The 288,358-nt window shown below is 37.8% G+C and overlaps 2 protein-coding genes and 1 pseudogene across 6 annotated transcripts in view; 1 reads left to right on the top strand and 2 right to left on the bottom strand.

Moving 5' to 3' along the window:
* Positions 1-3,901: 3,901 nt before the first annotated feature.
* SEC24B (SEC24 homolog B, COPII coat complex component) lies at positions 3,902-99,920 on the bottom strand. 4 transcript variants are annotated; one of them, XM_082728176.1, is made up of 24 exons: positions 99,745-99,920; positions 71,337-72,086; positions 61,637-61,810; positions 52,408-52,512; positions 41,162-41,242; positions 38,333-38,562; positions 32,914-33,098; positions 30,210-30,312; positions 27,914-28,040; positions 27,214-27,323; positions 24,985-25,097; positions 22,856-22,974; positions 22,272-22,327; positions 21,827-22,033; positions 19,275-19,398; positions 18,666-18,824; positions 17,246-17,419; positions 16,281-16,391; positions 14,667-14,842; positions 13,901-14,038; positions 10,224-10,328; positions 9,455-9,547; positions 5,045-5,148; positions 3,902-4,793 (listed from the first exon to the last, which is right to left on the bottom strand). In XM_082728176.1, exons 1-24 carry the CDS (start codon positions 99,869-99,871, stop codon positions 4,679-4,681), a joined length of 3,786 nt encoding a protein of 1,261 aa, XP_082584302.1. In that variant the 5' UTR covers positions 99,872-99,920; the 3' UTR covers positions 3,902-4,678. The 4 variants fall into 4 exon arrangements, with proteins under 4 accessions (XP_082584302.1, XP_082584301.1, XP_082584304.1 ...); XM_082728175.1 differs by having other exon boundaries at positions 32,914-33,095; positions 99,745-99,907; XM_082728178.1 differs by lacking the exon at positions 52,408-52,512 and having other exon boundaries at positions 32,914-33,095; positions 99,745-99,909.
* On the bottom strand, positions 90,958-92,078 carry LOC309863390 (syntenin-1 pseudogene; annotated as a pseudogene). The gene has a single exon. The product of its transcript is annotated as a syntenin-1 pseudogene (transcript).
* Positions 99,921-196,013: 96,093 nt separating the features above from the next.
* The window catches only part of COL25A1 (collagen type XXV alpha 1 chain), a 464,458-nt gene continuing 372,113 nt past the window's right edge, over positions 196,014-288,358 (top strand). Inside the window, exons 1-2 of the mRNA XM_082728561.1 lie at positions 196,014-196,315; positions 197,404-197,473. Of these exons, the coding sequence (XP_082584687.1) occupies positions 196,019-196,315; positions 197,404-197,473 (367 nt within the window). The 5' untranslated portion in view covers positions 196,014-196,018. The remainder of the gene's footprint in view (positions 196,316-197,403; positions 197,474-288,358) is intronic.

Here is a 288,358-nt window from a genome sequence, read left to right on the forward strand (position 1 = left end):
GAGAGCGAGAGCGAGCACAGGCAGACAGAGTGGAAGGCAGAGTCAGAGGGAGAGGGAGAAGCAGGCTGCCTGCGGAGCAAGGAGCCTGATGTGGGACTCGATCCCAGGACGCTGGGATCATGACCTGAGCCGAAAGCAGCTGCTTAACCAACTGAGCCACCCAGGCATCCCGAGTCTCAAGTAATTTTAATACTGGTTTATGCTTATGATTGTTTATTCACAAATGAGTGAAAAAAATTTTAGCAACCTTTATCAATTCACTTAGTGGTTCCTAGTAAGGAATGCTTTTTGTCCTCCAGATGGACATGAATATCTACATAACTATGCATTGTTTACTGCTGAAAACCAAAGAACCTGGCTTTCACCTTTGGGTTAGCTCCAGACCTATCAGAAGGGAATGCATTGCCTGTGTCCCCAGGTCACACAACCTTCCTTGCATAAGCTGTGTGTGCGTACCCTTCCTGCCCACAGGTTACGCCAAGGGCCATGTCTTATAGATATTCTAAGGCAGAAGTGAAGAGGAGACCCAATTTTCTGGTTGATACAGATTTTATCTCTGGATTCAGAGCTAAAAAATGAATGACTCATAAAATATCTACCTACCACTCTTATTTTTCAGGACAACTCAGTCTCTTATAGCAAAGCTTAAGTGTTTTTTTCTTCTCCCTTCAACTCTTCTTTCACTTCTCAGTGATTGCACTCAGAGAGTGTCTGCAGTGTTGTTTTCAGTTTTTTTTTTTTTAATTTTGAAAGTATTTTTAATGTCTTAAAAAGTTACTTTGAATAGAGAACTCATGGCTTAGTATTACATGTCGTTAATTAATACATGCATGTCATAGCCTCACGAGTTGACCACAATAGATTCCTATCCACAAACAGCTTTCAAAGAGTTTTTTGCACACACATATACATTAATGTATAAATAAACATAGAATCCTTCTTCCACTGATTTGTGGACTACACTTAATTTGTTTTATAGAAGTACCCCACAAAACTAGCATGAAAACATGCTAGTAACATCCTTATATGTAAATATGAATGTAAACATCTCTATAAATTGAACTGTATGTTCCTATTTAACAATGGTTTTAATAGGAGATTAGGAAATTTTTCATACCACCTGGGATACTCTTTTAAAATATAACTCTTGGGCGCCTGGGTGGCTCATTTGTTAAGCATCTGCCTTTGGCTCTGGTCATGATCCTAGGGTCCTGAGATCAAGCCCCATACCAGGTTCCCTGCTCAGCGGGGAGCCTGCTTCTCCCTCTCCAACTCCCATTTTGTGTTCTTTTTCTTGTTCTGTTATAAATAAAGTACATCTCTTTGGTCAACCTCCTATCCAGGTGGTGAATATGATTTGAGGAAGAATTGCTGTGTATCAAAAAAGCTCTCCCAGGAACTTCAATTTCCATTCCCACTACAAACACTAAGAACCTCTGACTTTTTTTTTTTTTTTTTTTTAGATTTTATTTATTTATTTATTTGTCAGAGAGAGAGTGAGCGAGTCCCGATGTGGGACTCGATCCCAGGATGCTGGGATCATGACCTGAGCCGAAGGCAGCTGCTTAACCAACTGAGCCACCCAGGCGTCCCTAAGAACCTCTGACTTTAAAGACAGCTTCAATCAACTGAAAAGGGGCTCAGAACTCCTGGAAAGCACAACTGTTTTCTTCACAAATAAGTGGCCAGAGACCAGAACTAATTTCCCATCTCCTATGACAATTAAACCCATCATGTCTATATTCCTGTTGATGTCAGTCTCTACACATTCTAATAAACCTGGCTGTGTTTTGAGGACACAATTTCCTTATAAACCTTTCAAGAGGTGTCTGTTTTTGTTTTTTTAAAGATTTTATTTCTTTGACAGAGAGAGATCACAAGTAGGCAGAGAGGCAGACAGAGAGAGAGGGATTTAGCTCTCTGAGATCATGACCTGAGCCGAAGGCAGAGGTCTGAGCCACCCAGGAGCTCCAAGGTGTCTTTTTAAATCTCAAACCCTGGTAGGCACCCCTCAGCTCCTCAATTGCTGACATCCAGATTATCCTTTCTCTTTGCCCACCCCAGGTCCTCTGAGCTCATGCCATCACGCCAGAAAATCTCCTACTCCTTTATTTATAGTCCCCACATCTCTATAACTATTTCTTGTCACTTATTTTAATAGTCAAATGAATGGTCCATGGAAAACTCTGGATTCTAAGTTCTGACCTCCCTTCCCCCTTGATCTTTTACACCACCTCAATAACCCACCCCCACAGACAGATCCTACATTTCTGTCATTACCAAATTCTAAACTTTGCTCAAATCTCAATTTCAAGCATCCCATATACTGACACCACTTCTTGTCTTTCCATCTCATCCTCTCTGGTGTACATATTTTAACAGCCCTTGACCTCAACAGGACCTAAAACTACTAAGCCCACTTTCCTTTCTCTATCCGTCTCCCATTTTGCATGCGCCTCCAAAATGAGTCCCTCTTTTGTCCTTTTCATGGGTCTTCAATTCCCTTGTATTAACCATGTTGAAATCCAACCGTCGACCATGTAGCTGAATGTGGCTAGAGGAAAGAGACACAGCTAAGCTAGATGGTTTCAAGCTCATGACTTATATGCCAAGATGGTTCCTCAGTGCTGCCTGACAATCCTACTACAGGCCACTAATCAATTCAATTTTTCACTCTCCTGGGTAACTATCTCTTGAAACTTCTCCTACTTTTCCCCTTCCCCAGAGAAAACAAGGGCAATCTGAAGATAATTTCTATATTCGCCTGTCACTTGGATGGCTCTCCTTCCAGATATCCAGGTGGGTTTACATCTGTGCTCAGCTGTCACCTTTTCAGAAGGGCCTTCCCTAGTTACTATAAAAAATGGCTTCTTGATTTATCCAGTTTTATTTTTCTTTGTAGCATTCATGACGCCTGACATATACTGTCTTTTCTGTAGTCCTCCACACCATTACTCTAAACTGTAAGCTCTATGAAAGTGGGGATTTTGTGTTTTGTGCCTAGAACAAAGTCTGACAAGTATTAAGTGCCTATAAATATTTATTGAATGAAAAACAAAATATCCAGACAAAAGATTTTTGTTTTTCTTAAAATAGAAACATGACACTTTTTGTTATAAAATTACAGTATTTAGCTGTCCTTAAGAGTGTGGTAGTTTTCCCTAATGTTCAGTAAGATTCACTCTTCCTGGAGGCAGCATGGTACAGAGACAAATACAGTCCTGGGGTGAGGGCAGGAGGGGAGTAGGCGGTGGGTGGGGAGAACATTTGGCTTTTACTATTAGCTCTGTCACTAATTAGTAATGTCATTTAGGGTGAGTCATTTAACCTCTCATTTCCATCAGGGAATGTGAGAGAGTACTTTTATTTTTATCTAAAGAAAATACCACCAAACACAAAACCAGTAAAAATCACTCACCACACACACCAAAAATCTTGTTCCTTTCAAAGTGAATTGATGGGACTTTCATAGTTATAAAACAGAATTTCATTCCACAATCTAATAGATCATTAATAGTTTTTATACTAAATATGCGGTTAGCAAATGAGAGACTTTTCTCATTAGAATAAAATCACTCTCAAAATTCAAGATGATAATCATAACAGTCAATTAAATAGAAGAGTCACATATGTCATGAAAATTTTCTTGCTATGAATGTACAGAAAAAAATGCCCAATTTAACTGAGAAAGGCAAATTAAGATTATACCTAGTCAATACTCGTATGTATTTTAAAAGTGACATTGGTTTTTTAAGAATACAAACAGAATGAGTACTTGGTAATGTCCAGAAACTAATAAAAACGAATGGATTCAAATACTACTAAATTCAAGTAGTAAACGCAATATATCCTATATGCAGAAGTAACACCAACCCTCCCCACAACAAAAAAACACCAAATATTGTCAAGCAAAATATTTTTAATTAGTAGGCTGATCATAAATAAATCCACATAAAAGATTTAACAGAATTACAAAGAGTTTTGTATTTCTTTCGTGGATTCAATTCATAACACACATTAGTCAACCTCATTCTTGAACTGTGACAAAAGGAGTTGTCATCCAACAATGCAGTTCAGTTTAAGCAATTTGTATTTTGTAGTTACATTTTTACATTTTCTTTACAAATGTAACATTTATGTACATTATATATATATTTTTCTATAGTTCATGTACTGAAATGCTACTTTTTTTTTTACAGGGAAAATATTGAATTCATGAATACAAATCATTCCTTGTTAAAAAGTAATTCATATAAACAAGTAACACGGTACCACTGCCTTTTGGCATCTCTTGTCAGACAGAGTTCAAGTCCGGAAGAGTTTCTATCAATTATCAGAAAAAGGAATTGATCTAATTTGACATTATGACGTTATCATTCCACAGAGCTACATAAATGTGCCGGCTTGCACTGCCGCACTACTGGAAATGTGCAGAAACCAATTCAAAGTGGACTCGGTGAAACAGCATCATAAATACCATTAATTCAGGCTGAAGAAAACCTGTCAAGTTCTTTCTTCCCCTTCACCTTTTGCCAAAGCCTCAGGGTGCTACACTCTACGCACTCTGTCTTGTAACAGCAAATTCCTTCGTTTCAAATATCCTAGATGTGCTTTCCTGACAGATTATGCTTTACCTAGGCTATGGGTCTTTTTCTTCATATTCAAATTTTATTCCACTTCACTTACAAATCTGCTGCTGAATGTGAAGCAAAAATTCATAGTAAGAGAATGCGGCTTCTGTTCGGTCTTCAATCAAATGTTGAAAAAATTCTGTTTTGGCAGGACTCTCATCTCTGAAATGAAAAAAAAAAAAAAAGGGGATATTTGTCTAAAAATGCACATCATTACAGAGTATATATTTAAACAATTACTAACATGTGGGGGCTTTAGGAAAATGGAACATGGCTATTAACCAATTAACAGCATTCTCCTATTAGTATATATGTTTTCATAATATTATTTAAGGTTTGCTTTGAAGACATGCAGTTTCACACAGACTGCACAGGATAAGACAATTTCATAATTAAGTTACAGAAGTACTTACTTTACCACGTGAAGAATTGGGCTTAATGGTCTGTTGTCTCTAAGCCAAGTTATAAAGGATCTTGCTCTTTCTGATGAAAGTGTATCTAGCTCTGGAAGATGAGTCTGGTAAAAGTAATACAATTAGGAAATTACTTCCTTTCTTATGGACTGTAGCAATATTAGAACTAAATCATGATTCATTCCTGTTACCACCAACCAACTGCAAGCACTCTATTCCTAGACCTAAAGCAGCAACCAAAAGGGGGAAATTCAAATTGTTCACAAATCTGTTTATATTTTTCTGGATAAGTTAATAAAATATGTTTCATTCATTCATTTTTAGAGAGAGAGTGTATGTGTGCACATGCGCAAGCAGGAGGAAGGGGAGCAAGGAGAGATAAAGGGAGAAGAACAGAGAAAATCTTTTTTTTTTTTTAAGATTTTATTTTATTTATTTGTCAGAGAGAAAGCGAGCGAGAGCGAGCACAGGCAGACAGAGTGGAAGGCAGAGTCAGAGAGAGAAGCAGGCTCCCTGCGGAGCAAGGAGCCCGATGCGGAACTCGATCCCAGGACGCTAGGATCATGACCTGAGCCGAAGGCAGCTGCTTAACCAACTGAGCCACCCAGGCGTCCCCGAACAGAGAAAATTTTAAGTAGGTTCCACACCCAGTGTGGAGCCCAAGGCAGGGTTCAATCTCACAACTCTGAGATCATGACCTGAGGTGAAAGCAAGAGTCAGATGATTAACTGACTGAGCCACCTAGGTGCCCCAACACATGTTTAATGATAAGTATGTCGCTGATATTTTGCCTGCATATTATATTTTTTCTAACTAAGTCAATAAAACATACACAATGATTAGTAGGTCAATGATATTGTACTGTACTTTTAGTTTCATCTAAAGGAAACATGCAAATGAAGGGGGTTATCACTAACTTCTAAATTTACCCAACAGTTATAGACTCCATCCTCTTCTAAAAACAGTTATTCTCAGAGAATTGTGTGTTTCTGTTAGTCCCTAAAATTTAAGGGCAAGGGACACACAGATGGCCAACAAGATGCATGAAAATATGTTAGTCATCACTAATCATCAGGGAAATGCAAATCAAACTACAATGAGATATACCCCCCCCACCGCCATGAGATGTCACCTCACATCTGTCAGAATGGCTGAAATCAACAACACAAGAAATAACAGATGTTGGTGAGGGTGGGAGATGGGAATTCTCTCATACTTGTTGGTGGGAATGCAAACTAGACAGCCACTGTGGAAAACAGTATGGAGGCTCTTCAAAAACTTAAAAATAGAACCACATTACAACACAGCAACTGCACTACTAGGTTCTGACCCAAAGGATACAAAAACACTAATTCAAAGGGCTACAAGAATCCCTATTTATAGCAGTAGCATCAACCATAGCCAAGATAGGGAAGTAGCCCAAGTGTCCACTGACTGATGAATGGTTAAAGAAGAAATGATATATATGTTTCTCTCACTTATAAATATATATAATATATATATATATACACCCCCACTGGAATATTACTCAGCCATAAAAAAGAATGAAATCTTGTCATTTCCAACAACATGGATGAAAGTACATGCTAGAAAGTACAATGCTAAGCAAAATAATCAGAGAAAGACAAATACCAAATGATTTCACTCTGCAATGGAATTTGAGAAACAAAACAAACAAGAAAAGCGGGAAAAGAGAGAAGGAGAGAGAGAGAGAGAGAGAGAGAGAGAAACTAAGAAATAGATTTTTGACCACAGAGACTCTAGACTATGGAGAACAAACTGATGGTTACCAGCGGGTAGGGTAGGGGGGTGAAATAAGGGATGGGGGTTAAGGAGCGCACTTGTGATGTGCACCTGGTGGTGTATGGATGTGCTGAACTGCACTGCACACCTGCAACTAATATAACACTGTGTATTAACTAAATGGAATCAAAATAAAAACTTAAGAAAAAATGTAAGGGTAAGGAATTTTAAAGAACGGTGTGGATGTGTAAGTACATTTAAAAACTACATGCAAGATTCTTTTTAAAGACTTAAGAGTTTATTCTTTTTTTTTTTTTAAAGATTTTATTTATTTATTTGACAGGGAGAGATTACAAGTAGGCAGAGAGAGAGAGGAGGAAGCAGGCTCCCTGCTGAGCAGAGAGCCCGATGCGGAACTCGATCCCAGGACCCTGAGATCATGACCTGAGCTGAAGGCAAAGGCTTAACCCACTGAGCCACCCAGGCGCCCTTAAAAGTTTATTCTTATGTATTTTATAAATTGAATAAATACATATTACAAAATAGAAATAAATATTTTTGTATATGAATTTATATGATGGGAGGAAACATTTATATGTTTCCAAAGCCAAATTAATAAACTAAATCACTCAAAATACAGCATGCAAAACAAAAAAATTTAAATAGAAAAGCTTTACTTACTGTTATTTTGTCTTCTTAATTATGAGTGAGCCTGAACATTGTTTCATATGGCTACTACTATATTTCCCCCCTGTAAATTGTCTATTCAAATCCTTTGCCCATTTTTCTTTTCCTTTTTTTCTGAAGGGACCAGGGTGTCTTTTTCTGAAAGATTTGTAAGACAACTTTTTATACTAGAAAAATTAGCTCATTGTCAGTCCTGAGCTACAGGTAACTTTCTGATTTTGTTGTCTGTCTTTTGGCTTTATTTATTTTGCCACACAGAAATACTTTAGTTTTTATTTATTTATTTTTTTTTAAAGATTTTATTTATTTATTTGACAGAGAGAAATCACAAGTAGATGGAGAGGCAGGCAGAGAGAGAGAGGGAAGCAGGCTCTCCGCTGAGCAGAGAGCCCGATGCGGGACTCGATCCCAGGACTCTGAGATCATGACCTGAGCCAAAGGCAGCGGCTTAACCCACTGAGCCACCCAGGCGCCCAGAAATACTTTAGTTTTTAATGCTATCAGATTTATTAATCTTTTTCATCACTGACTTACAAAGGCCTTATCCATTTTAATACAATAAAGATTATTTTTCTAGTATTTTTTCTTTAAATATATTCATTAGCACATTCTACTTTTCATGAATTAGATCCATTTCTGACCTCTGTTTTGTTCTGCTGATATGTTTATAAAGCTAGTATCACAGTGCTTAAATAACTACAGCACTAAAATAAAGTTTACTATTTTATTTAGAACTTCTTTTTCATATGCTTTTCCATTTGCTGAGTTTTTTCCCTCTTGTCAAACTTCTCCTTATTAACTTCATTTGCTGAGACTTAGAAGTGAACTCTGGAATTACTGTGTCAAATATAAAAAAAAAACCCAGAAATAGACAACAGCAATTGTTTGCTATTTGCAAACAACTGTGATTTTGAAATAGCAATATCACAATCAGAATGTTTTAAAAATTACATTGATTTTAAATTAACTTCCGGAGGAAGGACATATCTACAATATCCAATGGTAAAGTAGGCCTTTCCTATTAATTACAGAGAACTATTTTAGGATCATATTTCTTTGGTATTGGTTAATAAACATACAATAAATGTCCACTGAAAAAATTACATTTATTATCAATAAAATAACTTAAATCAGAAGTTAAAGTTGTTGGAAAACATTTTGGCAGTTTCTCAAAAAGTTAAACACAGTTTACCATGTGGCCCAGCAATTCTACTCCTAGATATATACCCAAGAGAACCGAAAACGTGTGTTCACACAAACACTTGCACATAAACTGTTCATACTAATACTACTCACAAAGCCCCCAAATGAAAAACACCCAATATTCATGAATGAATGACTAGATTTAAAAATGTAGCCTAGGGGCGCCTGGGTGGCTCAGTGGGTTAAGCCGCTGCCTTCGGCTCAGGTCATGATCTCAGGGTCCTGGGATCGAGTCCCGCATCGGGCTCTCTGCTCAGCAGGGAGCCTGCTTCCTTCTCTCTCTCTCTCTCTCTGCCTGCCTCTCAGTGTACTTGTGATTTCTCTCTGTCAAATAAATAAATAAAATCTTTAAAAAAAAAAAAAAAAAAAAAAAAAAAAAAAAGTAGCCTAACTGTTCAATTACTACTTAGTCATAAAAAAGAATGAAGTACTCATACATGCTACAATATGAACTTTAAAAACATCATGAGAAGTGAAACAAACGCACACAAAAGGCCATATATTATGGAATTCCATAATTCCATAACATGAAATGGCAATGCCAGAGAGACAGAAGGTAATTAGTGGTTGCCAGGGGAAAGGAGGAGGGGAATTTGGAATACAGGTTTTTTTGGGTGTGTGTGTGACAGAAATGGTCTGAAATTAAAATACTGGTGATTATTGTACCACAGTTGTATACTTTATGACAACTGAAATGGTGAAGTGTGTGAATTTTAGCTCACTAAAAATTTTAAACAAACAAGCATACAAAAACTTAAAACTGTAAAAGGCACTGACCATTTTCTGTGGTATTGATGCAAAATTAGGATACCCGAGTACATCCTCTATGAAGTGATTGTCACAGCTTTTTCCAATCCAAATGTAAAAAACCTAAAATGAAAAAAAAACACAAAATATTAAAACTCCCTAATCTGAAATTTTAGAGTGCTTCACATCTTCTTAGCTTAAATTTCAAGAATTCCCATAAACTATATTTTACCATCTTCTATCTTTTTTCCCTTTAGAAGGTAGTATTTTGGCCAAGATAACCAAGTATTTTAGCCAAGACTCACTATTTTCCCTATCCACTTTTTCAGTTATTGTCTATTTTAACTAATGGGCTCTCCCACATCCACCCTTTTCCTGCTCAAAAGGTATCAGTTATGAAGTCATCTTGACCATTCTAATACCCTTCACCACCATCCTGCCCAGTGACTTCTCCTAAACTCCTAATTATTACTGGCATTTCAGGCAAAGGACAGAAGTTGAAACTGATAGACTACTGAGGTCCCTTTGAATTTTGGGATTCTAAATGGTAAATCCTTAAAGACAGAACTTATTTCTTTACTATTCTATCAAGTATACATTATCCATACAATAAATAATCCATGATAATAAAACGATATCCAACTAGAAAAGTCTAAAATAAATTGACCTCTTGTGCCAGGGACTAATTTATTGCCTCTCTATTCCTTATTTCACCTTTCACTGCCTGATCTATGATCATACGTGTTTCTCCTTTTGCCCGCTGGAACAGTGTTAAACTTTATCAGTAGAGGGTGCTTACAGAGCCACAGTCCATAAGGAAAGCACCTTCTCTTGTCAGTTTCTCTGCAGACAATTTTTGAAGAGGTGGCTGAGGTACAACCTTGTCATTAACATGTATTGCACCCTGGGGGGGAAAAAAAAGATGGAGTGAGCTTATACAACTATCAGCACAGTGTGGAACATAAGGGCTACTAGTTCTTTATAAAACACTGAAAAACGACACTAGAGAATTTTGTAAGATGCAAAAAGTTACTGATAATACATTACCACCTTGACTATAGAATCAAGACACTCAAATGTACTCAAGTTACAAAGATAAAAATACGATGGGGCGCCTGTGTGGCTCAGTTGGTCTAAGTGTCTGACTCTCGGTTTTGGCTCAAGTGGTGATCTCAGGTCAAGAGATCAGGCCCTGTGTTGGGAGCTGCATGAGGCTTGTGCTACGCAAGGAGTCTGTTTGAGATCTCTCCCTCTCCCTCTGCCTCGCCCTGCTTGTACATGTTCTCTCTCTTTCTAAAATAAATAAATAAAATCTTTCAAAAACAAAGATAAAAACATGAATATGTAAAATGATCTGTCCACTTTCTTCCTTTCTGAGATCGGATACGTTAAAAGTACGGTTATTAAATCTTCTGGAAAGCTAGCTACTCTTTTACATTTCTCAAGGAGCAAAATACAGAAGATTCCAAAGAGTAGTTTTACTCTAGGAAGAAAAGACACTACACATTTGCATATTAAAAATAACTGTTGGACATCAGATCTGGTTTATAATATAATCAAAACTGCACTTGTATCAGAGAGAACATACCTCAACATAATGAAGGCCATATATGAAAAACCCGCAGCTAACATCATATTTAATGCGAAAAACTGAGAACCTTCCCCTTAAGATCAGGAACAAGACAAGGATGCCCACTCTCACCACTTGTACTAGAAGTCCTATGCACAGCAATCAGATAGCAACCACAAAAATAAAAGGCACCCAAATCAGTAAGGAAGAAGTAAAACTTTCACTACTTGTAGATGACAAGACAGAAAACCCTGAAGGGACGCCTGGATGGCTCAGTGGGTTAAGCTTCTGCCTTCAGCTCAGGTCCTGATCCCAGGGTCCTGGGATAAAGCCCGCATTGGGCTCTCTGCTCACTCCCACCCCCCGCCCACCCCACCTGCCTCTCTGCCTACTTGTGATCTCTCTCTCTCTCTGTCAAATGAATAAATAAAATCTTAAAGAAAGAAAGAAAGAAAGAAAACCCTGAAGACACCACCAAAAAATTCTAGAACTGATAAATGAATCTGGTAAGGTTCCAGGACAGAAAATCAATATACAGAAAACTGTTGTGTTTCTATACACTAATAATTAAGTAGCAGAAAGAGAAATTAAGAAAACAACCTCATTTACAATTACACCCAAAACAATAAAATACTTAAGGATAAACTTAACCAAGGATGTAGAAGACCTGTTTCTGAAAACTCTATAACACACTAATGGAAGAAACTGAAGATGACACAAACAAATAGAAAACTATTCCACATTCATGGGTTGGGAGAATAAATATTGTTAAAATGTACATACTATCCAAAGCAATCTGCAGATTTAATGTAATCAGTATCAAAACAGCCACAGTATTTTCCAAAGAAATAAAACAAATAATCCTAAAATGTGTATGGAGCCACAAAAAGCCCCAAATAGCTAAAGCAATCTTGGAAAAAAGAACAACAAAACTGGAGGTATCACAACCCCAGATTTCAAGATATCTTACAAAGCAATAATAATCAAAACAATATGATACTGGCACAAAAACAGACACATAGATCAGGGGAATGGAAGAGAGACCCCAGAAATAAACTCATGATTATTTGGTCAATTAATCTTTGACAAAGGAGGCAAGAATATGTAATGGGAAAGGACAGGCTCCTCAACAAATGGTGTTGAGGAAACTGGAAAGCAACACACAAAAGAATGAAACAGGAACCCAAATATGTGATCTGAAACTGTAAAAATCCTAGAGGAGAGCACTGGCAGTAATTTCTCTGACACTGGCCATTGCAACGTTTTTCTAGAAGGTCTCCTAAGGTGAGGGTATTGAAAGCAAAAATAAATCACTGGGACTACATTAAAATAAAAAGCTTCTGCTCAGCAAAGGAAACAATCAGCCAAATGAAAAGACAGCACACCGAATGGGAGAAGATATATCCAATAAACCGAAAAGGTTTAATATCCAAAATATATAAAGAATTTATACAATTATTTATACGACAAGAAAAACCCAAATAATCCAATTAAAAATGGGCAAAAGACATGAACAGACATTTCTCCAAAGACATCCAGATGGCCACCTGACTCATGAAAAGATGCTCAACATCACTTATCAGGGAAATGCAAGTCAAAACCACATGAGTTACCACCTCACACCTGTAAGAATGGCTAAAATAAACACAAGAAACAACAAATGTTGGCAAGAATGTGGAGAAAAAAGGAACCCTCATGTGCTCTTGGTGGGAATGCAAACTGGTGTAGCCATTGTGGAAAACCATATGGAAGTTCCTCAAATTAAAAACAGAATTACAATATGCACTATTAATTTGTATTTACCCAAAGAATACAAAAACACTAATTCCAAAAGACATATGTACCCCTATGTTTACTGGAGCATTATTTACAATAGCCAAAGTATGGAAGTAATCCAAGTATCCATCAACAGATGAATGGATAAAGAAAAAATGGTGTATACACACACACACACACACACACAAAATGGAAAATTATTCAGCTATAAGAATGAATGAAATCTTGCCACGCCATGGATAGATGTAGATGGTATAATGCTAAGTGAAATAAGTCAGTCAGAGAAAGACAAATACCATTTAGATCTCACTCACATGTGGAATTTAAGAAACAAAACAAATGAACACACACACACAAACCAAAAAACCAGACTCTTAACTATAGAGAACTGGCAGTCACCAGAGGGGATGTGGGTGGGGGGGGTGGATAAAGGGGACCAAGAGTACGTTTATCATGATGAGCACTGAGTAATATACAGAATTACTAAAGCACTATATTATATACCTGAAACTAATACATAACACTATATGTTAATTATACTGGAATTAAAAACAAAACAGGACACCTGTATGGCTCAGTCTTGTTAAGGCTTTGCCTTTGGCTCAGGTCATGATCTCAGAGTCCCAAGACTGAGCTCTGAGTCAGACAGGATCCCTGCTCAGCAGGGAAGTCTGCTTCTCCCTCCTCCCCTTTCCCCACTTGTGCATGCTTACTCTCTCGCTCTCAAATGAATAAATGAATAAATAAAGTCTTAAAAAAAAAAAAAAAAAAAAAAAGAAACCCAACAAAAATAAAAATTATACTCTGATCACATTAAGAACAGCCAGTATCTACAAAATATAAATGGAAATGTCCACTCTACAACTTACTTTGTAATAAATATTATAACCAAATCACAAGGTGAATTACTTCCCATATTTCTGAAAACTCCATAACCACAGACAGTATCTGACAGTCCTATTATTCAACCAAATTCATAGCTAGTGTCCTTATTTAATGTATTATTACTATCATAGGGAATAAGCAGATGTAAAAAATTGTTACTAATACATTAGTAGCTTAGCTGTAGAATCAAGACACTCAAATATATTTAAATTACAAAAATTTCAAGTACACTAAAAAAATTATACCTCATCTGTCAATCTGTCTATCCTGTATAAGTTGGGGTGAATCATTTTCATCAGATGAACAAGCGGTTGACACTTTATCTGACACATGGCATATACACGATCATCGAGGCGTGTGCTTGTACCGGTTCTAAATGCTTTCTATAAAACAACAACAAAAACAACACCGTATTTTTCAAATAAAACATAAATATAGACAAATATCAAAACAAATATATATACCATCACAGTATGGAAAAAGCACGGCCTTCGAATAGACCTGGATTGAATTCTCAACTCTGACATTCAATAGGCAGATATGTGAGCTAGTTATTTAGCTTCTCAAAGCTATATTATCTTAAGAAAAACAGAGAAAAAATACCTCTCTAGGCTGCTGTAAGGATTAAATAGGATGATGCATATATAACAACTATTACAGTGCCTGAGACTTGGAAAGATGTTCGATGGACAGTAAATCCTCTCCTTAGAGTCTCCTTCCAGAAGCACATACATTTTTAAGACTGTGCTATAAGCACACTATTATTCAAGCTGCTCCCACATACTGAAGAGTGAGAGCATATGGCTTCATGACAGTCATCATTTGTTTTTATATACTTTTTTCTACTGGTCTATTGTTTTTCAAAAACTTTTCCAATGCTAAGTAGTAAAACTATCTAGTTAATTATTAAAAAACCCCAGAAAACCTGGATTTCATTTCATCTATGTACTGAGAAGGTATGTAATGCACCTGTTACATGTATGAAATGTACCAGTGTAGACAGAGAGCTACCTGTTTGAGAAGGGCCAAAACGTAGAGGGGAAAGAGCTTGAGGGAGCTGGGTGCTATCAGTGCGGAGTGCTGTAAATTTGAGACAGTTGAGCCATATGCAGACAGGGAGTCCACCACAGCATTCACTAAGGCATCTCTTGCATCTGACAGGCTGGACGAGACAGACCGATCAACAGCTGTAACGCAATCACAGTGAACATGGATTTAACCACCAGACTCCAATGAATGCTACAAGGGATAAAATTTACACGCATTATTTAAGAAACCAACAAAAATTCTACTTTTAGGAGAGAAAACTAACATTTTACTTGCCCCTTCATTTTCCAAGTGTCTGCTCATTACACAATTTTTAGGAAATGAATCTGGCTAATTCTCACAATCAGAGCAGATCTAGATTATTTTGGATCTTTTTTTCTTCATCTCTTTACATCTGAAACCACTTAACTGCCATTGATATTAGAGAATGTATATCAACCATTTACATCTGAGAAAGCTCTAGGGATGGTGCAGTTACTCCAGTAGAAGTCACATGTATAAAATATCATTGTTTCTTCTGCATAAACAATGTAAGTCCTACAATCTGAGTTATCCCTTGTGATCCTCTGAAATCTTCTTTGTCAAAGCATTCCCGGGTCAAGGAAACAAAGAGGGCAATTGAACATAGGTTCTCACACAGACAGTGAAAAGCCAGATATCAGTGTGAAACTTATTTTCTTCTAAGTACATATTTTATTAAGCTAAAGATAGCCTACAGATATGCTCAAGTATTAAAAATAAAACTACACTGAAAAACAATCAGTTATAATATACTGAATTTGAAATATAGATAAAAAATAATTAAAAATTGGCATACTTTTGTAAATGCTATTATAATTTTCCCAAAATGAATAACAATGACTATTTTTCTCTAGGGCTGTATGAAAAATAAAGTTCATTTCATGCCCCAAGAGAAAATTCACTGAAAACCAAACATTCAATGTTATACGATTCCCCAAAATAATTTTTTTAAATTTACACACAATAAAATTTATGTTTTGGGGTATAATTGTACAGTGATTATATGTCAAACACACAGCCATATAGTCACTACCATAATCAAAATATACAACAGTTCCATTACCCCCAAAATATCCAGTGGTATTGCCCCACTGTGGTAAAATCCCACTACCTTTAACCCTGATAATCAACAATCTGTTTGTTCTCCATCCCTATAATCTTCCCTTTTCCAGAAGGTCATATGAATGTAAAACTCCTTTCATTTAGCATAATGCTTGTGAGAGTCATTCTTGTCTATTGACATAGCATCAGTTCATTTCTTTTTATTACTGAGTTGTATTTCCACTGTATGGATATACCATGGTTTGTTCCTACTTTTACCAGTTGAAGGACATTTGGGTTGTTACCAGCTTTCAGTGATTATGAAGCCCTCAAAGATTTTTAAACTAACGCATTAACAAGAATTATAAGAACAGTCCAATTCACAGTGCTGTAAATGAAAATGGAGAACGTATGTATCTTCTAAGTAAGGGATTTGTAGGGTATAAAAAAATGCCCAGGTTTCAGATTTTAGGACAGAAAACCACCTTTCACCTGTTCCTTCACATTTTCACTCACCCATGTTTGCCAGGAGGCAGACGGCAGCCTGTACATCCACTCCCGCATATACATCTGCGAGTGAGCTTACTACAGGCAAACACAGCGTGTGCACTCTAATTCTCCGCTCACCTATACAGAAGGAGGAAGCAACATCATTGCAGAAACATATCAGGCCAAGACAGAAATAAAGCAAACAGTTTAAAACATTACTCAAATTACTATTCTGATTGGATTAAGTCACCCATAGAATTCTGAAATGTGAATACAAAGTGTTGCAAGTAAAACTTTTTTTTTTTTTTTTAAAGATTTAATTTATTTGACAGAGACAGAGAAATCTCAAGTAGGCAGAGAGGAGGCAGGCAAAGACAGGGGGGAAGCAGGCTCCCCGCTGAGCAGGGAACCCAATGCAAGGCTCAATCCCAGACCTTGAGATCGTGACCCAAACTGAAGGCAGAGGCTTAGCTCACTAAGTCACCCAGGTACCCCTCAAGTAACATGTTTTAAAGAGAAATAAAACTCTCTCCAAATCTGTGGACTATGAACCTATATTGTATTTTGTATATAGCTGAACATTAGGTTCTGGTTTTTATTTTAATATCGATCATTCCAAATTACATCCAACATAGCAAAAGGTCAGAAAACTTAACTGTCAAATAACTAATATGTGCCTTATGTGCTAGGTAGAATTTTTTATTTATGGGGCAAAAAATGCTGCTAAGGATGACATAACTGGATTTAGCATGAGTTTACCAGACACGTATGACCCTGAGAATACATGACTTCCACGAGTCAAAAAAGATACTAAAGATTCAAAAATGAGTTAAAAACAATAACAACAACAAAAACAGAACGCATATTTGATTAACTATGCAAATTCCATTTATCTCCCACTGTATGTTCGTTCATTCTCTCTCCTCATTTCCCTAGCATGTAAAAGGAGGGGAAAACTACTACTGATTTTATTTCCTGTCTGTTAACATTACCTTTGCTTGATGTATATAACAGGGCTGTCTGAAAGCACACTAAGGAAGTATCTGTCAAATTTTCTTCTATTGACAATTGTACTGCAAATCCAGCATCAGGATTGATGTTGGCAAGGGATAACAAATCAGTGGAACGGACAAAGAAGTTTCCATGAAAAGTGTGCATTGAAAGACCTAGGAAAGAGAAAACTTTTTATAAAAGATGAAGTAACAAAAGTATCTTTATCTCAGGCTAAAGTTACTTTTTAAAGTAAAACCCAGACAAACCATAAGTGACTCTTAATCTCACAAAACAAACTGAGGGCTGCTGCGGGGAGGGGGTTTGGGAGAAGGGGGTGGGATTATGGACATTGGGGAGGGTATGTGCTTTGGTGAGTGCTGTGAAGTGTGTAAACCTGGTGATTCACAGACCTGTACCCCTGGGGATAAAAATATATGTTTATAAAAAAAAAAAAAAAAAAAGAAAGGACAAATACCCAACTTTTGTAGCAGCATGGATAGGACTGGAAGAGATTATTATGCTGAGTGAAATAAGTCAAGCAGAGAGAGTCAATTATCATATGGTTTCACTTATTTGTGGAGCATAACAAATAGCATGGAGGACATGGGGAGTTAGAGAGGAGAAGGGAGTTGGGGGAAATTGGAAGGGGAGGTGAACCATGAGAGACTATGGACTCTGAAAAACAATCTGAGGATTTTGAAGGGGTGGGGGGTGGGAGTTGGGGGTACTAGGTGGTGGGTATTATAAAGGGCACGAATTGCATGGAGCACTGGGTGTGGTGAACAATAATGAATACTGTTATGCTGAAAATAAAAAATAAATTTAAAGTAAAACCCATCTCTGATTTTTGAATCAAAAGGATAACTGGAGAGTAGGACTGGTGTGTTAGCAGAGGTTCTAAATATCAGTTCAGAAAAAACAATACAGGTTATATAAAAGGGAAAGTAGATATTTACCTTGTATTGATAACTGATCTTACACATTCTCATATGAAACAAATGGTAGTTACTGTGTAACTCTTTTAAGAATTATATTATAAATTAGAAAGGAGATTCCCTTCAGCAAACATTCACATGAAACTGAGGTAAACTAAAGACTAACTGAATGATTATGAAGGCAAAGATCATTCATCAGACAATTTTCATTTACAGTCTTCCTCACTCCTCTAATTCTCCTTCTAAAATCACCTCTAATGTGGCTTTCTCTTAAGTTCTTCCTAATAAAGCAAACATTACTTTTGCTTATTTATTCAAATTACTTAAAAAACTGGGCAGTGATTATTCAATAACTACATATATTTAAAAGAGCTTACAGCTACCTGGATGAGGCAGAAAGTTCTTCACAATGAAGGATTATTACAGGTAGTCATTGGCAATTAATTTTGACAAAAGTATATAATATAAAGCCTAACTTTCATACCTTTCGTACACCTTATTCTCATAACCGCTTCAAATCCAATTTTTCTTGTGAGATACCGTTTTAGGTCTTTTTGTAACTTTTCTGCTTGTGAAGGATTGTGAGTATAGTGGAAAGACGGGTAATAATAGATGCACCCTGCAGAGTACTTGGACATGCAAGCTTCAGAGAGAAACAGGAAAAAGTATTAGCTACAGAAATAAGACTATCCTGTAATAATACCCAGTAATATCTTACTTGTCCAACAACAGAAGAGATTCTATGTCATGAACAAAATCTGTCATAATGAGAAAACCTAAGCAGTCAAAAGGATAATACATAAATCTGAGCAAACACAACTATTTGTAAAGTATGTGATAAGGTTTATTATTAAGCAAAATGGTAAAGGAATTAGATTTTTTTTTTTAAGGAATTAGATTTTAAAAACAAAGAGTAATAGCGTTTTAGATATGTATAGTGCTTTACAGTTTACTGGTAATTTTCACAGATTATATCTATCTTATTCACATGCTTTTTACCCCCAAATGTTGAGAACTCTTAATAAAGAGTTTAAATTTGACTACATGCTAAAAGCGTTTATGTAAACAGATGAACATGACGATATCTCCTTACCTAGAGAAGCAAGATCAGAATACTGTGAACTTAAAAGGAACAGATCCACTGCAGTCTGCTGCCCTGAGCAATCTAAAGCCAGTTTCTTATAAAAATCAGTTGCAGGGCCAAGATGTTGTACAACCTAAGTCAACAGGTCATAAAGTAAGAGCTAGAAACCTTGCACTGGACACATATTTCTACGTCTCTCTTACAATAATGAAGAGGCTATCCTTCGTCTTCCTATCAAACTAAGGAAGTTTTTTAAATGTCGATAGTTGGCACAGATCCTTTAAAAATACTAATAATTGCTAATATTTATAAAGCACTTAAAAAGCACTGTTCGAGATGTTTTATGCAAATTAAAGTTACCTACATTTTACAGGTGAGGAAACTGAGGCAAAAACTAGATTAAGGAATGACTGGTTACATAGTTACTGAGTGGTAGATGCTGGAAGATATACCTGCCAAGTCTGACCCCTGATTGAGTGCTGTTAACCACCACTGTACACTGTTCATAAAGATGTTTAAGAGTCGGAGGTTAAAGAAGGCTTTTCCTACTGGTGTAAGGACACTTGAGCTGCGAAGGTGGCAACGGAGTGGAGTTAAAAATCTAAGAGCCAGGCTCCAAGTTCTTCATTACTATCCTACGTTACAAAACAAAATGTTTTAATCCTCTTAATTATAGTGTAAAATTACTATATTAGAGTTTACTCCAGTATGAAGAAATATGTAAACCGGCACAGGCATTGAAGCTTTTGAGTCCCAAGCAGATAAAGAATATTTCAAGGAGTTAAATGAGAAAAACAAAACAAAACTGCACTGAAGACTTCAGTAACACATAACTACTCTCCTGTGTTCCAAACCCCTCAGTATTCTATAATGGACTGCAATGGATTGATGAACTGAGTGACAGCTATATTTGACGAGTTTAAAAAATATACTTGCCCCAATTTATTTTAAAATTAGATTTTTTTTCCTGAAAAATAACTTAGAAATGTAGTTTCTGTAATAGTGAAATATGGCACTATTTTTCCCTGGCAAATTGGTGAAGAATAAAAAAAGCAACAATACTTAATGATGGCTAGAAGATTTGAGAGTCTTTAAGGGTATAGTTGATAAAACAAAACAAAACAAAAAAACCCCACACAAATAAAACACACTAATAACTTAAATAAAGCTTATACTCTTTGACCCAATAATTTTACTTTAAGGAATTTTTCCTAAGGAAAAACTGAATATGTGGCTAAATATTTAAGGTACTATTAAAACTGTTAAATTCATACTCATAATTATTTGCAGTAATATTTCTTTTAGGTCAGACAAAACTTACACACAGCACAAAATGATTCCAGTTCACTTACTATTTGAAATAAGGGATTAAAATACTCTAACAAAATCTTCATATAAAACTCAAGTAGTAATTCAGCCTCATAGTCTTTCTTTAATAGTGAAAATACTGGAGACAACAATTTAGTAGCTAGGAGGCAACTAATTAAATAGAGTACATTTATATTTACTAAGAAATATTTCTTACTTTATTTTTGAAAGTTTATTTAGTTTTTTAGTAATCTCTACCCTCAAAGGGGGGCTTGAGCTCACAACTCTGAGACCAAGTTGCATGCTCTTCCAACTGAGCCAGCCAGATAACTCCAAAAAATATTTTTTAAAGATAATTTCCAGGGACCTCAGAAAATGCTCACAATATACTCTTTCAATGAAAAAAAGCCAGTTAAAAAATGTCCTGTATATGTATGATGCCCAACTATGCTTGTTGGTACGTGTTTATATAACTGAACACTTTTTTAAAAAGATCTTATTTTTGGGGCACCTGGGTGGCTCAGAGGTTTAAGCCTCATGGCTCAGGCCATGATCCCAGGGTCCTGGGATCGAGCCCCGCATCGAGCTCTCTGCTCAGCAGGGAGCCTGCTTCCTCCTCTCTCTCTGCCTGCCTCTCTGCCTACTTGTGATCTCTGTCTGTCAAATAAATAAATAAATAAATCTTAAAAAAAAAAAATAAAAAGATCTTATTTTTAAGTAATCTCTACCTGCAACGTGGGGCTCAAATTCAAGACCTTGAGATCAAGAGTCTCATGCTCTACCAAGGGGGCCAGCCAGGTGCCCATAAACGCTATTATCTTGACAGTAAAGATTACTGATGGTTTAATTTGTTAGGCAATGATTTGTATTACCTTTGTACTTAAATGTTTATTAGTACGAGCATGTTAAATTATAATATCTCAGACTCAGTAAGTATTATCCTTTGTATAAAATGAAAGAGCACTGCGACCAGAAAATCAAGTCACATCTTTACTATTAGTTATTCAACCTTTGGCAAGTTTAATCTGTTTTCCTCATCTGTAAAATGAAAGGATTAGTAGAAATGATCTCTAAATTTCTATGACTTGCAAACCAAGAACTAAAACAATACAAAACAATAATCTGATTAAACCTTCTCAGCAGAGTTTCTACTATTAATGAAATAGAAAAGTAGAAGAATGAACAAATAGTCACACGTCTATAGAGGTACAAACACCATCTTAAATATGACTAAGAAACCAAATATACAATACCTTTGTGCTTGATCTCTGATTAGGGTCTTCTCTGGACTGCAGAAGTCCTGCACCCAAGGAAGGTAACTGTGTCTGAAATACAGACACACGGCCACCTGTTGGAGACATTAATTTAAAGGCAGCCTGAAGCGCAGGACCAAGGGCACTGTGTGTTTCTCTTGTATTGGTGAACATATTTGGTAATGCATTCAATAAGTCTTTTATAAGCTGGGAAAACAAAGATTAAAAATTGAATTACTGAGAGGGCAAGGAAATTTTCTTCTTTAAAACATTCTGGAGTACAATATATACCACTCTATCTTGGGGGACTGCAAACTGAGGGGTCAATAGATATGCTATCTACATCGTCTATGTAACAAATAAAGTAAGTAAACAAGTAAGACTTCAGTCAACAGTTGAAATAAAAGAAATATTTTCATACTTTAAGAAAAAAAATCTATCTCACCTCTTTACTCTCATATAGATTCACAAGTAAGCTATCCGGTGTAGGTAGGAAAACATCTAAAGGGAAGAACATTTATTTCAATCAACAGATAAATCAAGTCAAAGGAGTATCATCAATTTAAAAATCTTAGTTTTTATCTGGCCATATATAATGGGCACCATAATACGGCTTATATATTCACTCTGCATACACTTTATATGTGTGTGCACACATGTATAAGTACATACACGGGCATAAAAAACTTAGAATGAAGTATTTTCCAGGAAACTATTTTTTTTTTTCAGGAAACTCCCCCCACCCCCTCCAGAAAACTTTTTAAGACAAATATCAAAGTACAACTGCATGCACTTTATATGTGTGTGCACACATGTATAAGTACATACACGGGCATAAAAAACTTAAAATGAAGTATTTTCCAGGAAACTATTTTTTTCCCCCAGGAAACTCCTCCCACCCCCTCCAGGAAACTTTTTAAGACAAATATCAAAGTACAACAAATTATCCTTACAGAATTATGACAGGATATACTGTCAAACAGCCTCAATTCCAAAATCTATAGTTAGAAAGACTTACTCACTGCTTACCATCTATATCAGACACAATCAACATTTGAGGTTGTGATAATCCTTCTTGTAAATTGTAGAAATGAATAGTGCTATCGAAGGTCATAAATCCTATTCTTGTTCGTGAATCTCCAGGAAGCCTAAGGATAAAAAGGACAAGTTTAAATTCAAAGTTTTCAGTTGCATATTTTATTTTAAAAAATAATAAAATAGTAAACTAAGTCTAAGAATAATTACATGTGCTTTTCCACAGATGACAGGAAGTTATTCCTCCCTAAACCAACATACATCAGAGAAGACCAAGGATGAAACATCCCATTTTCAGATGAAAGTACATGCTTAGAGTTAGTATTTCAGAAAACTGAACCATAAATAATAAACCAAAACTAAAAATGAAATGATTAGATAATTGAAGATTTCTGGGGTGCCTGGGTAGCTCAGTCAGTTAGGTGTCTGACTTGATTTTGGCTCAGGTCAATGATCTTAGGGTTGTGAGATCAAGCCCTAAGTTGGGTTCCACGTTGGGTATGTGGAGCCTGCTTGGGATTCTCTTTCCTCTTCCTTTGCCCCCTTCAAGCACACTCTCTCTCAAAACAAAACAAAAAAGCCCCAAAGATTTCTTGCTAACTTTCCTCTAAAACACACTCCTTTAATTAAAAATCTACTCATATTTTTAGTTCTAATATTACAAAAATAATGTATCTAGTTTAAACAGTTTAAGGGAAGAATGACATATGAGTACCTTCCAAGAAAAAACAATATAATGTAAATTAGATTTTAATGTAGAGATTTTAAATAAAAACCACATTTAAGAACATCAAGACATTTTATCTATTATCAACCTTTTAGAAATTCTCTGTTAGAACTCAGTATTCAAAAGTCAATGCCTTGGCAAAAAAGAATAAATTACCATTTCATTTGGATGCCTCATCTTAAAAAGGTATGTTTCTATGTACCACCAATTATATTAGCAGCTGTTATATAATTTTATATATAATAATTATATTTTAGCAATATTTAAAAAAATTTTTGAATATTGGAGGATGCCAAAATAGTGTGCATCAAAACAAGAAGCATTATTCCTATTATGCATGACTGATCAGGCTAGTTAGTTAGATGGTCTGCAAACAAGGTCAAAAAGCACTTCAGAGAACAGAATGCACCAAGTAATGCAAGTATTTAGCTTGCCAATATAGGTCAGAATTTATGATGTTTTTACAGACAATTCTTTGTTCCTCTGAAATTTCCAAGGTCAATGAGTATTAGGGTAGTTTGTTACCAATTAGAATGGAGACTATGTATCCACTCTATTCCAAGCTCAAAATTCAGAACTGAGCTGGAATTGCTCCACATCAAATTCCTTTCTCAATGTTGTTATCACTAGCTCTTTCCAAAAACAGGTTACCTTTTTTTTTTTTAACTTTCCTAATGCTTCTATTTTCTGCTTAATTAAACATATATACATGTTTTAAGTGATTTTCCATTCCCAATTTTGTCCTTTTGGTTTTGCATAGCTTATTTAACTCACAAATAGTTACTCATTGGTCTGGCTCCTATTTCTAGGGTTATATATTTTCACACTCTTCCAGCAAGCTGACTCTACAGTTTCAAAACTATCTCTTTGCACAGTCTTCCATTGCCACTCACAGCTAGAGTTCTATCTGAATTAAGCACCTGTGACTAAAACCAGGGCAAATGCTTCAATAAGGATAAAAATATGAGAGCTCTAAGTTACCAGCAGAAACTAAAAGGAAGGGGCGCCTGAGTGGCTCAGTGAGTTAAAGCCTCTGCCTTCAGCTCAGGTCATGATCTCAGGGTCCTGGGATGGAACCCCACATCAGGCTCTCTGCTCAGCAGGGAGCCTGCTTCCTCCTCTCTTTCTGACTGTCTCCCTGCCTACTTGTGATCTCTGTCAAGTAAATAAAAAAATTAAAAACAAAACAAAACAATTTTATGATTCAGATACCATGTCATAAAGTGCAGTAACCGAAGAAGCAGGACCCTTAGTTTGAGGTGGACAAGAAGTACTCTTGCAGTGAAAGATAAACGAAATCAAACTGTAATTAAAAACTAACTCCATAAATTGCTAATAAACTCTTCACATTTATATATATTTGTAAACACACATCATGAGTAAAAAAATTTCTTACTTGTCTAGATTTTCTAACAATGACTGGCACAAAATTGTCAAATATCCAGCTTCTACTGCGTTATGAGATACATCTAGAACAAATAAGTAAACTGCAGGTTGAGGAGGACGAAGCTGAAAGGAATGAAAATAATGTACTTTATTTAGCAGGCACAATTTATTCTTTTTATAACACTATTATTACTGGATATTTACTGAGTAAATGACACACAAAAAATACACAAATAGGAGGACTGACATTTTATTAGATCTTATGTACTAATGAAAATGACACTCCTTTAACTTTTTTTCTTATAAAGTTGGTTATGGATTAAGCATAATAAGGCAGTTGTTAGGTGTGGCCGGGTGGCTCAGTGGGTTAAGTGTCCAACTCTTGATTTTGACTCAGGTCATGATCTCTGGGTTGTGAGATCCAGCCCCGCATTAGGCTCTGCATTGGGAGCCTGCTTAAGATTCTCTCCCTCTCCTCTGCCCTTCACACCAACCCAGCTTGTGTGCTCTCTCTCAATTTATTTAAAAAAAAAAAAAAAAAAAAAAAAAAAAGGAGTTGTCACATAGTAATGGTTAAATAAATGGGCTAATGTTTACTGGTAGAGTGTTGATTGAGATTCATCTTTCAAAGAAAAACATGAGCTTATTTTTTAATATGAACACCTCTATCCCTTCCCTAATCCAGAAAAACACTGTTTTTTAAAAAATATTTACTTTTTAAAATTGGACAATAGTACTAGCCATTAGTACTAGCTCTAGGGTTAGCTGGTCATGGCTAAATCCCAACGGTTAAATGCCAAGTATAAAGGAAGTCCTGTGATGGTATTCTAAGGATGTTAGGTCATTATCTGCTAGAGATACATACTGAAGTACTTATAGGTTAAATGAGATGTACAAATTCCAGGGTGGTGTGAGGGGAGGGGATATTGAGGTGGGACTGGGGATAGATGAAATATATCTAGAAAAATGCTGACAACTGTTGAAGCTTGGTGAGGGGCAAATAACAGTTCACTATACTATTATCTCTTTTTTGAAGTATGCTTGAAAATTAGTTATAGAAAGTTGAAAGGATATAGAAAATCCTTTTTTTTCTTAATATGCTGACCAAGGATCACATGGGTCATATGACAAAAGTTAAAGATTAACTTCTTGCTTTACCATTTCAATTAGATTAAGATCCTACAGAGTTAGACCAGAGTTGGGAATGTAAGTTGTAAAGAGGGTAAGAAGCTGAGAGTAAAAACGTCCAAGAGAAAAAGTTTACTACAGTTAATATGGAAACAGACAAGGAAATAGTAGTTTAAGTGAGCAGATGCTAAAGTGAACGCAAAGGACCATAAAAATTACAAAAACCAAGAAAGAAATGGGCCAAACAAATTTAATACACATTAGCTGTCTCTGTTCACTTTTCTGCACTAGCAACACCTTCCATTTTTGTAGACAACAAATATTAGTGACGAGGGTACTGAAGAAATAAATGTAAGCTATTATAAATACATTTAAAATGAGCAGATACAATAAAGAAGATGAGCAGAACTTAAGCCAAGAATTTGTTTTTATAAAGGGAAAAGAAGGTAGGGGGTGCCTGGGTGGCTCAGTGTGTTAAGCATGCTTCTGTGGCTCAGGTCTTGATCTCAGGGTCCTGTGATGAATCCCACAATGGTCTACCTGCTCAATGCGGAGTCTGCTTCTCCCTCTCCCCTCCCCCCTGCTTGTGCTCTCTCTCTCAAATAAATAAAATCTTAAAAAAAAAAAAAAAAAAGAAAAACAAAAGAAAAGTAGAATTTGATGATAAACTGGAAAGAGAAAAAGTAACTGTCCATTTATCTTGATATCTGTACTGGATGAATCAGTAAGATGGTGATATCTTTAAGAGCCTGAAAACTGCACTTTTTGGCAAAAACGTGAAAATTTTTTCTGTTTGAAGGTCTTAAATATTACACGGTAAAAGAATATTTATTTTCATTTCAATTAAATCAAAATGGCAACAATATTGTAAATAGTCCCTATCATTAAAAAAACTACTAATGTTTCTTATTGATATAACTGCATTCTTCTAGGACATCAAGTAACCTTTACAAATGTAGAGTTTTCTATTTGTGAAGTATAAACTTGCAGCATTATTTAAAAAAAAATTCATACTGGAGACAACTCAAACTTTCCAAGAATTCACTCAACAGCAAATTATAAATGACAATACAGTTATAGCCCATGACTAATTTTTACACTGAGCAGTTACCATGTAATCTGAAGAAGCAATGAACTCCACAGTTGAATTCTGTACTTCTGGTCGTTTATGAGGCTCTCCGTAAGATCGAGTAAGGGGATTATACATAAATTCTTCAGGAACTAGGTAAACATTAGAAATCCAGTACAAATTTAGTAACATAATTTGTAACTAAACAAGACATATGCATACCAAGAAATAAACATCTTTACCATCAATATTTGTATAAGGTTTACAATGGTTCTGTGAACATCCAATGATAAAAACGCTCTTTAAAAATATATCAAGATAAAAAAAACTTATTGTGAAATCAGGTGAGGAAACCAGGACACAGGTAACCTTGCTTCTTAGGCTTATGTCCTGTTTACTGTATCACATGACACGGAAAAAAAACCAGAAACACAAATTTGAAAGCAATTATACTAAGAGGACCTAAGAAATGACTAAAGGGGATAACAGAGAGACATGGCACAATTAGTCTACATGACCTTCATTGCTTGTTTTGTGACTATTTTTTTACTTTGCCGTTACTGTCACTCTCCTAATTATCAATCATCCCCAGCCAAGATCAAGTGTCCTTAGCCTATATTCTCGCATAAATAGTGGCATGAAAGTGTTTAAAGCAATGGAGACCAGCTAATGACCAAAAATGTCAAAATGTTTAAAATAATATTAATATTAGACACACTTATTTTAAGAATCTGAAACTCACCATCATTAACTCTATAGCACAAATTGCATTTCCATCTCCGTTGATCAATGAATGATACAAAAGGGTTGATATATGTTCGACAAGATCGGCACCTCACAATGGTATTTGATGTTATCACTGGTAATTGCTAGGAAGTAAAATAAAGATGTTGTAGCAGAAAAAAAGCACTTCAGGGTAAAAATGGAACACATACTCCTCTGCTCCACAGACAGAACAGAAAACCGTAATAGTGTTCTGAAATGGAAGCATTTTCATAAAATCCGGTGATATGCTGAGCAACACAAGCAGCCATCAAGTCTTCTCCTCTGTCACAAACAGTAAGATAACACCAAACCAAATGCAGTAAAAGTTACTGACTGATATGAAAAGCCTGGTTGGCCAAGAAAATAATTTAATTCGGAGCTCATCAGCTAGCCTCCAGAAACACCATTGAGAAAGAAACACATACCACATAGAAATGTTTTTGGGTCTGCTGCCTGACAGCACCTAGTCCCAGAGCATAAGGCACTGTGCACTAGATGGCCGCCACAGTCCTAACGGGGACCAAGGCCACAAGAACCAAGCACAGTGTGGCTTTTAAAAGAAACACGTGGAAAAAAATTTTTGTGTGCGTGAGACAGTTTCAGATGACGAAAGGCAGAAGTCCCACCTAATTTGAATGAGTTGTTTTTTTAAGAGGGTAAAAATGTTATGGTGCTAAACTTAACAAAAAAAGAGACCATTGAAAAGCTGATAATTTTAGTGATCTTTTCAAGTGCCGAGGGGCAAAGATTACAAATTATGCTATGTTAAAATAAACCTATAAATCTGTTTCAGAGAGCTTCTGGAAAAGGAAAAGGAAAGAAAAGAAAAGATTTGGGAAAGGAAGTTTATATTCATTTTTAAGAAATTTAGAAAATACAAAAAAACACTCAGAAATCACATATTATCCTATCTCCCTGAATTAATCCCTGATAACATTTTAGTATATTTCCTTCTGGCACTTTTTTCCTATCTCTACATTATAATTATGTGTTTGTATTCAATTTCTTTCACATACATAGTTTTTATTACACAAGTAATGACATCATACTTATGAAAAAACGAAAATACAATTAACTGAAAATGAGAAAATAAAGAATTGGCCAGAATTCTACAGCACAGAGAAAGTTACTATTGCCAATTTAGTGTATACTTCCAGAAGGTATCATGATGGTATCTGTGTTTAGACAAAAATTCTCACCTATGTATATGGGAAATTAACGATCTTGATTTAGAGATAATAGCTAAAACAGTATTACAGGTGATCAAACAGTATTTACTAAGTGAATAAATTCAAGGTATTTACTGCACATTTATAATTATTTTATTTTCTATCCACTCTGCTCCTTTCTCTGTATCCTAGTTAGTACGCAAGTTAGCTCCATGAGGACGCTTACTAGCCTTTGTATCTCAGTACCTAGCATAATGGGTAGTTTATACACATTTTTTCGGATGAATGAGAGCAAAAGAAACTCAGTAGCATTAAAAGGGGTAGAAAACCACGGTAATTAAAAAAATGTGAGAGAGTAATGCACCTTTTAGAGTACAAATAAAACGTATCTCCAGAAACTTAATTTCTGAAGTTTAGAAATTTTAAAGATAATATTTGCATAAAATATCAGAACTATATGTAAAAATCCAGCAGGCTTAGTATGAAACCAAAAGACTATGGAAATTTAAGAAATGTTTTCATTCAGAAGACCTGAAGCATTTGGACTTATTATTACAAAAGTTATTTGTTTCATAGAATTAGGAACCAGCATACAGTTCCTCCACACTCAAGTGGACAACCGTTGGTGTGACCTTTATGTTTAATAAAGACGCCTAAGGTTTAACTGTAATGGCCTTTCCAACTTCCAAAACCATTAATCTTTCAAAGTCCAGCTCAGACCTCATCACTCTTAACAAACCTCTGCTACTGCACCCAGTACTATACTATACTCCCTGCCTATAAGCAACTCATAGAATTTGGTTAGGTACATGTATTAGTTACCCTGTACTGTAGTTATTTCTTTTTATATCTTTGTCCCCTGTTAGATACAAATTTCTCAGGGGCAAGGTCAATGACTTCGTTATCTTTGTATTTACCAGTGCTTGGTTAGGGCCTGTTACAAAGCAGGTAGTTAGAAAATGTTTGCTGAGGTGAACTGACAAAAATGATTATTTCTAACTTAAAAGATAAAAGATGAAAAAATCTCCAAGAAAATATATAGTCAAAACACACTAGACATAAACACATCAGTACCCACAAGTATTTTAAAATATGTTACTTTACCGTCAAGTCTCTGAAGGGATGTAATAACAGTCCTAAAGGAAGCTTAGCTTTATTCAATAAAGCCTGTGTCTGCGGAATATTTGTCAAAGTACACCGAAATGAACTGCAAAAAAAATGATCAGAAAATACATATATAGATCAGAAAATACATGTATACTACAGATGCAGATAATCAAGAGAATTTAAGGGCATAAATGAAAATCGTCTGGGTGCTATATAACTACAACTAGGAAGATCCATATTACACTAAGCAGGCATATATACAATATAGGTCAAAAACCCTAATTAAGGACTCAACATTTTCATGGTGGGAAAGTACAACAGATTTGGGAAAAAACATCACTAGCATGTAGAATATAAATTAGGAAGGACTGAAAAGGAAAACAAAAGTGAACAGGAAACGTCTGTATCTTTTAATAATGTTGTTCCTGCTTTACTATCCATTTTTCACCTGCTGAAAGTCCTTTGATGAGTCTCTTACTTTGAGACCCGTCAAAATTACCGTTTCTTCTGAAATCACCATTCCCTCCGATCACAAGTCAGAAGAAACGATGTCTTCCTCTGTGCTCTGAGATCAGTTTATGCTTCTATGGTATCATTAGTCTGCTTTGATTTAGTTGACTGTGTACCCTGTCTGTCTTCTCCACTTGAGATATTCATCATTTTGTTCTGTGCCATCATAGTACTATCCCTCTCTTAGAGAAAGTGTTCATAACTTACGAAGTACTCACTTATTTAGTGTTTATAACTTACTAAGTTATAAGTTAAGGTCAGTAGACACAGAATCAATAAAGGGGCAAAGAGGTAAGCAGGAGAAGTACTGGAAACCAGGAAAGGAAATTTTAAGAAGAGCAGCTCACAGTATGTCGAGATACCCAGACACATTTGGACTCCAGGCTGGTGGCATTCCTTGAACACTAAGATGATCCCTGCTTCATGACTTCTGCATTTGCTGCTTATGTAGCTTGCACATGCTTGGCACTTGCTTCCCAGAGTCATGTGGTTTGCTCTCACCCTTCATTCAGATCTCCACTCAGTGTTAATTCTTTGGGAAAACCTGTTCTGACTGCTCAACTGAATACAGTCAACCTCTATTGGCCTCACTACTCCCTACTTCACAGTAATATTCTGACATTACATTACACAGATGGTGTATAATGTATGATGGTTAACTTAGACATTTTGACTGTACATAGTATGTCTTCCCTAATAGGATAAAGGTTGCAAGAGATAGGGAACTCTGTTTACTGGTTCATTCCTGGCATCTAGAAACAGTGCCTGACCCTTAATTTAGAAGGCATTCAGTAAATATTGATTGAATAAATGATTTACCTTTATATGTAGGCACAATTATTATTCCTGTTTCACAATTGACAATATTGAAAATTTGTTAAGAAATTTGCAGAGTCTTACAGCTACTCATCAGTGGAACCATGGTAAGAACCTGAGTCCATCCAACTGTAAAGTCTACGCTCCCAAATACTATGCATTGCTATTTTGGTAAGAGAGGGACTTTCACAGAAAACACATAACTGAGTAGAAGCATACACCATCCACTATCTATGACATATATAAACACTATATTCACCTACTTAGGCAATGCCTAATCTTTCAAAATAGAAGGCCAAAATCCACATACTCATAGACCTGACAGCAACTTATATTCATAGGAATGGGCAGCTGTTTTCCTCTTAGGATCAATGATTATACATTTTCACAGCAATGATCTTGACACTGCCTCAGGCACTGATGGGGGTTGGTCATAGTGTGTGGCAGAAGGAACTCCATTTTCTTGTTTCTGTATTGGAAATCTACATAAGATTTTGACTGAAAAAAGAGAAGTTTACAGTTTTCTTAACAAGCCAGAAAACTACTGCCCTAATAAAAAAAAACACTGGCTGTAAAGAGGAACACTAATTCTCCTAATGCGAGGAAGAAGACACATGTTCTGTGAATCAGAGTTTACTTTACAAGGAGCAGAAAGATGTTTTCTAGGAAGCATCTGGGTGCGTAGGAATATCCTACTCTCAGGAGAAAGAAGTATTGAAAGCACACAACAAAGGAGAAGGCTTGGTTTTGAAGGTACTATGAGGTGCGTGGCAGAACTAACTCATCCACCAGGAGGAAACACCGGTGTTTGGTGGCCACCAGATGCCAACAGTCAGCTAACCTTCTCCATGAGGTGAGGAAATATTTAAGAAAGGACATCCAAATTTAAATCCAGGCTGGATAAGGTAATGATCTTACATTCTATGCTGCATGGAAAAAGGAAACTCAGAGATAAACCATTTAAACCTGTTCTTGGGATTATGTTAAGTGAAGTCAGTGTCCTTTTTAAAGCAGAGATCGAAGGGCATACATTTTTAAAGATTCCACCTTATTTAAAAGACATCAGAAGTTATTACTGGTGATAAGTAAGGAAAAAGAAATTTAAGAAAAACAGAGTTGGATCTGGGTTCCTGATTCCTTCACTCAAAAAAAAATTTCCCTTGCATTAGGTGATAGGGAATAGGATTGATGGAGAGATAGAGGCAGGAACAGGACCTAAAATAAATTTTATAGCTAGAACTTCTGTACAAAGTAAAATGGAAAATTCCCCATTAACAAAACTTCCAATCAAGGAATTAATATATCACTTTTACTAGTTTTGAAAGTCAAACATTTCTGACAAAGTGTTACTAAAGATCATAAAATAAATACTTACTCTGGGCTACAGTTTAATTTTTTGAGGTCTAAGTTTAAGTTCGGTACAGGAGCCCAAACAGGAGTCACGGGTAAAATATTCCTCTCCTGGGTGAGGTTTATAGGTCTCAGACTTTCTGGTTGTGGAGAACTCTGAAGACTCAGACCTCCCAGACTGGAGGACAGCTGGTTCATACCAGGATACTGCTGAAAAAGCAATTTAAAACAAAACAAACAAAAGAACAATATAACGAGCATGAATACAGTGTACTATGCTACATATAGGATTTTAACATACTGAATAAGTAAGAATATGAAAAAATTTGAACCTGGCTTGGAAACAGAATGGTTTTAATTGGGCAGCTCAATTTAAAGAAATCTTGAAAAAAAAACTCAAAGCAAAATAATGAATACATTTAAATCTTAGCACGGTTAAACCTCTTAACAAAATTTCAGCAATGTTTTTCAGCATCAAGAATTTGGATTCTGTGAGGCAGGATAAATGTTTTTGTTTCCAAGTTTTTACAACAATCAATTTTCAGGATAATGAGTTGATGGCATAAAAATGTATAATCATGTTCAATGAGTTTTGCTTTATTTTTTCTGTGTTACATTTGTTATATTTTTAGTATTATTATGAATTCATAGCTTTCTATGAACTCTACGTGACTTAATGAATTACACTTATTCATTTTGATGCTCAAACTACCCAATTTTTGGCCAGTGGGGGAAAAAAAACAGACTATTTAGTAAATGATAGTGAACTCAGAGCTATTTTTTGGGAGGAAAATGAGTTTATTATTTACATTATAAACCAAAATAAAACTTAAATAGATTAAAGATATAAAACTAAAATCACCTAAGAACTAAAAAAATTTATAGGGGGAATATTTCCTAATCTAAGGTTGAAAAGATCTTTTAAAGGATTCAAACACAGGTAAAAACAAAAGAAATCATAATATGGGGACACCTGGGTGGCTCAGTTGGTTAAGCATTTGTCTTTAGCTTAGGTCATGATCCCAGGGTCCTGAGACCTAGCCTTTTGTTGGGCTCTCTCCTCAGTGGGGAGCCTGCTTCTCCCTTTCCCTCTGCCTTCCACTCTCTCTGCTTGTGTTCTCTCTGTCAAATAAATAAGTAAAATCTTTGAAAATAAAATTAAAAAGAAATCATAATATGACTATAAAACTAAGATACTCCTTCAATGCCAAAATATACCATTAAAATTAAAAACAAATGTCAAGGTGGAGGAAATATTGCAATGTGTATCAGACAAACCAGAAGACCTGAGTAATTATGAAAGAATGTGAACTGGGACTTGAATAATTTATGACTAAAAATGTCTGCTTATAAAAAATAATTTTTTAATAAAAAATAATTCTTGATGAACTTGGTAATATAGAGCAATGGGCATTCATATACACTTCCACTGCCTGCTACATAGCTCCATGTAAATGTCTACTAGGCATTTTAATTTAACATGGCCAACTCGATTGCCACTCTTAGATGTATTTGTCTCTCTTCACCTTCAAAGTAAAATGAACTATCCTCTACCCAATTGCTCTGCCAAGAACCCAAGTTACCTTTTATATGTTCCTTTCTCTCAACTACCATAACAAATCCATCAATAAGTCAAAAGACAGACATTATCCATCCACTTTTCATTACCTTCACCAATAACTACCTTAGAACAAAGCACAATCATACATTTCTGTGATTATGGCAAAACTTCCATTTGTCTCCCTGTTTCCATTTTTGTTTTTTAAGATTTTATTTATTTATTTGACAGAGATCAGAAGTAGGCAAAGAGGCAGGCAGAGAGAGGAAGGGAAGCAGGCTCCCTGATGAGCAGAGAGCCCAGGACCCTGGGATCAAGACCTGAGCCAAAGGCAGAGGCTTTAACCCACTGAGCCACCCAGGCGCCCCCATTTCCATTTATGTCTTTTCAGAAAATTCCATCCGTGATCTGTTCTTCACACAGCAGCCCAAATGATTCTCTAAATAATGTAAATCAGATGTAGCATTCCATTACATAAAATCTCCAATGTCTCCCCTTTGGACTTGAAATAAAATCTAAGCTTTTGACTACAGTCCTTCATTACTTCCGATCTCATTCCTATTACTCTTTTGTTTTCTTAATTTCCCCCTCCCCGACAATGTCAGAGTTCTCGGTCAGACTTGAAAACACTTTAAAACAAGTCCTTGGCAACCTCCAAATTATTCTTGGTGACCCTGATATCCCTCTGGCCATAACCGTGAACCAGAAGGGCATATAAAAAGTCACCTTTAAGTGGCTTCTTCTAAAATTAGCTTGCTAATATTAATCTTAGATTAACATCTACAATCTTTTTTTAATAGATAGGTGAGAATTTAAATGTACATCCTAGCTGTGTGTTTAAATTATTATTGCTTACTGACCCTGAAACTAATGTCCAAAAAACTACTTTATTTTTTTTATTTATTTATTTTTAAAGATTTTATTTATTTATTCGACAGAGAGAGATCACAAGTAGGCAGAGAGGAAGGCAGAGAGAGAGGAGGAAGCAGGCTCCCTGCTGAGCAGAGAGCCCGATGCGGGACTCGATCCCAGGACCCTGAGATCATGACCTGAGCCGAAGGCAGCGGCTTAACCCACTGAGCCACCCAGGCACCCCAAAAAACTACTTTAAATTCAGATTAAATAAAACCAAATTGCTGCTCTGTCATCTTCCTTAGATACATATATCAAGTGTGACTTTGGTCTTCTTTTGCACAAGTCCCTACCATTTAAAGAGAAGGAAATTTGTTTAAATTTGAACTGTAAAGACTTGTATTCTCAGAACTAAGCCTGGTCTTGGACAGACAGTTTCACTTATCTGAGTCTCAATTTCTTCACTTCAATATGAAAAGAAGATAACTACTATAAAAAGGTCAAAATTCCAAGTGTTGCCTAGGACATACAGTAACAGTAACTGGAACTCTTGCACACTGTGAATGGAGGTTTAAACTAGAACCCCTGCTTTGGAGAACTGTTTTGCATTAACTTCGGAGAGTCTGGATACTCCACAACCCAGCAATTCCACTCCTTGATACATACATTCATTTAAAAGACATGAACAGAAATATTCACAAGAGCACTATTTATAATATCCCCACACTGAAAACTTACCCTAATGCCCAGCAACAATGGAACAAATAAATAAACTACTTTATTCACATAATGGGGTACATGAAACCATGAAAATGAATGAACACAGTAAGCACACAAGCATAAGGTTGAGCCAAAGAGTCTAGGCAAGAATATACATAGCTATTATTAAAAACAGGTAAAATTAATGTGCAGTATTAGAAGTCAAGATAGTTACTAACTTTTGTTTGGGGGTTAGTGGCTAGAAAAGGCTAGAAAACAGCTCTGGCTGTTGGTTACATGTGTCCAATTTGTAGAAAGGTATCAAATAGTATGATATTGATTTATTTAATTATACATAAATAGAATACAGATGTTTCAATAAAAAGTTATAAAAAAGGAAAGGTATAAGTCACTGATCTCTAACAGTATAAAGTCTAAAGCTTTTGCTTCATGATGCTCATTTCTCCCGTGATTAACATCAGTTACTTTTTAGTATGCCTCTGTCTCCTTCATTCAAACTCCTGTGATCCTTCCACTGGAGCTAGAGTATAAAAAGGATGGAAATTACAGAAGGACAGAATGAAGTTATTTTTATTTTTTTGAAGATTTTTATTTATTTGACAGAGACACAGTGAGAGGGAGAACACAAACAGGGGGAGTGGGAGAGGGAGAAGCAGGCTTCCTGATGAGCAGAGACCCCCAATGTGGGGCTCAATTTCAAGACCCCGGGATCACGACCTGACCCGAAGGCAGATGCCTAATGACTGAGCCACTCAGAAACCCCAGAATGAAGTTATTTTTAAAATCTAGTATAATAAATATTAATTTTTACTTTTAGTCCAAGGACAATCTCTTAACGTCTGCAAAATAAAATGGAAAAAGAATACTTCTGGAGTTCCTCAGTGGCTCAGCTGGTTAAGGAGCTGCCTTTGGCTCAGGTGATGATCTCAGGGTCCTGGGATTGAGGCCCACATAGGGCTCTCTGCCCAGTGGGCAGTCTGCTTCTCACTCTCCCTCTGTACTCTCTGTTTCAAATAAATAAATAAAATCTTAAAAACAAAAACAAAAAACCAATACTTTCCATTCTACTATTTCAAGGGTCAGCAAACTTTCTCTGTAGAGGGTCAGGTAGTAAATATTTTAAAGATTTATTTATTTATTTATTTATTTGACAGAGAGAACACATGCATGGGGAGCAGTAGGCACAGTGAGAGGGAGAAGCAGGCTTCCCACTAAGCAGGGAGCCTGATGTGGGGTTCGATCCCAGAATCCTGAGATCATGACCTGAGCTGAAGGCAGACACTTAACCGACTGAGCCACCCAGGTGCCCATTTAATCTTCACTCTTAGTGTACCATAAGATGAATTTTCTGTAAGTTTAGTCTACTAAGAACAGTTTTTAAGTAGAATGCTTTACCATTTCAATTGTTTTCTTACATTTTACATTCTTAATAAATATAAATGTAAGATACTTATTATTCCCTATTATTAAATTGATATGGCATTTAAAAGGTGACTCCAAAATAGGTCGTATCAGAATGGGTCACTTTGTTATAAATGGGTCATTATATATATATATCATATATAATAATAATATAATAATATATGATATTATATATCAATATATTATATTATTAAATAATACAATTTATATTCTTATATATAAATTTAATATATTCTTATATATTAAATGGGTTGTCTAATATACATAATAATGGGTCATTTATTGTAATAAATACAACTGATTAGCATTTACATTTGTGGAGACTGTTACCAATTTCAGTTCTATGTCGCACCATGAAGAATTCTTTGATCTAAGAGTTGGAACCAGAATTCCAAACCACATTTATAACATCATTTTTTTTTTTTTTTGAGGAAAAAGCCAGCTTAATATTACAGACTTTAAAAAAATTTAACATTTACTTTCCTGATTATAAAAGAATAATTGAAATAGTAGAATGGAAAGTATTTTTTTTGTTTTTGTTTTTAAGATTTTATTTATTTGAGACAAGAGAGTATAGAGGGAGAGTGAGAAATAAAGAAATAAAGAGCAAGGCTCTAAAAAATAAAAGTACAACAAAGGACACGAAAATCAGACCTAATAACTTGATCCAGATTTAAAGACTTTAAAGATTTGATATTTATATTTCTTTTTATCTCTATCTATATACACACAAATACACACACACACACACACACACACATTGGAACCAAAATCTATGTACGTTTGACCTAGGCTATCTGTATTCACACCTATGATCCATTTGAATCACCAGGGATTTGTGAGAATTGTTAATAGTTTGACCATTCTAGAACTGCGGTGTCTTTATACATACCTGAGCATACGGCTGGAATCCAGAATACCCTGGGCTACTGGGCGGTACTCCAGAGTTAGGTGGTGCTGTAGCATTCTGATAACCGGGCTGAAGAGTTGGGTAACCATACCCAAATGGCTTGGCCATTTTTGAAGGCTGAGGAGCAGAAGATGCTGGAGCAGGAGCAGAAGCAGGGTCGGGTTCAGGAGCGGGATCAGGAGCAGGACTGCTTGCTGATGAGGAAAGCATATCTAGCAAAGGGAAAAACATGGTGTTAACATTGAAAATCAGGACTCTGTAAACAGCTGGCTCCAGGGCAAGGCATTATCTTTGGCATTTTCCTTTTATAAACCTTTGACTAGGAGAAATTGCAAACATCCAGAAATTATAAACATCCACAGAAGTAGAGAGAATAGAATCATGAACCCTTTGTTCCCTTTAGTCAGCTAGAAGTCTGTATTATTTGCAGAGGCAAAACTGAGATTATGAAAGACTAGTGTATAGTGTTCAGCTTCTAAAACAATGTCTGGTATGTAACAGATGCCAAATAAAATTTAATGAACAAATGTTCTTCCATTATTTAAATTTAAAACAAAAAACTACAGGCTCCTGGTGGCTCAGTTAAGCATCTGCCTTCAGCTTGGGTCATAATCCTGGGGTTCTGGGACGGAGCCCCACATTGGCCTCCCCGCTCACTAGGGAGCCTGCCTCTCCCTTTTCCTTTGTGGGCTGCTCCACCTGCTTGTGCACACACACTTTCTCTCAAATAAATAAATAAAATGTTAAAATAAAGAACTAAAATTTGATTAAAACAGAAAAAACTGTAGAAAATTTAATCATTAAGCACAAAAATCACAAGAAACCCTAAAAATTACTACACATACCATTATTAATGTTGCTATACTATTAGTCTTATTTTAAAGTCAAATAAATCTATACCATATATTTGAATTTCAATCTGTTTTTCATATAAAAATTTTATTCTTCACCAGGAACTAGACTCTGCAAAAATATGCTCTTAAAAAGCGTGTGACTTAGTAAAACATACTTTTTAAAGATTCTTCAAGAATCATATCTTTCTACTGACCATATCTATTGGCTCTCATTTTGGAAGATATGTTCCCAGACATTCTTTTATCATCTTGTGCTTATTAGGCAAGGGCTGGCTTACTGGTTTTCTGGAAACCTCCCAGGTTTCTTAGGACAAGAAGTTTAATGTAGTGTCATATCCTGCTTCTCCCTCATCACAGTGATGGGAATGTAAGTAGAAAGTTCTCTTAACATGCTAACAGTAATTAGCATAAGATATAAAAAACTTAAGTCATAAATGTGGAGATCTAAAACGTCTCCCCTTTCTTAGGAAAGGGACAATGTATCGTACATTTCTATAGTCCTAAATTCTATCCTAGCACCTGACACAGTATTTTCAATTCATTTAATCTTACTGCTCTAGATATTCACATCTTTAATTCTGGCACACTATAAATAGCTAGAAAACTTGCCTAAGGTCACTCACTTAGTGTTAGCACAGTTCATAGGAAGATTATGATTTGCTGATGAAATGAATATGGACAAGCAAATCAAGGTCGAACTTCAAAACTTCAAAGCCACGATCTTTTAACTATCCCATTCAGTATTTCACTTCAGGTTAATTTTTGTTTTTGTTTTGTTAGGTTAATTTGAAACTCATGAAATACTATATAGTTATAGTAAATGTATCTTAAAAAAATTTTTTTTAATTAAACAAATGGATAGTTAACATAGAGTGTTACATTAGTTTCAGGTGTACAATACAGTGATTCCACAAGTAGTATTCCCCTTTTACTGAACAAATGAACTCTTCTGGAATATTTTGATAACAGTGATTGCTTTTGGAACGGTCCCCAATTTCTTACACAAACATGTATCCGTAGAGGAAAAAAAATCCTTATGCACAAAAGAGTAGCTTATTGAAGTATTCTTGAAGTATTAAAAGAGAACTCTATACTAAGCTGAGAAGATGAAACTTTCGTTTTCTACTGCTTCATAGCACAGTGATAGCAAGATAGTATGTTAAGTCCAGCATATGTCAACTTCAATTAAGCTCCATCCTGGATTATTACGAAAGTGGTAAGAAATAAAGAGAAGGGCAAATTACTTTTCTGTTCATCCTAAAGTTTCAAATCATTAGAAAGTGAGAAAAAGAGAAGTCAGATGTGGTTGTCAGTTTATCTGTGATAAGAGACATACAAAAAAGGAAGATCAAATTTAAGATATAATGAAATGACTACTAATTCTAAAACTTAAGTTTGTATTTTTAAAATACTATGCACCACTACTATTCCTATGTAATGACCAAAGTTATTTCCAGATAAAGTTAAAAGTAATGCCTCCAAGATCTACCCCCAAGTTGGTTAATCTATTTACCTGGTGAGGCAGCCATTGGGGGAGTAAAGAGTCAAAGACTATTTATACTCAGAGGCTAGTTGGAAGGAATTCAAGGACCTAAGCATGAGAACAGAAATATAAAATTTACTTAAGAAGTTATTAGCATAAGAAAGAAGGGAAAGAGGAGAATTATTTAGCATTAAAAATCTTTTAGAAAGAGGAAAAAGTTAAAGAGCATGATAACAAAAGTAAAATAATAAATTTTCTTAAGTCTCCCAGAAACAACATTTGTAGTTGTTACATGGCAATTACAACTATTAAATTAAGGCTGAAAAATAACAGAAAATGTCCTTTTTTTTCTGTTAAAAATACTGCTATATAAAAAAAAGCCCACTAATTATGTCTAATATATGTTCATGTTTGGAAAAAACTGATGGTCAGTAATTTTTCAAGTAAGCATCAAATAAGCACAAAATGAATTACCTGGGTAGCTGCCTCCTTCCAAGGCATCATAACTGTTGGGCATTGGAGAAGCACTGCTTGTCGTAGAAGAGCTGTCGACACCTAAAAGGAAAAACCAAAATATCCACTAAGTTTAAAAGGACAATGGATCGTAGAGCACCCCCTGGCAATTTTGAAAAAGATGTTTTACTGAACTAGGAAAATTTTTGACTTTAAACTGAAAGTGACTGATGTTTAATGACTTTTAAAAACCATATGTAAATTTCTGTTAATATGAGTGGGGAGAATATGGAGCTGACAAGTGGAACAAAATTTAATCAGATGATGTGAAGCTGTCTTAGAGAACAGGTATCAAACTTTTAAAAGCAGTCAAAAACACAAATATAAATGTTAGATTGATGGAAACGTTACTAGAGTAACACCTCCATGATTGCATCTACCAAATCTCAAGCTATTAAATACATTTTATCAGTATTAGGGTATCATAAGATAATGCAATTTTAATGACTTTTACAAGGCAGCACAGCTGTATGAAACCTTAAAAAAGGAGTCTCCAGCTTGGGCTACGTTGCTATTTAGCCTGCTACTCAGCATTTCTATGCCTCAGTCAGAATCGCTAGTTAGTATCAAAAAGCCAAGAAAGAGCAAGCTTTGGTCAGGATATAAAGGAAAGGTAACCCTCCTACACTGTTGCTGGGAATGTAAATTGGTGCAGCCACTATGGAAAACAGTATGGAGGTTCCTCAAAAAAATGAAACAAACAAACAAACAAACAAACCCAAACAATCCAGTCATTCCACTAGTGGCTATTTACCCCCCAAAACCAAAACACTAATTTGAAAAGATACATGCACCCCTATGTTCACTGCAGCATTATTTAAAACAGCCAAGGTATAGAAGCACCCAAATGTCCACTGACAGATGAATGGGTAAAGATCTCTCTCTCTCTATCTCTCTCTCTCTCACACACACACACACACACACACACACACACAGGAATATTACTCAGCCATTAAGAAGAACGGCGTATTGCCATGTGCTACAACACAGATGGACCTAGATGGTATTATGCTAGGTGAAATAAGTCAGAGAAAGATAAATACCATATGATTTCACTTATACGTAGATCTAAAAAACAAAAACAAATAAACAACAAAACAGACTCTTAACTACAGAGCACAAACTGTGGTTACCAGAGGGGAGGTGGGTAGGTAGATGGGTAAAACAGGTGAAAGGGAGTAAGAGGTATAAACTTCTAGTTATAAAATTAATCAGTCATGGAGATGAAAGTACAGCACAGGGAATACAGTTGATAATATTCTAGTAACACCATATGGCAACCCGTGGTGACTACACTTACTGTGGTGAGCCGAGTAATGTATAGGATTGTCAAATCACTATGCTGCACACCTGAAATGAATCTAATACTGTATATTAACTATACTTCAATAATTAAAATAAAATCCTTGTTTAGTAAGTCTCCCCCCAAATATACCACAGCTTAAATATTTATCAACAGATGAATGGATAAACAAAATGTGGCGTATCTATATAATGGGATATTATTCAGCTATACACATGAGTGGAATACTGATACATGCTACAATGTGAACGATCCCTGGAAACATGCTAAATAAAAGAAGCCAGACACAAAAGGCCATGGTTATGATTCTATCTATATGAAATATCCAGAATGGGTAAGTCTACAGAGATAGAGAGTAGACTGGGTTGCTAGAGGCTGAGAGGAGGAGAAAATGGCAAGTTACTGCTTAATGAAAATAGTTTCTTTCTGGGATGATGAAAATGTTCAGTTCTACCTAGCTTAGTACTTTCTCAAAGTCAGAACAAGAGAAAAGTGGTGACTGCACAACCACCAAAATGACAGAGCCAGACAGAGGCGGTGGTTGCACTATTTAGACAACACTGAATTATACGCTTTAAAATGGTTCATTTCATGCTATGGGAATTTCATCTCAAAACCTTATGTTAAGACAACATGAATGGGGAATTAATATTCTTTTCAATAAGACAGCCACGTGAAGTAGAATAACATTAGACCCCTTCCTTACCCTCCAATAAAATTAACTCAAAATGGATCACAGACCTAAATGTACGCAGCAAAAATATGAGAATATAGGAGTAAATTTTTGTGACCGTGGACTAGCAAAGGATTCTTAAATAGGACATCAAAGGCACAAGCAACAAGAAGAAAAGAGTAAACTGGATTTTATGGAAATAAAAAACTTTCATGCTCCAAACAATACCCTCAAGAAAGAAGGGACAATCCACAGAATGGTAGAATATATTTGCAAACATATATCTGGTAAGGGTCCAGTATGCAGAATATAAAAAGAATTCTTGCAACCCAACCATAAAAAGACAAATAACCAAATTAAAAACGAGTAAAGGACTTAAACAGACACTTCTCTGAAGAAGACAAATAGCCAATAAATACATGAAATGACGTTCAACATCATCAGCCACTAAGGCAATGAGAATCAGAACCACAATGAGATGCCACTTCACATGCACCAGGGTGGTTATAATTGAAAAGACAGATAATACCAAGTTTTAGAAAGAATACAGAGAAACTGGAAACTACATGAGACTTTAAAAGGGTACAGTTGGAAAATGTCCTGGTGGTTTCTCAAAAGGTTAAACACAACACAGAGATACCTAAAGACCTGGCAATTTCACTCAAACTAAATGAGAACACAAACCTCCACAAAGACCTGCACATACATGAATGTTAATAGTAGCATTATTCAGATGGCCAAAATATAGAGACAATCCAAATGTCCATCAACTTATGAATGAATAAATAAGATGTGATGTATCTCCACAACTGAGTATTAGCAATAAAAAGGAACAAAATATTGACATATACCACAATGTGGATGAACCTTGAAAACACCATGTGAAGAGAAAGAAGCCAGTCACAAAAATCCACATATTATATGATCTGTTTATATGAAATGCTCAGACAAATCCAGAGGCAGAAAGTAGATTAGTGGATGCCTAGAGATTCATGTACGTATGCATGGAGGAGGGTAAGAATGGTAAGTGACTGCTAAAAGATACGAAGTTTCCCTTGGGGGCAATAAAAATGATTGGTATTACATGGCGATTGCCTCATACCTTTGTTAATATGCTACAAACTCAAGGAGTAAATTTTACAGTACTTCAATAAAGCTATTATTTAAAAAAATACATAGCATTCCTCTCTGATCAAGAAAAACTTTTAGGGGTGCCTGGGTGTCTCAGTAGGTTAAAGCCTCTGCTTTCGGCTCAGGTCATGATCCCGGGGTCCTGGGATCAAGCCCCACATTGGGCTCCCTGCTTAGCGGGGAGCCTGCTTCCTCCTCTCTCTCTGCCTGCCTCTCTGCCTACTTGTGATCTCTATCAAATAAATAAATAAAAATATTTACATTAAAAAAAAAAAAGAAAAACTTTTGATTTTTTTTTAAAGATTTTATTTATTTATTTGATTGACACAGAGAGCAAGTACACAATCAGGGAGAACAGCAGAGGGACAGGGAAAAGCAGGTTCTCCTGAGCAGGGAGCTTGATGCAGAACTTGATCCTAGGACCCTGGGATCACGACCTGAGCTGAAGGCAGATGCTTAACCAACTGAGCTACCCAGGTGCCCAAGAAAAATTCAAATGTAAATATCAGAAAATAATTATTCTTGGGAAAAAAATAATGTTAAGACTGTTTACACATATCAAATTATTTTAAAGATTTAAAGTATTAATTTTGTAGAAATAATCTGTTTTCAGGTGCCTAGGTGGTTTAGTAGGGTGAGCATCTGATTTCTGATGTCAGCTCAGGTCATGATCCCAGAGTCCTGGGATCAAACTCTATGTGAGGCTCCAGGCTTAGCAGGGAGTCTGCTGGAGATTCTCTCTGTCTCCCTCTTCCTCTGTTGCTCCCCCACCCCAACTCTCTCTCTCAAATGAATAAATTTAAAAAAAAAATATTCTGTTTTATTTATTAAATAATTTGAAACCTGCTAGCTTACTCTAAAATTCACTTTAGGAAAAGAATCCATGCAAATCTCTATTTTCAACTTTTTTTTAAATTAAATATTTTTATTTATTTATTTGACACAGTGAGAGAGATTGAGAGAGAGAGAGAGACTGCGCGCAGCAATACAGGTAGAGGGAGTGGGAGAGGGAGAAGCAGGCTTCACTCTGAACAGAGAGCCTGATGTGGGCCTCAATCCCAGGACCCTGGGATCATGACCTGAGCCAAAGGCAGACACTTAACGAATGAGCCACTCAGGTGCCCCTCTATTTTCAACTTGTTAAATAGCAAAGCCATGATAAAAGTTTTAATTCTAGATCACTAAACATCTCAAGTTTTGCTAAAACTTATTGTTTAATTCTAACTCAGTCATGACTTCACTGCCAACACAAGTTGAAGATGTATTTTTTTTAAGAGGTACATTATACAAGTTAGTATTTTGAACAAATTTAAAAACACCTTCACTATTCCCTTACTATCTTACAGAATAAAGTCTAAACACCTCTGTGGTATCAAAGAGTTTTAAAATGTGGCTTCTGATTGCCCTCTTTACCTCTTTTCCTGTTCCCACACCACTTTCTCTCTCTTACCTCATGATACAATCACACTGATGTTTTCATTCTGCACCCAGCATACCATCTTCTCTTGTATTTCTGCACCATAGATATTGGTTCACTAGCCTAAATTCTGTTCTTCCACATGGCAAATTCCTACTCATCCTTCAAATTTCAAATCCTCCATAAAACCTTTCTAATATACCCATGGAAAATCATTTCCTTTCCTATGTCAGGAAATTTCCTCACTCCTTATTTAATGCACTTCTCAAGACATTCTGTGATCACATATGCTTCCCTATCATCTGATGAGTATACAAAAAAGGCTATGCTACTGTATTAATCTCTGAAGCATGACACCAAGCAATATATACTGCTTTCTGTGCACGAGCTGGCTTTAGTCAAATGAATAGCTTAGGGACTTGCCCTCATTCTTAAACCTTAGATAGGACCAGTTTGCAGGTACTTATAAAACACATAATCTACATTACATTTGCCATGGCTGGAGAAAAAAAAGAAAGCATTTTTAAATGTTTAGTATTTCAGTTAATTAGATTTGGGGCTAGCCTAGACATCTAATTACTACGAATGCCATTTCTTTTTGAAAGTAGCTTTTGAATTCTAACTCTAGATGCTGGTACCGTATCTCCTTCCTGTAGCCCTAATACTCTCCCCCTCTCGCTCTGCAGAAAGTTGGGAGTTTCCAGCTAAAGCAATCATATATACGTATGTATGGCATGTTTATAAGTTAAATGTCAGGTAACATGTAATGTACAAAATGTAACAGGTACATTTTCTTTTTAATATAGATGAACACTGGGGTGCCTGGGTGGCTCAGTGGGTTAAGCCGCTGCCTTCAGCTCGGGTCATGATCTCAGGGTCCTGGGATCGAGCCCCGCATCGGGCTCTCTGCTCAGTGGGGAGCCTGCTTCCCCCTCTCTCTTTGTCTGCCTCTCTGCCTACTTGTAATCTCTCTGTCAAATAAATAAATAAAATTTAAATATAGATGAACACTGAAAACCTTCAGATACTTTTCTTGTGGCATGAATATCCTTCAGAAACCCAGGACATATATTCAATTTATAAAATTTTAAAAATATATATGTACTGAATTCAGCTGAAAGATATCCACTTGTTAAAATAATAAAACACTACATCAATTAAGGGGAAATACAGATTTGAACGCTTTTAAGGATTCACTTCTGAGGGGGCAGGGAAAAGGGAAAAGGGGGAGATACTGGTCAAAGAGTACAATCTTCTAGTTGTAAGATGAAGAAGTTTGAGAAATCTAATGATACTTAAATTAAAAAAAAAAAGAAGAATTCTCTTTGGAATTTAGACCTAAGCAGGCCAATATTCTCTTGTTATCCACAGGAGTTGACTTAACTTATTCTGTGTCATAAGAAAACATTATCTTTTAAAATATCCACGGCAGGGACGCCTGGGTGGCTCAGCTGGTTAAGCAGCTGCCTTCGGCTCGGGTCATGATCCCAGCGTCCTGGGATCGAGTCCCACATCGGGCTCCTTGCCCTGCGGGGAGCCTGCTTCTCCCTCTCCCTCCGTCTCTGCCTTCCACTCTGTCTGCCTGTGCTCGCTCTCGCGCTCTCTCTGACAAATAAATAAATAAAATCTTAAAAATAAATAAATAAATAAATAAATAAAAAATAAAATATCCACGGCAAACCATAAATATATCATTATTTCTAACACAGTACCTGGAGCTAATTAATTACTATTAGCCTGTGTGAAAGTCAAACAAAAACTGACTACGACCTTAAAACTCGTTATGAGAAATCAAAAGTTTTATTCCACTAGCACTTATAAAATACAGCACCCAAGCTGTCACATTCCCAGAGCCATGTGAGAAAGCTACCTGTTGCCCTCTCGCCCTTCCCAACCTGAAAATTCCCTAGAGGAAAGGTGCTTGAGAGTTTGTATAGCAGGTAACAGAACATTACCTGACGATATTCTGCAGGAACAGGGCTGATAAAGTCTGAAGTCTGAGTTAGTCTTTGTGCTCGTTCCCCAACTTCACATCATTTCACTTCTCAATTTTTATTTCGCTGCCTACTTCCTTTCACTCTAGTCCTTACTGTAACAACTATGCCAGCATTTGTCCGCAGTGTGGGACCTAAAACTAACTGACCACCCACTCTAGCACCAACAACTGAAGGAGTGAATACCTGTCACCAAATAAACTTAAAGACAAGGATTTAAGATAAATCATATGGGAACCTGATAGCTTGCTACTTGTTGAGCTTCCTTTAAGTTTATTCTCCAACAATTCTGAACTTTTAGTAGCTTCTAACAAAATGTAAGACAGTCCTTACTACAAAGTCTATAAAACTAAAAAGAGGAATAGGAATGATTTCTGAACCTGCTCAAATATTTCCTTGTTGTTTAGTAAATTTTTTCAAAAGTGGAGAACAATTCCATATAAACTCAACACACAAAAGTTCCATGAATATAGAGAATGAATACCACTGAAATGTTTAAAAAGTAGAGCACTCTGAAGCTCTACTTTTTATAAGTCCTTATATGTAGTCCCCACAACAATCCGAGCCATTTTCTTTAACCTCATCACACATGAAAAAATTATTGGAACTGAGCAGGGTTTAAAAAATAAAATTAAATTCTTCTAAAAGTTACATCTTCTTTTCCATTCAGAACATGTCTCTAATTTGCAGTCAACAAATATATGATTTTTTTTTTTAACAAACCATGAATTGAGAACACAGGATTCTAATAAAAATGTCCATGGTAGAGTCCTACTATTTTGCTGCGTAATAAAAAAAAGCAGGAAGAAGACAGTATGTAAATGACACAGTAGTGATTACTGCCCCAGGCCTTCTAGTTTCCCTGAACTGCAGTGCTTTGTGGGCTCACTAGCTGACAGAGACTTTTTCATTTTCACACCTTCATGCAGACAAGACAGACATCAGTTTCAATCTTCGCCCTGCTATTTAGTAGTTGTGGGACCAGAGACAGGTGGTACTTAGCTCCTCAGATCACGGTCAACTATGCAAAATGGAGCCAATTCTCTCTGGTTTACAGGACTGCTGAACAAAATAAACTGCAGTAAGAACATAACCTCAATATTAATTACTGTTATCTTTTTGATTTTCCAGACACTGTTCTAAGCTCTTCACAAAGAATATTGTCAATCTTCAAAATAACCCTACATGAATGTTATTATTATTATTATTATTCCCATTTTACAGATGAGTAAATTGAGACTCAATGAGTTTAAGAAACTTGTCACAAAGCTAGTTAAGTGTCAAAGTCAAGATTTGAATCTAGAAAAACTGACACAAAAATCCATCAGCTCTTTAGTGCTGCAACTGGCATACAGTAAGCGCTCAAAAATGTCCAGTATTATCAAAATCTAAATGCTACTGAGCTAAGAACTTAGAAATTATTCTGGTGCAGCCACTCTGGAAAACAGTATGGAGGTTTCTCAAAAAGTTAAAAATAAAATACGCTATGATCGGGGCGCCTGGGTGGCTCAGTAGGTTGGGCCGCTGCCCTCAGCTTGGGTCATGATCAGGGTCCTGGGATTGAGCCCAGCATCGGGCTCCTTGCTCAGCGGGGAGCCTGCTTCTCTCTCTGCCTCTGCCTGCCTCTCTGTCTGCTTGTGATCTCTGTCTCTCTCTCTCTGTCAAATAAATAAATAAAACCTTAAAAAAAAAAAAATACCCTATGATCCAGCAATTACACTATTAGGTATTTACTCAATGCACCCCGAGGTTTACAGCAGCATTCTCTGTAACAGCTAAATTATGGAACCAGCCGAAGTGTCTATTGACTGATGAATGGATAATGTACACACACACACACACACACACACACACACAGGAATATTACTCAGCCATAAAAAAGAATGAAATCTTGCCATTTGCAATGACATGGAATGAACTAGAAGGTATTATGCTAAGTGAAACAAGTCAGAGAAAAACAAATACTGTATGATTTCACTCATGGAATTTAAGAAACAAAACAAATGAACAAAGGGAAAAAGAGAGGGGCAAACCAAGAAACAGACTCTTAACCTATTGAGAACAGACTGATGGTCACCAAAGGGTAGGGGGTGGGAGGAAGGGTGAAAGAAGTGATGGGGATTAGGGGGGCAGTTGTTGTAATAGTCCTGAGCATTGTATGTAAGTGCTGAATCACTATATTATGCACTTGAAACTAATATTACACTGGAGTTTAAATAAAATCTTTAATAAAAAAACTCAGAAAATTTTAATCTGTAATATATTCAAGAAAAAAGTAATTAAACAAGACAAAGATGATAGAAGGAAAACCATAAATGCTTAATTTTTTTGATTTCCCGATATTTTTAGCCTAAGGAAACAGATTTTTCAACAATTGCACCTAATTACAAACAGAATAAAAATGAGAGTAATTTAGTTAATTATACAGGAATTCAAAAAAAATTACAAAAAGAGGGCAAAAGTTAGGCTGACAAATAACATTATATGAAATAATACACTTTTGAAATGTGCAAAATAAGGATCATGAGAGGATCTGAATAATATATACACTAAATAATAATAATACTATAGGGCCTGAGAACAAACGACCCCTTAGTGGCAATAACCACACACTACAATTAGATCTTAGTTTCTAAAATACCCCTCTTCACTAAAGGAAACAGGACACCTTGAAAAAATGGCTCAGTCCACTGTTGCAGCAGTATAAGATGAGCTAGGAATATCTTACTGAGGCCTCGATGTGCTTAAAGATTCATGAGAACATGTTCAAAAGACGGTCTGAAGGATCTGTCATGGCCACATCTCAGATAAGCCACTATGAAAATAACTAATGATTGAAATGGATTATTACTGAGTGAATAAAATAAGAATCCATGAGTCAATATGAACCCAAAGAAGTCAACAAGGGAGAAGAAAAAGCTCTCCTTTACACTGAAACCTTGACTCCTAAATATAGAAGGAATGTAGGAATTAGAAAATCATTAATAAATGCTAAAACTGAGTGACAGTTTAATTAAGAACAGGACATTTACACGCTATCAAAAAATCTCCCCACAAATTACTTATTAATTTCAAGGGGAAAAAGTGGTAACTTACAGTGGAGAAACTTGGCAGACACCGTTTTAATCAAGTGATCAAAGTTAACATCATCAATATGGGAACAAATTAACATCATGTGCCTGGGACAGGACGCACCAAGAACATAACATTATTTCAGTGGTAATCCTGCCAAAACCACAATTTGAATCTAATCACAAGGATACATTAGATAAACCCAAACTGAGGTACATTCTAAAAACAACTTGCCTGTATTCTTCAAAAATGTCGAAGTCAAGAAAAAGAAAGGAAGGTTAAAGGACTGTCTTCGATGGAAGGAGTCTAAACAGAAATGGCAACAAAATTCAATGGATGACCTTGAACTGGATCCTGGGCCGTGAAAACAGCTATGAGAGATTTTACTGAGACAACTGCTGAGATCTGACTATTGATTGTGTAGCAGATATTATTACAACAGTGTTTAATATCCTGAATACTGTATTGCATTTATGTTATGTAAGACATTGTTCTTATAATGAGGAAATACATACTAAGGTATAGAGGAGTAAAGCTCCAACCTACTTTCAAATGATGTAGGAAAAAAATGTATAATAATAAAGCAAGAGGGGCAAAATCGTTTATATAGATGCACATGGGAGTTTCTTTTACTCTTCTTCTACGTTTTCTGTAAGACTTAAATTATACAGAATTTAAAAATGACAAAAAATCCAAAAAGACAGATGGGTATTTAGATATTTAAAGAAAAAAAATTACCCCATCTATAACCCTCTATTTTTAGCCCTCCTCAAATTGTGCACAAGGATCTGAATATTTCAAAAATGCATTAAGAAATAAACTTGTGTTTAAACATATAAAAATACTGTTTATAAAGCATATCCTTCTACTCACTAATAAAGATGACCAAAGGAGAATCATGGTCAGACACACCTTGAAAGGTCAGCACTTATTGGTTGTCTTACACTGTTAGAATTAATGAAGGAAGTGAACTTCTTAATGTTCAGCATGTTTTACCCAGCAAAGCTAGAAAAGGATATTAAACAAGTTGCAACACATAATTACATACACAACTTCTTCACTAGCAAGATGTGAACTACCTCAAGAAGCAGGATAGTAACTACAAATTCTTGCTCTTTTAAATATATGATGAGAAGGGCCAAAAAGAACCTTAAAAAAACACTGTCAATTTCTTTTTACTATTTTAAAACCCATATGGTTCATTTCAATTAGATAAAAGTGACATGCAAAGCAGAATATAAAACACTATTCCTAAAAGGGTGCTAAAGCAATCATAAGCCAAAAGCTTCAGTTAGGGCTCATTCTTTGGCATGTGACATGAGAGGAAATGCATTTCTGAAAGAAAGCACTCTATCATCATGAAAGATGCGTTGTTACTTACAAAATGGTAAAAGATGTCCAAAGGAAGAAAAATAAAATAAAAAAGCAAAACACAACCTTTCTGTAACCCAAGTGACCCAACCTCTCAGGTGACCCAACCTTTCTGTAACCCAAACCAAGCAAATTCATGGAGCTAAATCTGCAACACTTTTTTTTTTTTAAGGCTAATAGACTATGGACATAAAAAGAAAATTTGAGTAGGAAAAGATCGAGAACTGGTGTAAAGCTAAAGCAGACCTGCTTCCTCATCCTCCTCCTCCTCTTCCTCATCATCGGAAGTTGATGACAAGGGAGTTGGTGCGGAGCTAGCTTGATTATTAACATAGTCACCATACTGCATGCCTGTAAAGTGGAAAGCACAAACACAAGAGTCAAACCAACAGGAAAGATGAGAAATAAAATTTTGACATTGCATTAAAAGTGAGAAGGAACTCAGACATTCTAAAGAACATCCCAGCATGCATTTTAATGTTAGCAAATTTATTATCAAAACTGGAACCGTTAGAAAATTTCTGCAAAGCAGTTTAGTAAAAGCAGCTTTTACATGAATTGGTTTAAGTGTGAAATAAGTACCACGTATTACACTGATAGAATTCAGGAAACTGCAATGATACTTTGAAAATTTTACTGAGCTCTATACATGTTTACCTTCTTTGACCTTGGGGCCCTTGTGGTATACTTCCTTTGGGACTGTACCCTCTTGCTGAGCAGTGATCATTTCTACTGAAATGAATTTATACCGCATTCAACATACATGCAAATACTTGATACCTTCCTTCTGCTAATGCCACTTTGATGGTAACTCAGTTCTCATAACGGAAAAAGAATGACAGTTAAAGAAAAGAACTGTACTCAGAATAGTTCTCTGCTCACAGATGCTCAAAAAAAGAGTTTATTAACTGTGGCCCTACAAGTGTGACAATTACAAAACACTGAATTTTCTGAGATGACTAATCATCTCAGCCTATTGCCTATACGTTAGCCTGAAGCAGATGAATGAGACTGGTCCTCTTGTAAGACACACTGAGGGAAGACTGTGTGGAAAAGGCACACTTGTAAGACACACTGAGGGAAGACTGTGTGGAAAAGGCACAGTGGTTAACTATGTAACACTTCTTCTCCCTCTACAAAAAAAAAAAAAAAAAAAGAGTGATTGAGCATTTTTATTGTTCGATACATCTGGTAAAAATTAGCCTAAAAATTGACATTCACAAAATTTTATGAGGGAAAATAAAATAACCCCAATGAAAAATAATAGTAAAAAAGGAATAAATATCCTTATAAAGAAAACCTTATAATTCAACTTGAAAAAAAAAGATACAAGAAAAAAAACACAGAAACACAGTGTGGATTTTTAAGGACATTTCACAATATCGGAAGCACAATAAAGTCCTGCCTCACCAAAGTAACATGGTAGTCCTCTGAAGCTTTCTTTTTTTCTTTCAGATGACCTTTTAAAATTAGCATGTTAATAAACATAATTCACGTCTATCATAGGAAAAAAGCAATTAAGGAGAAAAACCTGAGCTCAGAAGAGCGCAAAGGTTAAACTGTTGATGAGTGAAGCTTTGATCTTCCCACTAGGACCAAATAAGTCACAGAAAAATCTGCTGGCTTTGCTGAGACATCTTTTAAAAGTCAGATAAAATAGGGGTGCCTGGGTGGCTCAGCTGGTTAAGCATCTGACTTCAGCTCAAATCATTATCTAGGGGTCCTAGGATCAAGCCCCCTGGTGGCGCTGTGTTCAGCAGGGAGCCTGCTTCTCCCTCTGACCTTCCCAGCACCCCCATGCTCGTGCTCGCGCGCTCTCTCTCTCATAAATAAGTAAAATCTTTCAAAAATATATATAAATAAAATAGTAGTTATTATAAACTCATCTGAGAAAGTAAAAATCAATGCAAACTAAAATTCATGCAATATAAGAAATCAATTTGATACTTTGAAAGACCCCATTCAGAGTGGCATATTCCTCTAATAAAAGCCTATTTAAAATGAAAATTTGGCTAATATTAGACCTTGCATTAAATATACTAAAAAGTTTGCAATTAAACACAAGTTAACATTAAAAAGATTTTATTTTATTTATTTTTAAAGATTTTATTTATTCATTTATTTCTTTGACAGAGACACAGCAAGAGAGGGAACACAAGCAGGGGAAGGGGGACAGGGAGAAGCAGGCTCCCTGCTAAGTACGGAGCCCAATGCAGGACTCGATCCCAGGACCTGGCATCATGACCTGAGCCGAAGGCAGACGCTTAACAACTGAGCCACCCAAGAGACCCCTGTAAAAAGATTTTAGAGAAAACAAATTCTTCAATTTAAGAACCTCTTTAAAAATGAAATACTTTCTCAAAATGCAATTAGCATTGCACTTTAAAAAGTACAAGTGTGTATATACAATAAGAAGAAATGAGAAAGAAGAAACTCCACTTACTGTGCTAAGAGAGGCCACTAAGCAGGAAAAAAAATCAGAATAGAATCCACTCTTTTCATGACTGAATCGATATTCAGGCTGTTGACTCTGACACTAACCAAAGGAGTCAAAGTACAGCACAAACCTATATATATGATAAAACATCTTCCTCTCTTTCTCCACATTTACTGAAGTAAAAAGATTCACTTATTAGAAAAATATCCAACGCTTAATTGGAAACAAATGAGATTGCTATACAGTGATTTAAAAAACCTAAAGAGCAATTACTTAATGCACTGGAAGAAAGCTATGAATAAGACAGAATAGAGTAATGTTATTATATCATTTTATATTATACAATGGATGTCAACATACTGTATTAACAGACCGTCACACAACATACTCAAATTTTTACTTTTCTGAAAAAAGATGCAATCCATTTTAAGAAGTGCTAATGATAAAAGCGTCAAGACTTAAGCCTTCCCCAACTGTGACTCTTACTATGCTCAGAATTTAGCCTTCCTTTGCTTGTCCAAGTAAACTTTGTCTAAAGCTGGAGGATATTAAATGGCACAAGAGTATGACATTTTTATTTGTGACTCCAGAATAACAACCAATCCTTATTTAAATGTCCCGCTTTAGGCTAGGTACAATACATACAAATGGCAACAAATGGGGAGTTACAACCAAAAAGGAGTTGACAGCCAAGTCATGTACTATAGGGTGTGTGAATGGTTATGCAAACTTCCTGACTGCCTTTCCTGAGACCTTCTTTGAGAGCCAGAACCTATAGATGAGATACTCAGATTGCATATATGAGGTGGCAGAATACAGCACCCTCTAGAGCTTAGTCTAAAAGCCACTGCAGAAAAGCACATGGAGTACCTCCCACTCCACCCACCACCACCACCAAAGGGCATAGGAATGCTGTATCCTAACTTTGCTTTACCCAGAGTTTTCACAGTTTGAATCTAGTAAATCAGGAAGTAATCTATCTTCATAGATAGAACCTAACTTGATGAAGAGCTTTATTATCAACTGAGCCCCAGTATTTTAAAAAGGACATTCAGTTTAAACTACCTCTCATATTAAAGTACCTTCGGGCAAAACTCTCCAAGGGATCATACTCTTGGAGCTGCTTAATACAGAGCATCTTCACTTGTTCCCTGGATACAGCTACCCTGGGAATAAATAAAACTAGTCTGAAGAGAACAAATCCCTTGTGGAAGTTAGCTTTTTTAAATTCAAGAGTTCAGAATTTTGAGTGCTATCTTGCCTAAGCTGGTCTTCAAACTAGGTACACACACTACTATATGACTTTCTTAGTCTTTGCAAAATAATGGTTTTAAGGGAATCAATTTCCATAGTACTCTCTTTCTGAAACTTACCAGCTAAGAAAGTGCCTATGTTAACAACAGCCATTCCCTCACTTTACAAAGGAAACACATACTCTTAATTTATCCTGAATCTTCCCGTAATACATGGCCCTGAGATATAAAAATACCTCCGGCCCTGAAAGGAAAGCTTCCTTCTTCCTTAAATGATTAATCAAGACACCCTATATCTATAGACTTTCTGTTACCCTGCCATTCATGTTTCAGTTAAGACAAAATATGTTAGAATTAGGGTTGGTGCTCACTGGAATATTCTTAACTTAGAAATATTGAAAAGTAGACTGGTGGGAGTAATGATGACTTTATTTAATAATTCTGTATACATGTAGCTCAAAACTACTACTATCAGAGAACACACTGCTTTTGAAAAGAGTCCCATGAGAACAAAGCAGAAACAGTTAGGAAGACTGAAAAGACAAGCTGAAGGACGCTGTGAATAAAGATGGGGACTCTGGATTTGATTCTAGGTTCTTTCACTTACCAGCTATGTTCCCGTGGGCAAGTTACTGACCTCTCTAGTTTTCATTTACATTATCTGTAAAAAGGGGTAATAACTACCTCAAATGGTGGTTGTAAGGATTAAATGAATTAGTATATTTCAAAGTTTAACATTTCAAATGTTGCCTGAAATATACTAATTACTATATAACTATTAGCTATTATTATTGAATTTTAAAAATGTATCTTTGTGTATATTTAATTAAAAACATTTATTTATACTTAATCCTACAGGGGATAGGGCAAGTCATTAAAAAAAAACCTCCACCAATCTTAGTAGTATTCTTAGCAATGTAAATTCTTTTAAAAACAAGTAGAGGGCGCCTGGGTGGCTCAGTGGGTTAAAGCCTCTGCCTTCAGCTCAGGTCATGATCCCGGGGTCCAGGGATAGAGCCCCGCATCGGGCTCTCTGCTCAGCAGGGAGCCTGCTTCCTTTCCTCTCTCTCTGCCTCCCTGTGATTTCTGTCTGTCAAAATAAATAAAATCTTTAAAAAAAAAACACAAAAAACAAAAAACAAGTAGAATGTTTTCTAGGATTGACCAATTTTTTCAAGATACACTGGATAAAACTCATAGATAAAAACTGTACATAATTTCTTTCAGAGTCAATCTGAGATATTCAATAAAGTATTTTACAACCTATTTTATCATAAAATACTTACAATGATTATAATCATTTTTCACCTCCTTTTATTTTATACACTATTTAATTCTCTCTGCCTCCTTTTTTTAAAAAATTTAATCTTATTTTTTTATGTGACAGAGAGAGAGATCACAAGTAGGCAGAGAGGCAGGCAGAGAGAGGGGGAAGCAGGCTCCCAGCTGAGGAGAGAGCCTGATGTGGGGCTTGATCCCAGGACCCTGAGATCATGACCTGAGCCGAAGGCAGTGGCTTAACCCACTGAGCCACCCAGGCGCCCCTCTCTGCCTCCTTTTAACAACAAAAAAATATTTACTAATGAGACCCTACTATCACTTAATGGTATATATTTTTCTTTTTCAATTAATTACATGGAAATATTTTAATCATGATGTCTGAAGAAATCAACAGTTGTTTCTGATTTTTATACTTGATTCCTATTTAAACATTTTAAAAAGTCAAATATCAGAGTCTGATACACACAATGCATATATTTACCATAGGAATACAATGCTTTTCAAGCTAATCCTCACTTCATAAATAGCGTATTATTGGGTATATGTTGCACTGCTTTATTTCAAATTTGGTAATGAAAAACAGCATACTGACTCATTGTCTAGTTTTTATAACTTACTCTAAAAAAGGATAAATTACTCACATTAGATCTTTGTTGTTTAAATTTGACTGCTTTTAGTATTTTGGCTTAAAAGATATATGCTATGATTTATTTCTCAATGGAGCTTATGATACGCCTTTGAAACTCCAGGAATACGTTTCTTTAGATTAAAAAAATGAAATTAGATTTTCTGACAAAGAATAAAATTTGTCCCACTGGTTTGAAAATGAAGACTGCCTTTGCCAATCAGGTTATATGTGATACCACAAATAAAACGAATGACCTCTATCACAACTTCAAGTCTTTGATAAAAATACATTTAAAGGATATGATATTGTACTGGCAACGGTACAATGAAATTCACAATATTCTGAATATTGCTGATTCAGTTAAACAAGTTTTAGGTTTGGATGCAGAAGATCTATACTGATCTTGGCACCCCACTCAGGGAGTTTGTTTTTGGGTAAGACACCTAACCTCTCTAAACTTCAATTTCTTCTTCTATAAAAGGAAGATGAAATATGCTATGCTTGCTTCACGTGATGATCAAGTGAGAAAATAAAAGTTAAAGACACTTTATAAAGTAAACTGCTACATGACAGTAATGATGCTACCATCTATCTACAATCTGGAAAATAAAATGGAACAAACAACAATAAAAATTTCTGATATGTAACTCAGAAGTTAAACATATTAAAAAACTCCAAAGAATAATACTGCTTTAAAAAAAGCCTTTCAGGGGCGCCTGGGTGGCTCAGTGGGTTAAGCCGCTGCCTTTGGCTCGGGTTGTGATCTCAGGGTGCTGGGATCGAGTCCTGCATCGGGCTCTCTGCTCAGCAGGGAGCCTGCTTCCTCCTCTCTCTCTCTGCCTGCCTCTCTGCCTACTTGTGATCTCTCTCTGTCAAATAAATAAATAAAATCTTTAAAAAAAAAAAAAAAAAGCCTTTCATTACCATTCCCAGCTACTTCACTTGAACAAAGTTTATAACAATTATATGTGTGAAAATAAAAACTATGAATGAAATTTATCTGAAGTTTATCTTATTCTGGCATTCTGGCACTCAATCATATACAACTCAGGTACACAAACCTATGGTGGGAATGGGGGAGAGCCATTCATCTCATCCAAAGATATACTTCCAGTAAAAATGTACTTCCCACTAAAAAATAGGCAAACTCATAATGTTTATATGTTGTTTTGACCAACTATATGCTAACAATAATTGTACTGACAGTTTAATCCAGAAGAAAAAATGTTAATGCTTAGATCTTATGGTCATAGACAATAAAGCAAAATGTAAAATTTCAATTTATATAATATTACTATGGCAGAGAAGTATGATAGAATGATAAAAGAGTTTCTAGCTTAAGAGTATATTATATTATTATATTCAGGGAAAACAGTACGACATTAAGGAGAAAAATTTTAAAGAAAAGTTCATTTGGGCCTTTTTTAAAAGCATGATGGTAGGTTCATTCTAGTGGATACAAAGAATAATACAACATCTTTATTTTAAAAGTCAATATACGCATTATGTTGAAAAATTACATGCCTTCAACTATTTAGACTTCTGGTGAAAAATTTTAGATGTCAATCTAAAAAATGTTTAAGTGGTTACAGAGTTTACCCAAAAAGTTTTTAGGTGATATGCAAGCAAAACTTTGCAGCCCCCTGCCTTAAAACCAGTATAAGAATGCTGGGTCCTTCTGAGAATAACTAGGCAAGGATGTCTTTGAAGCCAGGAGAAAAACAATGATCTCTTTGAAGCATTAATATTTTAGTAGGGATATCAGAACCACAGCATAGCTTATGCAGCCCACACACCACCTAAATACAATAGGCATCATTCACACAAACCACAACTTACACAACACATATAGTAGCCCTACCGCACACTGTATGTTGTACATCCAGATCTATCCAAAGGTAAAAAGGCCACTAAGCTAAACCAATCCCTTACTTAAGAAAAAGGAACAATAAAAGCTACAGTTCAAATGTTTCTAATATTCTCTTTACTGTTACTTATTCAAGGAGCTTCTCTTAGGTACATCAAAAGATTGTTAGCAATAAGAAAACAATTCACCCTCACTTTATAGAAAAATAAACAAGTTTGAATTAAAAATCTTTCACTCTGCTACTTAGGCAGAGTAATTTAAAACCTTGGGGAAATCACCTAATCTTTGTGAATCTCACTTTTCTCATCCGTAAAACAGGGATAATATTATACGATTGCAATGGGGGTTAAATGAGACAATAAATATAAAGTTTCTGGCACATTGTAAATGCTCCATAAATGGTAGCTCCTCTTTTCAAATCTATCCTATTAAATCTGTATTAGAGTAAGAAAAGAAAGGAAGCATAATTATGATTATTTTGTGGGAAGGTGGTTTGTAAAACCATGTAAAATGACAAAGTACAATGGTAAGATGCTACTTAAAGTAAAATGGTAAAAAAAGAAAATATAATAGGAAAAAAGATATTAGGAGGAGGAATGTAAAGGGTCAAAATGAGCATAATATTTAAGAAATGGAAGGCAGTCATAAATGTAGAGGAAAGATACCATTCATTTGTTAGGGGTTCAACCTACGCTTGTGTTTTTTCTACTCATGATAAGCAAAACTTTCTTACCAGTCCCTCATTTTAAAGGCAAATGCTTATTAAAAAAACTAGATTTTATTCCTAATATACCCACTGGCTTGTTGGGAATCAATGGACACTCCAGGATGCTGCAGTTGGTTTTCCTATAAAGCCAAATAAGAAAATTTATAATGTATTATCTGATCAAATGATAGAAAGTACTCTTGACCACATACTCAACAGACAGCAAGTAGTGAGATCAACCTGAAATGCTTTTTCTGAGTTTCAGAAACATGAGAGAGAGAAAGAGAATTCTGCAAATTCAAGGTGAGAAGCTGCCATAACACAGTAAGTATAGTCCCTAAAATATCACTAATGGTTGCTATGGAAATACAAACTTCCTAGTAACAGTTCAGTTCTCTCTCACGAAATAAAAAATACAGTATTTCAACTGGAAACATCAACAGATTTGGAATTTTAGACAGAAAAAAAAAAAAACAAAATAAAAGGCAAAGTAGGGAAAGAGAGTAAAAAATAACACATTTGAGTTACCTGTCACTTATTTAACACACGGAGAATATTAAACAAGCAAATGAATACACTGTATTGTTTGTCCATGCTGCAAAGGTATGGCTTACAGTTTCGTTTTCATCCTTCTTATTCCCAAAACTGGGTCAAAAGTTACTTTCATTAATAATAACAAGCAGAGAAATCATCAAATAGGATATGGAGATTCATTAAATAAAAAAATCTTGGATGCTTTATCCTAAAAGAAAACTATAATAACCTTTAAAGAATAAAAAACAAATGTTCACAATAGAGGGATGGACTGGTAAATTGCAATACACTGAAACGATGAAGTATTAGCCATGAAAATGACTACAATGACTATATGTGGATATATGAAGAACTGTGTATAATTTAATAAATGTAAACACAATACACAAAATGGTATGTAAGATATGACTGTGATTATGTAAATAATCATAAACAGACTGGAAGTTAATATATAAAAAGGGAATAGTGTTTGAATTGAGATTAGAAATTACATTTTGTCTTATTTTCTATATATGATGGTTACACAGTTTGACTTTTAAAAAATTACCTCGTTGAGGGGTACCTGGGTGGGTCAGTCAGAAAAGCATATGACTCTTGATCTGGGGGTCATGACTTCAGGCCCCACATCGGGTATAGAGATTATAAATAAATAACTTAAAAAATTTTTTTAAATAATAAAATCAGGTTTTTGAATCAGTATGTGTGTATAAATATGTGTGCGTGTGCGTGTGCACGCTCTCCACATATATGTAATACATTTTTAAAATACCTTTCTGTTGTAGCAGCTCCGATGGCTGTGTAACTGAGGCTACAGGCTCAACTGGGCGATTTGCAGCTGGAGGTGTTCGTGTTGATGAGGCTCCTGATAAAACAGTGGATACGACTGGGCTGGACTTGAGAGGTTGAACATTTTGCATAACAGGACAAGATAAAGAATCTGTAACTGGAGACAAAAAACTATTTCACCCACAGCAATCAACTTGAAAATATTAAGATACCAACAAAATATGGTTTATTTGAAGTTCTTGTAGAAACCTTGGTAGGATCACATTTATCTAGTATTATATAGAGAAAATAAGAATGTCCAAAGAAATGATTTCCAGAAAAACTGAAAACTTAAATACCAAATGTTTTAATAATCTTTAAGAGCAACTTTCCTAAAACATGTCATAAGCCTCCTTACCTTTTTAAACAAAATGCACCCCAAACAATTTTTCTTTACTAATAGTCGCTACTATTAATTCATTATCGTACTACATAATGTTACCTAAGAAAAGGTGAATAGAGGCTATTTGCTTCTGCAGTAACGTAGTCCATGAATTCCACAAATGTTTCTAGTATCTCTAGTATCAGCTCAGATCCCCTTTTGTTTCAATTAGCAATAATCGCGCCTCGGATAAACCTCATTGGCTACTTTGGCTACGATACTGCCACTGCGCAAAGCTCAGATCCCCTTTTGTATTATAAACTGTCACATCTTATTTACTGCTACTAATCAGAGGCTGTATTTGAAACCTAATCCAGTAAGGACTCAATGGTAACTCTAGGTTGGACGTCTGGAATAAACAAAGTACAGGTGATTCACACTGGGCCTCTGTGATAGCTCAAACCGCCCAATCTAGACGATAATCTTCAATTGACCAAGAGCTCACTGAAAAACCCATGGCAACAGCCTAATTGTCCACTGATGGGTGAGTGGATAAAAAACACACACATGAATATTATTTAACCACAAAAAAGGAAATCCTAACACTTGTGACAAAATGGATGGACCCTGAGGATATTGTGCTAAGTAAAATAAGTTTGAGAAAGACAAATAGTACACGATCTCACTTATATGTAGAAAAAGTTGGAATTCATAAGAAGAGTGGAATGTGGAATGGTAGCTTCCAGGGCCTGGCATGGGGGTGGGGTGGAGGGGGAAGGAAAATAGTGAGATGTTGGTCCAAGGGTATAAACTGTAATTATTTTATTGACGTATACCCAATAGCATACAATACTGTATTAGTTTCGATTGTACAACATAGTAACTTGACAATTACATAATGCTCACCACAATAAGCATACTTACCATCTGTTACCATAAATTTTTAGTTTTTTTTTTTTTAAGATTTTATTTATTTATTTGAGAGAGAGAAAGAGTGAGAGAGAGAGTGTGGGCCAGAGGCAGTGGGGTGTGGGACAGAGGGAGAAGCAGACTTTCTGAGCAGGGAGTGTAAGATGTGGGGCTTGATCCTGAAACTCCAGGATCATGATATAAGTCGAAGGCAGTCGCTTAACCCACTGAGCCACTGAGGCAGCCTCATAAATATTTAGTTGAGTAAGTTCTAGGGATCTAATGTACAGCATGGTGACTACTGTTAACAATACTGTTTTATAAACTTGGAAGTTGCTAAGACAGTAAATCTTAAATGTTCTCTACAAGCACAGAAAAGGTAATTCTGTGAATTGATGGATATATTAACTAACCTTACTGTGGTAATCATTTTCTAATGCATATGTGCGTCATATATCAATCATCACTTTGTATCTCTTAAACTTACACAATGTAGTATGTCAATTATACCTCAAAGTTAGGGGGAAAAAAAATCTATGGCAAAAAACTAGTAGTGAACAGTGAAAATATAATGAACACATGCATATATGTATGTACATATGTGCATGTATATTTAAATATATATGTGTGTGTGCATATAGAGAGAGACAAACTTAGAAGGGCTAAGACTAAAACAAATATAAGAAGGTGGTGATAGAACAAAACATGTTATATGTTGGGCACCTGGCTGGCTCAACTGGAAGAGCATGTAACTCTTGATCTCGGGATCACGAGTTCAAGCCCCATATTGGGGATAGAGACTACTTAAAATAAATAAATAAATAATGAGAAAAACTCCCCCAACACATTATATGCCCCACAGTGTACAAATGACAGAAATATAATAGGGAATGGGAAAGAAGGTGGAAGGAGTCTAAATGTGCTATTCATCGTTTTTAGGGAGGACAAACATCATTTTGGGAAACTGAAAACATGGTCACAGTATTCTGCAATTCTTCTCATGAAGAAGTGGAGTCTATTTTCCCTCCCTCTGAATTAGGACTGCCCTTGCGACTGGTTTTAATCAACAGAATGTGGCAGAAGCAACGGTATACAAGTCCCAAACTCAAATCTCAGGAAACCTTGTAGCTATCGGCTCTGCTCTGGAAATGCTGCCCTGAAGTAATCATGTAAGGAAGTTAGTTAAGTGTTGAAAAACCTAGGTACCCCTGTAAACTATCTGCACCAACTGCTGGATACATGAGTGAAGTTCTAGGATCTTCCAACCCAGCCAAGTCTCCAGCTAAATGAAGACCCAATGGTGAGTCCAAGAAAGACCAGTAGAGGAATTGTCCAACCAACCCACAGAACTATGGGAAAAAAAAGTCATTTCGTTTTAAATCAGAATTAGATAACTAATATAATCATTAAAACATAACAGAGTGATGAGTATATTTAAGAGTACAAAGTGAAAATTAAGAAAGATAAAATCATCTAACATTGGGTGATAGAGAAAAGGGAAGGGGGGTAGAAGACACAGTAAGGATGGGTGAGGTAAAGACTGAACCTCCCATTAAAGGTAACTTTAAAAACTATGTTTTTTCAAAGATTTCATTTATTTATTTGAGAGAGAGAGTGAGCACGAGTAGGGGGAGGGGCAGAGAGAGAGAGGCAGATTCCCTGCTAAGCAGGGGGCCTGATGCAGGTCATCCTCACACCCTGGGATCATGACCTGAGCTGAAGGCAGCCACTTAACCAACTGAGCCACCCAGGTGCCCTAAAAACCATTTTTATAATACTTTCCTAAAATCATCAAACACCTAACATGCTATTAATAAATTTCTGGGCCAAAATCTGTACAAAATTGAAAACTCAGAGAAATAGCCAACACTCACAGCTGCTTTCACTGTCTGCCACAAAGCTGATCTGCTGTTTTCTGTGTTGAAACAGAAGACACATGCCAGGGCATACCGGGTGGGGTACCTGATAAGGCATCCCGTACTTCCACTTTGAAGTGAGTGCTCTGCAGGGTTATACCCTCAGGAGAAGGATAAACCAAGAAACTAATCCTAACAAACACCAGCAGCTTTGGTTCAGAACATTCAGAGCCCAGTGAGGCTAGAGTTCTGGACTTGAATTAGTGTAATAAGCTGGTAATACCTAGAGGCACTTGGCAGAAAAAAGCAAAAAAAAAAAAAACAAAAAAAAAACATGTATCAGGAACAACTCCATCATCCTAGGCCTCAAACTAGTCCCACAATTAATTTCTCAAAAGAAATTCCCAGCACAAAGTAAAAATAAGCAGTTTAAACAGGGCCCCTCTCTGTTCCAGAACCACTACAGCCAGTCTCTGACATGCTTATAATCCTTCAAAATTCTGCCAGTGCTTTAGGGTGGAGACAAAACACCTTACCCTTGAAACTTCTTAACATGGTTACCGAGGCCTGGAATGATCCTAAGTCCCTAGCCTCATCCTGGCCTGAGTTCTCCTCTGGCTTCACTGGTCGTCTTCCAGTCCCTTGAACTTGCCATGCTCTCTCCCCAGTAAAGAATACACTGACTCCCAGCTTTGTTATCACAAACATTTTTCTTTAATAATTGGTATAGATGAGCTTATGATACATGTATGCATATGTACATAAATACACATATAAAACCATAATAAAATACCTATGAACTCAGCAACCAGTTGTGAAAATAAAACCTTTCCAAAACTGCTGACGCTGTCCACGTACTTCTCACAGAAGTCCTCCCTTCCGAATTGTGCTTATTTTTCCCTTGCTTTTGTTTTTAAATAGTTTACCACACAGACAAGTATTCCTAAACATGATTTCTGCTTGCTTTTTTCACTTGGTAATGGTATCACACTACATGCATTCTTCATGACTTCTGCTGTTACATTGCTGGGATTCACTCATGTTAATGAGCGCAGCCCTCGATCATATATTTTCACTTCTGTTCAGCACTCCACTGGAAGGACATTATTTATTCACCCATTCCACTATCATGACTTTTGGGTTTCCACTTTTTGGTTTTACAAAGACAGTGCTGCTATAAATATTCATGAACCTGTCCCTGGAGCAGATATGCATGTTTCTCTAGGGCAGAGCTTCTCAAGGTGTGTACCCCAGCTCAGGTAGCTATAGGTGTGAGGCAAGTGGCTCAGAATCCCCCTGGGGAAAATAAGGTCTTTTGGCCTCTTAGAGCAGACCAGTCCTTTTTGCCCAGTATTCCAAGCAAATGTCACCATGTTCTGTAAGTGCTACACATCTCAAAAGATATGGTGCTCTAAAGCCTTCCTATGAAGTGTGGTACCTAGGCTAGCAACAGCTCTTGCAGACACGTGATAAAAATGTTGTCTCTTTGGCCATGCCATACAAGACTTGGTAAGAACAAGCATTTTAATACGAATCTGGGTGACTCATGCACCACATTATAGAAGTGGAATAGCTGCATTTTAGGGCATGGCCATCTTCAATTCCAGTCATGCCAAATTCTCCTAAAATATTGAAGCCATAAATCTTCCTAACAACAAGAGTGTCTAAGAGTTCTGTTACTCCACATCCTTGCCAATGGTGTGGTCAGGCTCTCAAATTTTTACTATTCTGCTGCTAAATATAAAATGATATCCCACTCTAGTTTAATTTTCTTTTCCTGATTATTATAAGGTTGAGTATGTTTTCATTTGATCTTCTGTTTTTTCTTGGGTTTTTGCTCTCTTCCTTATTAATTTTATGTATTATGTGTGTATTCTGGATAAATACTGTATTTTTTCCTCCCAGTTTATGCCTTGTCTTTTTGTTTTCTTCATGTCCTTCAATGAAGAAAAGTTCTTAATTCAAAAATTAGTCAAATTGAGCATGCTTACTCTTTAAAACTATAATTTATTTTACTGTGTTGTCTTTAAGAAACCCTTCTCTACAAGTTTCTAGAGGCAGTCTTTCATACTTTTGCTAAAAAGTTTCTTAAATTTTGCCTCGTACATTTAAATATTTATTTTGCCTGCAATTTACTTCATACTTGAAGAATTTATTCTTCAGACTGTGGCTGAAATATCAGGGAACACTGAGAATTTATTTTGCTTTTCCTCAGGCATATCAGTTACAAGACAACAGTACTCAAGACAACAGTTACAACATTAACTTACCAGTAACTAGATACTGTATGCCACGTATATTGTGGATTTTTTTTTCTTTTTTAAAAGATTTTATTTATTTGACAGACAGCACAAGCAGGCAGAGGGAGAGAAAGAAGCAGGCTCTCCACCGAGCAGGGAGCTGGATGCAGGCCTCAATCCCAGGACCCTGGGATCATGACCTGAGCTAAAGGCAGCCGCTTAACTGACTGAGCCACTCACATGCCCCTATATTGTGGATTTTTATACAGAATTATATAGAAGTTTATTATTATTACTTCTATAAGTACTATTAAAAATGCTTCTTGTTTTATAAAATTGCACACAGTAAAACACCATTAGACAATACTATTTCAAAATATTAATATGTGATTCTCCAGGGAAAAAAAGTAAAAATAATTTTAATGAATATAGTATCTTCTGGCAAAACTCTACTTCTTAGCCAAGATTTATCTTGCTAATCTTTAAAATTATATAATTTTCAAAACAAAGGGATAGTAAAAATTTAAGAAAATGATTTTAAATGATGTTCCAATACTCACCTTGCTATCAAAGAGAGGTATCTTTATAACCCAAAGTTACATAGTCAACTAACTTTATCTCAAACTAGGAAAAACTTTTTAAACCTTCAGAGATTTATCTACAGTAACAGTCCTAATGAAATGACACTTTTTACATAGCAGCCAAAACTTCACCCTATGTTAACAAACATAGCACCCCAGACATATACATAATTGGGATAGAACTTTTATTAAAAAATCTGAAGTTCTAGTGCTGAAATATTCTGGCTGAAATATACTGCTGAAATATACTCTTATAAAATAGAGAGGGAAATGAGATAACATTTAAAGTTCTCTTTTATTCCAATGTTTCTGAAAATGAACTCAATGACTGCCTAAAAATAGTAGCATGTATGCAGCAGCATGTTTTTGGTAATCATTTAACTCATGTTCATGCTTTTGGATCTCCAACACTTTATGAATTGTTTAAGAACTTGTGTTACACCTGAAAATGTAACTAGTATAATCAAGTAATAAAAAAGTACAATCATTTTTGTTAATTACTCAATGGTTGAATTTCACCTAAAACTATGTTTAATAGCTAAGATAATTATTCTAATGTGCCAATATTATGTAAAGGCATCCAAGGCAAATAAAAGTCTTTCTTTCTAGAAAATTTAAATCAATATTTCCATGGTTGCCAAACCTTGTACCTAGGCACCCAAGTCACCGTGGCAAAAATTCATATGGTTCCAAAGGTTTTTTTTTCGATGAATTAAGTTTATTACATCCCAATATAGCACATTTATGTACTAAGATTAAGTGGGTTTTTAGTAAAAGTATCATAAATTAAACAAAAAATTAAAAATTTCAACAGTTTCATGTATTTAGCATATCATACGAAACAGTTCCTTGCTATTTAACGATTCACTTAAGTATGTATGTGTATGCTTATGATACTTCTAACAGAGAACACTTGTACACAAGTAGAGAATTTTGGGAAGGATACACAAAAAATTGTTAATTGTGGCTATCTCTGAAAATTAGTGGCCAAAATCTCTAGTGGTAGGAAACATTTACTTTCCATTTTATCTATTTCTTTGAACTCTTTCTAAGTATATTCATTATTTTTTCATTATAAAAAACTACCATGGGATGTTTTAAATTTCTAAGAGAAACACAGTGATATCTACCAAATACCTTATGAACTATTATTACTAAGTTGCATAGAACATCATGAAAAATAATATTGATAAACATTGGCTCAATGAGAAAATTTGGGAACTTCGATAATATTTCAAAGTAGGTTTTAAAAGTAACTTCTTCATTTCTTTTGAAATATGAAAAACAAGTGTCAAATTAACCTGATATATTTGTCAATCTCCAAACTATAATTAAAAAGTAATTTACCAATCTAAAGGCAAAAAAACCCCTATTTATCATGAATTAATTTCTACAATCATATTTATTATGGCTTTCACAGTATAGTACTAGGATTAAAAGAATGAAAATAAACCCCATCTCTTTATATGAAGAACTAATTACTAATTATTCAAATAGAAGGTAATTTTGTAATTATTTGTATTCTTTGATCAATATTTTTTTCAGGGATAGTGTTTCCCAGTTAGGTATTCTGTTCATTAGCCAAGTGGCCCCATATTTCCCTGATCCTTTATCTCAGGATAATTGGTTCCAACCAGGATTCCATTCCTATCTCAGAAATAAGACAGGAATTACGTGTATTTCTTCTTCTTCTTCTTTTTTTTTTTTTTTTGTCCCGAAAGTCACAAAATCCTGAAGTCAAGAGAGACTTAATCTGATCTAATCTGATCTTGATCTGATCTGTAAACAGACTGCTGAAAGAAGAGAGGAAAAAACCCAGAATTTCTAGAGGACAGAAAGCCCTGACTGAGAAGGGAAGGATGAGAGTCAAAGAAACTGAGCTCCAGGACAAAACTTGGGTTTCTAATATTAATGACCACAAGCAGGCAACCCAACTTGGATAGCTTTCCTCATTTGTTTAAAAAACAAACAAACAAACAAAAAAACTGACCTTTTTTACTAGGCATCATGACAACATCAAGTCAGAAATATGGATTCCCAAGACGAGCCTGGAGAATGAGATTCTATTCTAGCTCAGTAAGTAAGGCTGAAGATCACAATCTGTGCAAGAGATTCTGATACACAGCCAAATTTTGGAACTGTGACAGATGCTTTAGGTTGATTCACCCAAGACCCAGTCAATGCCAACCCTCTTCTTTCTTACCAGCGTCTACCACGAAGGCTACAAAGATAAGTATTCATTTTCTAACCTTCCCTAAAATAAGGGGTTCTCTTTTTTTTTTTTTTTAAAGATTTTATTTATTTATTTGACAGAGATCACAAGTAGACACAGAGGCAGGCAGGGAGAATGAGGGGAGGAAGCAGGCTCCCCGCCAAGCAGAGAACCTGATGCAGGGCTCAATCCCAAGACCCTGAGACCCTGACCTAAGCCGAAGACAGAGGCTTAACCCACTGAGCCACCCAGGTGTCCCAAGGGATTCTCTTTTAAAACAGCTATGGCAAATGATAGGGAAAGTCTGCCAGTGCCATCACCCCATCTTCTTTCCTTTCCCTTCTTCCTGCTTTTAACTCTGACTTGATGTCTACAGGCACAGAAGTTTCTGGAAACCAACATGCAAAGAATGGTAGACCAGGGAGAGAAAAGACACCAAGGACGTCTGGATCCACTACATTTACCTAGACTTCTTGTTATGTGAGAAAAATACCACCTTTTTGTTTAAACCACTATTAGTTGACTGCAGCCAAAAGGGTTTCTAAATAACAGCAATGAAAGAATAGATGATCTCAAATATATTCAGATATAATATTCCGAAGTTCTAATTTTAAATAATTTAACTGTCCAGGGAAGGATACTTTTCAATGGCATCCTTGTCTTAGGGCTATTTGGACTCTGATACAGAATTTAAAGGCAACATTCAGAAAACTACCACAGCTTCACCAGTTCCCATTCTTTATATACATTTTCATTCAGCTCGAGAGGGTATTTTGTTAAGTTCAAGCTTACAAGCTGAATTAAAATGAGTACATAATATGGAAAGCCCACACTAAAAAGACCACATAATTTACATAATTTTTAAACTAATAAATTTAACAACATCTTGGTTTAAGAAGGTCAGAAAGATTAACTACAAGACTATTCTTCAAGTATCTTTCTTCATCTTCCCCAGCCTCCATCTTAATTTACCAATTTGGGAAGAGGAAACATAAGCTTTAGTATGTATTCCTACATATTATATACATATATATTATCTTCTGTGAGCATCATTAAATGGGGCTTACTTAGAGAAACCAGGGTAGTATTCTATATATAGTGAGTAGGGTTCTGGCTGGAATAGTAACTGTCCTAAGGTTGAACAATATAAAAAAGCAAGTAGTGGCTAACAAAGCATATGCCCAAATGGACCCTTCTACTTTGCCCTTGACCTAACTCATACTAAAGACAACTACTGCAGGGGCATAAAATTTATCAATAAATATCGACTAAGATCCCAGTCATGATAAGGAACATAACTATGCACGGTAGGTGGTTGGGTGGCTAACTGAATAGGGCAAGGGGAAGGGTTCAGGGAGATGTTGCTAAAATAACATAATAAATAAAGCAAATAAACTGCAAAAGTGAGCTAATTTCCACTTTTTCTATTAGGCAATATCATCTTAAATCTTCATGCAAATAAAAACCCGACTGGAAATGCAATGATTTTCAGCCATGCTTTGGTGAACTTTCCACTCAACCTACCAGTATTTGTTGGGTTGCTGTTGGCTGTTGCCAGGGAGCCAGTGTGGTTTCGGACGATATTATGCTGGGTTGAAGGAAGGCCTGAAGCTGACCATGAGAGAGTACTGCATCCTGAAAGACTCTGCGGCTGGTGGTACTGGTGTGATGGAGGAGGTGGAAGCGGTGAGGGATGACTGATGGCTGTACTATGATCAGAAAATGAATTCTCTCTGAGTGGCCTGACCGTTGGAGCATTCTGTGAGGTAAACATTTGTTGCCCATATGGATCACCGGCAGGCAGAGAGGGATATGAAACACTAGGATATGCAGCAGTAGAAACAGTTGACATAGCGTAGTGAGCACAGGTAGAGGGAAATCCCTGAGAAGCAACAGAAGAGTTGGCAGAGTACATGGCTGGGCTACTGTAGTGATTCACAAAATGGGAGTACCGCTGGGCGGCACTCGTATGCAAATGCAATGTTGGTGATGTGGCACCCTGGAAAGATCCCGGAGTGGATCCCACTATATGAGGTGCAGGAGGACCCCTGCCATACATGTGCTGTGCTCCTGGTTGTTGATTTGCTGTATTAGGAGTCACCACATTTTGTGTCGGTACCGTATAGAGACCGGAGTAGTAATCACCACACTGGCTATCCAATGGCAATGAGGTCATCTTCCCAGGTCCTTGAGGATAATGTCCCGATGGAGCAATGTAGTTTTGAGGATGCACTCCATACCCTGATGGAACCTGCATTTGACTCTGTGCTGGACCTGAGAAAAAGAAGAGCAAACACAGGAATTGGCAAGGAGATAACTAATTTTTAAGCAACGTTCCCATCAAATGTCGCCCTAATTAATTTACTTCTCCAATAGTCACAAAAAATAATACTGTTACAGACCCACTGTGGTAGCCAGCCTCCAAGATGGCCCCCAGTGATGCCTACCTCCTGGATTTCATACACTTGTATATGAATTCACACCATCCCACAATATACCAAGACTGATTTGTAGGACCAAAACCATGTCGGAGAGGTAATGATGTATCACTTTCAAGATTAGCCTGATCTTGGGTGCTGGTTTCCCTCTCTTAAATCACTCAGTTTGAACAATGCTGCCAAGTTGTGAAGAGCCCTATGGAAAAATCCATGAGGTAAGGAACTGAACGCTGTGGCCAATAGATAAAGAGAAACTGGGGCCTGCACCAACCCCATCAGTGAACTTGGGAGCAGATTCTTCATACCCAGTAGAGTCTTGAGAAAACTATAGCCCCAGCTGACAGCTTGACTAAAATCTCATCACATCCAAAGTCAGAACCACCCAGCAAGGTTGCTCCCAAGTTCATGTCCCTCAAAAACTCTGAGATCAAATATTAGCTATTTAAACCACTAAATTTGGGGGTATTTTGTTACGCAACAATAGATAACTATTATACCCAGTATAGACAAAGTGCAAACCTTTTTTATTAGCTTCTTTTAAACTATAAAAGTAACAATATACCCACTGTAAAAAAAAAATATTCAAATAATGAAGAATACAAAATAAAAAGTACAATTCCCCCTCTTTTCCTGGTAGCTAATATCCTTCTTTCCACATGTATCTATTACTTAATGGCTTTTTTATATCCTTCATAACACAGTTCCAAAACCTCCTTTTCTTTTACTTAATGTGTCCTGAATATCCTTCTATAAGCATACATAAATCTTCACTATTCTTCTAAAAATCTACACAGTATTTCATTAGAGATGTAACATTATTTACTAAATCTCCCTTGATGAATATTTATTTCAGGGACTGATCTAATTTATATTTATGAGGTCAACCTTTGTAATGAATCCGTAGGATAAGTTCCTAGATGTGTAACTGGGAGTTCAAAGGGATTGTGCTTTTAAGATTGACAATTACTGTCAAATATCTCTTCAGAAGTCTATCAATTCATACCTCCTATGAATAATGCTTAGGAGTGCCTCATCTTCCCAACATTGAGTAACATTTCAATCTTTGCCAATCTGATAGGGGAGAAACATTTCAGGTTGCAGTACTTAACTGAGTAATGCTGAGACTCTTTCCAGATACTTCTTAGCTACTTAGGTGTCTTCTCTGTTATTTGCCCTTTTCTCACAGTCTTGTGCTTTCCATAATGATTTATAAATGTTCTTGTATATTAAAAAATTTAACCTTAAATTATTATTATGTACTACACGTATTTTCCATCAGGTTACTATTTTTTGACCTCGTTCATTTTAAAACCATACTTAAAGAGCCTTCCCTTTTCTTTCTTTTTTTTTTCTTTAAAGGCAGAGAGAGAGGAAAGCAGAGAGAGAGGAAGGCAGAGAAAGAGGAAGGGAAGCAGGTTCCCCCAGGACCTTGGGATCCCGACCTGAGCCTAAGGCAGAGGCTTTACCCATTGAGCCAGACACCCAGGCGCTCCGAGCCTTCCCTTTTCTAATGTTATATAAATATATACTCATTTTCCTCTAATGCTTTTAATACTTCCATTGACATACATATTTATTTCCTTGATCACTAGAGACGTATTTTTATCAATATTATTCAAATTAACATTAATCTTAGTATTACTTTTATTACTATTATAAATATCATTAAACATATTACATTATGTGCCACTCACTGTCCTTCGAAGCAAATTTATCATTATACCCACTTTACAAGTTAGGTAAATGAGGCACAGAAGTTAAGTACTATATTTATTTATTTTTTTATTTTTTTATTTTTTTAAAGATTTTACTTATTTATTTGACAGAGACACAGCAGGGAGCCCGACTCGGGGCTTGATCCTAGGACTCTGGGATCATAACTGGAGCCGAAGTCAGATGTTTAATGACTGAGCTGCCCAGGTGCTACCTAAGTTAAGTCCTTTAATACAGTCACATGCTTAGGAAGTAACAGGACCAATATAAATCAAGTAACCAGGCCCAAATCCATGCTTTTAAAACAACGACCTCCCACCCACACCATACTAAAGTCTGGCTAGCTTTCCTTAGCCCAGCAAATGGTCAATTGTCCCTAACAATGGAATTCTAGTCTTGGTTCCAAAGAAGGGCAAACTTTATCCTCGAATCTAATTTTTCTATGTTGTGGAAGGAAATCATTATCTGTACCATACCTTAAATGAAAGGACAACAAAAAAAATATTCACAAGCTGTTTCAAGTTCACTGACACAAAGGAAGTGCCACTTCCTTTGCTATAATAATGTATCAAAATAGAAATAATGTATTATAATATAATGATGCATTAAATTATATAACAATGTATTAATAACAATTAAATAAAATATAATAATAAAGTATTACATGTATATAATAATGTATTAAATAATGTATTAAAAATAGAAATATAATATATATTGCCATAATATATAATATTACTATAATAATGTATTAAATATGCTATAATAATGTATTAAAAATAGAAAACATAAAAATATAAAAATGCTTGTTATAAAATATATATGAATAAAGCTTATCTTTTCTTATTCTGTTTTCAATTTCTACTCAATAATGGAGTGGCAGCTTAAGTTTGGTCACATAAATACATATTCTATGGTAGAAAAAAAGATGACTTATGTAATCAAACTATAAGGAAAAAATAACATCCATACTTATTATAATTCCAAGAAGTATACAAAGAACCCAAACTCGATAATGCTGTTTTACTAGGTGTATAATTTACTTTTCTTACAGGATATTTTACATGGTCATAGTTCACCTGAAAGAATTTATTTACTTAAAAGGAAAAGAGTCAATAGGAATCTTTCATTAACATGCCAAAAAAAAAAAAAAAAAGAAATGTTCTCCCTCCTTCTTTCCTTAAATATACAAAGATGGTTTGCTACTCTTGTCTTTAGTCTCAGAAAACTCTACACTGGTAAGACTTAATTAGTGAAGAGAAAAGCCAAGTCAGAATTAGACAAATCTATTTAAGTATCTATCCACTTAATAAATACTGTGGCTCATCATGCTACATGATCTGAAAACAGGGAAATAACCATCAGTATGTCCAACCTACTCAAATATCATTCTTCTAAAACTAACAGAAATGTTGTAACTAGATGCTAGAATTTATCAGAAGTGAACTACCCACCAGAGGAACTTTTTTACTTCCCAGTCCATCAAAGAAAGTGCTTACTTCAGGGGAATGTGAAGGTATACAGAGCTAACAATATGTCAATGCTCACCATTCCTTATTCTATATCAAGATCTAAATGTTCTAAATGTATGAAAAGTATACAAAAATAATTTGGTCAAAATGATGAGTGAATCAAGACTTCTTTGGAAGAAAAATATTTCCTTTCAAATATTTTAAATCAATTTTCAAAAGCTTCTACTTAAAAAAAAATAAACATAAGGATCAGCTTAAATAAAAAGAAAATGGTATCTAGGACATGTAAAAATATTTTTTAAAAAATTTTGTCTTACCATGACCTAACAAGAAACACATTTTCTTCAACTTTAAAATGTATTCGATAACTCTCCTAATTTTATTATGGTTTAATACCAAAACTAATATTAAAGTTTTATTTCCGGGGCGTCTGGGTGGCTCAGTGGGTTAAGCCGCTGCCTTCGGCTCAGGTCATGATCTCAGGGTCCTGGGATCAAGTCCTGCATCGGGCTCTCTGCTCAGCAGGGAGCCTGCTTCCTTCTCTCTCTCTCTCTCTCTCTCTGCCTGCCTCTCAGTGTACTTGTGATTTCTCTCTGTCAAATAAATAAATAAAATCTTAAAAAAAAAAAAAGTTTTATTTCCTCTGTATATACTAAAACCAAGCCTGGCAAATATAAATACATAAGTCATATAAACTTATTCTCTTTTATTTTTTACACAATCTATAAATCATGGGCATTTCATTAATATTAGCAGTTTCATTTGCCTGTATTTCCTATAATTCCCTCAGTAACTGTGACAGTTTTAAAACATGGTCCCCAAATTCTCTGATACTGTGGGGACTAAAGGGTGAAATCTGTCTACTTCCCCTGAATTTGAGCAGGCTTATCACAGCTTCCACCAAGAAAGATTGGCAGAAGCAAAGCTATGTGATTTCCCTGCTTGGTCAGAGACAATTCAGTTGCTGTGTTGTTTGATGGAACATTTGCATGTGGATTCCTGAGCAGCTAGATATGTAGGAAGTCCAATTATTCCACAGCTACCATGGTCTGGGGAAGTCAAACCACATGGAGAGTTCACCTTTAGGAACTCAGGTTTGAAGTTTGGGAGATGTTGACTCATTAGCCATCAAAACACCTCTGAGTCTGCTAAGCTGAGGCCCTAGACATCACAGAACAGAGAAAAGCCATCTTGGTACTGCCCTGTGCAAAGTCCTGATCAACAGAATCTGTGAGCATAATAAAATACTTGTTTTCAACTATAAAATTTTGGAATAATTTATTATGTAGCAATAGTAACTGAAGGCAGTAACTAACTACTTTTTTTAAAAGTTAGAATCCAGGGACACCTAGGTGGCTCAGTCACTTAAGTGCCTGTCTTTGGCCCAGGTCATGATCCCAGGGTCCTGGAATCAAGTCCTGCATTGGGCTCCTTGCTCAGGAGGGAGTTTGCTTCTCCCTCTGCCTGCCACTCCCCCTAACTGTGTACTCTCTCTCTCTCTGACAAATAAAAAAAATATTTTTTTTAAAAAAAGGTTCAGATTCCAGATTCTAAAACTGAAAAACATCCACCTTTCCCTAAAACAAAAATGCATTATATTCTTAAAAGTCCAGACATCATAGTTTCAGTAAGTCTTACATAAGAAAGTATTATTTTCAAATAAGTTAAACATAGTATGTGTACATATGTAGAGAATGCACTAAGTTATCCTATTCTTTTAGAAAAATAGTTCCTTCCTAGAATACATTACTTGGGAGCTATAAAGCATAAAGAAAATATTAAAAAATTTAATCAGGTACACTAGGAAAGAATGAAAGGAAAAAACAACAACAACTAAGTGCTGAAAACTGGATCTATCACAAGAGGTAAAAACACCTGGAATCATACACATGTGCTATAGACCTGCACTATCCAATATGGCAGCCACCAGTGACACGCGGCTATTATGTACTAGAATATAGCTAATCTGAATTAAGTGAAAAAACTAAGATATCTCAGTAATTTTTTAATATTGAATACATGTTAAAATGATGTTTTATATATTATGATAATTGGATAAATCAAAATTGATTTTACTTCTTTTTGCTATCTAAAATTACATGTGTAAGCTATTAAGTTCCTACTGAATATAACTATTAAGACAGAAAAATATAAACAGAAAAAAGAATATCAGTGTGTAGGAAATGCTTTCAACCTAGGCCTAAACATTAAGGTTGGACATTAGTAGAAACATTAATTATAAAAAGTATTTGGAGGTACTACTAAATTTCATTAATGCTACTGATTTTTTTTATTATGTTCAATTAGTCACCATACATCATTAGTTTTTAATGTAGTGTTCAATAATTCACTAGTTAATGATACTGAGTTCTTTAAAAAAAAAAAAGAAAGAAAAGAAAAGAAAAGAAAAAGAACTGGCTTTCTGGGATAATTTAGATGCACATATTATTTTGGATTAAAAATGGTTCTGGGGCGCCTGGGTGCCTCAGTTTGTTAAGCAACTGCCTTCAGCTCAGGTCATGGTTCCAGAGTCCTGGGACAGAGTCCCACATCCGGCTCCCAACTCCATGGGGAGTCGGCTTCTCCTTCTGACCTTCTCTGCTCTCAGGCGCTCTCAGGTTCTCTCTCGCTCTCTCTCTCAAATAAATAAAATCTTAAACAAAAAAAAAAAAAAAAAAGTGGTTCTGCAGGGGTACCTGGGTGGTTCAGTTGGATAAGCATCATCTGCCTTTGGCTCAGGTCATGATCCCAGCATTCTGGGATCAAGTCCCACGTTAGGCTCCCTACTCTGCAGGGAGCTTGCTGCTTCTGCCTCTCCCCTCACTCATTCTCTCAATCTCTCTCTTTTTCTCTGTCTCAAATAAATAAAATCTTAAAAAAAAAAAAAAAAAAGCAAAATGGCTCTGCAGTGTATTAGACTGCTGATATTTTAATACTTCTAAAATAGAGATAAAGGCTGTGGAGGAAAGGATAAACTAGTTACATATGTGGATAGTCAAATTTTTGAAAAATAACTCTAGAAAACTGTTTTTCGAACTACAAATGTTATATATAGTCATTGCAAAAAGAGGCACAGGAAATTATCAAATAAAAACCATCCATAAACTTACCACCTGAGATAACTACTATCAATAACCCAGTAATTTCTTCTTGGATTTATCTAATTTAAACAAAAGTAGAATTATAATTTACATTTTAAATGATTTGTTTATGTAGCCTGACTTGAATATCTTTTCATCATGATTTTTAAATGTCTGAATAACCATTATATAAATTTACCATATTTTAATCACTTTTCTATTTATCACCATTTAGGTTATTTTCCATTTTTAAAAAAACATAAAGCTACACAATGATAAAAGCATTTGTAGGTAAGTCTGTGTGTTCATTCATTTTACTTCCCTGAAAATTATTTCTTGTCAGTTACAATTGTTGGGTCAAGTCCCTAGCTGGCAGCTTAACTAACTGTATAGACAAAGTAGAGACACTGAGATATTCAGTAAAAAAAGAAAAAAAATCAGGCAGAGACCAGACTCAAAGTGGTCCCCAAAGATGAATTTAGCAGACAAAGGCTTCAAAGCAGCTATTATAAATATGTTCAAAAAAGAAAATATATTTAAGGAATTGAAAAAAATAACATCAGTAAATGAACAGAGAGTACCAAAACAGAAATGAAAACTATTTTGAAAATGAAAATCAAAATAAAGCTGAAATAATTATGTTAGATGGCTTCATCAGTATGACAGAAGAAAAAATCAATGAACCTGAAGAATAATCAATAAAATGATCTAATTTTGGGGTGCCTGGGTGGCTCAGTTGTTCAATGTCTACCTTCAGCTCAAGACATGATCCTGGGTCCTGGGACCGAGCCCTGCATCCGGTTCCCTGCTTAGCAAGAAGCCTGTTTCTCCCTCTCCCACTCTCCCTGCTTGTGTTCCCTCTCTCGCTGTGTCTCTCTCTGTCAAATAAATAAACAAAACCTTTAATTTAAAAAAAGATCTAATTTTGGGGCACCTCCTGGCTCAGTCAGTAGACCACATGACTCTTGACCTTGGGGTTATGAGTTCAAGCACTAAGTTGGATGTAGAGCTGACTTAAAAATGAATAATTAATAAATAAAATGATCTAATTAAAAGAGAAGACTGAAGAAAAATAAAATTTTAGAAACCAGGGGAAGCAGTCTAACATTTATGTAATGAATAAGGGTAGTAGGTTGAACAGCAGCCTCCCAAAAGATACATCCACATCCTAATCCCCAGAATGTGTAGAAATGCTTTTATATGGGAAAGGACCAATATTATCTTTTATGACAGAAGACACACGACTAAGTTAAGGATCATGAGATTATCTGACTGGGTCCTAAATGCCATCACATATATCTTTGAAAGAGGCACATAAAGAGAAGACATAAACATCAAAGCAAAGGCAATGAGAGGATAAAGCAGACTGATGTGGCCAAAATACAGGGAATGCCAACAGCCAACCAAAAGCTGGAAGAGGCAAAAAAAAGATTCTCCCTTAAAGAGAGAATGTGGCCCTGCCAAATACCTTAACTGCAGACTTTGAGTCTCCAGAATCAGAAGAGAATAAATTTCTGTTGTTTTAGGCTACCCAGTTTGTAGTATTTTGTTACAGCCGACCAAGGAAATGCATACAGCAAGGATATAGCACAGCAATTCTCAAAATGTAGTACCTAGAACCCTGGTAATACTGGAGACTCCTGGGGGATCCACAGGTAAAAACTTTCTTAACAATATTAAAATCTCTGCCTTCTTCACTGTGGTGACATTTGTACTAATGGCACAAAAGCAATGACGGGTAACATGCTGGTCCTGTGGCATAAACTGAAGCAATGGCACTAAGCAACACTAGTAATTACCATATTCTTCACTACCACACGCTCACAGTAAAAAAATAAAAGCCACTCCCCTACTCAACAAAGTTCAGGATTTACCATGTACTTTAGTAAGGCAAGAAAAAGAAATAAATGGCACACAGACTAGAAAAGAATAAAGCGATATTTACAGAATGACAGGATTTAAAAAAGAGAGAGAAAAAAAGACAAAAGAAAAGCCTGGAACTAATAGTAAGTGAGTTTATCAAAGTCACAAGACATAAGATCGGTATGTAAGAGTCAAATGCACTTCTCACACTAAATAACGAACAAATAGGATTCACAATTTTTAAAAAACAGTACTATTTATAATATCACAAGAAAGTACTTAAAATATAAATCTAATGAAATATGTGAAGGACCTATATGCCGAAAACTACAAAACACTGAGGAAAGGAAGGATTTCTTTAAAAAAATGGAATGATATACTGTATTTGTGAACTGAAAACCTTGGTTTTAAGATATAAATTATTTCAGTTTTGATCTTTAAGTTTGATGTTGCCGTGATAAAAATACCAATAGGCTCTTTTATAGATATCAACAAGCTGATTCTAAAATTTCTATGGAAAGGCAAAGGTACTAAAATCTCAACAATTGTGAAAAAGCACAGTTGGAGGACTCATATTACCCAATTTCAAGGTTTGCTTTATATGCTACAATAATCCAAAACAGTGTGGTACCAATAAAGGACAGACACGTAGAACATAATAAAAAAGGGGCTCTAGAAATAGAGTCACAAAAATACAGCCAACTGATTTTTGACAAAGCTGTCAAGCCAATTCAATAAAGAAAAGATAGTATTTCCAACAAATGTGGCTGCTGTGGTCCATATTCAAAAAATGAAACTCAACATATCTCAGGTCTTAAGCAAAATTTAAGTCAAAATGACTCATAGATCTGAAAGTCAAATTTTTCTTTGATTTTTTTTTTTTTTTGAAAGTCAAACTTAAAAACTCCCAGAAGAAAGTAGAGAAGATTATGTAGGCATGATTAAGAACAGAAAATACTGGGGCACCTGGGTGGCTCAGTGGGTTAAAGCCTCTGCCTTTGGCTCAGGTCATCGTCCCAGGGTCCTGGGATTGAGCCCCACATCAGGCTCTCTGCTCAGCTGGGAGCCTGCTTCCTCCTCTCTCTCTGCGTGCCTCTCTGCCTACTTGTGATCTCTGTCTGTCAACTAAATAAATAAAATCTTAAAAAAAAATTGAGAAAAGCGACTTTATCAAATTAAAAACCTTCAATTTTCAAAAACCACTAAGAGGATTATAAGACAAGCTACAGACAAGGGGATAATATTTGCAAATCACATGCCCAATGATTTGTATCCAGAATTTATTAAGAAATAATAATCCAACCAAAAACCTGGCAAAAGGTCTGAAAATAGAGTCACCAAAGAAGATATAGGGATGACAATAAACATACACAAAGATGCTCATCATTAATCATTAGGGAATGCAAATTAAACCATGAAACATTGCTATACATCCATTAGACTAACTAAACCCCGCCCCCCCAAAATCACAGAATATCAAATGTTGGCAAAGATGTGGTGCAACAGGAACTCTCTCATTCATTACTGGAGGGAATGCAAAATAGTACTATTTTGCCACCTTGGAAAATAGTTTGGCAAGTTCTATTAAAGTTAAATATAGGGGCGCTTTGGTGGCTCAGTTGTTAAGTATCTGCCTTCAGCTCGGGTTATGACCTCAGGGTCCTGAGATTGAGCCCCGTATCGGGCTCCCTGCTGCGCGGAAGCCTGCTTCTCCCTCTCCCACTCCCCTTGCTTGTGTTCATTCTCTTGCTGTGTCTCTCTCTGTCAAATAAAAAACAACACAGACCCCTGAACAACACAGAGATTAGGAGCAAGAACACCCTGCACAGTTGATCTGAGTATAACTTTTGACTCCCCCAAAACTTAACTACCAATAGTCTACTGTTGACCAAAAGCCTTACCTGTAACAAACTTAACATATATTTTGTACATAACTATACTAAAGTAAGCTATAAAAAAGAAAATGTTACTAAGAAAATCATAAGGAAGAGAACACATTTATAGTACTGTACTGTATTTATCGAAAAAAATCTGCATAAGTGGACGCATGCAGTTTCAACCCATGTTGTTCATAATCAACTGTATTTACCATTTGACCCAGCAGTGCTACTCCGACATGTTTAACCTAAGTGAGCCAAAAACTTGTGCTCCCACAAAAACCAATACATGAATGTTTACAACTGCTTTATTCACAATCAGCAAAAACAAGAAACAATCAAGATATTCAACAACAGAGGATGGTTACACAATCCCAGTACACACATACAATTGAATAGTACACAGTAATAAAAGGGAACAGACAACCGATTCATGCAACAGCACAGATGAATGTAACTCAGTGAGAGAAACGAGACCTAAAAGACTACATATTTTATAAAGATGCCATTTATATGACATTCTGGAAAAGCAGAATGACAGAATTGGAAAACAGAGCAATAGTTGTCAGGGGTGATGCAGGAAGAGATGAAGATTACAACAGGACTATGTTAAGGCCATTTTATAGTAACAGAACTGATCTATATGATACTGTGGTGGTAGATACTTGACTGCATGCATTTGTCAAAACCCACGGAGCTGCACACTACAAAGAATACAAGCAAGTTGTACTAAATGCAAATTTTTGTTAAAAAAAAAAAAAATCAACCAGGATGTCAAGATAATCTAGGATAGGGGGCGCCTGGGTGGCTCAGTGGGTTAAAAGCCTCTGCCTTCGTCTCAGGTCATGGTCCTGGGATCAAGCCCCACATCGGGCTCCCTACTCAACAGGGAGCCTGCTTCCTCCTCTCTCTCTGCCTGCTTCTCTGTGATCTCTGTCTGTCAAATGAATGAATAAAATCTAAACAAACAAAAAAACCCCAACCAAACCAGAAGCTACTAGCACAAACTTCTTAAAAAAAGAAAAAAAAAAAAAAAACTAGGATAGATAGAATAAAAACTGACAGATCAGTCTAATTGCATTACATGTAGGATAACCCAACTGAAGGATGTTAATATATATACACAGAGGGACAGACGTAGATATAATTATGGAGATGTTTACATACATAATTTAGTAGATAAATATATATCTCCTGACTCTGTCTACTGAGAAAGCCTTGAGGCAGTGATATGCCAGGAGCTACAATATTTTCATGGCCCAATTCTCAGTTTCTAAATACCATGCCCTAAAAAAAGGAACTAGGGCTCCTGGGACAAAGGACTAACTCTGGTGCTGGGATAGGGCAAGGAAAAATGGAGTATCTTGAAGTGTCAGAAAGTAGGGAAGCATAGATTGGAAGAATAAATATTGTGAAAATGTCTATGCTACCTAAAGCAATCTACACAATCCCTATCAAAATCCCATCCTTTTTTTTCAAAGAGATGGAATAAATAATCCTAAAATTTATATGGATTCAGAAAAGACCTCGACTAGCCAAAGGAATATTGAAAAAGAAAGCCAAAGTTGGTGGTATCACAATTCCAGAATTCAAGCTCTATTACAAAGCTGTCATCATCAAGACAGCATGGTACTGGCACAAAAACAGACACACAGATCAATGGAACAGAATAGAGAGCCCAGAAATAGACCCTCAACTCTATGGTCAACTAATCTTTGACAAAGCAGGAAAGAATGTCCAATGGAAAAAAGACAGCCTCTTCAACAAATGGTGTTGGGAAAATTGGACAGCCACATGCAGAAAAATGAAACTGGACCATTTCCTTACACCACACACAAAAACAGACTCAAAATGGATGAAGGACCTCAATGTGAGAAAGGAATCCATCAAAATCCTTGAGGAGAACACAGGCAGCAACCTCTTCGACCTCAGCCACAGCAACTTCTTCCTAGAAACATTGCCAGAGGCAAGGGAAGCAAGGGCAAAAATGAACTTTCAGGATTTCATTAAGATCAAAAGCTTTTGCACAGCAAAGGAAACAGTTAACAAAACCAAAGACAACTGACAGAATGGGAGAAGATATTTGCAAATGATGTATCAGATAAAGGGCTAGTATCCAAAATCTATAAAGAGCTTAGCAAACTCAACACCCCAAGAACAAATAATCCAATCAAGAAATGGGCAGGGGACATGAACAGACATTTCTGCAAAGAAGACATCCAGATGGCCAACAGACACATGAAAAAGTGCTCCATATCACTCGGCCTCAGGGAAATACAAATCAAAACCACAATGAGATACCACCTAACGACAATCAGAATGGCTAAAGTTAACAAGTCAGGAAATGACAGATGCTGGTGAGGATGCGGAGAAAGGGGAACCCTCCTACACTGCTGGTGGGAATGCAAGCTGGTGCAACCACTCTGGAAAACAGCATGGAGGTTCCTCAAAAAGTTGAAAATAGAGCTACCCTATGACCCAGCAATTGAACTACTGGGTATTAACCCTAAAGATACAAACGTAGTGATCTGAAGGGGCACATGCACCTGAATGTTTATAGCAGCAATGTCCACAATAACCAAACTATGGAAAGAACCTAGATGTTCATCAACAGATGAATGGAGAAAGAAGATGTGGCATATATATACAATGGAATACTATACAGCCATCAAAAGAAATGAAATCTTTCCATTTGTGACAATGTGGGTGGAACTGGAGGGTATTATGCTTAGCGAAGTAAGTCAATTGGAGAATGACAACTATCATATGATCTCCCTGATATGAGGGAGTGGAGATGCAAAGTGGGGGGGGGGTAGGAAAAGAATAAATGAAACAAGATGTGATCGGGAGGGAGGCAAACCATAAGAGACTCTTAATCTCACAAAATAAACTGAGGGTTGCTGGTGGGAGAGTGGTCGGGAGAGTGTGGTGGGGTTATGGACATTGGGGAGGGTATGTGCTATGGTGAGTTCTGTGAAGTGTGTAAACCTGGCGATTCACAGACCTGTACCCCTGGAGCTAATAATACATCATATGTTTATAAAAAAATTTAAAAATTAAAAAAAAAAAAGAAAGTAGGGAAGCAGTCGAAAAACACAACAGTGGCAGCAGAGAAACACAGGAGACAACCTCAAAGAGATGTCAATGGCTAAAACTGTACCAATCTGAGCAACAAATATAAATAATGATAGTGCTATAATTCAAAGAATAAAGTAAATATTCATGAGTCCAAAATAATAGAAATGACTGAAAATATTTTAAAATGAAAAAAAGAGGGCAAGTCTTCCTTACGGAAAAATACGGAAAAAATCCAAATAATAAATGTAGAATAAACGAGGAAAAGAGAAAATTACCATTAGAATTCCATAGTAAAAATCACTGCAGGTGTGAGCCACTGAGGAATGCTAAATTAGTGGATAAAATTTTTTTTTAAAGATTATTTATTTATTTATTTATTAGACAGAGAGAGATCACAAGTAGACAGAAAGGCAGGCAGAGAGAGAGAGAGGAAGAAACAGGCTCCCTGCTGAGCAGAGAGCCCTATGTGGGACTTGATCCCAGGACCCTGAGATCATGACCTGAGCCGAAGGCAGCGGCTTAACCCACTGAGCCACCCAGGCGCCCAGTGGATAAAATTTTAAGCAGCAGCAGGATAGTAAAGTATCTCCCCAAGAATATTTAGGAATTACTGTAATTTTAATTTCAGCATATAACTACAAATTATTTGATACACCTTACTGCAGAAGGAAAAGTGTAATTCTTAATTCCCCTTCTGTTGAATGTGGGCTGAAGTTAAGTTACTCCTAACAAACAGTAGAAAAAAAATATATTAATTTTGCAGTGGAGGAACTTGGCAGCCTCTATTAGAGACTGAATATGTCCTCTCAAATTCATAAATTGAAACCCTATCCCCCAGTTTGATAGTTTTAAGATGGGGCCTCTGGGAAGTAATTAGACTTAGAACAGGTCACAAGGGTAGGACCCTCATGATGGAATTAGTATCCGTATAAGAAGGAGATGCTTAATGACTGAGCCATCCAGGCGCCCCATCTATGGCATTTTGTCATAGAGGTCTGAGCTAAGACACTTCAATCTAGTGTTCAAGAGATTAACAAAACTAGTAATAAAAGAAGTGGATATATATAATCCCTGATATGATATGATGTGGTAAGGAGACTTCACTTCTGTGCTATTCTTCCTAAAAATTCATAAATTCTTAAGAATCCACCCAGCCTATCATGGGAAAGCATCAGCAAAGTGAGGAACTGTCTACAAAATAACTAACTGGTCCTGTCAAAGCCCTAAAAGACAAACAAAAAACTAAGGCTCTGTCACAGATCAAAGGAAGCTAAGGAGACATGACAACTAAATACAACAAGATATCTTGGACTGTATTCAGGGACAGAAAAAAAAATGGTGGAAATGGTATAGTTTAGCTAATGGTATTTCAGCAACGTTAATTTCCTAGTTTTGATAAATGTACCATGATTTTGTAAGATGTTAAGACATGAGAAGATGTAATACTTAGAGGAAGCTGAGTGAAGAACAAGGCATTTTGTGTACTATCTTTGCATCACTTCTGCAAATCTAAAATTATTGCAAAATAAGCTTTTAAAGCATAAACGGGAAAAAGTGCTGGCAATGACTTACTAAACTGACACAACTTTTAAAAAATTATATTTATTCATTTGAGAAAGAGAGAGAGGGAGTGTGTGCACACATAAGCCGGGGCAGGGAGTGGAGCATGATGAAGGAAGCAGACTCCCCTCTGAGCGGGGAGCCTGATGTGGGGCTCGATCCCAGGACCTTGAGATCATGACCTAAGCTAAAGGCAGACACTTAACTGACTGGGCCACCCAGGCGCCCCTCTATGACACTGTTTTTTAGACAAATGATTGCACCACATATAACCTGAGTGATCTTCCTAGAAAGCAAATCTGGTCATGTTATTTCTCTGTTTAAAGTTTTCTAATGGTTTTTCTTGCCATCAAGAAAAAATTCAAAATTTTAAACATAGTCTGTAAGACATTGGGAGCCACAATCATTCACCAATGCCCCGCTGCCAAAATGTCCATGTCCTACTCAACAGAACATGTGAATATGATACATTACATGGCAAAGGGAGCTGAGGCTGCAGACTGTATCAGGATTGTTAACCAGCTGACCTTAAAAACAGGAGAAAAGCCTGGATTATCCAGGTGAGCTCAACGTAATTGTAAGAGTCCTTAAAAGCAGAACAGAGTCAGGGAGATGTGACTACAGAAGATCCTAAGAGATGGTGCCAGATGTTGCTGGCTTTGAAGACAGAAAGAAGGGACCATGAATCAAGGAATGCGGGCAGCCTCTAAAAGTGGGAAAAGGTAAGGAAACGGATACTCTCCCTCAGCTTCAAGGAAGGAATTCAGCCCTGCTGACGCCTTGATTGCAGCCTTTCTATGTTTTTTAAGAATTTTTTCTTAAAGATTTTATTTATTTATTTAAGAGAGACAGAGAGAGAGATCAGTAAATAAAACATAATTTTGTTAAACCAAAGGTGCCTATCATTACGTCAAAGTGACACAGAATGATGACCTAGTAGGAAGGGAGCAAGGAAGCCACAACATATCAGGAAAGAGTATATGTGAGAGTTTTACCTCAAAAGGCCATCAAAGGGGTTGGTAAGCGCAGAATACAGTTAAGTTGCCTTGTAAAGCCTTCTGAAGGGGATCAAATAAACATGTGATACTTTTCTAAAATCTGCTTTTTTAAAATGCAAGTGTCTAAAGTTTAATTCCTTCAAGAATGCCACCACCTAAAATTTTAGCACTAAGGTAGCCATGAGTATAAAAAGGCTGAGAAACACTGTTCCACACGTACTCTGACCATACTAAATTTTTCTCAAACTGTGTTTGTTCACCTCTGACCACCCCCCAACCTGGAATCTTTAAAAATTCCCTCTTCCCCTCTTCATCTGATCAACTTTTACTCATTCTTCAGATCTCAGTTCAGCTCTGCTTCTAGAAAACATCTGCTAACCCGGCAAGTGAATGGCTACTTAATGATGCATCTGTAGTATCCTGGACCACAATGCTAGCACTTTTCACATGCTACTTTAACTGTCTGACTGCAAACTCAGTGAAGGAGTCTAGTTTGCTCTCAGCTCTATCACATCCCTAAAGCTCAGCATAGTGCCTGGCTCATGGAAACCATTCCTATATTCTGAGTCTAGTAAAGTCTAGTAAATAATCATCAAGTATTTCTGAATCAGGCATTTCCCTCATCATGATGGATCAACAAGGACTACATGGTAAGTAAAAAGAAAACACAAAACTTTAAGAGCTTTCACTACTTAAAGCAACTTACACTCTAGTACAAGAACAAATATGTTCTTGTAGATTTGAACTTGTTTACTGTGCCATTTTACACTTTTTACTCTACTAATTCAAATACAAGAACATCACTTGAAACAAAAGAAAAATAGTAATATACTGTATTTCATTATATCTAAGGTGTTTTGATGATGCTGCTTTTTAAACCTACAAGGTATATTCTGCTACTATAACAAATTACCATAAATTTAGTGGCTTGAAACAACACAAATTTATTATTTTATAGTTCTGGGGGTCAGAAGCCCAAAATCAGTTCATGGGGCTAAGGTCCAAGTGTCATGGGCAGAGATGGTTCCTTCTGAGGCTCCAAGAAGAGAATCCCTCTCCCTGCCTTTTTCAGTTTCTAGTGGCCACCTGTATTCCTTGGCTTGTGTCCCCTTCCTCCATCTTCAAAGCTCATCACTCCCACCTCTGCTTCTGTGGTCTCATTACTTTCTCTGCTGGCTGACTCCTTCTGATTCCCTCTAATCAGGTCTGTTGTGATTATATCAGGCCCACCCAGATCCAGGATAATATCCCCACTTCCTAATCTTAGCTGCAAAGATTTCAAAGATTAGGATGCGAACATAGTACCGGGCCATTACTCAGCTCACCACATCAGATGTCAACGGCAGCTTTTCAAAAAACTATACTGTAACTTCTACAGTTTCAGTGAAACCAATTTCAAAATTTCACCAATTCTGGGACACCTGTTTGGCACAGTCAATTAGTGTCTGCCTTTAGCTCAGGTCATGATCCCAGAGTCCTGGGATGAGTCCCATATCGGACGCCTTGTTCAGCAGGGGCCTGCTTCCCTCTCTGTCTGCCTCTTTCTCTGATGAATAAATAAATAAGATCTTAAAAAAAAAAATTACCAATTCTAAGATGCTCCCCAAATTCAGAGATAAAAATGTAAAAAAAAAGTGTCTTAGAATCGATGAAGTAATATAATTACCGCATCCACCAAAAGAGCATCACAAAAAGAGCATCAACAAATCACTGAAAAGCAGAAAAATTCAGATTATATACAATCTCTGAAAAGCTTCTACATTCTTAGCCTCAAGTGAGGTACGTCTGTATAAAAAAGGAAACAGATTATTCTAACACATTATCTACTCACTGTTATCAAACTGACTTGAGAAGTAAATATAAGATTTTCAACAAATAGGCTATATACCTTTCTTTTTTTATTTATACATATTTAATTAAGATGAAATAGGCATAAACCATAAAGAAAAAAAAATATCAGGATAAAGTGTCACTTCCATTTTGTAGGGAGGGGTCAGGAAATGGAACAGATTACCTGGGAAACATCCTAAGACCACCCCAAAGTAGTGAGGTTACAGAATATTAAAGACAAAATTAAGTATTATTCCACTTAATCTACAAATGAATAAAGGGAGTCAAAACTTTATCCTATTTGGTATAAGAATTTTTACATTTAATATATAGTGAATCATTTCTCAGAAAGTAATACCGGTAAGTTTTAGAAGAAAGAAATTTCCATTACACAACTGACTAGAAAATCTCAAATGCAACTAACCAGCTATGCTATAGCTCAGTATGTACCATTACATTGTTCTGGGCTAGTGTACATTTCAGTTTAACACAGAACTGCATTTTGGGTTTTAGAAAGGCAGCAATAGTTATATTTTGGCTTTTATTCTAGATGCTTAACACAGTTAAGGCGACAGTTGAAGCATATTAAGTAAAGGTAGTTCTAATTAAATGATGATCAACACAATCTCTAGCAACCTACATACACTGTATAATGCTTACATGGAATGAAACCAGTGTACTTAATTGGTATTTTACACGCACACACACTCACACAGAACTAAAAAAACATCAAAAGCAGTCATTCTACATGTACTATGGTTACATATTAAAAATGCAATTATACCATAGAACTAAAGTAATATGAACAGCACTACTTGATATGTAAGATAAAGGTGACTCGTTCTAACACAGAGCTAAGCCTGTATCAGTCATTCTAATCATAATGGCTTGTAAAAGCATCGGGTTTCCAGTAGAGAAACTACTCTATGAAAATCAGTTAAAATCTGTCCAAAGTTTCAAATCAGTAAAACCAGGATAAGGCTACAATGATCTTGAAGTGTGAACAAGATATCCAATCAGAACAGTAAGATTCCCAGGGGCACCTGGGTGGCTCAGTGGGTTAAGCCACTGCCTTCGGCTCAGGTCATGATCTCGGGGTCCTAGGATCGAGTCCCGCGTCGGGCTCTCTGCTCAGCAGGGAGCCTGCTTCCTCCTCTCTCTCTCTGCCTGCCTCTCTGCCTACTTGTAATCTCTCTCTGTCAAATAAATAAATAAATAAATAAAATCTTTAAAAAAAAAAAAAAAAAAAACAGTAAGATTCCCAGCCATAATGTAAGATAGAAAGGTCTTCATGCAGCATATGCTCTCTGGCTCCTAGAAAGCTTCATGTGCATAATATAAAGTTAAGTTGCCCAAGAAGTAAACTGGAGTTCAGTGAAGTTTCCATTGTGCCATGACTTTTAAACCTCAGGAATGGTATGATCCATCAGGCTTTTCATAATGCTTGGTGCCATCCGTTTAATAATATGTTCAAAGATAAAAGCAGGCATGATTGTAATAGTAACTACAGTCTCAGATGTTGACAGTATGTCTGCAATTTGAGAATCCTTCAGCCCAATGACATTCTGCCCATTGACTTCACAGATGTTATGTTCTGTGAGAAGACCATTTCTGGCTGCAGAACTATCTTTCACTATGGATGTTATCTTTCCATTTTTAAAGATAAAGCCAACATGTCCAGTACTATCCTTATGCTTGGTAACTGTCCGTTCAAAGGGCCTGTCACGAACAGTCATAGTAATCTTCTCTCCAAAAGCCTGTTTGAGTACCTTGTGTGCTTTATCAGAGCTCCAGCCTGCACAGTTTTCCCCATTGATCTGGAGTACTTGGTCCCCAAATCTCAGACCAACCAATGAGGCTGGAGAATTTGCCTGGACCAGCTGAACAAATATGCCATTATCTATTGATTTAAGCCTGAGCCCAATTTTTCCATCTTGATCCTTACACAAAATGACTTCACGAATCCCTTGCTTAATTTCTGCTCTACGAATTCCAACATCATTACCAGTTACAGGAGCCACCATATAGTTCATACTAGAAGGTCTTGCCACCAACTGCCCCTGAACTGGTGCTCCAGGGACCACGGCCATATTTGCACGGATTTGTTCTTCATTTAAATCAGGCCCATGTACTGGGAGAGCTCCGGATACAATTTAGGATAGAGATTTCCATCTTGAGAGATGGGAGCAGAAGCTTCAGACAAAATTGCTAGGTTGCCAGGGTTTGCAGAAAAGGCAGTTTGAGCCTGAATAACTTTGTCTACCTTCAGGTCTTCAAGAGATGGGTACAGAGACATTTTTGCAGGACTTTTCTAGGTCACAAGGACCCGCTCGCCGCCGTTGCCGCCCCGCCGCCTCCGGTAACTGGCACGGCTACATACCTTTCAATAGAGGTACTTAGCTGGTCAGCCTGGCTTATACCATCAGTTAGATACCAGTTAGATACAGCCTCTGGTTTTCTCTAGGCATCTATGCCCTTCTTGGCAAGACTAAATTATCACAAGATCTACCCAAAGGATGTATCTGCCTCAGGATCATAATCTCTTTCTAGAGATTAGATTCCCACCAAAAAAAAGTTTATTCTATTCTTGCTGTAAGCAAACCAGAAATGAAAATCCAAATTTACAAGGTAAATATTTTATGAAATATCTAGTCACTATACATTTATAAAAAAAATTAATCATAAGCTCTCCTTAAATGAGGTTCCTCATCTTCTCCCTTGTCAGAGAAGTAACATTTCTTTAAAAGATTTTACTTATTTATTTGACAGAGAGAGAGAAATCACAAGTAGGCAGAGAGACAGGCAGAGAGAGAGAGGGAAGCAGGCTCCCCACTGAGCAGAGAGCCCGATGCAGGGCTTGATCCCAGGACCCTGGGATCATGACCCAAGCCAAAGGCAAAGGCTTAACCCACTGAGCCACCCAGGCGTCCCAGAAGTAACATTTTTAATATCAAGAATATTTGCTTCATTAGTCTTTTCTTGAATCACATTTCAATATTTTTAAAGTCAGATTGTTTTTTTTTTTCAGCACCTTAAAAAGAACATCAAGCTCAGCAAAGTATAAGCTCCTCTATCCTACAGAGACACATTCATACTAACCTGGAGAGGCAGAATCAGAAATAAGAACATAATTTATTCATCACTGAACTACCAAGAAATAGGTCAATATCCAGCTACTATGCATTTTAATAATCATTTTTGTTAAAGAATGCCACCAGTAAATAGTCACACAGCCCCGATCCTGCTTTCCCGTTATACCCCACAAAGCTGGGCCCTTGCCCCAGACCCGCAAGACCTCCTCGTGATCCAGCTAATTAAAAGACTAAGGCCTGGAACATTACAGGCTTACAGGATTCTGTTCTGGTGTCAAGGCTGGTATCCATTTAGTCATCAGTACACGTAGTACTGATTACTCAATATTTTGGATATAGGACCCCTGGCAATAAAGTATCAATAATGTTGCTAAAATACACATTTTTTACAAGCATAAAAAATATATGACCACCACACCCCTAGTGATTTCATTTTTATTTTTTTAAGACGATTTTATTTATTTGAGAGAGAGAGATCACAAGTAGGCAGAGAGGCAGGCAGTGAGAGAGGAGGGGGAAAGCAGGCTCCCTGCTGAGCAGACAGCCTGATGCGATGCGGGACTCCCGACCCCGGGACCCTGAGATCATGACCTGAGCCGAAGACAGAGGCTTAACCCACTGAGCCTTAACCCACTGAGCCACCCAGGTGCCCCTTAGTGATTTTAAAAAATGAGGAATTCCTGGGGTGCCTGGGTGGCTCAGTCAGTCGAGTATCTGACTCTTCATTTCAGCTCAGGTCATGATCTCAGGGTCCTGGGATGGAGCCCCACATCAGGCTCAGTGCTCAGTGGGGAGCCTGCTTGAAGATTCTCTCTCTTTCTCCCTCTGCCCTGCCCTACTTCTACGTGTTCTCTCTCTAAAATAAATCTTTTTTAAAATGAGGAATTCCAATCACATCTGGATACCCTGGATTATTCTTTTCTAATGGAAGACTAATAGCTACAAAACTAACTGTCCCAGTCACTGCTGGCAGACAGAGCCCACAGCCAGACACAGTCTATATGACCATTTGGATGAAATCTCACTGCATTAAGTCCATCAGTTTTCCTCTTTGGCTGCTTTAATAAAGAGTGTTAAGAGTAATGGGGCTGGGGCGCCTGAGTGGCTCAGTGGGTTAAGCCTCTGCCTTCCACTCAGGTCATGGCCTCACGGTCCTGGGATCAAGCCCCATATCAGGCTCTCTGCTCAGTGGGGAGCCTGCTTCCCCCTCTCTCTCTGCCTGCCTCTCTGCCTACTTGTGATCTCTCTCTCTCTCTCAAATAAATAAATAAAATCTTAAAAAAAAAAAAAAAAGAGTAACGGGACCAAAACAAAACAGATACTGGTTGAGAACCTACTACATGCCAAATACTTTGCTTTTCTCTATACAATCTTACATGATTCTTACAACAACCCTGTGAAGTAGCACTATCCTATCATCATTTTACAAATAAGGGCATGCAAGGTTATTAATATATACAGATTCAAATAGTTGGTAAGTAATGAAAAGGCCAGGCATTGCAGGTTCCAAAGCTTATTTCACAATACCTGTTTCTCAGAAATACTAGGAAAAACAAGCAAGCTACAACTTGGCCATTGGCTTAGGCGAGGCATTTTACTACTCCCTCTCGCCTCCCTACCTCATCCTGCTTTTCTTTGGCTCCTATTACAAGCAGTTCCAGCACAGAATTTTAGAAAACTTGAAACCAATTAAATCCACCTTCCCACAAGCCAGCTAGCTGAGGTAGATGGCCATTAGAGGGAACCTTCCAAGAGCAGATCTGTTGCAGGGAGGAAGGGCTGGGCAGTGGAAGAAGATAATAAAAAGACGGAAACAGTGATTAAGCCTTAAGTATAGGAAAGGATAGGGAGAGCTGGCCCTACACAGATCCTTTAAGGGGCGTCTTCAAAAACAATAGTGAATATGAAGCCAAGTTCACTTACTCAGTTGAGTGCCTACTACCTGCGGCCATTGGGAATATGATGAGGAAAACTCATATAGCCTCCACAATCTGAAGAAATTATATCCTGGTATTCTGAAGGAGATGGAATGTAGGAGACTCTCATTTGCTAAGTATCTCATTTTGCTAAGCACCAGGTACTTTAAAAATGGTTACTTATTTAATATAATTCTCTCAACAACTCTAGAAGGAAGGTATTATTATCCCCTTTAGCTCAAAGATGTTAAGTAATTACCTCTACAAAACCAGGAGCTGTATCAAAGCCATCAACCTTCTCACTAGCCCACACCTTCTGACAATTCTGAATAAAACACGATCTGCTCTCGCATGCAGGGCTGACTATGAGGATTCTCTCATTTCTAGGAAAGTCCACTGAAGACTGGCTCAAAAATGTCAGTGTCTTTAGGCTTCTAATACTTCAGGGTTTACAGATAATTAGGAAAATGAAGTTAGCTGAAATACTATAACCAGTGGCAAGGAATGGGGTTTACAAAAATTATTACAGATCTAGTCTCAGAAACTGGTGGGGGAGGGAGGGTGTGGAGTAGGAATAAGATACCACAATAACTAATGCAACACAAACAGCAATGAAGAAAAGTTAAACCCAGATAAAAGGCACTTGTTTACATAAGGAATGATTTTTAAGATTCTCGAGATATTAATCAGCTTAGAAGGAAATGCTGTATCCAGATGGTTACATTACACCATGGCAATATCTTCACCAGAGGACCTGATGCTTCTGCTAAGCTATAAAGGAAGACTAGAAACCTGAGACACAGATCCTGCTCTGAGCAAAAGGAACTTACTTCAGACACACTAGGGAGATTTTCATCCTTTTAAATTTTGCATGTGCTCTCAAAGCTGAAGGGTTTCCTATAACTGACCAGATAGTACTGCTGAGCAAAAGGTATGTTTATATCTTCCATAATGGATCCCAGTAATTCCCATTACTAACTCATCTTTCTCACATGATCGGCTATAGAAATGGTAAAACTGCCAGTAGTATCATTCCTGGAAAAGGCATATGGAAATAAGAAAACACGTTTTCATTTGAAAACGAGCACCATTTGCTTCTTAAATAGAATGAAGCCATAGTGGTTTACTGTTAAATCTGAGTGCCCCCCCCCCAAAAGCTTTTAAACTATCTCTTTCAGGGGCACCTGGGCGGCTCAGTCGGTTAAGTCTCTGCTTTTGGCTCAGGTTGTGATCCCAGGGCCCTGGGATTGAGTCCCGCATCGGGCGCTCTGCTTGGTGGGAGGACTGCTTCTCCCTCTCTCAATCCCCCTGCCGGTGTTCCCTCTCTTGCTGCCTAATAAATAAACAAACCCTTTAAAATAAATACATAAATAAATAAACTAATTATAACATCTCTTTTAAGTCAACTGGGAGAAATTTTGGAATTACACCATCATATTACCAGGATATTATTTCACCCAATCTTCCCTTCTTTGAGGACTGGGCTTTGGAGAGACTCTCAAAAGGTGGAGTAAAATCTGAAGAATATTCAATTAACACTTCATATGGAAGTACAAATAATTCTAAAAGCCCATAACCTGCTCAGTGAAAAACTGAAGTATAGAAATACAAGTATACAAAAGGAAGTTTAAGACAAGTACATCACAGGCTCAAGTCAAACTGTATCTTCAAATGAGTGGGGGGGAAAGCATGTGAGCAGTTAAAACTAGAAAACAAAAGTGATAATGAAGTCTCAGTTTTCTGCCTATTCCCTACCCTTGCAAAGGTCAAAGTCTCTAAAGAGACTTTCTATAGTCTCTTAATAGAAAGAGAACTGGAGGAATTAGGAAGACTGAATTGGACTTGATGTAACAAATGTTTAATGAATACCTGAATATACAGCAGTGACAAGAGCAACAAAAACTGCAACCCTCACAAAGTTTACACAGGAAATGGTGAAAAACATACCCACCTAACCTTTCTGGATCTTGGTTTCATCTACAAAACTGGACATCTACAAAAGTGGACCAGGTGTTTTTCAGATTGCACTCCAAGAACACCTGAACCCCTACCTCTATTTTAACTGTAGCAGGTTCACTTTTTTCGGATTTCTCCATCAGTGCTCTAGCCACTACTTTCTTTGAAAAAGCAAATCTGATTTTTAAAATGTTGGATAACCATTAAAATAAGTGATCACTAGACACCATTTCAGTTTAACAATTCTGTCTTCTGTAATGTTTCATATGCACACTTCTGACCTGTTTCTTTTCACCATGTCTAGAATTCCATGAAGACACATTAAAAGGCAAACTGTTTCATGTAGGCCTAAAGAATAAACCAAAACCCCGAAGGATTGCTTAATCTTTATCTATAAATGCCAATACAATGCAGCAAAAATTTTTTTTCTAAGATTAGCAAAAAACAAAAAACAAAAAACAACCACAAACCCAAACACTAGATTTGACCTTGTTACTTCTCAACTTAAGCTACTACCTTCCACAAAACAACAAAAAAATTGACCCTAGTTCTTTATCTTTTTTAAATTGAGATATAACTGACATAGGCTCTATTAGTTTCCAGTATGCAACACGATTCAATATTTGTATAAATTACAAAAATGATCATAGAATAAGTGTGGTTAACGTCTGTCACCATACATAATTACAGATTTTTTTTTTCTTGTGATGAGAACTGGTAAAATTTACTCTCTTGGCCTATGAAGGAAATGGAATGTAGGAGGAATTTAATTTCCAAATTCCATGACAATGACATTTAAGGCTTTTCTGCAACCTGACCCCTTTTTAAGTATTCCTTTTAGCTTCAATGCCTTGGGTTCTCCCTATTACCCAGGACACTTCTTGCCGCTTGACAGCTTAGTTTCTAAACATGCCATGCACTTTCACAATTAGAGACTAGTTCACGCTGTAACCTCTGCCTCAAGACAGTCTTGCCCTCTTATTCCTACCCTTCAAATCCATCAAGGTCAGAATCAACTTGAATGTCAACAAAATAAAGGTGAATTTAGGATACAGGCAGGGATTCTGATTTCTACTAGGCTAATATTAAATACCCAACTGGTAAATACCAACAAATGCTGAAATGAATTATGTTAAAGTAATGATTACAAACAGTAGAAACTAAGCATCATCTATATTTGGCTTCTAATGTTCTTAACAGATTTAATATCCTCATTACAATAGATATCCTGGGCCTTCACAAAATTTGTAAGGCTAAGAGTCATATTTGCCACTTTTAAAAAATCATTCACAGGGCACCTGGGTGGCTCAGTGAGATAAAGCCTCTGCCTTGGGCTCAGGTCATGATCCCAGGATCCTGGGATCCAGCCCCACATCAGGCTCTCTCTGCTCTGCGGAGAGCCTGCTTCCTCCTCTATTTCTCTGCCTGCCTCTCTGCCTACTTGTGATCTCTGTTAAATAAATAAAATCTTAAAAAAGAATCATTCACTAACAAAATAATGCATACCCAGAAAATCAAGAAAAGACAATCCTTGGATCACTGTTAAACATGGGTTTACAATACTCCAAAAGACTTGCAATCTCTCCTTAAAAAAACATGTGCTAGTTCCTTTACACAGAAGACCGTTTAAAAGGAAAAACAACAATTTATATCAAGTTGACAAGGACAAACACTGCTCAGAAATATCTTTATGAATGTTCAGGACAGGAACACAAAATCTACTACACTGTTCACTCTACACCCTCGTAAACAATGACCACTAGAAGTAAAGCATGTAATATTGACAAGTATGGCTGATCCAAAGGATAGCCGGCCCAAGACATCACTTTTATGGGGGGAAAAAAAAATACAACCTCTGATACTCAGGATAAACGGTATTCATGTTTGAAAAGCGTCAGCTGAAAAACCACATAGTGGCTGAACTGATTTATATAGTCCAGTGAATTTCCATTAACAATTTGGACAAAACAGGTCAGTCTAACAACTGTTTGAAAAGTACTAGTGTCGTTTTGTTCTCTTACAAAAACAGGGCCTTTTTCATGACTTTCGAGGGTTCTCACCTAAAATACTATCAAGTTTATAACGTGAGGTCCCCCTTCGCCGGCACCACCCACTAACATTCAGATCCCAATGATCAGGGAATAAATATCCTAGAAACGATCGTTTTTCACTTGAATCTCCCGCATACTAAAAATGCTACGACTTTAGCATGAACGCGGCTTTCAAGTCGCACTGGCTGCTGCCTGTGTGAAGGCCTTGGAAGCTTCCCTCCAAGCGGGGCCAACTCTAGCATGCTGTCGTCTTTCTGAAAGTGGAGCTGGCGGACCCCCCCCCCCAATCTAAAGGTGTTCGTTTAAATCCGTCTGACACCTGCTCCCTTTCCGACACCACAAGCCGACTCCGAACGCCAGAGCGGCAGCCGCAGCAGCAATGACAGAGCCTGCGGCCGAACTGGGTCAGGATTACGGTTACACTTGTGTGGCATATTTACACCCTTTTGTCTACAAACTTGAGCGCTAACTTAAGTTCCCTTCAAGGCAACGTGCTCGCTGGGCCGCAGAAATCAAAGCAATTTTCCTGAGACGGGGAAGGGCACAATCCGTGCAGCTCGCGGGCTACACCAGGCTTCCCCGGACCGCGCACTCCGCGGCCTCGGCTTTTCGCCGGCGAAAGGGTCGTTCGGGGCAACTCGCCGGCGCTCAGGCCGGGTTACGAGGGTTTTTTAAAGCGGACCTGGGCCCCTCCTTGTCCACCTCCCCTACTAACCCCGGACGCCTTCGGGCCTAGGGTCACATTACGTAAACAGCCCCGGCCCCAGCTCTCCCGGGTCGGCCCCCGCCCCCGCGCCAGGGCGCCCGTCCCCTCCCCCCGCGCCCCGCACCCCGCGCCCCCCGCCACGGTCCGCCCCCAGCTTGGCCTGGTCCGCAGCTGCCCACACCTTCGCCCCCATCCCCGGCATCCCCCGCCCCATCACCCCTCTGGGCCCGGCCCGGTGTGTCCTGAGCGGCCGCGCAGGCTGCCCCGCCGGCGCTAGGCCCCGCTGGGGCGGGCCGCCTCACCGTTCTGCTGGTGCGGCGCCGGGCCCGGGCCTGCGGGCGTGGCGGCTCCTGAGGCTGTGGCTCCGCCAAGCTTGGGCGAGATCCGGGCGCTGGCGGCCGGATGAGGGGACTCGGCGGGGGCCGACATGACGGCGCGGCTGGCGGCGGCGGCTCCGCTTCGGGGAGGTGGGCGGAGGGAAGGGAAGGCGGGGCCGGAGAGGCGAAAGGAAGAGGAAGGAACGCGCCCCGCGTCACCGAGGGAGTCGCCCGGGACCGCGGCCGGGCGTGCCGGCGCTGCACCGCGGAGCCAAGCTGGGCCGCCGCGAGTGCCGCGATCCTGGCCTCTGGCCCCTGACGCCTGGCCAGTCCCGCCCGGCGGTGCTGCGCGCTCCCAACGCTGAGTGCGAGGTTCCAGCCTCGGGTCGGTCCCCGCACCGCGGGCCTCGGGCCGCCGCTGCAACGCCCCCTGCCGGCGGAAGCCCGGCGCTCTCAGGCCCAAGGTGGAGCGGCGAGGCCGCGGCCTCACTGCCAACTTGGCGACAAGGGCTCCGGCCTCGGCGTAGCCAGGGTCGCTGTGAGGCGGGAGGGATGGACCCCGGTAGGAGAAGGAAACCTGGGCCGGCTCCCACCGGTGCGGAGGCTGGGCGCGCGGCGAGCCTGGCGCGACGTTGCTGGGAGGGGGATCCGAGAGCCGCGGGGTGACATCCGGAGCCCGGGGGCCACGCTGCACCGGACTGACCCCACCCACCCGTCCTCCCTTCCCCCGAAAGAGAACCCTGGATTCGGTTTTGGTTTTTAATCCTGAATTCACCCCCCTTACTTTTAACTAAAGGAAATAGGAGTCCCTGAATTCCCAGGGAATTCTAACCCTCGGCAGAGGAGAAGGAAACATTTCTCTTTGATAAGCACAAGAATCGAAATAATATTCTAAACTTTTCCCGCCGAGTTAAACCTGGGGAAAAGGGAAGGAGAAAACAGTAAGAGAAACTGGAGGACAAGCTTTATCTTTATGATTTTGGCCAAGGGTAGCTTCATTCTTTTGATGTTTAGGAAAGAAGCTCCAGCATCCGAAGCAAAAATTCCGTTTGCTTCCTCTACATTGAAATTTTTGAATCCCTGACCTGTCCCAGCGTGCTAACAGGCAAGCAAGTCTTGGACTACATTAGCCAAGTCGTCTCGCCATCTTGGAATTCTGAGTATGCTACCATCACTCTGTATTCGAAATGAAATTGCTCAGAAACATCATTGAACTCGAAATGGGATCTAGCAAGATATTTCTGGAGTGATAAGTCTAATTTACTGAGTTAATTATGGAGATCGTGTAGTGTGTTCCGAAATAATGCAAAGCTTGCCTCTCCTCATTGCCATAAATTAGTGGTACTTGGTGCTTTAATGACCCAAATGGACTACAAATAGGATTTCAGTGGTTGGGTTTGTACTTTTGGGTTTTAAGATTTTCAAAGATATATCACACTCCACTGAGACAAAAGGGGGAAGCTGTTTTCCAACACTTTTCCAGGAGTTTTTTGAAAAAAGGTTCAGAAGAAAAACTCCTGGATAAGGGCTACCATTATGAGGGTAAGGGAATAACGAGGCAATTGGTATTGGGCTCCTGAATGTATTTCCTGGGTATAGGAATCCCATTTTCATCACAGGTATATGGAATGAAGGTGAGCCCTGTTACTTTAGGGGTGACTCCTAACGAGGTGGGCTGGGACCATATGTTTCCGCAGATCTTCCCCACAGTCTTTACAACCTAAATTGCTTCCACTTTGTCCACTAATTCACTGTAGTTTTTTCTAGTATGGCTATAAGAATCTTTTGCATGTCAGATCCTACAACCTTTTAAAAAATGTTATTTCACTCCATTACTTTAAGTTCCATGACTGCCATCAATGGAGAAAAAGTAGGGAAAAGAGGAAGGATTGAATGAATACTTAACCATGTACCAGGCACTGTACTAGTCACTTGAACATTTCGTCCTCACAATAACTCTACAGGATATTTTTCTTATCCCCACTTTACCAGAAGAAACTAAGGCTTAATAGAGTTCAAGTCATTTTTTTTTTTTTAAGATTTTATTTATTTATTTGTCAGAGAGAGAGAGAGAGAGAGCAAGAGCAAGCACAGGCAGAGTGGAAGGCAGAGTCAGAGGGAGAAGCAGGCTCCCTTCGGAGCAAGGAGCCCGATATGGGACTCCATCCCAGGACTCTGGGATCATGACCTGAGCCGAAGGCAGCTGCTTAACCAACTGAGCCACCCAGGCGTCCCTAGAGTTCAAGTCATCTTAGTAAAAATCATGAACCAGTAGCAGAACCAGAGACCAAACCAAGGTCTATTTAGCTCCACAATCTTTGTTCTTTCACTACAAATTCTGCTGGGTTCCTTTACATTTTTCTTCATAAAGCTATGCTAATTATGATGTACTATTTTGCTTGTCAAAGGATTTTCAGTTTTACATATTTAAAATTTGTTCCAGTATTCTTTAGAATGGTGGATCTCAAAATGTTTGAAATGCAAATTATTAGGTCCCACCCAGGACCTACTGAACTCTGGACAGGGCACCCAACAGCAGTCTCTCCTGGTGATTCTGACACACAGGAGAACAGGAGAAACACTGCTTTTGAACAGCAAAGTTAAGCTGAATTGGTTCGTTGTTTTATTTAACATTAGGAGGTGATGCTCTTTTTCTTCAAGACATCTCTTCAAATTTTTTTTAAAGCAGTCATTAAAAGTCATAGTTTTTAGATGTGCGAATACACATCTAAATACAGAAATGCCAAATGTGGTAGGGCCTGTGTCAGTTCTGAAATGATGGGCAGTTTGGAGGCAAATGCTGACTCCAAGTCTGTGTTCAGTGGGAAAGTGCTATAATTGAAATTAAGCCCTTCTGCAGGTACAGGAGGGACGTTTTTGCCGAGTGTGAAGTTCTGACACACGCACCACTATTTGTCACCCCTAATTTGGGAGTCCTATTCTCTATAACAGAAGGTGCAAGAGATTTCACAACTAAAGACCAGTGTGTATCTCAGAAGATGATAGTCCAGTTCTTTCTGTATCTTCGTCAGACAGTTTTTGTTTGTTTGTTTTTTTAATTCTCTAGTTTTTAAATCCTGTTTGACCTGTTTGACTTTGTGGAATACCTTTTCTCTCTTATTTATTTATTATTATTATTTTTTAAAGATTTTATTTATTTGACAGAGAGCAAGATCACAAGTAGGCAGAGAGGCAGGCAGAAAGAGAAGACGAAGCAGGCTCCCCACTGAGGAGAGAGCCCGACTCGATCCCAGAACCCCGAGATCATGACCTGAGCCGAAGGCAGACGCTTAACCCACTGAGCCACCCAGGCGCCCCCACCTTCTCTCTTTTAGAAGCTTTCCTTATTAGGTGTCCCTTCCCCCAATATGAAAAATTATTTTCTTCTTTCTCTTCCTCTATCTGGTATATTTACACATTTAGTGCATTTTTAGTAGGCCCACACTTTGAGTAGCAAGGTTATATCTGAACATCAAAGACATAGCTAAGATCCTAAAAAGAAAAAAGAAATGGGATTATTAGGCAAATAGTTATCACATAACCTGTGCACAAAAGTACATGCAGGAAATTCTCTCAGGTTCTTACTTAGAATATTTGGCTATTATTTTAGATCTACAGTACTGTAATTTCTATACTTCTCCAGCCCATAGCAAGTTAGAAACAATGAATCACAAGGCTAGGGAAAGAGCTGTTATTGATACAGACACATTGAGAGCAACAATTGCTATTGGCAAAATAAATATAGGAAAGACAAAAAAATTGGTAAAATGGAAGAACTGAAAATGCACAGCAGTCTGAAGCAATTAGTTAAATTGAACAACCGTATATATTCCACTGGGAATATGATAAACTTGGCCCACAAGTCTGCCATCTGAGAATTTCTAACCTGCTATTCTGAAGGAAATTGAATGAATGGAATTCTCATTTACTGAGCACCTACTATATAACTTGGAATCTCTTTAGAATAACTGTCTCTCTACACATACACACACACAGAGATATACAGCAGCAAGGATATACAACCTATTTTAGAACACTTAGAAATTCTTACATATGATTAGGCTAGGTTCCTAAAGCACCGTTCTTTTTTTTTTTTTTTTTTAAGATTTTATTTATTTATTTGATAGAGAAACAGTGAGAGAGAGCATGAGCAAGGAGAAGGTCAGAGAGTGAAGCAGACTCCCCATGGAGCTGGGAGCCCGATGTGGGACTCGATCCCGGGACTCCGGGATCATGACCTGAGCCGAAGGCAGTCGTCCAACCAACTGAGCCACCCAGGCGTCCCAAGCACCGTTCTTTTTAAGCCCCAATATTTGCAAGTCCTGAGTAAGTAGAAAGGTTTACCTCCTGGGCCATATATGCATGTCCACCTGAAGGAGCAGGAGGCTGGCTGAGGACAAAGCAAAAGCTGGCGCCTTGCACCCCCCCCACCCCCGTTCACCCACTCCCCTTCATATGTGTAGCATTCCTCAGGCACCCCTGACTGCCATAAAATGATAAATAGTTAACTTGCAGAGATCACAGTCCTGCAAGGTAGGAGTCTCCCTTGGTTCGCAAATGTCCTTGAGATTTACAACAAAGAAGTTACCTTATCAATAGCCCTAATGTCACCCTCCCCTCCATGAAAACAGAAGGAGGCGGAGGTAGAAGAAAAAGTAAATAAAGTTCAATTTCTTCTAAACCTAAATCTCATTAACAAGGATGCTTGATAGCAGGAATGTAACATTCCACCAGGAGACTCCCAATTGTCTTTACTTGATAGTAACTAGGCCTTCAATATCCTGATAGTGCTTTCCCCCCCCCACCCCACCCCACCCCCCCCCCCCCCCCCCCCGCATGCGTGGGCTAACCGGCCAGTTCTGCTTCTGTCAGATTGCTTTGTCTGCTTTCGAGCGGGGTCCCCTGACCCAATCCACTGACGCCAAGTATGCCTGTTCAAACAATCAATCAATCAGCTCAGGCCCACCCAAAACTTGTTTGTATCTGTCTATAAAAACCCTGCACCAACCCAGCTCTGGACCTCTCGGCGTCCAGGTTCGAACCTGCAATAAATGACCCTTGCTGATTGGCTTTGACTCACGTCTCTGGTGGTCTTTTAAGGTGGGGGTAATATTCAATTGGCATTTCACACCAAACAGAAAGTTGAGTCACCTCTTTGAAGTTTTAGGAGCAAGCTTACTCTTCTCTTTTTTTTTGCCTGTAGCAAACGATAAGTGGTGCCTCTCAAACTTCAGTGTGTATATGAATCACTTTGAGAATCTTGTTAAAAGGCAGTTTCTGATTTGGTGGATTTGGGTATATCATGAGATTCTGCATTTCTTTCTTCTTTCTTTTTTAAAGATTGTGTTTATTTTACTTTATTTTAAAATATTTAATTAATTTATTTATTTGACACATAGAGAGAGATCACAAGTAGGCAGAGAGGCAGGCAGAGAGATAGGGGGAAGCAGGCTCCCCGCTGAGCAGAGAGCCCAATGTGGGGCTTGATGCCAGACCCTGGGATCATTACCTGAGCTGATGGCAGAGGCTTTAACCCACTGAGCCACCCAGGTGCCCCTAAAGATTGTATTTATTTATTTGACACAGAGGGATAGCGAGTGAGAAAGAGAGAACGCACGTGCGCAAGCACAAGCAGAGGGAGCGGAAGGCAGGTAAGAGAGAGAAGGAGGCTCCCCGCTGAGCCTGATGTAGGACTGATCCCAGGTCTCTGAGATCACAACCAGAGCAGAAGGTAGATGCTCAGCCTAACTGACTGAGCCCCGATATTCTACATTTCTAATGAGCTCCCAGGTGATGCTGATGCTGCTGGTTCTGGCATTTCCATAGCATTCTACAGCAGCAGTACTTTCTTAGACCTTTAAGATACCAAACCAGCTCCTAATGGGTTAATGGCCATAGGATGTTGATACTGATCACCTTGCCACATATTCAGCAGTGTTTCCATTTTGGCATTTACCTTTCCTCTTGCTGATCATTGTCTGTAATAGAAAAAATGGTGTATTACCTCAGGCTGCCACAACAAGATACTACAGACTGGGTGACTTAACAGAAATTTATTTTCTCACAGCTCTAGAGGCTGAAAATCCAAGTTCAGGATGTCAGCTTGGTAAAGCTCTGGTGAGTGCTCTCTTCTGGACTTGCAGAACTTGGCCTTCTCATTATGTCCTCATATGACGGAGAGACATACTTCTCTGGTATCTCTTTGTGTAAGGACACAGGTTCTATCAAATCAGATCTCCATCCTTATGATCTCATTTAACCTTAAATCACTTCCTTAAAGATCTAGCTCCACTACAGTCACGTGGGGTTTAATGCTTCAACATATGAATTTGAAGTGGGGGCACAATTCAGTCCATAACAATGGCATGATTCACTCTTTGTCCTGCAAATTCACTGTGTACTTAATTATTATGAATTTCCATTCCTAAATCCCTTTATCTTCAAAGCCTTACTCTGAATACCTTCAAAATTCTCACTGCTCTCGGGACACCTGGGTGGCTCAGTTTGTTAAGCAACTGCCTTCGGCTCAGGGCATGATCCTGGAGTCCCAGGATCAAGTCCCACATCGGGCCCTCTGCTCATCAGGGAGCTGGCTTCTCCCTCTGCCCCTCACCCCTTTCATGCTCTCTCTCTCTCTCTCTCTCTCAAATAAATAAAATCTTAAAAAAAAAAAATTCTCACTGAGACATGGGATTCATATTTATAAAATACACTTTAAAAATGTAAACTCAGGGGCACCCAGATGGCTCAGCCGGTGAAGCGTCTGCCTTCGGCTCAGGTCATGAACTCAGGTTCCTGGCATCAAGCCCTGCGTCAGGCTCTAAGATCAGCAGGGAGTCTGCTCTCTCTCCCTCTCCCTCTCTTCTCTCTCTTTCAAATAAATAACTGAAATCTTAAAAAAAAAAAAAAGTAAACTCATTATAGGTTCCAAACTGATAAGAAGATGACCCAGATCAGAACTTCCCAACTGAAGCAGCTAGGGCACACTGTGGCCCACAGTGCATTGAGAGATGCGGGAAATACCCATCCTTCTCAAACAGTGGGACAACTCAGGGAGCCTATGGGTGATCCCCAGCCTAGTTTCCTTCCCTGCAACATCCTTGTGTGTTTACCCCTCAGAAACTCCCTTATTTTCTGGGTGGCAGAGACCATGAAGGGGCTGGGAAGGGCTACCCGCCACTAAAATTACTGAGCGCAATCTTTAGTGCCATCTGCTGGAAGCATGCAAAATTGACAAACTTGCTCCAGAAGATAAATTTTTATTTATGAAGCTACATAAGTTAAAACATCCTAAGAAGGGGTGTTTCTACATTACAGATCTAGTTCATTTTTTTTTTTTACTAGGTGGAAAGGATAAGATTCAATTACATAAAAAGGCCAATTATGTGAAACAATTGTCTTCAAAACATCCCAGATTAAATATGTCAAACGTACTAATTCAGTTAGGACACACTTTTAAAAAATCATTACAATGACAAGGTTTTTAAGAAATGATATATAGAGGTGGCTGAGTGGCTCAGTTGGTTAAGCGTCTGGCTCGTGAGTTCAGCGCAGGTCATGATCTCATGGGTCATGGGATCAGGCCCAAGTCAGGCTCTGAGCTCAAGGTGGGAGGGTGGGGAGGTCAGCCTGAGATTCTCTTTCTTTCTCTCCTTTTGCCCCTCTCCCCACTCATGCATGCTCTCTCAAGTTAATGAATAAATCTTAAAAAAAAAAAAAAAAAAAAAAAGTTTGGGGAACCTGGGTGGCTCAGTTGGCTAAGCAACTGCCTTTGGCTCAGGTCATGATCCTGTAGTCCCAGGATCAAGTTTCGCATCAGGCTCCCTGCTCAGCAGAGAGTCTGCTTCTCCCTCTGACACTCCACTTCTTCTTCTTCTCTCTCTCTCTCAAATAAAAAATCTTGAAAAAAAAAAAAAAGATTGACATATAAAAATGTGCAAGAATTTGTGGGTGGAGGGGTGGACTAGAGAAGATGAGTCTAACTTCCTAAAATATTAGAAAGATTTCTTCTAAAGAGTGGTTAAGTCTATTGGTTCAGGTGTCAGAACAGGACAAATGAGCTGAATTTTGATCATGAGCTACATTTAATCTGGGATTCTGGGAATTCTGGAAAAGGAAGCCCCATAGTGGGAGAGAAGTTCAACTATACATTCTCCACACTTGCTCTCCATTCCAGCTTCCATAACTTGTCATTCTGTTTGACACATGGATTTCATTTAGTTTGATATTTTCAATAATTACAAAAATGCTTATTAATATCCTTACAGTCTTTAAAAGCATATCCAACTAAAATGCCAACAAAATTTGAATCTCTGTTGTGGACTGAATTCTGTTCCCCTGTAACTTGTATGTCAGAAAGCAAGAATTCCTGTCCCCTCCAAAAGTCCTAGAGGGACTAAAAATCAGATTGACATGAAGCAAATTGAAAGAAGAAAATCAAATGTAAGAGCATATGTACAAGGAGTCCACATAGACATGGAAATTCCAGAGACCAGCAAAATGAGGTATATATGTCATTCTGGACTAAGAAGGGGGAAGGGATTTGGGACCTCAGAGGAAAGGAATGTAATTCCAGGAAGATAAGAAGATTAGATGTTTGGTGATTAGATGTTTGGTAATTAGATGTTTGCCCTGCCGGGTAGATGGGTCACACAGATAAATTTTATCTTTGCTAATACCCTTATTCTGGAAAGATTCTCTAACTTAGATTCTTCTACGTAGTTCAGGGAAGGGCAAAAGTTTCTCCTGGGTGCACAGGTTCTCAAAATAATCTGCATGCCAAAGAGATACGTTCTCAAGGGGCCTGACGGACCCCTCCTCAAGTCCTAACCACTAATAACTCAGAATGTGACTGTATTTGAAGATAGACCCTTGAAAGAGGTAATTAAGGTAAAATGAGGTCATATGGGTTGGCCCTAATCGATGTGACTGGTGTCTTTGTAAGAAGAGATGAGGACGCAGATATTTGTGCACAGAGGAAAGACCATGTGAGGACAGAGCAAGCAGGCCACCATTTATCTGCCACCATTTATCTACTTGGTGAAAAGTAGAAATCACGTAGAACCCTATTCACATGGCTGTGTAATACACTAAAACAAGTCCTTATCACATTCTAGCTTATTTGGTTGGTATTATGGGGCTTGAGCTACAAGAAAGTTGGTATGGGAGAGGGTTATTTTAAACAGAAATTTCTCCCATGAGATTTTCTTCTTTGAAATATAACAACATGGGTAATGTTATTCCCCAGAAATTCTCTGAGAACATTTCTTTTGAGAAAAAACATTCAGGAAGAGAGAACGATACATTCTAAGGGATCCTACATACTTCTCACTCCTCAGTAGAAAGCAAACCTGTTGAATCCTTGATCTTGGACTTCAAACCTTCAGAGTATGAGAAAAGGAAAATTTTTTAAAAAATTTATTTATTTATTTGAGAGAGCGAGAGCGAGAGAGTGCACGTGCACAAGGAGGAGGAGCAAAGGGAGAGGGAGAAAGAATCTCAAGCAGACTCTGACCTGAGAGTAGAGCCTGACACAGGTCTCCATCTCACCACCTTGAGATCACCACCCGAACCCAAACCAAGAGTTGGATGCCCCACCGACCCTACCCAGGTGCCCCAAGAAATGTCTATTGTTTAAGCCCCCCAGGCTGTGGTATTTTGTTAAGGTATTCCTGGCAAGCTAATATGGTATTCTTCCCATGGGGTCTTTCTGCTGTGTTTTGTTCAAGGATTGAAGTAGATTTTCTTTATTTTCTTGGCTCACACTTTGTTTCGAAAAGGTTTTTTTTCTTATTACAACTTTCCACTTCACTGGTGAAAAGTAGAAATCACGTAGAACCCTATTCACAGTGGCTGTGTAATACACTAAAACAAGTCCTTATCACATTCTAGCTTATTTGGTTGGTATTATGGGGCTTGAGCTACAAGAAAGTTGGTATGGGAGAGGGTTATTTTAAACAGAAATTTCTCCCATGAGATTTTCTTCTTTGAAATATAACAACATGGGTAATGTTATTCCCCAGAAATTCTCTGAGAACATTTCTTTTGAGAAAAAACATTCAGGAAGAGAGAACGATACATTCTAAGGGATCCTACATACTTCTCACAAGGAGAGAACGGAGAGGCCTCTAGCTGTCCTTGTTTGTGGCTGGTGCCCGCTGCATGCGACTGATGGCTGCTCACTTTTATACCACGTGTGAAGAAGGGAGTGAGCAAAGTACAAGCAATACTGAGAGAACAACACGGAGGGACTGAGGGATTGAAAAAGGAGGAGATTTTTTTTTTTTTTTTAATTTTTATTTGTCAGAGAGAGAGCGAGCGAGAGCAAGCACAGGCAGACAGAGTGGAAGGCAGAGTCAGAGGGAGAAGCAGGCTCCCCAAGGAGCAAGGAGCCTGATGCGGGACTCGATCCCAGGACGCTGGGATCATGACCTCAGCCGAAGGCAGCTGCTTAACCAACTGAGCCACCCAGGCGTCCCGAAAAAGGAGGAGATTTTAACTGTCACGAATAGTGAGGAATGGTACATAGAAGTGTTGTAGGTAGCTTTACTTTCTATTTTTTTTTCTGTGAAAGATTTCTGTGTTACAACTTTAAGAGAACCTACTGAAGATCTTTTTTATTTATCAAAATTAGTCTTATTATCCTTGAATAAGACTCCCCATCGAAACTGGATGGACGGTGCCCCATCGTAGACTGCACAGTCTTCATCTAAAAGCCGTCTCTAAGGCCTAGCTGTTCTTATTTCCTGGATCTGGGAGATTTCTGATACATGAGTGAAGTGGGGCATTTCCTGCCTACTTTCTAAGACAAAGAGTTCTTATTTTGTTCTCCATGGAACTCTAGTAGAGGTGTAGAAGTTGTAGAGCTGAAATCAGGTCATATAATCCACTGGCTTTCTCTAGAACCAAGGCAGAATAAGTCATTGGGTCTGATATCTGTTAGTTTTCCCCCTAGCTGAAGTTTGGAAAATATGTGCTTTGAGACACACTCTGGGCTTAGGTAACGTATCTTCTCTATGTGTGTGTGTGTGGGGGGGGGGGTATGTATTATGTTGATATTGTAATCAGCCAACCAAGATAAAGTAGCAAAAAATTGTAATGGCTGCAAATACATGCGTTCTTCATAGATACAAAATGTAGTCATTTTGATAGTTAATCTGCACATATGTAAACAAAAGGCATATTCATAATTTTGTCTCATGATCATTAGGCATAAATGATAAGAACTGTATACAAATCACTACGGTTAGTAAACAACATGTACACTTTCAAATTAAGGGAAAAGTTGGTGATAAAAATAAAATTCTTGGGTGCCTGCGTGGCTCAGTGGTTTAAGCCTCTGCCTTTGGCTCAGGTCATGATCTCAGGGCCCTGGCATCAAGTCCCGCATTGGGCTGTCTGCTCAGTGGGAAGCCTGCTTCCCACTCTCTCTCTGCCTACTTGTGATCTCTGTGTGTCAAATAAATAAATAAAATCTTTATTGCCATTTGGGGGCACCTACTATTGTTTTAGGTATGCTAGTATATTAATTCCACAAAATAGTAGACATTCAAAAAATAATTCTATTTGGACACCATGTGTGGCTCAGTCAGTTAAGTGTCTGCTTTCCGCTCAGGTCATGATCCCAAGGTCCAGGGATTCAGTCCAGCATTGGGCTCCTCGCTTCATGGGGAGCCTGGTCCTCCCCCTGCCTGCTGCTCCTCCTGCTTGTGCGCGCGTCTGCACGCGCACTCGCGTGCTCTCTCTCTCTCTCTCTCTCTGACAAATAAATAAATAAATACATCTTTTAAAAATAATAATTCTATAAACAAGAAATCTGAAACTCGAGGAGATTAAGAAACTTACCCCAAGATCACATTTATCTCAATAATTCAGTGAATGGGATAGGAAATGGGGGAAGCCACAAAGAAAGGAGAGAGCGCTGCCTGCAAGACTCCAGAATCCAGGTACAGAGGTAGTTGATCCTGTCTCCAGGAGCTAATGATATGGTCCATTATGAAGATTTTCTCTTCTATGCTATAGCTGAGTATAAAAAAGTATAAGAGATTTCAAGCATATTGAGGAACACCACTTTTGATTCCTCCCCACCCAAGAAGTTACAATAAGGAGATTACTGAGAACTTAAAAAAAAAAATGTTAGCAAACTTTACCTAGTTAGCTCACTAAAACATTGTCGTTAACAAATCTTTCTAAATTTTTAAAAATTGGGCTTTTTAAGAAGCTCAATATTTGAGGCTGTAAGATGCAATAAGCCCTCTTCTATTTAACAATTAAATTTAAAAACAAATTAGAAAGTTCTACCTCTCCCTTTGGGTTTACCTCATTTTTCTCCTGCTTTGTGGTATAACGTGTCCGTGGGTTTCCAACGCCATCTGGTGGACAATGAATAGAAGTGCTTTGACTGAGAAGACAGGACATGAAGAGTGGGATTGAGAGGAGTTCTATAATGCAGTGAATCTGAAAAGAATGCATGGGAATATAAACACAAAATGGACAAAAAATAGTTTGTTTCTTGGTAATTGGAAAGCTGAATCACTTTTAGGTATTGGATCACAAAGTAGGATGGTATGGAACCAAAGTAATGAAATGCTCTTTAACTAACTTTCTTAGAATTAGAGTCCTTCAATTCCACATTCCATAGTATATATCACTCCATAAACAACCCCAGCACCATGGACCACTTTTTTTTTTTTTTAAGATTTTATTTGTTTATTTGACAGACAGAGATCACAGTAGACAGAGAGGCAGGCAGAGAGAGAGGAGGAAGCAGGCTCCCCGCTGAGCAGAAAGCCTGATGCCGGACTCCCTCCCAGGACCCTGAGATCATGACCTGAGCCGAAGGCAGCAGCTTAACCCACTGAGCCACCCAGGCGCCCACCATGGACCACTTTAAATAAAGATGCTTACCTGGTGCTCTTGTTTGAGAGGACAGGAATTTCTGTTTCTACATACATTTTTATTTCTATAATCGCACTTCTCTTTACACCTAAAATCTCAACATTAAGGATCTACTCTTTTTTGGTAAGGTTGTCCTATGTCTTCCTAATTTTAAAGATTTTGTCCTTTTAGTTTTAAAATACAGATAAGCCTTAAAGTGCTAGGGCAGAGATGTGGGTGACAGGGGACAGCAGTATGAAGTACTGGGTACCGAGTTGTTCCAAAACCCTGCCTTTCAGCACAATGACCTTGGTGGTTAGGTTGGCCGTGGGACACTTTCTGGTCAATAAGTTATGAATTAAGATTTTGAAAGTGCTATGATTCTAGGATAGTACTTAGCAGTTGACAACAGACAACAGAGTAGACCAGAAAACTTGAGTTTTTAAAAAAATTAATTTCTTTTGTTATTTTTCCATTAATTAAACAAACGAGACAGATCTGCATCTGGCTCAGTGGTACCTTCTTCCATAATAAATATAGGAAAATGCTATGAGATGTGATAAAAATATAATAAAATTATTTTTTTCTCGGACTCACTTAAATATATTTAGCTATATAAATACATGCTGCCTTTCAAAAACGGTCATTGTGGGCAATGATATGTTGCTAGTATGCATATATGGTGGAAATCATAAACCTCTACCAGTGTCCAGCCCAGTGCCTTTGCCTGTTGGCCAGACTTCAACCATTGGTAAGCCACTACTGAGCAAGATAGGAGCTGCCCAAAAAGCCTCAGCCCCGTAAGAGGTCATATCTGATGTGACCCGGGCATGTTTTGGGCCCTTCAAGTTACATCAGTCACGTGCAATCTGACCCTACCCTCTCTACATTGTATTGTTCACTATTCAATTTAGGGCCAGCCCTATGGTTGGTGGTGTGGAATCCCTCTTCCCAACTAGACATGATTTCCTCCTTTTAAACTCTGACTGGGTCGCTTGGGTTGGTGAATAAGGTGTTAGGTTCCTTCTGTCTAGTTCCATTTAGATTCCTTTCCTTTCTAACCTCTCTCCTCTCCTCCTCTAGGCCCCATTGTCCCGGGGTGGCGGGGAGGGCGGTGGGGTCCTAGCCAGGCTGTCACTGCATGACCCTACAGTTGACTGAACTAGAAGCAGGCACTGGACACAAACAGGCGAAGTCAGAGTCCCTCCACTTACAACCTGGGACTGACTAAAATAATCCAATCTCAGTTCTCTTAGATTGGAGCCCGTCTCCGTGGAGAAACTAGATTCTGGAGCTGTGAGAGGCCATATTCAACCATAGCGAATGCTTATCAACAGCATTTCCCTCCTGTGCCTTGTGATCACCGGGTAGAGCCAGGAAAGGAAAGGAGGAAAGGCAGGGAGTAAAGGATGAAAAGATCTGCTCTAAGTGGGGACAAGGCCATGAGGACGCACAGAGGAGGCAGTGCTGGTGATGAGGGCTCCCTCCAGCCCATTCTAGAGTTTCTTTCTTTCTTTCCTGCTTTTTTCTTTCAAGATTTCATTTATTTATTTATTTATTTGACAGAGAATGAGAGTTAGAGAAGGAACATAAGCAGGAAGGAGCTGGAGAGGGAGAAGCAGGCTCCTTGCTGAGCAGGGAGCGGGATGCAGGGCTGGATCCCAGGATCCTAGGATCACGACCTTGGTGGAAGGCAGACTCTTCACCAACTGAACCACCCAGGCGCCCCCCCCCCATTCCAGAGTTTCAACCACAGTCCTACTCCTCATAGAAAAAACTCTCTTCAAAAAAACAAAATACTCCCTTCCTTCCTATTTAAGCTCTTTTGTTTCTGTCAGGCAAATGAGTTTAAACCAATACCTCCAAGGTTATATGATATAGTTATAAAGGAAATGGCTTCACAAGCCAATCACAAATCAGTTTTACTACACTATAAAGGCCTTGTATGAGTTTGCTGAAATTCATATAGCAAATATTCCGAAAATACTTACTTGGTGCAAAACACAGTGCTTGTCGATCACAGGAATGCAAAGATTAGTAGGAACAATACTTTCTTTGGGAGACCAAGCAACATAGAAACATAACCATAGGCAATGCATTCCATGACAGAAGTATAAATAAAGTGGTTTGGGACAGAGAAAAGAGCGATTTATTCAGATTTCAAAAAACAAAACAAAAGAAAACTTCATTTACTGAATGCCAAAATACTAACAACATGCTAAGAAGTGTGTTATGATCTGGAGATCGAATGCAGAATACACACGTCTCCTTACTTCAAGGAGCTTAACTTTTATCACAGGGTAAATGCAGACACGTTCTACACCCAAAGGAGCAGCTCACCATGTGTTGGATTTGAAAAGGCGTCCAGAAAAGGAGATGTGTTAAATTGATATTGAAAGGTAGGAAGGTTATGTAGGATTAAATGGAGCTGGGCTAGGAAAGAAATCCCCGAAGAGAAACTGCAAATACAAAAACCTGGTGTTGGGACCTTCTCTTAGCAGCATTGGGTTGTGCTTGTCTTCTGGCTCCTTCTCAGGTTTCCTGGTTCAGAGTTCCCTCTTCTTTTCTTTGCTCGCTTTCTTGCTTAGAGTGTTTTAACTAACAAATATCTATCTTGAGACCTAATCTGCTGTGTCATTGACACAGGTGAGGTCTGTGTCCTCTGTCACTTTTCTCTGTCCCCTAGTGCCCTCCAGTAGTCCCTTGCCACCAGCAGGCTGAGGGCTCCTGTGGCAGCCATCCCTTCCCTGGAAGGTCTCAATCTCAGCCCTAGTGGGAGAGCAGGCTCTCCATTTTGAAATTTCCTTCCCCATTCAATCTCCATTGGCTTTGAAGGAAGTAGCCACCATCTATCCTCAGAAAACTCTTAGAATCTCCGTTAGTGGTTCACCACAATTTATTGCTTAACCATCATTTATACCGAACATTTCTGTTTAAAGATTTGATTGTTTAAAAAAAAAAAAAAGGTACATAACCGAGGTGTTTTTGTCTCCTGATTGGACCTTGGTTGACTGGATGAGGCAACGGAGATGTTGGGAATGACTGAAGCACAAACCATAATATAGAAGAATTAAATAATGTGGCTTCATGAAAGTTAGAGACTTCTGCTCCTTGAAAGACACCATGAAGAAAATGAAAAGGCAGTCACTGGAGTAGGAAATATTTGCAATACATATGTGTGACAGCAACAACAACAACAAACTCCACAGAAAGCACAAACTTTCATACAGAATATAAAAAAGTATCTCAAAAATAAGAAGATTGCATCAGTCTTGCTTGGGACACTATAACAACATACCACGGACTGGGTGGTTTAAACAACAGAAATTTTTTTTCTCAGGAATCAGCAGGTCTGGTTTCTTCTGAGGCTTCTCTCGGTGGTTTGCAGGTGTCCTGGCGCAGTCTTTCCTCTGCAGGTACACATGTCCGTGTGCATATCTCCTCTTCTTAGAAGGACCATTGATACACTTGCAGATGGTCTGGTTGACCAGAGCTTTCTCTCTATTCCAGTAGTTCCTATCCTCTAATTGCAATAATCCTTTCAAATATACTCTCTCTTGACCCATGTCCAGATTTGTTTCTATTGGACATTTCTTTCCTGTCTGCTGTATGTTCAGCAGGGAAGCAATCTAGTAAGAATTATGCAAATAAACAGTCAATTACAAGATACGAAGGAATATAGTATGCAAGGCCTGCTATGAAATTTTTGGGTCTACCACAAATGAAAATTCTGGATGTCTTATTCAAAGGAGCAGGGGGAAAGTACCATTAAAGACACTAATATATGTTTAGTTTTTTCTTCAATGGTCTGTCTCAACTCATTATAATGTCTTTTGAGTATTATTTCATGTCATTTTAAGTAAAGAAAGATAAAATTTTTAATTATTGACAAGAACTTTACCATTCATCTATATTGTACAATACCAGTTTATTTTTTTATATATTTTATTTATTTTGACAGAAAGAGATAGAGAGAAAGAGCACACAAAGGGGCGGGCAGCAGAGCAGAGGGAGAAGCAGGCCCCTCATTGAGCAAGGAGCCCCATTTGGGACTCAATTGTAAGACCCTAGGATCATGACCGGAGCTGAAGGGAGATGCTTAATTGATCAAGTGACACAGGTGTCCCAAGTATAATACTGGTTAAAAGGTAAATATAGGGGTGCCTGGGTGGCTCAGTGGGTTAAAGCCTCTGCCTTCAGCTCAGGTCATGATCCCATGGTCCTGGGAACGAGCCCCACATCTGGTTCTCTGCTCAGGGAGGAACCTGCTTCCTCCTCTCTCTCTGCCTCCCTCTGTGCCTACTTGTGATCTCTGTCAAAAAAAACAAATAAAATCTTTAAAAAAAAAAGGCAAATATAGCAGGATTTAACTTGTGAAATCACAAAATTTTTTTTTTTTTAATTTTATTTATTTATTTGAAAGACGGAGATCACAAGTAGGCAGAGAGGCAGGCAGAGAGAGAGAGAGAGGGAAGCAGGCTTCCTGCGGAGCAGGGAGCCCGATGCGGGGCTCGATCCCAGGACCCTGAGATCATGACCCGAGCCAAAGGCAGCAGCCCAAACCACTGAGCCACCCAGGCGCCCCGTGAAATCACAAAATTACACAGTCTTTTTACTTCTTAGCTTGTACATGCATATGCATTTTGTTCTTACTGGAAGAGTGGAAATGTGGCATAAAACTAACTCAACTCTTTTTATTAATTTAAATATAATTAATTAGCATAAAGGGTATTATTAGTTTCAGAAGTAGAGTTTAGTGATTCATCAATTGCATAAAACACGCAGAGCTCATTACATCATGTGCCCTCCTTAATGCCCGTCACCAGTTACCCCATCCCCCCATCCCTTCCCCTCCAGCGAACTTCATTTTGCTTCCTATAGTTAAGAGTCTCTTATAGTTTGTCTCCCTCTCTGATTTCATCTTACTTTATCCTTCCGTTCTTTCCTCTATGATCTTCTATTTTATTTCTTAAAGTCCACATAAGAGTGAAATAATAGGGTGCCTGGGTGGCTCAGTGGGTTAAAGCCTCTGCCTTTGGCTCAGGTTGTGGTCCCAGAGTTCTGGAATCGAGCCCCACATCGGGCTCTCTGCTCCACAGGGAGCCTGCTTCCTCCTCTCTCTCTCTGCTTGCCCCTCTGCCTACTTGTGATATCTGTCAAATAAATAAATAAAATCTTTAAAAAAAAAAGAATGAAATAATATAATTGCCTTTCTCTGATTGACTTGTTTCACTTAACATAATACCCTCAAGTTCCATCCACAACATTGCAAATGGGAAGATTTCATTTTCTTTGATAGTTGTGTAATATTCCATTATATATATATATATATATAGATATCTATATATATATATCTTTAACATTCATCTGTTGATGGACATCTGGGCCCTTTCCCTATTTTGGTTATTGTGGACATTGCTGCTATAAACATTGGGGTGGAGGTACCCCTTCAAATCATTATGTATCCTTTGGGTAAATACCTAATAGGGGATTTGTTGGGTCCTAGGATAGCTCTATTTTTAGCTTTTTGAGGAACCTCCATACTGTTTTCCACGTGCCTGCACCAGCTTGCATTCCCACCAACTGTATAGGAGGATTCCCCTTTCTCTGCATCTTTGCCGACACCTGGTGTTTCCCGACTTGTTAACTTTAGCCATTCTCATTGTTGTGAGGTGGTATCTCATTGTGGTTTTGATTTGTATTTCCCTGATGCTGAGTGATATGGAGCATTTTTTCATGTGTCAGTTCTTTTTTGCACTTATTTATATGTGTACAACATACCAATACTCTCTAGAACATTCCATCTTCCTGATGAATAAGGAAGGACGAAAGGAAAAAGGAACTTTGGTTCTCCTATATTTCCTTCTCCTTCCATGTCATCATTTTTGGGCACAATATCAGGAATTAAGAAAAGGAATGTCAGGAAATAAGAAAAGACATGGTAGCGTTCCTTGGGTATTTGTGTCACCTAGAAGTCATTGCTGTCTTTCTGCATTCTGCATTCAAAGCAAGTTCTTGTTTGAGAAGTGTGGGTTCTTGGGATTGTTAGCACCACCCACCCTCCTTCTCCACCCTGACCCGCCTGATCATAGACCCAACAAGCTCACCTTGTCTTGGCCCTGAGTCTGGATGAAATTCCATCTCCTCCACCACCCACCCGAGTGCAAGTATAGTCTTCTATCACTTGGACTGAGAGAATCCATTGACTGGTCTACCTGTACCCATTCCTGTTCCTGTAATCCATTTGATACACTGTAGCCCGAGTGATTTTTAACACCAAATCTGATCATGTTATCTCCCATAAAAAATCCTTTAGGGTGCCTGGGTGGCTCAGTGGGTTGGGCCTCTGCCTTCGGCTCAGGTCATGATCTCAGGGTCCTGGGATCAAGCCCTGCATTGGGCTCTCTGCTCAGCAGGGAGCCTGCTTGCTCCTCTCTCTCTGCCTGCCTCTCTGCCTGCTTTTGGTCTCTGTCTGTCAAAATTAAAAAAAAAATCTTAAAAAAAAAATCCTTTAATGCCTTGAGAGCAAAGACAAATATGGCTTATAGACTCTGCACATTTTCCTCTTCCCTTTTCTACCAGTTTCAGTCTGCAGCATGCTCCGTACGAAGCCTCCATTCCTGACCACTGGCTTTGCCCATTCCTTCTGTTCTTTCCCCAGAGAACTCTTTCCCACCTGTATCCCAGTCCCTCCTTCACCTAATTAAACTGCACTCATCCTTCCAATTAAAGTTCAAATATCCCTTCTTCAAAGAAGCCATCTCTTACCTCTGACAAATTCTGATCTTGTAATTAATTGTTCTTTCTTATAACCCCTGCCTCTCCTTGGCAGCACTCATATGGTTGCAATTTTATATTTATTTCTGTGGTTATTTGATTACTGTCTACCTTTCCTAGTGTATAAACGAGGAGATGAGACTCCTTTTCTGCATATGTTTTGGTTTGTTTTCATGACTGTGATTGTAGGTGGTGATTATTTACTCACGAGATGACCAGAATAATATGTCTTCCCTACAGACCCTACTCTTATTCTGCTCACCCCAGCTGCACCCAGAAGCTTTCCTGATACATAGTAAGGAGCTTAACAATTGAATGAGCAATAGCAAAATTGATTAGACTTTTCCTTTGAAATTCCAGGGAATTGCTGATTTCAGTGAGTGCTTAAATAGGATTACAAATAATCGTTCTGCCCTGATGTCTGAGTGTCTGAGTACTCCCACCTTTATCCTTTGCTTGCAATTAAAAAAAAAAAAAGATTTAAAAAAAATTTATTTGACAGAGATCACAAGTAGGCAGAGAGAAAAATAATTTTAAAAAATTATCTGCTCTCCACTGAGCAGAGAACCTGATTCAGGGCTCAATCCCAAAACCCTGGGATCATGACCCGAACCAAAGGCAGAGGCTTTCACCTACTGAGCCACCCAGGCACCCCCTTTGCTTGCAATTTTACCTCCTCCTCTGTCAAAACCTCAATGCAGAATGGATACAATCCTCTGGTTCTTTGAAGTGAGGAGTTTGAAGGATTCACTGTATCTTGTTTTGTCATGCTCATCTGCTTATCTGTCTTCTTGCCCACTCACCTGGGGGCCCCTTCTTTTCGTGTCTGTCGCTGATAGGGTCCCTGCTGATATCCACCCCCCCCCCCACTCCCGGCCTTTTTTTTTGGCCAGTCTCATAGAATTCCCAACATCTGTTATGGTTTAGAGGGACGCTTGCCTGGAAATAGAGGTTCTTTCCAGGCCCTGATATAAATTGCTAGTAAAAGCAAATGAATGAATATATAGCAAGAAACAACATTTCACAAGGAAGTTGCTCTGGAAGTGGACTGTTGGAGTAAAAAGAGGCATTTGCCTGTTACTGGGTCCCAGTAGCCTGATCACTCCTGCGTCGGGATTTCACCTCCATCTCGCAGTTTGCTGCTCCCTCCTCAGCCGACTGTGAGGATTATGGTATGTACACTGGCACTTGTTACAGAGCAAGTGCAAACAGCAGTGCCAAGATAGGATTCCTCATAAGACCTTTTAACGGCTTTTGCAGTGAGTAACATCAGTGACTGGGAAATCGAACATTTTATCTGGTGGTTGGTTCACTTGCTGCTATTTTCCAGATGTTTTCTAGAGCTGTTCTTCAGATGTTGATTTGTGGTGGCGTTGATGTTTGCTTTCTGTAGCGTTTTATTATTTTCGAGCAGCGATATTTAATTTAGCTAGGGGAAATGTCTTTTCCAAACTCTTTGTTTCTGATGACACACAGTTATTTGGTGCCTCCTGTTAATCCCACAAACCAGAGGACTTGGCCCAATCACAGACATGACCAGACAATGACCAGAAGCTTTAGAGGAACCGCTGCCCCAGACTTTTCCTTCTGCAGAGGCTACCAGATACACTGACAGATTATAGGCCTGGGGGATTTTAGGGCCAGGGGGCTGATTTACTCAGATCCCCTCTTGATTCACAAAATGTCACTGGAACTCATAGATGCTAAGGGATTGTAGCCTGGGCCACCCACCTAGGAGTAAAATCAGAAAGAGAATGCAGGTCTCCTAAATACAGGGAAGAGGAAGACTTTTTCTTATGCTTCTCACCTGGAGGCATAGATCTGGATTTGTGTGCCCCATTCAGTGGCCCAAGGATGTCTCTGGATGACATTTTGAAGGGGCAGAGCAAACTCCCGCTGCGGGTCCACAGGGACCATCCCTTTTGCCCATTGGCACATGGCCGGCTCTCTCTTCTCACAGGTTTGCACTCAGTATCATGGGATGGAGTCACTCCCCTGCAAAGCCATTTTCCCAGGAACTGTTTCTGTGCCTCGACTCTAGTCCCTCCTTTCTCTCCCCAAACTCTCTCCCACCATACAAACCTGCCAAGGGCCTCTTAAAACTTTGTGATCATCTGTTTCTCCATCCACAGTGAGAGAGGGAGGGAGAAGGATCAGTTCAGTATGCGGTGAGGCAGAGACGTTTTGAGAGTCTGACAACAGTTTATAAATAACTCAGGGTCGAGGCTGCCGATAATGGGAAGTAGATATGGGAAACACCATCATAAAAAAAAAATGTATTTGTTGAAAACAAAGGATGACAGCATACAGTCCCAACCCCCCATAACTTCACAGAGATTCTCATAAAACTGTAGGTAGGCTGACATTGTATTACACAAGTTTTAAACTCTGGATCTGGGCCGAAAACCTCACCTGGTTTAGGTCTTCAACTAGACACTTGAGCTACAGAATAATACGATTGACCAGCAAACCACTTTCAGATTTGGTTGTAATCTATGGACTGTCAACTTGGGGGTAACTGCTAAAGTAATTTTTGGTCTCTTTTTGTCTGTTTTAATTCGTGATATTTCTCCGCAGCTAGCTTTACAGGAGAAATCGAAACACAGCTGCTGCCCTGTAAATCCACAAAGTGAAATCAGCAGCGTCCAGTGAAGAATGAGGCTCCCAGAATAGCTCCTCTAACAGTCCGGCTCGCTTCCTTTACTGGAATCCTTCCTTGTGGGCTCAACGATGATTCATGCGTGGAGGGTGGTGGGACTTGATTCAAACGCACCATAGGGCAGAAAGGAAGCCAGAACTTGCTGTTGGGAAGTGGACCAGACGGGTCAGCAGGGACAAAGAAGTTCTGGAACACCAGCTCCAAAATCTGAGTCTAGACTTAGCCCTGTGAGAATATACCTGGTGACTCTGATTTGATTACGTCAGCAGTTACTCTCCGAGTTCTTCCAGCATGTATGCATACAGATGTGTCAGGGCCTTTGTCTTGTGACATCGACCAGTCCAAAACACATATCTGGTCAGTAGACTGGGGCTGTCCAGCCTCGCGACCCCTGCAAGGGACCCCTCTGCTCCCCCACAGGCCAGACTTCACTGCTATTAAGGACCTCCTGTCCCAAATGCCTGACCCACTGGCTCCAGCCCCTCCACATTCTTTCATCCTCTCGGCTTTCAACATTGATGCCTCCCTGGGGTTGGGGTCCTCACCCCACTCTTTCAGCTCATTGCTAAAATAGCCTCTGCTGGCTTTTGAGTTTGTTTTCCCCCTCAGCGACATTTTCATCGCTCCTCTCTGTCTTGAAGCATTCACAGACAGTGTCAGGGTAACGATGCTCTTTCATGCTTGTTTTCACTCTCAAAATTTAACAAACCGTATCCTGTCTTTTGGGACATTCTCCTTCCAGTGAGATTCTGGTAGGTTGAAGATATGGTGGTGTATTTTTTTTTTTTTAAGATTTTATTTATTTATTTGACAGAGAGAAATCACAAGTAGTCGGAGAGGCAGGCAGAGAGAGAGGGAAGCAGGCTCCCTGCTGAGCAGAGAGCCTGATGTGGGACTCAATCCCAGGACCCTGAGATCATGACCTGAGCCGAAGGGCCACCCAGGCGCCCCATGGTGGTGTATTCTTAAAGAGATAGTTTATTTTATTAAAAGATTTTATTTATTTGTGTGTGTGTGTGAGAGAGAGAGAGAGAAAGAGAGAGAGAGAGAGAGAGCCTAAGCAGGGGGAGCAGCAGGCAGAGGGACAAGCAGGGAGCCTGATGCAGGACTAGATTCCAGGACCCTGAGATCACGACCTGAGCCAAAGGCAGGTACTTAACCAACTGAGCCACCCTGGCACCCCATAAACTGATAGTATGTTTTATTTTATTTTATTTTTAAAGATTTTATTATTTATTTGACAGACAGATCTCAAGTAGGCAGAAAAACAGGCAGAGAGAGGAAGGGGAAACAGGCTCCCTGCTGAGCAGAGAGCCCGATGAAGTGTTCGATCCCAGGACCCTGGGATTATGACCTGAGCTGAAGACAGAGGCTTTAACCCACTGAGCCACTCAGGTGCCCCGAGATAGTATGTTTTAAAATAACTTTTCTATTCAAGGAGTTTGAAATAAAGAACTTTGTTAAAGTAGATATGAAAAAAACATGTAAAAGGAGAATGAAAGGGTAAGTGAACTTACCTGTTCATATTATTTAGCTATTAAAAAAGAGTCATTTCTCAAGTGTTCCAAAGGAATATGATTTGATGGTACTAACTTATAGTTACATTAAAATGTTCTGTATCCATTTGATATGTATATTTGATTTGGTATGTATATTTGATTTATTTGGTGTACATTTGATTTATTTGATTCATTTGGTATGTATATTAAACTCTCAGCTACTTAAGGGCAGAGACTGCATTTTCATTTCTCTTATTTCCCTTGCTGAATAGACACTCAATTTTTTTAAGTGACAAACTGACAGATTCATTAAACCAAGGCCTGCATGTCAGGAAGTATGAGCCGTTCATCTGTGTATGGATGTCATCACTCTTTTAGAAGACAATTCCCAGGGATTATAAACCTGGTAAACCACACTATGAGTATTTTTCCCTCGGCCTCCGCCACACAACCCCCAAATGTTGGCATTTTTATTCAGATAAAATTCCATTAAAATAAAATTCCATTAAAATCAAAGAGTGACTTTGTCAAAAGAACAAAAACGGGGAACTTTAGTCAGTAAAACTGGTGGGGTGTGTGTGGGGGGGGCACAAACCTGGGGAAAAATTGGAGTAGCAATGTCATGAAAAGGGGCAATATTTAGCCTGAGGCGGTGGGGGGGCACTGTGGGAACAAGAAGGTGTTGCCATTGCCAGACCACTCCCCCTCCTGCATTGCTCTGTGACTTTGGAAGGGCTGCAGGTAGAGACCTTACGGATGCTCTGGACATCTCTCTCTCTGTACCACTCTGCTCTCCCTGTCTGCCCTCCGGATCAGATTGTTACCATCTTGGATCTGGAGTATGTTAACGCTCTCCTAATTTATGTTTCTGCTTCTAATTCTCCTTCTTCTAATCCATCCAGTGTATCCTGATCAGGTTAATGTCCCCAGAGCATTGGGTTGGTTGTACCAATTGTTCAGTCATAAATGTTCAGGCCCATTGATGTCAGTGACCCTTCTTCCCTAGGTTTAGCATTCCCTGGCATCCACAGTCCCCCTCTAACCTAGTGTCCTTCTGATCTCCCAGGGTCTTCATGCCGGTTTTTTCTTTCTTTTTTTTTTTTTTTTAAAGATTTTATTTATTTATTTGACAGAGAGAGATCACAAGTAAGCAGAGAGGCAGGCAGAGGGAGAGGAGGGAAGCAGGTTCCCTGCTGAGCAGAGAGTCCGATGCGGGGCTCAGTCCCAGGACCCTGAGATCATGACCTGAGCCAAACTGCCGGTTCTTTCTATGAAATGAGGCTCACCATTCCCTCAACACTCCCAAGGCTTCTGTCTCTAAACTGCCCCCACCTCGTTGTCCTTTATCTCGATCTTTCCAATATTTCTTGGCCTTGTTAAAAGCTGCCTAGTCCATGAAATGTTCCCAGAGTATCCCTCTAGAAGGCTTATCTGTCACCCTTGCTTTTCCACCACATGCTGGGTTTTTAATGTTCCTTGAGATTCCTACCACTTCCTACCTTTTGGCATCCTTACAATTGCACCTGAACTGAGTGGTTAAGTGCTCTGTGTCAGACAGACTAGATTTTAATTCTGGGTCTCGTCACTTATGTGACCTTGGTTATTAACCTTTTAAAGTCTTGTGTTCTTCATTGGGAGATTGATAATCATAATTATTTCTAGGGTTTTTTGGGGTTTTTTTTGTGAGGCTTAAATGAGGTAATGAATGTCATACACTTAACTCAGTGCTTGCTGCATAGTAAGGAGTCAAAAAATTATGTTATATTGTTTATTATTATTATTGTTATTTTAATTTCCTTTCTAGACACTAACTTTATGGAGGGTTAAATCTCTCTCTATAGCAGAGATCAGCGAACTTTTCCTGTAAAAGGCCAGACAGTCAATATTTTAGGCTTTGCAGGAAGCATTTGTCTCTGTCACATATTGTGAAATAATAGAAAAAAAAAATGTTGATCTCTGCCCCGGTTTCTGGCACAGAACAACAGACACCCTCATAGATTCCTAAGTTATAAAAGCACTAAGAGCATCTTTTGTTCTAATAGTTGGTCTTTGATCTCCGTTCTGACACAGGACTCCTGAAACCCTTGTAATTTTCTGGGTGATGTGAGTGTGTTTTGTTCTAATGAGGCAACTCTGGGTGGTCTCCTGGATGGGGACTGGTCACCAAAAGGACCAAGCCATGATTAGAAACTTGGAGTTTTCGGGGAACCTGGGTGGCTCAGTGGGTTAAAGCCTCTGCCTTCGGCTCAGGTCATGATCCCAGGGTCCTGGGATCGAGCCCCGCATCGGGCTCTCTGCTCAGCAGGGACCCTGCTTCCTCCTCTTGTCTGCCTGCCTCTGCTTACTTGTGATCTCTGTCAAATAAATAAAAATCTTAAAAAAAAAAAAAAGAAAAGAAAGAAACTTGGAGTTTTCAACTCAACTCCTCTTTCTCCAGAGAGGGGAGAGGAGCTGAAGATGAAGTTAATACTTGATCATGCCAATGACAGCAAATCTCCATGAAATTCTAATATGGGTTTTGGATTGCTTTCAGATTGGTGAACGTATCCACACACCCTAGCCACACAGAAACAGAAACTCTTGTGCTGGGGATCATCCCAGACCTTGCCCTGTGTATCTCTTCATCTGGCTCTTCATCTGTATCCTTTATCATACCTTTTAATAAACCAGTAACGTGTTTCCTTGAGTTCTAGGAACTCCTCTAGCAAAGTCATTGAACCCAAATAAGGGGGTTGCGGTTTGCCTCAAATTTGTGGTCAAGTTGGACACAGGTTGTGGGTAACCTGGGGACCTACCGTGTACAATTGGCATCCGACGTCGGAGGCAGTCTCAAGGGCGATTAACCTGCGGGACGTGAGGCTATCTCCAAGTAAACAGGGTCAGACTTGAATGAAGTCATAGGACACCCAGCTGGGTGTCAGAGGCTTGTTTGATGGGGAACTCCCCCTACTTTCATATCTGGTTGTGAATGTGATTGTAGTGTAAGAGTAAAGGAGACTTATGGGGGAATAAACTGAGTTTTTCCTGGTACACATATTCTTTGTTTTAAGTAGGGTCCCTCCCAGCATGGAGCCCAAGGGTTTGAACTCACAACCCTGAGATCAAGACCTGAGCTGAGAACAAGCATCATATGCTTAACTGATTGAGCCACCCAGATTCCCCTCTTTTTTCTTTATAAAAAATCTTTAAAAAAAAAAAAATCTTTGAGGGGCACCAGGGTACTCTAGTCTGTTGAGCCTCTGACCCTTGGTTTTGGCTCAGGTCATGATCTCAGGGGCCTGGGATTGAGCCCCCTTACCCTCATTGGGCTCTGTGTTCAGCAGGGGAAACTGTTGCTCTCTCTCCCACTCCGTCTGTCCCTCCCCTTGTTAGACCTCTCTCTCTTTCTCTCTAAAATCAATCAATTGATCAATCCTAAAAAAAAAAAAAAAAAGTCTTTGAAAATGCAGAATTCATCCCTAGCTCACAGGCTACACAAAAACATAATTTGCTGGCCCCTGCTAAACTGTCCAAATGCCCAGATAAGTGCTTTATGCCTATGAAAGTTAACAGAAGAACGTTGTCTCGTTGACTTAGTGATGACGTGGCCGAACTCGACAGGAGTGCCTCTGTTCTTTTTCACTGCTTGCAAATGACTCCATTTTGCTCCCTTCTCCCCTGCACCGTTTGAAGTCCTGACACTTCTCCTGTGTTGGATCCTAGCAACAAGTTGGATGAATCCCCCAAAGCGTGGAAGCAGGGGTGAGTTGCCTCTCCTACACATCTGTGTCTCTCTGGGTCTCTAATCCAACCCAGCAGGGGAGCTGTGTGCTTGGTTAAATTATTCCGGGGAGAAAAGTGGTAAGAGTATTAGAATAAAGTTAAATACTGTATTATTGCAATTTGATGGTACCTATTTATGTTTCTCCATGAATGTGTAAAATCCTCTCTCCCATGCTGGTTTTAACTGAATGTCTGACGAATCCAACCTTACTTCAACAAAAGGAAATGAGACTGTTGGTATTAGCATAGCTTTTTCCCCTTGTTAACTGCATTTACATATCAACACCCGGGATAACATACAGTGTTTTCTACCTTGTGTCTTGGTTTTATAGCAACAGCATTGTCTCTATTAAGCATCTTTCCATAGATAGCCAGGAGCGTGAGTGAGAATGAATGGCTTAACTGAGAATTTTTATTGCTAGCAATTTGGGCATCGGCTGTTTTCCTTATAAGGACTATTTTAGAAAATATGACACGTTAAATTTGAAGCAGACTATGTGTGTATGTTCACACATTTGAAATACTTCTCTCTTTAAATACTCAATAGTTGTGAGGCTGGTTATCATTCTTTGTATTAGGTGAACTCTATGAGCTCACCTATTTGCTCACCAGAGCAATATTAAGAAATATAACCATCAGTAATATCTGTATAGATTGCCTTCCTTAGCCAGTTTCATACATTGTAAGGTCATAATGAGGTGATTCTTCTCTGAGTACAAAAATGTCCACTAGGGGCTGCTCTGGTATATTGAATTAGCTAAAAGAGCCTAAAGAAATAGAAAATAATAATTCTACCCACGAATTCTTTATCACAATTGTTTATGCAATCATTATTGGAAAGGCAAATGAGAAAATAAGTGTACATAACTTATTTATGTATAACTTTTTTTTTTTTAAATTTCTGTATAACTTTGAAGACACTGTTATTTGCAACTTGTGTTTCATAGATGGAAAGAAAAATGTCTTGGGAGGAAAGCTAAAAAAGGTCAATACTGATTTTCATTTTCTAATAAAACAACGAAAGGAATACATAAAAATAGAAATTTTAGAGAACACACAAAAAACAGAGGTAAAGTATATACACAGACTTTAGACAATGTTGTGGTTTTAATACTATTGGAACATTTGGTTACTATAACAATTATTAATCTGGAAATCGGATACAATTCTGTAGCAATCAAGCTAAGTCTTGAAAGAGAAAACCTTAATTTTGATTCTGGTTTAAAGTCAATAGTTTTTCATTTCATTTCCAGGCTCATAGAGAAGGGATGGTTGCCAAAATCTCAAACATACACTGCAAATTATAGGCACCATGCTTTCATTCAACTTCTAGGATTGAGATGTTGAAAGTTTTACAGTGGTGTCGGTTATGGGAATACCCAAGACTAGTTCAAGAAGGCTAGGTGGCAATAAAAGCTTGCCTTCTAAGATAATCAGTAGCATAATCACTGCAGTTGTATGGACAAGTTGAAACAAAGAGGAATGTTTCTCTTTTAACATTAGTTTCCATTTTGTGGGGCCTATGGGGAAGGAGAGTTTTCCAACAAGCAGACTGTGTGCCTTTTCCCTCCTGCAGTGACAGTCTTCCTGCTTCTCTGGTACTTCCTTCTTATGGAACAAATTTTTAAGGTCTGTGGCAGTGATTCATAGTGCAGGAAAGACACACCTTCCAGAAGTAAAGATGAAGAAAGAAGGATATTATATGTTTAGTTTTTGCTATTTTTACCCTTCTGGTTTTCAGTTAAATTGTGACTTATAATTGACCAAACAGAAGTTCCATTTCAGTCAATGACTTCTTTTTGCAGACTTAAAAGAGAATGAATCTATATGTTCTTATGTTTTCCTTGTAGAAATGTTCTGTAATTTTACTAACTCAGAGTCTACGCAGTTGGCCTAGACTCATCTTGAACGAAAACTCAGAAATTCACAGGAAAAGATAAATAGTGGTTAGTGTTTCAGTTAAAAATAAACAAACATGAAGACCAAATTAGTTTTTGTCCTGGTCCTTGCTTATAACATGCATTAAAAATTACTGTTGTGGGCAGTGTGGGGATTCCTCAAGAAATTAAAAATAGAGCTTCCCTATGACCCTGCCATTGCACAACTGGGTATTTACCCCAAAGATAAAGATGTAGTGAAAAGAAGGGCCATCTGTACCCCAATGTTTATAGCAGCAATGGCCATGGTCGCCAAACTGTGGAAAGAACCAAGATGCCCTTCAACGGACAAATGGATAAGGAAGGTATGGTCCATATACACTATGGAGTATTATGCCTCCATCAGAAAGCATGAATACCCAACTTTTGTAGCAACATGGATGGGACTGGAAGAGATTATGCTGAGTGAAATAAGTCAAGCAGAGAGAGTCAATTATCATATGGTTTCACTTATTTGTGGAGCATAACAAATAGCATGGAGGACAAGGGGAGATGGAGAGGAGAAGGGAGTTGAGGGAAATTGGAAAGGGAGGTGAACCATGAGAGACTATGGACTCTGAAAAACAATCTGAGGGTTTTGAAGGGGTGGGGGGTGGGAGGTTGGGGGAACCAGATGGTGGGTATTATAGAGGGAACGGACTGCATGGAGCACTGGGTGTGGTGCAAAAGCAATGAATACTGTTAAGCTGTAAATAAAAAAAATAAAATAAAATAAATTACTGTTGTGGGGCACGTGGGTGGCTCAGTGGGCTAAGCCTCTGCCGTCAGCTCAGGTCATGATCTCAGGGTCCTGGCATCAAGCCCCGCATCGGGCTCTCTGCTCAGCGGGGAGCCTGCTTCCCTCTCTCTTTCTGTCTGCCTCTCTGCCCACTTGTGATCTTAAATAAATAAATAAAATCTCAAAAAAAAATTACTATTGTACTTAGGAAGTATTTTTAAGGTTGAGGCTTACCGTGCTCGCTTCAGCAGCACATATACTAAAATTGGAACGATACAGAGAAGATTAGCATGGCCCCTGCGCAAGGATGACATGCAAATTCGGGAAGCGTTCCATATTTTTAACAAACTGAGGGTTGCTGGGGGGAGGGGGTTTGGGAGAAGGGGGTGGGATTATGGACATTGGGGAGGGTATGTGCTTTGGTGAGTGCTGTGAAGTGTGTAAACCTGGTGATTCACAGACCTGTACCCCTGGGGATAAAAATATATGTTTATAAAAAATAAAAAAAAAATACATAAAAAAAAAAAGATTGAGGCTTACCTTATTGATAATAAAATACTTGAACCTCATAGTTGTGTCATATGGCAGGGAATTTGTGCCTTATTAAAAATATCATTTTATATTTAATCACACATAATTTCTTATTTCTTTAACATCTGCCTCTTCCATTGGACTATAAAAACCCCCAGGACTATTTTGTATAAACAGTGTCTATACAAATAGGTGTTTAAAATTTTTTAGAGGATGAATTTTCTTTTGTAGAATGAACAAATAAATGAATAAATAAACATTGTTGAATTAAACAAATGAAATATTAGCCAAGGAGGGTTCGGTTCCAGACCACCACAATAAAGCAAATATCACAATAAAGCCAGTCAAATGATTTTTTTGGTTTCCCACTGTATAAAGTTATTTTTATACTACACTGTAGCCTGTTAAATATGCAATAGTGTTATGTCAGAAAAACAATGTACATACCTTAATTTAAAAGTATTTTACTGGGGTGCAAGGGTGGCTCAGTGGGTTAAGCCTCTGCCTTCAGCTCAGGTCATGATCTCAGGGTCCTGGGATCGAGCCCAGCATTGGGCTCTCTATTCTGCAGGTAGACTGCTTCCCCTCCTCTCTCTGCCTGTCTCTCTGCCTACTTGTGATCTCTCTCTCTGTGTCAAATAAATAAATAAAAATCTTAAAAAAAAATTTTACTGCTAAAAAATGGTAACCATCACCTTAGTTTTCAGCAAGTCATAATCTTTTTGCTGGTCGAGGGTCTTGCCTTGATGTTGATGGCTACTGACTAATTGGGGGCTGCTGAGGATTGGGGTGGCTGTGGCCATTTCTTATAATAAGACAACAGTGAAGTTTGCTGCATTGATGGACTTTTCCTTTCACAAATGATTTCTCTGTACACACAGTGCTGTTTGACAACCTCATGCCCATAGTAGAACTTCTTTCAAAATTGGAATCAGTCCTCTCAAACCCTGCCACTGTTTTATCAATGAAGTTTATATAACATTCTAAATCCCTTGTTGTCATTTCAACAATCTTCCCAGCATCTTCACCAAGAATAGATTCCATTTCAAGAAAACACGTGCTTTATTCACCCCTAAGTAGCAACTCCTCGTCTGTTCAAGTTTTGTCCTGGGTTTGCAGCAGTTTGGTGCCATCTTCAGGCTCCACTTCTAATTTTAGTTCTCTTGTTGTTTCCAACCACATCTATAGTTAGTTTCTCCACTGAAGTCTCACAAACTCCTCAAAGTCATCCATGAGGCTGGAGTCAACTTCTTCCAAAGTCCTATGAGTATTGTTATTTTGATCTCTTCCCATGAATTATGGATTTTCTTAATGGCATCTAGATTTTATTTTATTTTATTTTTAATTTTTTTAATTGAAAAAAAATTTTTAAATGGGCTCCATGCCCAATGTGGGGTTTGAACTCATAAACCTGAGATCGAGAGTCATATTATTTACCAACTGAGCCAGCCAGGGAACCCCTTAGTGACATCTAGAATGGTGAGCCCTTTCCAGAAAGTTTTCAATTTACTTGGCCCAGGTCAGTCAGACTTAATGGCTGTCTATGGCAGCTAGAGTCTTGTGAAATGTATTTCTTAAACTTGAAAGTCAAAACTACTCCTCGATCCATAGGCTGCAATGGGTGTTGCATTAGTAGGCATGAAAACAGCACTAATCGTATTGCCCATCTCCATCAGAAATCTTGAATGACCAAGTGCATCGCCAATGAACAGTTATATTTTGCAAGGCATTTTTTTTCTAGGCAGTTGGCCTCAATAGCGAACTTAAAATATTCAATAAACCACGTTGTAAACAGATGTGCTGTCCTCCAGGATATGTCGTTCCATTTTCAGAGCATAGGCAGAGTAGATTGAGCATGGTTCCGAAGAGCACTCGAATTTTTAGGATGGCAGATGAGTATTGGTGTCAGCTTAAAGTCACCAGCTGCCTTGGTCCCCAACAAGAGAGTCAGCCTGTCCTACCAGCTGCCTTGGTCCCCAACAAAAGAGTCAGCCTGTCCTTTAAAATTTTAAAGCCAGGCATAGACTTCTCTCTAGCTCTGAAGTCCTAGAAGGCATCTTCTTCCCACATAAGGGAGTTTCATCTGCATTGAAGGTCTGTTTCATATGGCCACCCTCCTTAGCTACCTTAGCTTGATCTTCTGGAGAACTTGCTACAGCTTCTACACCAGCACTTGTCGCTCCATATTGCCCTTTTATGTTATGAAGACAGCTTATTTTATTCAAACCCACGAACCAACCCTTGCTGGCTTCCATCTTGTCTTCTGCAGCTGTCTTACCTCTCTCAGCCTTCATAGAATTGAAGAGGGTCAAGGCCCTGCTCCGGATCAGGCTTTGGCTTGAGGAAATGTAGCTGGCTTGATCTTTTATTTAGAGCACTGCAATAGACTGCTCCACTTTATCATTCATTGTTCACTGGAGTAACACTTTTAATTTTCTTCAAGAACTTCTCTTTTACATTCACAGGTTAGCAAGCTGTTTGGCACCAGAGGCTTTCAGCTTGTGTCAGCCTTCAACATGTCTTCCTTACTAAGCTTGATCATTTCTAGTTTTTGAATTAAAGTGAGAGAAATGTTGTGATCTCATGGTGGTAGGGTCAAGCTCTGTGTTGGGCTCTGAGCTCAGCGTGGAGCCTGCTTGAGATTCTTTCACCAGCTGCCTCTGCCCTCCCCCTGCTCGCGTGCTCTTTCTCAAAATAAATAAAACATTTAAAATGAAAAAAAGTTAGAGATCTGTGACTCTTCTTTCATTTGAACACTTACAGGCATTGTAGGGTTATTACTTGGGCTGATTTCAAGATTGTTGTGTCTCTGAGAATAAGGATGCCTGAGGGGAAGAGAGAGACAGGGAACTGCTATTCTGTGGAGTAGTTGGAACAAACACAACATTTATCAAATTCACTGTCTTATATGGGTGTGATTTATGATGATTCAAAGCAATTACCATAATAACATCAAAGATCACTCAGGGTGCCTGGGTGGTTCAGTAGGTTAAGCGTCTGCCTTCAGCTCAGGTCATGATCCCAGATTCAGGGATGGAGTCCCACATCGGGCTCCCTGCTCAGCGGGGAGCCTGCTTCTCTTTCTCCCTCTGCCCCTCTCCCCCCTCCCCCCTGCTTTCACCTCCTCCCCCTCACCCTCACCGTGCACATGCTCTATCTCAAATAAATAAATAAACAAAATCTTAAAAAAAAAATTACTGAACACAGACCATCATAAAAAACGGGAGAATAATGAACAAGTTTGAACTATTTTAAGAATTAACAAACTGTGACACAGAGACACAAGTGAGCAAAAGCTGTTGGAAATATGGCACCAATAGACTTGCTCAATGTAAGGTTGCCACAAACCTTCAATCTGTAAAAAACTCAATTATCTTCCAAATGCAGTCAAGCAAAGCACAGTAAAATGAGGCACCCTATACAGTTTTCAGCACCGTGTTTCCTGGCTCTGCTCTTTCATGATGATTAGCCTAACCCTTGAATAGACATCTGCATAATTCTTTCTGGTTTCATCCCCGGCCTCCAGTAATGCCATATATGCCAAGTCCATGAAAACACCAAGTAGTTTAACTAATGCCAATTAGTATTTATTGCACTCTCTTGTGTTCGGCTCTGTGCTATATTCTATTCACACCATGTTTATTCCTTTGTACCACTGTTAATGTGATCTTTCTACCTTGAATGCTTTTCCCTTTCTTCTTCATTTATTCCTCAAGAATCATCTCAGGCATCTCTGACCCCATAATATGGCTGAGGTCCAGAAGATCCTATACAGAGCTCTCTTATAGAAGCTAATACACTTTATTTTAGTACATTAAGTCTTACCTTTATATCCACAACCCCCTACTAGACTATGGAGCTCCTCAGAGCAAAGCAATCAGAAGCAATCTGAAGAGAACTAACACTTATTTCTATTACACAAATATACAACTTAACTCTATCAGCACCTAACACTCTGTCTTACTTCCTAATAAAATGAATGGGCCGCCATTGATTCATCTAAGGCCATTTGACATTTCCACTGCACTTGACTTCTAGTTTGTCTAGGTATAGAATTCTAGTTTGGATATATATTTCTTTTAGAATTTTGAGAGCATTGCTTCATTGTCTTTTTGTTTCCAGTGTTGCTGAGAAATACAAACCATTCCTACTATTCCTTTAAATATCTACAAAGAAGAGTAATATAATGATTCCTCCCCCCACCCTCCAAACTTATACCCTACTTCCACAGTTATCAATTCCTGGCCAATAATGTTGCATCTGTAGCTCACTCCCCACTTCCTACTCAACTTTTCAATTATTTTAAATCAAAATCCAGAATCATACTGTTTCACTTTTCAATATCCAATAAGTATCTCTAAAAGAGGTAAAGGATCGCATTTCTGATCCTTGATATGTAATTTGTTTTATTCTCACTGAGAGTTTTTAGGAAACTACTTTTCTTCCCAGAGTTCTGAAAGTTTACAATGATGTGCCTGTTTCTGTGGGTCCTTTCTATCAGTAATTTCACGGTCTTCAGTTCCATGAAATGTTCTTAGACTGTTTCATTGATGATTTCTTTCCCTCATTACTCAGACACTAGACTCCTTGGAATGGCGCTGTAACTTTCTTTTTTTTTTTTTTTCCCCTGTTTTTCATTTGTTTGACTTTTTATTCTATTTTCTGAGAGATTTTCTCTACTTTATCTTTCTGCCCGTCTATCAACATTTTCATTTCTGCTGTTGAATTTCTAATGTCTTAAGGCTCTTTTCTTTTACTTCTTTTCTTTCCTTTCCATTTCTTCCTTCCTTTCTTCCTTCCGTTCTTTCTTTCTTTCCTGGCATCGTATTTTTGTTTCATGGATACAATACGTTCTATCCCTCTTTTTCTTTTAAATAAATTTATGATGTATTTTTCTAAGCTTTTTTTCCCCTCCATGTTTGCTTATCTTGATTTCCATTTTCTGTGGTAGAGGCGTTCTTCACTGGGTTTGTAATCCCCTGGCTCTCTGCTCATGATCAAGAAAGTGTGAGCCTGAAAAACTGATTCATGCACTGAGCCTGTGGGAAGAACTTTTCAACTTTGAATTTTACTGACTCAGAATTTGGGTGGGCCATTTACAGAGGAACCTCCAGGATCAGCATCTGAAGGTCTTGCTCTTAAAAAGTCAGATTCTATGGAAGAGAGTTTTTCAGTTTCTTTTCTGGTTGTCAGCATGTTGGGAGTTGTGGGAAGAAGGCTAGGGATGTCCTCATCCAGCAATTCACTAGACATATGGTCTCATGGCGTCCCTTCTCTGTGTTTTTCTAGATTGGAGTAAGAGACCTGGCATTTTACTGTTTCTCAAACAGCTTTTACTCACACCTCCTGTACTGTTCCAATTTTAGTATATGCGCTGCCAAAGCGAGCACTACCCACTTAGGAACTATCTCACCCTGTTTCAGATTTTTCTGGTATTGCCAATTTCTCATCCTTCTGAGACTGTGGTGCAAACTATGTTGATTTTGAACTTTTGTTGCTGCCAACTTGGGATTTGGGTTCCTTGGGGGATACTAAAGCAGTTTTCACACATCACCTATTTTCCAATGTCTAAAATGTTGCTGTTTTCCCTACCGTTTTCCTCACACTTGTAGGTTTAGATACTAAACAAAACTCATTTGCTGTAATTTTGTAGAGTTTGGGGAGGGAGAAAAGTAGGTGTATGTATTCACATCATCTTAACCTGCAAGAGACCCCACCTTTTTTTTTTTTAAGCCTTAAAATCCTACAACCATTGTGTTGTATAAAAGTGAAAACTGGTCCTGTGGTGGGCTTATCAGTAGAATTTCTGGTATCCAGAGCGTGCCTCAGAGCCTCTGAGCTGCTTGGATTTACACTGACTGGGCTCAGCTACCATCAAGGTCTGGTTATACTAGATAAGGATGTCTTTGATCTCTTTCTTGAAGCCTCATCCACGTATTTCTGGGAATGGGCCACCTGGGCTTTGGAGATGCGTTGCAGGATTGCATAAACCTAGGCCAGGTGACCACACATTAAATGGATATGTTGTATGATATGTAAGTTTGACCTCCATAAATCTACTTTTTAAGAAATAGTGCAATGAACTCCCAATTACTCTTTACTCAATTTCACCAGTTGTTTATATTTTGCCCCATTCACTTTGTCATATTCTCTTTTTCTAAATATACATATATATGTATGTGTATATATACATTTTTTCTGACCCCTTTTGAAAATCATTTGAGATAATTTTGGAATACTACTCAGCAATAAAAGAATGAACTATTGGTGTACATTACATGAATAATTGCATAATAATTATGCAGAACAAAGGAAACCAGACCAAAATAAAAGAGTATATATTGTATATTTCCATTTACTTAAAATGGTGAAAAATGCAAACCAATCAATAGTGGCACAACACAGAACTGCTACTGTCTGGGAGATAGAGTGGGAGGCTGGGAGGAGCAAGACAAAAGGGTTATAATGGGGCACAAGAAAGCTTTTTGGGAATGAGAAATAGAATATGTTCTCCCCCCTTCTTCTTCTTCTAGTAGGTTCCACACCTGGCATGGAGCCCAATACAGAACTTGAACTCACAACCCTGAGATCAAGATCTGAACTGAGATCAAGAGTTGGATGCTCAACCGACTGAGTCACCCAGGCATCCCAGGAATATGTTCTTTCTCTTGATTGTGGTAACAATTTCATGAAAGTATACGTAAGTGGAAATTTATATAACTGCATACTTTAATTATGCTGTTTATGGCAGGTCAATTGTTCCTTAATTATAGGTATTAAAAGCTTTCAAGTTGTACACTTTGACTATGAGCAGTCTGTTGTGTATCACTTGTATCTTAATAAAGCTGTTAAAAGAGTCAGACACAAATGAAAACTGAAAAAATACTTTCAAATCATAAGAAAAGGGCTAATTTTCTTAATATAAAATATCCATCAAGTCAATAAGAAAAAACCCCAAAACAACCCCAAATGAGTAAAAGATACAACAGTTCATGAAAAAGCAAAATAATTGACCCTTAAACCTGAGAAAATATAGTTGACCTCATTTGTGATAGGAAAAATTAAATTTAAAGCTCCACTGATGTTGTTTTTCTGCTCTTAAATGGGCAAATATCCAAAAATTTCATAAAACACAATAATGGCATGAGTCTAGGGAAGCAGGTGCCCTCTCACACAGGTGGTAAGTGTGTGGACTGGTGCAGCAGCTAAGGATGACTTAATAATACATACATATCTATCTAATGGCTGTATCTTTCTACATCCTTCCACTTCTTGGAATCTTTTTCTACAGACATACTTGTCTAAGTATGAAGTGACCTTTGTTCAATGCTATTCATTGAAGTTTTTTTTTTTTTTTAAGATTTTATTTATTTTATTTGACAGACAGAGATTACAAGTAGGCAGAGAGGTAGGCGGAGAGAGAGAGGAGGAAGCAGGCTCCCTGCTGAGCAGAGAGCCTGATGTGGGCCTCGATCCCAGGACCCTGAGATCATGACCTGAGCCGAAGGCAGCGGCTTAACCCACTGAGCCACCCAGGCGCCCTATTCATTGAAGTTTTATTGTAATAGTTAAAGACTGGCAACAATCTAAATGCCTGTCTACAGGAGATTGGTTAAATAATTATAAGGTCAGCCATTAAATGGAGTATTGTGCATTGGTTAAACAGAACAAGAGTGCTCTTTGTAACTCGGAATGTAATAATCTCATCTTAAGTGAAAAAAGTAAGGTACAGAACAGTGTGTATATCCTACTTCCATATAGATTAAAAGTAAGTCTGCAGGGGAACCTGGGTAACTCAGTTGGTTAAGTGTCTGCTTTTGTCTTAGGTCATGATTCCAGGGTCCTGGTATTGAACCCAGTGCGGCGCCTGCTTCTGCCTCTTCTCCTCTCCCGCCCCCTGACTTTTCATGCGCGCTCTCTCAATCTCTCTCAAATAAATAAATAAATAAAATCTTAAAAAAGTAAGTCTGCAGATGCATATGTACCACAAATGTGGGAAGGCACACAAGCAACTGGTTAACAATGGATGCCTCTAAGGAGTGGTTTGAGGAAAGTGTTCTTCCCACCTCTTTTTTTTTTTTTTTTTTTTAAATAAGACTCAAATCTTGAATAACTTGAATGTATTTTCTACTTATTAAAAGAAATATTTTATTTATTTATTTGACAGACAGAGATCACAAGTAGACAGAGTGGCGGGCAGAGAGCGAGGAGGAAGCAGGCTCCTGCCCAGCATAGAGTCCAATGCGGGCCTCCATCCTAGGACCCTGGGATCACGACCTGAGCCGAAGGCAGAGGTTTTAACCCACTGAGCCACTCAGGCGCCCTATTGTCTACTTTTTTTAAAAAAAGATTTTATTTATTTGACAGACAGAGATCACAAGTAGGCAGAGAGGCTGGCAGAGGAAGAGGGAAGCAGATTCCCTGCTGAGCAGAGAGCCCAATGTGGGGCTCAATCCCAGGACCCTGAGATCATGACCTGAGCCAAAGGCAGAGGCTTAACCCACTGAGCCACCCAGGCACCCTGTATTTCCTATTTTTAATAAAAGCCCCTTGGGGCATTTGGGTGGCTCAGTGGGTTAAAGCCTCTGCCTTCAGCTCAGGTCATGGTCCTGCGGGGGATTGAGCAGGGAGCCTGCTTCCCCCTCTCTCCCTCTGCCTGCCTCTCTGCCTACTTGTGATCTCTCTCTCTCTGTCAAATAAATAAACAAAATCCTTAAAAAATAATAAAAATAAAAAGAGCTCCTTGATTACTGATACTAACGAACCCCTCTGGGGCTGCGGAAGTTTTAGCTCATAAATGAATTTGTTTTGTTTTACAGTTCTCCCTTATCTTTCCCTCTCCCTCCCTTCATTCTTTCCACCAGTATTTAAAAAAATAAGTTTATTTTTAATCCAACGTTCCTGGGTGTTTTGCAGCAGAAAAATAATTTGTATCTCCAATTACATAGTTCATGATATTTCTAGATTAAAGTCCTCATTATGTCTTCACATATATTTGGAGGCGGAAGCTGGGTGAAAAAGTCTAAATTTTTTTTAAACGGAAGTTCTCACATATTTATTGCTGAATCAACCTACAGGTGCAGAAGCAAAGTAACAGAAAAATCATTTCCCTGATAAAACATATCTATCGTTCAGGTAGTAGTGATGTTTACTGAGTGATAGTGTATGAACATGTGACTTCATGCAGCATAAATTTGTGTGCTATCTCATGTGTGATCCCTTATAGACTTGGCTGGCTTGGTTCTTCTCCAATATTTCCTCTTGGAGTTGTAACTGATTTTATTACCAGTTTTCATCCAAATCTGCTGGGGAATGGGATAATTCTGCTTTTGTTTCTTGGCTAGGAATTACTTGACCCTGAAAGTCTGGTAAGAAGACATGGCAGGGAACAGTCACCTGCACAGACCAAGATGGAAGAGAAAAGGAGGCAAGTCTAAACATTTTTTTTTTAAAGATTTTTGTATATTTATTTGACAGACAGAGATCACAATTAGGCAGAGAGGCAGGCAGAGAGAGAGGAAGGGAAGCAGGCTCCCTGATGAGCAGAGAGCCAGATGTGGGGCTTGATCCCAGGACCCTGGGATCATGACCTGAGCCGAAGACAGGGGCTTTAACCCACTGAGCCACCCAGGCGCCCCAAGTCTAAACATTTTTTAACACGTTGGAAGCATATTGCCAAATTGCTCCTTGAAAGATAATACTAATTTAAATTCTCACTTGCAGTTAAGGGAAACACCCTTTTTCTTGGACTCAATAGTATTTACACTATTAAATTCCAATGTGATGGGCTAAATTTTTATTTCATTATTTTAACTTGCACGTTCTAAATTGTAATGAGTTTAAACACTATTTTTTTTTAAAGATTTTATTTATTTATTTGACAGACAGAAAGACAGTGAGAGAGGGAACACCAACCGGAGCGTGGGAGAGGGAGAAGCAGGCTCCCTGTGGAACAGGGAGCCTGATACGGGGCTGGATCCCAAGACTCTGGGATCGTGACCTGAGCTGAAGGCAGACACTTAACAACTGAGGCACCCAGGCACCCTTAAACACATTTTCAAAGTTATACATTGATCATTTGAGTTCTTTTTTAATCTTTTTTGTTTTTTAAATTACGTAAGTAATATACTGATTGTGTTTTTCTGATATAAGATACATACTATATTGAAATATATAAACATATGTATGTTTATATATAAATATATATAGTATATATATAAACTATATTGAAACATATAAATTTGTTGATACTTGGCATTACATTAGGAATCTAACTGTATTTTTCCAGAGTTAAAGTAAAAAAATTAACAAATTTTTAAAGCAACCATTATTAAAAATCTACTCTTTATTGATTATAAAAGTGTTTCACTATTCTGAGTCCTTATGTATTCTTGGGTGCATCACAGAATGTAGAATCTCTTTCATTGACCTTTGTGTCTAGTATCATGGCAGAACTACACAGTCTAGTTATTTTTGCTTTAAAGTTTTAATTCTATCCTTTATTCTTTTTTTTTTTTTTTAAAGATTTTATTTATTCATCAGAGAGAGAGAGAGGGAGAGAGCAAGCACAGGCAGACAGAATGGCAGGCAGAGGCAGAGGGAGAAGCAGGCTCCCTGCCAAGCAAGGAGCCCGATGTGGGACTCGATCCCAGGATGCTGGGATCATGACCTGAGCCAAAGGCAGCTGCTTAACCAACTGAGCCACCCAGGCGTCCCTATCCTTTATTCTTTTGTTATATAATTTTAGAATTGGAATTTTAAGTGGAATTTCATTAAATTTATAGTGATATTGAGGAGATTTGAAATTTTACAAGATGAATTCTTCTTATCAATGTTTTTTTTTTAAGATTTTATTTATTTATTTGACAGACAGATGTCCTTATCACGGTTTTTAAGACCACTTTTATATTCCCCAGTGAAATTTTGTATGGTTTTGTTTTGTTTTGTTTTGGGTTTTTCTTTTTAGCTGTCGGCACTGCATATTTTTTATTGAGTTTACTCTGAGGTGTTGGAATTTATAACCCCTTCCCCAGTGACTGGGTTACTTTATAGTATCCTTTTGACTTTGTGTCATATTCTCTCACTCAGCATCTCTATAGCTCCCAGTAGTACCCCCCCCCCCCCCCCGCCACCGTCAGAACAGTTGACAGAAGCTTTGAATGCCATGGGTCTGAGGGATATTATTTATTCTTCTTGTGCTTGAATTGGCCACCTCTTAGTCCTTTTTATGGCCTGGAGAGAGTTTATATTGACCCACTGCTGGATCAGGAACCAAAATCTGTATGTAGTAGCTCTCCTTCATTTACATAAATAGCTAACTGGTTGGCTGCCAGCTTTTTTCGTGTTACCCCACGCAGAGTGCACCACTTGTGCTTCTGATCCCTGCTTAGATATCTGATTCCAGGCACTTCCTTCCTCACAGGGCTTATCCCCACCCAGGGCCCCCTGAACAACTCTACAAAATATCAATCACTTGCTTCCATTTGAACCCAGAGGATCTTCTGATGTTTATTAAATATCTACACACGATTACAGAATGTGTAAAAGAACCTCATCTTGAATTAGAAAATTTGAGAAAGAAAGGGAAAATTTAATTGAAGCTCTCTGTCCCATGTACTTTCTAAATATTATTTTTTAAAGGTAAAATAAAATCTTCTTAAAAAAAATTCCTTTTCTGTTTTTTTTTCCATTTTTTTTTATTGTGGTAAAATACATGTAACAAAACTTACCATCTCAGTTTTTTTTTTAAATAAATTAACATATAATGTATTATTAACTCCAGGGGTACAGGTCTGTGAATTGTCAGGCTTACACACCTCACAGCACTCACCATATAGCATACACCCTCCCCAATATCTATAACCCAACCACCCTCCCCCACTCTCTGCAATACTCAGTTTGTTTTTTGAGTACCATCTCAGGTATTTTTAAGTGTACAACTCAATAATGTTTAGTAGGTGCACATTGTTGTGCAATCGGTCTCCAGAATTTTTCATCTTGCAAAACTGAAACTATACCCAATAAACAACAACTCCCCATTCCTCCCTTCCCCTGTCCTTGGCAACCATCATTCTACTTTGTTTCTATGAGTGTGACTACCCTTGATACCTCATGTAAGTGAAATGAGGCAGTATTTATCTTTTTGTGACTGGCTTATTTCACTCAGCAGAATGTTCTCAAGGTTCATGCATGTGATAGCATGCATAGAAGAATTTCCTTCTTTTTTGGGATGCCTGGGTGGCTCTGGGTTATGCGTAAGACTTTTGATTTCAGCTCAGGTTATGATGTCAGTGTTGTGAGATGGAGTCCTGTGCAGGACCTTGCTGGGCGTTGAGCCTGCTTAAGATTCTCTCTTCCTTCTCCCTTTGCCCCTCCCCGCCTTTACCACATGCTCTCTCTCTTAAAAAAATAAAAAGAATTTTCTTCTTTTTTAAGACTGCACAGTATTTTATGGTATCTATATCTACATCTATGTACACTTTATTCATTCCTCCATTGATGGACACTTAAATTGCTTCTACCTTTTGGCTATTGACAATAAGGCTACTCTGATAATAGTATACGAATAACTCTGCTTTCAATTACTTTCTAAGTGCTTTACTGTATTTACCTCACTTGATCCTTAATACAGGTTTATGAATCAGATACCATTAATACCCCAGTTTTATAGATATGGAAACTGAGGCATATAGAGTTTAAGCAACTCATTATGATTCCAGATCTCCCATGTTTAACTCTGTGCTATCTATTTTCCAAAAGAGACATCTCGGTGTCCTGCATCAGGGGATAGAAAATAAAGAAGAGAAATGAGGGCGCCTGGGTGGCTCAGTGGGTTAAGCCGCTGCCTTCGGCTCAGGTCATGATCTCAGGGTCCTAGGATAGAGTCCCGCATCGGGCTCTCTGCTCAGCAGGGAGCCTGCTTCCTCCTCTCTCTCTGCCTGCCTCTCTGCCTACTTGTGTTCTCTGTCAAATAAATAAATAAAATCTTAAAAAAAAAAAAAAGAAAAGAAATGAAAATCATGCTGACAGAATGAATTATAAAGTTGAGAGCTATCCAGATAATTCAGGTAAACATCGTGCTTTTGAGTTACCTTTTTAAAAAATTGCTCTGATATTGGCATATATAATTGCTTTGATATTGGCAATCTAGACAATTTCATATTTTTAAAATTAAACCAATTCTCAATAAACACAGCCATAATAAGACAGATAAGATAGATAATAAGATAGATAAGATACAAATTAAGAAAGAGGATGACTAGTTTGTGAAAATCTCATGAAAAAGAGCTCCTTGTTTGAGCTCTTAATATCTGTAAGCATGACTTTTAGGGTATATCTTATATACATCCATGTAGTGATATGAAATATTACTCTGGGAAGGCTGAGAACAGCCTGAACAATAGACTCTGGTAAGTGGCCAGGATGGGTTTGGGAAAAATGGTGATGGTGATCATTTCATGATCTGCTTTGTTGTGCCATTGACTTGTCTGTGTCTTAACTTGTACATACTCCATATATGCTTTTACAGCATAAATTCCAGAATCTCATGAGAAATGTGTTCTGAGGAATGTTTTTTATTGGGTTGTCTTTACAGTGTGTGTGTGTATGTGTGTGTGTGTGGGGGGGCATATATCTTGCTATTTTTTTTCTTTCTCATTTTTTTTTCAACTTCACTGCACATTAAAATCATCCATCTTTGTTTGGTTTCCAAACACTGCTGTGTTCTCAGGATCAGGAAATAAATGTGTTTTTGTTTACTACCTCACAAAATAAAATGTTTGAGTTGTTTTTGTAAGCTAAATTATATTTTTGAAGAGTATAAGCTAGGTATTGTAAAATATCCTTTAATTACAAAACCAATATATTTTATATGTATTGGTAACCAGAAACCAATATATTTTAATTAGTGCATATGTGGAAAATGGAAAGAGGCAACAGCAAGTAACGGCTCCAAAGACAACCTTCACATTCAGCTCATTAACTTTGAAGGGGCTTCCATTCTACTTTGTATTATATGTAGTGTTAATAAACTACAACCTGGGATGGAATGGTCATTGATATGTTAGACAGCGCAGTGTTACTAGAATATGATTGCAATCAAGCTGTCAGTGAATCCTTCAAATCATTCTCCTTCCTTAAAAATACTATTCAAGGGTGGTCTCTAATCAAAACTTTCATATAGTGAGAGGGTGTGCTGAATATAGCATAGAAATTTATATCTTAGTGGAGGTAGGTGTTATTTAGTGCATTTTGTAGAAAGAACTTTACATTTACTGAGCTTAAGATAGTTGACTATGGTAGTCAGTGGAAAGCCAAGGTTAGACCCTACATAAACCTGATTCTTTGCCTGAGTGCTCTTTTCTGTTTTGTCCAAGTAATCAAAACGGTGCTACTCACTGTAACTGTCCAGTCAAATCCCATTCGTGATTTGGTGATCATCCAGTTTTTAATGTATTTGACTCTTCTCATTACTAAGCAAAACAAATGATGCTTTACCAGGAAAATTCTTACTTTAAGGGCTACTATCTAAATGTGTTACTAAAATTAAGTACTAATTTGTGCCTTAAAACATTCATTCCGCCAGTGAAAATGCCCCCATAGCTAAATGAACAACTGTTTTAATACATTAATACCTGATGGTTTAGATTTTTTTAAGTAGAAAAAGGAGTCTCCACTATTTGTTTTAGGAACAATGCACTCCAATGGACTAGAAACTCATAGCAACGAGACAATTTTTTTACAGAGTGCTCCCCTCAGCAGGGAGAAGGGACTGAAAAGCAGTCTGGTATATTGGGAAGAGCATGGGCTTTAACCAGTCAAATGGAATTTCAAATTCTGTAGCATCAGTATTAGCAGCGTAGCTTGGGCAAGTAAGTAATCTTTCTGAGCTTCAAATTCCTAACTTGTATAATGGTAGATATGATATCCATGATTTAACTCTCTGGTACTTTTAGTACTTACTCTTCAGGATGACAGAAAATGTATTTCAAAGTGTCCTTATATATACACACACATATATATGTGTATATGTTTAGACATGTGGTGGAAATGCTCAGTGGTGATTATTTTCAATGGGGTAATTGTCCAAGTGCTGTGAGTAGATACTAAGGAGCATCATTATAAGGAGAGGAAGCTGAGTCTACTTGCTGGAGCTAAAAATGATTCAAGATGGTACAAACAGTCCATACAATTTTCCTTTAAACTTGCTTTGCGGATTTGGGGCTGGCTCTTAGCAACAGTTTTACTCTCTTCCATTCCACTTTTCTAGAGGTTATGTTGCATTAAACAAACAACTGCTCTCACTGTTCAAAGTTGCCCTAGATTTTTATTTTCACTAGGATTCACCAACATTAGAAGGTTTTGGGATGGGGATCCGCATAGTACGACTTGCTCTACTCTCCCCTTGGGAGGCCATGGGTATATTTATGTATTCTTAAATGAAAATAAAACCCGTGTCCATAGATGGTAATGCAACTAGACATGGTAAAGAGATTTCTTGAAATTTAAATCATCTTTTGCTTGCTTTTTCTCACCTCAAAAGCAAATTAATAAAATAAATTTCATAGTCTTTCATAGGAATATTTCTTCCCTGGTTGAAGTCAGTAATGTCAAGGTAGGTGTGATTAACAAAGTCTGAAAATGGGAACCATAATGGAAACTACAACCCAACCATGTAAGGGCAGCATCACAACTGGGAAGCTGACGCAGACTCAGTCACTGTCTGAAAGGATTTCTCTACTTTCAATGGAATGGAATCCCATGGAATTGTTCCTCTCCGCTCTTCTTTTCCTGCTTGAACAGAAAATATACCAAAAGTATTGGCAATTATCTGTATGAATCAGCTACTTTTGAGTTTGACAATATTCTTGGAAAAATGTTTTAAAAACAATTTGCCTGGCACATGAAGTTCATGGAACTGCTTAATTTGGGAGGAGCAGGAGAGATCAGGGGTCTAATGTCCCAGCTGCAGCAGGCATACCCTCTTCAGTCTCTCTAACAGATGGCCAACCATGCTGTTCATCATTCAGAATGATAAAATAAGTTGTTCTAAGGAAAAAGGTGAATTTCTGTATTTGGGGCTCCATAATCCTCTACTTCATTCAAATCATTGTCTTCCAGAAACAGGAAATCTAAAAGAAAATGAAAACGAACTATATTAAAAATATATACATATAGAATTGAAAGAAGACATGGTGTTCCCTTTTATTCTTATTGTATTAATTTTTTCTTTATTTTAGTGGCATACATTTGTGTACAAATATATACACACATATGCTAATACGGAATACGCACGCACAAACACACGTGTTTAAATACCTTATTTCAGGCCATCCCAAATTATTTTTGTAAAGAGCTTTTAAACTGTTACATAAACATGTGGTGGTGAGACTTCTGAGCCTGATAATGAGGACGGGACATTTACAAATGGCGGTCCCTGCTAGACACAATAGCGTCTCCGTCTCCAGATGTGATTTGAGTGTCCACACAGGGAGCTCTCAATCATGATCTGCACTGAGCTTCCCTCTCCTCTTGTCTCTACTTCAAAAAGAGACCAGCAGGTGAGGGGAAGGCTTTCACAGCCGAGAATAGAACCAAATATGATAAAAAGTACAAGAAGATTTTTGGTGGCATATTGGAGGCTTTGTGTCTTGGTAGTCTTGTGAATCAGAGCATTTTCTTTTCTGCCTGCTTTTTTATCTGTCCCTTTGATTGATCAGTCCTTGTCTGATATTGAGCCTTCCAGCCAAAGACTACTGCTCGCATGGGGCTGCAGTTTCGGCAAGTGACTTATTTTACACAGGGATGGAGTGTGAGGTGGAGGAATGATGGCGGAGAGCCGGGAGGGAACAGCTGTCTGTCACATAGTAAATAGGAACGGCTGCAGATCAAGGCCAAGCTGGAACACATGGCAGGCTTCAGGGACAGAGCAGAGCGGCTGAAAATTGAATCCTTCCTCCTAGCTCCTGACCCTGTCAAATCACAGTGCAGGAGTTACTCTTCTGGAGGTAGAGTTCCTAATTTTTATTTTACCCTACATGTTTTCTTTCGATTTTGTTCATACAAAGCCTGAAAAGCAAAGATGAATATTTCAGGAGTTTGAGTGGAAAAGTCTCCACTGAAAACCTCATTTATGCTAACTAATAGGCATTCACAGAATTCAGTTATGTTTTCCACACCTTGAGTCTTTGAGTGCCTCCCTTTAGAATGACTGTTCTTATGCCATCTACTACTAAACATTGAGTCTACGTTATGATTACTATTTATTATATACCAGTGGGTCATAAAAATGAAAGATTTAGGTCACTATATGCTTACTTACTTTTGGAGATGGCTTGAAAAAAAACAAACACACTGGTTGCAGAAATGAAATATTTAGTCATTCCTGAGTACTGATGTGGCCAGAGCGTCCTGTTTTCCAGGTTTTAGACACTGACTACTTTCAAGACTGAAGAAATTCTAGCTGTTAATGCTTGCTTAGGGTTGTTCCACCTATGTACAGGGAGATTTTTAGCCATCAGCCACGGTTTATTGACAATCCTTCACACACCAAGCCCTCTACCAGGCACTTTGGAGGATTATGAAAGAAGCAGAAGATACACGTTAAACGGTAAGCTCTTGAGGGGTATACAGTTTAATGAGAGAACCAGAGAAAACCCAAGCAGATACCTGTAAATATAACAGATGAGAAAAAAACCCAGCTCTATTCCCTGCATTGTACTTGGTGCCCTTAGTAACAGATGTGTTACTCCTCTGTCAAGGGCGCTAGTAACACATACCATTGGGTGTTCAGGAAATGAAAGTGCTGGTATTTAGTAGCACTTGGTATTTTTTCTTTCTTATGCTAAGAGTGGTAAATGCTATAGTGTAGTTCCACAGTTCCTAATAAAATATGCAACACAGTTTTGTCTGAGAGGGAGTAATGTTCTCAAGTATCAAAATTGATGCTTGAATCTGGCAAAACAGCCGAGATACTCTATTTTGGAACTAAATGGCGGGAAGAGCATGTGTGGGATTCCGAGGCTAGACTTTGTTGTGATTCCATGGACCCGAACTAGGCTTGTCAGTTCAGTGAATGCATTCAAGAAGCATTTGAGAGCCAACTACCTGCCCCATGCTAATCTGGATATTGGGGAATTAAGGAGTAACAAAGAGACCTTTTTCTCAGTGACCTCACCGTGTGGGTGTATGTGGAGGTGGGGAGTGGTTTGGGTGGAGAGCTGCCTTAGCGGATGGCGGATGGCTGTCATGATTTTTATTTTCAGTGTTTGGATTTTGTTGGGCATGGGTGTGGAGAATCAGAAAATTAAGAAAGGAAATAGTTATGCTTACTGATGGAATTCTGATATTCTTAGGGCAGTGAAATGCTCAGGCATGAAGAGAGTCTGTACCAGCCACTGTTAGTGCCTGGGCCATTACCTCCCCACCTTAACCATTGTAGTAACGCTATGGCTGAATTCTGACAGCCGGAAAATTTCCTGTGGCAGTGTGAGCGGGCAGGATATACCAGAGAATTAATGCCCTCATCCCTACCCTCCAGTCCCATCGATAACTAGTGGGAGTAGGTCCTTCTTCCTTCCCAGGTCTCTCCCCACTCCGTGGGATAACCCCGTGGCTTGATTCACAGAGTTCTGCAGAGTGACTAATTGATGGAAGCTTTTAGGTGCTCCTAGACAGTTGGTAAGGATAATTGTATGAATGCTTCTACATTCCCCAACATTCCTTAACCGATCTAATGTTTCTTTCTTCTGCTGCTAGGCCCAAACAGGGTAAGGGTAAATACCCATGGTGAATATTCATGTTCTGAGAACTCTGGCTGAGCGAATTTTTAGTAAATTTTTTTAGTAAATTTTTTAGTAATTGATTGAGTTTTAGCCGAGTAGCCTTGCCTTCTTGGTTACAAATATAGATATATCTGGAGTGGGGCACTCTATAAGTTGGCCCAAATGAGGTGTTCGTTCATTCAAAAAATACTTATTGAGAATCCACAATGTGCCAACCTCTATGCTAGGCATTTTGGGTATGGCCGTGAACAAGGTAGATCTAAATTCATCCTTTATTAGGCTTTGAAGGCGTGGCTTACAGAAATGGCAAGAAGGAAATTGTGGCAAAAGCTGGCAGGTACGCAATGGATATCTCACGCATAAATGCAGAAGCCGCAGGAGGGAGACAGTTATGTCCATTTGGCAGTAGGAAGAGAAATGAAGAGAGAGACAGAGACAGAGAGGAGGAATGACAGTCATGGTAACATTAGGACTCTGGAACTGGCACTCCACATACCTGCTGATGACGTGACATCAGGGTGGCTGGATTGTCAAAGCTACACTGGCTTCTGAAGGACCACCAAACTCCATTTGTCTCCAAAAGCTGGCTTTGTTGGAGGTCCTGTTTGTGGATATCTTAGGGGTCTAAGGTCCTGGTTTCCTATTTCTCAGTATATTATTATCTTCTTACAACACACCTTCATTAATTACAGAAACGTGCGATGAATTCTTCTCATTTTAAAGCTAACAGAGAAATGTGAACATAGAATTAAATTGTCATTTTTGACAAATAAGTGAAGCAAAGTGATTTTTTCTGATGAGGGAACAAAAAACACAAAAGACCAAAAAAACCCTGTCTCCAAATTTACAACATTTTAGATGTGTTAAGGGCAAACACTAGTAACCTCAATTACTGTGAGGAGACCTAGAAACAAAGAAATCTGGGATTGCCAGCATCTTAAAGGGGCCTTCTATATAGTTTTCAAGTGTATTATATTCATCAGAATTCTGTTTGTGTCACTACATTTTCACTAGTCCAATCCACATTCATCAGTGCCTGCTTATGCCTTATTTTGTTTTGTGTTATTCCACTTGTCCTTAAATAGCAGCAACGTCATGTAGGAACTTGTTAAACATGTAAATTAAAAGGTCCATTCCAAACCTATTCAATCAGAAGCCTGGGGGTTGGATCTCCCCAATTTGTTTTAATAAGCCCTCTGGGTGATTCTAATGGCAAGCTCGTGTTTGAGACTTACTGCTTTTGGCTAAGAAAATGTCTGGATCTTGGGGTGCCTGGGTGGCTCTTTGGGTTAAGTGTCTGCCTTCGGCTCTGGTCATGATCCCAGGGTCCTCGGATGGAGTCCCACATCAGGTTCCCTGCTCAGCAGAGGAACCTCTCTCCTGTGCCTGCCACTCTCCCTACTTGTGCTCTCTCTCTGTCAAGTAAATAAATAAATAAAATCTTTAAAAAAAGAAAAGAAAAGAAGAGAAAAGAAAAGAAAAGAAAAGTAAAGAAAAGAAAAGAAAAGAAAAGAAAAGAAAAGAAAAAAAAGTGTCTGGATGTGCTGGGAGCAAATATTTAAAGTGGATTCCTAAAGATTCTCCTGAAAAGATTTGTAGAAAAAGAGACAATATATTCTTTAAAAAATTTATCTCTCTGATGTTTTAGGCCTATTTTTGCTGTTGTCCTTAATGATGATGTATGTTTGTATCTGTGTATTTCTATAGTTGGTACATCCATTCCAGTGATGGGCTGGTAAATGTTGAATGACCAGCATTTTGGAAAAAGAAAAAAGAAGGCCTCATTTATAGGCTTTGCTAATTTCTGTGTTGTAAGAACTCCCACCATGGCCAATTTCAGGGTACAAACACATCATCACTGGAAATGGAACAGGAAGTAGATGAGCAGAGCTCCCCCCATTGATTCTGATTCTACCCATTGAAGCATAAAGCCCAAGACAGAGCCGTGATGTCACATTTGCTGAACAAATTTTGAAAGAGCAAACTAAGGATATAGGTTAGAATTTTATCTATTGGGGAAAGAAAAATTTAGTGTGATGGAAGACTTTAATTAGCATCTCATACACCATTCTTCCTTGATTTTAATGACTTTCACAAAAGTAACAATGGAAAGAAAACAAATTAAACATGTATTTATTTAAAATATATTCTTTAAATAGCTCTTTTTATTACCTGCTGCAACAAATCAGGCTATTTAAATACAGGCCATTTTCAACATAGCGCTTTATGGCAATAAAACACTCGGCAAATCAATTTTATTGTTCCTCTCTGCGACCTCAAAATGTAATAGATATGAGTTGCCTATTTTTACAGATGAAGAAAGTGAGGCACAATGAGATCTTCAAACTTTCATATAGCGTGTTAATAGAAAAACTGGGATTAGGCCTCGAACCCTGGAATTTCCCAGCCATAGTTTATTAGGTTACATTTTCTAAAATGTGAATAATTTAAAAGGAGACTTTAATTGGCTTTGTTCTGCAGGGGTGACTGAGATTTCTGTTGCTGCAGACCTGAGGTTCATCCTGATGGTTGCCTTGCCCCTCCTGCTCACGGTCCCCACCAAGAAGGGCCTTGGGAGGCCAACTTTCCTGCCATATTGCTAAACCCATCCATCACCTAAAGCGCAGTTGCGGGCGCCTGGGTGGCTCAGTGGGTTAAGCCACTGCCTTCGGCTCGGGTCATGATCTCAGGGTCCTGGGATCGAGTCCTGCATTGGGCTCTATGCTCAGTGGGGAGCCTGCTTCCTCCTCTCTCTCCGCCTGCCTCTCTGCCTGCTTGTGATCTCTGTCTGTCAAATAAATAAATAAATCTTAAAAAAAAAAAAATAAAGCGCAGTTGCCTGGGTTGGAGTTAGACACCAGCCCCAGAGGAGGCTAATCAATAGGTTGGCTTGGAGCTTAAATGAAAGGGAACAAAGACACTCCTCCTCTCCATAAATCAGAATAATCAAGAATAGGATAATTAGCATGGGAGTGGAGAGCTGAGAGTTATGATGAAAGATATTCTGGAAAAGCCATGATGGGTTGTGAGTAAACTAAAGTTATAAGAGAGCAAAAATTACTGGTAAATAAAAGGTTTGGCTTAGAGAACAGACAGGGTGATCAGATAAAAAAGCAAGTAGTTAGAGAAAGAAAAATAAAGAAATGTTCAGGGGGGAAAAAAATACACCATGAGAAACAGACCATGCAGCAATCGGAAGAGGGGGAGAGATGGAGGGAGCAGCCAGTTTCCAGGACTGCCCTGGTGACTGGCAGCTTTCCAGCTTCTCTCCACGTATATATGGATAAGTTCTGCAGTGCGGAACAGAAACTCTGTGTTAGTGACTTAGCCCAAAGGGGGTCTGTAGTCTTCACATAACAAGAAGTCTGGAGGCCCGTGGTAGGGGGCTGGAATAGCAGCTCCCCATCATGGCATGGGCGCATCTAGCTTTGCTCTTCATGTTCCTTGACAGGGAGAGTTTGTTCTCAGGTTTGCCATCTCAGGGCCTCCAACATCACATCCGTTTCCATGGTAGAAGAGGGAACTGATGAAGAGAAATGTGTTTCCCTATGTAAGTATCAGGAGTTTAAAACCTCTTTCATTTCACTGTTCTGAATAGTAACAAGGATGCTTGGCAGCAAAAAGGGTAGGAAATATAGCCTTTTTTCTTACTTTATCTTCCTTTCTCCCATCCTTCCTCCCTCCCTCTCTTCCTCCCTCCTTACCTCTCCCCTTCCTTTTTTTTCTGTCTTAGTACATTGCCCCCAGGACAAAATTGGGAGTCCACTAAATAAGGTGTCAAGAACTGGGGAAACAGGTAGCAGGGTGTGCCTCAGCATCCTTATACCAAGACTTCTACCATTTGGGTAACTCAAGTTAGTCTTGATCAAAATTAAAACCAGCATGGAGATAAGAGTTGCTTGGTTGGCTCAAGTAAAGGTATTTTGGCCATCAGCCATCACAATTCCTCTGTCTTCCACTTTAAGTGAATAGAGCTGGACATCCAGAAGAATGCTATCTTGATTTAAGGCACTTAGTAAAAAAAAAAAAAAAAAACAACAACCCAAAACAGCGGTGCCTGGTTGCCTTAGTTGGTAGAACATGTAACCCTTTAACTCAGGGTTGTTTGAGCCCCACTTTGTATGTAAAGATTGCTTAAAAATAAATATTTAAAAAAAGAAAAAATCCCAAAACATTAATTGCTAATAATAATATGGATTTGTTAATAAGTCATGCCAACTTAACATCATGACTTAATTTTTTTTTAGGGTATTAATGGCCTTTATTGTTTGCAGTGGGTGAGGAGGGAACATGATGGCTCTGGCTCCATGGGTGACTCCAAAGACCTCTTCTGTTGCCTTCCTGGGAATATACTGTACGTATAGTGTCTTGCTTTTAGCAAGAGTTTTAATAAACTCTCCTGATATCACTTCAGGAAAGATGGAGAAATTAAACTTGGTGATAGAATATCTGAATATAAAGCTGGTTAAATATATTTACCTACTATGTTGACAAATCTATTAGTGTTAACCTGATAAGAAGTCTTTAGAGAGGAAGCAATAGACTCTGCCTTTGACTTTGTCCTGTTCAATTTTTCTGGTGGTGGCTGGAGAGAGAGAGACAGTTACTGATCCGAAGTTGGAAGGATAGCTGTTGAGATGTGTGATGGAATAACAGAATGAACAGAATGTCCTTAGATTCAAAAGAACCAGTCACACAAATATAATGGAGAGAGGATCTGGCTTAGTAGCAGTTGGTGGAAGAAAAACCAGAAAGGACTACATGTTCAATCCAAGTTGACTGAGCTGACACATGGCTTGCTTGACCCTCTCTCCCTTTATCTAACTCACTTAGCAAATCCACAATTCAGGGAAATCTAACCCCTACTATCTTAAACTTGCACTTGTGCAGCTGAAGGTGGCTGAAAAAAAAAAATAGGAGTGCACTGGAGGTCCTCACTTCATTACCAAATAGGTCTTGGTGCTGCCAGTCAAACTATATAAATGCTGCTGGGTGCACCAGGGTTTTTCCACGTGTCACCTTGCTGAAGGACTATTTCACACATTCTCCTCTCTCCTCTAACCCTCAGCATCTCCTCCCTTGTCCTCTTTCTTGGCTGATGCTCGTGCCTCCTACTTTACTGGAAAAGGAGAAACAGAAGAGAGCCTCCATAGACTTCCCACCACCACCACGTCTACCCACCTCTCAGCGTCTTCACCAATCTATTTCTGTCAGCAAAAGAATTATCCCCAGCAAGGGTCTTTATTTGTGCCCTGGATCCCAACCATTCTTGCCTTTAAGGTGGGAGGGTGGGTCCAGTCCCTAGTACGTCATGATGACTAGAAGCAGAGGGAGTGTTCCCAGCCCATCCTCTGAACTTCTGCTGCCCGTGTCATCGCTGATCTCCAGGTGGTTACATCCGATTCCCAGTCCTCAGTCTACTTGCCTGCTGGCAGTATTTGGTACACTTGAGACATTCTGTTCCTCTGGCTTTCAGAACAGCACATTGCCTTACCTTGCTTCCTCTCAGGTTCCTTTTGTGATCCCTCTTTCCTCCCTCAACCTCTGAATATTTGAGAACCCCAGGATCCAGTCATTGGATTCGCTTTTCACCCAGTTCCCACTCACTCCTGCCTCATCTCATCCTGCTCCTGACATGGGCCCACACATATGTCTGCTGCCAAGACTTTCTCCCCAGTTCGAGATATCCACACTCAATGTCCTGCTCTACACTTCCATTCTTAGGTTAGGTAATAGCTAAAACTCCTCAAACTCCAAGGCGGATTCTCACTTTTTGTCTCTAAGGTTGCCTCACCTGCAGCCTTCCTCAGCTCATTGGTAGCAGCCTCATCCTTCCCAGTGTTCAGGTGGAGAACTTGGCAGTATTGACTCCTCTCTCTCACACTTCACAACTCATCCATCAGGAAAATCCTCTTGACTCTACCCTTAAGGTAGACCCAGAGTCTTCTCACTTTTCATCTCCTCTCCTGCTGTCACCCTGGTCTGAGTCGTCATCTCCTTCTCTCCCAATATGGCAATAACCTAATGTGGTCTCTCCTCAGCCTGAGGGGAGGGAATCTACATCTTTTCTAGACTCAGAATCCAGAACGATTCTATTCAAAATGCAACATATCATTGAGTCTGTTCCCAATCTTGCAGGGGCTCTAGATTTTCCTCAAAATAAAGCTCTTCCCTGCCACCCAAGGAGTCTAACTGATCTGCTGTTACCTCTAGGTTGTCCTCTTTTACTGCCTCTCCTCACTTATTGTGCTCCAACCACAATGACCTCCTTTTGTTCTAGAACATGCCATGTGCATCCCACTTTAGAATCTCTGCACCACAGATTCTGCTGGAACACTCTTTTTTCTAATATATCTACCCAAAGTTAACTTCCTTGCTTTAAGTCTTCACTCAAATATCACTCAATGATGTCTATCCTGATGAAACTAATATAGTCCCCTTCCCTCTAAATCATCCTTCCCTGTGAGTGTTCACAGTAGGAACATGACAAAGTAGTTGTGGAATGAAAGGTAAATAACTGGTTGGTAAGAAATACAAATTTTTGGTTATTTTAGTAGAATCATAATTTCTAAAGAAGGAAGGTATAATTTCACTGTGCTCTGGAGTAAAGATAAGAGTTAAAACTCTTGAACACTTAACTGTGTGCTTTATATACACTATTATACAACATATTCACAATAACATTATAAGGTATTTGTCGAAGCTTTGTCTGCTTTGTCAATGAAGAAAATGGGACACAAAAAGGTTGAATCAATTTCCCTATTTATACAACTAAGAAATGGCATAACCAGGATTCAAATTCAGAAGACAATTAATTCCAGAACCCATATTCTTTTTTTTCAAAGATTTTATTTATTTATTTGACAGACAGAGATCACAAGTAGACAAAGAGAGAGAGGGAGACAGGCTCCCCACTGAGCAGAGAGCCCTATGCAGGGTTCCATCCCAGGACCCTGGGATCATGACCTGAGCTGAAGGCAGAGGTCTTAACCCACTGAGCCACCAAAGCACCCCTCCAGAACCCATATTCTTAACCACTCACTAGTGCTGGAAGGTATCTAGAGCAATGTGACTGGATTCTTGAAACCATGTCTTATGTTAGAAGGCTGAACTGGGGTTTTCCTCAAAAAAAGAGAACACTGTGGGCACATGACCATTTTCCAGTGTGTGAAGGGATGAGGTAGAAGAACAAAATTTTTATACTGCTATAGGAGAGTAACTAGAGCTTGCAGTAGAGACAATACAGAGAAGTAGATTTTTAGCCCAACATTAAGAAAGAACTTTTTAACTATTAGAGTTGTACAAAGTTAGTAGTCAAAGTAACTACTTCCTTGTCACAGAAGTTTATGCAGACATTGGATGGACCATCTTGGGGATTCACTTTCTCAGGTAATAGTTCAGACTTGTCTTTCCAACTTGCAGATTTTGTGATTCACCTGTCCTTTACCTGGTGGTGTCCTCTGATGCCCAGGGCAATTCAAGGAAGTGACCTATGTGGGATCAGAACTGCTTCATCAGTGTGGGAAAGAGAAGCAATTTATTCATTCACACTCACCTGCATTCCACAGGCAACCTGGAGATGAGGGAGGAAACATATCTATTTCTTAAGTATAAAATTTCTTCCTTCCTTCCTTTTTTCTCCTTCCCTCCCACCTTCCCTTCCTTTCTTCTTTCCCTCCCTTTCTTTTTCTCCCCTCCCCTCTCCCTTCTCTACTCCTCTTTTCCTCCTCTTGAAGTAGATGGCATTAGGAACTTTCTTGCTAGCACTAAAGTTATATTGAGCCCTTGGTGGATTCACTCAACAATGTTAATATTTCAGAACTTGTCTTATGGTGGGTTGTGACTTAAAGGACTTGTCCTGAGAAAGAAGATCTCTACATCATTTTTCCAGGTAAGAGAAAGAGATTTTGTGCATTCCCTGAGGGCGGCAAATTTGTCGATCTCTTCTCCCTGTTGATTAGAATGGTGATCTCTGTTCTTTTGACACTGCTTATCTGACACCTGTTCTTTTCTATACACATAACACCCACTAGGGGCAATTTTTGTGAGACAGTTCTAAGAATAACTAATGCATTTTCACGTTTGCAAAATACTAACATAAGAACCAAAAGTTAAGGGGCGCCTGGGTGGCTCAGTGGGTTAAGGCCTCGGCTCGGGTCATGGTCCCAGGGTTCTGGGATCGAGCCCCACATCAGGCTCTCTGTTCGGCGGGGAACCTGCTTCCTCCCCCCTCTCTCTCTGCCTGCCTCTCTGCCTACTTGTGATCTCTGTCTGTCAAATAAATAAATAAAAAAAATTTTTTAAAAAACCCCAAAAGTTAAACACTTCTGTTAAAAAGTAAGTAAGACAAGAGTAAGTTTAATTCTGCAGGATTTCAGGGCCATTAGAGCACATAGCCATCTGTATCTGTGTACATTTCCACTAGATATTTCCACCTGCTAATTCTATATTCTTACACATGGTCAGCTATGAATAATATCCATCTTTGCCTGTTTAGTCAGTTTCTTAGATGATCTTCTTAGAACATTTCAATTACTTGGCTTGACTTGTTTTTCCTGTGTGTGCACGCCCTTTGGATGATGTTGTCTTAAATTTTAATTCTTTCTTATTTTCATTCAGTAAGTGATGGAAGAATCAGAATTACACTATTTGGGGGAATTGTTAGTAGAATAAGAAAACACACTCACAGATGTCTCCACTGCACCTGTATCTTTCCCCTGTCATGTAGGCAGGGATTAGAACTCTGGCGAGTTCTCACAAACAAGTTGATTGTTATAATGACATCACTTGAATTGACAACAGCCATCATCAAGCCACCTTAGCAATGTATATTTCGTATATTTTTAGAGAAGACGAAGTTGTTGATGTGCTAGCTGTCACACTTTCACTCTGTTTTCTCTACTCCTGCATTTGATGTATACGAATTCTACCCACACTCCGATGAAATGGCCCTTTATCTTATGAACAACTGTGCTTAGTGGGGTCTCTTCTAATCTTCTACTTCACACCAGTCCCTTACTGGTCTTGTAGGGCTAATTTTTGAATTTTAGAAGCTGACAGGAAGTTACTGGAATAGATTTTTGCTGGCTTTTGAAATAGGGTCTGCTGGTTTCTCATTGACTTCAGCTTTTACAATGCCATGAGTGTGATCACTGAGGAATTAAGTATTTTTTAAGTGTCTGCTTATTGGAGTCTCAAAGTCACATATTTATGGTTTCCAGTAATAATTCAAACCAACATTAGAACCCAGAGTGCCTGAGAAGGAAAACAAGACAATTTTAAGGATGACATATAATGTCAGGAAAACATGCTCATTTGGGAGTTAGGTCTCAATTTCTACTCACTCCCTCACAAAAGGTTCAGATGAGGCCAAAGATAGAATAATTCTTTTTTATAAAATATGTTTTTCTGTGTGTGAAATGAAGATTGTTCTTGCCCATTAATTGAAAGGATATTCCTCATGGTAGATCCCCTGGGCGTATCTGTCATCAAAACTGAGAACTCAGATAGCTGAGACACAACATGAAAAAAAATACTGGCGTGTTCTGAGGGGAAGAACCGGGTTTGGCTCTCTACCACAATTGTACCTATCAGACAATTGATGAGAACCTGATTCCTCTCTCCTACACATCTCCCCTATTCTCCCCACTCCCGGAATTCGATCTACCCTCAAGTCCTACTGACGTCAAATCAATTTCTTGAATGCATTGCCTTGGCTCTTCTCCACTTCTGTGCCTTGGTCTGGGTCATCTTCCTTCCAGCCAGGCTTCCTGCACTGGCTTTGAACTGGTCTCTCTGTCTCTAATCCTTGTTCCATAGTGAGATAAGAGTTATCTTAGGAAATACAAATCTGATGGTGACATTAGCTTGCTTAAATCCCCTAGGTGCTGTCCATTGCCTTCAGGGCAGAGCCCAAATTCCTTAATTTCCTCAAAAAAGCCCGGTTATACCTGACCATTGTCCATTCTCCAGCATCACTGCTAATCACTCTCCTTCTGCTTGAGTTCTTTACTTTCTCAGACTCATTTGTTATTCTCACAGGTGAGAATAACATTTCCTTTGATAAGACCATTCTGACTTCACTTTTCGCCTGTTGAATTATCTTTCAGGCCTCAGCTTAAATGCTGTTTTACCACAGAGGCAGGCCCCCTGGCTAGATGCCTTCCTATATTGCTTCTCTTCAGTGTTTGTCCTATCTACTAGACTCTAAGCTTCTTGAGGACTAGGGCTATGGTTGTCTTTTTAGCTCTTACCTATCTACTACCCAACTGAAGTGCCTGATGCATCAGACACATTTGACAAATAGCTGTTGAACCACTGACGTAAGTGATGAGCATACCGCCCGGCATATAGCAAACATTTGATGACTGGCAGCTATCTGCGTCCATATCTGTTTCTATATCTGTATCTGTTCATACATACACACATATGTGGTACGGTCAGTATTGAAAAAAAAAAGTCTTGCTATATGTAATAATGGACTTACCATAAACACTGTGATAGGAAGGATACAGTCTATTTATTTATTAAAATTATTGAAAGTGTGTAAATTGGCTCTCTACCCAAACTGGAAAATAATCTTATAAATAAACACGTTCCAGTGCTGCTCGGACTTAAATTTGAATGAGCTCTCTGTGCAGGAGAGGTGGTAGAAAAGTACACGGGTAGCGAAATTTTAGTGGCTTGTATTATTTGAACATACACAGAGGTTATGATGGGCAAATGTTTAAGTTATTACCGCTTAACACGAATGTGAGGTACTGAGTGCGCCCCTTGTAGCCTGGCAGAGTGTATCATTTAAAAGCAGATGTGATTTCTTGCCATGTGGATTTACATGTTCTGATTTAAGAAGGGATATAACGGGTTTAGGTTTTGTTAAACCTAAGCTTTACTACAAAGTTCCTCCGGCTACCCTGGCAGGTTAGAACTTCATGGCATGAAAGGTGAAGGCGGTGGTGAGGTGAGGCGTGATGAGGGGTGGGCAGTGAGGCAGTCATTGAGAGGGACTAACGTGCAGCAGCTGGCTTCCAGAAGCTACTTCCTCTCCAAAGGAAACAGTGGTATGCATGAGGAAAAACAAATTAGGGAGTTAGAAAATTCACAGCCTGTGACATTTGCGTCACTTTCCATGATTGAAATGTTGAGAACTGAAAAGTGACTTTCCTCGCCAATTTCTCATTGATAAGCTCTGTTTCAGGAATAGCTATGCTACATGGAGTCAATAAATGTAATTGCTTTCCTTTATTGTTTTCTGATCTCAGTATCAGCAGAACAAGAAGCACGTGTTCAAGAGGCTCTATAAGTCTACTACGTTTTCTCTGAGGCCATACCTACTTTTAATCTCTCAGATAGAGAAATACATACGTTTTTTTTTTCTTAAAAATGAGAATTAGAAGGGTCTCTAAGGATTAATGTACATCCATATTGGATAAATCTCATTATTCAATCATTCTCATGAACTCAATCAAAATCTGTTAATTGGGCACCATCTTGAAAGATTTCACTCTGAAGAAGAGCGTAGGGACTGTGCCTTGTTAATTAAGCATCTGATCCCACAACTCTGTGTCGTATTAGTTTTGTGTTAGTAGGTGTGATACGTCTCACTTTAGTCTACCCATTGGCTCTTGTTGTTCTCTTGTATTTAAATTATTCCAGTGGTATGGGATCCTTTTTAATCCTCATTATATGTGGCTTGAGCATCATTAAGAGGTATGAAAAGATGTCCTTTCAGGAATCTATTTATGTATGATCAAAATTAACAAAGTTAGTCTACACAATACCTAACTGGTTGATATTCCCCCCTTCCACTTTCACCAGTTCCTGAGTAGAAGTCACATATAGCACAAGGAAGTATAGAAATTCTCTTTTGATTTCTCCATTGAGAGGGTTTGGACAGATAGCCATTTGCAAAGCTGCTTAAAACACACACAAGAAGGAGCACCTGGGAGGCTCAGTTGGCTAACTGTCTGCTTTCTGCTTGGGTCATGATCCTGGGTCCTGGGATCGAGCCCTGGATTGGGATCCCTGTCAGTGAGGAGCCTATTTCTCCCTCTTCCTCTGCCCCTCCCCACTACTCTTGCTTTCTCTCTCTCAAATAAATAAATAACATCTTTAAAAAACAAATGCACATACACACACACGGGGGTGTGTGGGTGGCTCAGTCAGTTAAGCGCTGACTCTTGATTTGCTTAGGTCCTGATTTCAGGGTCATGGGATCGAGTTCCATATGGGGCTCCATGCTCAACCCAGAGTTTGCTTAAGATTTTCTCTCTCTCTCTTCTTCTGCCACGACCCTTCCCTTCCCCCCACTCAAATGCTCTCTTTCTCTCTCTCAAAAAAAGGGGGGGTGCGCCTGGGTGGCTCAGTGGGTTAAAGCCTCTGCCTTTGGCTCAGGTCATGATCTCAGGGTCCTGGGATGGAGCCCTGCATCAGGCTCTCTGCTCGGAGCCTGCTTCCCCCTCTCTCTCTGCCTGCCTCTCTGCCTACTCGTGATCTCCGCCTGCCAAATAAATAAATAAAATCTTAAAAAAAAAAAAAAGCACATACACACAGCAACAGCAGCATCTATTTGCAAGAGGGGTAGTCGTGGAACAAAGAAAGTATTCTAAAATGTGTGCATGACTTGCTCACTCTACCTTGGCAGTGACATAGCTGAAACCTCAGATGGTCCTGCTCAATGGCGTGTTGGTTCACAGTTGGAGCCAGGTCAATTCTCCAGGCTGATTTGCCATATTTTGACATCTTATGAATTTTTAGGTAAGTCCCCTCTTTGTTTTCTTTTGTTTAAGGTTTAAGATTATGTGAAATATCTTTATATAGTACTTCCAAAGAGTTACAGTTTTATTTTTTACATATGTGATAATCATTTCCTTCTATCAATGATCTGATGAAAAGGTAGATTTATTTTTAAATGTAATTTAAAAATTGAACCAAAATCCACTAAGGGTTTATATAGTTTCAAAATATATTAGATATTAAAATAATGGTATGTTAATATGCACATTCTACAAAAGCACTTAATTTCCTACTATATCAAGAAAAAACCTACACTCATGACCTATGTAATTATACATACTTTTTTACTTATGAGAAATAGACTTAAGTTACTGATACGATGTTTGTACAAATTATAACTGTGAGTATCTCTCACCTTTTATCATTTTCTTTTTGGAAAATTTTCTATTTGAAAGATAAAATCCACACCCAATGATGAAATAAGAAAATCATTCTTGGACATATGTATAATGGCTGTTCATAGTCTTGCACAGCTGTTATTTTATTTTTTTTTATTTAAATATCATGATTTTAAAGAGACCCTGTCATCCCGGGAGATGTGATGCATGCAAGCATGGTGTATAGCTGTTCTAGAAAGAGTCAAGGCAAATCTCACTTTTATGGCCTTAGTTTTTAAATCCCAGGAGGACTTTACAGAAAGAGACTGACAAGAGGGACAGGTGGATATTGGCTCCAAGTTGGTGACAAGTATTCAACCTCAGCTGCATTCTTACAACAGGGGAGTGAAGAGCAGCTGGCAGCCTGGGAGCCACTGTTCTCTGGATGGAATTCTTGTGGCAGAGAGAAGAATGTTCTATCTGGCTCCCCATGCTTTGTGAACAAAGAGCACAATTTAGGAGATTGAAGCTACTGTGGGATCTAAAAGGGGGCGCTTTACTCCGCCTTCCCTCCCTTACATGTTTTGTGTTATGGTCCCAGTGATTTATGTTCAGAAAAGAGTATAATTTCCCAATTTACTGTGAGTCATTGATTTCTCTGAACTTAGGATATCCTTTTAAAGGCCCACCTCCCATATTTGGGAGGTCTGGGGCAAGAATATAAAGAAAAAGATCCACATCTCATATATCTAAGCATCTATGAGTTATAATCAAGTTGACAAACTGTTAAGTAAGAGATGTTCTTTCTCCTAATTTGGACTGTTCTAGCAGAGCCTGGAGATATGAAGGGAGCCAGGCCCTCTAGCCCCCTTGTCCTTCTCTATCTCTGCCCCCCCCAAAAGCTTGGGGCTTTATATGCATGTGTGGACACCCCAACCCACATAACCAGGCTCCATCCACACCCCCTTTCTGACAGCTGCTCCTTGATCACCCTTAGGCCTAGAAACTCTGGAAACAGGTTGAGGATAATTTGGATGAGAAATTCTGTGGTCCTAGAGTTCAGACGGTGGTCCAGAAGAGAAAGCTCAGGCTCTGAGGGGACACATCCCTTTTGCTTGCAACATGGCGACGGGTAGGGCTGGAAGAGGCCCAGAGCAGGGCCCTCCACAGCAAGGGGCTCACGACAAGGGACCCTTTACCTTGGTCTAAGGACAATACTCTTCTTTGAAACCTCAAAGTACATAATATTGTTCCTGCTATGGCCAGATAGGGAGGATGACTTTGTGGCTAACTTATAAGTTCTCCATTTAATTAAGAATGGTTAAAGCCAGTACTTATTGCCTGGTGTTTATGACCCATCTGCCCTCAACCTGGGAATAATTTCAGTATGGACAAAGTAAACTCTTTACTGCTGCACATAAAATATAAAACCCAGTGGTTCAACATGGAGATCATTCTTCCTCTGCATTTCTATAGGCTTTGGAAGGGTGAGTGCAAATGTGGAATGGCCTCCTTTTAGTTAGCTATATTTGACAGGACTTTGGTCTGAAAGGTAAAAAGCAACCATTATTCTAATCCTATAAATAAGGGAACTTGGAAAAGCCTTTCACTTTATGGTTACTTCACATACACAATAAACTAGGAAAGGAGCCAGTAGCAGATGTCAGAGTTCTTACCTGTGCTTAGTAATCAGGGACATACAGGTTGAGATAGATCACAGAACCCAAGAGATCTGCATAGTATTGCCTCTTGGTTTATCTAATAGAAATTTAAAAGAAAGAGCAGAGAAGGAATCCCTATTTGCATTATTCACAGAATCACCCATAAATTAGTGGCATGATGGAAGCGAAAAACCCCACATAGTGTTAGTAAGAAAGCTAATGTTACATAGATTTTTACTTTAAGGTCCAGGGGGACCCAGCCAAGTGGAAAAAGAGCTGAGTTATGGTGGAAACCAGTCACCTTGTTAAAACTGAACAACCAGGTGTTTAGGAAAAGAATGGCATGAGAGACTGGTTTCTTTCTGGCTGAACACAACCGTTCACTGTGAACACAGAGAAAAGGAATCTTTGTTACAAGCATAGAGGAAGATAAAAATCTGTGTATTTGGATGTTTTTTTAAATACTAATTTCACAAGTCTATTTTGGGTTTCACGATATAGTCAAGGAGAGCTGCATTTTGAGCTATAATTATGCTCTACTCCCTGTAACGACTTTAGTTGGGAGTATTTGTTTCAGTATGCCGTCTACAGCAGCTTAAACTGGGATAAATGTGTGTGTAGGTGTAGGATATATTCATTTTTCCTACATGGTTTTTTTCCCTAAAGAAAGAAATGAATAGATACAGATCATTCTCATTCCAAAATAAAAACTTTCAGCGAATGTTATGACAGTGGATTAGAGATTCAGGGTAAATGATTATAGATCTTGGCTTTTAAGAAATAGCACAGTGAGGGGTGCCTGGTGGCTCAGTTGGTTAAGGATCTGCCTTCAGCTCACATCATGATTCCAGGATCTCCTGGGATCAAGCCCCACACCAGGGTCCCTTCTCAGAGGGGAGTCTGCTTCTCCTTCTCCCTCTGCCTCTCTCCCCGCTTGTGTGCACTCTATTGCTCAAATAAATAAATTTTTTTTTTAAAGCTTAAAAAATAGTGTAGCGACCCTTGAATAACATGGGTTTGAGCTGCATAGGTCCACTTCTATATGTATTTTTCCTGTTAAACATGGAACAATATTGTAAATATATTTTCTTTATTTTTTAAAAACCTTTCCTTTTTTCTAACCTACTTTCTTATAAGAGAATAGTGTCTAATACATATAACATACAACACATGTTAATGACCGTTTATGCTATCAGTAAGGCTTCTGGTCAACAGCAGGCTCTTAGTAGTTAAGTTTTGGGGGAGTCAAAAGTCATATGGCTTTTTAACTGTGAAGGGGGTCTGTGTCCCTAATTCCCATGTTGTTCATTTTCAACTGTTTTACCAAACATATTACTAATAAAATCTGCCCTGAAAAATATAAAGAATATATACTTTAAAATATAAAATAACACGCTTGAGTAGTTTTCTATTGTTTTGGGGAGAAAACCCCTGCATGATCTGGTCCTTCTCTGCCTATCCTGCCTCTTTCCTCAAATCTATCCCCTTGCTCTGCCCCAACCACATTGGTTTTCTTTTTGTTTCTTCAACACTGCTCCTTTCTTTCTCATTCACTGACGTTCTTCCTTCTGTTAACCCTTCATTCTGCTAACCCCTGCTTTTCAATTTAAATGTAAGTGTAAGTAAAATGTTATTTTACCAGGTTGGTTAAGTCTTTTCATCAAACACTTACATTAAACCCTCTTTCTTTCCTTCTGTGTGAGATAAAAACTTGTATCATAGGAAGATCCTGACTTTTTCCCTGTCAACTGCTAGAGAGCGTGCTAGTCTTTTCATTTCACTTTCCCACCTTCAAGGAGGATGTTGGGAGACTGTGGGGGAAAGTGGACATGGGGAAGAAACTGGGGAGATGGGAAATGGAGAATAAGTAGAAGTAAGGGGATCAATGTGACCTTGGGCTAGGGGATGAGATGTTCTGTGGCTCAGGGGAGTGAGGCAAGTGACAGAGGAGAGGGAATTTGCGGGAGTGTTGCTGAACATCCATATTTCCTTCCTACTGTGACACTGGAATTACCTGTGAGTTCCTAGACCGCTTTCTTTGTGACAATGCTGAGACTGGATCACGTGTGTCTTGGTGTGAACAACACTTCTTAAGGTGTATCACGTTTACCTTATACAGTTGCTTGTGTGATTGTTTTTTGCTTTTCTTCCCCTGCTCCCAAGACCACGAGGGCAGAGCTTGTACCTGTGTTGTTCATCGCTAATTCCCCAGGCTGTAGGTCAGAGTCTGGCCCCATGGCAGACACTCAGCATGTGAGAGCTAAATGCATGAATGACTAAATGAATTCTGTTCCATTCTGCTTTAGATTTCTTATCTCTGGATATCACCCTTGGCCATGTGGAAAACAGTATGGGGTTTCCTCAAAAAGTTAAAAATGGAATCATCCTACAATCCAGCAAGTGATCTACTGGTATTTACCCCCCCAAAAAACAAAAATACTAATTCAAAGGGATACATGCACCCCAATGTTTATAGCAGCATTATTTACAATAGCTAAACTATGGAAGCTCCCAAGTGTTACTGACTAATGAATAGATAAAGAAAAAAATATATACATATATATATATATATATACACAAACACACACACATATATATGTATATATATACATATATAATGGACTATTATTCACCAATTAAAAAAATGAAACCTTGCCATTTGCAACAACATAGGATAGAGATAGAGAGTATAATGCTAAGTGAAATAAGTCAGTCAGAGGAAAGACAAATAAATGATTTTTCTCATTTATAGAATTTAAGAAACCAAACAAATGAGCAAAGGAAAAAAGAGAGAGAGAGTGCGAGACAAACCAGGAAATGGACTCTTAACTATAGAGAACAAACTGATGGTTACTCGGGGTTGGAGGGTTGGGGAAATAGAAGATGGGGATGTCATGACTCAACATGTCTTATTTATGAGTTCACTTATAAATGGATAAATAGATAAATATCACCTTTGGCTTCAGTGACAAAATTATGCTCTCCTCAGACCAAGTTCTCTAGAAGAAGGCATCCTGAGCTGATTTCCAGATGCTTATAATTAGAAACTTTTAAAATAAGTTATTTTTGTTTTCCTCACCACATTCCTATGGTATTAAGAGGTGCAGAGATTGAACATTCATATGATTCTTGTAGTTGAAATGGAACTCATCAAATACATTCTGTTGGTTTTTAAAAAAGATTTTATTTATTTGACAGTAAGAGAGAATGAGCACAAGTAGGCAGAGCAGCAGGCAGAGGGAGATGGAGAGGCTCTCCACTGAGCAGGGGCCCTGGAGTGAGGCTCAAACCCAGAATCCTGGGATCATGACTTGAGCTGAAGGCAGACACCTAACTGACTGAGCCACCTGGGGCGCACCAACTTACTTATGTTCTTTTCAAAGTGTATTAAAATTGTCCTGAAATACTCATCTCTTTGGATACATATTAGCTAAGAGTATTGATGAGTAGAGTAAAGCTGGGGAGTTTATAAGATGCCTGTCACTTAATGAAAACACATTGCAGGCCTAGCAGTGCATTATTGGTTATACACAGACTACATCATTTAAACTCAAACAGTATTTGGAGGCAGATAATAGGTCCTGATTTTACTCATAGGGAAGCAAAGGCTTTGTGGCTTGTCTGGGACTCCTAAGTTAGGAAATTGTGGAGCTGGAGTTCAAACCTAGGTCTGCCAATGTTGGAGCTAATGCTGGTGTGCACACTTATTTATTTATTTTTTTAATTTCAAGGAATAAACTACCTAGCTTATTAAGAGTTCATTTAACTTGTAATTACCACCTTAAGATTGAGTTCACAGTCTTGCTCTACCTTCCTTTTGCCCCAGAGATCACCCCTACTTTTCCTGTCCCCAGTCCACAATGTTAATTCTGGGACTTTTCTACTGTTTGCTATATTGCTAGGTAAAGACAAAATATAGTTACCTTCAAAGGATGTCATTGGGGTGCCTGGGTGGCTCAGTTGGTTAAGCATCTGCCTTTGGCTCAGGTCACAATCCCAGGGTCCTGGGGTGGAGTCCCGCATGGGGCACTCTGCTTGATGGAGAGCCGGCTTCTCCCTCTGCCTGCTGTTCTGCCTTCTTGTGCTCTCTGTGTCAAATAAATAAATAATATTTAGAAAAAAAACAAGATGCTTTGATGTTGGTTGAGTAACTTGATAGAAGTTTAAAACAACACAAAAGATTCCACTTCATCCAGGGATTTCTGCTTCTCCCTTCAGCCTACCAGCTACCGCTCTGGGTTAATTACCTGTTGATCTTTATTTTCACTAAAATTCCATTTTGAACTCTTGTGTTTTCATCCTCTGTTTTATTAGCTTTTTGTGTATATCAAGACCATCTAGAAAATTTTCTCCCCACGGAAAAGATCACCCTACCTTCCTCCTGAAAACTCATGGAACAAAATATGTATCGAGGACAGCCATAAATGGGTCCTAGGGAAAAAATTCCGTATTGTTTGATGCACATATACAGAGTCAATTCGTTATTCGTGGTGGTTATGCTCTAGAAAGTAACCACAAAAACAGAATTATTGAATATTGAACTTCGGGGAAACTTAGGGTTAGGTTCCTGTGACCTCTGGTTACAACACTTTCATCAACCAATCAATACATAACCTTGTTTTATGTGTGTTTCTATATAAAGGTACTTTCTTTGATATGTAGTTGACTCATTAACACTGAACTCATGGCCAATCTTACTGTAATTCATGCCTGAATAATGCTTATTTAATGCATGCATTTTCTCTACAAGGCACATAACAGCTTGCACTTAGGAACTCTAGACAGCATTTCATCTTCATGCTTTGGGCTATTTTAAACAGTAAAATCGCCAACAAAAAGCACAAAAAATCTGAAAATCTAAGTAGGCCGAGAAAAGGACACTTATGAGAGCCAAAACATGAAAGCAGTTTCACTTTGTTTGACTCAGCGGGGAACACGTGTTTGAGGCAACTCAAAATGTTCCCCACTCCACTTGTCTCTGAATAACTGTGGAAGGCTGTCAGTATTGATTTTGGGGTTATAAATGAATTTTGGCGAACAGGCAAATTTGCAAGTATGGGATCTATAAATGATGAAGATTGATTATATATATTTACTATTAGTTGATATTTGTTGATCACTTGCCAATACCAGTAATTATTTTAAGCTTTTTTTTTAAAAAAGATTTTATTTATTCATCAGAGAGAGAGGGAGAGAGAGCGAGCACAGGCAGACAGAATGGCAGGCAGAGGCAGAGGGAGAAGCAGGCTCCCTGCCGAGCAAGGAGCCCGATGTGGGACTCGATCCCAGGACGCTGGGATCATGACCCGAGCCGAAGGCAGCTGCTTAACCAACTGAGCCACCCAGGCGTCCCTATTTTAAGCTTTTAAAGCCAAATTATTTAGTTCTCCTAAAATCTCTATAAGGTAGGTATTAATCTTTTCTCTGTTTTATGTGTTACAGAAAGAAATGAACTTTCCTAATCCACAGCTTGTAAGTATCAGAGCAGGGAATGGACCCAGGCAGAGTGGTTCCAGAGCCGACAAATGTATCGGGAATGCTATGCTTCTGCCTTCTGGGAAAAGTTACAAAAGCAATAATGCTTTTTTTCTTTTAAATAAAAAAGGTTTGTTTTTTTTTTTTTAATCATGGCTAATTCCTTTATTCATCTAATTAGCAAAATGTTTATTGTGCGTTTACTCTTGTCAGTCCTGTGAAAATTTAGCAGGAAAGAACGACATGGTCTCTGCCATCACACAAATTATAATTTAGTTTATAATTAGATCAGATAATACAAACTGTATAGTTTAGGACTAATAGCTACATCCTTAGCTAAAAACCAGATTTCAAGTTCTATTTCCTAGGCTAAAGAGAATTGCACTTGGGAAGCTATTAGCAAGCTTCCACGTATATAAAAACATTTTCTAAACTGCAAAGAGCTTTCTAAGAGTAAAGGCATATTATTAAAGAGTTGGATTATAGCCGCTTCTCTTTGATATTGAATCTATTGTCTACTGGCCTTTAGTCTTCTATTGCAGGGCTCTTCAAAGTGTAGGGTTTTGTTCTTTAAAGTCGAGGGTTTTTCAGTATGGACATGCCTCAAAAAGTTGAAAATAGAGCTACTGGATGAACCAGCAATTGCATTACTGGGTATTTACCCCAAAGATACAAAAATAGTGATCTTAAGGGGCACCTGTACCCCAATGCTCATAGCAGCAATGTCCACAATGGCCAAACTATGGAAAGAACCAAGATGTCCATCAACAGATGAATGGCTAAAGAAGATGTGGTATATATATATATACAACCAAACACCTCTCAGCCATCAAAAAATGAAATCTTGCCATTTGCAATGATGTGGATGGAACTAAAGGGTATTATGCTAAGTAAAAGAAGTCAAAAAAGATAATTATCATATGATCTACCTCATCTGTGAAATTTAAGAAACAAAACAGAGGATCATAAGGAAAGAGAGGAAAAATTTAAACAAGACGAAATCTGCGAGGAAGATAAACCATAAGAGACTCTTTTTCATGGGAAACAAACTGAGAGTTGCAGGAGAGGAAGGAGGTGGGGGCATGGGGTAGCTGGGTGATGGGCATTAAAGTGAGCATGTGATGTAAAAAGCAATGGGTATTTTGTAAGACTGATGGATCACTGACCTCTACCTCTGAAACTAATAATACATTGTATGTTAATTAATTGAATTTAAATTTAAAAAATTGAGAATGTTTGTTTTGAATTACCATTAAAAATGGTTTTCATTCAATAACAAAAAAATGAAGCCTAGGGTTTTCATTGCTTTTCTCTCTCTCTCTCTCTCTCCTTCTCTCCTTCTTTCTTTTCCCCTTCCTCCCTTCCTCCCTCCTCCTCCCTCCATTTCTCTCTCTTTCTTTCTTTCTTGAAAGAGAGAGCCCATACAGGAGCAGGGAAGGAACAGAGGGAAAGGGAGAGAGAGAATCCTGAGCACACACTATGCCCAAAGTGAAGCCCACTCTGGGCCATCTCACAACCCCAAGATCCTGACCTGAGCTGAAATCATGTTAGATGCTTAAGTGATGAACCACCCAGGCACACCTCATTTGTTTTCTTTGATCAATATCCCTGAATTTATGTTTACTTTGATATGTTTTGATGTGTTTTAGAAACAAAAGAGCTAGTTGCTTCCATATATATATTTTAGCTAAAAATTTTTTTTAATGTAAGATTCTCTTTTGGCATTATACCAAAGTGGTCTTTCAAAATGGTTCAGCAGGTACAAATAATCTTTCAGAGGATAGTTAAAAATTTAACATTATAATTAAGATATTTTTAGGAGCCTGTACAAAAAAGCTAAATAAAATGAAGCAACTGTTCTGAAAGGAATTGATTCTTATATTGTCTATATAGAAAAGAAATAAGAAGATACTTTAATTATATGAAAATTTAGATAAAAGGTTCTTTTTCTTTTTCATTTTTTAACCTATAAAATCCAGAGGTTACCTCAATTCACTGTTTTATCATTCATTAGTCAATGTCCTGGCAGGAAGAAGATAACATACTTTAAGGGTTTCATTACAGACAATTTAACAGAGACTATTTACAGAAAGATGGGCATGTGTTGTGCATGGAGTGTTTGTGTCCCAAGCCCCTCCCTCTCCCTGCAAAGTACACATATTGAAGCTCTAACCTTCAAGTAACTGTATTTGGAGATAGAGCCCATAAGGAGGCAGTTAAGATTAAATGAGATCATAAGGTTGGGGCCCTGATCCTATAGAATTAGTGTCCTTATGAGAAAGGCCAGAGAGTTCTTTCATCTCTCCTGCATCTGCCCCCAAACTAAGAAGAGGTCATGTGAACCCATAGCAAGATGGTGGCCCTCTGCAGCCCAACGGGAGAGCCCTTGCCAGAAACCAAACCCTGCTGGATCTTGATTTTGGGCAGCTTCCAGAACTATGAGAAAATAAATTCCTGGTTTTTAACCATTCAGTCTGTGATAGTTCATGATGGCAGCTCTAGCAAACTAATATAACATAGTCAAAAAAACCAACAAGGAATTGTGACTACCCAGAGACTAGCATTAATGGGAAGCTGTTGTAACTTAACCTTAAGGGCAAGTGGCAGCAGTGGTTTTACTAGAAGCTACTGCATGGTATAGACATGGTGCCAGGACCACTCAACAGGAGTTGGGTCCTGGTCAAAGTGGAGCCTGGCTGGAGGAAGAGGGAACTGGGTAGGAATATGGACTATATCCCCCAATTTTTCTCTCCTCCAGTTCTCTCTGGTATCCTGGCAGTGTTTCCTCTTACAGAATAGGAGGTAAAGAAAGAACAGCTAGCACACTGTACAAAGGTGATTAGAGTCATTTGAAGAGACCCACATCTCAATTGCTTTCACTAATTAATTAATGCTTGCTGACATCAGAATGATACACTAACATTCCCAACCCGGTTGCTGCTTAACTTTTCAAGTGAAAATTTTAGATACATATTTCTAACTTTGGAATATGTTCTATTTTTGTTTTTCTGATTTTGGCTATACTTGTCCCTGGAAATAGCCATAGTTTTAGAAAATCTAATGCTAACATATAAACTTGTTAGAAGTAGAACAAAGCTCTCCTGATATCAATTTGGCTACTAGGATCTGTCAGTTGGGCGTCTAGCTCTGAACCCTTCTATCACTTCTGAACCCTTCTATCACTTCACTTCTATCACTCTTCTATCACTAGGAGTTGGAATCAGTGATGGATGTCAGCGCCATTTTAGAAAATTCTCCAAAATTTGCTGTCCTCAGATAGTTCTTTCATCTACTTTTTGCCATGACGTCCTACCTGATGTGATATTCCCATCATTAGATAACCCCTTCTGGGCCAGACAAATGTAGAAGGAAGCCCATGATGTAAACCTGAAGGACATGGAGACCTATTTACCTTCTCCCATTAGCCAGGGTTTGACTTCTTTTCATATCACTGGTTTCTTTTCACATTCACAATGAGGGAAAAAAACCTCTTAGGCATCTCTGAAAGGCAACTTTAATGTTTGGGGTAGAGAAAACAATCATAGGACTAGGCCAAAAAGAACTGGCAGGGGAAGGGGCCTGGAAGGTTGGAGAAAAGCGGTCAGAGTAAGGATTTTTCACATGAATGATTCCATTTTCTTTATTTGATCCTCACCCTCGTTCAGTCAGTTAGTCAGAAATAGATGGTCTCTTTTTAAAAAGGGTAAAGATTAAAAAAAACAAACAAAACCAAACTGAAGCCCAGAGAGGGTTGAGTAACTTACCGAGACAAAATGGCTTAGTGGGCCAGGCCAAGAACAGGAAACCCTCGATCTTCCCCATAATTATTGTGTGGCTGAGGGTAGACCTCTTTGCTATCTGTGGTTCATTTCCTTTTCCTCCTCGGGTCTAAGAGTCTGAGAAGAACACAGTGAAAAGTTATAGAAATCCCTTTTTAAAAAAGTTTTCATAAAATGTTAGCAACCTAGATTTCTAGTCCTTTGGCTTAAGTCAAGACTCAGCTAAGGCTTACTTTCTTTCTCTCACTTACCCAAAGCAAAAACACTGAGAAAGGCCGGAGGAGAATTTGGACAGAGTGATGTGGAGGAGGACAGTTGGAGCCTGGGATGGAGTGTGCTCACACTTAGTCTCACACTCCTCCAAGAACCTCTGCTCCTTCTGGTGCTGGAACTCTACTAGTGGGATGATCAACCATTCCAGTATACCTTGCACTGGCTGCTTCCAAGGATGTGGGACTTTTAGTGTGATAATCAGAAAAGTCCAGAGCAAACCAGATTGAGTTGATTATTCCCATTTTCCTCTCTCTCTTTTTAAAATAATTTTCAGTTTTCCCTCCATCTTTAGAAAAGATCAATGTTTCTTCATTAAGAACCATGCATAATAGTTGGCTTAATAAGAGACTCGTGCCCAGTAAGGTGAGATACTCATAGTTTGAGAAAGTATCAGGAACAGAGTATGTCTAGGAAATAGCAGATTCCACCCTCAACTTGAGCTGCCATGGGTTATAAATTGAAAGGAATGGCCATGGAAATGCAGGCATTGTTTAAGTGATTGTTTATCTTGTTACTGCTCCACAGTCATGTATAATTAGATTCAGATAAATTAAATTTCTCTACCGAAAAATGTCTCAGTATGTAGATGCATCTGGCAGTCAAAGACCTAGGGAATGTGAAGTGGCTTGGAGGTGAGCAGTTATTAAAAGCAAGTGTGATAGAAGATAGGACCCTTTCAATCACAGTTTTTTACTGAGGCTGTAAAGGCAGAGAATAAAACAGTACGTGCCCAGTCCATGTGACATGGAGAGATGTTGGATTGGTCCTTCAGGACATGGTACTTGATGGAAATCAAAGAAGCTGTGACAAAAGGATTCTTGGGGGGAGATTTGTGGTATGAGTATCCAGTCCTTCCACAGGAGATGGGAGAGAAGGAAGTGAAGATAGGAGAGAGAAAAAAGCTGATCATCAAAAGGCTAATGTTAAAAGCCATTGTTTAATTATGCTCCTCCTTCAACTTCAAGACTGCACCTAAAAGCTTTTCTGATTAAGTTAGTACTAAATACCATACTTTATGAATAATGTTCATCTTTGTATGCAAGGACTCCAGACAGCTTCAGAATGTACCCTAAATTATTTGATTTAATTATTCTAACAAAGACTTATTTCCATAATAAATTATACATAATGGAGAATACATTAATATAAAACGTGTAGATAAATTATTGTAGAGTTAAAATTTTCCAACCTTGAAAGTCAGAGAATATAAAGTCATAGTTTTCATGAATTCTATTACCTTCTCACACTTTTTATATCACTACAATATGATGAAAGTCATTTTATTGCATTAATGCAAAATTTAATGTCAAAATAATGAAGTTGCCCTGAGATTACAGCAGGAAAACGAAGGAAGCTGAGTGCTTTATTCTTATTGTATTCATTCAGGCCATGCCACCTAAAATGCCCCAAACAATCCTTCCAGTCAGTTGTGAGAGGAAGGTGGTTGGAAACAGTGAGGAATCAGAGAAAGACAGTTAGATGGGGAAGTCATGTTAAAGTCACCGAGGAGGGGGCTGAATTCTCTTTTCTCACTATAACCGCTAGCCTTCTGAATTAGAGTTTATTTTTTAAAAAGGGTAAAACTTGGATAGGTTCAATATAAAATTTAAGCTTTTCTAAATTAATTTTTATTCTTTTTAAAAAAAATATTTTATTTATTTATTTGACAGAGATCACAAGTAGGCAGAGAGGCAGGCAGAGAGAGAAAGGGAAACAGACCCCCTGCTGAGCAGAGAGCCCAACGTGGATCCCAGGATCCTGAGATCATGACCTGAGCCAAAGGCAGAGGCTTAACCCACTGAGCCACCCAGGCGCCCCCAAATTAATTTTTATTCTTAACAAATTAATACATGTACATAGTTAAAATGCAAATGATATAATTTATATAAATGATATAAAATTTCACACAACACTCTCAACTGAGTCCAGAAAAATTCAATGGGGTGATAGAATATGGAGTTGTAGCATTGTTAACAAAATTATTAGGGTGAGTCTAGTACTGATCACAGGAACCAATCACCAATTCATTCAATTAGGAATTCGTGTTATTGTGGGGTGTGCCATCAAGGGGCTTTCCTGTAATTCCAAAATTCACAGTTAAAAGCAGCAATTCTTCCCTTGCCCTTTATACCTCTAGTTCAGTCCCCAGACATAATCTCCTTCAACATTTTGAGCTGTTCCTGCTGGGATTGACATTTATGTGTTTAGACAATATTTTGGGATAAATCAACAGCATTATATTATTGTGACAGCTGAATATTATTCATTAAACAGTTAAGAAATATACTATGATTTTGATTCCTTTCTTGCAAAATGTTTTTTATGAACTTTTAACTTATCCAGTTCTTTGTAAGTTTATCCTCAATTCTTTCCACATGCACCATCAAAATCTGTCTACATGAATTTAATTTTCCAAATGCTGAAATATATCAGAATATCATCTCTTTTTAATGTGAAGTTTAAGCTTACTTCAGAATGGCAAAAAATCAACACCGGGTTTATTATACCCAGTGTTTACCAAAAAAGTGAAAGAGAATAAAACAGTAGTCAGTTTCAGTTTTATTCCATTGAATGTTTGGGGAAGTCTGGTGTTTATGTATACTTTTGCAACTTAGACTAATTCCTGTATATTTCTAATTTTTGAAAATAAAATAAATATTTAGTTCTAGACTTGAAAGAGAATTCATTCATTCATTCATTCATTCATTCATTCAATTTTTAACAGATGTTTTCAACAGATACTGTTTGACACTTGATCAACTGTTTCTGACCGAACAAAATGGTAATTTTCTGTGATTCAGATTAGTGCTAAATGTCTGGCACTCTGCGAGGCACTTAGTCATAATAATCTTTTTTTTTTTTTTTTAACACAGAGGTATCTGCTGTCTTTTTTTTTTTTTTTTAAGATTTTTATTTATTTATTTGACAAAGAGGGACACAGAGAGAACAGAATTATAGGGAATTATAGGGAGTGGGAAGCAGACTTCCCACTGAGCAGGGAGCTCGATGTGGGGCTTTACGTGGGGCTCGATCTCAGGACTCTGGGATCATGACCTGAGCTGAACGCAGATGCTTAACCAACTGAGTCACCCAGGCATCCCAATCGTGATAGTCTTATACAGTCCCTCACTTCACAAATGAGAAAGGAAAACAAAGCTGGCTTGTAAAGACCGTCCATAAAGCCATTTTAAGAACAATAAAGAATAATACATTTCTACAAGCTAAACAAAAATAGAATTGTTAGTATACGCATTGGAGGTGTAGTTTTACTTCTTGCAGATTTATGGTTCCTGTGGCACAATTTATTTTCTGTTACTTTACTGTTCTAAATTTGAACATGTTGCTGAAGTCCTATGTCGTAGGTACTTAAAAAAAAAAAACCCTAAAGTGTAAATAAATAAAAACACTGTAAGGTGGGAGAGGATGAAAACAAGCCTATTTATTTTCATGTTAAGGTGGAAAAATCTTTAGCCTCCTGGGTAAATATTCATTATCTTAATTGACTTCTGGCTAGTCAAGTCTTTAGGAGGATAAAAAAAAGTCTGTGGGTTAAATATATTTGCTGGAAACTATAGGACTGGAACGAAAGCAACATGTGAATTTCACTGTGAAACCAGAAAATCTAATACAGTAGTAATGATTTAGTCATGCTGCTTTTTTCCAGGAATGATCAATAAAAGAAATCAGAACAACATTATTTGGAAGCACACTCTCATAAGAGAAAGTCCAAATTGAGAGTGTGAAGAGGAATGGAAAGAAACAAAACTGTTCCATTAAAAAGGTGTTTAAAGGGCTTATTCTCCCTCAGCGTGCATGCATATAAATTCCATTAGTGTTAATAGGACCTAAATGCATGACTCAAGGGGAGAATAGAGTGACGTGTGTATGTGGGTTAAATGAAGTCTAGAAAAAGTCAATTAAAAGCCACAAATGGTGGTTTAGGAGTCTAATAGACTTACAGATATCTGGAAGAGAGGCATTTAATTTAATCAATGGAATAACGCATTTTTCTTTTGCTACAGACAAAAGTTATAAAAATGGCAAAGAGAAAACGAGCCCAAATTTAGCTCTCAGAATCATTGCTTAAAGTTAGGGGTTATATTATCGCACTCCAGATGGTAAAACTGACCCTTTGTGAAAGATTTATAATTCACATTCAAATTAGAGTTATATAAGGAATTCAAAAACCACTGACCATTTTTCCTAGCTTTCACAGTCACAAAGGAGAGACGTATAGAGATTCACTTACACAGAGATAAAATTCTGGCTTTTGGTTATTTACAAAAGAGAGCATTTGAAAAACGCATAATTGTATGGGAATTAGTAGACGGAAATCTCTTAATCAAGGGAGAAATTGTTTCTGGAAGAATAATTTGAGATTACTTTGCTATAATCCAAGTAAATAATAAAGGTTTTTATCCAGAAGAGACAGAAAACTAAGGACATTTTTCCTTAGAGCAAAAAGTTGGGGGTTACAAATAAAGATTTTCTTTACGAATATTTATTACTTATGTCTCATAAGCCAAAGTTATTTGAAACCAGGCATGTTGTAATCCTCTACTTTATTCCTCATAATTCTATGTGTATTAAGTAGGTGCTCAAACATTTTGAGTAAAGAAGAATACATAAGCATGAACATAGATTTGAAAAAAAAGAATGTTTTACCTCAAGTGTTTTCTTTTAAGTGTTTCATCTGTCCTCTGCTTTGGAAAAAAATTAATTTAGCACTGAAAAATGCTTTAGAAGGAAACTGAATAGATTAGAATTTATGTCATCTCTTTTCTAGTAAAAAGAACTACATTTAGGAGAAGGAGAATGTGAGTGGATTCTCTTTTGGCTAAGTTTAATAAGAAGCAGATCTTAGAGGGCCTTGATATCATACACTTGCATTTCACTTTAATCCTTCCCTCTATGATATCTTCAACATTATGGTCCTGAGGTCATGCTTGCTATAAAGCAATAAATCCCAAAGATTGCTGTCTCCTTCCCAGTCACTTTATTTTTAGTCATTTTAAAGGTCCTTTAGATTTCAGAATCTAATGCAGCAACATTTTTGAAATAGGTTTTTAAAATTTGCACATTCATAGGACTAGCACCAGGTATAAAGACACGTCTATGATTGTTCATGTCAACAAGCTCCAAGCTAGGCAAAATGTAATATGGGAAGTCTAAAAGGACTATAAATGAGCAATGTCATTTCTTTACTGATAAGATATGTAAAGCAGTTCTTGAATCACAATAGTGTTTACTTTTTTTAAAATTTATTTTTATTATTACTTATTTATGTGACAGAGAGAGACAGAATAAGAGAGGGAACACAAGAGGGGGTTGTTGGGGGGAGTGGGAGAGGGAGAAGCAGGCTTCCCACAGAGCAGGGAGCCTGATGTGGGGCTCAATCCCAGGAACCTGGGATCATGACCTGAGCCAAGACACTTGAGGACTGAGCTACCCAGGCACCCAAGGGTGGGTTTAGTTTTAATGTAAATACTAACTAATGCAGGGAATGCTGCTGAATTAGGGATCTGGGAGTGTAGTGATAGAGGGTGAGATGGGAAGCTGAAACCTATCTGAATACAGAGGGAGGTGGGTGAGCTGTGTAGCACAAAAGAAAAAGGCATTAAATTGGGCTCTACAACACCAAGTGTTGGGGAGGATATAGAGCAAATGTAACTCTCTTGCACAACTGCTGGGAATATAAATTGTCACGACCACTTTGAAAAAGTGTGTGGCTGTAGCCATTTAAGTTAAACACGTGCAAATCATTTGAACCAGACTTCTCATAGGTACACATTCCACAGAAATGCGTGGATAGTAACCAAAACACTTGAGCAAATATGTTAACAGCACAGTTACAGAACAGTTATATGTTAACAGAACAGTTATAGCCAAAAAATTGGATCAAACCCAAATATCCACCAATAGTAAATGGATAAATAAATTGTATTATAATCCAGCACAGAAATACATACAGTAACAAGAATAAATATGCTACCATATGTAAAAATATGAACGAATCTCACAAACATAATATTGAACACAGTAGTCAAGGAAAGACAAATCTGTATTGTTTGATTCCATATATAGAAAGTTAAAAAGCAGTACGTCAATCTAAACTCTGTTCTCAAATGGGGAATGGTGGGAGAGAGTTATGACTTTTTCCTGATCTGAGCATAGGTTACACAGGATTGTTCATTTTAGAAAAATTTGTGGAGCTGGGACCCCTGGGTGGCTCAGTCAGTTAAGCTTCTGACTCTGGATTTCAGCCCAGCTCATGATCTCAGAGTCCTGAGATTAAGCCCTGCATAAAGCTCTGCACTGGTCTTGGAGTTGCTTAAGATTCTCTCTCTCCCTCTCCCTCTGGGGCCCACCCCCAGCTTGCATGCATTCTTTAAAAAAAGAAAAAAATTATGGAGGTGGACACTTACTATTTGTGTATTTTTCTATTTTTGTAATGCATGTTAATCTTCAATAAAAAAAATTTACTCTCTTCTTCAAATAAAGACAGGTCCTATGGAAGCTTAGGAACTCAAGCCATAAGGGAAGAACTTTAGGAAGAAAGGGTGATGTAGAGCTTAGAACAGGAAGAAAAGTTGGGAGGGTGGTATAGTCAATGTATCCAGTCTATACTATGCAGGGGAATAGAGTAAGTATTTGGGTAAAACTTTAAGTCATGATTAATAACAATATATACTGACCATTAATAATGAAAAGATGAAAATATCCAAGCCTGAGTCAGAATAGACACAAATATGGATTTCAAATGGATAAGATGAGAGGCTGGGACGGGCTGAAATGCCAGGGTTCAGAAAGCAAAAATTTCTGTTGAGGTATGAGCAGTGTATCGCACAGTGGCTTGGAACGGCCTGTCAAACCCTACTTGGGTTTAAAGTTCTTTTGCCCACGAGTGAGGCCTTGGTAACTTTTTAGGGTTTATACAGAAAGCTGGAGAAAAAATGACATGACTTTTTATTTTATTTATAAATCACTTACTCATATAAGTCATGGCCTATACTTTAAATTTTCCCCTATTTTTCAAACCATGTTCTGACTTCTACATGGAAAACATGGTGTAACAAGTACACCAGCTTTTATCTGCCCATTGAATTCTGAGTCTCTTATCAATGCAGGAGTATCATTAAGACAGGCAAAGACCCAAAGTAAAATTTGTACTGACTCATGATTGGTACATGGTCCCATGTAAAGTGAAGCAATAATAAAATCTAACAATTATTGAGTACTTGCTGTATATTAGGCACTGTCCCTAGTGCTTTACATATATCACCTTGTTGGTTGTTTTTTTTTTTTTAAGAATTTTTATTTATTTATTTGACAGAGTGAGAGAGAAAGAGAGAAAGAGAGATCGAGAATGTATAGGCAGGTGGTGTAGCAGGTAGAGGGAGAGGGAAAGGGAGAAGCAGGCTTCCAGCCAAGCAAGGAGCGCTATGCCGGGCTTGATCCCAGGACCCTGGGATCATGACCTGAGCTAAAGGCGGATGCTTAACCGACTGAGCCACCCAGGTGCCCCATATATCATTTTGTTTAATCCTTAAAGCTACCATGAAATGTGGGAAAAAAGGTAGTCAGTGATGAGGAGCAGAGCCAGAGTTCAAGGCCAGGTTTGACTTCAAACTGTATGCTGTTTTATACTGTCAACTATATTTAACCATCATACATAAAAATACTTTGAAATCTCAGTGAATGTATCTGTACATCTCCCTTAGCTCAGCCCTTACCAAAAAGAGAAGGCCATCCTCACCACCCAGCAAGATCTTTTTTTTTGTTCTCTAATGATAAAAGCTGAAGTATATCCACGGGAAGTACACAGAAGGTGACAGAGGCAGTGGGAGATTTTTCTCAGGCAAAGCCTGGGTGATCAGTTGGCAAAGATGTTAGTGTAACACAGCTGCGGCACACCTGAAAGCCACCCCTTACTGGAACTCCTTCTGAGCTGCCCAGGGCCTTCCTCTCTCCCTATTCCCATCCACAGGGTCCAGTTTCTCTTTTATCATTCCTCAGTGCAAGCTGTATTCTCTTCTTTTCTTTCCCTAACAGTCTGTGAAAACTAGAGTCCAATGTTTTTCTCTTTTTGGAAGAACCAGGAGCGGTGAATCTTTACGTGCACCATTTCTTCATCTCTGTGGGGACAGGATCAACACACACAGAGGCCCTCAACTTAAATACCTACAGAAAGTAGACACATGACTGAAAGAAGGTGGTGGCGTGTATGTGTGCAGGGGGTGTGGACTTGAAGGCCACTGCTCTCTGATTCCAAGAAGAAGGGCTGGGAGCTGCATTTATACAGCACTTTTCATTAGATGGAGAAAGTGAAGCATGCGGAGGGTGAAGGACGGCAGTGGAGGGCTGATGGGAAGTGCGGTGAGTTGAAGAAATTAAGCTCTCCCTAAGGAAGCTGCTTCTACTTAGCCTCAGTTGATGGCTGCCAGTTGGCAATGAGGACAGTTGCCAGATCTTCTGAGTTTTCAGAGGATGGAAATCCAGATTTTTTAAAATGGGAAATCTCCTATTTTTAAAACACTGTGTGGGCCAAACCAAACACGTTTGTGGGCTGCATTCAGTCTGTGGCCTACCATTTTGAGACCTTTGATTTATAGTCCTCACAAAACATGACATTTCTGTTCCAATTTGTAATCTCAAGGCTTGTTACTTCCAGACTCAGTTCATTTCTGTACTTCACCTTCCTCCTTCACTCCTTTATTATTTATACACATGTCTGACTCCCCCTTAAGATTATACCTTATTCTGATGGTGCAGCTAGCATCGTTTTCAATTTTGTCTCTTCTCTGAGGATTACAATCTACAAAATGTTTTAAATAGCACGACAGTCAGTGAGTGGTGGTTAAACAAATGTTTGTTCAATAGTGCATTTTCAAAGCTGGTCAACGAAACTTGAAGCTCTACTTGGGGTCCATTTATAGAAACACAATTTGCCAAAAAAGAAAGACGTGAAAGCCATCTTGGGATTTCTGCCTCCAGTGATAGTTGACTATAATTTAGCCCAACTTTCTTGTAAAATAAACTAAAATATCTCCACAAAATATATAAAACATCTAATTAATAGCCTCAGAGACTTAACAAGATAGTGAGGAATTGCTTTAAGAGTACAGGGATAAAGAACATAAACTAGTGAACTGAGAAGTCCTTTTTCCTGGGGGCATTAGTCATGTGTCAGAAGTGAAAGAGAAAAGGAGGAAGAGCTCTATAAGTGGGTAAGACTGGAAAACAAGATGGAGATCTTGGAGATTCACCCACAGCCCCTTGGCTAGGACTCTCCCCATCTCCTTGCCTGCCCCACATTAGCTATGTGGCCTTTCTGGGAAAATAGCTGAACAGTGGTTTGGGCTTTGGAGGGAAAGGAGTAGAAGCTCAGTAACATCTGAGGTCAGAAACCTCATGTGACATACCCTTTGCCCCGGCACAGGCTGGTGACTTGGCTTTCAACATCAGCTTCCTTTCTTTGTAACTCATTGATAAGGCTAATCATAAGCGAAATAATTCTTGAGCCTGTTGTCAATGGAACTATTAAAGTTCTACAGGGTATGTTGAACATCAGCCTGAGTAGTACCAACCTTATTCTTCGGTCTCCACTTTTTGAAAGCACCTGTCTGCATTCTTCTCCGGCTCGTCCTCTCCCCATAGAGCGAAAAATCTACTGGGCCATATGCCCAACTACAGCTTGTTCTGTTCACTTTCCCTATCTTCCAACTATGCTCGGGTACTGAACAGTGGAATTCCCTACCAAATGATGCCAAAGCCCATCTCCCAGGCCTCCAAGGCTTCTTCCTTGGGTCTATCCTCCAAAGGGTATATCTTGTCATTGGGGTGTGCATTTGTATATCCCAGAATGTGGCCAAGAGGTGATTTGTATATCTGCGTGTGGGCAGTGGGGGCAGGTGTGGACAGACTTTGGTGGTGAGGTTAGGCACCCACAAGACCACACATGGTGTGTGATTATAGTACTCAAAGCAGGTAACTAATAAGAAATAATCAGTCATCTAGGAAGTTTGTGAAGTTGAGGTTGTGTCAAGTTCCCTGAATTGGACTTGTTGGTATGATAACATGAGAGTAGCCAACTCACGTTGACAAAACTGTACTTAACATCAATCTTGCTTTAAGACTTGTGTTCCTAAATCAGAGAAATTTCCTATTCAGATTCAAGATGTTTAATAGTTGTCTATATAATGGGTGGCCTGGAAAATGGAATAAATGAGGTTATTAAGATATATAGCCTGCCTGGATCTTAGCCCACAGCCCACTGCCACACCCTTTCTGATGTCACATTCTCCCCACTTGCAAAGATTTTCATTTAATACTAAGTTCCAGGAATTCATTTAATTATGTCTTAGATCCAGACATGTTAGTGACAAGAGTAAGAACATGTATATCCCATTAGCAATAAGCTAAATACCCTCTGTCAATTATAGGAAATTACATCTCAAGAAGTGAGACTTCAAATAGTCTTTGTGATGTCAATGTGCTCCTAGAAAAATTATATGCTTTCCACAAACAAGCACTTTTGCCTTTAATGATAATTATTTGGGGATTTTAGAATAACATGCCAAACCTATCATGTTGTGAGAACTAAATAAAGTTTATTTAAAAAAATTCCCTCCCCCCAAGATTATAAACTCCAGCTGCATATTATATTTCAGTTTTCATACATGTCTGTTGTAGATATATTCTATGAATGAGATGCTAAATTTCGATGATCTTAATGTTCTCAATCTGTTGGATACTTGGTTTAATGGAAAGAGAGATTTAATAATAAAGCTTTTAAAAAACTGAGGTAAAATTCACAAAATACACAGCCGTTTTAAAGTGTATAGTTCAGTGTCATTTGGGGTATTCACAATGTTGTGCAATCATCACCTCTCTCTAGTTTCAGAACTTTTTCATCACCCTGGAGAAAATCCTCTATGCCCATGAAGTAGTTACTTCTCCTTTTTTCTCATCCCATCTTCTGATAACTACTAATACATGTTTGGTGTCTATGGATTTGCCTATTCTGGATATATTATATAAAGAGTCATATAATATGTGACCTTTTGTGTCTGGCTTCTTTCACTGAACATGATGTTTTTGTGGTTCATCTGCATTGTGGCATGTATCAAACACTTCATTTCTTTTACGGCTGAATAATATTCCATTGTATGAATATACCATATTTTATTCATTCATTCATTGATGGGCATTTGTGTTGTTTCCACATATTGGCTATTACAAATAATGCTGTTATAAACACACATGTAAAAGTTTTTGTGTAGACACATGTTGGCAGTTCTCTTGGGGAATGCTTAGGAGAATTGCTGGGTCATATGGTAACTCTATGTTGAGCTTACTTTTTTTTTTTAATGTTTAAGTTCTTGAAGAACTGCCAGGCTCTTCCCAAGTGGCTTTACTATTTTGCATTCCCATTAGGAGTGTATGAATTTTCCAATTTTTCTCCACATCCTTGATGACACTTGTTATTTTCTATATTTTTAGTTATACCCATCTCAGTGAGTGTGAGTAGTATCTTGTTGCATTTTGATAAATGTTTCCCTAATGGCTAATGATGTTGTGCATCTTTTCATGTATTTATTTGCCATTCGTGTATCTTGTTGGAAAAATATCTATTCAGATTCTTTGTTCATTTTTAAATTGGGTTATTTACCTTTATATTATTGAAATGTGAGAATTCTTTGTATTCTCCAAATGCAAACCCCTTATCAGATACACAGTTTGCAAATATTTTCTCTCATTTTGTAGATTGTCTTTGATCTTTGAAACACAAAAGTTTTAAATTTTGATGAAGCCAAATAGATCTATTTTTCTTTTGTTGCTTGTGCTATTACTATTGTATCTAAGAAATCATTGCCCAAACCAAGGTCATGAAGATTTATCACAATGTTCCTTCTAAAGACTTTATGAATTTAGGTCTTTAATTATTTTGGGTTAATCTTTTTAATATGATATGAAGTGGGGCCCAATTTCATTCTTTTGCCTGTGGATATCCAGTTATTTAAGACATATTATATCTTTATGTTATTTTTCTAAAAATCTGAACTTTTTCCCTACAAATAAGTTTTTTCTGCCATGTTTCTTCATTTCTGTCAACGGCACTATCACTCATCCACAAACTGGAAACCTGAAATTCTCAACCTCTTTCTGTGAATATTTTAGCCCTGGGTTCACCAGTCTCTGTCACTGCTCCCTTCAAATTTTTTTTTTTAATAATTTAAATGTCCATGCAGATGATTATTCCAATACCTCTGTGTCTAAGTTTTTTATTTAACCTGATGATTTTTTTGGTACAGCTTATCTCAGCCATTTGTATCCAAGGTCATATTCTAGATCAGTAGTCCTCAATTAGAATTAGAATTAGCTCTCAATTTGATGAGCTAGGGAGAATTTAAGGGACATCAATGACAGTCCTCCTTCAACCTAATTATATCAAAATCTCCTGGGATATGACCTGAGTATCATTATTTCTAATGTGCCACGAGGACAGTGAACATACTGCCCCAGACATTGCCATTACCAAAAACTTTAATACCTACCTTATATCAAATATTCCACTCTCTACATGTCACCTCCTAATTTTCCATCTCACTGCTTTAAGTGGACTCATTCCAACAAATCTTCTATTGCGATCCCACAACCCATCCATTTTAGCATCTTTTCATTGTCCTTCACACCTTTAGTGTCCATACTTCCCTTTGTGGTACTCTGTTGGAGTGATGGCCCCCAGGGAATCATGTCTCCAGTATTCATGCCATTGTGAAGTCCCCTCCCCTTGAAAAAGTGTTGGCCAGAAGACTTGCTTTAACTCTAACATGTGGTAGAAATAACACTGCTCTTTGAGAAGAAGCCCAGCTACCTTGCTGGAGAGACTATTGAAAAGACCACACAAAGAGACTAAATGCAGAGGGAGAGGCCCTGCAGGACCATTCCATAGAGCTAAAGAACTCAAGTGACTCTGAGAATCAAGGCTGCAGAGAGTTCAAGTGATTTCAATGTGCAGCCAAGATTGCGAAGCATTTATTTACCTACTGATGGCTCCCAAATATGGCTCTCCATTGTCCAATAGAACTTTCTGCAAAGCTCTAGAAGATCCTCTATGATCTGTTTTCTGCCCTGTCATCCCTCTAACATCATCCCTACTTCTCTCCCTTTGCTTACTCTATTCCTGCTACATTGACCTCCTTGCGTTTCCTCAAAGACTCTACATATACAACCACTTCAGGGCCGTAGCTTATTCCCCCTTTCTGTAGTACATTTTCTCCAGATGTTCACGTTATCCACATGTTTCACTCCATCATCATCTTCTGGTCTTTATTCGATGCAATGAAATAACTGTTGTAATTAACTTAATTTTGCTAGTCTTGCTGAAATGTCAATATAGATTTATTAGAATATGTGAAGATAAGCAAATAATAAAAGTGTACAGTGCCCACTGTGGTGAGGATATGAAGCAAGGGAAACTGTAATGTATTGATAGTGGGTATATAAATTGGCACAATAGCTTATCTACCAAAGTTGATGATATATACATTCAATGAAGTAGAAATATACCTCTGGTAGTTTCAAAATATGTCTAAGAATTCTTTGATAGTACTCCCTATAATAGGTGGGGCTTAGACCTCAGCCCTTTGAGGAGGGGCTAGACTTAGTGGTTCACTTTTAATGAATAGATATGGTGGAAATCACAGTGTGTGACTTCCAAGACTGGTTATAAAAGGCAATCAAGTTTCTTCCTTACCCTCTTTCTTGGATCACTTGCTTTGTGGGGAAGCTAAATGCCATGCCATAGAGATATCCAAAAAACCCTTTAGAGAGACCCAATTGACCAGGAACTGCAGTCTCCTGGAAGAGTCAAAAAAAAATTAAAACTTCTTGCCATGTGAATGAGCCATGCAAGGGAGTCATCTTTGAAGATTCTCCAGTCCTAGTCAAGTCTTCAGATGCCCAGGCCCAGTTTACAACTTCATGAGAGACTCTGAGCAAGAAACATCCAGCTAAGTCATTTTCAAATTCCTGTTATACAGAGACTGTGAAATAATAAAATTGTGTTGTTTTAAGCTGCTAAGTTTGGGGAAAATTTCTTGCACAAGAGATGACTAGTATAATTGCCTCAATTAATTCTTGTACCTGTGTTAAAAGTAGATGTACAGAAGAATGCTTATAGTGGCATTACTTGAAATGCAGGGGAAAAAGGAAAAAAACAGACACACTCAAAATCCATCAACAGAAGAATGGACAAATACAGGCGGTATAATCATACAATAGCCTATGTACAGTAGTAAAATTATTTGAAGAGAGTTACAACTTGAATAGTTCCTTCAAATTCAATGTTGAAAAAAGTAACACATTTATACAAATACTACATTCATATGAAATTAAGAAACATATAAACTAAATTCTAGGTTGATTATGAGGATATATATATATGGTAAAATTAAAGAAATGCAAGGGAAATGAAGCATTATATGCAGGATGTGGTATATTAGTTATTTATCATTTAAAAATTAATTATCCCCCAAAGTGGCTTAAAATAATAAACATTTATTATCTCACAGTTTTTGTGGGTTAGGAACTGGGAGCAGTTTAGCTGGGTACTTCTTGTTCTAGATCTTTCATGAAGTTTCATTTAAAACATTGGCTGGCACTTCCATTGTCTGAAGGCTTAAAAGGCGCAGGAGGATCCATTTTATCCACATGTTTGGCAAGTTGGTGTGAGCAATTGACAAGAAGCTTCTGTTTCTCCCCATATAGGTTTCTGCTCAGGCTGTTTGAATGTGTTCACGACACGATGACTTACTTTCCTCAGAGGCAGAGGAACACACTCATCTTCTACCGACCTCCAAATTCACATTGTAGAACAGCATCAGCTTGAAGTCAAAGAATTTATTACCTAATCAGATCCAAGTGTGAATGAGGCCCTCCAGGTGTGGTTCATTGATGAGGAACCTCAAGTTCCTCTCTTTAAGTACAGTTACTTTCCATATAAAGCACTGTGAACTTAAGAAACAAGTTATCTGCCCTATATCTGCCCAACATATGATAGTGGGACAGACATACAGTACCTGCTTTAGTCTTCCTTATTTAATTTAAAGTGGAAAAAAAAAATCACCAGGAACCACTGGTTCACAGAGCTTCTATAATTCACCTGGGCATATATCAGAAGTTCTTTGATTAGGGCTGAGGTTTATTTCTTCCTGGTAATGATTCTCCATAACTTTTGGCTCTGCCTTTTGAACATTTGGCTCTGTGCTCTGAGTTATTTTTTCTTTATCATGAAATATATCCTGTATTTTCAGCTCCACAGTTTTCTTAGCCTGCTTCCCACCTGTAGAGACTTTAGAATCTAAAGGCCTCTTCTTCTTTTGTACTGCCCCTCTTCTTTCTGTTCAAGCTGATATTTTCTCCAGTATAATTTTCTTTAAAGGTTTGTTGGTCTCTTATAAATATTATCGGGATTCATTCCAATGAGATAAGTCATATTATCCTTTGGGTTTATATTTAGTCCACTAAGGGATAGCATCCTAAACTTTGTATATGCTCTATTGCTTGATTAAACAGCTCTCTGAGGTCTCACTTTACATATTTCTGAGATCTTAACAAAAGATAGTATACTCAACTTTTCTGTTTTTCTGTGAGTTTCTGGATTTGGTCTTATCCAAAAGCTATTTTTTAATATTAGTATCACTTGTCACCTGGAGAGAATGAAAAATGTCTGTCACAACAATTCCTGACTTCTTTTTGTTTAAGAGTCATTTCTTTACTGTACCTATCTCCTTTTATATTTTACTACACACATCTTCAGTGTTCTGAATGGAATCTTCTTGGCTAAGTTACACACTTCATTAAAAACATTTTTCTAGTTTCCCATTTTACCATGGACAATAGTGTTACAATGTCTGCTACTATGTAATGAGAATCTATTTCCTTATAATTTCCAAGGACATTTTCCTCATTCTCTTTTGAATCCTCATCTGAAGTCTCCTAGAAGGTCATGTGGCATCTACTGACAGAGCTTTCTAGATTCAGACTTTTACTGTTATTCCCTTTAATATCCTTCCACAAAGGGTTTGTGTACCTTTGGTCTTACGGATTGTGCCAAGCAGTTTTCTAAAGTGCTTGTGCAAATTTCCATTCCAGAGTGTGTGAGAGTTCCCGTTGCTCCACATTTGTTATATTTGTTACTGTCTCCTTGATTTGGAGATTTACATAATACTTAATATCAGGCAATGTGATGGTTTACACATATCACCCCATTTATTCACTGCAATAGAGTATTGTTATATTTGTTTTATAGATGAGAAAACAGAGGCACAGAAAAGTTTAAGTAACTTGTCCCCAGTCCCACAGTTATTCAATTGCAGAGGTGGCTTATGAACCAGGACATCTAGCCTTATGGTCTGTGCTTGTAACAATGGTCTGAATCAATGCTACAAACATGTTCTGTTCACATAGCATTACAACACAAGGTTGATTCGGTAAATTCAATGAAAAGTTGCTTTGGTTAGAACCAACAATTAAACTAGCCTATTTTGGGAAAATCTATTATTATCTTGTTATTTAAGGTTTGAGAAGAAGATCATCTTCTCTCTCCAAATAAAACAAAACAAAAACAGAAAACAAACAAATATTAAACTGACTCTGTGGAGAGGAATGGGATTTTGAAGGGCTTGTATCCTCTAGATTATTGGATTCATATAGCTGTAAACCCCTTGCTTAACTAGGCTTGTGTGAATGGGATCAGTTCCTTGATCTGTCTGAAAGGGAATTTTTCAGCTTGTCACTAGAGCCAAATCCTACTCTTCTGTTCTTCTACTCCTAAAGATATTTATAATTTATTTATGATTTATTGAAATTTGCCTGGCTGTGGGAGAACTGCATCTTCTAAATTCACTTCACTGCCTACTCCATTCTATTTGGGAAATGTTGTCTTCTTAAAAGATGTTTCCCTGGGAGTACATTCTTATCTGAAGTTTATGAAATAGCATGCTCAATACAACACATAATTTATTCCACCATTTTCTTTATTAAGGCACACAACGGGTGGTTGTGGGTGTACAAAGATGGTCACAAATTGCCTCACACATTTACTTCTGTTGGAGAACTGTGGTGGTGAACTTTGGTTAAAATGGTGGTCTTAGGAACCAAATTAGCCTTAAAAATTAGTGGTGCTAAAAGACATTTTCTAACTAAGTGAAATACTTTTCTGTCACATAATTAATATCTAAAAACATCATAACATAATAATTCCAGCTATTTATTTTGGTCAGGGAATCTTTCTAAATACATATAAGACACTCGAGAGGGCCTGTGTGGCTCATTTGGTTGAGTGACCAACTCTTGATTTCAGCTCTGGTCATGATCTTGGGATCATGAGATCAAGTCCTGGATGGGGCTCCTCACTTGGGGTAGGGAATCTGCTTGAGATTCTCTGCTACTCTTTGCCTGCTGGTAGTAGCACCTGCCTGCTCTCTCTCAAAAAATGAATAGATCTTTAAAAAAAATATACATAAGACATTGAAATTTTGAGTATGTGTTAATTCACCTCCATCCTATATAACCTCTATTGATGAGCCTTTTAGAGGGAAATAGGAGTGGATGATTCCTTTTCTAAAAACAACAACAACAAAAACCACTTAAAAAGCCCTTTTATCTTCTTCATTTTTGTTTTCTCCTGGTAACCTCCTTTCTTACTTCAACTTCCTGCCATGTTTCTCCGTCAGAAGTCTGTTCATCTCTTTTTTTGGGGGGGCCTGGAAATTGGTAACAGTAGTGCTAGCAGTAATGTTGAGTCCTGGGTCATGACCGTGGCTCGGCTAACAATAGGGAGGAGGGATGAGAGCAGCTTTACAACTTGACTGGTTTATTATTTTTGAGTTGCACCAATGGGAGGCATCAAAGAAATAGAACATATTGTATTTTGCTTAAAATGCTTCAGTAGAGGGCATCCTAATTTTACATGTCATAGGAGAAGGCATATATCTCCAATTCTTTCCCAATGGGCATGTCAGTAAATAGGAATGCATAAACATTTGAGAGACAGGGACAGTTACTACAGGGTCTGCTTGAGTTACAGGGCATTATAGTGGTTTTAACAGTGCTTATGATGCTGTAGCAGATGAAGACTGATTTCTTGTGATTAAGATTCTACTAGTGTCCTACAGATGTTGTAACATACTCAGGGTTTTGAAAAACACAAACATATTAATTATAGTTCTAGTGGTCAGAAGTTCTAAAATCAAAGGGTTAGGAAGGCTATATTCTGGGAGGTTCTAGGGGAAAATCCATTCCTTGACGTTTTCAGCTTCTAGGGACTGCCATATTCTTTTGCTTCCATGTTTGAAACTAGTATTCGTATCACTCTGACCTCTGCTTCTATGGTCACATCTCTTCTCTCTGTGAGACTCTCTTCCCTATCAGGACCCTGGTGGTTACACTGGGCCACCCACATGGTAGAAGAAAATCTCCCCATCTCAAGATTCAAGGACTCTGGGATTATGATCATGAGCCAAAGGCAGTCGTTTAACCGACTGAGTCACCCAGGCACCTGTCCCTTCCAATCTCAAGATTCTTAATTTAATCACATCTGCAAATCCAAACATTCCCCATTTACAGGTTTTGGGGGATAGGATGTGGACATCTTTAGGGGTTTCCTATTCTTCCAATCACATACCTATTCTGCAACCAGCTGCTTGCCTTTTCTTACTACTGATACGAGTCTCAGGCAAATCAGAGCCCACTGGACTGTATCATTTTTAGTGCTATTTTTACTTTTTGCTTCCTTTCCCACATAGGAACCAAAACAACAACTGGGCTCTGATGAATCTATAGAACAATATGGGTTTAGATCCCCAGAGCTTTCTTGATCCATGCCTTCTCTGGGCTTGATGCAGAAAATCTACTGGGTTTTGAAATATTAGTGCTAAAGTACATTTCTTTATTGTATTGTGCCCACCAAAGAAATAGAGCGAAATCAATCCTTGGATTAAAGATCCCAAATCCACAAAATTGCAACTCTATCTCTCTTCTAAGATCTGACCATTCTGAGAGGTTGAAAGAGCTGTTAATGGACCTTCTCATGGCCAGTTTCCATAAAGCATGATATAAGAACACTGCATCATCCAAATTAAATGTGTGACCTACTGTCAACATCAGTCAACACAGAAAATAGCCTTTCCACTGAAATTTCAAAAGACCAGTGACTCACCCCAAAGAAAGTGCTTCATTCTCTATCTCCATACTTCCATTAGAGAAGCTGGCATGGAGAGTGTTAGGGGGAAGATGAGCTGTGAGGAAGGTGAGATGACAGGCACCAGGTGGTGATTTGTAAGGTATATTATTTTCATCCTAAGGACAATAGAAAGTATTGAAGGAATTAAAGTAGATGAGGAGAGGAGGGCAAGGCAGAAGTCAAGGGTTATTGGTGGTATTTTGGCTTGGGGACACTGCATCAATGGCAACTCCATTTAGTGAGGTGGGAAACAAAGGAAAAAGTAGGGGTTGGAGGTAAGATTCAGGTTAAATTGAATTGCTTATGAGATATCCAGATAGAATTAGCAAACAGGCAGTTGGCTATAAAGAAGTCAGCTTGAGAAGGGGGTTTGGGCTTACAATATGTATTGATTACTCATCAGTTTATGGATGGTAATTGAGAGCACCACCAGAGATTGTGTACAAAGTTAGAAGATGGCACAAGATAAGGATCTAAGGGGACACCTGGGTGGCTCAGTTGGTTAAGCAGCTGCCTTCAGCTCAGGTCATGATCCCGGGGTCCTGGGATCGAGTCCCACATGGGGCTCCTTGCTCCGCGGGGAGACTGCTTCTCCCTCTGACTCTGCCTGCCACTCTGTCTGCCTGTGCTCACTCTTGCTCTCTCTCTGACAAATAAATAAAATCTTAAAAAAAAAAAAAGATAAGAATCTAAGGAGCACCAACATTTAGAAAACAGGCAGAGGAAACACCCACACAGGAGACCAAGAAATGGTTAGAGAGGTAATTGGAAAATCAGAAAGATTAAATTAAAAAAAGATTAAATTAAAAATTAAATTACATTAAAAGAGATTAAATTAAAAAATTTGTACCTAGTCCTTGGGTGCTATTACTTGGAAACATGTTTAATCACAGTTAAATGAGACTTGAAAATTGTTTCCTTATCTATAAAATGGGGCCAATAATTCCTTACTGGTATCACAGGGTTATGAGATTCAAATGAGAAAATTATTTGAAACTATTTTGTAAAGTGTTACCCCAGTGGTTCTCAAGCTTAAGTTTGCATCAGAATCATTAGGAGGACTCCTTATAACACAGATCTGTTTTTGAATCATCAATACTCATGATTTCTGATTTAGTAGGTGTAGGGAGGGGTCCCAGAATTTGAATTTTGCATAAGCTCTCAGTTGATGATGTTGTCAGTCTGGGACCACCCTTTCAGACTACTGTGTCGTACAACTGTAAGGAATTTTGGCTTTTGCTTTTACAACACAATTCACCGTTTTCCTTCGACGTTGTGTCTGTTTCCTCCCCTACTCCTTTTTCGTTTCTGTATTTCCATCAACAAAAGCTGAAACATCTTTAGCCCGCTTCATACCCAGCAGTATTCTCTACGCCTGTGAAAGACGAGCTACGCGCAGTATTTCCTTGTTCACATTAATGAGCATCGACCTGACATTAGCTTGATTAAGATAGTATTTCCCGTGGGGAGGAGGAGATAAGAAGAGACTTTTTTGGAGTAAAAGATGAGAATTTCTCCCCCCCCCCCGCCCCAAATTAATTAGATGTAAAATGCCACTTATTACCTACTTTCGAAAATCCCCTTAGAGAACTTGTAATTTGATCCAGCGGGCGGAGAGTCAGGTAAGAGGAAAAATTGACCTCATTCTTCAGTCCTTTCCTAAATCCTGAGAAATGTGTGTACCTCCACGCTCCCTTCTTCAATCCCACAAAACGGGGAATCAGGAAAAAGCATTAGCACCCTAGTACAGACTAGAACACCGAGCGGGGAGGAGACTCAGCCCCATCAAGACAGGAGGAAACTGGGGGAGGGGAGAGAAAACTTCCCCCAGTCGGAGACTCTACTGCGCGGCCTTGGGAAGAGGAGGGAAGTGGGGACATTTACCTCAGGAGTCAGTCAGACACTTCGCCTCCGGGCATGTGGGGAAGTGAGGGAGGAGAGGGGGAAAGGTTGCACCCGAGCGAAATCGCAACAGCTCCCGCCGCTGTTTTTGAGTGAAGATGTACAGAGCTAGAGCTTTCTGCTTCCCTTCTTCCCTCCCGGAGGCCATGTCTCCATATTTAACAGGGATAAAGAAGGGGCGCTGGGCCGCGTCAGGATAAACCAGAGTTACCGCCTTCCCCACAGTAGACCCCGCTTCGGCCCCCGGCCCAGGCGGGAGATGTGGCCTTAGGGGACGCTGAAGTTACTCCGTGGAGGGGGAGGGGCCGCCAGGCTCACCTCCAATCACGGCGGCCGCTTCCTCTATTTGCATGTATTATGCTAATGAAGACCTCCCGCTCAGCTCCCTCCCGAGCTCTCCGCCCCCTTGGAGGGTCTCCGGCGGAGCCCGCGGGCAGGGCGAAGGTGAATACATTATGCTAATGAGGCGGGCTTCTGCCGGGGCTTGGGAAGGGGGGCGCAGTGCCGCGGGAGCCGGGGGCCGGAGGCCGGGCGCCGGGAGGGGGGTCGGGGGAGGAACGTCGCGCTCGGAGCGCGCGCGCACTCACACACACTCACACACGAGCATCCCGAAGGGTATTTAAGGCTCGCACACGCGAGGCTGCGGAGATACTTCGGGCAGCCGCGACTCGAGCCTCGCCACTCGAATTTGCAGTCCTTAGGTTATTTCGTTTTCCTGTCTTCCCCCCCCCCCCCTTAGCCATCCCTTTTGCGCGGCGCTCTCGCGGTCTCCCTCAGCCTTTCTGCCTGGAGCTGAATCTAGGTGGCAAACAGGTCGGCGTGCGGAAAAGCACTGAATAGGTAGAAATAAGGCAAACTAACGGAGACGCAACAGGTCGGGGGCTCGGTGGCGAGGGAGAGCGGCGGCCCCTCGCTGCGCCTCTCGCGCAGTCCCTTGGACCCTGGGCGGCCGTTCTCGAGGACCCCTTCCGAGGTGTCCGTCCTCTGAGGGGCCAGGAGGGCCAGCCGGGAGGGTTTCATTCCGGTTTTTACCTTTTTGCCACCAGTCCTCGGACTGAGGGTGCTTTTCAAGAAAGCGGAGAGGATGGTCCACGTCTGCTGGTGTCGGCGCTGAGGAAAGCGGAGCTCCATCTCCGCGCCCGATCTCCGCCAACTAGTTGTGCAGCCACCCAGACTGAACTTTGGAGAAATCGTCCTTCTTCCCTTTCAAGATTCTTGGAAGTGGTAGAGAGTGGGAGGCGAAGCCGAGGCAGCTGATCCCTCAACGATGCTGGTGAAGAAGCATGCAGGGAAAGGTGGGGGTCGGGAGCCAGGCTCCGAGGACCCGAGCCCCTCCAGGCAGCGTTGTGCCTGGACCGTGCCCCCCTGCACCGCCCTGTCGGCCCTTCTGTCGGTGGTGGCCGTGATGTCTTGTCTGTACCTGGGCGTGAAAACCAACGACCTCCAGGCTAGGATCGCTGCTCTCGAATCCTCAAAAGGGGACCCTTCCATCCATCTGCTTCCCGATGGCCTGGATCAGCTCAAAGCAATGGTGCAAGAGAAAGTGGAGCAACTTCTGGCTCAGGTGTGAAAGGCTGGGGTATTTTGCACGTGGATAATACCTTGCACGCGTGTACAGGACCGGCCTCTACCCTTACTGTATGCATACTTGGTGTGGCTGGGTGTGCATATGCTAGGCGACCATCTATGCTCCCTGTAGCATATATTTGTATATGCACATCCTTTGATATCACCCTCTGTGTCTCTATCATCTTCCTTCACTCTTAATGTTTGCATGCTGAGCAAATAGGAAGGACTGAAAGAGAAGGGAAGGGTGCCCAGAATGGCAGGGTGGCATTTTATCTCTTTTTAGTTTTCTGGAGTGACATAAGAATCTCTTCCAATCTTGTGGAGAATATTCCTTCCAGAGATAACATGGGTTATGTCCTTCATATGTTATAAGAAGGTTAGTGCCATAGGTGTTATTAATACACAAATGGTAATCACTTTTAAAAGTGAAATAGTCCTATATGTAGTTTTTAGGTTATTTCACACATGAAATGTTTTCGTATTCAGTATTTAAAAAGAAAAAAAAAATGCAGCTTCATTTTTTTTTTTTTTTATGAAGAATACAATGGTAGGGATGTTAATGCGTGTAGAGCCATTACAGTTGAGAGTTGAAAGGAATCTAGGTTACATTTATCACAACCGGGGGCAGCATTAGACTAGAGTGAGGGGGTTTTCTGAAACTTGCTCTTCCAACAGAGAGGCTTTTTGGCAGTGGTTGCTGTGCAGTGTGATAAGCAGTTGACCTTCATGTATAAGATAGTGGCTGTTTTAAAGCCCATAGCTTACCTAAAACTACAGGGTGTTAAAGCTGGGTTTTTCCATTGACTGCATATGCTTGAACTGAGGGAGAAAGAGGAGGGTGGTGGTAGTTGAGGAATGGAGGAAGAAATTGTACAAGTCCAGCAGTCTTGATACAGTGTCAGTAGTCATTTCTTTTTTTAGGGCTTGGGTACTGTTACCTTTTGACTAAAGTCCAAGTACATATGTAAATGTTAGTTATGCAGGCTCTCAAATGCTGGTAAAACAAGCATATGGCCAGAGAGTTTCTGAAGAATCCATTTCTCTACCATGCTACTGATGATAATACCTCTTCTTTTCCTACAGAAATCCTATGAACATATGGCTAAAATAAGAATTGCAAGAGAAGCACCTTCAGAGTGCAACTGCCCAGCAGGTAAAATGGAACTTATTTCACAAGGTTTCCTCCCTAGCAGAGCATTTTTAAAACCGAAGTCCGGTATCTGTCAAGTCTACCTGTAATAATAGTAAAGAAAGAATGCAGGCCCAACTGACTTTAATAAAATCAGCATGTCTCAGTCAAAAGAATGGCAAATAAAGCCCCAAATATTATTTGAAGCAGCATACCGAGGCCTGTTATGGGGAAGCAGGGGAGATAATCACCACGGAAAATACAGGCAAGATGGCATGCAAGGACAAAGTTCTTGGACTCACAGATTGAAAAATATTCTTCCTTTTTATTCAGTTTTCATGTCTGTGGTAAGAAGGACTGCAGAACATGTTAGATTCTGAATTCCCTGGTGGTCAATATTGCATTAGTACAGATTTCCATTTGTTCCCTTTGACATACGGTTATGTTAGTAAATTACCTTAACATCCACACCTGCATTTATTCTTTTCTATCAGAAATGTTCTCTCTTCTACCCTATAGCTAATGATGAGGACTAAAAGGAAATTAGTTCTTTATCTTGAGCTTCTCATTTCAAACAATTGTGTTCTTGATGACGTCTCAGAAAAGGCCATTATATCTTTTCAATTTTCTATGTAGCGTTAGGGAACTGGACTAATGACAGCATATTAACAGAAAGATGAAGAAGAGAGACATCAATGAATAAAAACCCTGGTGTAATCATTAAATCTACATTCACAGACCTCTGAGGCTTGGTAGTCAGTCAACTGTAGATCTGACAGTTTAGGAGCCAATGAATGTATCCACTGAAAAATATGTAGTGGATTGAACTGATAGAAGCCATGAAAATCTCCTATGAGTCTTGAGATTTTTATTTCAGATAAATGTCATTAATGCGTTTATGAGTATTTTCATTTTTTCCATCATCACTTATAGAAAAATGAGTCTGTTACATTTTCTTTAGTGTTCAGGAACATGATACCTTAGATACTTATATTCAGAAAGGCTAGATCCTGTATTTTTTTCATATTCTGAGGTTTTTTTTTTTTTTTCTCATAATAACTTATCTTGACACAGCTAAACCAGGCACCATGTTTAGACGTTTCAAATGTCAACTCCTGGTTGTATAGTATAAAAATTTTATTATTTATGTTCTGCTACCTTGTTGACCATAATGGAGCTGTATTTATTTATTTTTTTTAAGGAAGCCCTTTCAATTGAGAAGACATATATATTAGATAACAAGAAAACAAAGAGTTAATGTTGGACATTGTAGGTTTCATTCTTGGTTGTTTTGAGTTGGGAAAGACCTCAGAAGTTAGAAATTCAAGGAAGGCACTTTTCTAGTGCAGGAATTAACTTCCAACAACCTCATCAGCCTCTAGGGATTATTTAAATTCCCAAGACAGTTGGTACAGTACTTCACTGATCATACCACTTAGAGTCCAGAATTTTCTGTATACAGTATTCTTGTTAGCTATGTGAAAAATTCCTAGTGTTTAATTAATAGGATTCTTAGTGAAATTGGTAAAAAGCAGGAAAGTGACAACCACAGCACTGAGTTGTTTTTTGTGGTTAAATCTGCTTCATGATGTTTGATTAAGTTATTGAGGTCTAATTTGTAATCTGGAGGGAAACCATTACAGTTAGAGTTTACCTTATATTATTTTGGAATATCATTTTGAATGCTTTTCTTCTTAACATATTAGTTTAATAATAAGTGGTGATTTTGCCATAATAACATAAATAAATGATAAATGGTGATTTCCTCCACTTTTTTTTGGCCCTCACTAATGGCTGCTTTACTTTCTTGCCACCACTAGAGCTCCACATTACATCAGTTTTCACCAGGTTACTTGCAAGGTAACCGTTTGAAGGTGTGAATTCCAAACTGCAAAATCCAACAGGTTTCCTGCTAAACAAATCACTACCATAGATATACTTTTTTCTGCTTGTGGAATAATTAGGCATCATCAAAATAAAGGCATTATGTTAAAAATAGTACGCTGGGGGAAAACTAGTTATTTTGAATTATGGTTAATGAGGTATTGTCTTAGGGCATGAAAGGCCTGGCCAAGCGGATTAGAAAGGAGATACAGAGTTTCTCACCTGGTTTGGCTTTAACCCTGGTTTGCAGTGACTAAGAGTTGTCACCCAGACATCTGTTTGTAGGGCAGAGTGAGACAAGTCTGTGACCTCAGCTCAGTTCCTGTGGACAGATGCCCACCCCTTGAAGTTGACACTCTTGTTGACAGTCTCCACCACAGAGCCAAGGACTGATAGCAAAGTTCTAGTGCTGTGTTGTTTGTGTTCACTTTAATTGCTCTCGATAGAACTCAGTCCGAGAGGTCTATCCAGGTAGGCTATAAGGAAGTCTTAGAATTTATACTCCCCCCCCCCTTTTTTTTTTTAACATAGGAAGGAACTTTTGTGGGAGAGGGATGGGAAAGACTCTTCTTGGATGGTTTATAATTATAGGGGAAGGACTCATTGACTCTTCCCATTTACTCTTTGCTTCAGAGTTCAGTATTAGTAATCTCCGATTTACAGGTGGAGAAACTGGACTCAGAGAGGGTGACTGACTTAGCATAGTTAAGGCAGGGTCAGGATTCATGCCCACATCTGACAAAATCAAAAGCACAAAGTCTAATGAACCACAGAGAATGAATATAGGTTTTGGAGCTAGCAGGGTTGGAATCCTGGGTCTATCACTAAATAACCATGGGATTGTGGTCAAACTTGTCATGTTCTAGGTACCTCACCTGCAAAAAAGTGGCTTATACTACCTTCCTCAGAGATTGATAATTTACCTAAAATGTGGCTTCTTTGTGGTTATTCATTAGATGATAGCAGTTATTCTTTTTAGTATATTGTATACTACATAACTCTAACCTGGTCCATGGGGGCACATGATATAGGTGGAAAATCTGAGCCCTGGAAATGTATATAGCTTGCCCAAAACCCAATGGCTAGTTAATGGCAGGTTTTGGATGAGAATACTATGCTTAATTAAGCAAATATATCTGTAGATGTATTCATGCAGATAATCAAATGGGTCAGTATCTCTTAGTGCTACATCAATGGAGACTGGTTCTTTGCACATTTTTGTGTTAATCTACTAAATTATTCTTACCAAATTTGAAGGAAAAACTTTTGGCCTTGTAGGTAAACCATTATGGAAGTAGATAGAATTTGCTTTTAAAAGAGTATGAGGTTATGTCTTTACCATTTTGATACCAAATGTTTTCTAAAAGAAGTGCTTCAACTGTCTGACTCATTTTCACACTTATTTTTTAACAGCTTTATTAAAGTATAATTTATATTTACCCATTTTAAGTGTCTGAATTTAAAAAAATTTTTAATTTTAAAAATAAATTTATGGAGTTGGGCATCCATTGCCATAATCTAATTTTAAATCACCTTTGTTGCTCCCTGAACATTTACATTTACTTTTTTCATGCGCTCAGGGGAAACTCTATTTTTTGAATCTCTGCTTTAAAAAAACCCTGAAATAAAATTTAAAAAACCATATGAAGTGAAGCTCTGCTTAGCATAACATTTGAGTTAGTAGTAGCAGAACCATAGAAATTCAGCTGGCGTCTGTGTCTTAGCCTCTGTAAAACTTGACACTCATAGGAGAGAATAAATTGGCTGTTTGCTATGGCTATAGAATCTTGTTTGGGTTTTGTTCTTGGAGTCCTACAAGTATGTATAAACCAGGCATATTTATAGGAGGGTCTCTGTGTTCCAACTGGTAGAGAACACTGGAAGCCAGGCAGCCAACCAAAAGATGTTTAGATCAGACATATTTCTGTACTCTACTCGTTAGTAGTGTTGTTTGCCCAGGATATTAGATATAAGAACCTCTGTATCGTAATGGACAGAGAATGTGGATGGGTAATAAAGAATCCAGTTATAATCCTGGCTTTGTCATTAACATGTTATACAATCTTGGGCAAGTCATTTCCAAGAATGACTTTTTATAGACTCTATTTCATAGCCCCAAAATAGGAGTGTGGACTAGAATGATTTTCAAGTGCATTTGTTGGTTCTCTAGGTATAAAGAGTCTGCTGTATGCCAAATGGTACACGAGGTACTGGAAATACACTGATGAACCAGACACACTTGGGGTCTGCCCTCATGGAGCTTACAGTTCAATGAGGATGACAGGCAGACATTTATTTTTAAATGACCTGAATGTACAGTCATGACAAGTGTGACCAAGAAAAAGGACTGTGTTCTTTGGAGCACATGCCCACGATTTCTTTCATGTTGTAACTACTAAGGACTTTTTTGTTCTGTTCTTTTCTGGGGCAAAGGGTAGGTGGGTGGAGAAATTCACAGTAGGAGAAATCACAATATAAGAAAGTCTGGCTTTTGATTACAAATAAAAGCTCTAGCAATGGAAAAAAGCTGCTTTGCATAACCTCCCCTGGCTTTTGGCTTTCTGAGAACTTATGGTCAGATGAAGGTGCCCTGAAACCAGACTTACCTACACTGATCTCCAACTGAAGCAAAAAAGGGACTTCAGTTTATCAAGTCTTGTGGTAAATAGGATGGTGATTTATTCTTCTACATTTTTTCCCTGAAAACAGTAAGATTTGGGTTGAATAACAGTCAGAACTTCCTGCCTGGTGGTCCTGAGCAGTGTTCTTGGACCTGGTTCCTCTCCGTTCACTGACAATGAGGAAATGGAGCACAGCAGTCCTCTGTGTGGGGAGTGTGACTAGAGATAATAAAGACACAGTACATAATTTTTGAGGTCCCCATACACCCTGCAAGTCTGTGAAAATGATCGTCGTGTCCAAAAGAAGCATAAATGTAGGCAAGTAAGAGTATCTGATTCATGTATGTGAGTGATGCAACCTCCAGTGGTTGGCTTCATGGCATCTCCCCCAGTTTTTTGTAGAAACAAATACTAATTGTAGCTTTAAGGTTGTGCACCCTTTTCCCATCATAGGAGAAGACCTTTATATTACCTTGCCAGCAGAAATTTACTTTATCATGTAAAACGTGTATTTCCCACTAACATGGTTTTTCACTTATGCGGTACATTTTTCCTAACCAGCTGCACAATGAATGGAAAGAGTGCATCACGTAAAGGGCATAATAATATGTAGATATTCAATTATGCAAGGTAAAGAATAGTCAGAAATGGTTTGCAGAAAGAAAGCAAATTAAAATGCTATACATGCTATTTAAATGAGAATAGCAGGCTCTCCTCTCCTTTGGTGAGGCCAGACAATACGGTGGGCATTCATGCTGAATGGCTTCTGTCCTAATGAGGACAACAGTTTGGGTGTAACACTTTCAGTGGGTCCAGTAATGACAGCTGGCAAAATGCCCTGTCACCCAAAGGACCAGCGACAAATTGCCTCTTGAAGCAATGTTCTTGCTTCTTAGTTTCTCTTCTGTTTTCTCTTGTCTCAAAGTTACTAAAAAGCAAATTCTTGAGATCTTCTTTTCTCTGACTTACCTGGGTAATTCTGTTTTTCCATGAACTGGGAGCTACTTAAGGAAAGGGTATACATTCTAAATAGAGGTCAGTTCTTTCCAGCTCATTTGATGAATGTGTAGGTAGAGGTAGCCTTACTGGGGCATCATAACATTTTACACTTTCGGACTGGTTTCTTTTTTTTTTTTTTTTTATTTTTTTTTTAAAGATTTTATTTATTTATTCGACAGAGAGAAATCACAAGTAGGTAGAGAGGCAGGCAGAGAGAGAGAGAGGGGAGGAAGCAGGCTCCCTGCCGAGCAGAGAGCCCGATGCGGGACTCGATCCCAGGACTCTGAGATCATGACCTGAGCCGAAGGCAGCGGCTTAACCACTGAGCCACCCAGGCGCCCTCGGACTGGTTTCTAACTGCAAAATTAACTGTGTGGTATTTTTAAAAAACACTATTTGAATGTCAAAACAAGGAATGAAGGAATGAAGAAGGAGGGCATCCTCTCATAGACAAAATTAGGCAAATGGAGAGCTGGTGGGGAAACATGCCAGATAAATGAGGACTGTTTTACGTTGGGGGGGGGGCGTTTCCTGCTTCGGGGGTACCTCACTAGACACTCATCAAAAGAACATCAATCTTTGTTATCTTGAGAGGAAACCATCCAAAACCTATTAAGAAAAAGTGGTTTTATTCTGTCCAGCCACTTTATACGCATTATTTGGTGATTTGATGGAAGCTGAGAATGAGAAAACAATGCATGAGTTGGTCTGGGCTTTCGGCTGTAGCCCTGTATGTGACAGCTAAACACAGAAGCATCTCCACACTCCCTGATTTGCCAATATGGGTGAAGTTCCATGCCATGGTTTAATGAATCATAATAGTTAACACATTCCCTTCCCCATCAAGGTGTGGTAACAGTGACTATGGCATACCTGCATATTAAATTCTTAGGTATGTATCATTGTTTCATTTGGGAATGTGTTCAGCACTATCACAGTTAAAAAATATTTTAAATTGACTTTTAAAAAGGAGGACTGCAGGAGAGTGGGAAGCAGAAGTAAGTGGAATTGCTTACAAGTGAAAATCGAGCACTTTCCATTGTTACCATACATTCTTTTAAAGGACTGTTGTGTTAGTCATTTAAAGATAGACTTTCTTTAAGAAATGCCACTAGATGGCAGGCACCTTCCCTCTGTGACCACAAGGAGGAGGAACTGAGCTGAACAGTGGGACTTCTGTCCGTTCCTTCCTGGTTAAATTCCTAGCTGATTTCTTGACTTCTGTTTGCAATGGAAAAGATTAATGGAGGAAGCAGGTAATTTCTTCCATCTATATTTGAACACTAGACTATCCTATGAGCTTTAAGATATTTAAAACAATCTAGTGAATTCCACACTTGTATTAGTCAAAAGTTTGGCTCTTTAGTAGATAAATTCACTGATAGGAACTTAAGGCCAGTATTCCAATAGCTAGAATAAAGGAACTAAATATAATTGAATACACCAGTTGAGGATTTGTGCCCATCTTTTGTAATTTCTAAGAATCAAGAATCATTTGGAACCACTATCATGATTTTGACATCATTTCATCTGTTGTGTCCATTTCAACTTCAGTTACCATATGATAGTTGAAGTGTGTTCCTTATTTTTCTCATATTGTATTCCTTAGCCTGATTGCTTAGTCTGATTGCCAGGAATGCCAAAAACTGTGTCTGTTCATTTGGATATTAGTAATTTAGATTTTAGAAACTCTGGGCTCCTGGGTTATATATACAAACGTTTTTATTCTTATATTTGAAATGTGGTCAGCACATATTTACATACAATTTTCACATTTAGGCTAAGTGGCTGAATAAATCGGATGAATTGTGGCCAGCTCTAGTTTGCACATTATGGTAATAATGAGAATCAGAATATATCTCACTGGAAGTAGCCTGGCTGTGGCGAGGGTAGAGTCTGTTTTTTCTTTCTTTAGCAAAAGTTCACGTGTAAGAGGAGGAAAAGAAGAGGAGGAAAGGAAAGAATATATCCCATAATCTCTTGGAATCATATTGCTTTACCTTCATTTTTAACAAGCCTGGTCTTTTAGAGTTCTTATTATAATGTAAAGGGAGTCAGAAGAATTCTCCCTTATAGCTCTGTCTCCAGCATTCTGTTTGGCTTCTTGTAACAGTAAATGGGAGAAAAAAATCTCTTAGGAGTTCCTCCTTCAAGTCTGTTACAGGTCCAGAATTGTGTTCTTATTTTTGATCCTTAAGATGCTGGAATAAAATATCTAGCCTGGAAAACTGATACAGTTCTTTCCCAGCATTCCTGTATCTTCAGTCAGTTGTGGCAGCTGTCAAAGGTAAGTTGTTTGTATAACCCTTCTAGGAGTTATGAAACTCCAATTTGTGTCTTAGGGACTCTAGAATTCAGCCAGCATGATTTAGAGCATTATATAGATCATATCTTACATGATATGATCATAAGGTAAAACTTTTCCACAAAGCACCCCAAAAATGACTTTTTGACCTTAAAGTCACACCAGAATTGCTGGCAAACTCTAGGGGTAAGTGAACTTTGGAAAACTAAAAATCATTTTTTACTGAAAGAATTAAAGCTCAAGGTCTGAGCAGATGAAGCTATAATGGAAACACGCTTCTTAAATAACTGCCTTTCTGGGGAGAGTTATCAGTCTGTTTGGGGATTCAGATGAGTGAAGTGGGTCAAAGATCAGGCAACTCTTGTGGGCAGATCCTGACCTTAACTGCTAAGTGGTCTCATGGTATATTGTATTCTACTTCCTGAGGGAGTGGGTTGGGAGTCCGTATCTACCAATGTCATTTTTGATCTCCATGGTCAGGGTTCTGGTTTGTATCTGTGTACCTCTAGGGCTTATTGTAGAGTTCGCTACAGAAGTTACTCTATAAAAGTTGATATAATGGAGATCTTTTATTGTGGTTTATCTCTTTGCATATACTAATATTCTTATCCCCATGGCTTTTTAACATTTTCTCTGAGGGTTTTGTGAGCCATAATGTATTAAAGCTAATACAAATCTCAGAGATCAAATAAAGTAGTTCAGGGGTTTTCCAACATTTCTTAAAGAGGCTGAACTGTTTAATCTTATGAGGAAACTCAGTAAATAAAATCAGATTCAATGTTCGCTATACTGATTGACCTCAGAGGTCTGAGGGGACAGAGGCCAACACCCTGCTGCATGTTCTTTCTTTCTTCCTCCCAGCCCCCTCCCCTATGGTAGCCCCTGAGCTATATCCAAAGAACCTTAGGACTCCATACGATACTGATAGAAAATCACTGGGAGTCCAATCCCCGGTGTGATCTCTCAGCTCCCATGTCTAAGGAGACCACACACTTGTTAACATAGAACTAGTCTCAAAAATTCTGTACCTGGAAACATTACTGGGAATGATAGAGGCAAAGTTATATATTAAAAGTGGATAGAATCTCCCCTGCCCCTGCCTGCCTCTCTACCTACTTGTGATCTCTGTCTGTCAAATAAATAAATTAAAGAAAAATGAATAGAATCTAGAAATGACTATTAATATAATATTTTCTCTTTCCTGGATTGTAGGGGTTCAGCAAAGGGGGTGTAATAATGGTAGGAGTACTGGAAAGCTGGGGAGGGGCACTGTGTGACTAGAAAAATCAATATCCCACCTCATTATTTCTCTTGAATTAACTCATTTTTCTAAGCCTTCAAGTCACAATATTATTCTTGTTTATTTATAAGTTTTCTGTGCTTTTTCAAATTTCTTTCTTTGTGTTTTTATTCTTTAATTCTAGATATTAATATCTGGCCTTATCACCAGATTGCTATGGCAATCTATTGCCTTTTACAATACATATAAAGCAGTTGCTTTTTAAATTGATGGTTAATACTTAGTTTATACAGTGGTATATGAAAAATAACTATCCCTCAAGTTGTATATTGTGACAGAGTTATGAAAGATGCTTCTAAGATCTTTGAGATTTTTTTTACTTGATTTGATTTTTGTGTGTTAAACTGATAATGTTTATGTGTTAAGATTGAAATTTGCAGTACAGTGAGAATATATGAATTGAGCATTTATGTTTAAATAATAAAAGAAAAAAAGTTTAGGAATGAACAACAATATTTTATCCAACAGTGAATGATATATATACAGTATATTTCACAGAGAAAGTGTAAATCTGGCTACAATCATACTGTAACAAGTCTGCAAAAGGTAATTTGAAAGGCAATGTTCTACCTCCCATTGAAATGAATGTCCACTGTCATCAGCAATGCTGTTTACCATTTGAGTAGCTACTTGTGGACAGTAGTTTGGCCAAGTGTAACACCTTCCTCAGTTGTCTTATTGGACAGATAATAGAATGGCGCAGCCACTGCACAAGTGATTGAGCTTTGGTGAGTGATTTATTTTCTCTTTAATACATAATCTCTACCTATGGACTTCTGGGAAGTCTTGGAGGAGAAAAATTACTTTTCTTTTTTAAACTTAACTCTAGTTACTTTGGCTTCTAAGAGAGGACCATTTCAGTAAAGCAGCAAAGATAGGAAGGCTGACTAGGTACTAAAGGTTGGAGAGATCATATATACCAACCAAAGCTATCATAAGCTGGAAAAAAGAGGTTTTTTGTTTTTAAAGATTTTATTTATTTGTCAGAGAGAGAGAGAGAGGGAGAGAGAGTGAGCACAGGCACAGGGCAGACAGAAACAGAGGGAGAAGCGGGACTCGATCCCAGGACGCTGGGATCATGACCTGAGCCGAAGGCAGCTGCTTAACCAACTGAGCCACCCAGGTGTCCCTGGAAAAAAGAGGTTTAACTGAACAAACTCTATGGTCTACATTTACTTCCCAAGTCCTACAGTTATGCTGACAACTTCCCAGAAGTTTAAAAAGCGAGACTGACAGTGGTGGCTTAGTACTACTATATATGTTATGCATCTGGAAATGTTTAATAAAGGAAAAACGCTAGCACTGAGAAAGTACATCCATAAAGAAACGAGGGCTTTTATGTTCTTGTATATAGTTTCCTTCTGTGCAAAGTTATTTAACGCTCTAAATTTCAGCTTCTTCTTAGGATAGTTTCCTGATATTGGCTTGGTTCTACAGTCAAGTTCTATATGGGGAATGCTATGAGTTGGTAAAATTTATGTTACCATTTTTACAGCATTAAAAAAGTAATTAATTTATTTTTATGCCAAAACCATCCTTGAATTGGTAGGTCTGAGGTATCCTTCCTGTTTTCTATGTGTAAGCCCATAACACATTAGACTCAGAATGTGTTTTATTCTTTTAAGCCTTTCACGTGTTTGAGCAGAAAACCTTTGCTTCTAGTAACAGTCCTCAAGAAGGAAATCCAGGTAAAGGGATTTTCTAATCAGTCACACTTACCCTTGTATTATGCATCATTCATCATTTTTTTCATCATTTTCAATTTGTTACAAATTTCCACTTTTAACTGTGCCAGTGGTGTTTTGAACATTCACATAGCTTTCACAATTACAGGATGTTTTGAGAAGAATAATGTTCATTGAATTCCTGAAAACCAAGAGCAAACTTAGCAAACACACCATGACGCTCTGTCAGGGTCTCAATGAACAGGCATTTCCCTGATGTGATCTGTGGTTGGCAAACAGAATAGACAGAATTGCCTTTGGGAGGTAACTATGTATCTATGAAACTACAAACACAGAGGATCTTCCATATTCCTAACTGAGTAGAGGAGTCTGACTGCTCTTTCTGTGTTCCCTTTCTCCCTTGCCTTCTCTAACATGAACAAAAGCTCTATTTTGTCCCCATTCCATTGGTGACACTGATTAGTTTATGGACTACCTCCAATTTGTTCCATTAGGGACATTATCACCCTTGGGTCTCAAAACCTCTATGCCTTTCCTGGGCAAGAGCTATTATGATGAAATCCAGCAGCATAACTGAGGAAATAATGAATGGGTAAAGGTCAATACTTCTCACGAATTTTCAAAAGGAACTAATTGTTTGCTCAAAAATTACTGCTAAAGGTAATTTCCAATAAGGTAAAATCACGACTTTCATAGAGATATAAAATAAACATGTGTTAAAGATTTTACTTAAATCATTAAAGAAGTAACTGATAAGTTACTTTTAACTTTTAACTGATAAGTACCTTTTAATTAGTTCAAAGGAGAATTTAAAAACCAGTCACATTTATAGTTCTAGAATATTGAAATTGATGTGCAAATGGAAGCAAAACCAGACTTTTTCCAAAGTGAGGGAAGGATGTTAGTGGCATTTAGTCATAAAGAATTTGCATGTCTATGACAAGAGTTATTTTGCTTTGCTATTAGGTTATCTACAACTTATGATTTTATTTTATATTTTCAAGATTTTATTTATTTATTTGAGAGAGAGAGAGAGACAGTGAAAGAGAGAACACAAGCAGGGGGAGTAAGAGTGGGAGAGGTAGGGAGCCCAATGTGGGGTTTGGTCCTAGGACCCTGGGATCATGACCTGAGCTGAAGGCAGAAACTTAACAACTCAGCCACCCAGGCACTCCTACAGCTTACAATTTTAAATAGCTCCCAAAGAATCAGAATTAGATAAGTGGGAAGGGCATGTTCTAGACAATGAACAATTTTCCACTGACACACATATTTCCCTCTACTAAAGCAACTTTACAGGAAAAAAATTCTTTAAGTAAGCAAAGAAAAAAAAAATTTTTTTTAACACTCTTCAGTGTAGTAATGGTTGTTTATTAACCTGTCTCTCTCCCTGTTGTTCTCTTATGGGTTATATGGTACTTAATTTTCTTAGTGTTGCTAAAATTCATTATTCAAAGGACAGTTCCTTTCACTGTAGCTTTACATACTGTATGCAGTAGCCCCATGAGAATTGTGCTGATTCCTAGGCCTGAAGGACTGGCATGAGTTGCAGAAGTGGACTTTAAATACCTAACACTGAATATTTGTTTACGGTAATAGACCACTTTGGAAGACTCAGCTTCTTGTATTTCAGTATCAGGGAGTAGTTTCATTAATGTTAAAGAATGAGTTGCGGACCTTACCTTTGTGCTTTGGGATACTGTATCCAGGCAATTATATTATTTATATAGGCTTATCCGCTGTGAGCATGTGGTTACTGTGGGGATTTTGTGCTGTTATTTCGGCCATTTTGCCTCCCTCTTCAAATACGGACTAGTTTGGCTTTTCCTTGGGCACTCCTCTCATATTCATGTGCTGCTGCTTCAAACGACTGGTCTTTAGTCCATACTCTAAGTTATATTTGCTTTGCCAGTTCCTTGTCCTGCTGGCCTCTGCCTTGTTTGATCTCCCACTGCTTCTGCGTATACCAGCTCACACGTTTACTTTATCTGCCAGCACCCAAAACAGCTCAGCCTCAGCGGCCGGGCATGGATGCTTTTCTCTGCTCCCACCTGTTTCAGTAGCTAAACACTTTTTGGCTCAGCTCACTGAGATTTTGTCAGAAGAATAGCTGACACTAGATTAATGGCCCTTCCTACACATTCTAGAAAGAGTCTTTTAGAATGGCAGCCAGAGATGGGTGGGGATACATTGAAATCACATGGTTATTGGTCGTTTTTTGTAGAGTGATACTTATCTTCGTGCAGAAGCAGCTTTTTATATGAAGGTCTCATATTACTAGGTAGGGGAGAGAGTTAATTATAAATCTTAAATATTTTAGATATTAGTCTCTGAAAAGTACATATTGTGGGTGGTAACTGATTTACGGTATTACCTAACTCCGGTCAACTCTAACAAAGGTGAAAGGATCATGGTTATATTAGTTTTTATTTTTTTTTTAAAACAGAATTTCTTTTTTTTTTAAAGATTTTATTTATTTATTTGACAGAGAGAGATCACAAGTAGGCAGAGAGGCAGGCAGAGAGAGAGGAGGAAGCAGGCTCCCTGCTGAGCAGAGAGCCTGATGCAGGACTCCATCCTGGGACCCCGAGATCATGACCCAAGCCGAAGGCAGAGCCTTAACCCACTGAGCCACCCAGGTGCCCCTATATTAGTCTTTTGAAAGTCTTTTTGTTCACTTGAAATGCCAATAGAGTATTACCCCCACCTTAAAAGACCACCAGAGAGACGTGAGTCAAAGCCAATCAGCAAGGGTCGTTTATTGCAGGTTCAAACCTGGACCTCTGCGCCGCTCGTTGCCGATAACGCCGAGAGGTCCGGAGCTGGGTCGGTGCAGGATTTTTATAGACAGATACAAACAAGTTTCGTGTGGGGCTTAGCTGATTGATTGATAGTTTGAACAGGCATACTTGGCGTCAGTGGATTGGGTCAGGGGACCCGCGTGTGAAAGCAGACAAAGCAATCTTACAGAAGCAGAACTGGCCGGTTAGCCACGCATGCGAAAAAAGCACTATCAGGATATTGAAGGCCTGATTACTATCAAGTAAAGACAATTGGAGTCTCCTGGTGGAATGTTACATTCCTGCTATCAAGCATCCTTGTTAGAGATTTAGGTTTAGAAGAAATTTAACTTTATTTACTTTTCCTTCTACCTCCGCCTCCTTCAGTTTTTCATGGAGGGGAGGGTGACATTAGGGCTGTCGATAAGGTAACTTCTTTGTTGTAAATCTCAAGGACATTTGCAAACCAAGGGAGACTCCTACCTTGCAGGACTGTGATCTCTGCAAGTTAACTATCGTTTTATGGCAGTCGGGGTGCCTGAGGAATGCTACACATATGGAGGGGAGCGGGTGAAGGGGGGGTGCAAGGCGCCAGCTTTTGCTTTGTCCTCAGCCAGCCTCCTGCTCCTTCACACTTAAATGATAAAGTACTTATGATTAAGTATTAAATGATAAAGTCATTTACTATGGGCTATACCCTGTGCGGTGTACCTTATTATTTAAAGAAATTATGGGCTGCAAAGCTCTGGTGGAGGAATTATGGTATCAGAGATGCAGACTGAAGATTGAAAGAGAAGGAAGAGCTATTTAAGTAGATCTTGTAGCCAACTGTATCTCATTTTAATGGATTTAAAATTACAATGATAATTGTTATTTGGGCTCATAATTCCAGTTCATTTACTTTCACAATTTCAAAAATAGCAACATGTTATTAGAGAAGATGGTATTTGAATTTATTTTACTTTCTTCTAAGAAAATTGAGAATGTTCTTTAATGAATATTAAACTTTGCAGAAATGCTGATGGCACTTCAGTTAGGTGGTTTTTATGAAGAAAAATGATCTCTGTCAGTTGTTAGGTCAAAAGCAACATTTTTAACCCCTCCCCAGGCTACCTTTCATGGCAGTTATTTTTAAGAAGACTTATAGGCTCTCTTGAACATCAGTTCAGATTCTATGATCATGTTTTCTAGTGAAGATAGACTCTCTGGGTCTTGGCTAGACTCCCTTGGGTTATAAAAAATAGAGATGCATTCAGGTGGCCTTAAGCAATAGTGGTACAGGGATTGTTAGCTTTGTCACTATTGACATTTTGGGCTGGATAATATTTTTATTTTAAGATTTTATTTACTTATTGGGGAGCACCAGATATTTAGAGAGCATGCGTGTGCATGAGCAGGGGAGAGAGGCAGGAGAGAGGGAGAAGAAGCAGATGCTCCCCTGATCAGGGAGCAGAACCTGGGGTTCAATCCCAGGACTCTGAGATCATAACCTGAGCCAAAGGCAGATGCTTAATGGACAGCTCCCCTGGCTCCCCTGTTCTTGTGGGAGGCTGTTCTGTGCATTGTAGGAGGTTTACCAGCATCCTTGGCCTTTTACACGTTAGACGCCACTTGCACTGTTTCTACAACCAGAGACCTCTCCAACATTACCAAATGTCCTCTAGGGGTCACCCCCAGTTGAGAACCTTTCTTTTAAAGATATTCCCGGAATAGGAAGGCAAGAATAGCAATAGCTATGGGCTCCCCTAGAAGAACAGGAAATGGAGGGTGATCAGATTTTTCAGGATATATTGCTTTCCCTCAGCAGGAGGCATTCAATGCAGTGCTCTCCAGGCTTCAGAATTTATCTCTGCTTTTGCTACCCTTGTCAAGCCTGCTTTCCTCTGTTGTCTTTCTGCTGCTGCTTATTTGTTGCCCTCTGGTCAAGGTATTGTTTAAGGTTGACCCCTTTCTTTGTGTTTGATTACACCATAGTTGTTATTATCAAAGTAAAGCATAGGCCAAGAAATGCAAACATTTGAATTAAAAATGGCACACGGTACCTCATTCTTTGCAGAGGAGTCTAGTGTTTTTTGTTGCTGATATTTTCTATGCAGATTGATTTACATCATTGTTTTTAAAGTCTGTAGAGTAACTCTATTGTACTAATGGACCACAATTTATTATTCAATGAGAAAGCAGATCACTTTTTCATGTTCAGATGCTGCTTCTTATTTCCTCTTCTCCAGTGCAGATTTCTTCCTGCACAGCCTCAAATTGTATTTGTGGGAGTGTAATAGATACTTGTTGACTAAATGTATTATTGTTGTGGTGTGCTGATGACAAATCTTTAACAACTGCTCTCAAAGAAAGTCCTGATTTGTAGCAATTGTAAATTTTCGGGGTGTAAATATCCTACCAAGGTTGCTTTCAAGTTAACGAAGTGACCTTAGGAAGTGAGAAGTTTGAGTGTTTATTAACTTTGCTTTAATACAATTTATTTTATTGTAAGTTCATGTAACTAAAATTATACTAATGACTGTGTTTAACAGTGGGCTTGCAAAATCCTGACAACTGAACAATTAGCTCTCCTGACTCAACTTTTAGCACCCACTGGCTTTGATTGTCCTGTTTCCATATAGAGTGTGTTGTTTTTATTTTTATTTTATTTTATTTTTTAAAATGTTATCTTTTTTAAAAAATTTATTTTCAGCATAACAGTATTCATTATTTTTATACCACACCCAGTGCTCCATGCAATCCATGCCCTCTATAATACCCACCACTGGTACCCCGACCTCCCACTCCTCGCCCCTTCAAAACCCTCAGATTGTTTTTCAGAGTCCATAGTCTCTCATGGTTCACTTCCCCTTCCAATTTTCCCCAACTCCCTTCTCCTCTCTATCTCCCCATGTCCTCCATGCTATTTGTTATGCTCCACAAATAAGTGAAACCATATGATAATTGACTCTCTCTGCTTGACTTCTTTCACTCAGCATAATCTCTTCCAGTCCCATCCATGTTGCTACAAAAGTTGGGTATTCGTCCTTTCTGATGGAGACATAATACTCTATAGTGTATATGCACCACATCTTCCTTATCCATTCTTCCGTTGAAGGGCATCTTGGTTCTTTCCACAGTTTGGCGACCATGGCCATTGCTGCTATAAACATTGGGGTACAGATGGCCCTTCTTTTCACTACATCTGTATCTTTGGGGTAAATACCCAGGAGTGCAATTGCAGGGTCATAGGGAAGTTCTATTTTTAATTTCTTGAGGAATCTCCACACTGTTCTCCAAAGAGTGCACCAACTTGCATTCCCACCAACAGTGAAGAGGGTTCCCCTTTCTCCACATCTCCTCCAACACATGTTGTTTCCTGTCTTGCTAATTTTGGCCATTCTAACTGGTATAAGGTGATATCTCAATATGGTTTTAATTTGAATCTCCCTGATGGCTACTGATGATGAACATTTTTCATGTGTCTGATAGCCATTTGTATGTCTTCATTGGAGAAGTGTTTGTTCATATCTTCTGCCCATTTTTTGATATGATTATCTGTTTTGTGTGTGTTGAGTTTGAGGAGTTCTTTATAGATCCTGGATATCAACCTTTTGTCTTTACTGTCATTTGCAAATATCTTCTCCCATTCCGTGGGTTGCCTCTTTGTTTTCTTGACTGTTTCCTTTGCTGTGCAGAAGCTTTTGATTTTGATGAAGTCCCAGAAGTTTATTTTGGCTTTTGTTTCCTTTGCCTTTGGAGACATATCTTGAAAGAAGTTGCTGTGGCTGATATAGAAGAGATTACTGCCTATGTTCTCCTCTAGGATTCTGATGAATTCCTGTCTCACATTGAGTTCTTTTATCAATTTTGAGTTTATCTTTGTGTACGGTGTAAGAGAATGGTCGAGTTTCATTCTTCTACATATAGCTGCTCAGTTTTCCCAGCACCATTTATTGGAGAGACTGTCTTTTTTCCACTGTATATTTTTTCCTGTTTTGTTGAAGATTATTTGCCCATAGAATTGAGGGTCCATATCTAGGCTCTCTACTCTGTTCTACTGGTCTATGTGTCTGTTTTTATGCTAGTACCATGCTGTCTTGGTGATCACAGCTTTGTAGTAAAGCTTGAAATCAGGTAACGTGATGCTCCCCATTTTATTTTTGTTTTTCAACATTTCCTTAGCTATTCGGGGTCTCTTCTGATTCCATACAAATTTTTGGATTATTTGCTCCAGCTCTTTGAAGAATACCAGTGGAATTTTGATTGGAATGGCATTAAAAGTATAGATTGCTCTAGGCAGTATAGACATTTGAATAATGTTTATTCTTCTGATCCAAGAGCATGGAATGGTCTTCCATCCTTTTGTGTCTTCTTCAATTTCTTTCATGAGTGTTCTGTAGTTCCTCGAGTATAGATCCTTTACCTCTTTGGTTAGATTTATTCCCAGGTACCTTATGGTTCTTGGTGCTATAACAAATGGAATTGATTCTTTAATTTCCTTTTCTGTTTTTTTATTATTAGTGTATAAGAAAGCCACTGATTTCTGTACATTGACTTTGTATCCTGCCGCGTTGCTGAATTGTTGTATGAGTTCTATTAGTTTGGGGGTAGAGTCTTTTTGGTTTTCCATATAAAGAATCATGTCATCTGCAAAGAGAGAGAGTTTGACTTCTTCATTACCAATTTGGATACCTTTTATTTCTCTTTGTTGTCTGATTGCTGTTGCTAGGACTTCTAATACTATGTTGAATAAGAGTGGTTAGAGTAGGCATCCTGGTCGTGTTCCTGATCTCAACAGGAAGGCTGCAAGGTTTTTCCCATTGAGGATGATATTTGCTGTGGGTCTTTCATAGATAGATTTTATGAAGTTCAGGAATGTGTGTTTTTATTTTTAAATTAAATTAAATTAATCTTTTTTCAGTGTTCCAAAATTCGTTGTTTATGCACCACACCCAGTGCTCCATGCAATACATGCCCTCCTTAATACCCACCACCAGGCTCACCCAACCGCTCACCCTCCTCCCCTCCAAAATCCTCAGTTTGTTTCTCAGAGTCCGCAGTCTCTCACGGTGTTGTTTTTAGTAACATCTCCAAATGGTAGTGGTTTCTCTGATAGTATTCAGTGTTGGGAGGGTCTTTAAAGGCTAGCTAGACCTACATTGGTTCGATACTTGAATTCTCTCAGTGATAGTCTGGCTAAATGTTTTTTAAGTATATGAGCATCTTTTGAATAAACACTCAGTCTTCAGACAGGCTTGTTGAAAAGCGTTATCTTTTTGTTAGGTTGAAATTTATCTCCTCCCGTGCGTCCACCATTTGCTTTTGTATGCCATCACCATCCTCACCTTGTATCCTAAAAAATAAATGATTACCTCTGTCCCACGACAACTCTTCAAATGCTTAAAGTCATTTACTGTATTTCCTACTGATGCTTTTATATTTTGGAATCATTCAGGTGTTCCATTTTGTCCACTTCATTCTTAAAGTGTTGAATAATGGTTTGAATAAGAGCTCCGATAATCTTTTGACTGGTAAATACCAGAGACGGGGAGGAATGAAAATTTCCTGAGTTCTAGATACTATAATGCTGATTCATGCATCCTAAAAGTTGCAGAAATTTTCTTGCTCGTCCCATTATCGTATTTACCAACACTTGAGTTTAATATTGAGAAAGCCTGAGTTATTTTTTATGTATGCTGGTGTTAAGGCCTGTCTTCCTTTTATTGTACATGTTGGGTTTTCCCCCAAATGGGTACCCCAATAATGGGTCCATGATTAAAGGAGCGAGACTGATACAAAGTGAAAGTCAAACAAAGCTTTATTTTGTACCAAGCATCAAGACTCAGACCGCTGTCAAACAGACTGGTTGGGGCCACCACTTACAGAGAGGACATCCCTTCCCTGCTTTCCAGACTAACTTTTATAGAGCAAAGGCCATGTCATTGGGCCTGACCGTACACAGGTGGCCAATGAAATTGTAACACACAGAGAAAGCTGCACAGTCATGCTAGGTGACCAGTTGAATTACAATTTACCATAGTAGACATTTGAACCAGTCTATCACCTAGTTCAGAATTGGTGCCCAAAAGGTGCCCAAAGGGCGGGGCCCATACTCCTTGGTAGCTAGGAGACAGTATGCACCCCCACTGATCGGATGTCTCCACCTGGCCTGACCCACCCTTGTATATGGGCTTTGTTACCTGGAGCTGGTTTCTGGGACTTGTTTTTAACTAAGTTCCCCTGGGGGTGGGGGTGGGCAGAGTCAGTTTAAGTTTTACAACAAAATGGCAGTTCAACTGGGGTGGGGCCGCTCTGGCTGAATAGGTCCTTACAGTACAGGTCTTTTTTTTGCTTGTTTTTAGAAGAGGAAGGCAAGTCAAGACTTTAAACATAAAAAATAAACATATTTTCACTAAAATTTCCTACTAAACTCCAGCTCCAGCCTTATCAGGATTTGTTGGGATAATGATTTTTAAAAATAAGCTTCCAACTCCTCTTAGCTTAATATGATTTAGGAATTTTATGAGCTGACTAGCAGCATTTCTTCTTGTTTCTGTGCTGAAATGTCTGAACATGAGGAAGTTCATAAAGAGTCCAGTCACTTTCTAGTAGTCTTTCACTTTTGGTGAAATCTATTTCTGAGTACTTTTGGAATTGTCTCTCTACCAGTGATTAATCTACTCAGGGGTCATTGGTGTATTGTAGTTTGTCCAGCTGTGCTCCTGAGAACACCATTTCTTTCTCATGTTAAGACATTTTCTGAGGAAGAAAGTTTTCAAGACAAACTAGAAACATACTGGGTTAAACAAATAAAAGCAGTTTTAGTCACTGTAGGATTTTTATATTGTGAATCTCCAAAATGGGGAATATAATGTGTCATGTTTTCTAAACTTGGTTGGTCATAGAATACTTTTTTCCTTTTAGAAAAAATAATATGGCTCAGAGCAAATTGTTCTGTGGGTTGACCTAGAAGGGTGAAATAAAGAGAAGCTGTTTGGAAAGTTTCAAAACTGTAGCTGAGATTGTCTGAAGTTTAATTAGGAAAGTGGTTTCCAACTTGCAGGAGCAGGGTTTGAGGAGCTTGTAGAAAGGAGATGGAGGAGAAGAAGGAGAAACAAAACATACTGTAATTGGGGACACTCCAGGAAAGACTTAAGTCTAAAGCTGGAAGGCAAACTCAAATGGCAGGGAAGTCATACAAATGTGTGAGGTTTGTTAGACTTGAGTATTCTATCCTCAGATTTGGGTGTTGAGACCCAGCTAAAAGCATTAATTAATTAATTATTTAAGATTTTATTTATTTGAGAGAGAGTGAGCAAAAGAAAGAGAGGGAGTGAGTGTGGGAACACAAGCAGGGGTTGCAGAAGGCAGAGGGAAGGGGAGAAGCAGGTTTCCCGCTGAGCAGGGAGCCCGGTGACCTGCTGCTCGATTCTGGGGCCCTGGGATCATGACCTGAGCCAAAGGCAGATGCTTAACCAATTGAGCCACCCAGGCAGCCCCCAGCTATAAGCATTTAAATATATTTTTATAAAAGTAGTTTGTCAAACAAAGCAAATAATTTTGTGTTAGTCTGGTCTAAGGACTGAACTTCATGATAGCTTCTATCTAGCTCAATTGCACACACACACACATGCTCTTTTCATTTTTGGAGAAAAGTTGAATAACATATTTTATATAAACTTCTTCTTTTTCAGTATAGTTAATCCTGTCTCATTAATGCTGTTTAGTTTTCTTTGTGATCCATTTCAGGGTATGCAGGCTATTATTATGGTATTTTTCTTTCCTTAAAAATATGATCTTTATCCTTTGTTTCTTTGATGATCCACTATGGATAGAGCAGTAATACTAGAATGTAAATAGTAACTGGACATAATTAGTTATAATATATATTTAAGGTATATCAAAATCTTTTATGTGAAGTCTATATCAAATGACCTAATAATATACAGCTCAGATGAATATTCTCAAGACTGCAAAGGTAAATCTAGAACACAACAAACTTTAAAAAGGTTTTCTTGTAAAAGTAGAAAAAATAGTTTCTGAAAAAGGTAGTATACATTCATTGCGGACCATGTTAACTTTTTGTATGATATTCATATGGATTTCTCATAATTTTACTCTTTTTATGTCTCAAGATTACCTTCAGAGCTTTTATAAATAACTGCAGTGAATAATACATAGGTCCTTGTGGGCATTGCTGATAGTTATGTGTAAGTGGAATTGGTGATTCAAAGGTTATGAACTTTTGCACAGCCTGTAATGCATATAGTCAAACCAAACATTAGAAAGTGAATCCAAGTGCTGATTTGCCAGCACCCTCACTGATGTTATGGGGAGCCTTTGATGGGGTCAAGATTATTGGAACTTTTATTCAAACCATTATTCACTTTCACTTTCAAAAGTGAAAGACTACTATAAGACAGTATAAGAAATTAGCAAATGATATTTAAGAATATTTTAAACTATTCTTGATTCTGTAAAAAGTGAAATCTTTGCAGAATTCCTTCTGAAGTCTGTTCATTTTTTCCACTCTTTAGCTCGAATCAGTAATGTTTTGGTGGGTACAGTTTTTATAATCTTAATTTGTTTCTTTTCCTTTCATTGAATGCACCAACTTTTGTTTTCTTTCCAGTTCTGGCTTCTGGTTCAGTTTTTCTGCTGTAGAGGGAAAAAATATGGTAGTCTTCTAAGTACAAAGAGTATTCTAATTATAATAATCATTCTTGAAAACACTTTTTCTACTCTTGAAGTTTTGTTCTGAAGGCTTTGCAGAAACTTTGGTTTCTGTTGCTCTTATTCTTTGGGGAGCTGGGTTTAAAACCCAGTCAGAAATCCATCAACATTCTACTGTATTTTTTGGAGTAGCTGAAGAATTGCTTAGTTTGAACTTGAGTGTTCCTATAAAAACACGATTTCATTGAGAGATGAACTAGTTTTAAAAACATGAAGCCAAGTATGATTTAACTGTGCATGACTCGTTAGTTTCCCTATTAGGTTGGTTTTTTGCTGCCTGCAGGATGGTGTATTGACATAACCCATAAACTCAGCTAGGAGAATCTAGGATTATATTAATGACAGTGGATTTGACTGTAACTTAGAAAGAGCAGTCTCTGTTCTAAGGGTTTTCAAGGAGGTGAAGTGTTTCCAAGGAAGAAAGTTTAGTAGCGTGATTAGTAAATTGCTTAATTTGCTGTAAAATAAAGCTATTGTCTTAAAAACAAAACACCGTCTGGAGCTCTCTATATTAGTGGTGCTCCTTATTAACTAGCTGGATATAATCTTTAAAGCAGTTTCCTTTTGGGGGGAAATAAACAGATTATAACCATTATATAGCCATTCAAGAACTTGTGAGTGCCTTTTCCTCTTCTTGAATGGTGTTGAGCTTCCTGCTTGTAAAGTATGGTTTTGAGCAGATTATCAGCTGTAAACCACCATTAAGTTGTCCCTTTAGGTCACAAACAGCTTCTTATCGCAAGCCTTCTAGAATGGACCACCTGTCCACCTACACATTCTTAAAAGCAGCTTGAGAGGTAAAGTGTTAGTCATTCCTTACAAAATTAGAGTTTCTACTGTTTGATTCAAAAGAAACCTACAATGTCAAAATAACTGCTCTTCCCATCATTCCAGCTTTTTAAAGTATCTTATTTATTTAGAATCTAGGTTTATTATCATTTTTGAAAAAGAGAGAAATTTAGAAGATATAATAAATTGATGTCAGGAATTTGTTCAAGATACGAGTTTTCCAGAGGATGACAAATTTAATTCATAGGAACCTCGTACTCTGTAGTTGCTTGATTTCATGCTGAATAATCAACCCTTGAGGATATCAGATACAGTTTGGGCTCTTGGAATTTTTATGGCTGGTAGTTTTCCAGTGTTTCTTATACTGAACATAGCTATTGCTTTCACATTGTACCAATCTCTCTTAGAAAATGCATCAACCACTTTCTTCTTAGCTCCATTTGCTGCCTTTTTGGTGAGGTGCTTGTTCTTGTTAACAACCATGGTGCTGTTGCGGTTCCATGGTGAAATGGTGAGCGCTCTGGACTCTGAATCCAACAACCATGGTGCTGCTCAGAGAGCCACAAGGATGTGTTTCCTTTAAATTTCAGTTTAAAATTTTTGGCAAGGTTATCTTGTAGATGATACTGTTTCACTTTTTGTTGCTTTAAGAGTTGAATAGATTTTCATTAAGTGGATGTGTTATTTAAAAAAACACCCTCAGTGGATGGACATGTGGGTTGTTTCTTATCTTAAAACCACTTTTAAACAATATACTTTGGTGAAGACAGGGGAATACTCACATTTGCTCATGTTTTCATCTTTGGTCAGTCTTCTTGAAGCGCTGAATATTTTTATGTTTTCTTTCATCCTATGGCAAACTCAGAAAGCTAGCATTCACTTGTGTGAAAAAAACAGTTTAAGACCAAGACAAAAACTTGAATCTCAGTGTGATTTTTGTTAAAGTCGTTTAAAGGATCATCATCAAAGGCTGAAGTATTTTTGTACTGGCTGTGGTCTGGAAGACTTAGGGGTTGCAGATCAGCTTGTGGAAGAACTCTAGGAGCCCTGGCTTCCTCATGAAATAATAGAAAGCCTTTGCTGGTTCCTGGAAACTGCCTCATCTTTCAGTACCCTTAGGATCAATAGTTGGGGATTTCCTTGTAAGAGCAGACTGTGTTCTTCTCTGTGCTCTTAATTGTAGGATTTTCAGAACTGGTCTGGTCTGAAGAAAACATGTTTTATAAAATATCTTTTATATAGTTATTTGCTTTTATATACTTTATATTTCCAAGAACTCACAGGTCTCCTCTAGTTATGAGAGAGTTACATTAAAAAAAAATCATAAAATTACCTTCCTGATGGCTAAATACTGTATCAATAAGATTCCTTGATCCTTGACTGTGAAAATCTTATTGCTGTAATTAAGGCAGAACTTGAAATTGAATATTAAACAAGTTGTAACAATTGTAGAAAATTGATTTTTTAAGAAAATCATTTGTTGAGAGAGTTCTTCAAAGGAAGTGAACATCATGTCCAAGTCACCAAATTCTTCAAGAACAGAATTGAAACTGAAAGGTGTTCTGTGGGAACAATATTCTTATTTTAACTATATCATTAACAGAAGGCAATTTCTCACAATTAGGCAGAATTAAGTACTTAGTGTAGCATATTGTAAGTTTTCAAGAAATATGTTTCTCATGTATTTGGTAGCATGTATATTTAGTTCTTCAGAATATTGTAGGAGCTGGTAAATGGCCATTCAGATCTACAAAATATAATTTTATAGGAAAAACATAGAAAACATTTCCCAAGGAATTATAGTCCTAAATTGAACAAAAATTAGTAGTTTAAGGCATCCAGCCCTTTTATTTGATGAAACTGCCAAATATTTCTTATTCTGGTATACCATTTCCACATATAAGAAATATGAATGCTAGACAGAGGATATAATCATTGAACATTTACAAAGTATTTGAACATATTTGCATGTTGTCTGACTAGGAAGTAAATTATACTGTGTTTGAAATCATATAGGTCAATTTCTGTTACTGTGTTTCAAAGAGGCGGGTGGCCTGAACTGATGAGCTGATTCAATTCAAGTTCATTAACATCATAAAACATATTTTAGCTCTAGAAATAAGAGAGAATATTCACCTGCATGTCATGGTGGAACACAATAGTAGTAAAATGTTTTCCTTGGGCCAGAAAACTCAAATATTGGACTGTGGAGGTAGAATCACATACATGACAATGTTGTGTCATCTAAGTTCTCTGAAAGATTTCTGGGAATTTGCTATCAAGTAAATATTGTCTGTGATCTATGCACTAATATTTTCAACAAAGACTCCTATTTGTTGTTTGAAGTGTATGAAAAAACAAGTTTTCTTGGGACATTTAAAAAAATATTTACAGGCCAAAAAAACCCCAAAATCATTCAAATTAGGTGCTAAATATTTTGAGAAGAAAAAATTATTTTATTTTATTTTATTTTTTTAAAGATTTTATTTATTTATTTGACAGAGAGAAATCACAAGTAGATGGAGAGGCAGGCAGAGAGAGAGAGGAGGAAGCAGGCTCCCTGCTGAGCAGAGAGCCCGATGTGGGACTTGATCCCAGGACCCTGAGATCATGACCTGAGCCGAAGGCAGCGGCTTAACCCACTGAACCACCCAAGCGCCCGAGAAGAGAAAATTATTTTAAATTCTGTTTTAAAACAGAAGAAATCAAGTCAGAATGCCCCCCTTTCATTTCTTGCTTTACTCCTGACTCTTGTCTTTCAATTCTGCTAATTATTGAAACAACTTATAATCCTGGGCCTTTAAGAAAAGCTCTAAATTAGTACAAATGTGTGGATGGTGATGAACTTTATACAGGAGTTTCTGTCTGGTTAAGTCATTGAGACAACAGGTCCTAGCCCACTGAAGTTTCCTGTCATGGCTCTCAGAAGATGGGGGAATACCAAGGGGAAGGCTAAGGAGCATCTGATGCTGCAGAAGGGTATTGTGCCTGGAACAAAATAGGCAGTAGTTCTAAAATGTGACGCACAGTTTAGACCAGACATGGAGTATTTGATTTAGATTTAAAGGAAATATTGACAAAGTGAAGCACTTCTAGAAGATGGCAGTGAGAGTAAAAAAGCAACTGAAATTTGTCTTGTAGGAATAGTAGCAGAAGAAAATGCGAACATTTAGCTTGAAAAGGCAAAAGCTAGATATGGTGGTAGTGATGCTAAGGAAAGCAGGGTGATTATCTTCACATGTGTAGTGGACCATTTATACTTGAAACTAAAGGGTAGAACTTGGGTCCAGGTGGGGAAATAAACAGGGAACAAATCTCTGCCTTCCACTCCCCACCCCACCCCAAAACATGGATGTTTAAAAATGGCTTCATTTTGAGGTCCTGGGCTCGTCATCATTGGGAGAGTTCAAGAATTACGGTAGTAGTAATTATTACTTGCCTATTATGGGTCAAACACTGTGTTAGGTGTACAAAATAATGTGACATGACCTTTATTCTTGAGAGCTCATCATTTGGTAAGAGGACACACGTACATAATGAACATAATCAAATGTTATCAGTTCTATGACGGCAGTATATATGGAAGAGAAGAGTGAGCTAGGAGGACTTTATAGAAGGAATTATCTTAGAGTTTAACATTTAACAGTGCATAGGTATTCACCAGGGGAGGGAAGTTGAGAGGAAGAAAAACTCTCACACAATGTCCTGTCAAAGACTTTGTAGGAAGGCTTTTACCTTTGGCATCAGGATGGTGGGTAGATAACCCGTTGGGCCTTATATAATTCTATAACTCTACTGGGTGATTGCCTTCTAAAATAACTTTACAGAGAGAGAAACCTAACATTGCACTCTGTTCTTAATTTTGCCTGGGGTTGAATAGAAATTGTCATTTCTATTAATATTTCTTGTACAAAGAGTGGAGGAGACAGAATCATTAAAACTCTTTGGGAAAATGCCTGTTGGCATTAAAGAGCACTTGTTTCCCAGTAAAGACAGATTCCCTCTCCAGTCCTCTTTTCTTCTCCCTCGGGCATCTCTGCATATTCTATAGTTGACTACATTCACTGTTCTTTATTCTGTGTGGCGAGATGTTACAAAGAGAGTCACTCATATTTTTGTGTCTTGCTTTGTGCCCAGACACACTAATCTTTTTGTTAAGCCATGGTTGGTCACCTCAGACTAAACCCTATGAAACCTCTCGGGATAAGTGACTTGAGATGAACTTTTTGTGACAGGCAGCCATCAGTTCAAAGCCTGTGCAGTGTAAGGGTTGAAGGAAACCATAATGGTCCATGAGAAGAGGCTCACAGGGGGTCCTTTTTCAGGGCACAAGGACAGATGGTTTTCTTGACTTGAGATCATACACAATATACAATAGTTCCAGTACTTGCTTTCCAACCATGCTATACGCATGCTTTCTTCATGATGGGAACATACACTTTTTATAAACCCAGTGGGGGGACATTTACTCATTGCTACTCTTCTTTTCAACTGTTTTGTTGGGAGGCTAAAACTGTCCCTTTGTAGAATGACAAAAAGGGGATTTAGTAAAACATTAGCTCCATAAAAAGGGCTATTGTATATACATGTACCTCTCTATAAAAACTAAGTTTGCATGTTAAACACAATCAAAGGAAAGTTCAACAACCGATAACTCTGGGTCTCAATTATTTGTGGTAGAAGATCTCAATGGTTTTTACTGTGCTAACACAAACTGAAATTTTTCATAGAGAAAGTTAGTTATCTGTGCATTATATAAAAAGATGAATGGTATAAAGTTCCTAGACAATTGCTAAGTATTATAATTGTCTGTTCTGTACCAAGCTACTTGAATATTCATTAGATCAGTTTTACTTGCTGAATTTAGTAATTATTTTTCAGTATATATAGAATATGATTTTTTCAATAATATTTTCAAGAAACTCAAGCACTTACTTTAACTCTAAAAAAGAATAGTTTTATATATTTCCCTGAATTCTTAATCTGTTTGCTTTAACAAAAATTAATTGGAAATATAACTTGTAGTATTTTTAAGGAATTTCCCCTTTCCCCTAGGTCATTTTGGCATATTTACCACAGATTCAATAATATTAATATAAAATATTAGATGAAAGAATTAATGTATTCACTGTATGGAAGACAATTTTCTGCTTTCCATAGTTATCAACTAATCTGTGGAAATGATTTCTCCTTCTGTAAATCAGACTAAAGCTAAAAAGAGTAGCTGTTAATGCATTAGAATCTTATTAAGTTATGTGTTTTTCTTTTGATCTCTTTTTGTTATATCCAAAGTCAGAAATTTGAGATGAAAGTAATCGGTATATAGAGAATTAGTGCTTTTTTAGTGAGAGAATCAGAAAAATAGATTTTTGATTATTAAGATTTTTTTAAATAAAAAATAGAACAATTGATTGACAGGAAATAAAAGATGCTTCGAAAAATTTGAATGCTTTAAAAAAACATGTTATCCATGTAATATATAGAAGAAACATAATACATGATGATGGATTTTTTTTTTAAGTAATGGTACTGACTGTATGTGCTATGAATTCAGAGAGAAGAGGATTCAGATCTGCGTGGTGGATAATGCTGCTTTTCATTATATATAGAAGAAATACTCTTTAAAAATCCTTTATTTATTTATATATGTGTGTGTGCATGTGTGTGTTTGTATAATTATAAGTTTTAAGTTTCTAATTGATTTTACCTTACTTATATCATTTGATCTCTATAGCAACCTGGACAGCAGATATAACAGGCATTATTATCATAATTTGCATATAAGAATATTGAGAACCAGTGGTGATGCCACTTGCCCAAGATAGAGGTCTTAGCTTTGGCTTTTCTTTTTTCTGATTCTTAGGATGGGTCTTCTGCAGATGTACAGAGTGATTGTTGATACGCTGAGAAAGATGGTCTGTAGTACTTCGGGTTTTTTTTTTTTTTTTAAGATTTTATTTGTTCATAAAAAATCTTTTTTAAAAGATTTTATTTATTTGACAGAGAGACACAGTGAGAGAGGGAACAGAAGCAGGGGGAGTGGGAGAGGAAGAAGCAGGCTTCCTGCTGAGGAGGGAAAACTATTAGGCAAATATAATTGCTTGCAGCCAACTAATTATATCTATTCAGAAATAATAGTCATATAAAAGCACGATTTTGAAAACTTGGCATTTTATTATCTTCTGGCAAGAAGGAAATATAGAGGTAACTTCAATTTTCTGTATATTAAAGATTATTCAGCATAATTTCCTAATGTAGTTCAGTGCCAATTGGATCTTTCCTCAGGACTATATAATGCTCCGTGTGGCCCTTAGCTGTGTTTCTACTTTGTGTTCTTGCCTGGAATGTTCTCTGCTCTTGTTCTCTGTCTGGCAAATGCCCATCTATTCTTCAAGACCCGCACAAATGTCAGTCCGGATGCTAAGCCTCCCCCCATCTTCTAGGTACAGTTAGAAGCTCCACGAGGATTTGATACATCTTTCTCACAATAATAACCTTTTTGGATCTCAATTATTTATTTCTGGGCCTATCTAGCCTATCTAGTATCTCCCTCATACTGCATACTCAGGACGCATTTGATGGAAAACCTCTGCTTTCTCATAATTACCTCTGTTTCTTTATGTTTTAAATAATGCCATTGGATTAAATGATTTCCAGAGTAGATGGCCTTACATGGTCAAATTTGGCTTTTATATAGCTTTTAAGTTTCTTTTAAAATTTGGCCATGTAAGGACCAAAGTGGTAGTTTATTTGCATACTGTTCCGCATATTAATGAAAAACTCCATCCCCTTCCATAATTTTATTGTCTTACAGATGGAAACAGACTTCTTGATTCCTAACTGTTCAGAAATTTACAAAAACACACTGCATGACAACTTGAGTCAGAATTTCCTGTAAAAAGCATTTACAATGAAATACTGAATTTTGAAAATATTTGGGGTTCTTTTCCCTGTTAATTCTTTGAAAAAGTTTAGCATGAATGCTGTAAAAGTTCTATAATTTCTCCCAAGTTTCCAACTCCATCTTAAAATTTGAAGTAAAAAGGAACTTATCAGCATGAAAAATAACTATGGTGTCCAGGGTTGAAGTTTTTTATATGAAGAACTCCCTTGAAAGGTGCTGGTCAAATTTCTCTTCTGCATAGTTCATAGCATGTAACTGGTACTCAATAATATTTAATATAATGAATTATAGAGCCTTTGAAAATGTAGGCCTCTGAAGACCAAATCCAAGATGGTAGATGGGATTTTCACATTACTGTGAGGACAAGGTAGAAGTTGACATAGTTGGTCTCCTGGGGGTGCTTCATCACAAAAGTGAAAGACCTATATTCACCTAATTTATTTTAGTAAAGGGAAGACTATTCTAGTTAATAGGCACTTACTTAAGGCCAAAAAGAAAAGAAGACCAGGAGAAATAATATCATTTTCAGCTACGTGAAATAGAATTTAACATACTATAAATTTGGCATTTTCGCTCCCAGCTTCCTTTAACAACCAATGTTATCTTATTTGCTTTCATTAAAATTATGTCTTAACTTTGCTCTTCTACACTATTAGGAATTTTGAACTTAAGTGTTTTTGAGTAAAAAAAAAAAAATAGAAAAATAACATCTATTCTAAATGCAAAAAAAAAAAAAAAAGTTGGTAATTTTCCACTGAGGCTGCAGAGGTACAGTTAAGAGGGAGGAACTCAGGCTCAGAACCAGAAAAAACATGGTTATAATTCTTGCTTTGCTGCTTACCAAGTGTTTGGCCTTTGGTAAAATCCTTCTATCTTCAGTTTTCTCATCCATAAAATAAAAATACTAATATCCATGAAGAATTCTAGTTTTTATTGAAAGAATTATGTCATAGATTTTTCAGAGCCTGACACATGGCAGTATCTCAATAAATATTTATTGAATAAATGAACTAGTATAATTTTGTGCAAAAAGTGCTTGATCACATAAGTATTGTGTAGTATAAATGTGAAATAGGACTATTTAAGGAAAAACTCAAGGGTAGAGAAGCACTCTAAAATCCTTGGGCTCTCATGAATCACTGCTGGGTTGTACCCTTCAAGGGAGGGCTCCAGAAAAGGGACCTGCCTGCCACTCAAGGCTTTGCATATCTATGTGGATGGGCTGAGAGATAGCAACAGTGAGGTGACCATGAAGGATGGAACCAAGAGAAGCCACCTCACTGATGAGGTGATCTCCTTAGAAAAAGGGTGTCTGTAGATCTCCAATGTTCGGTAGCTCATCCTCCTGTTGAGCCCACTCATACCTGTGGGGCCAGCTTTTTGCTGAGCCTTGGGACATCTGGATTTGACCCCCTGAGCAGTGGAAGTAGTCCTATTTAGCAAGTACCCTTTATGGTTCATACATAATTAGGTTATCATATTGGCTTGTAATCTTTTGCTGTTTCATAAACAACGGGACTAAATTTGTGCATGTCTTTGGCTCCATACCTTTCAATTTAGAATACTTTGTTATTTTTTGAGTGGGTTACACAGGTTCAGTGTACAAGAATAAAAAGATAAAAGAAGTCTTTCCCACCACTTCCCTAAGCTAAACTGTTCATCTATCACAGTAACCTATTCCTTGTGTATTTTCTGAGAACGAAGTGTGAATATTTCATATGCTTTAGAAACTTGGACAGTGGTCACCACTTTCTGATTTCATAACAGCAGTAATTTTCAACATAAAAATATATAAGCATTGTGATTAAATGGACATGCATACATTGTATTTAACAGTGTCTTGAAAAGAAAACAAAATGAAATAAAGAGGAAATTCTCAAATAATGGTAGACATCTTCTGGTCACTCACATCTCTTCATGCATCCAGTTTTACCTATGGTGCGAATAATTGTGTTTTGTTAAAATAAAGTAATATATTGCAGATATTCACACTTGTTGTTTAAAAAATGTTCAGATGTGAGTTTCACTGTGATGACTTACATGGAGTCCATATTTCATGGTAAATTACAGTGTTAGATTTCTCCCCAAATAATCTCTTCCACAATGTACTATTTTTCCAAACGAGTGAAATGATCCTGGTGCATGGATGTCATACGTAAGAAAAGATAATGTGGGCTTAATCCAAACTTCAGATGAATCAGACTTGAATAAGGTTTTTTTTTTTTAAACTGTTTTATACTATGTTATCCATTAAGGAGATGTATAAAGCCATACCGACTAAAGAGAAATTTTAATTTAGAATTTACTATTTAATTACTGTGCTCAAAACTTGCAATGGAATTTTGCTTAGTTTGATCAGGGACATTGAACATTTAAAAAAAATTGAATTATTTTATAGTTTCTTTAATTTTTTTTTCTTTTTAAGATCCCTGGATCTTTATAAATACAGTTAAATAAGAAAGAACACAATGTTTTGAATGAAAATGGTTTTGTTTACTATGAATTTGGAAAACTTTTATTCGAAAAGCAGGTAAATATGGGATTTAACCTGAGCGAAAATTTGTTCTTGTATTTGTCACTAGTAGTGCTAGATGAATAGGGTTTTCTGACAGTATGTTTGGAAAGGTGACTAAATTGACCATTTTTAACAAACCCACCAAAAAACTCTCGATTTTTCCCAACTGGTTTTAAGAGCTGCAGCTCAGCATTTGGGTTCATTAGTTTCTCCACTATGTGATTTAGGATGATCTCAGATTCAAGTGATGCAGCTTAATCTAATTAAGACATAATGCAGAGTAAGCTTGGAGTACAATAGTGAAGGCTCTCAGAGGACTCCCAAAAGGCTGACAGTACAAAAGTCATGGGTTGACTTTATAATGATAATTGCTACTTGGTGTTTGCTTGGAAGAAAGATTTAATTCAACTGTACAGAAAGAGATTTGTATTCACATTTTTTATGTCCCCCCTCCCCTGGTTGGGAATAATCTTTACCCTGTCTTCCTAGAGTGAATTCCTTTCATAAGATGGTTGACTTGGGTATAAACATTACAAATTGACAAAGTCATGCAGACTGGTTAGGATGTGATAATTTACTTATGAAAGCCAGCCTTAAGTTATTCATAAAATTTTCTACTGGCTTTCTCATCTTGATTAGTTTAGTGTCAATCACATCAACAGTCTATAAAGTATTTTTTGGGATCAGTGGAGCATTTTTAGGTTACTAGAAGCTGTGCTGAAGGCATCCGATTGATGCTGGCATTCTTTATTCAAACCATTGCATTGCGTGTACAGGTTTCCGAGGTCTTTCATCTTCATCTCATTTACAGAGAATAACCGTAACTTATTTCATTTCCTCAGCTGCTCATCCATAGCCTTCCAAGCATATAATAAAAGTAGTAGCTGATATTTATTATACCATGTACCAATCATTGTATTTTTAACTCTTTTTTCAAGTATTACCTCATCTGTATAACGACATATTACCGCAGTTTTCTAGATGGGATAAATGAGCCCCAAAGAGGTTAAATAACTTTCATGTATCACATAACTTTTAAAGTGGAGGTTAGTTATGTCTGATTCTGGAGTCCAGAGTTTCAGCTCTTAACTAGTACGCCTATTACACTTGAAGAGAAGACCCTATTAAAAAAAACTTTCATGGGGCGCCTGGGTGGCTCAGTGGGTTAAACCTCTGCCTTTGGCTCAGGTCATGATCTCAGGGTCCTGGGATCGAGCCCCACATTGGGCTCTCTGCTCAGCAGGGAGCCTGCTTTCCCCTCTCTCTCTGCCTACTGCTCTGCCTACTTGTGGTTTCTCTCTGTCAAATAAATAAATAAAGTCTTAAAAGAAAAGCTTTCCTAATGGAAATGTTTGGAGGTAGGAATAGGGAGGACAAGTAGGGAATAGAAAAGTACTTGGAAGAAGAGAATGACGGCAGGAAAACATTATGTTAATATGATAGATTCTGTTGTTTTAAACACGTATTACCAATAAAATTTGTACATCACTTAATTATTTTTTTATAGGTTGACTTTCTCAGGGCTTGTCCTCTTAATGTTGTTTCTTTTTAATAGCTTTTCAGCAGGTAGATAATCAGAAAAGGAAGATCAATTACTCTGGAAATAAAGTTTAGGAAGGGCCAGTAGTATGTAGCTTAGGACTAAACAGTGGCTGTCCTGGAGAAGAATCCCAAAATTGGCATTTTGAAGTTGTTTTATCTATAATTCTTTATATGGTTCAAATGACATGAAAACACAAAAAGACCTTTGCTCCTCTTAGTATATACTGTTACTACGTCAAGAAAATATGTGCCAGAATAGGCATTTATTGCCTTAATTATAAGCTCATTTTAATTAAAAAAGTATAAGGAAAATTTCACTATTAATTGAAAAGAAACACTAAAGAGAAAGCATAGTTAGTTTCCTTACAGAAAGCTGTGTTGTTTAAATTGTTCCTTGGTCTTCAGTTTAGACTATTTATTGCAGATATGATCATTAGCCCAAAGTTTTAGTCTGTGCTGAATACTTTCTAGTGTCTCAGTTCTCTAACTTCAATAGATAGGTTAATAGATTAGAGTAGGAGAGTTGAACTGATATAGCTCATGGTTTGCTGTGAAAACTCGAGGATTTTGTAGTTAAATCCTGGATGGTCAGTGAGCTTTGTGCATCTTACTAAATCATGAATTTTTCCATCTTAGTGACATGGTTAAAATTGGAAATGTCAAAAATGTCCGACTAAGATTGTGATTCATGGACTTGAACCTGAACTCACTTTCAATTTTCTTTATTAAAAAAAGACATTATGGATAGATTAACTAGAAATTATGGTGTATACCTATTAACCTGTCTTTTAGCAAGACTATGCTTCTAAGTTGAAAAACACGTTCTTCAACAGTGGCACTTTTGGTTTCTATACAATATAATAAACTTAATGAATTACCCAAGTTCAGAGGAAAAACCTAGATGGTCCAAAATAGCAGAAGTCAGAACTCATTATTGTGAATGAGTGGGATTGCTGAAGATGTTTGTGAACCTGGTGGTGCCAATAATACCATATGTTGCTGGATTTCATTTGAAATCTCCTTCCAAGGATTTGATCACTGGTTCTGATATCTAGTTGGACATCTCAAAGTCAAATGGCTCAGACTGAATTTATCATTCCACTTCCCCCATCTAATTTGCTTTTCCCTCTGCTCATTTTTCAGTGAATGGTAGTCATGGTCTGTATCACTCACTCAGGAACTATCCTTATCTTCCCCTGCCCTCCCTATAACTTTTCATTCACCAGCTCCTATATATTCTACTCCTAAATTTCTCAGCTCTGTCTACTTTTCTCTGCTCCTTCTGCTGCTACTCTAATTCTGCTCACCAGTATCTTTCCTTGGCTGATGGTAACAACCTATTGACTGCTTTCCCCTAGTACCTTTTTGCTCTTCCTTATTCTATGTTCCATACCATAGCCAGAGGGCTCTTCTAAAGTGAAATCTGGTAAATCCTAAAACAAGTCCAAACGTGTGCATGACTAACAGGATCTTTGGTGGGGCTTTATCTATTGCAATATTTTCTGTTCTCTCTTGCTCTGTGCTCTTTTCAACCTCTAGACCTTCACCTATGACATTATGGGAGACTCGTCACCCTTCTCAGCCTTCAGTTACAGCTTAAATTTCTCCTTTTTCCTGAAGCTTAAGTTCTCCTGCTTATGTTCTTTTGTCTGGATTCCACAGAACTCAGTACTTTAAAAAATTGCATTTATAATTCCTTTTTTGCTATTTCTTGTTAGATGGTTTGTCTTTTCAATTTTATTAGATTCTAAGATACATGTGGGAAGGGACTCTTTTTTGCCCATCTTTGGCAAGAGTTTTTCATGGTGGTTGACCCATAGAAGACATGTAAATACTTATTTAATAAACAAATGTTTGAGGTGTGCTTTTTAATTTAATTTAATTTTTTTGGGTAGAGCATGGTATCTCTTATGTTGCTGTACAAAATGCATTCTCAAGGTAGCATGAAAGAAGAGAATTTAGAAAATGTAAGTAGTAAAGTGCCCAAGGCCCAGTGATAGAAAATAAGGAAATGATATAGTATAAAATTCCAGCAGCTGAGAAGGCTATTTGTTTATTTATTTATTTTAGAGAGAGAGAGAGAGGATGTATGTGCACATCAGTAGGGGTTGGCAGAAGGAGAGAGAGAAACCCAACCAGACTCCATGCCCAGTGTGGAGCCTGATGTGGGGCTCAATCTCATCACCTGAGGTCATACCTGAACTGTGACACCAAGAGTTGGGCCCTTAATCAACTGAGCCACCCAGGTGCCCTAGAGAGGGCTTTGGTTTTTTATTTTTTATTTATTTTTTTATTTTTTTATTTTTATTTTTTATAAACATATATTTTTATCCCCAGGGGTACAGGTCTGTGAATCACCAGGTTTACACACTTCACGGCACTCACCAAAGCACATACCCTCCCCAATGTCCATAATCCCACCCTCTTCTCCCAAACCCCCTCCCCCCAGCAACCCTCAGTTTGTTTTGTGAGATTAAGAGTCACTTATGGTTAAAGATTTATTTATTTGACAGAGAGAAATCACAAGTAGACAGAGAGGCAGCCAGAGAGAGAGAGAGGGAAGCAAGCTCCCTGCTGAGCAGAGAGCTCCATGCAGGACCCGATCCCAGGACCCTGAGATCATGACCTGAGCCGAAGGCAGCGGCTTAATCCATTGAGCCACCCAGGCGCCCCGAGAGGGCTTTGTTTTAAGCAATGTTCAAATGATCACTCTATCCATCAACCTCATACCAATTTTCAGTAGAACAGAATCAGTAGTTTTCTGCAGTAATGGATTATAGGAACCAAGAAACTTCAAATTAAATGGATGTTTCTAGTATCTAACCTAAATTTCTCTTTACTATAATATAAACTCATTTCTTTTTTTTTTTTTTAAGATTTATTTATTTATTTATTTGACAGAGAGAGATGACAAGCAGGCAGAGAGGCAGGCAGAGAGAGGAGGAAGCAGGCTCCCTGCTGAGCAGAGAGCCCGATGCGGGGCTCGATCCCAGGACCCTGGGATCATGACCTGAGCCGAAGGCAGCGGCTTAACCCACTGAGCCACCCAGGCGCCCCTATAAACTCATTTCTGATCTTTCTTAGGTGAAATTAAGAAGCCTATGCACATACTTAGGCTATTGCTAAATTTTTCCTCTTTTTCTCTAATATCTAAGGGGTTTATCCTTCCTTTCATACCAATCTTATTTTTTTTACCTTTTAATTATTTCTATTACTAGTATTTGAAACTTTCTGGCTATGCCATCCTTTAAGTCATAAATGGGGATTTTCAAAACCTGACAAGTACCGAATGCAATGAAAAGATTATTACTCTTTAAGGTTAATTATTGTGTTCTTTTGAAATTTATCTCCAGCAAATCTCCATATGATATAATGTAAAGGATTTCATAATGGGCAATAAAAGTAAATTATTCCCCTTAGTCTGAAAGGTTTGGATGGACAAATTGCTAGAAAAATCCTTCCTTCTAATAAAATACGATTTTGCAAAAAGTTTTAAATCACTTTGTGTGATCCATAGAGATGTTAATATATGTGCCTGTTTCAGTGTTTTGTCCAGATTGAGCTTCATTATGACTCCTTTGTCAAAGAGACTCTAAAGGAAGTAATATGTACTTTGCAAATTGTTGGACTTTTTTTAAAAAATTAATATCTTTTGTTAGTGAACTGAGAGGAATGTCTCTTTCAGGCTTGCAGTGGTTGTGTAGATTATTTTATGTTGTTATTATATGGTATATATAATGTTATTATATAGCACAATCTTTTTTAACAATAGAGAAAGTTGGTGATGGTTAATAAGGGAGAATTTTAGTTAGAGCTTGCATTATATCATACATTTAAGAATATAGTCGGTACATACATGGGAGATGAGGAAATGCTCTGAACATATAGAGGTCAGAAATCAAGGTCAGGATGACCATAAGGCATGTTATCCTACCTTACCACTCATTTTTTCACTGACCCACAGTGACTTATTATAGGGGACCAGAAGGCAAATACCATGGACCAAGGATGTTTTGAATTGCTAGATATCAAAATATTACATAATTATACTTTTATTGCCTCATTGACAATTTACTATGAGAATACCTTGGCAGATGTCTATAGAGATGCCCAAGTGGGAAAATGCTTCCTGTTAGAGGGAACACAATTAATTTCTTATATTTAAAAGCTTATTTCAAGTCAAGAAGTATTTATTTAGCACTTACATTGTGCATACCATTAAGCTGTATACTATGATAAGTACTATTAAATTTTTTTTCTTCTGATGAGAACTTTAAAGATCTATTCTCTTAGTGACCTTCAGATATATAATCTAGTGTTGTTAACTATAGTCACCATCTGGTTTTACATTTTTTCTAGTTTGCCCAGTGGTTCAATAGCAGATGATCCTCGAGCCTACTTTGACAAACACTGCTTTGTTTTTCCCTTTCTCCTCTCCCTAGTGAAGCATTCCTGATAGATCCTACCCTTACTGATTTCTTCCTTGGACTCTACAGTGGTATATTGATCTCTGATGTGGTCCTGGATAGTTTTTCTTCTTGCAGTGTTGTTTATTTCATGTGGTTGTAACTGAGTTCTGAACTAGACTGAACACTCTTGGGAAGAACCCCATGTCTTAAATCATAGTATAGTAATATTAATAAAAATTAAATAGTATTAGCATGAGGAATGCTATTTTTGACTCTAAGAAGTTAAAGATAATTAGATCTCAAAGAAATTTAACACTTTGAAATACTATAATTTGAAATAAGCCTGCTTAAACATTTTTATGGTTTTTATTACCTCCTAGTGTTCATAGGAAATTTCCCTTGGTTGCTTTATTTTTAAAATGATTATGTTAATAGCAAATAATTTGTATCATTCTTTATAACTTATAAATTAAATTTAGATAGAGAAATGAATTGACTAGTACTTTCTGCTTGAACTAAATTTTGAAAATCTTTTTCTTCTAGTTTTGATTTTTTTTTCTCCCTTGATTAGGAAGGTAATACGAACTTAAATATTAGAATGTTTGGAAGAGATAGTTCTACCTACCCAAGGCAATGACTGTTAACGTTTTAACATGTTTCCTTAAAAAGAAAAAAGTTAAATATCTTTACGTGATTGAGATCATATGCTGGAGATAATACTTTATTCTTTCACTTAACATTATTGAACAAATATTTCCCATGTTATTAAAAAATCTTTATAAACATCATTTTCAGTATTTACATGGTAAAGATTTATATAATGCTTCTACCTATTTCATATACAGTTTTTTTCCTTAGACATTTAAAAAATAGTGTAGCTTCAAGGTAAAACTGTTTGGAGGAGAGAATATACGTTCAAAGCAATATTTGTTCTTTGTATATGTAGAAATATTAATTCCTGTTTAAGTTGCAAAAGCTTTATTATTTCCCCATTTTACCTCTTATATAAATTTTCTTTAAAAGATTTTGTTTATTTATTTGACGGAGACACAGCAAGAGAGAAAACACAAGCAGGGGTAGAGGGAGAGGGAGAAGCAGGCTCCCCGCTGAGCAGGGAGCCTGATGCACAGCTTAATCCTAGGACCCTGGGATCATGAGCTGAGCCAAAGGTAGATGTTTAACAATTGAGCCACCCATGTACCCGTTACCTCTTATAATTTGGTTGACTGTTTTCCCTGTTCACTTTGCTATGTAGCTCTCCTAATAAAGGAATCAACTTATTATGAAAATCTCTCTTCTCTTGTCCCCTGTGGCTTAGTACTCGCTGAGTAAAAAAGATATTTTGAAGAGTTTACTATATGATACCCAGCAGTTCAAAGAAAATGTCTTCAAAATATTGAGGTCGGTAATGGAGGTAGCTTTGTATGACAAACTGGGTTTAACTAAGGAGGATTTCCTTTCCTATTTTCATTCACTCTGTAGCTGGTGCAGTTGCATCTTGAGTCAGAAATTGAAATTCTAGGGGCGCCTGGGTGGCTCAGTCCTTAAGCGTCTGCCTTCAGCTCAGGTCTTGATCCCAGGGTCCTGGGATCAGGACCCGCATTGGGCTCCCTGCTCAGTGGGAAGCCTGCTTCTCTCTCTCCCACTCTTACCTGCTTGTGTTCCCTCTCTTGTTGTCTCTCTCTGTTTCAAATAAATAAATAAAGTCTTAGGGGGAAAAAAAAATTGAAATTCTAGCTCTCCAAGAAGGAAATTCAGAAAGAGTTCATTCATCTCTTGTCAGTCACACGTTAGATCTTTATTTATTTTCAAGTCTTTCCCACAGTGCATGCAATGTATGAATGATGATAGGGCAGTTCTGACTGTTGTGCTTTTGTCTTTTCCTTTCTGTTTCTTTTGTTGTTTTAAGCTAGCATTGCTTTAATGGGATTAAATGGAGAAGGATGGCAGAGATAGCTATAAAAAATGGAAATAGATAGTAGCTCCCTGCCTGCACACACATCAAAGATTATTTCCATGCATGTAAATACTCCACAGTATAAACATGAATGTGTGTCTCATTTTAAGTGATGCTTTTGGTAATTTTAACTGCACTGCTTGGGGGTCATCCAAAACCATGGAGAAGACTTTGCTATTGAAATTTAACATGACATTCCTTGGGCATCAGAATGAGGGTAATGTCTTATGTCACTGAAATTAATCAACATAAACTTTGGGCTTCCTACATTAAATGAAACTGAAGATATGGGAAAGGAGAATGCCATTAGTGTCAGGGAGAGAATTGTGGTTCCTGTCTACCGACTTTTTCTTTAGTCATTATGGCATTGACCCCATTTTTCTAGTAATTCAGAAGTATCAATGGTATATTTGGAAGAAACAGATGACAGTTTGCAGCAACTGACATTGAAAGGAAAACTGAGTTTTTTGAAATCAGAAAGTTATTTCTTAAAGGGAAATAGGATTTATTATGACACTTGACCAAGTTTTCTCATTGTAAAAGTTGGTTTGGTTTCTTTTTGATCATTCCATTGAAACTATTTGTATGTGGGTAACCATACAGGTATCAGTAGGAATCTACTCTTTGTAAGGAACTGTATTAGGGGATGCTAAAGTTACTCAAAAGTGTTATGTCCCCATCCCTGCCCACAAGGGCCTTAGTTAGGGAAATAAAACATAAGAATTGATGTATTTGAAAGTGATTTGTAAGCTTTAAAAGTAAATGATGGGGTGAGTGCTGTGACTTGTGTAAGATTGATGATTCAAAGAGCTGTATCCCTGAAGCAAATAATACATTATATATTAATTTGAAAAATAAAGTAAATGAAAATACAGCAGGTTATCTTATAATTTAGAATTTTGGTAACAATGAATTAATGTCTCACAAAAAGATAAAGATAAAAGTACAAATGGAATTTGAACTTGGTAGAGCATGTTTGGCTGGAAAACTCACAGGAGGGGTCTATAAAAAGGTAGTGATTGGACTGGATTTTTTTTTTTTTAAGATTTTATTTATTTATTTGACAGAGAGAGACACAGCAAGAGAGGGAACACATGCAGGGGGAGTAGGAGAGGGAGAAGCAGGCCTCCCACCAAGTGGGGAGCCTGATGTGGAGCTTGATCCCAGGACCCTAGGACCACGACCTGAGCTGAAGGCAGGGGCCCAATGACTGAGCCACCCAGGTACCCCTGGCCTGGATTTTTAATATTATATTTAAGGATTTGATAATTTGAGGATGGGTGAATGATCCTTCAGATAGAAAAAATAGCAAAAATGCATGCTTGGAGTTATATTTCCGAGGCAGTAATTTGATAATTTTGTTGTGGCATTGTAGTATAGTGGTTAAAGCATAACTCTAGGGCTGGATTATATACGTGCAAATTTAGGTGTCTCTACTGCTATTATATTCTTTTAATATATTTATGTTTGGGTATTGTACAGTATTTGGCTGAAAAATTAATAAAAACAACTTTATTATAACTTATGTTATAAAGTGACATTAATGATGGCTAATATTTAGTGACAAATGTATTGAGGACTTAATGAACAGTACAACCACCATTTCAAGTGTTTTACACTTAATTTACTTTGTGCTTACACTTAATTCAAAATATTCTCAATATAATTATATGAGATAAGTGCTGGTATTTATTCCAGTTTTACAGGTAATGAACTGAGGTGCAGCTACTCTAACTTGCCCTAGGTCAAACAGCTGGTCTAATGGTCATAGAGCTCATAATGTTAACTAGGGCCATACTGGGAAGCCTTGTTTATTATTTTTTCATTCTTAAAAATATTTTTTTGTTTTTCCAGTTTTATTGAGATATAATTGGCATATAATTTTAAGGTGTACAGCACAATGGGGGAGCAGTTAAATATAAGAATGCATATGGGTAATGGAAAAGACTATAAGGATGAATTTTGTATGGTTAATGGAAAACCATTTTGATTTCCACACTAAAGAGTAATATAGTTAGACAGTGTTTTAGGGAGATTAAACTAGAAAGTGTAAAGGACACAGACTGGAAGTTGTGAGACCAAGTTAATGGCGGCTTTTGAAATTCTAAGGGTCTGAGTTTGGGGAAGAGCAGAGAGGTGGAAAGGTAGATTCGGTTGGGCTCTGTTCCTAATTGGTGAGGGAGAAGAAGGTGTCGATGATGATTTGCAGATGTTTCACTTAGGGTAATGGTGATATCATTAACAGGTATTCAGTCTGTCCTCAGATATAGCCAATTCCGAATGCTTAACATTTCAGCCAACCTTTTGAAATTCTCCTTTCTTCTTTGTGTTGGTGACTGTTGTTAAATCTTGATTCTCCTCTTACCTAATTGCTCCTCAGAGTTCTTTCCGATGGTGCACAGTCCTCAAAGTCTCAATCTGGAACTCATTTCGTTGGCTTTCACATGCCCACTTCATTATAGAGTGTATATGCTGTCCAGTTATCTTTAATCTGGAGGCAATATAACCTCATGGAGGGAGACAGGGCTGGGCCTGAATCCCAACAACATATTATTAGCTGTGGAATCACAATGTCTTTGATCCTGGTTTGCTCATTTATGAACAAAAATAATACCTACCTTATGGAGTTCTGAGCACAAAATGTGTCTAGGGAAAAGGCTCAAACACAGTAGTCTCTTACCAAGTTTCATTTGCTCCTTTTGTTCTCTTTCTTTCTATTTAGATACTTCCCTTTAGTTCAGGTTGTTTCCCTGATGGGGGCTTTTCCTACATTAAGAGGAATAGTTGTGATTTTCTTTTGCTTGCCAGATGTGAAACTGTATGTTATCATCTTTCATGGATAAATAACAAAGTGATTGTCTTTCTGTTTTAAACATGGAATGAGTTAATACTCTAAAAATATAAGATATGAACTATAAAGAGATTTAATAATAAATGGGTTTTATGCAAAATTACATTTCAGATGGGGGGTGAAAATTTATCTTCAAATTGGATTCTTAAGTGCAACATGAAGACAAGCTGTGGGAACATGATATATGAAATACAAAATTTTCCAAACCCCTTACATATCTAGAAATTTTATTTGTACAGATGTTAGGAATGATATAATGATTGGTCTTTAATGTAGCAATTAGAACAGGAATTTCATTTGGTTAAACAGATGCTATTGTGAAGAGAATGTATCTCAGCAAAATGCTGACTTACCCAGAATAGTAAGAAGCACATTTTTGTAGCTAGAGGAGCTTCAATATTGTTTGGTATGGGGAAGTAGTCAATGTGGTCTAATCAGCTAAGTTTAGTTGTTGGAATTGGGTATGACTCACAGGAGACTTTCCCTTGACTCACCTAACTTTCTCAGACTCCAGTATGTCAAGAGCAAAATATTAAAAATAATCTCAGAACAGAGAGTTCTGAGACTCTCTGAAGAGGCTTTTGGTGTGATCTAGTGTAACCACTTTGTTTTGAGAGGAAGAAAGGAGGCCTAAAGATTGAATGGGACTTATCCCAGACTCTGAGAGTGATAGTGGCAAGTCCAAGGTCAAAAGAAGCTCTCTCAGTTCCCAGGATTCTTGCCACTTTGCCACAAAAGCTCCTGGGTATTCACATTACTTCAACCAAACACTGGTCTGGAAATGAAGCTTCTGTGAAATTGGAAAAAAATAGTTAATAGGACTTGGACCTAAAACTTCTTAAATCATTATCCCTGATTGTTCTTTCTACTCTACTTTCCCTCCTTCCTTCCAAGATTTTATTTCTTTGAGAGAGAGCATGAGCACCAGCAGGGGGAGAGGCAGAGAGAGAGAGAGAAAGAGGGAGAGAGGCAGGCTCCCCACTGAGAAGGGAGCCTGACACGGGCACAATCCTGGGACCCTGGAATCATGACCTGAGCTGAAGGCAGACGCTCAGCCAACAAGCCACACAGGACCCCCTCCACTTTTCTTTTAAAAAAATTTAAAAATCTTTGAGATCACAGAAATTCAAGAATGTCCCAAATATTTGCACGAAGTGGGTACTTGTGCACTGGTAATCTGCTGAGGACATGACTCTAGTTTGATGAGAAGGTGCCTCAAAGGTCACTGATGAATAGGCTCTTGTAGTTGTAAGCATTCACCCCAGGTGAATCTGATCACCAAAAAATTAATTTAACTATCAACACATATCCTGAATGAAAAAAAAAAACCCATTACCATTTTACTGCTGATCAGATTTTATTTTATTTGGAAAATTATTGGACCCCGAACACCAAAAAGGCCACTTTAAAACAATATGGTAAACTCCTTTGCTTTCCTGTTTAGATCAAATCTATACCAACACACACACACACACACACACACACACACACACACACATGCATGTGTACACACACACATAGGAATGCTTAAAATGTTCATAGTTTCTCTACGTGGCTCTTTTCCAAAGGGCTTCAAGTTCACGTGAGAGAAGGTGAGATTAGCATTGATGAATAGACAGTGTGGGAACTTTGTATGCTCTGTTCTAAAGCCTAGTTGTGAATTCTGAACTGTCACTTGAAATCTAAATAATAGTCATTTTACTTAACTAAGTAAAGGCACAAAAGCAGAATGGAACAGAAAGCTTTGATGTGTCCAAAACTCAAAGTGAGTTTTCTAGGAGTGTGTAACAGATGTGGTATTCATTGTGAGGTAAATATGTATGAAATTGTCAGACAGCATCAATATTTTGAAGTTACGAAGTGTTTTAATGAGATGAGTGTTCTTGTTGCTATTTTGATTTTTCATTAGCTTCTCACTTGTACTTTCCCAGTCTAGGAGAAAACCAGAAAAAAGACAAAGAGGTTTTTAAAACAGTCTAGTACATAATGATAAAGATTATTTGAATAGATCAGTGAGCAGTGTGGCTCTCCTTTGGGAGGGGATTGAGTTGAGGGGGACAGAGAGGGCTATACATCAGAATTCTCCAGTTAGCCCTTCCCAACCACAAATATTCACTTTCTTTCCTATTCTGAGACCCTTACCTGGGGGAGAACCATGGCTTTGGAGAACTGAGTTAAGATAAATTTGGAAAACACTCAAACCACGAAGCCTGTGAGATTTGTACCAAATTTTCAACTTCATTGGGTCTGGGTTTGTTTTAGCAATGTAGTACTTTTTTGGTTTGATGATTTAAGTTTTATTTTTAAATTAAATTTTAGTATGAGTGGAAGTTACTCTTGAAATATGAATTTAAACATTGCAAGGATACTATTTTAGAGTGAAATAATTTTTTGTTATGGCTAAGTTCAGAATTCTTGAAAAATTGCAAAAGTAATATTCTTATAGCTCCAAGTGACAGGACTTTCCCGTTGAGTAAAAATTTCATTGAGAAAAAGTATCTTCCCACCAAAACAGAGTACTTACTTTTTTAATAGTTCAAGCCAGATTTCACATTATAGAAAAAGACAGTGTTTTTTTGTCCAGTGACTCCATAATTTATCCCTAACAGATTACCTATTTCCTGTTTTTTTCCAATTTCACAGAAGCCTATTTTCTAAGTGTTGTCATTTGCATCATTGTTTTTGGAAAATAAGAATTCTGTGAAAGCACTTAATACAGGGCCTAATACATGGTAGAAGCTCAAGGAGTGCTAATTTTCTTTTTTCCTTTTTCTTTTTTCTCGAGAGATCTCTGGAAATACCCAGAACTCGTTTTAAGGAATTAATATATTTATCGGCTTGGAAACCCTGTCAAAAAACTTAGAAAAATCTCTCTGCTGGGCAGTGTGTTTAATTTTCAAACATATTGATCAAAATGTGGTAGTAGGCTAGCTTATTAAAGGCATTTCATTCAATTCAGCTTGATTTAAACAAAATTTATTTACTATCTACTATAAACAAGGTACTTGTATAGACTTTGAATGGGATAGAAAGATGAATGCAGCATTGTTCCTGTGTTCAAGGAGTTTATAATCCAGGTTTCATGAAAATGAGGAGGGCATAAGTTTAAAATATTACACATTTGCACATATACATATGCATGTTCATGTAAACATACATGTTCACATATACACATATAAACATGTACACGTGTTTGGATAGAATCCTGTAGAATCCAGGTTTCCAAACCTGTACCTCATTATTCTTTCTACTATACCCCACCACTCCACCACTGGGTGCTCAGCTCCTCAAGAAAAAAAAGTGGGTTTTAATTCCCCCCTCCCATTTACTTAGTGGGTGTAGCCCATAAATCCCTCAGGATCCTTCCAAAACTTTAAGCTTTCTATCATAAATTAGAACTTTTGAAGGACATGTGCATGAATTAGCAAACTACATGAATTATGAATTACTTATAACTAAGCATAAGTTTAAAAAATTGTTTCAAGTATAATGTAACCTCATTTCCTTGCTAACAAATATTTTATTGATAGGGGAAAGTAGAAGTCTTATTTGGTCTGCTTTGATGATTGTGAGCCTCAAGTATAATTAATGTTTTAAAATACTGGAAAACAGTTGACCTAGAAAGTTTGAGTAGGTCATGAATATTTACTTCAGTGCTTTTTTCTTTTTAATTAACCTTTTCTTTAATAGATGCAAAGGTGAAGTTAAATCTCATTTTGATCAATGTATGATAGAGTCAATATTATTGACGTTGAGTTATGATTATTACTAGATTGTACTCAAATATATAATCTTTTCCATTTATGTTTTAAAATTGTTTTCAGTGTAGAGAATAACAAAATGTTTTCTCTCAAGTGTCTAATCAGTGTCAGGCCAAGGTGGACATCAGATAGTTCATTAATGTAGTCATTATATCCTGAGGAATATGAAGATGATGGTATATTAAGCTGACATGAATCTTGGCTTTGAGTTATTTATAGCCTATTAGGAGATGACACATGTAAATAATTATAATAGGTGATATCATGTTCCATAGAAGAGGTTCAAATAGAATGCTGTGAGAATTGAGAGAAAGAGTTGTTACTTATGCCTGGGAGACTTTAGGAAATTTTTCTAGGGGGCCTGGCATTTGAGCTAGACTCTTAAAGGTCAGGCTGGATTTGAACAAAAAGAAGATATTTCTGGATACTTTCCATCATAAATAGGAATTAGTCAAGGTGGCTTAAGTATTTAGTTCTTATCGCAAAGTCAGGCACCTCTAGGTGTTCAGTAGATGAAGGCTTAGTAAGTATACAAACCTCATAGTTAACTGTATGCCATTGAGTCAACTATCTTCTTGATAGGAGTACCGTCAGGACAGTGATTGGAAAATTTTTGCCAAGGTGCTGACATCAGCAGTGCTTCTGCACTCATCAAGGGCTTTAAATACTTAGTTTTCCCACATTCGTCCTCTCATAAACCTTAGCCATCATCCTTTGTCCCAGAAAAATGGTGCAGCTGCTTGGTGGCTATTCCACCCATCTCTCACTAATCAGCTGTTCCCCAGAGAGCTGGGTTGATGTCTGACAAACGGATGATTGTCTGTAGCAAGAGGAGGAGTAGCTCAGCAGCTGGAGGTGTGGGGGGTGGGTGGGACTGGTGCTCTGGCTTGGCTTTATTGCATTGCATGGGTGGAGATTGAGGGATATTTCTTTTAAAGAAAAAAAAATTATTTATTTATTTATTTATTTGACAGAGAGAGAGATAGCAAGAGAGGGAGAGAGAGAGCACAAGCAGGGGGAGTGGCAGGCAGAGGCAGAGGGAGAAGCAGTCTCCCTGCTGAGCAAGGAGCCCCGCTTGGGACTAAATCCCAGGACCTAGAGATCAAGACCTGAGCCAAAAGTAGCCACTTAACCAACTGAGCCACCCAGGTACCCAAGGGATACTTATATTTAAGCCAGTTATGAGGCCAGAGATATGCTGATAATTTTAGGGGGGGACCGATCTGAAATGCTGTTTTCCTGGAGGCAGGTATAGTGCAAAACCTAGCACCATATGATTCAAGATTTGTGGGTCTTTACTGTTGCTAATTGAAATAGTCAGTGGCACAGTGGACTTGTCCCACACAGCTGCCCAGATAAGCAATGAAGATTTCAACCTCCATGTACAATCAAGGCATATGCTGGACACACTGGTCAGCAAAGTAAACCTTTGCCAATGTTCAATATATACATATTTAATGATAGAAATGATGAGAGTCTGAGAAAGGGAAATATTGATCATCTTTCGATTAATCATAACTTTGATCAAGCTAGATGAAGAATAAAACATTTCAAATTACCCTGGCTGAGTACTAGGAAATAATTATATTTGTTATCATAACAGCAAATTTATATAGGGTTGTATGGCAAGCAAAATATTCTCACATTTTACCTTGACTAGGGAACAAGATGGCTTGTTCTCATTTTTCATTCTTTTCAACTCTTTTGGCATTTGGCTCTGTTAACAGTATTGTCTTCTGTCAACGTTCTTTCCCTTGGCTTCTGTGCCAGTCAACTCTTGAGTCTCTTCTCTCTCTGATTTCTCCCTTCTAGATTCTCACCTTTCTTATGGTGGGTGAAGGTACCTCTTGATTTGTTACTTGGATCTCATCCCTTAATGTCTTTATATTCTTTCTCTTGGTGTCACATGTTCAGATGAATCCCATATCTTTGCTTTCAATTCTGATCTTTTGAGCTGAAGCCCATGTTTTTTACAACTCCCTAGTGGTTATCCTGTAGGATGCCTTAGCTTCCCCTCATATTTAGCATGTCTAAGATTAACTTCATCTGCTGAATCTGCTCCTCCCTGCTAGCCACCTGCTGGCTTTTTGTTACTGACAACACCCAGGTCTTCCTTTCGTGTGATTTTCCCATTTATTAGTTTTAAAGTCCCTGCAATTGTACCTAACGAGTGTTGCATCTGCCAGAGTTCAGGCTCATATCAACCCTTGTAGGTTCCTTTCTTAGTCTTTGAGCTGGTTGTAATTGCTACCTTCTTTGATATCGAAAAACATTAATTTACTTTGCTTCATCTTTCCTTACCTGACTTCCAGAGTCTTTCATGATTGGGCTCCTTCCTATCTTTTCAGGTTTCTCTCTCTCTTTCAAAGATTTTATGTATTTATTTGAGAGAGAGAGAACGTGTGCACATGCACAAGCGGGGGTAGGAGCAGAGGGAGAGGGAGAAGCAGACTTCTCACTGAATAGGAAGCCCGATTCGGGACTCCATCCCAGGAACCTGGGATCATGACCTGAGCTGAAGGCAGACACTTAATCACCTGAGCCACCCAGGCGCCCCTGCACTTCTCTCTCTTTACTTGCTTTCCCCTGTGAGAAGATTTTCATTTTGTGGATTAGTTATACTTTTTCAGCAAAATATTTTTTGTTATTTAATAAAACATGACTACAGGGTCATCTATTAAAGAACAACAGTAGCTGTCAGGTCCAGCCTCAGCATACCTTCCCTCCCCATGGGCATAGTTCTTAAGATAAACCTTCTTTTTTTCTTTTAGATGGAATCCTTCTTTTTTGCTGTAGTTTTGGTAAATTATCCCATGCTGTGTTTTTATCCAATATTCTCTGTTGGTAACCATCACTGTGCTCTACTTTCTCAGTCCCTGTAGTCAGGGTAAATATAGTAGGTGCTCATTTAGTATTTGTACAGTGACTGGATGAATGGGACCAGCCTTTGAACTCCAGTCAAACCTGCTGCTTGCTGATTGGCTTCCCTGAAGGTCTGAGTTTTTCCTGCCTTTTCTTTGCCATCACTGTGTTGCTGCATATGGTAGGACACCTCTGTTATTTCAGGCTGGGCCTCCATCATTACTGGCTTCTTTGGGGTGGCCTTTCGGTAGATTTTTTGACCTTCAAAATAAACTTTCTTTCCACTCCTTCATACCAGTTAATTATCTCCTGCATACCAGTTCTAACCCAGAAGGCCAAGTCCCCGGAGACCTTGCAGGTGTTTGGCTATTACAAACTGGATCATGTTGCTCTATGGTAGGGGTGTCCGTATTTCCTGATTTGCCTAGGACAATTCTAGTTTCCACCTGCTGTTAGGGTTTAGTCATTAATATAATCCTCTCCACTTTCAAAATTATCTCAGTTGGGATGGCAAATTATGTAATATGTTCATCTAACCTCTTCCTAAGATATGATAGTAACTGAACTTTTATATTTTGTCTTATCTGCATCCATATTAGTGTCACATTGAGAAATGGTGAAGTTCAGTTTTTTAAATCATATAACATAATCTAGTTAATTAAGTAATTTTGAACTTGTAGCTATTTGAATAGAGACTACAAAATATAAATATATCAGATGGACAAATCACAATGCAAAAATTTTCTGAAGGTTCACACAGTTTTTGTGTATTATATTATCATAAGCTTAAGAATTTCTGGAAAGCCAATTTTAAAAGTTTTGTTTCATGCCCTTCATCAGATAGTCTGTAAAGCAACACATTGCCTAAGACACTTAATTTTGAGTGTCTATAATTGTATATGTTTAGTTATGTAAGCTCTTTTGGGGACCATAAAACAAGTGCTACAGTTATTGAATCACTCAAGTGAGAAATGATAACAATTCTAAAAATATTGCATCTGTGGTATTTTTTTCACGAACAGTGATGGCATGTCTTTCATGAGCAATGTAGCAGAAAATGAGGAGACCCTGGTAATTATCTCAGAGTTGCTCCCTGTGAATTAAGGTTTAAATGCCTTGAATTGCAGATGCTTCAACTTCTTTTCATTCACTTTGTAAAGTCCTCTAAAATTGTTGCAAATTACTGCAATAGAAAGGGAACAGTGCAATCATATGAGTACATTTAAATGAAAAATAATCATAGGGAGGCCTACAAGGTGACACAGTACATTCTCTGTTAAGTTTGGTGAACTTTACAGATTTTATTATCCTGCCTCTCTTAGTATTTCTTTGGATAGTAAGATACTGGAAAAAGGAAAAAGATACATAGTCCCCAGTATAGAAACTGTGCTTTTCTATTGCGCATGTCATTCTTACTTTGACCTAGGGAGTTAAATGTCTACATTTGGGTTAGTTTTCAGAATGAGGGAAAAATCTGTTTCTTTTCTTTACTTCTAATATCCTTCTGCTTATTCCAGGCTAGGTAAAGAGGCTAGTGTTTTTGCATACTTGTTTTTGCATACACCCAAGAAATGGGTGGGGGCACCTGGGTGGCTCAGTGGGTTAAAGCCTCTGCCTTCAGCTCAGGTCATGATCCCAGAGTCCTGGGATTGAGCCCTGCATCGGGGTCTCTGCTTAGGAGGGAGCCTGCTTCCTCCTCTCTCTCTGCCTGCCTCTCTGCCTGTGATCTCTGTCTGTCAAATAAATGAACAAAATCTTAAAAAAAAAAAAAAAAGAACGAAAGACCAACAAAGAGGTGTTTATTGTGGTTCAGGGCTGCTATGTGTAAGGCCTGAGAATCCTTTATAGGGAAAGTGTCTATCTTCCAGACCTGTTTCAACTTTTACTTCTAACTTCTCTGCCCCCAGTATCTTTTTACATATGTAATTTTGTGATTTAAAATAGATGTAAGAGAATCTGACTCAAAATCCTAGAGTTTAGGGACACCTGGGTGGCTCAGTCAGTTGAGCATCTGACTCTTGATTTCATCTCAGGTCATGAGGTCAGGATTGTGAGCTTGAGCCCTGTGTCTGTCTCCAAGATTCTCTCTCTCCTTCTTCCCCTCTACCCCCATTCTCTCTCTCTCTCTCTCAGAAATGAAATGAAATGAAATAAATCCTAGATTTCATCGGTATAAAAGTGTTATGAGAGGATTTATCCTCTTACCTTCCGTTAGCGCTATCAACTCCAGGAAGATGGTCATCTATGTCAGATGTTAGGATGTCCAGTATTTATATATGTATGTATGTATGTATGTAAGTAAGTATTTAACTGAGAGACACAGTGAGAGAGGGAACACAAGCAGGGGGAGTGGGAAAGGGAGAAGCAGGCTTCCTGCTGAGCAGGGAGCCCAGTGTGGGGATGGATCCCAGGACCTCAGAATCATGATGTGAGCTGAAGGCAGATGTTTAATGACTGAGCCACCCAGGAGCCCCAGTGTGTTCCGGTATTAAATGGCCTCATTTCCTGAGAAATCTTTCTTAGCTCTAACCTAAGTACATTGTACTTACTATTTTCTTTGGTTCTGTCCTCCTTGTAGGTAGAGAGCAGCTGGTCAATGGAATAACTGACCAAATACCTTAAGAATGTTATTAAATCATCCATCAGTTTTCCCTTCACCAGGCACAGTAATCGCAGTTCTTTAATCTTTCCTGTACATATTACCTTCCAACCCTTTAATCATCTTTGTGGCTCTTCTCCATCTCAGTAGAGTTAAATCTGAACCGTACAAATTGGGTACAGGTTTAAAAAAAGTGTTACTTTTAGAATAAAGAGTAACTATCTTATCCTGCAAAGCTATTGGCGGAGTTACTGCTGCAGCCAGAGGCCCCTTTCATCCCAGAAGCTGGGTTGGTTCTTAGACCTTCCCAGTGCACAGAGCGATTTCTTCCATGTGTCTTGATGGCATGGCAACTCATGGGGTCAGAAAGAGATGAGGGCTTAATTTGAAACCCATAGTCTTTCTAGTTCCTATTTTCTCTTCCTACCTTGAAAAATTTTATTTCGTTTATGAATATGACTATTAGTAGGAAGAATATTTTAAGTAGATGGTTAATATTGGGAAATTAAAGTTTTTAAAGGTACTGAAAACTACCTAAAGAAATTTTTTTTTTAAATTTAATAAGAGAAATACAAGTACATTTGCTAAGTTGAGTATATGTGCCTCTGAAGTGAGCGCTATTTGTTAAATTGATAATGAATAACTATTTTGAATAAAGAACTCCTCAGACTTTGGAAATAAAAGCATTAAGAAAGCTTTAGTAAAATAAAAAAGCTAATTACTTCCATTTATTCTTATAAAAGTGTATCTAAATGCAAAAATGTCAATATCAAGTTTTATGTAGAATGTGAGTTTTAAGTAACAGGGAGGAATCATTGAAACATAGTATGTAACTTCTGGTACTGGATAATACCGTAAGTTCTGTACAAGTCAGGCTTCATCTTATGAACACTAGTATTGGCTAGTCTCCCAGACGATAAAATTACCATTCTTAATTTGACCTTCAACCTCATCCCCTCACCTCTTGACAAACTTTGACAAATTGTGTGCTGGTGTGTGTGTTTATTGCAGGGAGTGAAGTGGAGTGCATACGGGTTAAGGACATTCATTATTTCAATGTTAGGGTTTTCCTTTCAAAAAAAAAAGAGGCTAAAGATTTTCAAGCAGAATAGACTTTTAGGAAAATTGTTGGTGGAACTGACTTCTTGTTACACAAATGATACAAAGCTGAGGAAACATTGCTGTGAAACATGGCAGCTATTGGACTGTTTTAGGAAAAACTGGGTGACAGGCACACAAGTGTGTGCAAAACAAGCAGTATTGCACTTTGTAAAGGCTCTGGACGCTGGTGTCACAGTTAGAGGATGTAGCCTGTATGAAAGATGGAGACCATCAGCCGTTAATATTCTAGACTCAGAGCTGTTGGTCTCTATAATCAGTTCCCATTCCCTTGTGTTTGACACAACACAAGGACACAAGGTGAAAAAAGATAAGACTCGATATGGTGTCTATCAACACTTTTTTAAAAAAAGTACTACAAAAATATATTCTACTTGTAATAAAAAAGACTTATGAACACATCAGGAATCTGCACAAATGAATTAAAGTCACGGACATAGTTGTCTGGGGGTGAGATTGGGGTTACTAGGTTCCACTAACTCTACTTCAACAACAAATTCTAAATGTTTCCTGTGTTGTAAATTAGAAACTACTTGTTTTTAATTAAGACCATCTGTAAGCTCAGAAGGACTTGGGGACTAAAAGAGTGCCAAGGTGAAAACTGGTAGTGTTTATATGAGTCATTTTTTCCTCAGGCCAAATATTTTTTGCTAGGCAAATATTTCATAGATCTGAGTTAGCACATGACCTGTTTCTTCTAAGGGTCTCCCATCAAGAGGCTAACAGGTGATTTAATGATTGTATATTCAGAAACCGTTTATACAACAAGACTATTCTCCCTGTATATATGACTTAATACAGGTTTTAGCAGTAAATCTTGAAGATCATGACAACGTATCTGTTATTTTAGGGATTGGACAAAAGGGAGAATGAAGTAACATGGCACTCCAGAAAATACAAACCAGAGATCACATTTTGGAAAGAGGGAATTGCAGCAAGAACCCAAAGAATTGTGGCAAAACTCAAAAGGAGTAGCTTCACCATAGAGCAAGAATGATTTGATTCCAATGGGTGTTACGGGTTTCTTGAATATGAGAATTGAAAGATGTCTTAGAGATGATATAGCTCAAGCCTTTAAATTTATAGATGGAAATAAAAAAATCTCTGAGCTGCAGTAGTCTTCCTTTTTTTTTTTTTTTTTTTTTTTTTTTGTGCTAATTTTTCTACTGAAAGGCTAGGGGGATGAATACTAAGGTAGTAAACACTTACCCAAAAAGCAAACGTGGGAGGCATAGTGTACTGTTTTGGAAGAATTAATCTCTACTCAGATTAGCAAATCATAGCAAATTGACTTTACACTTGATCTTAGCCAAAAGGCCGAGAAGCGATGTAAATTGACTTTAAGGAAAGCAAATGAGTATTCAGGGAATTACTTTTTAATAGTCTACTTGTTTTTTAATTTAATACAAGATAAAAAGATGTGTAAGTGACCTCAAGATAGAAGTAGTGGTTGAACTTAATAGACTGCCAAACTACTAGGCAGACAACTTAAGATATTATTTAATTCTTGCAGTGACCTTATCAAGTGCTGTTACTATTGTCCTCCCTATTTAGCAGCTTAGAACACTGAAGCACAGAGGTTAAATCACTTAGCTCAAGTGACAGTGCTAGTGTTTGATCTCAGGTCTGTCTGCAGTCATAACTGGGTCTGTCTGTCTGCAGTTCATAACTGGGACATTCTGTACCTCTGACTGTACAAGACAAAATACTAGATTCTCTAGGAAAGTTGTATATAGCCTTGTATGTGGAATTCAAAGATTGGAGAAGAATCAATCTTGTCAAGTTGAAGGGCAGGGTTGGAATTGGGTCTGCTGAAGATGGTGACCCTTGTAGTGGCCTTTGAGGGATGGTGAATTTTAGATAGATACTGATGAGAAGTATGTTCCTCAAAGTTTAAAGGTGCTGTATTTTCACTTAGCAATGATGGGATGAATTCAAGAACAGTCGGTTCATTAATTGCCATTACACCATTCTCTTAGCAGTATACATTCTGTGCATTAGTAGCAGTAGAAATTTACCTATCTTGACTTTAAATAATCCTTTGGTTGGGCGCCTGGGTGGCTCAGTGGGTTAAGCTGCTGCCTTCAGCTCAGGTCATGATCTCAGGGTTCTGGGATCAAGGCCCGCATCGGGCTCTTTGCTCAGCAGGGAGCCTGCTTCCTCCCCTCTCTCTCTGCCTGCCTCTCTGCCTGCTTGTGATCTCTCTCTGTCAAATAAATAAATAAATAAATCTAAATAATCCTTTGGGTAACTCATTTTTTTTTTCATACAATATTTGTTCCTCTGTTTACTTCCCTAGGTAGAGGTTTATGCCCTTGAAAATTTTGCATTCGAAAAGTTCCATCTGAGTGAACCCTAATTTTCCCCCCAAATATGTTGAGTTCTGAGAGAGAATTCCTCAAATAATGACACATGAGATATTTTATTCATTTCCACAGATGGATGAATTGCACTTGCTTTCTATTTCCCTGGCTGTGCCATTTATTTGAACACTCATGTCTCAGTACTTATTTTTTTATAATAATGTGTAAATCATGTTAGAAATGTTTTACATTTCTTTTTTAGTATCCATGAAGGAGAGTGAAGAATAGCTACTAGGGTGCTGGGGTAATATCTAGCATTTTTATGAAACAGGGTATATTATAAATGATATCTCTTATACATGATTTGTTCAGATCACACTCAGCTGTGACCAACAGGTAGTACAGCTGCTAGTTAACAAATTTTATTTATCAGATTTTATTTTACATGTTTCTAAAATATGTTGAAGCTTTTCCTTCACTTTTAATGATTTCCTACATAATTTAAAACTATAATGATGTTCCTAGAAATTTTTCCTTTTGCGCTAAAATTTTTTGGAGAATCAAGAAGAGCCCACTGCAGTCTGGAGGTCTTGGTATCAATTTTTGTTGAGAATGAAATACAATAAAAAGGGTAAATATCCAATATTTTATCACTTTTTTAAAAATGAGATTTTATTTATTTATTTGTGAGAGAGAAAGCACAAACAGGTGGAGGGGCAGAGGGAGAAGCAGGCTTATTCCTGAGCAAGGAGCCTGATGTGGGACTCAATCCCAGGACCCTGGTCTCATGACTTGAGCCAAAGGCAGACACTCAACCTACTGAGCCACCCAGGCACTCTGATATTTGTAGCTTCTTAACATAGTCTATAAATCGATTTTAGAAAATGTAAATATCGCTAGAGAGAAATATTAAGTCAAAGAATGTTCTCAAAAAATTTTACTTTAAAGTGTTGTAGGACAATGAATAATAAGATATTTCTAAAAAATAGTTATTTGGAGGAGAATCAGAATTAATTTTTTTTTTTTGGATTGGGATAACTTTTCAAAATAAACAGTATTTAGCAATCAACTTTTTTTTGTGTGTGTGCCTAACATTTATTCATTTCCTAAAGTATTGGATGGGAAAAGTGGCCATTTGCAATTGTGCGCAAAAGGTTTATGAGAGTTTTTAAGAACAAACTGGAGAAGTTACAGGAGTTTGGGGAGTAGATTTGGGTTTCATCCAATTGAGGATCAATATTCTCTGCCAGCATCTCTGCTTATGATGTCTGGCAAACCAGTAAATTTAAAATAGCTGTTATTTAGAGGAAATTTATCTTAGCTTCTTATTAAATTACTCTTGCTTTATTTAGCAAAATTTTTAAAATTGTTTTTTTTAATTCTAGTATAGTTAACCTACAGTGTTCTATTTGTTTCAGGTGTACCCAACAGATGTATTCTTGAAACATTTTGTGTAACATAAAATTTTATAAATTAATGTTTTAGATGCATGTTGTAACTTCTAATTTAAGTGATGTTACAAAAGTGAAGATATTTTTGCCAAAATAAATAATTTCTCCAATCATTATCCAAATTTTTGTATCTTGGTGATTTTTTTTTTGAGTTCTTGTTATTTTACAATACAGTACAGCATTTTATCTTCAAGTAATTTTATGAAGAATATAAATGAAGTGAGTTCAAAGTATAAGCAATACATAAGAAATCAGTGTTACATTAAGCATAAACTGAACTCAGCCTCGTGCCTAATCATCATAGATGTATAGATTGTTCTACAGAGAAAGTGTATACTTAGAGCTAACTGCCTGATCTGTGCCAAATATGAGGTTATACTTGGAAATAACTCTGCCACAAATAAATGATAAACATTTTTCCCATAGAGAAGATTATATCTGAACCCAGCTGTGAAATCTGTGCCAAACAAGAGGTTACTCAAGACCTCATTGTACAGTCTGTGCCATAGATTGGGTTTCCTGCTACCTTATTGTTTATTTGTTTCATGATTTTACTTAATGACTTCTGTAAGGTCTGTCCTCTGTCATAGGCTGCCGCTGAAGCGCGCAGTTAGCTTAGTGGTCAGCTAATGTTTTGGCAAAGATTTTCTTAAATACCTTGAACCAGTAAGTATTCCCTTATTTTGAGGCAGATTTCTCTGGTGATCTAAAGTGGCTGCCCACAGCAACTAAAAAAACATATTTTCTGGTTTTCATCAAGGGGCATTGTGGGGTATGGGGCAGGAGACAAAGGGAGGGAGAACTATCTTCTCTGAGCAAACCAAATCGATGTAGACCAACCCTTCTCTGAAACTAATGTTAAGTGCTGGCAAGGGAAAGGAAGTTATCATGGTGTGCTTGATTTGAACATTTGGAGGTGGAATGGATGTTGGAGAGTCATCCATACTGTCGGTAGGCTTACTTCTGGAGAATAACATTAGATGAACAGAAGACACAGTATTTAAGGAGAAAAACAACTCAGAAAGGGAAGCTTGGAGACAGTGATGAGTATTCTTGCCCACACCTTATCCTCAGCTTTTGCCTTCATCTTTATTTGTGCAAAATGCGTTTGATATGGGAAGACTATTTACTTTAGCCACACTACGGAATAATTAAAAAATTTTTTATATAATAGGTTTCTACCCATTTCCTCCCCTGTAACCTTGCAAGGCTTTGAATGAAGTTACATCAAGAAATTGTGTGGGGCTATGGATGCATCATTTTTTCTTAAAGATTTTTATTTATTTATTTATTTATTTATTTGAGAGAGAGAGAACGCACACATGAGCGGGGATGGGATGGGAGGAGCAGAGAAGCAGACTCCTTGTGGAGCAGGGAGCCCTCTATGGGGCTAGATCCCAGGACCTTGAGATCGTGAACTGAACCAAAGACAGATGCTTCATGGCTGGAGCCACCTAGGACACTACTATGGATGCATCACTGAGAAAAAGTTTATAAAGACAAAGTAAGTAAGTAGGAAATCAGAATATGTTTAAAAAATGAGCAGTATTGTGTTGCATTTCTGTAACTCAGGTTGGGGAGCTTGTTAAGAGTACATTGTTATGTTTGGAAGCAATCGTATGATTTGCAGAGCATGGAATTATTCAGTAGTTGGGAAAGGCTGGCAGAGTTGTACCTATCAAGTGGTATTAAGCATGGTACATTATGTTCTTTGGCCCCTAGAAGCTCATAATTACCCACTCCAGAACACTGCAGCATGAGTAATGGGGCTTCAAGTTCTATCTAGTAATATCAGATGACTTGTTGATTCGTTATTCTTCACAATATCTTGGTGAAGTGGATCAGTATTATTATAATCATTTTCTGTCTTCTACCTGGTGAATAAATTGAATCTCAACAATATGAACCACACTACTATAGATCACAAACATAGCTTCTATTCTGAGTAAGTTTTTGAATTAGTTCTTCCAGGGTTTGTTTAATGCTTAGTGAGCTGCTTTCAATAAACAGACTTACATATGATTTCTTCCGATAGTCAGGAAAAGAAAAAAAAATTCACATTCTATCTTTTAATTTTCTCTGTTTCTTGACGCTCATAAGGTGGGATAGTTTTGGACTAGTTGAACCAGAATGAATATAGCAGTGAGGGTACTATAGAAAGAAATCCAAATATAATTAATATGCAGGGACAAAGAAAGAACAAGAGAAAGAGAACATGGATTAAGCAGTCTCAAAATAAAATTATAACTAATACATTTATGAAGTACTTAATTATGAGAGTGATTATATTTTCATTAGGCAGCACATTCCTCTGTCTTGAGACGTGAATTGGAATGTTATGCAGCTGATTAGCCTTAAAAAGCTGCGTCTCCCTTAAAGAAATAAGAACATCCCCAGGTCTTTCAGTTCATAATATGTACGTTGAAGCCATATTTGGTAGGAAGGAAGAAGGCGAAATTCATTAAGTCCCCAAAAGATAGTTGTTGCTAATGTTTGGCCTAATTCCAACATTTGGACTTCCTCTTTTCCACTGCAGATAGCAATTATCACTTTTTAATGTGGCTTTGAAATTTTAGAACAGAATCCTTGTGAAGTGGATCAAACATTCTTGAACTGTTTTCAGAACATTCTTTTCATGGAGTCATGGAACCAGCTGCTCTTCTGCCTTCTCAGTTAGCATTTTGTCATTGATGCTTTTAATAATATGTGTATAATAAAACAGAATTTGAGACATTGATCCCATTGTAGCTATTTTAAAGAGGGAATTATAGCAAATGAGACACTGATTTATAATGCATTGTTACTCTGATCTGGACCAAATTATGTGATTTGTCACTGAGGTTACCTATGGGTATTTCTTAAAAAACAAAACAAAAACAAAAACAAAAAAACTATAGCTGTGTCTGTGAAAAATTGAAAGAGTTTTTTTTTTTTCTTTTTTGGTAGTAAAGGAGAATTCAGTCTTATATAAGGGAATTATTATGGGCAATGTTTTTATTTTATTTATTTATTTAGCAGAGAGAGAGAGAGATCACAAGTAGGCGGAGAGGCAGGACTGAGAGAGGAAGAGGCAGGCTCCCTGCTGATCAGGAGCCTGATAAGGGGCTCGATTCCAGGACTCTGGGATCATGACCCAAGCGAAGGCAGAGGCTTAACCCACTGAGCCACCCAGGCGCCCTGTAGGCAATAAAATAAAAAGATTTATTTCATTTTATTTATTGGAGAGAGAGAGGATGGGTGGTGGAGGGTCAGAGGGAGAAGCAGACTCCCTACTGAGCAGGGAGGCGATGTGGGACTCCATCCCGGCACTCCAGGATAACGACCTGAGCCGAGGGCAATTGCTTAACCAACTGAGCCACTCAGGCGCCCTTGGCAAGGTTCTTGATGTCTTTCTTGCTATTTACACCAATGTTATTAGGATAATTTAGTTTGAAAGTGTACCTGTTGAAGACAAAGTTTTATTTACTCTCTATGTTCAAAAAGTGAATCGAAAATTCAGCCAGAATTATAGGAGGATTGCTTGGCATCTGTTTTTTTTTTTTTTAATTATATCTAAAGTTATCTTGTAATTTTTATTGACTGAAACAGTAATATTTAACTATCTTATTTCTTTTTCTGTGTGTCATCTTAAAAAGTCATTTGGGTATGATGAATTCTGAGTATCTATATTGTGCCAAAGACCCAGAGGGAAAAATTGTCAACGTGGATTATGATATGTTCTCTTGCACATGGTGTGGTTTATTGACAATGTATTGATGTTTATACTTAAGAGTTGAAGGCATATCTTTTCTTTTTGTTCACATCCTCTACAAATTGATTGTACATAAAACTGGATGACCTCAGAAATCAACAGCAACCATATTTAGATATTTGGTAACATCTGGTAACCTAAGAAATTGAGGTGATGATTTCAGAATTCTTTGACATTGTCCTTTGCCAAAGAGCTATCATGTATTGATATTTAACTAAGTTCTATTAGATGCTGTTTATATTTTAACCTGTTTACTTTTCACAAAACAACCATTTGGTGGAAGAATTTAATTTCTTTATTTTGCACACAAGGAAACAAGATCAGCAAGTTTCTAACTTGCCTAAGATTATACTTTTAGTAACTGGTAGAGCTGAGGTTTAAACCAGGTTTGTCCAAATTGCAAGGCTACTCTTTTCCATTCTGTCATGTTGCTTTTCAGTAATAAGGAGACGTCTCTCTCAATAAACACTGGTAAATCTGGTTAGAAAATCACATTTAGTTTGGATGATCAGGATGGAGTTCATAGTAGATTACAAAACTAAAGTAAGAATAGCTACAGTGATCATCCAAATAGACCTCTTTCATCACATCCCTGACCACACACCTCATGTCATGTAAAAAGACCCTCTGTCTCCCAGCAGTTGTCTTTCCTGGATTTCTCTGTGAATTTTTGTCCTCTTTGATATATAATAGCACACACTGCAAATAAGAATGCGGTGCAGCTTGAGATTGGCTTAAGCTGAGCTGGTAGTCACTGAAGTCTTAGATGTAAGATGAGGACTTGAACTGAATAATAGCTCAATCTTGGAAATCCTACATTGTAGAATTTCAAGATGTATACATTATTTTGTCACTTAAGACTTGACAATGAGTTTTTAGTAGTTTTGAGTATGGAAATGTAACCAGTAATAACAGTAGTTATACTGAGGAACTCTTACGGGCATGGGAAAGTGAATAATTTTATTGATTAACTTTTAATTTTTATCAACTTCAAGTTTGTATTTTCAGTAATAGAAATATCTTTCTATGTCATCCAACCTTCGTTTCTTCTCTGTGCTACTGATTTAAGCAGTGTGTTTGAATGTACTTGTTCCATCTTTTTTAAACTTCTTTTTATTAAGTGCTTTTGAAATGGAACCTTTGGATTGATATACTGAGATTGGCATAGATGATCCCCCTTTTGACAATTTAAATGGCTTGTGTGTGGTTATTAACATATATTGGTTAATTTTGTAGGAACTTCTGCGTGCTTAAACACTTACAGATATTAAGTACACATATAATTAATATTATATAAGAAATTTTTGTTGAAATACAACTATTGATTGTCCTGATGCAGGAAATCATGAAAATGTTGCAAGTAAACTATTTATGGTATAATAATATATCTTATTTCAGTATTATATTACTGAAAAGGGGCCTTAGAAAATGCTGCTGAATGTGTATCAAACCTTAAAGACTTTTACTTTGATAGTAAAAGTGGAGTAAGTCCTCATTATTCACAGATTTCATATTTATATTTCATCTACTTGCAAAAATTTGTTTATAACACCAAATCATACCTGCATTGCTTTTGTAGCCATTTGTGGATATACACACAGGGATGACAAATTTGATTCATCCCACACTCTCATTTCCAACTGACCTCCAATAGGGTGATTCTTGATCTTCTTGGCTCAGCTCTTAAACTGCAAATGTGTGTCCTTTTTGCAGTCTATTTAGTGGCACACTTATATATTTTTAATTTTTATTCATTTTCTTGGTTGTTTCACTGTGAATAGGGCCCCCAAGAATGGTGTTGAAGTACTGGGTAGTATTCCTAAACACAAGAAGGCAGTGACATGCTCTTTGGAGAAAATAAGTTAGACAAGCATTTTTCAGTCATGAGTAACAGTGCTTTTGCCTGTGTTTAATACTAATGAATTAGAAATGCCTATTAAATAAAATATCTTTAAACAGAAACATACATAAAACAGGGGTATGTATGGAGCAGTTCACCAAAATGATGGATCAGAGGCTCACAGAAACCTAACTATGTATTTACCTGAAGAACAATGGCTCAGAATTCACTAATTTAGTGTTTGTAGGAACATTATAGGAATTAACTACTGCGAGTAACAAGAGTTACAAGAAAATGCTTCCAAAGTAATTAGGAAGACTTTTCAAATGTAGCTATTCAGAAGTCATGTTTTCTTAGAGGAGGGTGGCAACCCCACAACTTAAAACTATTTTATGTTTTTGCCAGATGCCTCTCCTGGGGTTTTCCTTAAGATATTCATATTGTTGTTTGAAATTTTATTCATTCTCACTTTCAAATTTTACTGCTTCTTTAGACCTATACTATATATTACTGTATAGTTGAAAATGAAAAATTTTAGTGTGAGACGATTTAGGCTGGGAATAAAGAAGCGTTTCCCGATAGTGTATGGACTAAAACATCTTTAAAAAAAGATAAAGATTTTATTTATTTGTCAGACATAGAGAGCGAGTGAGAGAGAGAGCACAGAGGAAGAGGGAGACCAGGCTTCTCGCGGAGCAAGGAGCTGATAAGGGACTTGATCCCAGGACTCTGGGACCTGACCTGAGTCGAAAGCCGATGCCTAACCATCTAAGCCACCCAGGCACCCCAACTTCAAGCATCTTTAAGAAAAGATACTGAAGGGACACCTGGGTAGCTCAGTTGGTTAAGCATCTGCTTTCAGCTGAGGTCATAATTTCAGAGTCCTGAGATAAAGCCCTGCATCGGCTGGCTCATTGCTCAGCTTCTCCCTCTCCCCCTGCTGCTTCTCCCTCTCCTTCTGCTGCTTCTCCCTCTCCCTCTGCTGCTCCCCCTGCTTGTGCTTTCTCTCCCATTAATGAGTAAAACCTTTAAAAAAGAAAAAAAAAAAAGAAAACATACTGCAATCGCTTATTCAGAAGTTAATTCTTGCTCTATTTCAGTTGGTTTATGTATACATCAACTGAAGATGAGAGGATCAGCTTCTGTGGTCCCATTTAGCCTTCTGGATACCAAACTCATATACATACACTTTTATATATACACAATCACTCAATAAGATTTTTTAAAAGTTTAATCAATTTTTATTTAATTAAAGATTTTTATTTAATTACCGAAACTAATCACATTTCTTTCCAGAGGTATACCAGATAGAGTTACTGACACAATAAAGTGAATTGGTAGAGAATCTTTTTAGTCAGGAAGTTCTTTCAAACAATGCAAAACAAAAACAAAAAACAACAATGCGGGTTTTCCATTCAGCAATACAGATTTACTTCATCAAGAGCCTAGGACTGACAGCCTCCTTTGGGACTATGTCTGGTTTATAGCTGCGAAGACAGCATGACCTTTCAAAGCTCTCTGGGGTCACTGAGGAAATAGTTGACTACGTGTGTCAAGTAAGGATTCTAAATTCTACATTTAGCATTAATGTAAAAGGAGATGGAACTTAAAAGTTAACATATTAAAATATTTATGTAGTAATCACTAAACTGATTATTAGTTTAATATTAATTATTGAGAACATAAATTCTTAAAAATATTTAGTATTAAGCCCACAGCTTAAAAAGCTGAGTTTTTAGTTTATCAACTTTCTCTGAAAACCAGCTTTTTAAAAAATTATAAAATATGTTTCAAATGTTGGAAGTATTAGGTTTGAGGTTAAAGAGTAGTTATTTGGAATATTTTGCTTGAATTATAAAACATGGTAATAAATATAATTATAAAAAAACTAAAATTACAATTACATGATGGAATTGTTGGTTTAATTTTTAAATTTTTTAAGTTTCTCTTGAAACACCAATGTTTATTATGCTAAGATTTATACCCACTTTATTCCCCTTCCCCCTCTCCCCCCACTCCCCAACCCCGTTTTGAGGGTTATAATAGGAATAGCAGCAACATTGGCCCATGATTGTCTTTACTTTTTTTTTTTTTTTTTTTGCATACGAAGTTCCTAAAATTTATAATGCTGAAAAGTAATATTACAATAGTTATGGAATAATAATGTTTTTACCTTTCAGATATGATAATGAACCCATACATTAAGTAGGTTGATCTGTGAATGGGAGGCTAAGACAGCTGGGTGTTTTGTAACATTGGCTTTGATTCCTTTATACAGAAGGTATAAATTGGGTCTCAGAACTGTTAACAGCATTGCACTGGCCTCAATCTGATATTCAAAAACAGTATTGCTTAAAATGATAGAAGTTTTAAAACAGTTACTTTGCATTTATGTATCAATTGCCTTCTAACTCTACTTTCTTAATGTAACAGATATGAATATATGTTTTTGAGGATAATGAAACACTTATATAATGAGTTTTAAGGACAACAGAAGCCTGCTGGGATCAGATCTATTTATGCATACTCTTGTAACATTAACTGTCATTTCATCTGTTAGTATTTCAAACAAGTTTAGTGATTTAATGTAGTCCATACAGATAAATATTTTAAAAGCTGTACTGATACAGAACTTATCAAAAAAATTTACATGAATTGACATTCTATTCTACTCTATTCCATTGTAAAATAACAAGAACTTAAAAAAAATCACCAAGATATGGAAATATAGATAACGATTAGAGAAATGATTTATTTTGCCAAAGATTTCTTCACTTTTGTAATATCACTGAAATTGGAGGTTGCAATATGTCTCTCTTATGCCATGCCTTTATTTTCATATATACCTGTCTTGTCCTTCTTGATGAGCTAAAGAGGAAATAATATATTCTAGTACCAAAAAAAAAAAAAAAGAAAGAAAGAAAGAAAGAAAGTGTGTCAGCTTTCATAGAAAAGTTATTCACACAGAGATAATACAGGTCCACCCCCCCCCATAGAATTTTGTCAGTTACTCACCCAACTTATTTAGTATTTGATGTAGATAAGACATTGTGCTAGGTTAGGAAACTCTTGCCTCCTAGGAACTTTTGGTTCTAAAGACCTACCCTCACATTCAATTTGTATGCTATTCAATCTTGGTTCTATATTCCAGCCATAAATTTTCTGCAAAAATATTCACATATATCAGTAAGATATTTGTCTATTTTATATTGTTTTTTAGAGGAATTATGAATGGAGAAAACTCATAAACAATGTGATACCAAAAACAATGAAATAACATTATTACAGGAAATAAATCATATGTTGGTTACTATAAAGAGAGAAAATTATTTCCATGTGTCTAAAAGAATTTGAATTTAGTTTCCAGAATTTAGATTTCAATAAAGTATGTTTGAAACTTTTTTGAACTTTTTTCTATTACTGTAGTCTTAGTGATGTTATCCCTCTAGGGTTTCATTTGGTCTTAATAGCAAAACACATTTCCATATACTTAGGGAAAAACTCAACTTATTATAGATAGTATAGGCATATATTAAAAATGTTACTGCTGTGTTTGATACATGATACAATTTATTCAGCCTTCAAATCTTCAGTAAAATAAAATTAAAATTCTCGGCATTCTGTTGAGGGAATCACAGAATGCTAGGTGAAAAACCTTTTATATAGTCTTCGTGTCTAGTTTGAGTTGCTTTAATTCCTAACAATCTGTTGTGTAGAGTTATTTCTGAATATCTCATCAGTTGATATAAACCACAAGTACCTAAAGTGAACTGGATGTCTGCTTAATCTCAAGGAATCTTCAGGTTCAGAAATATGAGTTCACTGAAGAGCGAAATCAGTTAATCTTTAAAATAAAATGTAATGAACCAATAAAAGAACTGCAGTTCAAGTGGCTGACATCATACTAAATGTCTTCCAGAAAACAGATTTTCTCATAGCATGATTTTGATGAATTTTTCCCTTATAGTACATACAAAGACTCAATTGAGAATTTGAAACAACTGGTGGCTATGATATGAGTCTATTGCCTTATTAGATTAGGAATAAGGCTATAAATGATGGATGGTATCTTCTAGCTTACTTATACATTAGAAAATAAAAAATATATATAGATTTCCCATTGTGTTATTGAACACAGATATGAATAAACATGACATGACTTGTTTTTCAGGAGATTATATTAGTATGGAAACAATAAACATAAGATCATTTTTTTCTAACATGACTTTTTATTTAGTAGGGTACCAAAAAAAGTTGATTTTTTGGAAGCTCATTGACATTTTGTAATTTTGGATTATCATATAGAAGGCGATCTCAGGAAGAAACTAAAATTATAGCTATAGCTTGGATTTCAGGGAATTATCAGCCTTTTCTTTCAGGGTAAGCAAAACTAAACTGTGCAGGGTCATAGGAGACTGCTTGTACTAGAATGTATAATTTCCTCTTCAGTTCATCAAGGACAGAGAGGTATAAATGGAAATAAAGGCATGGCATACAAGAAGTAAAAAAAAGAGCTAAAAACTTATATCCAGCTTTAGGTTTCTTTTTGGGAGGGTGGCATAGAGGGTGGTGGTGAAGCAGGCTGGGAGATGGGCATGGGTGGTGGTGTGGGAGGAAGGGCATGGAATGAAGATTGAGATTAAAAGCTGGTAATTAAAAGTTTTAAATGATTTGTTCTCATTCTTTCTTTGTCCCTTGAAATCAAGATAAAAGAAAACTCATTCTCTGTGTGACCATTGACCATCTGCCTCAAAGTAGAGGCTTCTGAGAAATGAGAAACCGTATGAGTTAATGGTTAGTACACTGGGCTAGAAAGAAAAGAACCCAGAAATCTAGTCATGTGTAATCAGTCTTCTATGGCCTCCATTTTATCACCTGTAAAACAAAAATAATTTATAGATTATCTGTGCAGTTCCCTCTAGTTCTATCTTATTGTGATTTGACAAATCTATAAATAAAGGCTTCTGGGCAGGTGTACTTGCTTTCCCGCTTGCAGGGTTCCAGCTGAGAGTCGTAAACAACTTGTCTAGGAAAAGCTTATATTAAGTCATTCATCTAAATTTAAGTTTCTTTGCCCCTGACTAATATCTAGAATTTATAACTGGCTAATGAGATTCCCCCTAGAGCTAAATTGACATGTTGAGACATGTTGGATTATAGAAGTCTTTAAAAAAACTTTTATTATTATTATGTTCATTTAGCTAGCATATAGTACATCATTAATTTTTAATGTAGTGTTCGATGATTCATTAGTTGCATATAACACCCAGTGCTCACCACAACACATGCCCTCCTTAATACCCATTACCCGGTTACTCCCCTCCCCTCTCTCTTCTGTAACCTTCAGTTTCATTTCCAGAGTCCAGATTCTCTCATGGTTTGTCTCTCTCTCTGATTTCTTCCCATTCAGTTCCCTCCCTTTCCCTGTGGTCCTCCATGTTATTCCTTATGTTCCACATATGAGTAAAATCATATGATAATTGTCCTATTCTGCTTGACTATTTCACTTAGCATAATCCCCTCTACTTCCATCCACATCGATGCAAATGGTGGATATTCATCCTTCCTGAATGTTGAGTTATATTCCATTGTATACATGAACCACATCTTCTTTATCCATTCATCTGTTGAAGGTCATGTTGGTTCCTACCACAGTTGGGCTTACACAAGATTTGTAAGGCATCTAGAGTGTTGTGGAGGTATTTTAGCTCAATCTATTTTGGTAATGAATATTATAAAGGAGGAAGAATGATCACTTTGGTCTTAAATCCAAATTTATTCTAGATTTGAATTGTAGAGATCAACATAACTCCTTTAGACAATAGAATATTACTCAGCCATCAAAAGAATGAAATCTTGTCATTTACAACAGCATGGGTGGAACTCGAGTATAGTATGCAAAATGAAACAAGTCAGTCAGAGAAACACAACTACTGTATGGTTTCACTCATATATGGAATTTAAGAAACAAAACAGATGAGTATAGGGGAAGGGGGGAGGGGAAAGGGAGGCAAGCCATAAGTGACTCCTAACTATAGAGAACAAACTGAGGGTTGCTGGAGGGGAGGTAGGTAGGGGCTGGGCTAAATGGGTGATGGGCAAGACGGAGGGCACTTGTTGGGATGAGCACTGGGTGTTATATGTAAGTGATGAATCACTAAATTCTATTCCTGTAACTAATATTACACTATATGTTAACTAACTTGAATTTAAAGAAAAACTTGGAACAGAATGAAATAAAAAACTTCCATCTTGGGGCGCCTGGGTGTCTCAGTGGGTTAAGCTGCTGCCTTCGGCTCAGGTCATGATCTCAGGGTCCTGGGATCGAGCCCCGCATCGGGCTCTCTGCTCAGCAGGGAGCCTGCTTCCTCCTCTCTCTCTGCCTGCCTCTCAGCCTGCTTGTCATCTCTCTCTGTCAAATCAATAAATAAAATCTTTAAAAAAAAAAAAAACTTCCATCTCATGGACTGAAATTTGGTCTTTTAGTAGATGAGTATACGGCTTAAAGAGGCGAATTTTTTTTTTCAATTGACGAAAGTGAAAATTAGTGATGTATATAATAGGATCAAAACAATTAAATTTGAAAGAGTTTGTTGGGTGAGAATACGTATCCAACATATTTTCCTGAAGTGAGGAGAGTTATGGTGGTTTCTGGCATGGGAACTGAGAATACAGACTAAATGGTTTGAACAAGGACATGGCAGAGTGACAAATTATATCAAAATCTGAAATGTGTGGGAGCAAAATCTAGACAGAGGCTTGATTGTCCCGAGTTTGGATAGAGTTTGGAACCTTCATGGGGCTTTTCTTGTTTAGCTAACATAAAGATTAAGTTTAGTTCAAAAGCCAAAAAGTCAAAAAAACAAACAGAAAAAACCCCCAAAAGTAGGAATTGATTCTACAGAACTTTAGTATTCAGTAACATTTTCCACTATAGTACAATAATAAATAATGTCTCCTAATTTACAAAGTATCGTGAAGCCTCAAAATCACATTTTGTCAAACAGAACAACCCTTATTACAGGATTTAACCTTAAAGTGAGTGTCCTCTTCATCATTACTGGCAACTGGGAAATGATCGTACTGTCAGTCTTTTAGCTGATCTATGGTATTACTGCAATTGTCTATGAGTAAGCCAGCTTTAAGAAAAACACATACCTTCAAAGGGAAGGCATGAATAAAGAATAGTGCAAAAGTGTGTAGGCTCTGGAGCCAGGTCACCTGAGCATCAGTTTGGCTCCACAATTTACTAGCTGTGGTAATGTAGACAAATTACATGTAATTTCATATGACTAAATCCCTGGCTCTTAGATCCTATGTAAACAAGTTGACATCTTTGAAACCATCACATTATGCATTTCAAAGTTTCAGTGTTTTCTATTTACTAAATTTAGGTAATGTATCTTTCTCTTAGGGTTATTTTAAAGCTTAAAATCTAATCCACAAAAAAGGCTTACGTGTGTTTAACACATAACAAGTGCTTAAAAATATTAGCTGTTATATGAATATTCCACTAAGTTTATATAGAATAACAAATAACAAAAAATAACAAATAGAATTAGCCTTAAAATATGGTCAAAGAAAATCTATATCTCATTTCAAAGAAATAGAGAGAACTGATTGTTAAAATCATTTTATGTACAAGCCATAAGAAATATTACTGTTTTCTATCCTGGTGGCAAGGTGTAGCAAGAAAGACTGTTTCCAAGCATAAGAGAGAACTTCACATCAATTGTAGTTACATTGCTTAAAAGAAAACAGAGTTCTTTTGCTAGTGAGCCTCTTTTCATGTACTCTTTAGGTATATGTATAATGTCTTTGGAGAATTGTGTATTCAAATCCTTTGCCTATTTTAAGATTAGATTTTTTTTTTTCAGTTGGCAAATTTTAGATGTTTTTTGAATTCTGGATACAAGTTCCTTATGAGATGCATGATTTGCAAATATTTTCTCCCATTCCCTGGGTTGTCTTCATTTTCTGATGATGTTCTTTGAAGTGTAAGTTTTTAATTTTGATCATGTCTATTTTATCTATTTTTTCTTTTGTCTTTTGTGCCTTTGGTGTCATATTTTAAAAAACAGTGTCTAATCTAAGGTCATGAAGATTTGCTTCTGTTTTTTTCTTCTAAAATATTTATAGTTTTAACTCTTACATTTAGGTCTATGAGTTGTTTTAAATTAATTTTTGTATATGTAGGTAGGGTTCAACTTCTTTTTTTTTTTTTTTTTCCAAACATGGATATCCAATTGTCCCAGCACCATTTATTGAAAAGACTATCTTTTCCTTATTGAATGGTTTTGACATTTAAAAAAAAAAGATTTGATTTATTTACTTGTCAGAGAGAGAGAGAGAGAGAGAGAGAGAGAAAACAAATAAGTAGGGGGAGCAGCAGGCAGAAGCAGTCTCCCCACTGAGCAAGGAGCCTCCCCACTGATCCCAGGATCCTGGGATCATGACCTGAGCTGAAAGTAGACGCTTAACTGACTGAGCCATCCAATCATTCCTGGTTTTGGCATTCTTATCAAAAAGCAGTCAAGGGGCGCCTGGGTGGCTCAGTGGGTTGAAGCCTCTGCCTGGGTCCTGGGATCAAGTCCCGCATCGGGTTCTTTGCTTGGTGGGGAGCCTGCTTCCCTTCCTCGCTCTCTCTGCCTGCCTCTCTGCCTGCTTGTGATCTGTCTGTCAAATAAATTAAAAAAAAAAAAAAAAAAAGCAGTCGACGGTAAATTTAAGTCCCATATCCTTTTCAAAATCTGGACTTTATCTAATTTGTTCCTGTTGAATAGAAAAGGTGAGTGTGATTTTTCTTAAGGATTTTGTGTAATAAACTCTCTTTGTTTTCATTCAGTTGATAAATCATTATCATGGACAGTTTTTGTTATTACTGTGCCAGTTTTTTTGTCTTGCCTGAAATTAATTTTATTTCTAGAAGTCAATAATTTTTGTTCTTGTAATATGTTATTAAGTTAGTTTTCTGTTTAGATGTTGCTTATTACATTCAGAGGAAAAATATTAATTTGGATAGAAGTTGTGGCTAGCAAAGGAATTTGAGTTACCAATATATTGTATTCTAATTCTTTAATTCATTTGTGGTAAACTAAATTAAAATTTACACAAATATCATATTTATTTGAAGCAGTGTAGTTTTTATTATTTTAAATACCTGAATTTTTTTCTTACTTGTAAGCTTTCCATCTACTGTACTCGGTTATATAGATTGTACTGTAACCTCACTCTAAAAGTCTTAGGCTTTTTAAATTGAAGAATTAACATAATAGGATAAAATATTTGCTTGTATAAGAGTAGATAATTAAAATGTTGAATTTTGTAAAAAAAAAAGAAAGAAATAAGAATAAATAATCCCTTCTAATAAATAGCAACAATAAACATCTAAAATATTTTTACTTTTAGTAACGAAAATGATTAATATTGTAAAACTAAAGATAAATAAATAAATAAAATAAATTTATTAACAAAATCTGAGAGAGATTGGGAGAACTTTCACAGCTCTTAGATGAAAATTCATATAAAGATCTAATATAATTTACAAAAGAAAGTTAAAATTTAAAGAAGCTCCCTCACTGTCTTTTTTGGAATCCTCAATGTACTTAAATTATAGATTATTATTATTCCCTAGAATTTCATTTTTTTGAGGCAGTGTGTTATCTAGGTTCTGCAAAGGATATAAAAAAATAAGCAACATCTGTCTGATAGAGTCAGTTGCCAAAATTTTGATAGCACTTTTGCAGCCTCCCACCTTGCTCTCCCATCTTTTAAGCTTATCAAGATCATAGTGTCAATTACAACTTCTAACTTAACTTCTAACATATATATATATATATATTATATATATATATTTAATTTAAATTCCAGTTAATTAACATATAGTGTAGTATTGGTTCCAGGAATAGTATTTAGTGATTCAGCACATACATATAACACCTAGTGCTCATCCCAGCAAGTGCTCTCCTCTTTAATACCCATTACCCATTTAGCGCATCCCCCGCTACCTCCCCTCTAGCAGCTCTCACTTTGTTTTCTTAACTATAGAGTCTTTTATGGCTTGCCTCACCCTCTGTTTTTATCTTATTTTATTTTTGCTTCCCTTCCTCTATGTTCATTCGTTTTGAATGAGGTCATATGATATTTGTCTTTCTCTGACTGACTTATTTCTCTTAGCATGTAATACTTTCTAGCTCCATCCACACTGTTGCAAATGGCAAGATTTCATTCTCTTTGATGGCTGACTCTTATTCCAATATATATACATACATGCCTATGTGTATATATATATTCCATTAAATATATAATATATAGAATATTCCATTATATGTGTGTGTGTGTATGTATACATATACATACACACACATCTTTATCCATTTTATCCATTCATCAGTTAATGGACATTTAGGCTCTTTTCATAATTTAGCTATTCTTAATAATGTTGCTATAAACATTGGGGTGCATGTGCTTTTTTGAATCAGTACTTTTATATTCTTTGGATGAATACCTAGTAGTGCAAATGCTGGGTCATAGTGTAGTTCTATTTTTAACTTTTTGAGGAACCTCCATACTGTTTTCCAGAGTGGCTATACCAGTTTACATTCCCACCAATAGTACAAAAGGGCTCCCCTTTCTCTCCATCCTCACCAAACATCTGTGTTTTCTTGGTTGTTAAAACCTCTAATATTTTCATGTCTTGATATGCTAATGCTATTGGCAAAATTTCCACCAGGCATTCTGATTTTGTGTAAATTTAGCAAAAAATGAAAGTGAAATGTGAAGTGAACTTTCTTCCTTTTAGAGACATCAGTGAAAAATCTAAATAAAACAAAATTTGCATTAGTAATTAGTAGTTAGTAATACGTTGGAAATATTAGATTATTTTGAATTTTATTTAACTGATTAAAATTCATTTCCCTGGATACCCTTTATGAATTTGAAGAAGCTGGTGATAAAAGTATTCTCAAGGACCTCATCAGCTGGAGCTAAGTGGACCCAGAGAACTATTTCTTTAGTTTTTTATTGAAATCTTGATTTTCTCTTCATGAGCTTATTTAATTCTCTGTGTAATGGGTCTGGTAATAGCTAAGGGAGTGGCTTAATATATGTCCCGTTCATGTTTGTACTGTACTATTTAAAGTAGTAATATTCCTGAAAATTACAAATTAAGTTTTTTAATTAGAATAATTTAAAAGAAATCATTTGAGATTACCACTCAGAGATTATCATTAAAAAAAATGAATCATCTTTTATAAACCTAACAACCTCCTCTTTTGTCTAAGGGTATGCTTGCTTGCTTGTTTTTTTTTTTTTTTTTTTTAAAGATTTTATTTATTTATTTGACAGAGAGAGATCAGAAGCAGGCAGAGAGGCAGGCAGAGAGAGAGAGAAAGAAGCAGGCTCCCGGCCGAGCAGAGAGCCCGATGCGGGGCTCGATCCCAGGACCCCGGGATCATGACCTGAGCCGAAGGCAGCGGCCTAACCCACTGAGCCACCCAGGCGCCCCTGGACCAACCGTTTTTATTGGCTCAATAGTTTGAAAAATATTACTTGAATTTATTAGAATGGAAAAAGCTTTTTAATGGTTTAATTGAAAATAACTTCAATAAAATATAAAAAAATCTCCAAGTAGTGAAAATTAACAGAATAATAAAATTATTATTAGCATTAGTGTTAGTAACAGAATAATAAAATTATTAGTAATAGTAATAGTTTCTTAGGGCTTTTGTAACAAAGTACCACAAACTGTGTGGCTTAGGACCACAAAAATGTGTTCTCTCACAGTCTTAATGCCAGAAGTTAGAAGTTAAAATGTTGGCAGTATCAGAGGCAGTGCCATAGCCTCTGAAGCCCCTAGCGGAGGATCCTTCCTTGCTCCTTGCAGCTTTTAGCCCCAGGTGTTCCTTGACTTGTGTCAGTATGACTACCATCTCTGCCTCCATCTTTATATGGCTGTCTTGTCTCTGTAGGTGTCTTTTTTTTTCTCTTCTCAAAGGGAAACAGTCATATTGAATTAGGACTCACTCTAATCCAGTATGACTTTGTCTTAACTTGATTATATTTGCCAATGCCTAATTTCCAAATAAAATCACATTCATAGGAGCCAGAAAGACTTGAACATTTCTTTTATGAGAGACATCATTCAACCCATAACACCCAGGTATTACCTTTAATTTCTTAAACTCTTTTATGGCAGCCCACTGAATTTCTTATTCTCTGATATGTTTGGATATTGTTCCATCGATCCATCCATCCACCCATCCAACAGATGCTGTGTGGCAGCATTATCACAGACATCAGTAATACAAGATAGAATAAAAGAAAATCTCTGCCTTCATGCACTTACATTCTAGTAGGAGTTGACAGACAATTAAAACATCAACTGTTTAAAACATCTTTGATAATAACTTTTAAAAGGACCAAGCATAGAAAATGGATCAGGAGAGACAGGGGTAGATAGAAGCATGGCTTGTATATGGGAGCTACATTTCAGATAGGATGATCAGTACCAGCTATCTACTGTGCCTAAAGGAACTGTTGCTAGTTATCAGTAACCCAATGTGTTGATTCACTTATGTAGTATATTAAAAAGATTTTTCTAAAACTAATTCCTTAACTCAGAGGAGTGGTGTAAATAATTTTATTTTAGAAGACAGAAAAATGGCTTTGAGGAATGCCTCTTGCTCTAGTCATTAAACTCATGTGCTAAATGTATTCATGTGTGGAGAACTGTGCTGGGCACAGGCATGCAAAGTTGTGAGCAAGGAAAAAGGCAGCTTCTGCCCTCCTGCAACTCTTGCTGTAGGGCTGCCTCTGAAGTTACATTCAGAATCAAAGCACCAGCATAACAAAGAACAACAGATATCCAAGAGCCAGCAGCTGATTGTTATATGGGAAAGAGTCAATTTGAATCTGACACTACTTAAATCCTTTCTGCTAATCTCTAGACAAAATTGATTATATTTGCAGGAGCTGTTTAAAAGACATTTCTTAAATATTCATACCTTACTGACTAAAGGTCATGTATGAAAATAGGGAGATAAGTACATTTTTAGTATGAGTGTTGATGGCTGACCCCAGATCAACTATATTGTCTTCCTTGATTTTAATATGTTATAGGGTTATTTTTGCAGAAATATTATGGTGGAAAATATTGTAAGCTGTACAACCCCAGATTTGAATTATGAAAGATGGTATAGACCAGATTTTATTTGATGACTTGTTTATTGACTTTTAGAATATAGAATAAAAAGAAATCATGTACTTTCATTTTAAGAAAACAAATCTTCATTTTGTAGAGGACAAATCAAAGCTTTCTGAGAAGCTCACCTAAAAAATGACCCAAGCTGTTACCCTGATTTCCTGTAGACTGTGTATATCTGCCAGCTATTGTTTTACTAAGATGAATGAATCACTGCCAAAGGGTTTAAAAGCTCTTTTAGAATGATAAAATTCCTTAGTGTAGAGAAATAAAAATTGCTGAGCTAAATATTCATCAAAAGGCAATGCATCAAGCTAAAGGGAAAAATCTCCAGGCACACAGGCGGATTGTACATTCAGATTTTCTTGCATATCATGTTAAAGCAAAAATTATGAAACACATCTGTTACTAGTCCGTAAACCAGATTAAATCTGGTTACGGTCCCATTAAATGGGACCCCACAAGATCTTTCTTACTAGCGCTGTGCCAGCTGTGCTATGATTACTGGGCAGGCATTCACTAAAGCACCTAGTAAGGCTCCTGTCTGGTATTTCTGACACACTTACACCATCCAGTTCTGAGGTTCTACAGTTTTACTGAAGCCCAGGATAGACGCAGCCTTCCTTCCCTTTTGTGGTATGTTTTATCTGATGCTAAGTTTTTTTCTGTCCACTTGGCCCTCCTCCAACACGTTACTTATTTTATAGATTGTTTTTATATCCAAGCTGAGACTGTCAAACTTCTGTTGTTAGGAAATAAAATGTTTACTTTTAGTAATTGTGAAACTACTGTGTATTATTTTTCTAACAAAGTTGATAGTCTAGGACTTTTCTTAGTCTTACTGATCTTTCAAAGAAACAATGTAGATTTTTGTGGCTACTCCCAGTTGCCTATAGATTGTGTTTATGAAATATTAATTAAAAAGTCAGGGAATAATACTATCTATATTCTCCCTAGAATTTTTTGGTTTGCTATAGTCGAATCTCATTTTAATGCTGCTGAATGAACCAGCCTAACTGATATTGTGAAATTTTCAATGTATTTTGCTGTTATTTCACTTTTATGTTTTATTTATTTATTTTTTTGCTTGGGATTAGGTTGGTTAAAATGGACTGTTTATGAGACCAAGAAAGCAGATTTGACCCCCGTGAGTCTAAAGTTTTATTGTCTTTCATGACTGCACACTGTCCCTTTAATCACAGATGAGCAAACTCACCAATATGTTGTATTGATTACAGAGAGAATCCAGGAAAAAGGGTGATGATGTCTTGAGGCTATTCATCACGACTATGGGACATCAGATTCTGATGTGTGACAGTAGGGTCACTGTTAGGCATGAAGATTATTGTCAAAAGGACACTATTTTTCCGATCTCTGTGATAGTGATGAAGTCCCAGAACCTAAGTCAGGTTCGGTGGGGTGAGGTTCGGAGCTGATGACTAAAGAAAGAATTCTTAAGACATCTTTGGTGCAAAATGGTGGTTTATTAAAGCACGGGGACAGGACCCGTGGGCAGGAAGAGCTGCGGCTGCCCCGGGTTGTTAGGAGTGGTTGGTTATATACGCAGGAATTGGGTAGGTGAGGACAAAGGGGTGTTCAGAAGGGCTCTTGGGGCAAAGAATACTATCAGGATATTGAAGGCTTAGTTGCTATCAAGTAAAGACAATTGGAAGTCTGGTGGAATGTTAAATTCCTGCTATCAAGCATCCTTGTTAATGAGATTTAGGTTTAGAAGAAATTTAACTTTATTTACTTTTCCTTCTACTTCCACCTCCTTCGGTTTTTATGGAGGGGAGGGTAACATTAGGCTTGAGGAACTGAGTTCTGTGTCTTTGGAAATTGGGCTATTGATAAGGTCACTTCTTTGTTGTAATCTCAAGGACATTTACAAACCAAGGGAGACTCCTGTTTTTGCAGGATTGCGATCTCAGCAAGTTAACTATTTATCATTTTATGGCAGTCAAGGGTGCCTGAGGAATGCTACACCTATGGAGGGGAGCGGATGAAGGGGGGGGTGCAAGGCGCCAGCTCTTGCTTTGTCCTCAGCCAGCCTCCTGCTCCCTCATCAATAGAATAGTATGTTATAGCAGAGTTCTGTTGCATTATTTGTCATAAAATAAGAGATGATGGGTTCTCATGTTAATAAAACTCATCTTTAGTTTTGGGGGAAGAAAGGCAGGATTAAAGTAAGTTTACAATTTGGACAGTTTAGGACATTGTTCTGGTTACCTATTTTTGTGTAATAAGCCTTTCCCCAAATGGCAGCCATTATTTCATTTGCTCATAAATCTGCAGTTTTTACCAAGTTTGTCCTTATTCCATGTGGAGTCAGCTAGGGTATTCAACAAGGGCTTCAGGATTCATTGCTAAGGTAACTCACTTGGCTAGCAGGTTGGTGCTGACTGTTGGATAGGAGTTTAACAGAGGCTGTTGACCAGGGTTCTCAGTTTCTTTCTATATGGGCCTGCCTACTGGGCTGTTTGGGCTTCCTCAACAGTATAGCAACTGAATTCTAAAAGAAAGTATTCTAGAGGCAGTAGACTCTTTGTCAGTGGTGTCAAAGGATTTTTGAGTATGCATATCTATTCTTACTTAAAAAATATTTCTATTTAAATGGTGAAGAATGTTAAATAGAGACTTATCTCACTAATTCTTTTTTTTTTTTTTTGGAGAGAGGAGTGGAGAGAGAGCATGAGCAATGAGGGGGAGGGGCAGAGGGGGAGAGAAAGATCCTAGGTAGTCTTCACACCCAGCCTAGAGCCCAGTGTGCCCAGGGGTTGATCTCTCCAGCCTGAGTTAATGACACGAGCCGAAATCAAGAGTTGGACACTTAACTAAATGAACCACTCAAGCGCTGTTTATGTCACTAATTCTTTTTTTTCTTTTTTGATTTCATATCACTTTATTTTCTTTGCATATATATCCAGAGGTGGGATTGTTGGAACATATGATAGTTTTACTTTTTAAAACATTTTCTAAATTTTATTTTTTAAAAATATTTATTTATTTTTTATGGTTTTTTTTTTAAAGATTTTATTTATTTGTTTGACAGAAATCACAAGTAGGCAGAGAGGCAGGCAGAGAGAGAGGAGGAAGCAGGCTCCCTGCTGAGCAAAGAGCCCGATGCGGGGCTCGATCCCAGGACCCTGGGATCATGACCTGAGCTGAAGACAGAGGCTTAACCCACTGAGCCACCCAGGCGCCTCTTTATGTCACTATTTCTTAAACTCTATCATTTTTGCAGCAGAGAACAGATAACTCCTTTCTTTCATCTCTGTTAATGAAAGTTTTTGAGCATACGCTATTCATGCTCAGAGTACAAATATTTTATTTACTTAATAAAAAATAGGAGTTAAAAAAGTAAAAGATAAAAACTTAAGATGTCACAATATTTTAACCTCATGGGCTTGGTTTGTGCACCTTATTTTAGGGAGCTCTAGACTACTATTTTTCTCCTTTTTTGACTTCCCACTTTCCTCTCTATCCATTTGTGTCAGCTAGTCTGAAAGTAATCCCTTTTTTTCTTATAGGACCTTTCTGCTCTTCATGTCAAGTAGTAGAGTCCAGTTCCCCTGTCTTTTAATATAGGCTGGTCTTGGTGTTTTCTGGATCAATAGAGTGTGGCAGAAATGATGTTGTGGGACTTCTGAGGCTAGATTCTAGGAAGTTTTGCAACCTCCCCCCTGCTTTTTGAAATATTGGCTTGTAGGCTGATCATTTGGGGAACTCAGCCTCCATGTTTTGAGAATGCCAAGACATACAGGGAGTCTGTGTGTAGGTGCTGCGGTTGCCAGCCCAGCTGAACACAGCTGATAGCCAACATCAGCTGCCAGCCAGGTGAGTGAGCCATTTTGAATATCCAGTCCAATCAAGCCTTCAAATGACTATAGTCCCATCCATCACCTGTAATTACATAAGGAATCACCCAGCTGAGCCTCCAGAACCATGAGCAAAATAATAAGTTATTCTCCTATGTCAGTAAGTTTACAAATGATTTGTTATGCAGCAATTGATAACCAGAACACCATTTTTTCCCTGTTCTCTTATGAAGTCTTCTAATTATTAATGCCTTTTTATGAATCATAACTAGAGAATCTTCCCTAAAAACATTCAAATCTGTGTATTATTTTATAGACAGGGCAACTGAGGCTCTTAGAGGTTAATAATATCTCGTAAAGGGCAAACGGGAAACAAAGATCCTAGAATTCAAAATGCAAGTCTTTGGGATATGAAAGCCCACATTCTTTCTACTACAGCATTCTTGAGGTCAAGCTACATGCCATTGTGAAATAATATTAGATATTATTCAACATGATTTCCTGGGATGTTAAACAGAAGTTCCAGTTGGAATTTTTGGGTTCCTCAGGGCTTAGAAAGAGATAAAACAACCGTCAGACCGCAAGTATATTTGGCAGGGTCAGGGATCCCCAGCAATGAGAGTGGATCCAAAGCCCTCATAGACACCCTGCAAAAGGAAGAAATTTTAACCATCATCCAGGTGCATAGAGTGGGCCAAACAGTCAGCTAGGACAATGCCAGGTAAGTAACATTTTACCACCAATACCTGTTCTTTCTCTGCAATTATGATTGCCCATTTCTCAGTCAAACCACCACCTTGGAAGGGTCGGAATCAGCAGCTAGAAAGGATAGGAGGTGATCTAGAAAGAGAGAAGTTCCACTTACCCCCTTCCCAGGGGCAGGCTTTGTTTAGGTATTGGTGAACTAGCTGGGATAAGGGATGATGTTAATTAATTCTTAATTACAGCCTTAATTATAATATAGTACTAACTTTCTAGGTATCAGAGTGAGATGCTTTTTGACTTAAAATATAGGCATTTTTATTACTTAAAGCTCATCCAAAAGGTCATGATTATCTGAGTTTCCATCGGGGGAAGGGGAGAGCTTGATCCACTATGAAAATTCTAAAGAGAGAGTGGGAAACAAAACAGGTTTTTATTACTATTTGATGCTGTTGAATTAAACTGGTCCAAGTCACCTGTCATCTAAGGTATCTTGCAGCTGGATGACCCTGCAGTATTTCATAGATGGCTCAGAAGCCTAAATGGGAGAGCTACTATTGTGAACATGATTTGACTATGGACTCTTTTGGACTAGAAGTGAATTTTAAAATTTTAAGCAAAAGAAGATCTTTAGCTATAAACAGAGAACTCAGAGAATCTATACCCTTTTATTAGAACTGTGAAAATGTCAATATAAAATATTATAACTTTTGAATATAAAATGGAGTTTTCCAATGACCATGTTATGTGACTTGCAATTTGTTTGGATAATTATACTATTGGGGAGCTTTCAGTTCTTCAAGTGATTTTTTTTGAGGCTTCTTTCCTTTTGTTGTACCCTCCCTTTTCCTTTCTGAAATTGGTCCCCTCATTAAACTGTAATACAATTAATATCTAACAGAACACATTATATTTTACTTTTTATTCTTGAGAGCAAGTGTTTTTGTTGAGACACAAGTATTAGTAAGGAGTGAGATACCATATAATCTTTCCATTGAGACAGATATGTTATATAGCAATTTTCAGATCTTGTCTTAGAAAGATAATAATTGTGTTTTATTTACCAAAAGTTGAAAGAAAAACAAAAGAAATTGACTAGGATTGTTATTAATAACATTTTCTGTTCTACTTTTTTGGGTTCATAAATGAAGTATTTTCCCCAAAGATGTAAAAACATCACATATCTGGAAAGAAATACAGCTTACCAGTTAATCCTTTATGTTTTATTTTACACTTTAATGGTGCCTTTTTTTTTTATTGAGTAAAATATTCTTATCGATTTGGATGAGAGTTTGATTTCTGGAGTTTAGTGGGTTGTCCAGTCAAATACAAACACATCAGGACCTCTCATTTTTTTTTCTGGCATAATCTCCTATCAGCTGTTTGGTATAATAAAAATAACGTCTTTACCATTCAGTATTGTTATGTGATTAGCTTCACCTGCTTTTGGAAACAGAAATAGATATGAGCTTATTCTGGATATGTATGGAGCAGCATACACCCATTGTTTTCAGGCCAAAGTTAGTGGCATAGAACTCTCACTTAGGCTATTAAGTTTACTTGAAAATGTTAATTAAAACTCGTCTTGGTTTAATAATGGATACTGGTGGAAGAGAATTTGTTTAAAACATTCTCTGTCATAGGAATGGATCATAGTCATTATAGTTGACTATAATCAACAGTACAATGATAAAATACTTCATTCAGTTAACTCATTTATCATTGCCATTAGTTTTCTCAGGATAGTGCTAACAGTAGAAGGTAGGTAAGTGTAAGAAATGGTCTGGTTTATGTCTGTGTGCTTAAATGAGAAGAGAGAAGATGGAGAGGGAAAAGATCTTGTTCAGAGCATGTTATAGTCCATATGGGACAGCTCTGTCTACAGCGTAGTATGAAGGAAATCCAATGTGACCGGATAAAGGAAAGCTAGGTACACTCCTGTATACGTGTACCTTCTTCTCTCCTAAAAGGAAACAAAAGTATTTCAATTATCACATTTCTCCATAATATGATTCTTCATAGTGTCTTCAATGAAATCAATATCTTTTTATAGAATAGTATATTGAGATTTTAAAAAAAACTCTAAAATCACTACAACTGATTACTTTTTGAGAAAAATATCTGAATGAGATCTAAAAGTGTATGTTTTTCTTATGGACAGTATTTTCTTTCTTGGAAATTTTTTGCCTGCAGGGGTTTGTAGGTTCTGCTGGGCAGAGGTAGAGGATGGAACCTCAGGGTGTGGGATAGTGAGGGCTAAAATAAAATGGCTTGGTGTATGTTGGTTGAATGAATGTGTGCAGACCAAAAGAACAGAGTATCCTGATTGATTTCATTATTTTGATGTACTGCATTGCCTGTTTTCAGAAGAGTAAGAGCTAGCTAATAGAGCTGAAGGAGCCCATTTCTCTAGTCAAAGCAGTTTTCCCAAAAGTGATGCATGGTAGATAAAACAAAAGGGTTGATTCAGAGTCCTTACTTTTATTTCAGCTGTTCCAGTGATGAAATTTTCATCTTAGTGCATGATATATTTCAATGAGCTGAGGACAAACAGAAAGGGTTTATGGGAAAGAGAAAGGGTTTATGGGTGCTGCTTCCTATAGTGCTCTCTTCAGCCACAAAGCACCTTGTTGATGATCGGGGAAAGTGATTATAAGGGGCCTGCTTTAGAAAGATGAGGCAGGGTCTTTCAATGACTTTGAAAGGAGCTGAAGAATGTCTTAGCAACTGGTGTCATGGTGTCATGTTGAAAACCAGTGCTTTCACAGACCATGCTCTACTACTGTTATTGGTAGTGCTATGTAGGTGGTACTGAACTTCAAAACATGACTCTACATGTCTATTTGGATGAATTATAAATTAAATATTCACTTTCATATGTTTCTACCATTTTCAACATCCTGAATATTCTTTAATGCACCATAACGAGTATGGTTAGTGGTAAACTAAGTCTTTGTAAATTAGATTAGGACAAACCCTGAATGATGGCACAATGTTTAGTGCTTATTTCAAAACAACAGTTCGCCAATTATTTCTGTTTTCTTCCACATTATCTAAACAGACAAGCTGCTGTTCCCTTACCAATATTTTCTTAAGGAAAAAACTGTACCACAGAAAATTAGCATTTTGAGAAATTTCAATGAAAAGTGACATTTAACACCTGAGCTGTATCCGAAGAGCTTTGTCAGCGACAGAGGCCTCCGGGATGAGCCATCATGAGTGAGAACAGAACTGTACCGAGGACCTCGATGATCCCCTCCAATCCACTCAGACTCTGATATTACTTTACATCACTATGACCATGCTCCAGGAAGACTGCCAAGATCTTACAGCTTTCCCCGCCAGCCCCCACAGCTAATTGATCATCTGATATGGGATGCCTTGACTCAGGCATATCACATATACACACCGTGAGGTCCAGAGGCAGCTGGCATGCTCATTGCTGATTTCTTTGTTTGGCAACTTCCTAAAGCAGCATGGGGCACACAGAAACACTTGGCACATCACCAAGAAGTAAAGAAGTCTGTTAGTGAACCCAGTGTGCCGGTAAATAGGATGTTAGCTAGGGTCACTGATGAGTTGGCCATTAGGTTAAGGGATATAATTTATGGGTCAGATTGATAAAATTCTGGCTTTTTTTGTTGTGCCATTGTAAATTTTATTTCCAAATTCTCCACAGAAATTAGGTACCTAAAACAGATTTCCGCACACAGCTAAGGAGTATCAATGAAAAGAACCCCATTTGGTCGAGTTTGAGGCCAATTTCAGCTGATTGGACCAGTCCTTGGGGGTTGCTGATGTATTACAGCAGACGGTAGACAAGAGGGAGTCCTTAGCCTGCCACTGGGGCTTTCCTTTTCCCATTTATCCCCTCTCTGCTTCTTGCCAAATCTGCTTTGAATTTGAAGTTGATTGAAATGGGTCTCACTGTTAACCTGTCAACCGAAACCTCTGTGATTTAGAGGAGTTTTTGTTCATTTCATTGGTACAAGAAATTGAAGTGAGAAATCTGGATCCTTTTACAACATTGGAGATGACCAAACACAACAGCATCTGGACTTACCCTCAATTAATGGAAAAATGTTGTCAGGTGCAGGGGATGAAATTTTTTTAGAAAGGTGGTCCTTCCGTGCCAAAAGTTTGTTGTGGGTAATGACCTCTCTGGAGCTGTTCTGAAAGTCCCTGGAAAACATTATAAAGAATTATACCGTCTTGGATTTAGATGCATTTATTCTTCCTAAAAACACAAAATGCTTTCGTATATAGGTTATATCATTTATCATCATAACATCAGCATGAAATAGTTTGTGGCAGGCATAATTATCCTTTTTTTATGGAGAGAGAAATGAGGTGCCAAGGGAAACGAAAAGGGCACAGAATATTTATGCTTTGCAGTGTTTTTCTTTCCAAACAGATGAAAATACTCGATAGAGATCAAAACTTACTCTTTTTAAAACTTATTTTTATTATGTGAAAAGCTTTTAATTATGGGTGAGTTGTGTAGAAGGACACTAACTGTTTTGTGCCATAACTTTAGGGAAAAGCAATAAGTTGCTATCTGTTAAATCACTTTTCGTATATGTTAAATCTAGTTTTGGTGAATTGAAAGACCTATGAATGAAAATAAATTTGTCTGAAAAATGGGTTAAAATAATCTTGTTCTTGGTCCTTGAAAACTGGAAATTTAGCTTGCCTAGCAGTAATGAAATAGAACCAGATGTGATTTTCCAGGGCAGAAAGCAGCCTAACATGAACACCTTGGTTATAGGATATAGAGGTTGAGCCAAATTTAAAGCATTGTTACTATATTACGTCAGAGACGCTGAGAAGAAAAATGATGAAAAATTATGGAGAGTGAGCTGGACTCTTTTGGAAAAAGGTGTTTGGTAAAATAAATATGTTGTCGAGAGCCCCCAAATGATATTTGAGGAAAGTGTTAGGTGGAACTTTATTAGATAGGATACAGGTTTTCCTAAGGCAATAGAGAATCTAAAAACTGAATGACAATCAAGATAGAAATTTTTATTCTCTTTCATAGGTCTGGTTAAGTGGTTGGGGTGGTCTCGAAGTTTAACAGTATCAGGAACCCAGGATCCTTCTGTCTTCAACCTTTCATTTTATGGTTTTCATTCCCCCATATCGTGTACATATTCTAATCAGTTGGAAGTATGGAAAACCTACTCCTTATTTTTGAGTGCACAAACTAGAAGTCCTGCATCTCCATGGGCCACGAACACATCTAGCTTCAGCAGGGGCTGGGACATGTAGTCTTTAGTCAGGTAGCCATATGCCCAGCTAAAGTGTGAGGAGCTGATGACTAAAGCAAGGTGGGGAGAATAGATATAGTGAGGAAAACCCCACAGTCTCCAGAACAGAATGGGCTGTGGCAAAGTTTTAATCTATTTTAAGATATATCATCTTTATGATTGTTTTAGCATGAAATGCTACCAAACATACATTCTACACAACATTGCTGATGAGTACATGTTCTCTGAGAGATTTTCCTTAACTCAGTTGAGAGTAATGATGTCACTAAATCATCAAGATAATGAATTATGGGGATGCCTGAGTGGCTTAGTCGGTTAAGTGGCTGTCTTCTGCTAGGATCATGATCCCAGGGTCCAGGGACAGATTCCCTCATCGGGCTCCCTGCTTAATGGGGAGCATGCTTCTTTCTCTCCCTCTGCCTGCTGCTCCCTCTGCTTGTGCTCTCTCTCTCTCTGTCAAGTAAATAATTAAAATCTTTTTTAGAAAAGATAATGAATTATGTATTTCTTATATTAAAGGGTCAAATGCAAGTTCATTATTTTTTGCCATGCTTATTAATACTTTGCTGTGAAGTAATCTTAATTACATTGGAATAATTAAGAAATTAAGAAATTACTCACACACATACACCGTAGTAGAGTCTGGTGGAAGTATTAAGAATTCACTTATTTGGGGTGCCTGGGTGGCTCAGTGGGTTAAGCTGCTGCCTTCGGCTCAGGTCATGATCTCAGGGTCCTGGGATCGAGTCCCGCATCGGGCTCTCTGCTCAGCAGGGAGCCTGCTTCCTCCTCTCTCTCTTTGCCTGCCTCTCTGCCTACTTGTGATCTCTCTGTGTCAAATAAATAAATAAAATCTTAAAAAAAAAATTAAAAAAAAAAAAAGAATTCACTTATTTGGGGTGCCTGGGTGGCTCAGTGGGTTAAAGCCTCTGCCTTCGGCTCAGGTCATGATTCCAGGGTCCTGGGATCGAGCCCTGGGATGGAGCCCTGCATCAGGCTCTCCGCTCAGCAGGGAGCCTGCTTCCTTTCCTCTCTCTCTGCCTGCCTCTCTGCCTATCTGTGATCTCTGTCTGTCAAATAAGTAAATAAAAGCTTAAAAAAAAAAGAATTCCCTTACTTAACTACTCTATTACAAAATGAAGTTTATCAGTAATGCTGCAATCAGCAGAAGTACCAGTTAGCTGCAAAAGAAGGTAATGAACAAATTCTTACTGGGATAGGGTACCAGGAGTGGTTTTTAGAGGTATGGGTATATGTTTTTCTTCTTTTGTCTCTTATTTTGTAAGTATTGTAACACTTTCTTTAAAAAAAAAAATTTTTATTTATTTATTTATTTGACAGAGAGGGAGATCACAAGTAGGCAGAGAGGCAGGCAGAGAGAGAGGAGGAAGCAGGCTCCCTGCGGAGCAGAGAGCCCGATGTGGGACTCGATCCCAGGACCCTGAGATCATGACCCGAGCCGAAGGCAGCGGCTTAACCCACTGAGCCACCCAGGTGCCCAGTATTGTAACACTTTTTAAAAATAAATTTCTTTCAACATACCTTAGAAAATTTTTTCATTTGCAGGATAGAACTTAGGAAAATATCAACTCTCTTTCCATTTGCTGTTGTCAAAAAAGAAGCTCAACTTGTAAAAGCAAAACTGACAGCCAACAAATGCCAATAAAAATGTTAATATAGGAATATAGCTTAAAAAATCATAGTGTGATAAAACAGTCTTTTTTCCTGCCCCATTCTCTCTACCCTTGATTGCTATTTCATAGAAACAACCACATGAAACTATTTAGATGTTATTTCTGTTATTTATCTCCCTATTTCTAAGTAGTATGCTTGCAAGACTATTTTTTATTTTAAAAAGTCTGCATACATTTTCCATTGATACCTAGCCTTTTAAGATGAAGATTTTATTCTCTTATGCCTGCAGTGGCTCACCCCGCAATACACACATGTATTTCCCTCCTACCCTTTAAATATAGCTGTCTTATTTTTTGTTGTTCAATGATTATTTCATTATGATTACATAGAAGTTTGTCACAACTGAATTACCCGTAGTGTCCTATGATGACATTTCCCCTTGGAATTAAATATTGCCTTATTTTTGTTTACTTCTTTACTTTCTATACTTCTTAAGATTCACTTTACCTTAAGATACTTTTTCAAAGCTATCAAATTCATGTCACTGTGGTAAACAAACAAACAAACAAAACCCCTCAGGCAACCTATAAGATTCTTTTTTGTTTGTTTTCTTGGTGACGCTTTTCTTGGAGCTTTCAATCTACTTCCCTTCTGGATTAGTGTTTTCTGTGCCAGAGAAACTGTTGTTCTGAAGCTTCCCTTCAGCCTGGTCTTATGCATTCTCTGTGCTTCTTCTGCCTCTTCCTGGATCTCATTTCTTCTTCCTTGGCAGACTGTCTCCATGTGGCAGACTACATCAGCCATTAAGTCTTGAGAAAGGGTATAAGAGAAGTTAATTTTTGAGACTTTTTATGTCTGAGGATGTCCTTATTCAGTTGCCATGTTTGGTTTTTTAGTTTAGTTATGAAAGAATTTTAAATTGGAAATCATTTTAGCTCAGAATTTTGGCCACATTTGTCTTCCAGTTTCCATTATTATAGCTGAGAATTCGAATGCATTTCCTGATTCTCTATTCTTCCCAGGCATTCTGGTTTTCTATCTGTAATTTTATGAAGCTTCTCTTTATCCACAATTTTCTGAAATTGTAGTATGAAATGCTTTTGTGTGACTCTTATTCATTTGCTAAAATGGGTACTTGTGGTGGTACACTTTTCAATCTGTAATTTCCTAGTTCTGAGATTTTTGGTGAGAGGGAGTATTATTTATTTGATTATTCCTGCCTCTCTTCTACCATTATTCAAACTTTCTCTCTCTCATCCTCCTGTCTCCCATATAAATATATATATTAAATATTTTAAATTAATATACAAATGTATACTAAATATATATTTAATATATGTAAATATTTAATCTGTCATATAGATACCTACATCACCTGCTCTCTCTCTCTCTACACACACGTATTTGCATACACATAAATATAAAATATAGTTATAGATACATGTAATGTATTTTACAAATATTTTATCTCAGTTTTTTGTTTGTCTTCTCATCTCTTAACAGTGTCTTTTGAAGAGCAGACATTTGTAATTTTAATATTAATGAAGTCCAATTTGTCAATTTTCTTTTTCATGGACTGTGGTTTTGGTATTTTATCTGAAAAGTCATTGTCAAATCCAAGGTCACACATATTTTCTTATGTTATTTTCTAGGAGTTTTATAGGTTTTGTCTTTTACATTTAGATCTATGATCTATTTTGAATTAATTTTTATGAAAGGTATAAAGTTTATGTCTAGATTTTTTTTTTTTTACATGTGGATGTCCAGTTGTACCAATACCATTTGTTTGAAAAGACTACATTTACCCCATTGTACTGCCTTTGTACCTCTGTTAAAGATCAATTGACAATATTTGTGTAGGTCTATTTCTGGGATCTCTATTTTGTTTCATATGTCTGTCTGTTTTTTCATCAATATCACAATCTTAATTACTATAGCTTTACAATAAGTCTTAAAGTTGGGTAGTGTCAATCGTCTAACTTTATTCTTTCTCAATATTATGTTTGCTGTTCTGGTATTTAGTCTTTCCATGTAAACTTTACAACTGGTTTGTGAATAGCCGCAAAATAACTTGCTATTTTCGGGGGGGGGGAGGGGAAAGGGGAGAGGGAGAGAATCTTAAGCAAATTTACATCCCTGGGGAACCTGGCATGAATCGAGACTGAATCTCACAATGGTGAGATCATGACCTGAGCTGAAATCAAGAGTTGGATGATGAGCCAACTGAACCACTTAGGTGCCCCTACTTGATGGGGTTTTGATTGGGATTACGTTGAGTCTATGGATCAAGTTGGGAAAAGCTTCACATCTTAACAGTATTGAGTTTTCTTATTCATGAATGTGGACTATCTCTCTATTGTTTAATTCTTTGATTTCTTTCATCAGAGTTTTGTAGTTTTTGTCACATAGATCTTTATATAATTTGTTAGATTTATATCTACTTCATTTTTTTTTTTTTTTTGCCACTTTTGGTAACTATAAATGGTGTTTGTTTTAAATTTCTAGTTGCAATTATTCCTTGTTGGTATATAGGGAAGCAGTTGTGTTTGTGTATTAACCTTGTATCTTGCCACTTTCCTATATTATTAGTACCAGAAGTTGTTTGTTTTGGTCAATTTGGGGAGATTTTCTACATTAACAATTTTGAAAAAAGACATTTTGGTCTTTTTCTTCTCAACCTATATAATTCTTATATCTTTTTTTTGGTCTTGCTAAATAAACTAGGACTTCCAGTATAATGATGAATAGGAATGATAAGAGGGCACATCCTTATTTTATTCTTAATATTAGAGAGAAAGCTTCTAGGTTTTCCCCATTATGTATGATGTTAGCTGTTTGTTTTATGTAAATGTTCTTTTTCAAATTAAAGAAGTTCCCCTCTGTTACTAGTTTTCTGAGAGTTTTTATGATTTTGTCAGATGTTTTTTCAGTATCCATTGATACAATCATACAAATTTTATTCCTTAGCCTGTTGATATAATGGATTACACTAATTTATTTTTATATTATTGAACCAGTCTGGCATAGCTGGAATAAATCTGACTTGGTTGTGGCATATAACCCTTTTTCTACTTTATTGGATTCAATTTTTCTATTATGTATAACTCTGTTCTTTATGATAAGTTAGTAAGCCAAGTCATACCAACAGAAAATGTAGCCTTTTTTCATAGTAGTCTTGTGTTAAATTAATACTAAATTTACAGATAGGATTTAAAAACTGGTTGAACGTGGTTAATGAGGAAAATAAAATTATTGAAGATCATTTTACACTGTAGAGACTTGTTGAGAATATTAATGAAGAATGAAAATTCAATAGGAGAAATAGATATTAAAAATAAAATATT

Source organism: Mustela nivalis (assembly GCF_964662115.1).
Source record: "Mustela nivalis genome assembly, chromosome: 4".
In the NCBI taxonomy this organism is placed as follows: Eukaryota; Metazoa; Chordata; class Mammalia; order Carnivora; family Mustelidae; genus Mustela; species Mustela nivalis.

What these genes read in the sequence shown, in the direction of transcription:
- SEC24B (XM_082728176.1), bottom strand. Translation starts at nt 99,871, where the DNA reads ATGTCGGCCCCCGCCGAGTCCCCTCATCCGGCCGCCAGCGCCCGGATC. An exon ending in ATCAGAGATCAAGCACAAAG is followed by an intron (nt 19,399 to 21,826) that starts GTATTGTATATT and finishes CTGTTGACTTAG; the next exon opens with GTTGTACAACATCTTGGCCC. An exon ending in CTGCCTCCTGGCAAACATGG is followed by an intron (nt 14,843 to 16,280) that starts GTGAGTGAAAAT and finishes ATTGCGTTACAG; the next exon opens with CTGTTGATCGGTCTGTCTCG.